General features: G+C 53.7%; 64 protein-coding genes and 3 non-coding genes across 67 annotated transcripts; 26 read left to right on the top strand and 41 right to left on the bottom strand.

Moving 5' to 3' along the window:
- Window positions 1–1,082: 1,082 nt before the first annotated feature.
- On the bottom strand, window positions 1,083–1,237 carry COL26b_002534 (uncharacterized protein; the record flags this gene model as incomplete). Its single annotated transcript, XM_053175449.1, has 1 exon — window positions 1,083–1,237. A coding segment is annotated over one exon (155 nt), but the record flags the coding sequence as incomplete, so codon positions are not given.
- Window positions 1,238–4,593: 3,356 nt separating this feature from the next.
- COL26b_002533 (uncharacterized protein) lies at window positions 4,594–6,068 on the bottom strand (the record flags this gene model as incomplete). Its single annotated transcript, XM_053175448.1, has 2 exons — window positions 4,594–4,616; window positions 4,652–6,068. The coding sequence occupies 2 exons, from the start codon at window positions 6,066–6,068 to the stop codon at window positions 4,594–4,596; spliced, it is 1,440 nt and encodes a 479-aa protein (XP_053040754.1).
- Window positions 6,069–8,746: 2,678 nt separating this feature from the next.
- Window positions 8,747–9,114, bottom strand: COL26b_002532 (uncharacterized protein; the record flags this gene model as incomplete). The annotated part of the gene is made up of 2 exons (XM_053175447.1): window positions 8,747–9,033; window positions 9,102–9,114. 2 exons carry the CDS (start codon window positions 9,112–9,114, stop codon window positions 8,747–8,749), a joined length of 300 nt encoding a protein of 99 aa, XP_053040753.1.
- A 1,444-nt stretch (window positions 9,115–10,558) lies between these two features.
- Window positions 10,559–11,537, top strand: COL26b_002531 (uncharacterized protein; the record flags this gene model as incomplete). The annotated part of the gene is made up of 2 exons (XM_053175446.1): window positions 10,559–11,439; window positions 11,504–11,537. 2 exons carry the CDS (start codon window positions 10,559–10,561, stop codon window positions 11,535–11,537), a joined length of 915 nt encoding a protein of 304 aa, XP_053040752.1.
- A 724-nt stretch (window positions 11,538–12,261) lies between these two features.
- On the bottom strand, window positions 12,262–12,342 carry COL26b_002530. The gene has a single exon. It is a non-coding gene; the product is annotated as a tRNA-Gly (tRNA).
- Window positions 12,343–16,908: 4,566 nt separating this feature from the next.
- COL26b_002529 (uncharacterized protein) lies at window positions 16,909–17,926 on the top strand (the record flags this gene model as incomplete). Its single annotated transcript, XM_053175445.1, has 2 exons — window positions 16,909–17,361; window positions 17,426–17,926. 2 exons carry the CDS (start codon window positions 16,909–16,911, stop codon window positions 17,924–17,926), a joined length of 954 nt encoding a protein of 317 aa, XP_053040751.1.
- A 1,497-nt stretch (window positions 17,927–19,423) lies between these two features.
- COL26b_002528 (uncharacterized protein) lies at window positions 19,424–20,323 on the top strand (the record flags this gene model as incomplete). The annotated part of the gene is made up of 3 exons (XM_053175444.1): window positions 19,424–19,590; window positions 19,669–19,900; window positions 19,982–20,323. The coding sequence occupies 3 exons, from the start codon at window positions 19,424–19,426 to the stop codon at window positions 20,321–20,323; spliced, it is 741 nt and encodes a 246-aa protein (XP_053040750.1).
- A 4,180-nt stretch (window positions 20,324–24,503) lies between these two features.
- On the bottom strand, window positions 24,504–25,744 carry COL26b_002527 (uncharacterized protein; the record flags this gene model as incomplete). The annotated part of the gene is made up of 3 exons (XM_053175443.1): window positions 24,504–24,674; window positions 24,739–25,053; window positions 25,112–25,744. 3 exons carry the CDS (start codon window positions 25,742–25,744, stop codon window positions 24,504–24,506), a joined length of 1,119 nt encoding a protein of 372 aa, XP_053040749.1.
- A 2,734-nt stretch (window positions 25,745–28,478) lies between these two features.
- Window positions 28,479–30,452, bottom strand: COL26b_002526 (uncharacterized protein; the record flags this gene model as incomplete). The annotated part of the gene is made up of 6 exons (XM_053175442.1): window positions 28,479–28,787; window positions 28,848–28,951; window positions 29,004–29,502; window positions 29,574–29,884; window positions 29,940–30,113; window positions 30,158–30,452. 6 exons carry the CDS (start codon window positions 30,450–30,452, stop codon window positions 28,479–28,481), a joined length of 1,692 nt encoding a protein of 563 aa, XP_053040748.1.
- A 1,490-nt stretch (window positions 30,453–31,942) lies between these two features.
- On the bottom strand, window positions 31,943–33,810 carry COL26b_002525 (uncharacterized protein; the record flags this gene model as incomplete). Its single annotated transcript, XM_053175441.1, has 2 exons — window positions 31,943–32,835; window positions 32,916–33,810. 2 exons carry the CDS (start codon window positions 33,808–33,810, stop codon window positions 31,943–31,945), a joined length of 1,788 nt encoding a protein of 595 aa, XP_053040747.1.
- A 3,339-nt stretch (window positions 33,811–37,149) lies between these two features.
- COL26b_002524 (uncharacterized protein) lies at window positions 37,150–39,161 on the bottom strand (the record flags this gene model as incomplete). The annotated part of the gene is made up of 3 exons (XM_053175440.1): window positions 37,150–38,436; window positions 38,493–38,855; window positions 39,129–39,161. The coding sequence occupies 3 exons, from the start codon at window positions 39,159–39,161 to the stop codon at window positions 37,150–37,152; spliced, it is 1,683 nt and encodes a 560-aa protein (XP_053040746.1).
- Window positions 39,162–40,559: 1,398 nt separating this feature from the next.
- Window positions 40,560–40,653, bottom strand: COL26b_002523. Its single transcript has one exon. It is a non-coding gene; the product is annotated as a tRNA-Arg (tRNA).
- A 953-nt stretch (window positions 40,654–41,606) lies between these two features.
- COL26b_002522 lies at window positions 41,607–41,701 on the top strand. The gene has a single exon. It is a non-coding gene; the product is annotated as a tRNA-Ile (tRNA).
- A 223-nt stretch (window positions 41,702–41,924) lies between these two features.
- COL26b_002521 (uncharacterized protein) lies at window positions 41,925–43,589 on the bottom strand (the record flags this gene model as incomplete). The annotated part of the gene is made up of 4 exons (XM_053175439.1): window positions 41,925–42,673; window positions 42,723–42,893; window positions 42,952–43,093; window positions 43,146–43,589. 4 exons carry the CDS (start codon window positions 43,587–43,589, stop codon window positions 41,925–41,927), a joined length of 1,506 nt encoding a protein of 501 aa, XP_053040745.1.
- Window positions 43,590–48,039: 4,450 nt separating this feature from the next.
- Window positions 48,040–50,097, bottom strand: COL26b_002520 (uncharacterized protein; the record flags this gene model as incomplete). Its single annotated transcript, XM_053175438.1, has 3 exons — window positions 48,040–49,081; window positions 49,134–49,524; window positions 50,067–50,097. The coding sequence occupies 3 exons, from the start codon at window positions 50,095–50,097 to the stop codon at window positions 48,040–48,042; spliced, it is 1,464 nt and encodes a 487-aa protein (XP_053040744.1).
- Window positions 50,098–50,719: 622 nt separating this feature from the next.
- Window positions 50,720–58,006, top strand: COL26b_002519 (uncharacterized protein; the record flags this gene model as incomplete). The annotated part of the gene is made up of 1 exon (XM_053175437.1): window positions 50,720–58,006. The coding sequence occupies one exon, from the start codon at window positions 50,720–50,722 to the stop codon at window positions 58,004–58,006; it is 7,287 nt and encodes a 2,428-aa protein (XP_053040743.1).
- A 3,040-nt stretch (window positions 58,007–61,046) lies between these two features.
- COL26b_002518 (uncharacterized protein) lies at window positions 61,047–62,592 on the top strand (the record flags this gene model as incomplete). The annotated part of the gene is made up of 5 exons (XM_053175436.1): window positions 61,047–61,142; window positions 61,192–61,589; window positions 61,639–61,764; window positions 61,827–62,130; window positions 62,218–62,592. The coding sequence occupies 5 exons, from the start codon at window positions 61,047–61,049 to the stop codon at window positions 62,590–62,592; spliced, it is 1,299 nt and encodes a 432-aa protein (XP_053040742.1).
- Window positions 62,593–67,946: 5,354 nt separating this feature from the next.
- On the bottom strand, window positions 67,947–68,999 carry COL26b_002517 (uncharacterized protein; the record flags this gene model as incomplete). Its single annotated transcript, XM_053175435.1, has 1 exon — window positions 67,947–68,999. One exon carries the CDS (start codon window positions 68,997–68,999, stop codon window positions 67,947–67,949), a length of 1,053 nt encoding a protein of 350 aa, XP_053040741.1.
- A 9,999-nt stretch (window positions 69,000–78,998) lies between these two features.
- Window positions 78,999–80,501, top strand: COL26b_002516 (uncharacterized protein; the record flags this gene model as incomplete). The annotated part of the gene is made up of 4 exons (XM_053175434.1): window positions 78,999–79,046; window positions 79,094–79,263; window positions 79,354–79,597; window positions 79,938–80,501. 4 exons carry the CDS (start codon window positions 78,999–79,001, stop codon window positions 80,499–80,501), a joined length of 1,026 nt encoding a protein of 341 aa, XP_053040740.1.
- A 4,831-nt stretch (window positions 80,502–85,332) lies between these two features.
- Window positions 85,333–87,223, top strand: COL26b_002515 (uncharacterized protein; the record flags this gene model as incomplete). The annotated part of the gene is made up of 3 exons (XM_053175433.1): window positions 85,333–85,372; window positions 85,457–86,040; window positions 86,090–87,223. The coding sequence occupies 3 exons, from the start codon at window positions 85,333–85,335 to the stop codon at window positions 87,221–87,223; spliced, it is 1,758 nt and encodes a 585-aa protein (XP_053040739.1).
- A 765-nt stretch (window positions 87,224–87,988) lies between these two features.
- COL26b_002514 (uncharacterized protein) lies at window positions 87,989–88,720 on the top strand (the record flags this gene model as incomplete). The annotated part of the gene is made up of 1 exon (XM_053175432.1): window positions 87,989–88,720. The coding sequence occupies one exon, from the start codon at window positions 87,989–87,991 to the stop codon at window positions 88,718–88,720; it is 732 nt and encodes a 243-aa protein (XP_053040738.1).
- Window positions 88,721–89,526: 806 nt separating this feature from the next.
- COL26b_002513 (uncharacterized protein) lies at window positions 89,527–92,667 on the bottom strand (the record flags this gene model as incomplete). The annotated part of the gene is made up of 1 exon (XM_053175431.1): window positions 89,527–92,667. One exon carries the CDS (start codon window positions 92,665–92,667, stop codon window positions 89,527–89,529), a length of 3,141 nt encoding a protein of 1,046 aa, XP_053040737.1.
- A 1,697-nt stretch (window positions 92,668–94,364) lies between these two features.
- On the bottom strand, window positions 94,365–95,960 carry COL26b_002512 (uncharacterized protein; the record flags this gene model as incomplete). The annotated part of the gene is made up of 1 exon (XM_053175430.1): window positions 94,365–95,960. The coding sequence occupies one exon, from the start codon at window positions 95,958–95,960 to the stop codon at window positions 94,365–94,367; it is 1,596 nt and encodes a 531-aa protein (XP_053040736.1).
- Window positions 95,961–100,394: 4,434 nt separating this feature from the next.
- Window positions 100,395–103,166, top strand: COL26b_002511 (uncharacterized protein; the record flags this gene model as incomplete). Its single annotated transcript, XM_053175429.1, has 3 exons — window positions 100,395–100,597; window positions 100,655–102,282; window positions 102,337–103,166. The coding sequence occupies 3 exons, from the start codon at window positions 100,395–100,397 to the stop codon at window positions 103,164–103,166; spliced, it is 2,661 nt and encodes an 886-aa protein (XP_053040735.1).
- A 1,112-nt stretch (window positions 103,167–104,278) lies between these two features.
- COL26b_002510 (uncharacterized protein) lies at window positions 104,279–107,541 on the top strand (the record flags this gene model as incomplete). The annotated part of the gene is made up of 5 exons (XM_053175428.1): window positions 104,279–104,822; window positions 104,870–105,729; window positions 105,778–106,290; window positions 106,413–106,643; window positions 106,678–107,541. The coding sequence occupies 5 exons, from the start codon at window positions 104,279–104,281 to the stop codon at window positions 107,539–107,541; spliced, it is 3,012 nt and encodes a 1,003-aa protein (XP_053040734.1).
- A 769-nt stretch (window positions 107,542–108,310) lies between these two features.
- Window positions 108,311–108,687, bottom strand: COL26b_002509 (uncharacterized protein; the record flags this gene model as incomplete). The annotated part of the gene is made up of 2 exons (XM_053175427.1): window positions 108,311–108,464; window positions 108,524–108,687. 2 exons carry the CDS (start codon window positions 108,685–108,687, stop codon window positions 108,311–108,313), a joined length of 318 nt encoding a protein of 105 aa, XP_053040733.1.
- Window positions 108,688–110,016: 1,329 nt separating this feature from the next.
- COL26b_002508 (uncharacterized protein) lies at window positions 110,017–110,904 on the bottom strand (the record flags this gene model as incomplete). The annotated part of the gene is made up of 3 exons (XM_053175426.1): window positions 110,017–110,181; window positions 110,334–110,638; window positions 110,700–110,904. 3 exons carry the CDS (start codon window positions 110,902–110,904, stop codon window positions 110,017–110,019), a joined length of 675 nt encoding a protein of 224 aa, XP_053040732.1.
- Window positions 110,905–115,692: 4,788 nt separating this feature from the next.
- COL26b_002507 (uncharacterized protein) lies at window positions 115,693–116,963 on the bottom strand (the record flags this gene model as incomplete). Its single annotated transcript, XM_053175425.1, has 2 exons — window positions 115,693–115,767; window positions 115,857–116,963. 2 exons carry the CDS (start codon window positions 116,961–116,963, stop codon window positions 115,693–115,695), a joined length of 1,182 nt encoding a protein of 393 aa, XP_053040731.1.
- Window positions 116,964–126,332: 9,369 nt separating this feature from the next.
- Window positions 126,333–127,944, top strand: COL26b_002506 (uncharacterized protein; the record flags this gene model as incomplete). Its single annotated transcript, XM_053175424.1, has 3 exons — window positions 126,333–126,979; window positions 127,033–127,637; window positions 127,703–127,944. The coding sequence occupies 3 exons, from the start codon at window positions 126,333–126,335 to the stop codon at window positions 127,942–127,944; spliced, it is 1,494 nt and encodes a 497-aa protein (XP_053040730.1).
- Window positions 127,945–128,212: 268 nt separating this feature from the next.
- Window positions 128,213–129,904, bottom strand: COL26b_002505 (uncharacterized protein; the record flags this gene model as incomplete). The annotated part of the gene is made up of 1 exon (XM_053175423.1): window positions 128,213–129,904. The coding sequence occupies one exon, from the start codon at window positions 129,902–129,904 to the stop codon at window positions 128,213–128,215; it is 1,692 nt and encodes a 563-aa protein (XP_053040729.1).
- Window positions 129,905–132,336: 2,432 nt separating this feature from the next.
- On the top strand, window positions 132,337–134,200 carry COL26b_002504 (uncharacterized protein; the record flags this gene model as incomplete). Its single annotated transcript, XM_053175422.1, has 6 exons — window positions 132,337–132,582; window positions 132,649–132,922; window positions 132,984–133,166; window positions 133,223–133,446; window positions 133,507–133,884; window positions 133,943–134,200. 6 exons carry the CDS (start codon window positions 132,337–132,339, stop codon window positions 134,198–134,200), a joined length of 1,563 nt encoding a protein of 520 aa, XP_053040728.1.
- Window positions 134,201–134,449: 249 nt separating this feature from the next.
- Window positions 134,450–136,030, bottom strand: COL26b_002503 (uncharacterized protein; the record flags this gene model as incomplete). Its single annotated transcript, XM_053175421.1, has 1 exon — window positions 134,450–136,030. One exon carries the CDS (start codon window positions 136,028–136,030, stop codon window positions 134,450–134,452), a length of 1,581 nt encoding a protein of 526 aa, XP_053040727.1.
- A 1,689-nt stretch (window positions 136,031–137,719) lies between these two features.
- On the bottom strand, window positions 137,720–138,212 carry COL26b_002502 (uncharacterized protein; the record flags this gene model as incomplete). The annotated part of the gene is made up of 2 exons (XM_053175420.1): window positions 137,720–138,067; window positions 138,120–138,212. 2 exons carry the CDS (start codon window positions 138,210–138,212, stop codon window positions 137,720–137,722), a joined length of 441 nt encoding a protein of 146 aa, XP_053040726.1.
- Window positions 138,213–140,294: 2,082 nt separating this feature from the next.
- COL26b_002501 (uncharacterized protein) lies at window positions 140,295–141,330 on the top strand (the record flags this gene model as incomplete). Its single annotated transcript, XM_053175419.1, has 2 exons — window positions 140,295–140,847; window positions 140,915–141,330. 2 exons carry the CDS (start codon window positions 140,295–140,297, stop codon window positions 141,328–141,330), a joined length of 969 nt encoding a protein of 322 aa, XP_053040725.1.
- Window positions 141,331–145,927: 4,597 nt separating this feature from the next.
- On the bottom strand, window positions 145,928–147,193 carry COL26b_002500 (uncharacterized protein; the record flags this gene model as incomplete). The annotated part of the gene is made up of 4 exons (XM_053175418.1): window positions 145,928–146,437; window positions 146,493–146,849; window positions 146,901–147,061; window positions 147,118–147,193. 4 exons carry the CDS (start codon window positions 147,191–147,193, stop codon window positions 145,928–145,930), a joined length of 1,104 nt encoding a protein of 367 aa, XP_053040724.1.
- Window positions 147,194–147,877: 684 nt separating this feature from the next.
- On the top strand, window positions 147,878–149,181 carry COL26b_002499 (uncharacterized protein; the record flags this gene model as incomplete). The annotated part of the gene is made up of 3 exons (XM_053175417.1): window positions 147,878–148,108; window positions 148,162–148,334; window positions 148,473–149,181. 3 exons carry the CDS (start codon window positions 147,878–147,880, stop codon window positions 149,179–149,181), a joined length of 1,113 nt encoding a protein of 370 aa, XP_053040723.1.
- A 494-nt stretch (window positions 149,182–149,675) lies between these two features.
- COL26b_002498 (uncharacterized protein) lies at window positions 149,676–152,065 on the bottom strand (the record flags this gene model as incomplete). The annotated part of the gene is made up of 2 exons (XM_053175416.1): window positions 149,676–151,798; window positions 152,017–152,065. 2 exons carry the CDS (start codon window positions 152,063–152,065, stop codon window positions 149,676–149,678), a joined length of 2,172 nt encoding a protein of 723 aa, XP_053040722.1.
- A 2,868-nt stretch (window positions 152,066–154,933) lies between these two features.
- On the bottom strand, window positions 154,934–155,380 carry COL26b_002497 (uncharacterized protein; the record flags this gene model as incomplete). Its single annotated transcript, XM_053175415.1, has 1 exon — window positions 154,934–155,380. One exon carries the CDS (start codon window positions 155,378–155,380, stop codon window positions 154,934–154,936), a length of 447 nt encoding a protein of 148 aa, XP_053040721.1.
- Window positions 155,381–156,054: 674 nt separating this feature from the next.
- On the bottom strand, window positions 156,055–156,956 carry COL26b_002496 (uncharacterized protein; the record flags this gene model as incomplete). The annotated part of the gene is made up of 2 exons (XM_053175414.1): window positions 156,055–156,531; window positions 156,579–156,956. The coding sequence occupies 2 exons, from the start codon at window positions 156,954–156,956 to the stop codon at window positions 156,055–156,057; spliced, it is 855 nt and encodes a 284-aa protein (XP_053040720.1).
- A 972-nt stretch (window positions 156,957–157,928) lies between these two features.
- COL26b_002495 (uncharacterized protein) lies at window positions 157,929–158,603 on the bottom strand (the record flags this gene model as incomplete). Its single annotated transcript, XM_053175413.1, has 1 exon — window positions 157,929–158,603. The coding sequence occupies one exon, from the start codon at window positions 158,601–158,603 to the stop codon at window positions 157,929–157,931; it is 675 nt and encodes a 224-aa protein (XP_053040719.1).
- A 675-nt stretch (window positions 158,604–159,278) lies between these two features.
- COL26b_002494 (uncharacterized protein) lies at window positions 159,279–160,701 on the bottom strand (the record flags this gene model as incomplete). The annotated part of the gene is made up of 2 exons (XM_053175412.1): window positions 159,279–159,327; window positions 159,359–160,701. The coding sequence occupies 2 exons, from the start codon at window positions 160,699–160,701 to the stop codon at window positions 159,279–159,281; spliced, it is 1,392 nt and encodes a 463-aa protein (XP_053040718.1).
- A 1,869-nt stretch (window positions 160,702–162,570) lies between these two features.
- Window positions 162,571–163,650, top strand: COL26b_002493 (uncharacterized protein; the record flags this gene model as incomplete). The annotated part of the gene is made up of 3 exons (XM_053175411.1): window positions 162,571–162,593; window positions 162,648–162,938; window positions 163,044–163,650. The coding sequence occupies 3 exons, from the start codon at window positions 162,571–162,573 to the stop codon at window positions 163,648–163,650; spliced, it is 921 nt and encodes a 306-aa protein (XP_053040717.1).
- A 290-nt stretch (window positions 163,651–163,940) lies between these two features.
- Window positions 163,941–164,747, bottom strand: COL26b_002492 (uncharacterized protein; the record flags this gene model as incomplete). Its single annotated transcript, XM_053175410.1, has 1 exon — window positions 163,941–164,747. One exon carries the CDS (start codon window positions 164,745–164,747, stop codon window positions 163,941–163,943), a length of 807 nt encoding a protein of 268 aa, XP_053040716.1.
- A 787-nt stretch (window positions 164,748–165,534) lies between these two features.
- On the bottom strand, window positions 165,535–167,194 carry COL26b_002491 (uncharacterized protein; the record flags this gene model as incomplete). Its single annotated transcript, XM_053175409.1, has 5 exons — window positions 165,535–166,071; window positions 166,141–166,574; window positions 166,636–166,883; window positions 166,962–167,017; window positions 167,069–167,194. 5 exons carry the CDS (start codon window positions 167,192–167,194, stop codon window positions 165,535–165,537), a joined length of 1,401 nt encoding a protein of 466 aa, XP_053040715.1.
- Window positions 167,195–168,685: 1,491 nt separating this feature from the next.
- COL26b_002490 (uncharacterized protein) lies at window positions 168,686–169,636 on the top strand (the record flags this gene model as incomplete). The annotated part of the gene is made up of 3 exons (XM_053175408.1): window positions 168,686–168,785; window positions 168,845–169,266; window positions 169,328–169,636. 3 exons carry the CDS (start codon window positions 168,686–168,688, stop codon window positions 169,634–169,636), a joined length of 831 nt encoding a protein of 276 aa, XP_053040714.1.
- A 1,449-nt stretch (window positions 169,637–171,085) lies between these two features.
- On the bottom strand, window positions 171,086–171,640 carry DERI2 (D-erythrulose-4-phosphate isomerase 2; the record flags this gene model as incomplete). Its single annotated transcript, XM_053175407.1, has 2 exons — window positions 171,086–171,175; window positions 171,233–171,640. 2 exons carry the CDS (start codon window positions 171,638–171,640, stop codon window positions 171,086–171,088), a joined length of 498 nt encoding a protein of 165 aa, XP_053040713.1.
- Window positions 171,641–172,305: 665 nt separating this feature from the next.
- On the top strand, window positions 172,306–173,243 carry COL26b_002488 (uncharacterized protein; the record flags this gene model as incomplete). Its single annotated transcript, XM_053175406.1, has 2 exons — window positions 172,306–172,898; window positions 172,973–173,243. The coding sequence occupies 2 exons, from the start codon at window positions 172,306–172,308 to the stop codon at window positions 173,241–173,243; spliced, it is 864 nt and encodes a 287-aa protein (XP_053040712.1).
- A 121-nt stretch (window positions 173,244–173,364) lies between these two features.
- COL26b_002487 (uncharacterized protein) lies at window positions 173,365–175,360 on the bottom strand (the record flags this gene model as incomplete). Its single annotated transcript, XM_053175405.1, has 3 exons — window positions 173,365–175,095; window positions 175,144–175,189; window positions 175,275–175,360. The coding sequence occupies 3 exons, from the start codon at window positions 175,358–175,360 to the stop codon at window positions 173,365–173,367; spliced, it is 1,863 nt and encodes a 620-aa protein (XP_053040711.1).
- A 1,047-nt stretch (window positions 175,361–176,407) lies between these two features.
- Window positions 176,408–178,251, top strand: COL26b_002486 (uncharacterized protein; the record flags this gene model as incomplete). Its single annotated transcript, XM_053175404.1, has 2 exons — window positions 176,408–176,891; window positions 176,942–178,251. 2 exons carry the CDS (start codon window positions 176,408–176,410, stop codon window positions 178,249–178,251), a joined length of 1,794 nt encoding a protein of 597 aa, XP_053040710.1.
- A 322-nt stretch (window positions 178,252–178,573) lies between these two features.
- COL26b_002485 (uncharacterized protein) lies at window positions 178,574–180,992 on the bottom strand (the record flags this gene model as incomplete). The annotated part of the gene is made up of 5 exons (XM_053175403.1): window positions 178,574–178,875; window positions 178,914–179,289; window positions 179,424–180,413; window positions 180,466–180,570; window positions 180,624–180,992. 5 exons carry the CDS (start codon window positions 180,990–180,992, stop codon window positions 178,574–178,576), a joined length of 2,142 nt encoding a protein of 713 aa, XP_053040709.1.
- A 718-nt stretch (window positions 180,993–181,710) lies between these two features.
- COL26b_002484 (uncharacterized protein) lies at window positions 181,711–186,685 on the bottom strand (the record flags this gene model as incomplete). Its single annotated transcript, XM_053175402.1, has 3 exons — window positions 181,711–182,366; window positions 182,420–184,734; window positions 186,234–186,685. The coding sequence occupies 3 exons, from the start codon at window positions 186,683–186,685 to the stop codon at window positions 181,711–181,713; spliced, it is 3,423 nt and encodes a 1,140-aa protein (XP_053040708.1).
- A 2,894-nt stretch (window positions 186,686–189,579) lies between these two features.
- On the top strand, window positions 189,580–191,179 carry COL26b_002483 (uncharacterized protein; the record flags this gene model as incomplete). Its single annotated transcript, XM_053175401.1, has 2 exons — window positions 189,580–189,603; window positions 189,665–191,179. The coding sequence occupies 2 exons, from the start codon at window positions 189,580–189,582 to the stop codon at window positions 191,177–191,179; spliced, it is 1,539 nt and encodes a 512-aa protein (XP_053040707.1).
- A 131-nt stretch (window positions 191,180–191,310) lies between these two features.
- COL26b_002482 (uncharacterized protein) lies at window positions 191,311–195,246 on the bottom strand (the record flags this gene model as incomplete). The annotated part of the gene is made up of 5 exons (XM_053175400.1): window positions 191,311–192,755; window positions 193,091–193,361; window positions 193,409–194,421; window positions 194,470–195,079; window positions 195,172–195,246. The coding sequence occupies 5 exons, from the start codon at window positions 195,244–195,246 to the stop codon at window positions 191,311–191,313; spliced, it is 3,414 nt and encodes a 1,137-aa protein (XP_053040706.1).
- Window positions 195,247–196,117: 871 nt separating this feature from the next.
- On the top strand, window positions 196,118–197,088 carry COL26b_002481 (uncharacterized protein; the record flags this gene model as incomplete). The annotated part of the gene is made up of 2 exons (XM_053175399.1): window positions 196,118–196,296; window positions 196,359–197,088. 2 exons carry the CDS (start codon window positions 196,118–196,120, stop codon window positions 197,086–197,088), a joined length of 909 nt encoding a protein of 302 aa, XP_053040705.1.
- A 52-nt stretch (window positions 197,089–197,140) lies between these two features.
- BCP1 (Mss4p nuclear export) lies at window positions 197,141–198,039 on the bottom strand (the record flags this gene model as incomplete). Its single annotated transcript, XM_053175398.1, has 2 exons — window positions 197,141–197,911; window positions 197,959–198,039. 2 exons carry the CDS (start codon window positions 198,037–198,039, stop codon window positions 197,141–197,143), a joined length of 852 nt encoding a protein of 283 aa, XP_053040704.1.
- A 5,653-nt stretch (window positions 198,040–203,692) lies between these two features.
- Window positions 203,693–205,277, bottom strand: COL26b_002479 (uncharacterized protein; the record flags this gene model as incomplete). The annotated part of the gene is made up of 4 exons (XM_053175397.1): window positions 203,693–204,765; window positions 204,814–205,021; window positions 205,070–205,109; window positions 205,162–205,277. 4 exons carry the CDS (start codon window positions 205,275–205,277, stop codon window positions 203,693–203,695), a joined length of 1,437 nt encoding a protein of 478 aa, XP_053040703.1.
- A 3,285-nt stretch (window positions 205,278–208,562) lies between these two features.
- On the top strand, window positions 208,563–208,964 carry COL26b_002478 (uncharacterized protein; the record flags this gene model as incomplete). The annotated part of the gene is made up of 1 exon (XM_053175396.1): window positions 208,563–208,964. The coding sequence occupies one exon, from the start codon at window positions 208,563–208,565 to the stop codon at window positions 208,962–208,964; it is 402 nt and encodes a 133-aa protein (XP_053040702.1).
- A 112-nt stretch (window positions 208,965–209,076) lies between these two features.
- Window positions 209,077–209,736, bottom strand: COL26b_002477 (uncharacterized protein; the record flags this gene model as incomplete). Its single annotated transcript, XM_053175395.1, has 1 exon — window positions 209,077–209,736. The coding sequence occupies one exon, from the start codon at window positions 209,734–209,736 to the stop codon at window positions 209,077–209,079; it is 660 nt and encodes a 219-aa protein (XP_053040701.1).
- A 2,583-nt stretch (window positions 209,737–212,319) lies between these two features.
- COL26b_002476 (uncharacterized protein) lies at window positions 212,320–213,598 on the top strand (the record flags this gene model as incomplete). The annotated part of the gene is made up of 2 exons (XM_053175394.1): window positions 212,320–212,596; window positions 212,646–213,598. 2 exons carry the CDS (start codon window positions 212,320–212,322, stop codon window positions 213,596–213,598), a joined length of 1,230 nt encoding a protein of 409 aa, XP_053040700.1.
- A 587-nt stretch (window positions 213,599–214,185) lies between these two features.
- Window positions 214,186–215,611, bottom strand: COL26b_002475 (uncharacterized protein; the record flags this gene model as incomplete). Its single annotated transcript, XM_053175393.1, has 2 exons — window positions 214,186–215,358; window positions 215,501–215,611. The coding sequence occupies 2 exons, from the start codon at window positions 215,609–215,611 to the stop codon at window positions 214,186–214,188; spliced, it is 1,284 nt and encodes a 427-aa protein (XP_053040699.1).
- A 5,829-nt stretch (window positions 215,612–221,440) lies between these two features.
- On the bottom strand, window positions 221,441–223,377 carry COL26b_002474 (uncharacterized protein; the record flags this gene model as incomplete). The annotated part of the gene is made up of 3 exons (XM_053175392.1): window positions 221,441–222,327; window positions 222,386–222,839; window positions 222,901–223,377. 3 exons carry the CDS (start codon window positions 223,375–223,377, stop codon window positions 221,441–221,443), a joined length of 1,818 nt encoding a protein of 605 aa, XP_053040698.1.
- A 748-nt stretch (window positions 223,378–224,125) lies between these two features.
- COL26b_002473 (uncharacterized protein) lies at window positions 224,126–225,108 on the top strand (the record flags this gene model as incomplete). The annotated part of the gene is made up of 2 exons (XM_053175391.1): window positions 224,126–224,350; window positions 224,419–225,108. 2 exons carry the CDS (start codon window positions 224,126–224,128, stop codon window positions 225,106–225,108), a joined length of 915 nt encoding a protein of 304 aa, XP_053040697.1.
- Window positions 225,109–225,804: 696 nt separating this feature from the next.
- On the bottom strand, window positions 225,805–228,986 carry COL26b_002472 (uncharacterized protein; the record flags this gene model as incomplete). The annotated part of the gene is made up of 4 exons (XM_053175390.1): window positions 225,805–226,257; window positions 226,332–228,417; window positions 228,471–228,811; window positions 228,879–228,986. The coding sequence occupies 4 exons, from the start codon at window positions 228,984–228,986 to the stop codon at window positions 225,805–225,807; spliced, it is 2,988 nt and encodes a 995-aa protein (XP_053040696.1).
- A 3,056-nt stretch (window positions 228,987–232,042) lies between these two features.
- On the top strand, window positions 232,043–234,079 carry COL26b_002471 (uncharacterized protein; the record flags this gene model as incomplete). Its single annotated transcript, XM_053175389.1, has 1 exon — window positions 232,043–234,079. One exon carries the CDS (start codon window positions 232,043–232,045, stop codon window positions 234,077–234,079), a length of 2,037 nt encoding a protein of 678 aa, XP_053040695.1.
- Window positions 234,080–234,352: 273 nt separating this feature from the next.
- COL26b_002470 (uncharacterized protein) lies at window positions 234,353–236,350 on the bottom strand (the record flags this gene model as incomplete). The annotated part of the gene is made up of 3 exons (XM_053175388.1): window positions 234,353–235,536; window positions 235,588–235,954; window positions 236,126–236,350. 3 exons carry the CDS (start codon window positions 236,348–236,350, stop codon window positions 234,353–234,355), a joined length of 1,776 nt encoding a protein of 591 aa, XP_053040694.1.
- Window positions 236,351–238,156: 1,806 nt separating this feature from the next.
- COL26b_002469 (uncharacterized protein) lies at window positions 238,157–239,630 on the top strand (the record flags this gene model as incomplete). Its single annotated transcript, XM_053175387.1, has 2 exons — window positions 238,157–238,573; window positions 238,647–239,630. The coding sequence occupies 2 exons, from the start codon at window positions 238,157–238,159 to the stop codon at window positions 239,628–239,630; spliced, it is 1,401 nt and encodes a 466-aa protein (XP_053040693.1).
- Window positions 239,631–240,547: 917 nt separating this feature from the next.
- On the bottom strand, window positions 240,548–243,382 carry COL26b_002468 (uncharacterized protein; the record flags this gene model as incomplete). The annotated part of the gene is made up of 3 exons (XM_053175386.1): window positions 240,548–241,203; window positions 241,411–242,768; window positions 243,111–243,382. 3 exons carry the CDS (start codon window positions 243,380–243,382, stop codon window positions 240,548–240,550), a joined length of 2,286 nt encoding a protein of 761 aa, XP_053040692.1.
- Between the last annotated feature and the right edge of the window lie 4,093 nt (window positions 243,383–247,475).

Raw genomic sequence — 247,475 nt, 5'->3', positions numbered from 1 at the left:
TAGAAATACAGCTATTTGATTGGGAAAAACGACGCCTTATATCGTCAACGAAGGTTAAGGAAAGAAATCACCGATCAGTAAAGGGATGAAGGGGCTGGTGGGTGAAGTATGGAGGGTGAGGTATATGACGGAGGGAGACTGGAATCCAGCACGCTCATTGGTCAAAGTGCCTTAGTCATGAGTCAAATCAATCAATCCAAATCGGGGGGGCTGGCTTACTTATTTGGGTGGTCTGAATAGCTTCATTTGCTTGACTTAGTTGGACTTTGCGTTGTTGGCGTTGCTTTGGCGGCTGCGCTGAGTTGAATTGGGACCCGCCCGGGCCACCCAATGACTGCATCCATTATTTGAATCCAGAGCGCATCAACTTCACATCCAGGTTATTCAATACGACGAGCCATAAGAAAGAAACTTGCAGATATGCAAAGGGGGAATAAGATTCCCTTTCCAGGCGGGTACTTCTAGCTAACCGGATGGACGACTACCATATTAGCCAATCATTCCTCTTATTTTTATTATCGTTACTTTTTCTTGGTGTTATCATCCTCATTGTTGTCGTAAACGTTGTCCTGATCATTAATGTAGTCTGGTCTATTATGATCATTCGTCGTCTTGTGATCGTCTATTATAGTCTGTTGTCGTTGTCTGCCATCATTGTCTGTCGTTATCAAATGGCAAAAGTCAAATGTAAATTTTAATCGTAACGCAAACGCGAGATTCTCAAGACGGTGAAGCATACCTCGACTTTGAAATTTAGGGTGTCTTGGTAACAATGAGCTCATATAATTCACCAGTTGTCAATTTGTTTCAGAAGAAGCCTTCAATTAGAGCAGTAGAGACTGCACTGTAACAGTAGTTGACTAAGTACAGTATCGTTTGGTTCTTTGGTAGGTAGTCTCGCAGCGCCAAAACATCCCATTAACTCATCCATCCCATAACACGATTCATATGAGAATGAAGGGGGGACCTGAGCATTGTAAAAACTGTTAGTCTTTGTCCGTTATTTGTTGACATCGTCTGCATTTACTTACAAATGTCGAGATATTGAGTCTGATCGCTCTTTAAATCAAACAACGCAGCACCAGGCGTTGTCGCTGCTCTGGATTTCTTTGCACTCGCCCTTGTTGATACAAGCGCCGGCGCAGGTGAATCGGCCGTTCCAGCATCCGAGAATGGTCTCAGCGGAAGCAGTGGCGCTCAACAGGCCGAGGGTGAGGAGAATAGCGTTGAACTGCATCTTGTGGTCGAAGGTATGGAGTCTGGGAAACGACGTAGAGATGAATGAAATGAAGAGAGTGGTGTTGAGGATGGCAACTAGACTGGAGCTGGGAATTGCCTGTGGTTATATAATGTTGAGAGACTCAAAGTAGAAAGTCGGGCTTCAAAATTATGGCACCATTCTCACGAACTCATCGGTATGAGGTCAATTACTCCACAATTATTCGTGCGAGGGTTGTGATAAGAAGGTCAAATTCCAATGATGCCATGATTTAATCAATTTTCGACGCCCCAGTCAACATTTTTAGCTTCAGCATGATTCAGTCGAGTCGACTAAAACCTTCACCGCACTTTTCTCGGTGATGGACTACCGCCAACCGGATGGAATCTATTTTCAGGCCTTTGCCGTATGCCTGACGATATTGAATTGTACTCATTATTGAGCTACGTAGTCAAGATTACATCGACGTTGTTCCCTGTTCGAGGTGTTCAATCTCCTCAGTCTATCATTGCTGTCGTGGACAGCGTACATATTGTCAGACTCACGGCGTCCAAAACTCTGCTTGACTTATGAATGACATAGGAGTCCAGGTAGATGGCCTTATTTCCGAATCTCGAGCGCAATACTGAACAAAGTTTATTTTTCTGGGTATCAGTCTCCTCGAACACTAGGGGCACTAAGTTCAGTCAAGGACTGCGATAATGAATCACAGCTTCCCTAGTCATCCCATCGGGTGCCAGTGGGCTGCAGTTCAAGGAACCTCCGGTTTTCTCTAGCTTCTCCCAACTACACGGCTTTCGATCAGCTACAAGAGAAGTTTTCTATTTACTCTGACGAGTTGGAGCTCCGCACGCGGTGGATTGTAATTCAGTGACACCCGGTGGGATAATGTATCATGCAATTTCGACTGAAACTGTGGGGACCGTGAGCATTCTCGGGTTGCGAGTGGCATCTCGAGTCGGTGAAAGAAAGTAGCAAAGCCCGTAATGACTAGAATCCCAGTTACGCCAGAAAGTATGATATAAAGCCTCTCGTCGATTGTCTGCCTTCACAGTTGCGTTATGACTTTCGCTGTTCCTAACACAGCTAAACAGTGGCGGTGTATGAGGATCAATCCATTTTAGATGCCAAGGATAAATCACAAGTGAGCCCAAGTTGAGCCTGGTTGTATCTTACATAAAGAAGGGCTTCAAGAGACACTCAGTGTGTGTTCCTGTCGCCCATAGTCAAAAGCCTGGCTGCAGCCATTTCGCCCAATGCAAAAATACTCTCCGCACTCCGCAACTCCACAACGGTGAAAGAAACACCCATCTTCTGCCGGATCCAATTGCGGAGCTCCACCGTCACCAAAGAGTCCGTCTGCAAGGGTCGTGACAGATCAACCTCTTCATCTTCTCTCATGCCGAAACCCTGCAACGCCCCACCAATCTCTTTAGCCAGAAATGCCCTTGCATTGTCTGATTCAAGATGCGACGGATGAAGGTGACTTCTTCTCAAGAAATCGTTCAGAGTGATTCCCTCTTCCCCCTTTTTCTCAGTTCCTCCCGTCAGTCCTGTATTCGACAGGAACCCCGAACGTGGATCTTTCTGCCATCCGTTTCGACTGCTGGAGGTAGCTGATGATCTCATGCCGACGGCAACTTGACCGCGACTTGAGAAGCCATTGACGTTTTGAATGGCGTGAATCTCTTCTTCGGATACTGGCTGAGACCGTCTGATCATCAACTCCAAAGCATCAAGAAGGTCCTGTTCGTGCAGGCAATGTTGCTTCGTCGCCCGCAGGGCTTCAAGACGATTCTGCTCCCTCGCTAAGACGCCAATATCTTCCATAATGCCAATGTCGAGAACTGAGCAAGCCAGTCCGTTGGAGTGGCGATACTGCACGAAGGCGTCAAGAAAGGCGTTACCTGCTGCATAGTTTGCCTGACCAATCTGACCTCCAAGACCCGAGAGCGAACTGAAAAGAAAGAAGAAGTCAAGGGGCTCGCTTTGGTGCTGCTGCAAAGCATTGTGGAGATTCCAAGTCCCCTGCACCTTCGGGTCAACTGCTGTTTGCCACTGTTCAAAGGTCATGTCGGTGATGTTGATATCCTGTAGTGTGGTTGTCAGTTTCGATCAGTTTTGGCGGCATTGGAAATACGAAGGGTGAGCATACCTGGAGAACCATAGCTGCCTGTAGCAACCCAGCGATCGGACGGTTTGCCGAGTGAACCATTTTTGCAACATCATCCATGTCATTGACACTCCCAGAGATCGCTTGGACAACACACCCGAAAGCCCTCAACTCTTCAAAGTACTCAGGATGACCCTTAGCTGACTGCTCAGCTGACCTCGAAAAGAAAATGAGCTCTCTGGCTCCTCGCTCGACAAGAAATCTTGCCGTGGCCTGGCCGAGTCCGCCGAGCCCACCGACAAAAACATAGGTTCGATCCGAGCGGCAGGTCATGGACGGTGTCAATGAGCTGGCCGGGAGATGGCAGTTGTCTAACATATCGGTCTCAGACACTTCAGAAAGCCCTTTGTGACCCCGAATCTCTTCACTGGAGGCTTCACTCGACTCTTGCAAGAGCTTTGAGACTTCGACTGAATGGAAGCGACTGATGTGAAGCAAGCCTTTTGAAAACACATACTCCGACTCTGGATCCAAGTCACCTCCATTGATACGCTGTCCGAAGCTGTTGAGTATGGTATGCATAGCTTTCCAGCCATTGGCGCCAAATGACTCAAGCTCCAAGGTGACAAAATCCATCGAAAGTTCCCTGCGAAGAGTTCGGGCGAGGCCCAATACCAGGGAATCATTCGGATTCTTGCATTCGATTTGGCAAGCCCCGGTCACCCACAGCACCTTCTCATCTTGTGCCGAAAGAATGGTCTTCTTGAGATCTTCCCATCCTTGCTGTGACATTCCATGGATGAAAGAGCCTTCAAGATCCAAGAGGCTCACGACTGGCTGTCCCCAGGGCAGTTCCTCGCCTAGGACGACGAAGTCGAGATCTACACCGAGCCCACGAAGAGCCTTTGTTGCATCTTTGACCAAATGATGGGCTGGGTCCTCGCAAATGATGCTGATTCGGTCGGTCTTCCAGTGGTCCGAGAAAGGGCGGGCGATGGTCATGCGTGAATAATCGCCCAAGAGCGTAGCGGCCGAACTACCATCGAAGCCAGCATGCTGTAGCTGATCTCGAAGATAATTTTGTAGTTCCAGATTCTCCGACAACGAAATCGACTGTGGTAGAAGGCCCGTGACATATTGGAAAGTTCTTGATGCTGAATTTGTCTGCCCGAGTATTATACGCCCCGTAGACTTCAGCAATTTGCGCATCTTCTTCAAATTGGTTCTCGAAGATGATACTGCATCAAAAACAAGTATCACATCAAACGACTCGTTTCTGAGTCCCTGAGATATGAAGTCAGCATCAGTATTGAGATTACTGTACTTGGCAGCGGGGAAATTTCGGAAACAGTCCTGCACCGGAGTAGAAGGTTCTGACGATGTGCAGGCATAGACGTAGTTTCCGTAGAGACGGTCGCCAAAGCTATCAGATGAAAGAGCTGACAATATCTTGTTGATGGTAGCGGCAGTGTCGTCGGAACCACCGATGTGCAGAACATTCATGTTCGGCCTCTTGTGACCCAAAAGTTGAAGGAAAGATGTGAGATCGATGTCGCTAGGAGTTTCCGCATTTTGAGCCATTGATATGGCAGAATCTATGGCCTTGATAGCGTCTGGCCTGCCAGTGAAGCACGCTGCAGCATTCGTGTACACACGATGGACGGCCAGCGCAAGGCTTTCCGTGGGTGTGCCCTTGCAAGCTTCTAGCATGTCTGCGATGAGCGCCTGTCTCAACTGAGGAGAGGTGTGTGCGATATCAAATGCACTGGCAAGATCTTGGTGTTCTCCAGCCACAGCCTGTCGGTATGTTGCATCCAGCCAGCTCTTGAAGTCGACGAAATGTGGTTGCGTTGCCGGGAGGAACTGCAATTGCGCTCTAGACTCCACAATACATGCCAGCACCAGCTTCTCCAGGCTTCTGGTGCAAGAACCAAGGTCTTGGTGACGAAAAATAACAGAAGGGTCTAGGAAGTCAATGTCGGGTTTCCATTCCACAATAGCGCCGGCATGGGGATCCTCGGCCTGGATGGCAGAGCTACCAGCAACAGGCTCCACCTCAAGACCTCTGATGTCAATGACAGTTTCACCATCAGATACTCCAGTGATGTAGCTTGATAATTTCATCAACGAGTTCTCAGTCGCTGTCGCTTCGAGGTGTATCTTTCCTGATGGTCTGCTAACATACAATTCCTCGATGTATGTAGGAATCGCCATCTGCTTGAAGTTTTTGCTAAGACCACGACATGATGCGACCATCGCAAAATGCATGCTCGAATCAAGAGCTGTGGGATGAATGGCGTAGGATGCCATTTCGTAGTCTGATAATTCCGTTTGCAGAGATGCAATGGCTGTCGGTTCGGTAACATGGGAGCTAGCATCGGCAAGGTTGCGGAACCTGGCACCGTATTCCAGTCCAAACCTCTTCCAGGTACTGTAGAAGGAGTCCAAGGAGACCTTGCGGGGAAGCTTCACAACTTCTGTGGCCTGGTGGCCTGAATCAGAGCCAGCTTTGCACTCGCCCATGGCATGTCTGACCCAAGTGTCACCGCCTTCACTAAGCGAAGAGATCGAGAACTCGTACCATTCCGAATCCAGATACGGCGTGGGTGGCGGAGGATTGAGAACAGTGACGAGCTCGACCGGACGGTCGTTCAGCACCAAAGCGGAATCAAACGTGACATGCCCGAGGGTGTAGTTGACGGACCCTTTCAGTTGCTTCAACGCTTCCCCAATCATGGACACAAATCCTGCTGCAGGAAATATGTTCTCTCCGAGAATCATATGATCTCGGATCCACGGAGCATCCTCGACTCTGAGATTGCATCTCCAGGCAGGACAAGCATCGGAGATCTCCTCAACCCGAGTGCCCAACAGCTCGTGATGGTCAAACTTGCGCAGACGCCAGGATCTAGAAAGTCTACTCTCGACCCAATACTCTTTGTCATAGTGCCAAGGGTATGTTGGTATATCTGTCAGAAAGTTCCCGGCTGGTGTAACTGCGGCGAGCTCAATACTAGCGCCAACTGACCACAGCTCTCCTGCGGTCTTCAAAACACAGGATACCGCATCCTCATTGCGGACTAAGGTCGGGACATACTGAGCGACCCGACCCTTGCTGTGCAAGATCTGCCGTATAGGGCCAGCGAGGGCGGAATGTGGACCTATCTCCACGAAAGCTGCTGACTTGAAATCGTCGAGAACAGACTCAACTGCTGTGCTGAATAGAACTGGAGAAACCACGTTTCGTACCCAGTATGAGTGAGACATATCGTTGTTCAGTATGCCTGTGACCGACGAATAAAATGGGATTTTCGGTTTAACTGGCTGCAACCACCCCTCCAATCGTCTTGTAAAGTCCATCTCTGCTGTTTTCATATGTTCTGCCGGGGATATCTGTCAGTGTGGCTGGAAAGAAGTAAGGAGCATGCAACTCACGCGAATGGTACCCGCACTCAACATGAAGGCTCCGTGCTAGCACTCCAGGGTGTTCGGCCATGATGTCTTTCATCACGTCTTCAAGCACATCTGCCTCACCAGACAACGTCACGCTGGCGGGTGAGTTCTCACAGCCGATCATAACACCTGGGCGGAGAAACTTCTGAACCTGACTTCGACCAAGTCCGACTGCGGCCATGGAGCCTTTATGGGCGGCTTTGATGAGCAGGGTAATCTGACCTCGGTGGTATGCAATGCGAATAGCATCTTCAGCTGTGATTGCTCCACTTGCATAAGCGGCGGCAGTTTCTCCTGAAGAGTGTCCGACAACGGCATCGGGTGTGACACCCCATGATCTGAGCAAATCCACAAGAGCGACCTGGATGGCAACAAGACATGGCTGTGAGAATTCCGCCTCGGCAAGTCTGCTCTGCTCTTTGGGTGCCAGAAGTAGATCTGATTTGATCAGTATTGGAGCGTGTTCAATTTCAAGGGGAAAAGTTACCTTTCAATTTCCATTGCGGGGGATCAGACAGGCTTGCCAGCACGCTGTCCAAGCGATTGATAGTCTGTTGGACTAGAACATTCTGCTGAAGCAGCTCTTTTCCCATTTGAGCCCACTGAGCTCCCTGTCCTGTGAACAACCAAATCAGGCTTGGCGGGTTATTGTTTCGCTTGGTTATCGAGGACATCTGGAAAGGGCCATTGGCGTCTGTTACACAGAATGCGCGATGCGCGTGGGTCTCTCGTCGAGTGTTCAGAGACCAGGCCACATCTCCCAGGAGTTGAGTTTTTCGATCCAGATATCGTTCGACATCTGATGCTAAACGGCTGACCGAGTCTATATGGCGCGCAGAGAAGGTGAGAAGACGATGGTTGTAAGTTCTGAGGTTCCGGTCGTGAACACGGCGAGAGGACTGCACGCCAAAACAGGCAGCTGACTCGAGTAAAACCTAGATTCACGGTCAGAATCTCACCAAACAACTTGACATGGACCTACTGACGTGCGCATTAGAACCGCCTATCCCAAAACTATTGACAGAGGCTCGTTCGAGTCTATCTGATGGCCAGGGCAAAGGCGTTGTTGGCACCTTCAGTTTAGCACGTTCCCAAGGAACTAGATCCACACATGAGCATTCGCCACATCTTGATTATTGCACAGAGTAAGCTTACTTGCTGTATTAGGCGTCTTGAAGTTGATATTGGGTGGGATTGTCGAGTTTTCCAATGCTAATACCATTTTGATGATGCTGGATAACCCCGATGCACCTTCGCCATGACCAATATTAGGTTTGACCTAGGACTGATGTGAGCATCGGACATTACTGTGCAACACTGTTTGCCTTACCGATCCGATGTAGATGCCGTGATCTCCCCAAATATTGGCAACCGCGCCGACCTCAATAGGGTCGCCAACCTATAGGTTACACAAGACCGTCAGCTCGACATTTTCACATCCAGAATGGTAGAGCAGTGAGACTTACAGAGGTTCCAGTTCCATGGCACTCAACCATCGCAGTCTTCGACAAGTCCGTAATACCGGCTATCCGATGCCCTCGTCTCATCAGTCTCTCATGACTCTGGGAACTTGGTGTGGTAAGACCCGGGGTTCTCCCATTGCCGGACAGACATGTAGACCGAATGACCGCCCGGATGGGGTCGCCATCCCGTACGGCATCCGAAAGCTTCTTAATGTAGACTACAGAAACGCCTTCTCCTCTTGCAAAACCATCAGCTTCGGCATCAAAGCTTTTACAAGAGCCCATCGGAGACAGTACACCCTGTTGATGCATGACTGTCGTATCTTTTGGAGTAAGAATGAGGTTGACGCCACCGACTATGGCAGAAGTGCAATCGCCTCCATGCAGGTCCCTGCATGCCATATGCAGTGCAACAAGAGAGGCAGAGCAAGCGGTGCGGACCACAACACTGAGCTTGAGTTTAGCTCAGATAGTTCATGAAGGCTCACGGTGTTGGACTCACCTCGGTCCGGTCAAGTCGAACTCATACGAGGCTCTGTTTGCAAGGATATAATCTCCATATACATCAGGTCGAACTTGCTCGAGGCTCTGCTCGTCGCGAGACTCAAGCTGACTCCAGTCGTCGCCCATGGTGCCAACATAGACGCCAACATCGGTACCCCTGAACTTTGTGGTTCCGGAACTCTGAAGAGCCTCGTAAGCAACTTCAAGAAATAGTCGCTGTCGAGGATCCATGCGCTCAGCTTCCTGTTTTGTGAAAGACCAGAAGCTAGGATCCACATGTGCTAGATTCAGTTCCTCGAGGAAGTAGCCAAACTCCGTTGGGACATGGTTGGGTCTACCCGGACCATACCAGGCTTCGACATTGTATCGACTCTTGGGGACGCGGCACCGTCCACTTCTGCCATTGAATAGAAGGTCCCAGTAGTCTGCTGGGGTGTGAACATGTCCGGGGAGCCGCACTCCCATGCCGATAATAGCGATTGGCTCATAGAGCCCCGTTGCTGTACCTTGATCATCAACGGGTACAGGCCTTGAAGAGTCAGATTTCGTCCACATGCTGTTCAAGTTGTGCAGAAGTACCGAAACTTCTATAATGGCGATTGATGACAGAGCTCAGGCGTATTGGGTCCAGTATTGGGCGCAGAAATCTCTGAGTAATATGTTTGGGACTTTGGAAGTGCCGAAGGATCACACGACACCACCCCCGAAGACCTCTTGCACACTTTATCTTATTATGCCGGAGCCTCAAAACGGATCGGACTTCGTCAGAACCGAGCAGACCAATGGAAGGGAATTCTTACCTGGGGGTCTGCGGTTAGCGGCAACGATGGAGGCATCGCGATACACCGAAGTTCCGCCCATGTCTCTCCTAGTCACTGCACTTCTTCACCAGGTGCGGATAATCAACTTCGCATCACTGCATGCAATCCCAGGCACCCACCCATCTCCAAGAGGAAGTTCAGCTGCGGCGGCGCAGCAGGCACATGTGCCTCAACCAATCGTTTGGACGACATAGCAACCAGAACCTGTGGCTTTCTCCATTCTTAGGTCAGATCATGTCACGCATTCTTATGACGATTCCGGGAAGTCAGCCCTTTGGCTGGAAGTTTTGCAAATCTTGGCTGCCGAGGCGTAATGTGCAGGTCATGTTGGCAAGTCTAGTGCAGAGAGTGTCACTCTCACGATCTATTGGGCCCCCTAGCAGATTGCCCAAAATAAAAGCGTACATATCTGATCTAGCGTAAATGCAAGACACGGGTCAGTAGGATTTTGAAGGATTGCGACTTTTAAAGGCGCAGCAAAATTGAGGTACGCTTTCTGTGTTCTCCACACACACCACACCTACAACGTGCATGTTGGCAGCACGAAGCTGGCTCCCCGGGGCTCCGCATTCCGGAAGGGCTGCACGATGTTGGCTATTCATTTCTTCGCATTCGTCAAATTCTTCATCGGCTGCAAGGCAAGGAACGAAGGAAATGGCAACAACTCCGAAGACTTGGCGACGTCCAGAAACACTTGTCTGCCTTGCCGCCAGCTGATGAGGTATATTTGGGCCGTTGGCTCAGGGCTTACTCTTCTTCATTCTCAGTCATCTCTACACCCTTCCTGCCATCATTGGAACGCACTTGTTTATACCATCTTTCAGCCGAGGCAGTCTCGAGATTCGGCAGAATCGGGTGATCGACAATATCCGCCCTCGGCCTCTGGTTCTTCAGCAATCTCTCACCGAAGCGGATCCTCCCTTTGACAAAGCGCGCCCGAACCAACACACCGGACTCTCCTGCTTTGCCGATTCCCGCAAAGAAAATGGCTGGTATCTTTGCGCCAGACCCTGTCCTGCTGCATGCACGTTTACGGCCGGCCAGCCTGGCCTGCATCGATCTCGCAACCAACCGAAGATGGACGTATGCGGAACTCAACGCCGACATACAGCGCGCAACCGCGGTCTTGTCCGCATACGCCGTCGAGGCCGGTGACAGGGTTGCCACTATGTGCATCAACAGTGTTCATCAGATCATACTTCAACAGGCCTTGATGAGGCTTGGAGCCATCTTCGTTCCCCTCAATTGGCGCCTGGCCCAGCCCGAGCTTTCTAAGCTGTTGGACGACTGCACGCCAACAATCATTTTTACAGATCGAGACCCACCCGAGCTACCTCTTGGCTGCCGCCACATTGAATTTTCTAGATTCTGTGAGGAGGTCGATAATGCAGACCCCGGACGCCGACTCCAATCAAGGTCGTCACAGGAGACGAGCATTATTCTTTACACTTCTGGAACGTCGGGCACGCCGAAGGGTGTGATTCTGACTGCGCAGTCCATACTGGCTACCACTCTCGACTTCAGCGTTTTGACAGAAGCCGATACGGGATGCGTCTTCCTCTGTGACGGGCCGATGTTCCATTTCATGGGTCTCATTGCGCAGATCTGGCCACCTCTTATGCGAGGCGGCAGGCTGCTCGTGTCCCCGAGATTCAACCCTGAAGCGACCAATCGCCGCCTGAGTGATCCCCAGCTTGGAATCACACATTACTTCTGTGTCCCTCAGATGGCGGAGGCGCTAAGTAGAGCAGTTAACTTTGACCCGTCAGCATGGCTCACCCTCAAAGCCCTCTTCACGGGAGGTGCTCCCAACCCCCCAGCGCGCATCAAGTGGTGGCTTGACCAAGGCATTTGTATGGTTGATGGGTATGGTTCAACAGAGATGGGAACGATATCTGGTATGCCGCTTTCTCCCGAGATGATCATCAAGAAAGCTGGCTCTGTGGGTCATCCAGGTCCATTGACTTCCATTCGCGTTGTTGATGACCAGGGTCAGCCACTGCTACCAGGGGCTATAGGAGAGGTTCTCGTATCTAGGGATATCTCAAATCCGATTTACTGGAACAATGTGGAAGAAGACATCGCGAGTTTGACGCCAGATGGATGGTTTCGGACAGGTGACATTGGATGGGCGGACGAGGACGGCTTCATTTTTCTTGTCGATAGGAGGAAACACATGTTCATCTCTGGAGGTGAGAATGTCTACCCAGCGGAGGTTGAGACGATTCTAACTGAGCATCCCGATATCTTGGAGGCCGCGGTGGTTGGAGTTCCTGATGAGACTTGGGGTGAAGCTGGGCGGGCGTATGTTGTTACCTCGTCTGGATCTCGAATCCCCCAAACGGACATGGTCATGCATTGCCAATCTCGCATCGCGCGATTCAAAATACCGAAAGAGTTCGTTTTCGTGAACGGACTGCCGAGGACAGGGTCTGGGAAGGTTATGAAGCACCTTCTTGGCGAAGATACTGTATCTAGACTCTAAGTGCGATATTTGAGAAAGAATTTGGAGTTGTTCACGATCTGTACAGGGTGAAAATGACGTTAAAACTGAATTAAACGCGAGCGCCCAGATGAATGAAGAAAGTCATGCAGAAACTCAAGTACGTGCTTGTTTCAAGGGCAAAAAGTTATCCCACCATGATAACACAAATCAGTTCAATTCAAACGAGCCCAGAAGCAAAAGATTGCGCCGAGGGGGAATCGAACCCCCAGCTCCCCGACGCTTCATGATGGCAACGGAGAATTTTACCACTAAACCATCGGCGCTGGACGTTGATTGTCGCTGTGGAGATGCCTGTCGAAGCCGACCTGAGGCCTAGGTTGTGTGACACCAATGTTGCAGCTTCAGCCAGCCTGGTGAACCTCCTGAAAACCCACGGTTTCGACGAGCATGGAAGCCCTAGAGGTTGCCAATCTTTGATTGCCTATGGTAAGTTCTTACATCATCCGTCCACCGATCGGCGAGTGTCAGATTGTGGGGAAGGGTTGCGCTCGATGTCTGGTTCGGTACAGCGGTTTGGGGTGCACCCTGAGAGGATTCCCGAAGGATGGATTGAGATGTCTGACTGTGCCCCAAGGCACCATGCGCAACTCCGGCGCAGAAAGCGTTTACTACTTTTGGTCAGCTTTCTAAATCCAGCGACCCGTTCCGCTTGACAAGAGGGTGGTAAGACAAGAGAAAGCCAATGAGCACGACGACGTTCAGCCAACGCTTGTCACTCAGAGACAAGTGCTTACCGGCCGACAGCTGAGCGGCATCGCCATGTAACCTACTGCAAAACGCTTATCAACGACTTCAATGGCCAGCTACGGCCGTAATGCACCAAGAAGTCATCGTCACCGAAGCTCCGACACCGGCTTGCTTTTCTGACCATGAACTCGTCTACTTCGCCCGAAGCTGTGCATCCAGAATGACAGCCCCCGGCTTCATCATTCTACATTTGGTCATCATCCGCTAACCCCCAAAGTCCTGCCTGAAGCGCCCGTATGTCCGTCAATCACAGCGCTTTTGGGCTCCACCAACGACAGCATGGGCGGCCGCCCCCAACGAGAACCAACACGAGCTGATGCATTTTGACGACCTGCACATGTCGGTCTAGACTTCTTTGCATTTCCATCCTGTTTTGGCCCCAACGCCCAGCAATTCGGGCGCCGAAGGGCATGCCGTCACTGGAGCCTACGGGGCGCGCTGCGCCATCCAAAGCCTCAGCGACGAGTCAGTCAGCTGGTTCTTACAGGTACACAGATGTATCGATCTTGGTTCGAGAATCGTGCAGCGTGCTCCCGCCGATTTTCCCGTCGGGAAGATCCACTTGGCCGCCGTCATCCGAACTGCTGCGGTCCGCCGGTCTCGACAAAGTTCCCGCCCCTTAGAGCCGGTGTGATCTTCACACCGACGCTTCGGCGACGTCGACAAACAGGTCTACTGTGTTCGGAAGCAATTGCTTGAAGATGGTTGATAACAGCTAGCTACATAGCTCTCGGTGTTAACTGCCCATCTGATGTTAGATTCTAGATCAGCAGCGGCTACCTGTGTATTGACAACCATGGAATAACTTGGCTCGGCTTTGTATTGTACTCGTAAGCCGGCCTAGCTAGTAACCGTTGTGCGAGTATGCAGTTGGTTGAAGCATGACTTGCATGTGGCATCGAGCTACCATCAATGCAAAAGGCATGAAGTTCGCATCAGGTAGGCTGCCAGCTGATTCGAGAGAGTACTGTTTCATTCAGGTTGAAGTTTCCGAACTACCTTACTAAGGTTGGGGTAGTAAAGATAATTGAAAGGACACTGGGAACGACGACGATAGGAGTGATAAAGGAAGACGACAGTACAGACAACAGGTACCTAGGATGATTAGAATGGACTGCCTATTTTTCCCATGGTTATACACTTTACTCTACTTTACTATTGTCGAAGTAATTACTCATCTACTATTGTCGTTATCGTTACTAGCTTCGTTGTGATTACTGCCGTCGTCGTCGTCGTTATTTTTTTGTCGTCATCGTGACTATCGTCGGCAACATCAGAAGTTGAGTGTAAAGGAGATATAGCCCTAAAAACGCATGAAAACAAGGAAGTCTCATTAGATTGAAGCTTAGTATTACTTATACTCTGCCTAACTAGCTAAGTGTATTGCCTGGACAGCAAAACGCATTCAAAGACAAACGGTGCTCAATGTTGGTGCACGTGTTGAGCAACATTAACAGAGGCTTCTGGTTACGAAAAGAAAAATACTAAAGAACAATCGGTCAAATATGGAATTGTCGTCGAAGCGTTATGAAATTCTTATTATTGTAGTTGAAAGAAAGTAGAAAGGTCGGCGCAACCGATTGGCCATAATAACGACGACGAACGTCGGGAATGTGTGGTCCGGGTGAGATACGCTGGCAAAGTTTTTAAAATACCTTGTTGGTTCAAAAGTTTGCTACGATGACCGCTAGAAATTTCTTGCAAAACATCTCAACACTAAAGCCGAAGTCATGCAATTCATCGAATAAAGCAGTCGTCGATTCTTCTCTCCTAATCAGCAACCATCCACTGAGGTCAGAATAAGACAACAACACCTACGATGTCGCCGGTAATAGCTATGGAAAGTAAGTCTCAATTTCCACGTTGGTTTCGGCCGAAATTCCTTCAGGTGATTGATTCAGTTCAAGCCGCCGCAAAGCCTCCAAACATCAGAAACCTCCAGCTTCTGTCCACGGATCTGCACCTTTGCGTAGTTGACTACTTGACCTCATTTGAGCGAGCGGCATTGGCCCTCACTTGCAAACCAATGCTGTTGAGCCTCGGCTCAGAGAGCTTGACACTGCAAAAGCGTTCCGACTGTCGGCGCGAGCTCCTCCTTTTACTAGAACGAGACCTCCGCGACCTCTCACTCTTTTTCTGCCCGCGATGTGTGGCGGTACATCCGCCAGAGCTTTCTTGGACTATTGCGAGGGACGAAGAGTACCAGCGGATCTTTGGCGAATCTCGTCCCTGTGTCCGGAAGTATCAGAGATCGCGGCCAGACTGGGATCCATCGCCATGGCTTCCAAGCGGTCTCGACTACGAAACGATCAGGGTCGCCATGACACGGTATCGACTGGGGGGCTTGTGCCGCCCCAAAGATCTGCTGCCGATGAGTCAACGCTGGTATGGTAAGTTTGACAAGAACGGTTACAGTCGCCCTCATGTCCACCACGACACAGAGTTTCTGGTATCGAGAGGTCGAATGATCCTCTGTACCAAGATAAAGCTGCAAACCTACAAATATGTATGTTCCGGGACGTCGTCGATTAATATTGACAAGTCGCTTTACCTGGATATTTTGAGCAAGAGTGCAGACCGGTCACATTGTTGTGCGCACATGACTTGGCAGCGGAAATACACCTTCATCTTCAACCCAAGTACGATCGAAACCCACGAGTCAGATAACTTCCAGGCCAAAGTTCGCCTGTCAAAGCGCCAGAAGAAAGTTTTTGGGGGAATTGAGACCTGCGATTTCTGCCACACAAGCTATACCTACTGTCTTCGCGATGGCGGTGGAAAGATTGACCTCATCTCTTATAAAGATCTTGGCGAAGGAGAGACTACGACGGACCCGAGGTGGAGGTCTCACCAATGGCAAGGGGCGGAAATTCCATTACAAAATATTAATCGACACCGGTTGGCCATTTGGGGTCGCTGGGTTTGGATTCGAATGCGACTTCGTCTGGAGGCAGAGTTGAGAAAGGCTAAGAAGAAGTGCTTCGGCTAGGGTATGCTGGGTGCCGTCGACGGGGATTCTCGGTTTACCTTATGTCAAACAACGATATTCATAGTAGACCTTGGCGTAAAGGCTCTAGATTACAAATTGCCCACATTCTATCCGTCAGTTCTGGCAGGATACCGCTACGTGGTACGCATAAAGACGACGTACACCCGAACTGGTTCTCTCGGTATGCCCGCGTCAGCCTCAATCATAGGCAAATCCCACAGTCAGGGGGGAACATTCCGCTCCTTGTCTCCCATACCTTCCAGAATCGGTGTAGACGTTACGCCCAGCCTGATGATCGTCTTGGATGTCTACAAATTTGGTTGACGGGCAAGCTTGTTCGCGCCCGCATTCCGGACCAGGGTGGTAACAGATGCGGATCTGACAATGGCATCTGGCCCTGGGAAGAAATCGCCTATCCACCTCCATGACAACACCAAGATCAACACATAGTCGGCACTACCGCGCCTCCTGCCGCGAGGCCCCCATCATCCATGGAGTATGCAAGGCCGACGGGATAGCATTTGACTCGCCTTGACGTAGCGGCGAAGCGGGAGCGCCCCTGAACTTACGCGGCCAGGATTCTTGGCGGCCCGCACGGGTGGAGCCCGGATGCGGTCTTAGAGCCCCGAACCCCGGTGCCCAACGGTAATACCTCCGTTTTGATTGGCTGCCTGTTTCTTGGAGGGCCGGGCAAGGCAATTGATCTGGTCGTGGTTCTTCGGGATGTGGGAGCGACATTTTTCGTTCACCCGACGTCAGTGGAGATCGTGGAACATCTGGCTCGCGAAATGGTTGGCGGTTTGAGAATCTGAGCGCTGATGAGAAGGGGGATGACAAAAGCAAAGTCGCGATGAGATGAACATCTCTGGGGACTGCTCAGGGGTGCCTTTGGGGCGATGCAACGAAAGGCTTTTGATCTATTTGGGGAAGGTGAAAAGCATACGCGGAACCGTCGAGAGACTTATAAAGAGTGATCGTCTTCGCCGTTTGATCAGCGAACAGAACATCAGCTGAAATCTGTAGCCTGCATTTCCAGACACTCTCATTCGTCCGTCTTTACACATTCTTTAGCCCCCCGGTAACATTCTTTACAATGCAGTTCCAACTCCTCGCATTCGCTACTGCGCTCCTTACGGGTGTGGCTGTCGCCCATCCCGGCCATGAGCACGGCCTGAGCCACACTGAAATGGTCCGCCGCGGAAACCTTTCCAAGCGTTGCGCCGTCCAGGCCGGTCAGTTCAGCGAGGTCCGCAAGAGGCGTCACGCTGAGAAGCGCTCGCTTGCTAGCCGCCACCTCGCCGCCCGCGACTCCAACGTCACCATTCACACCGAGGGCCCCCACTACAACACTCTGCAGAATGACACCTGCGTCCTGACCCCTGAGGTTACCAAGGGACCTTACGTCTGGCCCCAATCGCAGACTCTGCGTCAGGACATGAGCGAGGACCAGGCCGGTGTTCCTCTCTACCTGGATATCGGTGTTCTCAACATCAACACTTGCGAAGTCATGGAGGATGTCTTGGTCGATTTGTGGCATTGCAATGCTGTAAGTGGAACCCCTAATAGATTCTCAAGATATCAAGGAAGTAAACTAACGAGTTTTGCTCCAGACCGGCTCTTACAGCTCTTTCACCGGACGCGACCCGAACACTCCCTTCGAGGAGCTCCTCGAGCAGCTGAACATGACCATCGGCCCCGACCTGGATTTGCACACCGACGACACCACCTGGCTCCGCGGCATGTGGCCCACCGATAGCAACGGCATCATGGAAATGAAGACCGTCTTCCCCGGCTTCTACGTCGAGCGCACCATCCACATCCACGCCCAGGTCCACACCGACTGGTCCGTCCGCAGCAACGGCACCATCGTCGGCTCCAACATTGCCAACACCGGCCAGATCTTCTTCGACGAGGAGCTCAGCGCCCAGATCATGGCTCTGGAGCCCTACGTCAGCCACACCGAGATCAACCGCACCACCAACGACATCGATTCCATCTTCGCTGCTGAGGTCGTTGGCGGCTGGAACCCGAACATGATCGTTGAGCCTCTTGACGGCGAGGACGTCACCAAGGGCATGCTCGCTTACATCACCCTCGGCGTTGAGGCATAGATGTCATGAATGAGTTGGGCGAAGTCGGTGATTTTGAGTACATAGATTTAGAGGGAAAATGAAGCAATGATTTTGGCCTAAGCTTTGGAAAACTTCCATTTCTTTAAACATAAAGTTGGTCTACAACCGATTTATTGTATGTGAGCAGAGAGATAACCTCGACATGTCGTCAGTAGAGTTTGACCATGTGGGCACTGCGGCAGAAATTCCTCTGCGCCCAAGCTTTATCCCACCGGATGCGGCTGCGTTGCGATCCAGCATTGTTCATCTTATGAACCCCTTGAAACTTTTACGGCTCGGAGAATTTGCGCAATGTTGAAAGTTACGGGTAAGGCGATCTATTAATTACAGCAATCCACTCAACGCCGGCGGGATGCGCAACATTTCCGCTCTGTGAACCAGGCCATGTCCAATGGATGGAGCGCATATCCGCAGGAGACCAAATGTCGACAAATGCACAATGACGAGGTAATCAATCAAGATAAAAACAAGAATTAAAAAAAGGAAAAAGAAGAAGAAAAGAACTATTAGCAAGAATCATCTCATCTTCTTGTTTTTTCCCAGTTTCTCAGACCCCCTCAAGGTCCAGTGTAAAACCGGTGGAAAGATCACGTCTGCAACTACTTGGATTAAGCCTAACGGCACTTCCAGTAGTTCGCCCAAGTCGTAAGACTCTCTCAAACTGCAATGCAAATGACATCAATAATGCTAGGGGAGACCAGTCTCCAACTACGGTAGCGGCAGTATCGGGGCCTGCCGCCCGGTCGGCTTGTCGCCCCACAAATCGAGGAGCCGAAATCTCCACAACGGCATCAGCGCAATCGGCTCCTCAATTTAGCGTCGGCGATTCGTCTCGTCGGCTCCTCAAATCACTGGCCCATTGTGTCATAAGCTGTACTGATGGAAAGAATCCCGCCTAAAAGAAGACACCTTTCTTTTGTATAAAACCCGTTGAGAAGGAAGCTTCACATATCAACTTTCTTCTAACCAATCTCTTTAACATCAGATTTCAACGTCTAAAACAGCCATGTCTTTCGATAATTTTACCACATGGCAGCCGCATTTCAACGACTCGGTTCTCTCAGCCCGAACCGCCTTCAGTTTTCCTGCGGCTGTTCTCGTCTTCGTTCTTTTTTCCTACCTTCGAGGGCTTTACCGTGTTTACCTGCATCCCCTAAGCAACTTCCCTGGGCCAAGACAAGCGGCCAAATCGCATAGTTGGCTGTACCAACAAACCCAGAAGGATTACCCTGAAGATATTTATGAGCAAATCCATCATAAATATGGTAAGACTGCCCTTCTGATCTCTGTGATACCGGTTGAATGTTACAGCTGACAACGAGGGCAGACGCCAAAGCCATTAGAATCGCGCCAAATGAGCTTCACATTACCGATACGAACCTTTACAAGGTTATCTACAGGCAATCTAACCCTTTTCCCAAGAATGAGCCTTTCTACCTGGCATTTAATGCGCCGTCTCCCACGGTCTTCACCGAGATGGACGAGGCTAAGCACAAAGAACGGCGACGCATGCTGAACCCCATGTTCTCGCGTGCAGGTGTCCTCAAGCTGGAGGGTCTTATTCGTGAGCGATTGGCGCTCTTGGAGATCAAGATTGAAAGGCTTCGTGAGAAGCAGAACATTGACTTTTATGATGCGTTTCGGTACGTCTCTCTATGAAACGGTTAATCTTCTTGACCCCTGATTCATTTTGCTTGGTCCGTGGATTGACGTCTCAGCAGACTCCTGACTACCAACATCATTATGGAGTTTTGTTTTGCCGATAGTCGCGGTATGCTGGAGGAGCAGCCCGACAGTTTCAAGTCGCAATTCCTTACAGCTTTCAGCGTTGCTGCATCGGCGCTGAAGACCCTGCAGCAATACCCCTTATTGCGCATAGTCAGCAACGCGATCCCTGTGGCATTGCTGAAAGTTGTCTCTCCAGAACTAGGCAACCTCATTCATTTGACCGATGTAAGTAGCTCCTGGTCACAAGACTTCTTCAAACCGGTAGTTGAAGCATTATCTGTCTGACCCCGAGTCCGTGGAGTTTAGTATGCGGAGCAGTGTGTGAACCGCTGGCGCAAGTCTGACGGATCAAAAGCGGCTGTCAATCATCCCATTGTTCTCGAAAATCTGACATCGCTGTCGGATGTTGCATTGGTTGGCGAATCTCTTGATCTTTTGGTGGCCGGGTCTGACACGAGCGCTACGTCCGTGACCACCGCTCTCTTCGAGATTCTGCGTAATCCCGCCATAGAGAAGAGATTGGTCGAAGAGCTTGACGCTGCTATTCCGGACAAGAATGATTTGCCCCCGCTCCAGACTTTGGAAAAGATCGAGTATTTGGTGAGTGACTCAGACAGTGCCATTGGGTTTTACTTGAAGACTGACTGATAGCACTGATAGACCGCTTGCGTTAAAGAAGGCATTCGTCTTGCTTCAGCAGTGCCTTCTAGGCTTCCACGCATCGTGCCTCATAACTTGTCGGAGCCTCTCGTTGTAGACGGAAAGGTTGTTCCTCCTGGTGTAAGTTTGACTTAATGCTGGCTTGGTGTGAAAACCCACTGACTATGACAGACCATTGTGTCTATGTCAGCTCATACGATGCATTCGAGTGTTGATCTTTGGGGCCCTGATGCTCGATTATTTAACCCTAATCGCTGGTTGGGCCCCGAAGCAAAGGGCCTGGATCAGTATCAGGTCGCTTTCAGCAAAGGCGCAAGAATGTGCATTGGCCAAAAGTAAGCTCAAAGCAATTTCGCTCGTGTTGATACTTCATTTGCTGACTGCAGCCCCAACCTCTAGCCTGGTGCCCGTTGAGTTGACACTTATTCTCGCTTCCATCCTTCGAAAGTACAAGATCACCTTTCCTTCTGGATTCTTACCTCCCAGACGGGTCGACAACTTCACTGTAGAGTTGGAGGGAGGTCTTCCTCTTCAGGTGTCACCGCGAGCCTGAGTTTAAAAGAAGGGTGCCGGGTTAGGCGCAAGCTTCAAAGCTGCCAGGTCAGCGCATGATGGTTTTCGAATTGGCAGGACGTGTACTTCTTGCACTAATTCATAGTGTCTCTGTCAAATAACACAATCAAGTCTTTCAAAGTGACAGAGAACAACTGCCCGATTTGCCATTCCTTCAGCGACGACAGAATGTTGATGGCTTGATTCACGGCCTTGGAGTGACCTCCGGGCATGTGGATATCACCAATGCCAGCAACGAATGGACGCGCTTTTTTCCCCGTCTGTATCCAATCCCATGCCTCTTCACGGTCGCTGTCTTCGTCGAGTCGGAGTATGGGGGATTGGTTTTGCTCAATGTAGCTCTCGCGGCATGCCAGCAACTGGGTTGTCAACGAGCTGTTGTACATCCAGAGAGTAAGGCTCGCGATGAGCATTGCGCAAGGTTCCTGGTAGCCACAGGAGGAACGGTTTCGACACTGGCGAAATATCCTTCCAGCATGAAGTGCCGCAGACCTCGCCCTATCTCCGTGCTCTGAAACCCATGCCATCAATCTTTGTCTAGTCTCGCGCTGCTTGAATCGCGTGACTCTCCATCCTGCAAACGCATACAGATCCTTCAGGGGTAATTCTATAATAAGACCAATGATATGATAATACTGAATTGCGACGGTTCTGATGCGCGTGGAATTTGGTCGCTTGGTCGGATCTAAGAGCAGCCAAGTCCTTGACCAACGACTCATACCAGAAGTGACTCGTTCCTCGTCGTTATTCACTGCTGAGAGGCCTTGGTTTTCGACCTGTTTCAAGAACAGGTGGTCTCGGAAAAAGCAGAAGAGCAGGAGTAAGAGTGCAAAACCCCCCACGTTTTCTGGCAATGGGTTCTGTTTGTATAGTGACTGCATTTCTTCCCGTAATGTAGACAGGTCGTTGTTTTCTAAACTGTTAGCACTCGGAGCAAGCAGAAGTTTCCTCAAGAGGCAATTTCGAGCCTACCTTCGCATGCCTTTTCCCATGCCGAGGCAGATGACTTCTCCCAAAGTCGTTCATGACAAGGAAGTGGCATTTGCGTTGCGAGAGCCTCTGTAGGCACAACTGGCGTGAGATCGAAGAGCAGGCAGCATTGACTATCCAGAAGCTACGACAACGTTAGACTCAACAAGTAACAAGTGTGAAGCGCGGTAGTAGCTCACCCATAGACCAAACGCCGTACGTCGCAATACTTCCCACTCAATCCAGGCTTCCCACTGCGTTTGGACGTTCGACGGCGCTGTATCTGTGTAAATGGTCGTGGCGGCTGCCTCCAACCGAGGCTCAAGTTTCCCCAAAGTGACGGCCAGAATGCCTCTTGTTACCTTACTCCTTTCCACATTCTGTTTGTCGTTGGAGAAGGCCATTGACACCTGGCTGAGAAGCACTGTTTGAGCTAGCCAAGCCGGAATGGTGTCGTTTGGTGGCAGATTCCCGACCTATACTTTGTATTAGACGCTAGAAACAACCTGATACAAAAGGGAACATATTACATACGTGGTGCTGTGCAGCATGGTAGACAAATTGGTCAAGTTCAGTCCCAGAGCACATTTCTCCAGCCAACTTTGAGAAGCGCCGCCCAACATTACCAACGGCCAATACCAGCAAATACGGGGCGAAGTTGGGATCGAACGTTGGCCGATGGATTATGGGTAATATGTCGTGGAACTCTTCGAAGTAGAGCTGTATGAAAGCGTTCAAGGTGTTTAGAGATAGGCTTGAGAATGAATCGACGGGTCTTGTCATACGACTCATCGTGCAAACCCATGCACTCAGATCCTCAAATGTCTCCGAGGTGAGCTCAGGTACGTGACCTAAGTTCTCCAGATCGGCGTCTAAGCTCGGAGATGCTGAAATGAGCGTTTGGTCGTGCTGGTGCTGGGTTGTAGATTGAAGTAAGAGAGGAGTGGACACGGGATCGATCGTGAAGGTTTCATTAGTCGTTCCCAGTGCTGGCCAATTTCCAGACGGAAGATTTGGAAAGGCCATAGGACTTGCGAAGTTCACCATTTGCAGTGCAGCATTGTTAACATGCAATTGTGCTTCGTTCCAAGTCGTGGAGAAGATCTCATCCCATGCGGTGGGAGAGGCGTCACAGGTGACGAGTACCATATCTGCCTCACCGCCTGTATTCATGGTGTCAAAGTCAGATAGGATGGGGGTTTCCAGTGGGCCTATTGAATGTGAGGGTAAAGTTTCTACTGATGCCCTCTCCGACTCAGTGACGGGTCTCGTGCTCGTTGATCTAGACTCTCGTCTGACGTGAGACTTAAACCTCGAAGACTGAGAAGGGGCCGTCAGTTATCAATGATAGGAGATCGCTTTGCGGGATGAAGAATTCTATAAGGTCTTACCTGTCGGGCGCGACGAGGTAAATATTGACATTGTCTTTCCTTTTGCGCACATCTAGTACAAGGTTGCAGTCCGTCGCCATCGCACCTCTGTTTGGCGGTGCGACAAGGGACACAAGCTTTGGCTCCCCGGATCTTGTCGGCCACCTTCAAATTTTGCTTAATTGAGGGTTCGTGGACCAATTCGTGTCGCTCAAGGGTGTCTCTGTCAGGGTTCTCGCCTTCAGTACTTGTTTTAGATATATGGGAATACCTCTTGTCCTCCGAAGTCAAACACACCTTCTAGAGAAATGACGCCTGCATTTGGAACAAGCGAAAGGCTTGTAATCCTCATGGAGGAAAACGTGCCTTTTTAGATGATCTTGGCGCTGGAATTCCATGCCACATCCCGGGCAAGGGAAAACCGATGTTAGTTTGTCAAGGGGTGACGCCATTCCGATACGATGACAGATGAGAAAGAAGAGAGCGGAGGAATTAACCAAATTAAGTCCAGTCGCGGGGAAGGAAATGCACCAAGTTTACGATGAGGGCCGGCCCGCTTTGCATTACCGATGTCCGTCACAGTGGGAGTTAGGGGCCTACTTGGCTTGGGAGCTCATGCACAGCAAACGCCAGGGACCTCCTTAACAGCGGAATCAGTTGACATGGGGCACTCGGCGCGGGGGCGATTTAGCCCCCGAGCGGTGGATCGTCGTTGAATCATCACCCTCACAATTGGTCAGTTCCGACTGCATGTTCGCCAATTCAATCGTTCTCAGTCTATCTCTAATTTCAAGTTGCAGGCATTGTTCTATCAAACCAGCCGCGAAATAGCACTGAGTCCGAGGTCGTCGTACTCAGGAACAAGTTTCTTCCATAGGTACAGTGTGCAGAATGTTTCACACCCCACAACTTCCGGGCTGAAATGTCGGCCAAAGATCGCTATTTAATACGGATTGTCTCTAGAACACGTAATACGCCAAAGTATTTAGCTTACCTTCGTTGAAATGGAACTTCGCACTTCCAGAAAGAAAGTTGCTTGCCCTACACAGCCACCGGCCGAGGGGCCAAGTGGACCATGAGAGGATGCTTAGCCCACACACTGAACGAGCGACCCTTCTGCAGCCAGTCCATGCTCTCTGCCGCAAGTTCGATATCGAAGTTCCAGATCACACGAGCAAGGAACATGCGCATCTCAACATACGCCAAGCTAGATTTCATTAGCAAAAGAAACGGTTGAATACCATACTTTTCGAGTCTTACTTCTTTCCAATACAGTTGCGCGGACCAAAGGAGAACACATTCATACACTCCTTTCGGTCACCGGCGAACTGTGGGTCGTCAAGCCACCGGTTGGGGATGAACTCGTCAGGTCGGCTAAAATTGCTGCTGCTGTGATACATGGCCCAATGCGGAACTGACAACACGGTCTGATGGATTGTTAGAAATAATGCATGCAAGCAATTTTGAATTTTGATAACATCTTGAACTCACATTTCCTGGGACTCTCTTTCCCAGAACAAGATTGCCCTCCGGTGGTGTGATCCGAGGCAAAGCATTGGGTGCCGGAGAAAAGAAACGCAGGGTTTCCTCAAGAACAGCCTGAAGATATGGAAGATGCGCGGTGTTGATAGAATTCATCTCTGACTCAGAGGTAAATGCAGATCGAATCTCTTCAGCCAACGTCTTGAGGATCGCAGGGTGTGTCGTCAGCATGTAGATGGCCCCTGAAAGGGCAGTGGCTGTGGTCTCCGAGCCAGCAATGATGAGTCCTTCGGAGTTCTCGTTCAACTCCTCACGAGAGACGGTCTGTGTACCACGTCAGCCTCAGGTTTTCAAACGTAAAGTTGCAAATCATCACACATACCAAGCCACCTTTTCCAACGGTCATGCCATGCACCAGGTCAGGTCTGGCATCTGTCAATGTCAAGCGCTTAGACACCTTCTCTCGTGTAAGTTCCTTGTGCTCAGCCGCCTTTCTAACAAGTTGAGGGGTGACGAAGAATGGGAGCAGATGGTTCGCGACTGGGAACCGAGCAAGTGCAGACCGCATAGCCGAGGTCTTGACATTTGCAAAGACCAATTCGACCCACGGGTGCATAGCTGATTGTTGCAGACAGCCGAACGGCTCTCCAAAAGTCAAGTCCCCAATGATATCGAAAGTCGTGTAGTTAAACCACGCACAAATGTCAACCGCTTTACGGCCTTGTTGGCTGTTCTCATGGAGACGCTGGATCAGCAAGTCGATGTAGCCCCTGATCATCGGTTCCTGGTCTCGAAGCGCTGCTGACGAAAATCCGTGAGACATAAGTCGCCGGACGCGTGAGTGGTCAGTTCGGTTGAGACCGGTGATGAGTGGTGGGACAGCGTAGAAAGCCGGCTTGCCGTTTTCTACTTCGCCCGACTTACGGTGGCCCATGATCGCTTGCCACGCCTCTGGTGACGTGAAGGACAGCTCATTGGGACCAACTCGAATAACGGGGCCGTACTTTTCGTGCATATCGCGGAGCTTGACGTGGTAAAGCCCGCCCGTGTAAGAGCGAAGCCACGGGATTTGGGAAGCCGCCCATAGCTTTGGGCCAGGATACTTCCGGAGAGGGTGTAGTAGTATGTTATATAGCGGAAGGAGGACGATGAAGTATACGATGGCCTGTCCGAGGCTTCTAGTCAGCGCACATGATAGAAATCATCACAAATTGAGAACAAACCACACTGATTGCAGCAGAGACTGCCGCTATCACCGGGTAGGAGTCTGCGAGACCCGTGAGCCGTGTTGTAGGCAAAGCCATGTCCATATTTGTAATAGAGAATGAGTGAAGAAGCGCCTGCCCAATGTGTTTTGTGATGAAGTGATCATAGAAACTTATATACCGTTTCTTCTAAGGTTCCATCTCCATCTCCATCTCGACCAAGCCCCCATGATGTACGGATAGCTCCAGCCTCCGAGTCAATATGCTTGCTTTTTCTCCACGACGTGAACTCTCGCTTCCACGTCATAAACAGGCCAATTAGTTCTACAATACGTTTGGCGAAGGCGGTATGTTGTGGTGCATTGCAGTACTATATGCGCCGAGGGTTTCAGTTACCACATAATTCCCCGTATCATATCGCGGCACTTGGAGCTGCGACGATCGCGGGATGGAAGGTGGGTGACATGCGGGAAGCATGCGGGCGTCATACGGCATCCGGCTGCAACGTGCGCACGGGTTTTCGGGCGGTTCGAGTTGCGTGGTCCACTGTAAAATTACAGGAGTGTCAGCTACCGCCACATTTTGGGCAGAAGTCGAGACTTCCGAGCTCCTCTTTCTAAGACGAACCAAGTCATGGGTGGTGAGCTTAAACGAACGGGGCATCATCGGGATAAGGCCGACCGACAGTTGAATTATAGGCGAGATGTAAGCATGTGCTTACATATTGGTAGATCATTCATGAAGAGGGTTCATATCTCATATCAATGTCAGCATTAAAACAGATGTCATTGTCGATCATGACTTCTTGCAGACAATCGTCATCTCAACCAGCCAAATGCTGTCGCAAGGTTGAGGTCCAACAGACAAACGGCCAGCATTGTTCTCAATGATCAGCGTGACTATTTCAAGAGCATGTAAGCTCTCCCAGAGTGGAAGCATCAGCATTCACGCTCCTAATCTTGCATCTATTCAATGTTTGTACCATTCACAGAAGACCATCCAGAGTGACAGTCCACAGAGTAGTGCATGATTTGCACGTGATTGGAGGCGTGGCTCATCAGCTACATGATGATAATAAAGCAAGACATGTATTCTTACTCAGGCCAATCAAGTGGCCTGGAATTAGCAAAATGCTTACTTTTCCGCCGCTCCGAATCCTTTCGGAAGCCTCGACCAGACCAGCTGTCGAGTGGTAGTGGGAGTCTCCGTGGTGGGGGCGGCTGTAAGCCACTGTTCCTCCCTCTAGTTTTAGGTACGCACAGCCACCTAGCATTCTATCCGAAGGTGTTCGGAACTTACAGTTCGCCGGAACGTTAATGCACATCTAGATTAACACGCGCGGAACTTGGTTGAGATAAAAGTGAAGATGCTCCCAATTTTTCAACTGCTTCTTCACTTTCAAACTATATTGCTAGATGGCTGGTTTTGACATGATAATCTCTACCCCAATCCAATCATCTTCATCAACCATGGCGACTCTGTTAGCACCTTGCCACATCATCTCATACGCAACTCTACTGGGCACAACCCTCTTCCAGACCTTCGTCAACACCAAAGTTTGTTACAACGAGCTTCCGAAGACTGCTTTCACAACCCTACAAAAACGACTTTTCCCCATCTACTTTCGATGTCAATCTATCTTGCTGGTTGTAACGGCACTTACATTCCCGCCTAGTGGGCCAGCATCTCTACTGAAAGACAAGCGGGATTGGGTTGCGTTTGCCATTGCTGGCATCACCGCAATCCTGAACCTGTTCATCTATGGCCCCAGAACGAAACAAGCGATGATTGATCGTATTCATCAGGGTAATGAAGAGTCGCATTCATTTCGTCAATATATTGTTGCTAACACTCGAATACAGAAACTCGCGACGCAAAACAGCCGGACGTCGTTGATGAGATTAGCCCAGACATGCAAGCCTGCCGGAGGCGATTTTCTCGAAACCATGCCATGAGCATTCATCTCAATTTGATCTCAATCTTTGCCATGGTATGGTACGGCGTCAGACTTGCGTCCCGGCTGAAAGTCGAGGTGGATTGAGCGGCTTGTTGCTCCGACAAGCCCGAGATGCACTTAGGCTTCTCTAGTTTCCTCTGGCTGATAGACTGCATGAATACAGCTTCTGTATCATTAGCATTGAATTAAGTAACTCAGACTCGTTAGAAAGAACTTTGCCCAACCTCCTGTAGCCCACAAATATCGTTGGTGGCTCTGAGTTGGCTCGCAATTGATTCAACAGAGGCTCGGAGAAATGTTCCTGTCCAATAAGCCGCCCAGACACGAACTCATGACAGGGCTTGGCCGACGTCATGGTGCGACAATGCTCAAGTCATCTTGAATTGTGATTACGATCTCGTGGCAAACTCTTGCAAGATTTCAGGGCATCAAATCATTCTATTACTTCTGTTGTATCCAATGTGTCACGCTGGAAACCTTTACAGCTCCTCAAACTCTGGCAGCTGCCACGGGCTTCCAACAGCAGTAGATTTTCTATACACCATTCATTATTCATGCTTTGTCATTGAACTTCAGGCACACATGACTCACGGGTCGTAGTGCAAGAGCTCCTGTGGTCCCTCGGATCCAATGTCGTAAAAGTCCTTGCAGTCCGAGAACGAAATCTTTGGCTGTCCAGCGTAGAAGTCGTCATACTTGGCGTCAAGAGCATCGCGAAGGTTGTTGACAGTTCCATCGGGGTGGATCTGACTCCAAGGGAGTCTGCAACTCTCCGCCTTGCAGCTTTTCAGGACTAAGAGAAGGGCATCCAGGCGGTCTTTCACAGATGACAGTGGCCTATCCAGGAGTTGGCCAGTTGCGCTACCAGCCAGGTTGTCCATCTGGCCCGGGTCCTTCTGCTCTGGGCGTCAGCAATCATTCTATTCGCAGCTTCGGAGTTCGACATGTCAACTTACCTTCATGTCGTAGAACTCGCGTTCATTGCTGCACCATACGGAGTAGAACAAGCTGTACCCATCACCAAGAACACGCATGGCTTTGTAAGTGTTGTTGGCCGAGACTGCACAATTTAGTCAGTGAAAGCTCCGTTTCGATTCCACGGTTCTTCTCACCTCCTCCAAAAACATCATAACCACGTTGCGTGCCCCAGAACTCGACGTTCACGTGATCATGCTTGGGATCGTTCTGTGCCTTCGCGATCCCGTCTTCCAAGAAAGGGATAGGTGACCCATCGAAGTCATCGCGGAGGGTGATGTTGGCAATTGAAAAGATGGTGGGCGCGATGTCAGTGTGGGTAGTGACAAAGTCCACCGTCTTTCCCTTGGGAACACCGGGTCCACGGATGAGGAACGGAACGTTGATGTCCTCCTCGATGGCGCAGGTCTTTCCGGGCTTGAGACGGTGCTGGCCAATGTGAAAACCGTTGTCGGAAGTGAAAATGACGTAGGTGTTGTCGAGAACGCCGGCATCTTCGAGACGCTTGAAAACAGCATCGACCATCTCATCGACAGATTGCAGTGTCTGGAGGCGGCGGCGGTAGTAGTTGTCACCGTAGGCGATTTCAGAGGAGTTGAGCTTGGGGATAATCAAGCCCCAGTTGGCCATACTAGGCTGTTTTTTTTTGTCGTGTTAAACATACTGTTCCTTTGACAAGTACTTCAAAAAAAAAGGTCGAGACTTACCTTATCTGGGTTGAAATTGTAAGTCCGGGGAACTGTGATGTTGGGGAAAAGGTTCTCATGTCTCTTGGCGGGAATCGGTGGCGTAGCTCCGGCGCTTGTCTCACCACCAAGGCCGTTGTTGTGAGGCCCAATGGGCGCAATACCGACGAAGAAAGGCTTGCTGCCGTTGAACTTGAGGGCGTCATCTAAGAAACCAAGTGCCCTCTCAGCGACCAGATCATTGCTGTACTCCCCGGGGTACGTCTGAGGCGGGCTGTCGTTTCTTTGGAATGTCGCGTTCAAGTAAAGGTAGGTGTTGGGATCAAGCAGGACTAGGCAGTAAAGTTAATTGGGTTCCGATCATACTTCAGCTTCCCGGTCACTTACAATCACTTCCGGTCCAACCCTTAGGGTGGGGGTTGTTCCAGTTGTCGGTGCTATGGGCGTTGAAGAGCTTGCCCGTGTAGTAGGTGTTGTAGCCAGCATCCTGCAGCCAGACAGGCAAGTACTTCTCATTGTATCCCTGAGAGACAAACTTGGGATATCCACCTGAGTAGAATTCTGGTCAGAAAGTCTCGCGATGGAACGTGACAGGCTTTGCTCACCATGAGGCGGAGTAACGTAGGTGACATTAGTGTTGTGAGCAGCTTGGCCTGTCAATAAGCTGACTCGCGACGGGCAGCAGATCGAAATAGTGCAGAAGTGCTTGCGGTAATATGTTCCCTCATTCACGAAGTGCTTCTGCACGAACGGCATGTAGTCGAGTGAGCCGAGCTGTTCATCCTGGTCATCGGTGAGAATGAAAACGATGTTGGGTTGGCGCTGTTGAACGTTCTGCGCTACCACGGCGCTGGCGCTGAGCGCCGCGGTCAACAGCTTTGGCAGACTGAGAAATGACATTGCAACAATTGACCTCCAACTTCCGAGAGTGTCCAACAGCAGCAAAGATTCACAAGCAAAGCGCGGAAGAAGAAGAACCAAGCCCTCTCCCTTCAAGCTCGCCGTCGAGGCTACACCGACTACATATCAAGAATTTCATTACCATGCGCTAATTAGCAATGACGGACAAGTGCATCATTTCTCCGACCTCACAGTCCCATCGGCTTCTACGCAGTACCTTTCGAATGTCACTCCAAAAGGGGGCCGGGCCCCGACTCAAAGGTGAACTAGACGGCGGTCCGGGGGGGCCCGGTGTAACGGGTGTGGATACTCGGCCGTCCATGTCCCTTCCGTTGACCAACCGGGTTGACTCCATAGTTGACCAAATGGATACCAGAGCCATATCAACGGCTGTCGCCATCGGGTCTTTCGATTTCGTCATCCTGTCAGCTAGCCTAAAATCACTACGATCACCACTTTTTTAAATGGAAATTGGGAGATATTCTCGGACTTTGGCCCTGTTGTAGAAGAAAAGGCTCATGTTGTCAAAATGGGGCCCCGCGGGAAACGTTCCTACATATAGGTATCTCTTCGTAAATATTGACGTATGTCTCGTCAAAAGTCCGAACTCCGAGTAGCAATTGGGCTACGAGTCAAAATTTGGTGTCTTTTCAGGGTCAGTCGGAGCTGTCAGCCTCTCGCTTCTCGTGCCGGAGGAGGTGCGGTTTGGTGCAATTCGTAGTTTGACTCGTGTCGCCTACCCTCCCGTTTTACACTAGAGGCTCGGCTGAGAGTGCTCATAGAGTATGAATTGGCGCTACGGCTGAAGTTGCAATAGAACGTACGGATATCCCAAATCAATCGATTATGGTCCAGAATTCCAGCTTGTATGACAGCTACGATGATTGTATCACGACATTGAACATCTCATTAGGTTGACGGGATTTTAATTGCAAACAACTACAAGCACGAATTGCACGAGATATGTTGTTGGCATGAATGCATTCGACATCACCGTTCAAATGGGAATTGAGAGACTTCTGTGAAAAATTTCTGTTCGTCGTAGCATACAGCTTTGTGATTGAGGAGGTATGGCGAAACATGGTGTAGCTAGTATTGATTCAGTGATAATTGTTTCTCGATCCAAATGCAAACTTGAATAAAGAGTGTGTGTTCCTATTCTCGGCGTCAATATTCGCGCTGGAGCTGTTTATGAAAAGATTCCAAGCTACGCGTTACATTATGTATGAGGGTTTTGCTAGTTAGCATAGAGCATTCGACTCAGCACCAGATCCAGGGTTTGAGAGTTCGATGTAAGTGCGCAAGGTATGATTCAATAATTTTTCAGTGTAGATTGACATGAAATCTAAGCATTATGTATATCATTAAGACTCGCAATTCCCTATGATTCCCCCAGCCTAGGTATACCATCAAACAGAGCCAGCCAGCTCAAAAGACTCCACGCAACGCTGTGCCAATTTCCATCAAATGTAGACTATTCCTCGGTTCGCTCATCCAGAGATAGCAAAGGTACTTCTGGCCCTCAACCTCGCTCCGTAGAAGTAAAGCAGCCAGATTCCAATGATTCCAATCGTGCTCAGTCCACCGAGCAGACTCGTGCCCCTTGCGACACCTAAGTTGCCATACAGCGGTCTCGCGAACAGGATGCTCGCAAACGCCAGCGCCGACCGGAAGAAGTCGTTGCCGGCAAACAGGCTGGCTGCGTACTGCGGGTAGCTCAGCGGTACGTACACGAAGATGCACTGCATTACCACGAACACTGTGGCGCCATAGACCGTGATTCCGATCGTCGGCGCAATCCAGTGGATTGCAGGCGATGCAGTCCACGCGAAGATGAAGAGACCGATCGTGGGGCCGAAGGCTGCAGGCAGAGCAGGAACAAGGCGGCTCTCCTGCACGGGGAAGCCGAACTTGCGGATGCGGGGGATCATGTAGAAGGCGAGGTAGGACATGTACATGGCGACGCCGATCAGGCAGGCGACCAGGATACACAAGAAGACGAGACCGATCTGGCCGAGGGACATGTGGTAGTAGATCGGGTAGACGAGGGGGAATACCTCGAAGAAGCTGTAGTAGATGCCGTAGATGATGGCCGTGTAGATTTGAACGAAGAGAATGGCCGGGTCCTTGAGTGTGATCTCGAGGGGCTTGATGAGGGCGTCGATAACCACGGCTGAGGTCTTGAGGTTCCGCTGGTCGATCTCAGATTGAGACATGAAGCGCGAGTTGCCGGTGAGCTTGCGGAGTCGTTTGGCGCGGCGGAGGAGGATGTTGGGGGCGGAGGTCTCGGGGAGGAAGATAAACATCACGATGAAGACTGGGGCGGCGGCCCAGAGGATCTCCCAAAGGGACCAGCGCCAACCCTTGGCTGTGACAGCGTAGCCTGAGAGGAGGGGGCCAAGAGCGGGACCTAATTGATGATTAGAACGATATTGATAAGAAATACGATTGGGACTTGCTTACCGCAGTATGCAGAGCTAGTCCACATGATGAGTGCAAATGGGTAGGATAGGTTCATCATGGAGTAGATGTCACCTAGTGATGCAGCTCCCGAAGCAAGGCATGGAGAGCCGAAGAGACCCTGCAGGAAACGGAGGACCATCAGACCGGCGTAGTTGTCGACCAAAGGCGCAGGGATAGAGACGATAACAAAAAGAAGCATTGTAACAATGTAAATCGGGTTGCGGCCTATTCTGGGGATCTCGGAAAGGGGGGAGAACACCAGTGGGCCGATGCCGTAGCCCAGAACGAAGAGGGCGAGGCCCAATGAAGCTTCAGTGAGATTGACGCCGAACTCGTTGACGACACCCTCGATTGAGCTCGTGTATATTGCTGATGAAGTATACACCACAAATGTGTAGATGCAGATAATGGCAGTGATGAGGAGGCGCTTGTTGTTAGACCAATTCAGGGGATTGCTCAGGTCGTCGGAGAAGTACCAATCCACCAAAATAGCACCATCTTTGGTCTTCTTCGGTGCGATAGGTATACTCTTGGTCCTTTCAATCTCGTGAGCCTCGTCGACTTCCAAGCGTTCCTGTGAGTACGGAGCCGTCTCCTCTCTGCTCCGCGTCCGAGTGGCCCCGACACCGTACGGTCCGGCGTCAGCTGTCTTCTCCTTGGAGATTGTGTTCTCATCGTCGCTGTGGCTGGAAGCGGAGGAGCTGGCCGGCGCCGGTGATGTTACGGCCGGGGTGGGTTCGGCGGTGTCGTTCTTCTCATCGGGAGAATTCATAACGTCAAACCATTGTTGCGGGAGCTGGAAGTCGGGCTCTTCTTCCGGGTAGCGGAGAAACTTCGTCCCTGTGAGGAGACGGATGAGCTGGCCCACCGGGGCGTCTATGATTAGGTTCGCCATTGAGACGTTGTGTGATGATGTGGCTTGGGCGCTGGTATCTATGATGCCAATCCTGCGATGGAGAGATGTTGGGTTGGTTGGTTTGCTGTCGCAGGCTCTAGACTTATGTGTCTATGCCTTCAGGTCAAGTATGCTTGATGTTGAAGCTGATGGAGTGGTGAGAAAAGAGATTCTAGACATGAGATATTCATGGCATCTATATACTCATCATCATCTCGGACGAACAATGGAACAAGCCTCTACATCGACACCAAAGGGACTAACATCGCGCCTAGCACGTCAATGATGACCGAGCAGGTGTCAACCCTTCGTCCGTCCGTGGCAGCCCGGGCTTACGAGCACCATTAAACGCGACGCGGAAGAAATCAAGTCCCCTTTCTAGCGCGTGTTGATATCAATTATGAATCACACCGGATCGAAGCTTTCGAAGCTACCGGAAAGGGACGATGGAGCGCATGCATGGTACCGCCTGTCTGGGTTGCTTTCGTGCTCCAGCGGCGCAGGGACTGGGGCACTCGGTTTCCCCAATGGGCAAATCTGATTACCACGTCTCAAATCTGCTGCGGTAAGATCTAACCGTGTCACCGGGCCATTGGACCCCCGTTTCGCGTCTGGACTTTGCGATTCATTCCGAGTCGTCTGGAGCAAGAGACGACATCATCTAGGGCTGACGTGACGCCGTGGGGAGGGAGATGGCTTGCGGGCGGGCGCTGGAGTTTAGCACGCTAGACCCGTGTAGGGAGTTGGCGTTCCCTGAAGGTGTAGAGCGCGATAGTGCTGATGGTCAGACATTGGTGCTTCCATGTAAGATTGAGATAACGGGCGGTACATGACAGAATCACTAATCCGCCCCACGGATTTTGGTGTATTTATCAGCGAGATCCGGCATCCCTCGTAAATCTGTTTGGAAGGATGTCTGTGATTGGTTTGTCCGCAAGGAAGAAACCGAGCTAATGTGCGGTTGGGGTCAAAAGCTTAAGCCCAATCGTCATCCCGCGCCGACTTACAGGTTACACCATTCTCGAATGGGAAAATGTTTTCCTCCGACTCTTATAAATCCGTATGCCGCCAAGCAACTAGAATGCCTTTTCTATGTTGAAGCTTAGAGCCTGAGAGAAAGCTGTCGAGGTGCGCTGGTGTGTGGCTTACGTCGGCAGATGGCATGTCAGGGACGTTTGCAGCATACAGTAAGCACCACTGGACAAAATCCCCCTGGCCGTTTGGAAGCTTCTTCACGAGACGTGAGGTTGTTTAACTAGCTCGAGATGATGATTCCAGGTGTTCACGTCGTCTCATGTGCTGAAGCTTGGATGCCCCTGTGGCTGCCAATGAGGCAGACCCTCTCAAGCACAATGGTCGAATTATTCAGCTGAGAGGAGTCTGTCAGCAGAGCCCAACTTCATATCGTTAGTGCCTGAGCTACGTCTCATGTCTGCATCCCGGCAACAACGGTTTAGATAAGGTTAATTGACGGCAGATGAGTCACGCTGGACCACCCTCTCGGGTTTCCGGTTGAGATCGGGACAAACGAACGTCCGGATGTTGCACATGGCTCTCTGGTGGTGAGCGGGAATAGTGCTAGTCTCCGTGTTTGCTAAGTCCGACGCGATTAACAGCTCTGGAATCCTCTGCAGCAAATGGATCTTCAGTAACAACTATCAAGCTTGATTCATCGTCTCTCCAGCTATCAAGTATGACAAAACTATGTTTTACCCTACTAACATACACCCATAACCAATATCCGAAAGGCTTTTCTGATAGATTATACTCTTTTAAGATGCACCCTTCTGTTTGGGTATCGCAAGGTTTCGTCTACCTCATGCAGAAATGACAGAGCTCATGTCTTTTATTCTACCCCCCTGCTACTTCATTGACTTCCTAGGCAGCCTGGCTTCTGAGCGGTCACATATGCTCAACATATCGGTATCCATCACAATTCTCGGGATACCTCACCTTCTTTCTAGCTGCCGGACTTCAGTTTAGCGACCTTTCGTCAAGTCTTCCTGTCGCATAGCCTTCTTTGAGGTGGAGTCTTGCTATCCGGGCGGATAACTACCATGTTAGTTGTAATAATTTATTTTATATCAATGATTCTATTACTCCTATTGTCCCTGTCGTCCTTGTCGTCACTATCGTGCCTGTATTCCCTATCGTTCCTGTTGTCGTTATCGTCCCTGTAGTCCCTATCCCTAACGTCGTCTCTAGTCGTCATTATCCTCACTATTATCGTTGATGCCTACTATCCGCCCAGATAGCAGAACTCTTGAGGTTATGCTGCTTATAACAAGGCCACCTTCCTCAAGAAATCCGGCCGCGATAATCAGATAGGTCTTTGTGCTTTTTCTTGCATCTCAATGAGAGTCTCAAAGCTACAATCTGAAACTTGTCAAGAACAAGTCCGGCCTTCCAATTACACGTTCATTGTGTGTATGGTCTGAGGAGTTTGGTGGTCTTCTTCAACGATGTCGCACTGGGTCCTCTTGAAACTGGCCTCAAACCAATCGCCGTGGGATCTTACGCGTGTTCAAGATGTGAGCATTATAAGATGCCCATCGTCCGCAGCCCCTGATTGCTCTCAGTACACCACAACTGCACAATACCACCATTCAACACCGTCGTTGCAACTGCATCATTGTCACTTGCGCCCCATCAACAACACTGCAAAAACGCCCATCACCTAGAGAGTCACATCAACCAGATTATCATCTTGAACTATCGTTGCCCATCCGAGACAATGGCCTCGAGCAGCAACCCGGATCAACTCAATGACGAGGACGCCATGTGCGTGGACAGCCCCGTGGAGCAACAGTCGCCTTCAGTAAGTCGAAACTTGGACCTGGATCTTGACGTTTCACAGGCCATGGCCTAACTCATGATCGAAGAGGATGTGAACGCTGGCGAGCCGATGTGTCTTGACGAACCAGAGACCTAGCATGCCTCGGATGCAAACAGACAATGTACTGTAACCGACCGCGTCGTCTACGACATACTCGCTCGCAGCGGCATCACTGGTTACATTCCCTGATAGCATGTGTTGTGTCTACCTCTACTTTCAAGTTTTTGATGTCTAATTAGGAAGACAATAGGTAGACAATAGGTAGACAGTGACGAATACAAGGAGCTTCAGCAGGTATTATGAGATCGTAAAGATGTCCTGGGCAACATTTAAGTGGCTTTACTTGGTGTCGTGATCTTTTGTGTTTTCTACCCTCAAAATAACTTCAGGGTTTATCGAGTTCATCTGACAACGCACGTTTGATCCGACCTATGCCTCTCCATACAAACAGACACTAACATTTACCAAGATCGATTCAACAGCTGATCAACATATCATAATCATCACGACGTCCAAGGATGCCTCTCGTCAGAATCGTCCTCCAACCCACCAGTCTCCTCTCCCAGCCCTGTAGTCCTCTTCACCTGCTCCGCAAACGACACCATCAGCTTCGCAATGCCAGACTGGACGTCCATGTTCCTCTGCTCCGCCTGCTCCACCAACCACCAGACACGCTCATCCTGCGCATCGAGAGACTTCCTCACAAGCACCAGCAACGTCTGCTGGCTGATCCATGCCTCGGGCTTGGCGCCAGTCTCCGGGTCGGGAGCGTCGCCCAGCATCTCCACGCACTTGTACGCCATGTCGAGGTCGCCCGCCATGACATGCTCGAAGATAACGTCCGCAAAGACCTGCCGGTCGCCCTTGAGCGCCAGCTCCGGGTCCTCGGCCACCAGCACCCGCCGCGCCTCCGCGTCCTCGCAGGCTTGCAAGAGATACCGGACCGTAACGTGGTTCGGGGGAGCCTCCGTGTAATTAGGGGCATTCCTGTAAATCTCCAGCGCCTTGGCATACCCATGCGTCTCAACCGCAGCCTCGACGAGCACATTCAGCGCCGCTATCGGGATCTTATACTCCTTCTTCAACGCAGCCAGCGCCTCGAGGGCTGAATCCAGGCTCTCCGGCTCCTTCTTGACCCACTCATAGATCGAGCGCGCGCTGGCGTACGGCGCGACGGAGATGGCGTTGAACATGATACACAACACCCTCAGCGCGCCCTCCAAATCCCCGACGCTGCCGTAGCAATCGATAAGCGGCTCGTAGTGATGCGCCTGCAACTTCCCGCCCCGCTGCGCTATCAGCTTATTCGCGTTCGTGACCAGTTCGAAGTCATGGTGCCGCGCCGCCGTGTTAACGATGTTCAGCAGCACGCCCTCGGGCAAGGCATACCTGTCCGCCTCGTACAGCCGGCCCCAGACGTACCGCGTGCCCTCGTAATGGTACGCCTGGCTGCAGACGTCCAGGAGCATGTGCCACAGGGACAGCGGGCTCTCGGCGGCATCGTCGGCGGCCGCGGTGGTGTGCGCCTTGCTGTGCGCCAGCCGGACGGCCTCCTCGACGAACCCGCGCTGCGCGAACATGAAGATGAAGATGTCGTAGACCCACGGCTGCACGGGGACGTGGTTGTCGATCATGCTCTCCAGCTTGTCGAGGGCGAGCTCGAACTGCCCGTCGCGTAGGAGGCCGAGGGCGACATGGCCGTCTGCTTCCGGGTTGACTTCCGTCCAGGACTGTTTCATGGCTGCGAGGACCTCGTTTCGGACGATGTAATCGGGGTGGACTGCGAGAGCCTGTATTCCCACTAGTTAGCTTATGAGATCTGGCACTTTTTCTTCTGATATCGTACCGCTAGCGCTGCGTGATGAATGGCCGGCGAGGGCGCCAAGTGCAGCTCCCTCATCTCCGCAAACAGCTGTGCCAGCATCGCTGCGGAACCCTGAACGTCTGCCATGGCGACGACCAGGTGCTCGTACAGCGCGGGGCTCAACTCGGCGTCGCGGTCAGTGACCAAATGTGTTATGATCGTCACCACCTTCTCGAAGCTCTTCGGCTGCCCGCGCAAGACTTCCAGTGCTTCGTACACAGCAGCCTCCGGCGCAGCTCGCAGCGCTTCTATTGGGTCTGGTTTAGAGGGGTCCCGCGGTCGTTGTCTCGCCGGCGGCTCGTCTTTGACGGGAACAAGTCGGCTTCTCGCATCTTCAAGCTCCTTCTGCGTGGCAGCTTCGTGGTATGCGCCGCCCCCGTATCGTCGACATTGTGTTCGGACTGCGCGGGGTCGAGTGGTGAGGGTGGAGGGGAATCGAGGTCTCGTTGCTGGCGACGGGCGGGCGATGGCTGGAGAGCTCAGTAATTTTGCTGCGGCATGTGCGTCGACGGAAGGGCAAAGGCAGCGCCATAGGCTGTCGAAAACTATTCGGGATCCCGACATGGGAGTTGGCAATATTCGGGGTTCGCGTTTCTGCCAAAATACTTGGAGCTGTACCTGGCAGAATTCGGAGCTTTCGTCACCGAACATCCTGGCCGGCGCGGGGTCACGTGATATTCAATGACTGTTCCTGGACAGCTCTCGAAGTGCAGCAATATGAACACGGGCAAAGCACTTGAGCAGGATCTTCATCTCATGGATATCTCTTGTTTGATTGTAGAGTACTTAAAATGATTCATTCGGCGTGCACGCGTTTCCAGGCCCAGGTAGCTGCTGGTGATGCCTGGGGAAGTCTCCAACCGTCAGCCCAACAGCAGCACGCCCTGTCCCTCCGTCGCAAGACGCTCTTTGGTGGGTTCCATGGGCAGATGCTTCTCTGCTTTGGTATTATTCTGGATTCCGGACCTCTGCGTGGCCCGTTGCGCCGTAGCTCATTCTCGCATTCCTCGCAGTCATGGAAACCTCCCGCCTCATGATGATGGGCCGCGGCCCCTTCCACGGCCGCCTCTCTGTCCTCTGCCACGTCCCCTGTCTCCGCCACGGCCGCCGTGGTCGCCTCTCGATTGTCCGCCCCTGCCTCCCCGGAAACCTCCCTGATTGTTCTGCTGGTTCTCCTTGACCAGATCGATAATATCGTCGGGAACTCGGAGGTATTTAATCTGTTGCAGCGCGTCAGCATTCCGTGTCACTGGGTCTAAAATGGGTCGCGGGCCATTGTTCATACGTTGTTTCCCTTCACGTAAACCTCGGGTATCTTAACGAACTTGTCACCTTCCTGTATCCACGTCAGTCGAGGGCGTCCAACCGATGTCGGGGGGGAGGCCGTCGCGTACCGGACTCGTCTGCACGACCTCCTTCAACGTCAAATTCATCCAAGTGTCGCACATGACGAGGTGGCCGTTCAGCGTTTCGCCGTTCTTGAGCTCTACGAGCATGGGGTGCCCTTGGGCAGCGTTCAAAAGACCGAGGGGTAACTGCGAGAGCGGGCCAGAATTAGCCAAACATGCGGTGGCAAAAGCGAATGAAACATCAGAATCGCAGTCGCCTCTGCATGCTCTGAGCATGAGATGCGGCGCGGGCATACGTACCATCTTGCAATCTGGGCTGCGTGAGCTTGCCTTGGGAGAGGGAAGCTGGGAGCTCGACGCGGCGGTTTGCGGTTATGCGACCATCAGGAATTTAGTGGGGCACTTTGGTTTCGGTGAGCTTCAGGTGTGCAACAAGCGAAGACCAGCGGCGGCGGACCCTTCGTTCTCACCTTAGGCCACTGTGGAACAGTGAATGACGTAGCTGATTCGTGGAAGCGAAGAACCATTAGAGCTTCAACTACACCATCTACAAATTCATATTCCGAAGTACACAGGACATCTTCATGCAAACTGCAGCTTCTTTCTCTCCCCAGAGCATCGTACCAGCAAAACTCACAAACCAGCAAGCCACGCAGACGAAAATCGACGGGAAGGAACATCACACCAAAATGCAAAAATTTGACCAACGCGGGGCTCGAACCCGCAGCCTTCAGATTACTACACCACTCGAGAGCGGATAGAAGTCTGACGCGCTACCATTGCGCCAGCCGGCCAGGTTCGGGATCTCCAATTGTTGATTGGAGGCGTTGGAAGTCGTGGTCAGTCTGTGACCTAAGTAGCGCAAATGTGGAGAATCCGTGTTCGCCCGACCCACACCTGAAGATGCGAATCACTCGAGTTGACGGCTTTGTTTCAATCAATCGTGATGCTGATCTTTCTTTTGCTCAACCTGTATTCTCTTAGTTTCAGAATTCTTTCTTACCTCAGCCTCAGTCGCGCGCAGTCGCCTCTCAGACTTCATCACCCTAATGAGTCGTTTGTCACGAGTGCTACTTCACATTTTAGCAAATGCCATTCCAACTTACACCGGTTGTAAATGGGAAAATTGCTCCCGACACCGCGTCTGGATATTATGCGCTAATCTTGGAGTCAATCGACTTTGAATAACACGTCAATGTCAGATATACGATTTTAGCGAACACTGTCAGCAGTAGACGCTTTCTATTTCCCTTCTAACCTCGCCGTCGATGCCTGCTATGTTTCCTTCAGAAACCATGATCAGACCGTATGATACCCCTGAGAGGCCTATCCGCCGGCATTACACAAACATGCAGCTGATGAGGCCAGAAGAGGCTATGAAGATTGAAATGAAAGGCATAGAGAAAGCGCTGCGTTAGCGCCTGGCCGGTTTATCTACCAATCTCGAAAATATGCCACAAGACGGTGTAAGACAACGTAAACGCCTCACTCTAGATAGGCACTCCATCTTATTGAAAGCAGAATTTAACATCCATCGAATCACATATGACTAGCGTTATCATCTGTTAACTTATGTGCTACACTAAACTGCTTCTCACTGCCAAGGTTCTCTTCCCGAGCCGTCGTTTGCTCCCCGTCCGGCGACCCACACACTCCGACCCCGGCCCGCTTCAAAATCATCACCACATCCACCTCCGCCCACCGCCCCATAAAGTAAGGGCTAGGGCACCCTCCTTCAACAACAGCTGGTCGGTTAGCTCAGTTGGTTAGAGCGTGGTACTAATACATCATCAGATGTGTTGAGTAATGCCAAGGCCGGGAGTTCAAGCCTCCCACTGATCATGATCACAGTCGTCCGCGACTTACAACATCTTTTTTGGACCGTTGGCTGAAGTTGCTGCGTGAGCAGCCTCATGATGACATTACTCATGTACTGTCTAGCTGGGCATATAATACATACACATAATCATAAGAGCAATTCACTTGCGTTTTTCCCAGTCATAATACGTAAAGTCCTACCCAAACGCCCGCTTTCCCTTTCAGCCGCTTTCCTAAAAGAAAGAAATCATGCTCTCGAATCTCGGCGCAAGAGGTTTCCGGCATCGTGCAGCTTCACGTTCTCCATGGGCTGCGCGCCGCGATCGATTCTGCCCCACCCAGCGCCCCAAGTTGGGACCTGTTCAGGTGGTATTTCGTCTGCGTTGGCCGTGGAGGGACCGTAGGAAGAAGATACGCCGCTATTTCGGAAAGTCATGGCGTACTCGTCCGAGCTACCGGTGCTATTATTTGCACCCCTGTCCTTCCTCCTCTTCCGCCAGAACCGGGTTTGATTTCTCCTTCTGCGTTCTTCTTCGGCTAGAAGGTCCGGAGACGTCATGATGCCGACGCGGACAGCCCGAATGTTGCTCATACGTGGGTAATGGAAACCAGCAGGGTGGCCGCCAGCGAAGGGGTTCCATCTGCCGCTGTAGCGCGGGTAGTGTGATATACTGCCGTTGCGACCGCGATCGTAAGAGGTTGGGGTCTCGCCGGCCAATTCTTCGAGCGTCATTCCTTTCGTCTCGGGGATCAGGAGGGTGGCGAGCATGCCCAAGAACATGAACAAAGCGAACAGCTCGAGAAGACGGTCAAGCCATGGCGAGCAGGCATTGCCGTGACAGTCGGCAGGCGTATCCTTCGACAACAATGGGATACTAATGATTTGTGCAAGAATGGCGCCGACTTTGCCCATCGCTGCTGAGATACCGTGGCCCGTAGATCGATAGCGTGTCGGGAAGCACTCTCCCGGAACGATGAAGGTCGTCGTGTTCGGGCCTGTCCATGTTAGTTTGGTCAGCGAAGACGGCGCGTTCCAAGCACTTACCGAAGTTGAAGAAGAATTGACCAATGATGTAAAGCGTGAGGAAGATTGGGTGCGGAAGCTGATGAAGCATGAAGCCCAAGATGCAGAATAGAACGGTCAGGACAAAGAAACCCAACATCTGCAGGGGCTTGCGACCCATAGTGTCGATGGCGAATACACTAGCCCAGTACCCTAAGATGACAATGTCAGCGGAAAGAGTTGCGAGGCATATTTGCAAAGATATTCATACCAGGGATAGCTCCAGCAGACGACAAAATAATCATGCCGACTGCTTGATTGTGTAGCTTCTCGTAGAAATTGGCTCCATCGCCATAGCCAATAGCTTGAAGCACAGAGGTGTTATTCAATCCTAGGCCATAGAATGCTAGATCCTGCCTCACATGTCAGTGTATTAAAATATTGTTGAGGAGCAGGGTGACATACGAGAAAGAACCAGGACAAGGCGGTGCCCGTCAAGGTCTTGAAGTTCTTCCACTGAGCGAAGAACGCAAACGTATCGCGCCATGAGGCACTCGGGGTGTTGTATGCGGGTCCAGCCTGTTTCTTCATTCTGAATTGTAGCTCTGGATCGACTTCGCCTTTTGACTTGCTGGCCATATACGCCTTGATGTCGGCGTCAGCCTTCTCGACATCCTGCTCCACATCAAAGGTATAACGGGGCGTCTCGGGAATGGTGACGCGGTAGTACAAGGCAAGACAAGCTGGGAGAGCGCCGACTCCGACAATGATTCGCCATGAACGGTCGGCAGCAAGTTGACAACGTTCATGACAGCTGGCAATCGTGGTGACGTCGAGATAAGATTCTTTGAATGCTTCCGCCGTAATGAGGGCGACGACTGAGGCACCAAGTTGGCCCAAGCCTTGCATGCTGAAAACTGCAGCAATCATGGCTCCTCTCCAGCGGGTTGGCGCAAATCTGTCGCGAGTGTAAGCTCGAGCATTACCCGGTAAAGGTGGTAACAGGAGAGATAACGTACTCTGAGGTGATGACCGAGCTGAGCGGATAGTCGCCGCCAATTCCAATGCCCTGCTCGTTGTCAGTTATGCGGGCGTAGAGGAAACCCATCATGACCCTACCATGATAATTCTCCAAAAGATCATTAGCCCTGTGAACCCAACGGACTGACTTGGCGAGACAAGTGCAGCGCTCAGCGTCGCCAAGATAATGATGCCAAGTTCCACTCCATACATCCTCCTCCTGCCGAAGACATCCGCAAGCCAGCCAAATACAAGCTGACCGATGATTATTCCAGCACTTGTCGAAGCCTTAAGAGCGGAGTTGACGGAGCCCGGTAACTCTCCGTGGTTACCGCCGTAGCCATGCTGAATTTGATCCGGAGGCCCTTGCCAGAAAACAACCCCCAGGAGGGTGATAATAAGGTTGATTGCAAAAATATCGTACGAATCGAGGAAGAATCCAACACCTGCTACCAAAATCGCTCTCACATCTGTTCCATTGTGTTAGTGAACACGCGTCGGCGAATGGGCAATCATCAACTAACGGTATAAGCCAAAAGGAACTTTGTCAATCTCGCTCAAAGCCAGCCGCCTCCGTAGGGCGGGGTCTGATATGTGCGAATAGTCGTTGTAAAAGTTGTGAAAAGCATTGTTGCCTCCGTTGGTCCGCCGGTAACCTCCTCGCTCGGAGGGGGTCATCGGCGGCGGTAACATGTCGTCCATCTTCAAAAGTCTAGCGGTTGAATGCTCGAGCGGTGAGGGCGATTATTTACGACGGCGTTGTGGCCCGATCTATAACTCGATGGTTCGCCCGGCAGCCATGATGAAATCGGAAGTCGTTCGTATACCAAGATGCGTCGTCCTCCTCCGGTGATCCTCCCCTCCAGCGTCAGTCCAAGAATGTCGTCGTCACAAGCAGTGTCGGTCGACTCGATGGGGTTCTCCGGGTTATTAGAGACTGGGACTCGAGATACAAGTGATTGCGGCGAGATCTCTGGGCGTTGAAGATCAGGGGACTAAGTTCAAGCGGCTCGGATGTAGGTGCGCGGGAAGAAGGGGTGTGGGAGAGTTTAAAGGGAATGTGCTGCAAGACCGTCTGGGCCGCAGAGGCGCATGCCACCTACGTCCCGCAGGATCCGTTCTGCAGGACGTTCGTAATGGCACACCTGATGGGACGAGCGAGGGGCTGAACGTGGGCGACAGGGTACGACAAGGCAAGCCTGTCGCAAGGGGATGCCTGAACCAGGGATGATGGGGGTGTCGGCCGCGAAGTGACCGATTGGATAGGCGGAATGGGACGGGGAACGTTATGTCCGTGTTGAGTGTCGGCCTTGTCTTTGCCTGTAGCATCAGCAAAGACGTGGACTGTGCTTGATGTGAGGTTAAGTGACGCAGGAAACGACGATGATGTAGGACGATAAACAGAAGCGGAAATGGACTCGTTGGACGAGGTTTAGGTTGAAAGGGGCCTTATCGTGGTGGTGGTTCGCATGCCTCCAAGGTTAGGGGGGTTGTTTATTGACTCCCGGTGGGAGTTTGGGGGCCACACAGTCCAGGAACGGCGAGCCCCAAAGTCAAAAAGATGAGTGTGTCGGGATGGAGAAAGTATGCAGTCATTTTGGGAAGCTCGGTGTCTGATCCCAAAGGGAGAGATGTCTCAAGTTGTTAATGTGTAGCGCTAATTGGAGAAAACTTGGAATGAGACTGGAGATTGAGTTTTCTCGCACTCTGCCAGAATCAGTTGAAGAGACGAACAAGAAACGTACTTTAAAAGAGTAAACGGTAGTGGGCGACTATGAGTGTAAGAGAATGGATGCAATGAGTGGTACGACGTGGGCCCAGAAGGTGCAGGTGAGATTAATCCCAGGCCACGTGTTGGCGATACCGCCGGATGTTCACTCTTCTGCCAGGGGCGGGGCTTTCTGTACCGGTCGAAGGGCTGGGCAGACGACCTAAGGAACGTTGACATGGCGCTAATGCAAACTCGAACAGAAATGCAGCAGAGACACCGAACGCTGAAAAAGAATTCGTCCTCGTTGTCGTAAGATGGTCCCGGCTCTCAGCGGACAAGCTTTGGTTGGCCATACGTACGCTTTGTGGAGGGGGATGGGATCGGACAGATGTGAGGGCCAACTGTTGGTCATTTGAGACGAGGAACAGTAGCAGTGCGCGGCCAGCCAGGACGGAAATGGGGGAGAGGGACAGGCCAGAAAGAAAGGACGGGCAGTTGCCAAACTGTCACAGAAGCCGGACCTGGCTGGACTCTGGGTCTGAACGCACCTGCTCCAACTTGCGACTTGCGACTTGCGACTGCAGGATAGATACCAAAGCAAGGTAGGTACGGTGGAGGTAAGGCAATGTATTAAGACAAGGTGCAGTACCATGGATACGAATAACTTGGGAATAAACTTGAGGAGGCCAGACGCCAGCCCGTGGATCTCAGACATCAGGGTGCATTCGCATCCGGAAGCTGGAAATGGGCACAGGCAGGCAAGGCAGGCAGACAGGCAGGCAGGCATGGACGGGAGACAGGGCAACACAGGGCAGGTGCCAGGTGCAACCCCACGTTGCCTCAGTCATGGAAGCCCCCACCTCGCTTGCTTCTTGCCCGTTGGATCTTTAGTCGACCCTGCCCTGTCTTCACGCCTTAAGAAAGTGTTTTCCTCCAGCGGCACTCCTTCCCTTCGTCCTTTTCCATGTTGCACTGTTACACTCAGAAAAAGGCGCGTCTGTGCCGTCCGCAACGTCCGCAGGACACTCGTGGAGCGGCAGGGAAAGTACCCTTTATGCGGTGGCTCCTCCCCACTGATACCAGGCAGGGGTGCTCCTTCTAGAAGGGCGCTGGAACACCGTCCACACGGAACCCTCTTGACGCAGACCGGCAGCAGATCTGTCCCGATTGGGCCACTGTCAACCTGAACCCAAAGCCTTTCTTCTCTCCCACGAGGGGTGGTGGCTTGATGGCGGATAAAACACGTTGAAAACGCGCTCCTCTTTGTCTTGTCTGCTGTCCAACCATACGCTGCCGTCTTGACCTCTCTCTTGCCCAGCCACGGCGACACAGGACGCCTCAGCACGCCGCATCAGGTTTACCTAACCAATTGCCAGCACAATAGCCGTGCCCAGGTAGTCCCGTCCGCCTTGCTGATGACAGGACCACCTCGAACCCCCCACAGTCTCCAGATCTGCCAATGCACTCGCCTGCCTCTTCACCGAGACGGACAAGGGTTCCCCGAGCCAATGGCAAGGATACCCTCTGACACGTGGACCTCGTGGGCCTCGAGACCGAGCCTTCTCCGGCTGCTGACGATGTGCGGTAGGGGGGTCGCATTTCTACACTTCCATCGTCGATGCTTGGTCAGGCTGTTGCTGGTTTTTTTTGCCTGGCTAAGAGAGGCGGAAAAACGACTGCAGTCGCTTCCGCTCAAGCATTACGCTGGTGGCAGGCAAATGATTTGTCGAGTCGTGCCAATAGCCGGCTGACGTAAAACGTCTCAATGCGCCCTATTCCCGCTCTTCTCTCCAACCACGAAGCAAGCTCGTGGTCTTTGCTCGCGATTAACTTTCGTTTCACTTCTCTGTGGAATGATTGGCGAGTCATCTTCTGACCTCATTCTAGCTTCTTGCCCCGCGGAAAACCTCCGTTGGCGCTGCTCACGCTGTCTTTGTGGCGGAGGCTAGCAGATATGAGTTCAGGAATTTCCGAACGGTTCTTCATCTCCAATCCATCTCACTCCGCGTGGCAACCTGCCGCAGGATCCTTATTCATGTCAACAATTGCGGGCGTTCAACAACGGGCTCGACTCGACGATGGCGGACCATTCCGCCGGCGTTCATAATTATCACATTTACACAACAAAGTTGACCAAACAAAGTTGGAGTCTCACGCAAGAGACAGCTTGAAGTTGACACACGTTTGCGGCATCGTTCGTCTCTCGTACGGACGGTGCCAGATACGTCGGCCATACGGTGCCCCCCTCCGTTCTGCCCTGCGCTGAGATAACCTCCGCACCCAGATCTGACGTCCGGTGCCATGTTACACACCACAATATGGGCCGGCGGGGATCTGAATTTCCGGGCGTCAAGTGGAAACTCTCGCGCCTGGCTCTGCCTATGCCATGCTAAGAACTGAAGCCTGGAGATTGCGTACGGGTACTGGTTCCGCTTCATTGAAGTTCTGGACTGACACGTCACGTCCGAATCGTCCGCTTGAGCAGAGACATCCCAACTTAACGCAGCATGCAGAGTTCCATTTTTTGCACCGTCTATTTCCATGATCGCTGACTTGTTGAAAGAAACCAGGCCTGTTGAAACAAAACAAACACACAAAACTCCACCGGACACCACCGTCATATCTTTTCTACCAGGCGGTAATGTCGTCTACCTCGGCCTCTCCAAAGGTGCTACTCTTGGTCAGCTGACCCACACCAACTTCCTCGACCTCCTCGCCCTGCTTGCTCATAATATCAGGCAACGTTTCTTTCAAGAAGCCCAACACGTAGTGGTTGACTTGCTCGAACTGCAGCAAGAAGGCGTCGTGGCCCTCAGGGCTGTCAATACGCTCGAGCCTGGCGTTCTTGATGTGCTCGGCGATCTCCTCCTGCTCAGCGAAGGTAAACAGGCCGTCGCTCTCGATACCGAGAACCAATGTGGGTTGCTCGATAAGGGCCAAAGCCTCAGCAATCGTCGGCGCGCGGTCACGGGAGACATCGTGAGTATCGAGCTTCCTCGTCATGGCAATGTAGCAGTTGCTGTCGAAACGCTTCACAAACTTCTGTCCCTGGTAGCGCAGATAGGACTGCGCGGAGAAGTATGTTGAAGTAGGGAGCTTGTCGCCGCCCGTAAGGCTGTCAGTCTGTGGACCATGGAATTGGGGGTCAGGAGCGTCGGCAACTGCGTCTGCCGTCGCGCCGTTAGTTGACGTCTCGTTGATGCCTCCCTGGCTGTTCTGCCGCGAAATGGTAGCCCGCTTGACATTGTGACCGTCGTTGTGAATGTGGAAGTGGGCCTCTGACGGCGTGCTGGGGCGGGGCTTCTCGCGGATAGTCTGCCGCCTTGAGGGGTCCGGTATGTTCCGTCCGAAACGGGACTCGAAGGAGTTTCGGCTGCGGTAGGTCAGGAGAGCGGACATGCGAGCGGCGCCGAGACCGGTCGACGGCGGGTCGTCGAATGGGTAGTAGCCGTCGTCGTACTTGGGGTCGGCATAGATGCTCTGTCTCTGTGCCTCGCCCCAGCTGATACCCCATGCGCTGTGTCTGCTCGAGGTTGCAATAGGCACAATGCAGCGGATGTACTCCTTGCCCAGGTACGCCCACTCCAACACAAACATGCCGCCGAGAGATCCACCGATGACTGCGGCGATTTGCTTTACTCCGAGCTCATCCAACAGCAGCTTGTGCAGGCTTGATTTCCGTGTTAGTTGATGTAGGTATCCACTGGGGCGAGCACACTCACTTGACATCATCACGGATTGTCGTGAGAGGGAATTCGGGCCCGTATCTCCCCTTGGACGGATCGCCGTCCTTGGCAGTGACTGGGCTTGCGGTGCCGTAAGGGCTTCCGAGAGCATTCATGCACACAATGAAGAATCTCGAAGTGTCGAATGCTCTTCCGGGTCCACCGAGGAGGGGACCCCACCAGTCGCTGACGTCTGCGCTGCCAGTCAAGGCATGGCAGATGACCATGGCATTGTCGCCGTTGGCGTTGAGCTTGCCCCGCGTGGTGTAGGCGACGGGCACATTCTGGAGAGTGACTCCTGACTCGAGGGTGAAGGAGGGGATAGTGGCGATTTGTTGCTCCGGAATCAGGGTAGCAAACGGGTTCTCAGGCTGCGTCTGGGTTCTTTCTTACAGGTATTCAGTCACCGGTCTTCTCATCTCATGTTCGGGCGCGCATGTGTGTTCATAGTGGGGAGGGACAGAAGGGTTGTTCAGGACATTGAATGACATGTTGGTGTAGAAGAGCATTTCGAGTCACTTGACTCATAATTCTTGAAGGATTACACTGAGACGGGGTCGCGTTGAACGCGCCGGGGCAGAGGTTATACTGACCGTATCTCGGCTGAGAGCCGTTTTGTAAATTTTGTTCCGTCATCCCGACTTCGGAACCAACGAGGGGCAGCGCGAGTCCGGCAGAATGAGGTAAAAATGCTCTCAATTGGCGATGCAACGAAGAGTCGTAAACAAAATGGGACAAGGGCAAGGTTTCTGGGGACTTGAGGGTCCTTTGCGATGGCGAGATATGCGCGATATATGAAGAATCTGGGGTTGGGACTTGCTGAGAATGACTCTTCACTGGCCGGCGTTCAGCGAGAAGAAGCCAGAGACCAGTCCCGAAAATGGCGTAATCGCTCCGGGGGGTTTCTTGGGTAGGGAGGCAGGTACGTACTCCCGACAGTTTTTTTTGCGTTGTGATTCATTGGCTCCGCGGGGTCGATGACTCAGCCAGCAGCTACAAGTCCTCGCAACGGCGGATTTTAGGGGCACCCCTGCAGATTTGCATGTAACCGATACATGCCGCCAGCCGGTACAGAATTCGCGTCTGGCCCGCCCCACTTCCAACCTGCGCTGACAGCCTTGTCTTTTCGTGAGGCTGCTACCTACCACCCGTTTGCAGTGAGCCAAGTGGATCTGAAGCTCTGTGTCTCTGGTGGATCACATTGCTGCAACTGCCTCTTCGCGCGAGAAATCGTCCATCCTCACCATCCCCGTCGCCAAACCCGAAAAGTCAACCAAGTCCAAACGGCGACGACATTTCTCTAATCATTGCATCGTTTGTTTCGGGTCTCCGAATCGTTTCTTCGGCAATACACGATTGCGCCTACTTTTATTTCCTTTGTGCACGTCATTCCTTGATCTAGCTATCGACACGCGACGAGAGCTCCTTCCCTCCGCCTGGTACCTCACGTCCTCCTCCTTCCACCAGCTGCGCGCGCGCAAGCGAACGACAAGCAACTGACCAGACATGCCGACAGGAGAGAAATACAGAATCGACGCGCGTCTCCAATGATACCCTGAACGAAATCGCGATCCGAGAGCAACATGCCTCCGAAGCGCAAGGCTCGCGGCGGCCTCGCCAACGAGGGAAGCAGGCCCTCTCCTCATCGGCCCGGCGACACGATCATGGGCCAGCGCGACAGAGACTTCTCCGAGGGAGGCGGAAGAGGCGGCCGCAGTGGTAGGAACACTAGACGAAACGACCGCCGAGACTCAGCACAGGGACAGCAGCAATCACAACAGCCGCCCGCGACGAGCTCATCGAACCCCGCCCGCGTCACGTCCCCAACTGTCCCCAGACCTCCCTCGGCACCATCTCAGTCGCAGCAACCAGCGCCGGCACCAGTCACAACCGACCAAGCGGCGGCTACCGCTGCTGCCTCGATATCCCACCCGCCCTCTCCGGTGCCGACAAATTACTGCTACGAACATATCACCGACGATGCGATCGCTTCGTGGACGGCTAAGAGCCGACAAGAGCTGATCGAGCATGCGAAGCAGTCCAGGGTTGATGTTGACATTGAAGAGCTGACCAGCATCTACCAAGAATTCATCCATGCTGTCTTGGAGGGCCGCCTGTCGCCCGCCGACGCTGGCGCGTGCATGAAAGAGATACTCGGTTCGGAATCGCAAGAAATGATTAAGGAGTCATTTTCGTTCGAGCCGCACACTCTCTTCCTCGACACGCTGTCAATCATCTTCGACAATGATCGCGGACTCTTCAAGCCCCAGCTCCGCGACTTTATCCAGTGCAGCGGCATCTCCCCTGCCCTCCTCCGCCAGGTACTCGATGCCCAGCTCTTGCAGGATCTCGGCCTCATCCGCACCACCTTCGTGAAGCTCGGAATTCGCCACGCCACCAACCTTCTTTACCGACAAGCCAACTACAACCTGCTGCGCGAGGAGACCGAGGGTTACTCCAAGCTGATGACCGAGCTTTTCACGACCAGCAGCTCGGAACCCCCCACAGCCGAGGCAGCCCACGCAGCATTCGAGCGTCTCAAAGGCCTCATCGGAACTTTTGATCTTGACGTCGGGCGTGTTCTCGACGTTACGCTTGATGTTTTCGCCGCCGTGCTTATCAAGCAGTTCCGGTTCTTCATCAAGCTGCTTCGCGTCAGCTCTTGGTGGCCTCGCAACCAAAACCCGCCCTCATCCATCTACGTGGGCGGTCTACCCAACTGGGCTCTACCTGAAAACTCACACTGGCAGTCGAGTGATGAGTCCGAAGCAGAGGCGGTTGAATTGAGACGACAGCGTGATGTCGAGTTCTGGAACAGGGCTCGCGAAATCCATCTGGACGCCTTCTTCCAGCTTGGGGGAAGGGAGGTCACGGAAGAGAACCTCAAACAGTTGGAAGCGTCCGAGTCAACATCCGAAGCCGAAGTCAACGCCGCTTCGGCGTGGATGAAGGCAACAAAGACGCTCCCGCCTCAAGGCAACCGTACTGCTGCCCAGCTCCTAGGCTTCAAGTTGCGATTCTACTCTTCCGACGCCCGAGATGCCGCCGACGTGCTGCCGGCCAACCTTCTTTACCTAGTTGCGCTTCTCATCAAGGTCGGATTTATGTCAATCACTGACATTTACCCTCATCTCTGGCCTCTGGACGACGACATGGAGACTTTGAGGGAGAAGCGCATGAAGGAACTCGAGGAGAAGGAGAGACAGAGTCGACCCGGTGCCGCACAGAATGCGCTCCTTATGGCGGGTGCTCTTCCTGATGACACAGCACCTGTGCCGACCACTCGCACACGGGATATCTCCGGAAAGGTGGATGCGGACGCGAAGACCGATGCCGGCGCGGATGAGAAGGAGAAGCTACCGGAACCTATGGAGCAGAAGGCGGCATTGCTCATCTGTCTGTTGACGATTGGCGCCATTCCGGAGTCTTTGTTCATTCTTGGCCGGTTCCCCTGGCTCCCCGAGGCTTTCCCTGAAATCCTTGACCGCGTACACCGCATCCTCAACCACAGCATTGAAAAGGTCTATCAGGAAAGCCGACCCACACCCATCTGCTCCGCTGAGTGTTCTGCCAAGTCGATTGCCGACCTCGACCAGAGCGGCGTTCCTAAGGGCACTGTCAAGCTCACTACTACACCGACCAAGAAGTCCATGAAGTGGCCTTTCCCCGACGGCTTCGACCCAAGAGACCAGCATTACCGATTTTACTGGGACGAATGGGCCGACAATGTCCCTGTTTGCCAGACCGTCGAGGATGTCTTCACCCTGTGCGATACCTTCTTGAACATCTCCGGCGTCAACATCGGCAAAGACCCTGCTCTACTGGCAAAGTTTGTTAGTATCGGAGCTAAGAGTCTTGGACAAGATCGGACTCAGGAAAACCTCGACCGCTGGCAGGAACTTCTCCGACGCATTTTGGTTCCCGCCCTCAGCATGACTACAGCCAACGCGGCAGTCGTGAACTCTGTCTGGGACCTTCTCAAGCTCTACCCCGTCACCACCCGCTACTCAATCTACGCAGAGTGGTTCGAGGGCCAAATATCCAGACTTCCAGCCATGAAAGCAGCCTTTGCCCGCACTCGCATCGAGACCAGAGGTGTGATGAAGCGCATTTCGTTGACCAATCTTAGCGAGATGGCGAAGTCTTTGGCAAAGACCAGTTACTCATCCCCGGGCATTGTCTTCAAGGAAGCCTTGAGCCAGATCGAATCCTACGCCAATCTTATCGAAGCTTTCGTTGAGTGCGCAAAGTACTTCACTGACTTGGCGTACGACGTCCTGGTGTGGTCATTGATGAGCTCCCTCGGCGGCAAACAAAGAAGTCGCACCCAAGAATCTTCGATCCTTCTTACCAGCAAATGGCTTCAAGCTTTGTCCAAGTTTGCCGGCAAGGTTTTTAAGCGATACTCGATTTTGGACCCGAGCCCCATCCTTCGATACGTCGATGATCAGCTGTTCAAAGGCAACTCTACGGATCTGATCATTCTCAAGGAGCTCGTAGCCTCCATGGGAGGCGTTGTTCAAGTCCTTGATTTTACCGATGAACAGATTCTGGCCATGTCAGGAGGTGAGGTGTTGCGCCGACAGACCCTGCTCGGTCTTCAGGACAAACGATTCGAGTCGGGGCGCAGTGCCAAGCGCCTCATGCAATCATTGACCGAATCGAAGCTTGCTGGACGTATTCTCATCAACATTGCTCAATACCGCCAGTCAGCCATCTTCAAGCTCCCTGATGACGAGGCTCATATCAAGTACATCGGTTCCGTTATCGACGACAGCCACCAGATCTTGGTTCAGTATCTCGACCTCCTGCGAACGAACTTGGAACCACAGGAGTTTGATGCCCTTGTCCCTGCCATTGCGTGTTTGATGGATGACTTTGGTCTTGATGCCAGTCTCGCTTTTCTCATCGGCAGAGAAGGCGTCTCTCACGCCATGTTTGCGAAGAAGCCGGATGCTCCAGCTATCGCGGATACCGACGGAGATGTGTCTATGGTGCCGACTGGCGAAGAGACGACTGAGGCTGAAGAAAAGACGCTCACGCCACAAGAAATTCGGGAGAAGGCGAAGAAAGACGCCATGCGCCAGATTCACGAAGCTCTTGAGCCCCTCGTCGCCTCCATTCAGTCCATCACGCCCGAGGCTTCTTGGAGCAAGCTCAGTTCTGAGTTCTACGTTCTCTTTTGGGCACTTCAACTTGGCGACATCGAAGTACCTGCCGCAAGCTATAACAGTGCCCATAAGAGAATTGCCAACTTGGCCAAGGATCTCAACAGAGACCGTTCGGACATGAGCCGCAGCGGCGTCAACAAGAAGAAGACCAAAGAGGCCGAACTTCAAAAGATTGGCAACGAACTTCCCAAGGAGGCTGATCTGCAGATGAAGAGGGCACGCGTCGTCAGGGACTACATGTCTGATCGCATGGCCACATGGTTCACAGGTTCGGTTACCAAGCTGAACGGTATTTCGGACGCAATTCTGGAGCAATGTTTGCTTCCCCGACTTGTGCTTTCCGCCAGCGACGCCGAGTACTGCTACGCCCTCATCAGAAAGATCCACAGCTTCGGTGCACCCAACTTCCGCTTGAAGGCTTTGTACGACCGAATTTTCAATGTCAACCGACTTCGGTCCATGATCTTCACTTGCACCGTTCGTGAAGCCGAGCATTTCGGAAGGTTCCTGAACTGCATCTTGAAGGACCTCGCCAAATGGCACCGAGACTCCAATGTCTTTGAGAGGGAAGCTGTCGGCAAGCGTAGCAATCTGCTTGGCTTTGCATCGGAATTTGATGCCGAGGGACAACCAACGGCGTACTACGACCACTCGCAATTTCGAGACATTCTGTACGGTTGGCACAATAAGCTCAACCTGGCTTTGAAGTCCTGTCTCGGCGGCATGGAGTGGATGCACATTCGCAATGCCATGACGGTTCTCAAGGCTGTTCTTGAATTCTTCCCAGCCGTTACCTTCATGGGCAACCAGTTCATTGAGCAGCTCAAGACCATCACCGAGCGTGAGGCAGCCTCCAAGACTGCGACAGCCGGAGAGGAAGGACACCGCGTTGATCTTTCAGTTGCTGCTCAGGGTGCATTGTCCGAGTTGCAGAGAAGGAAGGCGAAGTGGGTATTGCCAGCAGGCTTCCGCCCAAATATGGTGGGTCGATCAATCACAACCCAGACAACAAGTATGCTGACCACCACCCAGAACGGACAAGCCCAAGGAAAGACGAAAGATGGCGATGCGGCAGGTCTGCGCCCGACCGCTGCCGAATTCAAGCCTGGCTCTGCCAAGAGTGCAGCAGAGCAGGAGGATGGAGAAGTCAAGGACGGCAAGGATGCCGAAAACCGACCGTCTGGTCCGTCGGCGCCCGCCAATATCGGTCAGAAGGATGCCAATCTTCCTCCCAAGCCCTCTGGTGCGCAGAGAGACTCAGCAAAACCCGGTGCTACCCCCTCAGCCAACTCTGCCGCCTCGAGCAAACCATCAACGCCGAAGCCCCATGTCGGTACCCCGTCAAATAACGCACACCAGAGGGACGGCCCCAAACCTATTCCTACGAGCGCGCCTTCAGGCCTGCCTAAGAGGCCCGACGTGCCTATTCCAGGCCACTACCGCAACCACTTTCCTCCTGAAGGCCTGCCCGAACGCCGCGACCAGAGAGACAGCCGCGAGCCACGTGGCCCCAGAGATTCTCGAGAACCCCGTGACTCCAGGGATCATAGGGAATCACGGGACTCTAGAGACCCTCGGTTTGTTGAGCCCACTCGCCCTGACCGCAGCCGCGAATTCGCCAATCAGGAACGCCGTGGACCGGACGGCCCCAGAGAAGTCGGTCGCTTGTCAGAGAAGGACTGGCCCGGCAGACAAGAACCTCAGCGCCGCGAACACGGCACTCATGATCGTGACAACCGCCAGTCACGGGACAGACAGCCTCAGGCTAATGGCCGAGCTTCTGAGCCTGGTCGACTTTCGAGAGACACAGTCATGTCCACGCCACCCCCTCAAGCAGCACAGCCGCCACCTGAAGAGCCGCCCATCAACTCTGCCCGTCTTGCTCTGATCCAGGGTGACCAGCCAGACAGGCCCAGCCGTTCAGAAAGGCCACCGCGGTCATCCGAGCCCGATCGTCGCAGTGGCAGAGGACCTCGAGGAGGCGACTCGGACCGTTCTGACATCATCAACCCGGAGCGTGCCGCCTTGATCGGAGAGACTCGCCCGGAGCCGCCATCGCGTCCAGCACGGGATGAGCCCAGAGAAAGAGGCACGCCTCGCGGCCACTCTCCCAGACGCAGTGGACGCTTCAACCCAGATACCCCTGACGCCGGGAGAGATGACAGACATGGTCGCTCTCATCACTCAGACCATCGGTCTTCGAATCGGGATGCACACAATGAGTCCCCAGCTACACATCCACGAGCCGATCGAGCTGGCGACCGTGACAGTAGCCGGCCTGGACAGGACAAGGGCAGGGAGGCATTCCTTGGCCCCAGTCGAGGCTCTGATCCCGATCACACCCGCCAAGACCACAACTATGGTCGCTTGAATCCCATCCAGTCTGTCGTCACGAACGAACCGCCCTCCGGACCTCGTGGTCGTGGCCGAACATCCGCTCGAGGTGGCGGTGCCATGAATACTCCCAATTCAAGATCCGATGGACGCTTTCCCGGCACCGATAGCCCGGCGGCGCCTGACGAGAGGCATCCACCAACCGGACCGGCCTCGGGTAGGGGGCGCAGGAATCAATACGACCCGAATCAGAATCAGTCCGTGAGCTCGCCTACGACAGCGACGCCCACTCCCAGCACACACCCCGACCGCGCTCGTGTCATTAACTCTGGACCGCCTGGCCCACCAACTCCGGGTGCCGGAGGCCCAGCCACTGGAGTTCACCCTGATCGCCTGGCCCAGATTGCGCCGCCTCCGCCACCGCCACCTTCGGGACAGCCGCCCAACCATGGCCATTCCCGGCCGTCGCTGCCTCCTCTCAACACCCCTGACCGGCCTTCTGGAGGCGGCAACAGGAACGTCCAGACGCCCACCGGCAACTTCCCTGGTCCGACCGATGGTGCACCCTCTGGACCCGCGTCAACTGACAGAGGTCGCGGTGGCAGTCGAAGGCAACTTGCGGGTATCAACAATACTTTGCAACAAGCCCAAGCTAACATGCCGGACACTAGCCGCGGCACTACCATCCGGGGACGTGGAGCAGCCCGCGGTAGCATCGCTGGTTCCGACGCTCAAGTGTTGACCGGCGCGTCTCCCATCTCGACTCCGACTCAAGAACGTCCAGATCCAATCCGGCAAGATCGCGGCCAGGCTGATGGAGAGGATCACTCACGCAACGAGCACGAGCGCAGCAGAAAAGAACACCGCTCGGACCGCGGCCGACAGTCAAGACGAAGCAGCCGGGAACGAGAGCAGCGCAGTCAAGAACGCGAGAGGGAGCCCAAGGAGCCACGTGAGTACAGAGACCGGAGGTCAGGGGCCCAAGGCCATTCTTCGAGCAACCGAGAGGAACGCGAGCCGAGACGGTCAGGACGGGATCCTTCCGGTAGCACCAGAGACTCTCACTCCAATGCCGCCCATGGCAACAGCCGCGAGAACATTGGTGGAGGTGGACGTGAGCCACGTCACCGTGGCGATCGTGGCGATGGCGTGCGTGCGGATGGAGCACGAGGAGAAGCGGGTTCGGGAGGACGTAATGAAGAATGGGGTGGAAACACGCGAGGTGCGCCTAGAGGAGGACAACGCGATGGCGGATCGAGGCAGAACGATGACCGACGTGAGCCGCGAGAGGAGCGTGGTCGCAAGAGGAGAAGCGAGGACGCCACCGGTCTCGGGAACGATCGCGAGAAGAGGCAGAGACGTTAGGAGAAATCTCAACCTTGGAGCAATGGCGGGGGATGTTTCTGATGATAATCGACAAGAGGGAGAGAGAGAGAAGGCCATGTTCGCGAAAGAGGAAAGAGAAGATTATTTGAGTCGATACGACGACATGCGGCACAGAATGGGCAAAGAGGACCACACACATTCCGCGACGAGCATTCATTACACTGCTACTATTATTTTACTTTGCGAGTTTTGCACGACTGGCCAAAAAGGATGGCCGAAATTCCAAGTTCAGATACAAAGACAATCCACTCTGTGTCAAACCCTACAAAACACATCATACACATACATCGTCCTCGTCGCTCGGACACTATCAGCGGCCGGCGCAGCGCAGCCGGGAAGAGGGGACAGATACATCTCGGTACCCTCTCTTGCCTGGTGTTGCGGATGACAGCCCTGCGATTGCACGCACCCATGCGACCTTTTAGACTTGCATCCGCCCACGCACTACTTAATGATTCATGTTCACTTCGTCGACAACGCTTTATGATACCCGATACTTTTTTTAAACAAAAGCTTTTGCGCGTAGAAATCAGGGCAAGGCTGGTTGATGCTTATCAGGTTGGAGGGGGTGTAGAGGCATTGTAAAACAGCTCGAGGAGCCTTCGTAGAGATGGAGGGCTTGCGAGTGTACATCATCAGGCATTGGTTCAAGGGGGTTCAGGTATAAGGGGTTGTTTGTATTACTTGTGAGAATACTAGGAAAGAATATTAGATTCATTGCTTTTGCTTTCTAGTTGAAGTATGGCCGTCCGCTTGGTTGTGAGAGGGGGGGCTTGGGGTAGGATGGAAATGAATTGGTCTGATATTTGCAGAGATGATATGAACTTCTAACGTATGTCTTTGTAATTCTTAGATGGGGCTTTCACATCTCCCATTGGTCTAGTCAATCATAGGCTCTTCCAAATGCACATCTCGCCATATCTAAGCCTAATTATCCCCTCAAGCGGAGAGCCAGTTGCAGCGGGGGCTGATATTGGCGCCGCCCAAGGAGCTCGCGAAGATCGGGTGGTAATATCTTCCCGAGATGTTGCCCTCGAGGGGTGTTGGGGCTTCGCATGTCTGCGTGTTGTCATGCCAAGTGCCTGGCTTTCCACCGTATTCGCCCATTCCACAGTTCCGCTTTGCGTAGGCTTGGAAGCTTGCTTGGTACGCGGCTGGGACTGCTGGCTCGCAGCTGAGTTTGTACTGCGGGTTGCCGGCCAGACCGAGGCCGACGAGAGCGAGGAGAATGATGGCGGTTGGGGAATGCACTGTGACTCTGTGAGCTTTCGTTCTGATAGGCAATTCAGTTTGAAAAGAAGAGACAAGATGAGGCAACGAAAGAGAGTAGAAATAATAATGATGACTTACTGATTCGTGTAAGGGGACTGGGCACCTTGTCCGAGTGGAGAGCAAGTGTGTGTTGGTGGCTGCCAAGAGAATGTGGGGATGAGAAAGGGCAAGTTGCAGCTCACATAATATATACTTGCCTACTACAAGGCAACATCAGTAACAAAAAGGAGTACTCTGGCGAAAGACTGTCCTTCATCTCAGTCGGCGACTGCTTGTCTCTACAGAGCGTACAAGCTTTTGTCAAATCAAGACATGATATATCAACACGAGCCCCTGAAGTGTACGCCATTCAAATGATACAACGGTTCTTTTTATTAAAGCAGGGGTTGTCAACAACAGAATAATTAGGCTGGTCATAGTCCTTGAACCTAAACCAACGCCGATATCCGGACTCGAAAAGTAAAACGTTAATGGCAGAAAAGCTAAATTTCAAAAGGAGGCAGAGCCTCACAACACAGCACAGTGTGCTCCCTACCGGTTGATTGATTTTCAGTCTACGATTTTCTGCTAAGCCACACTTAACTCTCATGTATGCTTTGTTTAGGCCAATTGTCCCCAGACCCCAACATGCGACTCAATCTGGCGCCATCATCGATGGTAATGCTCATTTACTTATGCAAGAATTCCCAGAGCAACGAGCAACGTTCTGTTTTGATTGTTCATAGATCACAATGGTATAGGATCGAAGCATCTTCAGGACTGCCGGTAGTCTGGAATGCTGCATGGTTGCGGATCACTGTGCAAGGCTCAAGCCTAAGACTTGGCACCGCAACAAGCAATAAGCGGCCTACATACATCCCAACAAGTCCCGTGTAGCTCAGGTGCTAGCGGGTGTACCCGAAGTGTGGAACAAGGGTAATAATTACGAATCTACGGTGCCTGAAGGTCCCCCCCTATGTGACGTAGCTAGATTCACTGAGACGCTCGCAGCAGATATGCGGTCACTATTGACCAAGAGGTGACAGTTACGGTTCATTAAGGGCTTTTCCTCATATCGATCGAAGTGGGGGTCCGTGTTGCCCTGTCCTTCACCGCCATCACCGGTCCTTGCACCTCATCGATTGCAGGTGGACTACACCACGCGCGATCCGCGGATAGCTCCGTATTTCCGCAAGTTCGCTCAGTTACAAGATTCCCTATTCGCTAGAACAACAAGTCGGTCAGTTGATGGAACGTCTATCTAGATACAACCCCGCTGCGCATATAATGGCACCCGCAAGCGATGGGACATTGTTGAACTTTATGTATTCGGCATTCTTCTATCAAGACATAAGCACCAATCAGCACCAGGGAACTGAAATACTCAGTGCATTTAGCTGTATATTCAATGGGCATATACGAATGATCAACACTGATATCCGATTAAGGTACGCTCGGCTGCTTATAATTTTGACGTGCAATGAATGTATGGGATGAATGCCGCTTAAGCGAGGATATCCTAGCTCTGGCGACGGTTCTGAAGCTTTGCCAACCAGAGCAAAATATCGCTCTCGGTCTCGCAATCGCTGAAAGGAGATATTGCAATGCGAAATGTGCGGTGCTTTGTATTTAATCATGGCTTCATCGTGCCTAATAGTCGAATCTGTGCATTCGCCCAGAGCAACAGATTTAGTGACCTTTTCCAACAAAGCTTGATCAAATGGCCGCCTCAACTCTTCCCGTGGCGGGTCCTCCGTTGACTCCAGGAATGGACTTCGGAACCCTTTCATACAGCGACCCTAAAGCACAAGAATTCGACGCACTTGCCTCGGATGTATTTGAGACCATCAAAGGCAAACTTTCGGTAAGCCTACCACCAAGTTGAAGTGCCATCCCAACTAAACATCAGTCAGGCTTTGGACGAGGCCGATACACTGGCCGAACTCATCGTAACTGACAAGATGCCCCGTGGCGAGCTCACCAAGACCATCTACATCGATGCTCGGCCAACTGGCACTCGCTTGCTCGAGTCTCCGCTTCCGGGTATGAGCGTAGACGTGACCATTTCTCTGCGTCCGGATATGTTTTTCGGCTTGGCAAACGGAAACTTAGACGTGAACATGGTTGCCCGTATCGGCTTCAACGCGCAGGGCGCCAACCCTCCGAAGTCACACGATCTCTTGGATCGCATGTCTCTTCGACCGTCTAAAGTCATGAATCCCAAGGATTACACATTCTCTGAGGACGCGCTCCCGAAACCAACGACTGACATTGCGGAGATTAAGCGCAACATCAAGAAATTCGGATACGGGTATGAGAAACTTCGCAAGACGACAGCAGTGACTAACGCGAGCTTTTAGGTTGGTCAAGGACGCCTTAGCGCCGGAACAGGTTCAAATTTTGAGACGAGCCATTCTCGAGCAAGCTGCCGGTGAGCGGAAGGCTGGCGTAGCCGACATCGAAGGTGGGACTAACCAACGATTGTGGTGAGTGAAAGCTCGCATGTCAATCCCTATGCCGCATACGCTAACAAGAATTGCGACCGAAGGAACGTTGTCAACAAGGGGGATGAATTTCTAGATCTTTTGAACCACCCACTGTTTGACGAACTGCTCGCCTGGTTTCTGGGAGATTACTCGTACCTTTCTCAGGCTTCGGTCAACATCCTGGGGCCTAACAACATGCCGATGCCTTTTCACCGCGACCAGATTCCTATGAATCCCTTCACAGACGATCCAGTTGGTCTCAGTTTCATGTTCTACGTGGAGGATTCCAGCAAGTCCAACGGAGCCACGCATGTAATTCCGGCCTCTCACATTGGCCATGTGCGCCCATGGGATCCAAACAGCTTTGTAAGTTCCCTCGAAAGCTGATACGAGGCAAGACAGCGACTGGACTGTCGTTGTTCTCAAACATGACTAACGCCTGATGCCGCAAAGGATGGATCCATCCCAGCATCGGCCCCGGCCGGCACTTGCCTGGTGTTTAATACTACAGTTTGGCACTCAACTGGTGTCAACACCACCAACGCTGAAAGACCCGCTCTCATCTACGCTTTCAACCGTTACTTCATGGGATCAACCGTGAACCCGTATCTGAGCTTGGGGCAAGATGTCTTGGACAAGTTGACTTTGCGGCAAAAGCAGCTACTTGGTTTTGTTGTGCGCCCGGCATTCAATTGGGTTGGCAAGACCAGATCAGCTGGCGAGCCTGTCGAGCGGGCTGAGGACGTGAGCAAGACGAGGGCAGAGTATGTGCCGATTGGTGGCAAGGCTACTGGCATAGCTAGTATTTCAGAGAGATATACTAGGTAGCCTATCTAAGTCACTTGGTCGCGGGGCATCGGGGCAAAAATCAAACGGACGCGTTAGAGAAGTATCACTTAGCTGACTGTCTATCGCTCGTTTCTAGAATGAAAAGTTGGAGATTGAATCTAAGCCTGTTCCAACTGCTACAGAACCTGGATCAAGCGTTCTTTTTACAAAGAGTTTAGGCGCTTATCTCTTGAAATCTTGTGCGAAATCGAGGGTTGCATGGTCACTCAATGTTGAGATTTCTGCTGTTCATGTAATCCTTAAATTATTTAATGCGTCCTAAGTAAGATCTCGCTTTTGTAGCCGCTTAAAGCCAGGTGGGACACATGATTGATACCCTTGCGCAAGGGGTATGAACAGTTTGATATATCCGCAAGAACTCAGCCAGCTAACATTTTCACAGACACATTATCTATGTGGTTTTTGATTGAATATGACGAGAAATGCAATTTGCTTGCTACGCAGCCGTCGTTAAGTTAAAAGCATACGTTCCCAATGAACCCCTTCTTAGAGCAGCACGACAAGAACTGGCTGTTTTTGTCGGTTACGCATTCTAGATTCAGTCCACCTCCCATCGTTCCGAGCCCTTTGCAGCAGTCTCTGGTAGCTGCAGTGCTATCACATTGGCATTGCTGTGCCCGTTTTGTACTGAATCATACGTGATTAGGGATGTGTACACATTTGATGGAAGTGACTGGAGATGATCCCTTCTTGCGGAAATTGACTTACAGAAGTTGAGAAGCAGTCTCTGCTTCCCCGTTGCTAGGCACAGCAACTGCCGTCGCAATGCTGAGGTAGGAAAGACAAATGCATAGTGATACTGAAACTCTCATCTTGATGGCTGATGATTCTATGGGCAATAGATGGAAGGAAATTCGTCGTCAAAACCGAGGTAGGACAAGAAGGTACTCTCAGCGCAACATCTAGCAATGATTGCAAGGAAACTGATTGTCTTTATATGCAAAAGTTCAGTCATGTTAGCCACTGAACCCTAGTACCTAGTGACGAGTCAGACGAGAAATCACCCAAGGATTATTAAGTTTCCATAGTCTATAAGGCGCTGGAAACACGCGCATTTCTCGGGTCTTTTGGGTCGTTACTTGTGTCACATTCCGCGTAATCGCTTTTTTGTGCGGGTTAGTAGATAGGATTTCTCTATGGGAAAGCTTTACGAACGTCCCGACTGAAGACAAGCTTTGAGGGCTACTCAACATGCGACGAACCGAATGACTCGCAAAACCTAAAGAAGGGCCGTAGGAAGTGTCTCAAGGCCTATTCGGGTTTTGGCCTGACGCTTTGAGCAAGTGCGACACCAAGCAAGAAGAGGTGTAACTGGTTCGTAGATCGTTTGGGGGTCTCAAAAGTGTCCGGCTTTCAGGGATATCACTTCGGCAGCCCCGGTCGGCGTTGAAATCCTTTGACCACGTCGGGCCCATACTCCGACACAGACTTTGAGGATCCAAAAGACGTGTAATTATCGCTAGCTACAGCTTTGAAGGAAAGTAGTTGGGAAAATGGAGGATTGCCTTTACGCGGCCAGCATCTGTAACGCGCAGACCCCGAAGTACCCTCGTCTTGTTGAACGCCTGGTATTGGCTTCTCGTCTGTAACCAGTCAAGTCTAAGGGCAACAGTTGATGCAGCCGGCGATTTTGCAGGCCATGATTGTGGCTGGAGGCCCAGATGAGCGAGTGAAAGCAGAGGTAGATAAAGAATTCAGGACCGTTTAGTTGGTGGTGTCGGCGCTCCTCATGCAACTGACTGTGCAAATTTATGTAGTCTGAGTCGAGGAGGTTGCTCGAAAGGAGGTCTTTGATTGAGATGGTCTAATTAAGCCACATACCCATGGAACACCACCTTATGGTCTTCTGATAACCTAGGTGTTGGTTGACCACACACAGCAGCGCAAAATTAAGAGTACCTACCATAATGCTATCTTGTTCCAGTTCATCTCTCCCCATTATGCATTATTCAAAAGGGACAAGCCAACGCTGTCCGCTTCCCCTTCCATGAAAAATTCTGCTTTCCTTCCTGGCTTGTTGAGGTCTCGTCTTCTTTCTCTTCAGCATCTCTAGGCTTGAAAGATTTCGAGGGCCAATAACGGAACTGCTTTGCGGGGAATTGAACCTCGCCTGCCAGTCTTTCATCAAAGAGCTACTCGATAAGAACGAATGGCACGGGTTTGCTAAGCTTTTCGCAGAGGAACTTTGTTGGTTTGAAACTGAAGTACCTAAATGGTCTCTGTATTATGACATGTTGTACCAGCAGCGTTTTATGCTGTACGTGCGTGTGAGAACAAATTCTTTATTCAACTGGAGTTCAAGAAAGATACATACGTGATGCGTTCAAGGCTAGGTTGGCGGATCCCACGGACAATCCAGGCCAAGAAGGTTAGAGCAGCCAAAACTGATGATTTCTTCCGCTTCTAAGAGACAGAACCCATGACTGCTGCAGTTCGACGACAGTCGTTCGGTATGATGGCGAAGAGTAAGGTCTGGGGGCAACGAATAAGGCGATACAGTCAGGGATAAACAAGACGACCACTCCAGACGAAGATCGGAGACAACGACCGTAGACGGCAGTGAGTGACGGCAATCAGGCTATCTAATGGATGTTGGAAAAAGACTACTGAAGGATAGAAAGAATAAAGAAGCTTGAATCAAATAAAATCTTGAAAGCGCAAGAATATTGATTGCATGGGAATGTTGATGGCATAAAATACTAAATACCACGGCTTTACGGATTTGTCAGACAGACCGTCTACGTCTAAATGCTGGCGCCGATTAAGAATCCACGTCTTAGCGAGCTCAAAAGATGAGCTGAAGCATGCGATAAAGGGACTATTAGTAGCAAAATTCGCAAGCATTTCTAACCACACAGCGTCTGCTTCAGGCAGGTATTTGACAACTCGTCATCGTGGTGACTGAGCACCTAACCGTATGCGCATTGCTCCTTGAAATCAATGATTATGAGGGAGGGTCTAGATTTTGTAACTTTGGAGACTGCGTCCTGTGTCATGAAGACTCAGAACATGCTTCAAGATGAGCTTGGTATCTTAAGCACTAAAGCTGTTACGCTTTCTCGCCATCGCAAAGAAGCCAAGATTACCTACGGAGGACAGGGCCATACTTTCCATTATTACAGATGTAGCGTCATTCAGTCATTTCAACTTGGACAAACTGAATTATGCGGAAATCTTCGAGAGGTGCGTAGAGTAACATAATGATAAATCGTCGACAAACAACTGTTTCCCATGTCAAGGTCATAGTTATGGTAACGTCATCGGAACATTGAAGGATGGCCTGAGAGAAACACTCCTTCGGACTTTTGGTCTTGTCTCGCAGTTGATCTGATACTAAACTTAACCTCACTCAGGGCACAGGTCTTGATTTGATCATCTGGTTTTCGTACAGATCGCACATTCATAGATAGGCTATGCAGGTTCTTTGAACAGAAGCAGGTCGCTGATAAAGTTAATACGGCATCTACCCGAGAATAATGCTTCCGCTCTCATGTTTGATTTGCCAAGCTACGTATTGATCTTATATCCGAGCAACCGCCTGGCCGGCCGTGGCAGTCAGATGATAACATTCGCAGTTGGTGCCCACCAGGCAGTAGAAGAAGCTTCCGGTCTGGAGATATAAGAAGACGGACAACCCAATCGTTTCAACGAGTGTCATTCAATTAGCAGGACTCTATCCGTCCCGAAACAAGTAACGCCACGGAACTCCGAGCCATAAAGACACCATACCACCCGAGATCTAATGCCTTGACTCTATGTGTACAACCCCAATTATGTGTATCCCAAAACCCAAATTGAGCCGCCGCCCAACCCTCTGTTCAGTAAACCCTCAAAGTCACTGACGTCAACGCCAGCAACGGGTCTCTCTTTGTGCGTGTGTAATACCATGTACGTTGATCCACCTCTTTAACCAACTCTTCTCTTCTGCCCTCTTCCCCTGACATCATTACCAACAAGTTCCTAAAGATATTCCACCGCCGTGCGACCGGGGTTGTCGCACAAGGCAACCAGACCCAGACAGCACAACCCCAAACCCTCTGCCAAAGGATGAGATCGTCTTCAGCTGGACAGCTCCCAAACCCCTCAGCCGCCAGCCATGTTTCTCCGCCACCCCGGGAAAGACCCAGGAACCCAGGAAACCCAGGAAACCCAAATTACTCGCGTGCCTGCCCTTCCCGCTTCGCCTCGAAACGAACGGCTAATGAAGATCCCCTTTTTTTTTTTCCAGCTCCACAAATGTTTCCGATGCACCCGTCCCGGTACCTGACGATCAAATTTTCCCTCACCACCCAAAAACCAAAAGCATGCAGTTTTGGCGAGATGGGCAAGTGAAGCTGAAACCGCCACTTGCGTAGTTGGCGGCGGCAAGGGAGGTTTGGTGGGTGGGGGGCGTGTGTAAAAGAAGCTGAGAGAGATTGTGTGGGGGCACAACAAACGCGAGGGGAAAGGGAGAGCAAGCAGGCAATGAGAAGCGACCACATCCGCCGTCGACAAGACCTTTTTGGTGTGACACTGTGACTAGTAACGTCGCGTGCGTCTATGATCGAGATCGCTTCCAAGAAACCAAACGAGATCCGATGAGTCCTCCCGGATCACGAACTAAACCACCGTTTTGAAAGCACACGAATGGAGAATCACACGTTTCCCTCGCCTCAACGGCCCGATTTCTAGAACGAATAGCGATTGGGTATCGACAGAGAAAAAGCCGCCAGAGGAAAAAAAAAACACAAACAGCCGCCCGGATCTAGTGTCGTCGGCTAGGGAGCTCACGGAGAAGTGTCGTCCAACGAACGAGCGGTTGTGAACACACCAACGGGATGAAAAAGAGGAGCACCAAATCCAAGGTAGAGAAAAAAAAAAAAAAAAAAGAACGCTGCGCCGGCGCCGGCGTGTTTCGGGCTAGAGGCGGATCGGCGGGCATCCGACGCTAAGGTGGCCGCCCCTCCCAGCCCGGCCGAAGATCCTCATCTCGGCGACGCGTGCGCGCGGTCGGGGGACGGACCCGCAGGCCGCGAATCAAGGAGGAGGGGGGGAAAAAGACCGCAGCAAACCGACCAACACAGTCCGTTTTTCCGTGCCTCCGAAAACGACACAGCCGGTGGGGCTTTGATGGTTGTAAGAGTGCAACAGTCGCAGCGTCTCTGTCTGTAGCGCGTGCTGTGAACGAAGCGTAGTGGACCCAAGGGGGGTGTAGATGGATGACGACAACGACAGTGTGATGATGACGACGGGACCAATTAATGATGAAGCACACGGTTTTGCGACTGGGATTTTTGTTTTTTTTCTGTTTCTTGTTTTTGTGGTGTGTGTGATGACTGCCAAACGCCGGGCCTTCACAACTCGGCGCTACGGTCCGCCAGCGCCGTATTCCGCGCCAGGACCTCGTCCACCAGCGCCCGGCCGGGGAAGTCCATGATGACGATGCCCGTCTTGCCCGCGTCCGCGCCGCCCGCCGTCTCGGCGAGCCAGTCGCCGGTGCGGTCGTTCATGCCGGCGACCGTGTGGTTGAGGTTGCCCGCCGCGGCCTCGATGGGCAGCACGCCTACAGAAGCGCTCAGGTGCGCGAGGTAGAGCACGCGGTTGTTGGGCTTGGAGGTGGCGGCGCGCTTGAGCGCGTTCTCGATGGCCTCCCACTTCATGTAGAGGTGCTCCATGCTGGGGATGATCCAGAGGTCCTCGAGGACCATGTCGGAGGACTCCCAGATGACGCCGTAGGGGGACTTGGGTCCCTTGGAGGGGAAGTTCTGCAGGAGGAAGATCTTGGAGCGCAGCGCGCCGATGGCGGGGAAGGGCTTGCGCGGGTTGTGCTTGTGGAAGTGGGCCTGGGCGCCGGCGGAGGTGAGGGTGTCGTTGTGGAGGTAGATGTTGAAGGCGTCCTCGAAGGTCATTGTGTTGTTGCCGAGGGGGCGGCCTTCCTCCTTGAGACGCATGACGACGGTCTCGGAGGGGTGGGCCTCGAGGAAGTCGAAGAGGGTGAGCAGGACGTTTGTGTAGGAGTAGCCGGTGGCCATGGAGGCGTGGTAGATCTGGATGGAGTCGTTGACGAGGCGGCCGCGGATGTCGAGGTAGCGCATGCCGGCGTTGAGCTGGGCGGAGAGGTTGTGGTTCTGGCACTGGAAGACCTGGTTGCGGAGGGAGTAGGTCATTGTGTCGTGGGTGCCCGGGATGGAGAGGGAGGTGAGGTTGGCGTCGTCCGGGATGGACTTCATCCACTCGGCGTGGAGGGCCTTGTCGACGTCGAAGGAGTGGTGGGATTCATAGCCGCGGTAGCAGTGGTTTTTGGACTTGACGAAGCAGGGAGCCAGCGAGAGGAGGACTGAGAAGAGGGCTGATGCGAGCAGGAAGAAGGAGATGACGTAGAGAAGGGGCATGCAGTGGAAACGCATCTTGGGCGGTTGAATGAGATGAGCCTGGGTGCGACGCCCAGTCCGTAAGAGTGAGTGAAGTATGAGGTGACGTGAAGTTGACCGGAAGATCCGGGATGTCCGCGATGAGCACGGCGCGGCAGTGAGGTCTTCGGTGTAACGGCGGAGTTTCGCGGGCGTGGTCTCCGGCACGGAGTGGGAGCGAGACTTTCCCCCCGACGGGCGGAATGGAACGACAACAGTCTAGGACGAACCAGCAAACGCAGCCCTCCCCCTTTCTATCTAAGCAGACGGGAAAAGGAAAATTAGAGTAAGAATGATTGCACTCGCAGTCGGAACATTTACAAACAACACAACGCTCTCAGAGGGGGAAGAGGTCGGATATGTTGAGAGAGGTCAGAATGAGATGTCGCGATGAGATCCCGTGGCTTGAGCACGTGGGCATTGACGGCGTCGCGACATGACGGTTGAAGCACCGCACCGACGTTGATCCGGAATTAAAAATGCTGTTCCAGGTCCCGGGCCGGGCTTGTTCAGGACGCGGGACGTTCGTAGCGTCCCCTTTTTTTGCCCCTGAATCTGCTGTGTGGAAGTTGAAGCATCCTTGCATCATCTCGATCCAGCATGGCCTTTGTGGAGAGGTAAGGGGGTAACGACTTCGTTCTATCATCGCGAGAGTCTGTTTGCGAACTACGCAGATTGAAGGCCGCGATGTTTGCCCAAGGTTCGCATTGAAGTTTGACGTGGGACGTGTTGGTTAAGGAAAAGGGCGAAAGAAGGGCATGGCGGGCGATCTGATAGCGCCCGGTCCTTTGCGGGGGGTTCAAGCGCCGTGAGCAGGGCCCATACCCCGCGCTGGCGGCTTCGGCGGGACAGCACCCCGTGGCCGATCTGCTCTCCCTCCGACCCGACGACAATCGTGGGAAGCCTTGGAGAGTCTTAGAGATAACTGAGCGTTTTCCAGACCGCGATTGCCTCGACTCCTGAAGCCTGCAAACCTATGCAACGTTCTTTGATCGTCATGTATCAGGGATCCTCTCGCGGTAGCACAGCATGCAAAAGCAAAACAGCGGTTGACCACAGGACATGCGGTGTGCAACAATTACACAGAAACCCATATCTCTACCGACAAAGAAAACCGGTTCATGGAAGTTTCGGCAAGGATGGATGTCTTGGACAGGTGCTTCCCCCCACGTTTTGGATAAGGCATAAGGCAGGTGGTTGGTTTTGTTGGTGATACGTCGGCAGCGCCTGACCTGGTCGCGCATTGTCAGGATGACCATACACTTGCGTCTGCGCTGTCAGATCTTTCGGCCGATAGATTGCTGCTCGATAGGGCGCTATATCTGGCGCTCACCGAGAGTTTCCAGATGGCACGCGGTGAGCATGTGCGCCATTCAAGGCGTCTATGGCAGGCTATCATGTGGGTTGAGAGTTCTCACTGCTGGTTACAGCTTCAATTTTGAGACAGCCACTTTTGCTTCACGTCGAGCGAATCCAACCGCCATCCCACGCTGCAGCAGGCTGTCACCCATCACAGACACCACAAGGCCGCTTCCCCACCCGCCAATCCTCGCAGGCAGCGCGTGAACCTTGTGCTGCAGTGGGATTCCTGCAGGCGCCTTTTGCCCCCGCCTTCGAACCACTGTCGTGAAGCCTCGCCTGCGCTGCAAAGCGATCCGCAGAGGTCACCCGCGGGTACTTATTAGTCGTGTGTGGTGGAACATGAGCCAAATAAATCCTTGGGAACACTCTTTTTTGGGGAAAGCCTACGGCGGTGGCAGCGGGGTAAAGAAGTGGCAGACACGCCCGGGGATCGCTGCTGTGCCCCTCAACTCTCTTATATCGATGCAGAAGTGGCGCGAGGGGAGGTTGGGAATCGACGTGTAAGTGTGGAAAGCGGGGTGAGATTTTGACACCGCCGATGCCAGCACGGTGATGCAAGGCATGGAATACTGGTCGGCGATCGAGGTTGGCGTTGTGAAAAGATAGAAGCTTTGGGGGCGATGCGTTGCGAGGTGATTTTTGATGGCGATATGTCCCAGGTGTTATTGCTTGAGAAGAAATTCGCCCGGTTGGTTCAGCTGTGATTTTAGAGTTATGCCTACCGAGCGGGCGGATCTATGCCGGGGACAAACGACACGAAGGCGGTGGAACTGCTTGCTGTAATTTTTAGCAAGTCGTATGCTGCTGTTGCATTGACAAGTCTCTTCGGTTGCGTGTATACGAACGTTAGTAATTGAATTGCTGTGCTGTTATTGTGCCTCTGCCAGCAGATATGTAGACTACAGACGTATCTACACCGAGGCAAGAGCTCCCACCGAACCTCACCGAGGCCAAAGGCATGCAGTTCGCTAGATGAGGCCTCTGCCAGGCATCACCGGCAATACGGCCATGGCCACCGCCCGCTATTAACAGGTCACATCGCCATCTGCGACCCGCCACGGTTGTACGTGCCGTCTGGAGGCCCCCCTCCGCAGAAATCCCAAGTCGAGGACGTCAGCGGGTGATTCGTCCCCCAAGGTCCCCAAAAAATCAGCTCACATCGCGTATCTGGGTCCGTGTTGCGGGTGCATCACTAGCCTCCGCGATGGCGACTTTTGGAGTTTTCTGTTTAGTGTATCCGTAGCGCGGTGCACGAGCCGATGAAGAGGCTCCATAGATATTGATGTGTCACGGGTAAGAACATGTTATCACCTCGCGCGGTTGGCCTTTTGTCATAATGAAGCTCCTTACGAACCTCGATGTGGGCATCACCATCAATGGATTACCTTATCCGCCGCAACAACGTGACTGACAAGACCGCCTCGTAACCGCATACCAGAGAGGGGGGGAGTTCCGCCCAGCGGCTTCATGTGACGGCCCTGCGGCCTCGTATCCTCTCCGATCCCAACCCAACCCATCCCATCCCTTTCGTATGCATGCATGCATTACCACCCACCCTCTCGCAGCTTTGCCCCTCTCCTCTGGCCCCCCTCTATCTCTACCGAGGGACCGCGCACCGTCACCCTCATTAACCCATTCGCCAATCGCGCGACAGTCCCTGGATGTGGTCAACAACAAAGAGCCTCCACGTCGATCGTCGTCGTCTGTCGTCGCGCGGGTGGGTGGGCGTCTCGCTCGGCGGGGCGGGCACGGCCAAGACTTCACCAGCGGCCGGCACGATGGCATTCCGAGGTGAGGTGTGCCCTAGTGCCGTCGCCGTGCGGAACCTCATTTGCCTCACTCTCGTCTTCGATCGTCGCTTTTTGCAGATGCAGACATTTTAGAAGGTCGGGGGGATAGTGGCTGAAGATAAAAACTTCGTCCATCAGATGCGGGTAAAACTAAACACTGCTGCGACCTTGCCTGTCCCCCTGCTGCCGATGGAGGAGACCGACCCCCCCAGGGGAATCGCTTACCTATCGGGCCTTTGGACGCCAAATCTTGTTTTCGACCGTCAACCTGCGGTATGCTTGCTATCGCCTCTGCTGCCACCAACCTCGAACTTTTTTCGGTCTGGCTGCTGCTCCGCTTGGAGTTGGCTTGCAGATGGGCGAATTGACTTTTTCCAGCAACACCTTAACCACTAAGTGCATTTTTGCTTTTTTTGCGGGAGCGATTCGGCGTGTATGCGATGACAGAGAACGAAACCCAGCTGACCGCGCGGCGGGTGGTCAGAACAAACGCAGCCAAGCCAGCGTGCATCCTCATACTGAAGTTGTTCAATCTGTAAGTGAGGAATCTCAAATCTGAGAGAGAGGGAGAGTCAGCCGGAGTCGCCTCCCGCAACCTTCTGCAAGGCGTCGCCCGGTGCAGCATCGCGCATGCGCACTGCAGCATGAGACGTGAGAGTTTGCATGACCTTCTCCGGATTGGCTCTTTTTACGGGTAAGGCAAGAGAAGCTGCGTGATGATTACGAACGTCGGCGTCTTGTCATGTGGTGTCTCGTGACGGTGCTTCACGATGTGCGCCGAGCTTAGTCACGGAGCTGGGGGGAGGACTAACACGGCGCCGGAGAGGATCCAGAGCTCGCTCCCCCCCCGACCGGAACATGTCAATTGGACGGCGCACGACGGGGAGTGGCCAACAACCGCGCTGGTCGCCAACTCTGACGGACCTTCCCCAGAGTTTAATCAACCTAAGGCACAGCAGCTGGGTATCAGATGCTTGCTTGCCGAGGGAGAAGAGTACTCATGAATGGTCTACTATTGTAAACTCTAGCCTCTCCCGCGCTGGACTTTGTGTGTGTTTTCGGAAGCCCGGGGTCAGGCAACGGGGAATATCGCGGCACGGCAGAGACCTTTTCGCTCTACCGTCATTGACCAGGTGAAGCGAGTGATTATTTCTCCGGAGAACCGCTGAAGCCAGTAAAGCGTCCGCGGCGTAAGAGGATTTGTCTGTGTGAGTGTGCCTCGGCAGATTGTCTGCTTTGGAAATAGCCAACACGCTGGAATGCATATCAAGATTAGGCTGCCACCCCCGCGGCTCCGGTGTTGGACGAATGCAACCATTGCCACGAGCACGCCTCCCGCCCACGCCAAAGAAAGGGGGCAAGACCGTCATCGAGATATGTGCATATGCTGCCGCGTCCGAGCGGACAAGCATTTCGTCTGGTCTTTATGGCTGCGGGCTTTTTGGGTTCGTTTTAGTGAGCACGGCAGCGCAAGGATGACGGGAGCAAAAGAAGAGACGACGATGGACTCGATGGCAGCGGCACGCAGGCACACAGACCGGACTAAGAGCTTAGAGCCCCAAAGACTAGGGCCGAGTGCGGTATGGTCTGCCGCGTGTTTGGCGCCGGCGCCGTCGACCTCAACCCCCCTGGCCGAGGACGCCTAAAAATCAATGGTTCCAACGGGCAAAGGGCAAAGGGGGCGATTGGGGGTGGTTTTTGGCAGCGGAAAGGTACCTTTGTAGGTTTGGCGGGTGATATTGAGGTGAGGGAGGACGTTGAGGGTGTAACCTGATGCGGCGCCTCAAACTTGGGACGGGCGGGGGGGCCTGCTGGAACACGGGGAGGCGGCGCGCGTATCTTGAGCCAAGTTTCGATGGTCGGTCGCAACCAAGATGCCAAATTGGCAGCGATGCTAGGCTGCTATCGGCGCGCGCGAATGGGTTAGGTAGGGGGGACTGCGGCAGCGCAGTCGATGTTGTTGATGTGAGTGAGTGAGTGTGGGACGTGTGGAAAGGAACGATAAACAGTTGCTTGACCAGAAAGAGGGATGAGACTGCAGAGGATTCAGGTCCGGGGCCTCGCCTTTCACCTTTGACGGGTTCGAGACGGCCGGGGCGGGTCGGTGATTCATTGAGTGAAGCCGAGAGAACCGGTAGAAATGGAGTTTGATGGAACGGAAATGACTCGACGTGCCAGAGAAGAAGCGGTGTTTTAGTGATAATTCCCGCCCGGGGCAACGATAGGAATGATCGTGAATGTGCCCCGTTGCCGGCAGCCTGTTTTTGGTGAGACCCGGGCGTCAGGTCAACCCGACGGCCAAAGAGAGAGGTGGGAAGGGCAATAAGCAGTAAAAGTATCAGATAGTAGGGTCCTCGTGCGATTTGTCTGCTTTCGCTGACCGAGACAACCGGCGGTCCCGGCCATGGCTCGTATTGACGCCGCGAACAATGGGAGGAAGACGCCCTCGAGGGATCCCCTCGTACAACTCAGTCATAAGGCAAAGTCCGGATGGGGCCAAGGAACTACGTTTGACTGGATTAGCAGCGGGAAGGACGCAGGGGACCTTCATAAACCGCAATTATTCCAATAAAGCGAAGGAGCACCACCACCCATGCCAATGGATGCCCTTCATAAGCTGAACAACACGACAACCCGGGCGGCGGGGAGTCGGGACAGAAAACGGGCAATTGCAATAGGTCACTGTTGTGTGTTTGAGAGTAGGCGAGATAGCAAACAAAACGTGGACGCCCTGCACACAGCAGGAACAAGCAAAACGAAGGCAATAAAGAAAGTTGGCTTGGGGGGTGAGTGGTGGATGCATCACGACTCAGACACGTCTTGGACACAATCAGCAGAGTGGGCAGAATTAAAATAAGCAAAGAGATGAAAGGGGCAGATTTCAGAGGTGAAGATCCAGCCAGCCAACAACGTGATTGCCGCCTCGCAGCTTTGGAATTTTCGATGTGTGTCTGTCGTTGCAGTGGCATCTGTCGGAGTTGTAGGATTGCCGCATTCTGGATGATGTGACGATGGAATAGTGCGGAGTATCCGTACGAAATAAAGATTGGGTGAGGTGGTAGGCGTCGTGTCGTTCGTTGCAACGCCTCTAGGTAGTCACGGTAGTGTAGCGCTGGCAACTGGATGTGCTGGACTGGACGCTGAGAGGCTGCGGCGGAATTCTTCCAAAATTGGGAGGGCGTGGCCCCCCTGGTTGCCTGTGCAGCGAGATCACCGCTGTGGGGTCGAACTCTGTCGTGTTTTTCAGCGCTTCACTTTTTTTAAGCGGTTCCATTGGGGAGGAAGAGTTGGAGCAGGGGACGAAGGATTTGGAGACCTGAGTCTTGGGGATGTTCTCGCTTGTTACCGCCGCGCAGCTAAGGTTCGCAGCCGGGCTACGGCAAGGAATGCGGGCATCATGCCTGCTGAATAAACATCGGCCAGGTACACAGATACACGTACCCGTACCCGACCTCGACTTTCTCAGATCCGCCTATCAGGCTCGCTCAGCTGTCATGGTGGCATGGTCTGTGCATGTCCGCTTGGCGATGGGGGAGTGACGACATTCGACATGGTGTCAGGGGAACAGGGGGGTAAAGAGGCAGGATGCTACAGCAGGGGGTACTGTGTCAATGGTGGTCTTCTCGCGCCGCCGCCGGTCTCGCGCAGTGACAGCCCTGAACAATGACAGTGCTGTGCTCTCTGTGCTCTCTCGTCAGATCATGGTGGCCGATGGACGGCATGGTGTCATGAAGTGTGTGCGTGTGTGTGTGCTGTAAGGGAAAGGGGGAAGCGGACAATAGCGGTAATAGGGAGTGAGGTAAGGTAGGTAATAAAGGCGGCTCAATCGACAGAGGTGAGGGAAGAGACGGCGTCTGTCTATCCACTCATGGCTCGCCATTTCAGCGACAGCCAGCGCCAGCGCACTCGGACCTGTCTTCTCGGACCGTCCGCACTCTGCGTTTGATTTCGATGTTCATCGAGACCCTGCACGCCTGACAAGTGCTAAACCGCTTCAGGGCAGCTCGGGATGGATGCGCCGGCCGCGCGGGCGGACTCTTGAGTGGCTGCGCCCGGGATGTTGTGTCGACGTTGGCCGCCCATCTATCTGGCGTCGCCGCGTATTGCTCAATTCCCTGCCCATGGGCCGTAGGGCAGTGAGATGAAGAAAGGGAGTCCAGGTTGCCCGGGCATGGGGATTTGGAGAAGGTGATATGGATAAGGCCAGATAAGGTATGCCGAGTCTTATGTGCTGTTTTATGAAGAGAAAAAAAAAAGCTTTCACAGAAGCGGGCAGAAAAAATCCATCGCAAAGAGGCAGGAGACGAGGGCGAGGACCAGAAGCTCCCGATAGCAGGGCTCCTGCTCAATGGACGTGGAACCAGATTGGGTGGTGGATGCAACGGTGAACAGCGACAGCAGCATCAAACGCTGTGGTAGGACTGGTTTGGTTTGGTTTGGTTTGGTTTGGCTTGGTTCAATGGTGTTTCTTCTTGACGCCTGCTGTGCCATGTCTTGAGAGAGAGGTCCTGCTGGAGTGGTTATCGTGGCCGCCAACGCCAGTCTTCTGTCGGCTGTTGACGATTGAGAGTGCATAGTCATCGTGGCTGCATAACATAACACAACACAGCAACATAGGTAGCACAATGCCACCGAGATGCCTCAGTGTTGGACTGGATTCTGAAGACATGAGACCCATAGAATTGCCCGAACCCGAAGGCAGACGCCAATCCCTCGAGCAATTGGCTACCCGTTAGCCTTGAGGACTCAGGGAAGAAAAAGCCAATGGTGGTCGGGTCGTGTTCCTCTCTCAGTCCTGGTCCTGGTCTTGGGTCTTGGCTTGTTCGTGACCCTGGTCCTGGTCCTGGTCCTGGTCCTGGACAGTCTTGGAAGCACCCCGGTCACGTCAAACCCACTCTTTTCTGCAAGCTCCAACCACCCAATGGCAGCGCCGGTGGTGACTGTGACTGCCCCATTATTCTCCCGGGCGTCCATCCACTGCTTCCACGTCCTTGCCCGTTTTGCGCTTGCTTCCCAGTCCACGTCCCAATCTCCAGTCGCGGTGAATCAGTGAGGTGTTCGGTCGATTCCTTTCCCATGCTGCTAGCGTCGACTTTCGCACCAGCCGTCATTTCCATCCACAGCATCCGTCTGTCTGCCCTGCTTCTGCTTGCCTGCCTTGCTTAGCTGCTAACCTGGAATCGAATCGTCGTCGACTGAGGTGAGGTGCAGCTGCGACCCGACTTCTGCCTTTTTACCTGTAACTTCCCTCCGCCGCTCCACCTCTGCTGCTCTGCTCTGCTCTTTCGATTCTGGGAACGTTGTCTTCCTCTCGCCTCTCGTTCCCTTCTCCCCTGCCTTCTTCCGCATTTCAGCCAAGCTCCATTCGTTTCTTCGGCTTTTTTCCTTCCATTCCTGCCCCCCGAGCACCTCTAAATTTTTACCTTTCCACCTTGGCTAGTCTGTCCAGCACCCCCCGGTCACCGTAGAGGGAAAAAACACAGAGAACACAGAGAGAGGAAGGAGGGAAATACCCAACACCACCACACAATCGCTTTGCTGCAGCACCCAGCATTCGTCTCTCGCTTCCCTGTCCTTGCCTGCCTGCTTGCTTGCTTGCTCGGGGTCTCACTCTGCTGCTGCTGCTGCTGCTGCTGCTGCTGCTTCTACAATCTACATTGCCTACAGCCGCTGCCGGCGCCGCTCTTCTGTTACCTTTCCTGTGGCTGCAGTCTGCAGATACTATCCGCAGTAGCTAGGTAGATACCAGATACCTTCCAGGTTACTCCACGGATACCGGATCTCAATTGCGTTGCTGCTGCTGCTCGGCACCAACCACTTCGCTCGCTTGCCTTCCTTGCCTGCCTCTTTCGCTTCCCTCCTCTTGGCTCCTGCTTCTTTTCTTCCCAGGACTGCCTGACCATCGACACCTCTAACCTTTCTTCACCTCACCTCACTCCTCGCCTCCTCCTCCTCCTCCTCCTCACCACCCAACCGAACCGGCACCTGATCCCAAGGACGCCTGGTATCCCACGACGGCATCATCCTGCCTGCCCTGTCCGACCTTGTGTGCCCTTCCTCCACCCCCAGGCGCCAGGTTACTCCCTCGACGACACGCACACCCGGCACTTTCACCCAAGAAGGAGCGCCATAATATACCTCGACCACGCTTCGTCTGCTTGCGCACCCGGCGGTCTTGCCTTGTCTCAAAGGTCCCCCATTCTTATTCCCAATCCACGCGCTAGCTGTCTCTAGGGGCAATCATCCAGTCGCTTGGTCGGTGCTTGGCTTGCCTCTGCTAGTATCATTCCGCGCCTTCACCTTGATTTCGCCCACTTTCATCATTTCTGCCCTCCGTCCACACTTGGCGCCAACAAATCTTGTACGAACGCCACGGCCCGGTCGACTTCCCTTCCTGCCCTTTTTCCAGAACCCTCCGCTCAACCGGCCACATCCTCGCTCGAGCAGGTACGCACTGGAGGCTCTTCTCGTTTGCTCGTAAAGAAGACCATCTTCCCTTCGACATCCTCGCCAGTTCGACCAGTCGAGACGTCTTCGTTGCCGTCTTCGCCACAGCGTCGACTACCGTGCGGTTTCCCGACTGCCCTGCGTGGTCGTGTAGGACAAGCAACGGATCACACCTTGGAAGTGGGATTTTAACCTTTCCTCCCGCTGCCCACCGACCGATCCAGACGTCAGATGTCAGCTTTGTGAGGCCTTGACTCCGGGAATTGTGAGTCCTACATCTCCCCCAGTCACGGGTTCCGAGCCTATGCCGGAACCTAAATCATTCTTTCCCCTCGGTTTCGAACACCGACGCTGACTGCTACTTTCTTTTCAGACTTGCCCATCGCAAAACAGAAAAATGGCATTCACCGATCGATTCACGAGATGCTGGGCCATCTTTGCCCTCGTCATTCTATCATGTGCCGCGCTGGCCAACGCCACGCCCGACCCTAGAATGCTCGACTCCAGGATGTTGGAACCAAGACAGCTGAAGCAGACGCTCTGCTCAAGCTCAAACACGGCATCAATGAGCGCAAGTACGTCTACGAGTTCCCTGAAGGCAAAGCGGCGGCTCAATGGATCGACATCGACGTCTCACTCCCTGCTAGCCGATACGAGCCTTCGTATGAATTACATTTGAAAACCCAATACTAATATGGGGCCACAGATCTCAGTATATGGCAGACTAACGGTCTCTGTTCCGACTTTTGCAGAGGCAAGAACTTTGCCTTCGCCATTGTTCAGTACCAGTCTTGCTGGTGCTCCGACGTCGCCCCGGCCGCGTCCTCCGAAGCCGATGTCGAAGACAAATGCAACGACATTTGTCCCGGCTACGACACCGAGAAGTGCGGTTCACGACCGAACTGGTACGGGTACATTCAGTTGTCAAAGACCCCTACTAGCACCGCAGGCGGCGATGCCGCCACTACCTCTGCTGCTGCGGCGTCAACAACACAAGTTAGTCTCCCCCATTCCTGATGTTTCGTGAAGCATGTGCATGATTTCTTGCGTGATTTTCTTGGCCGATGAATTTCGTCACCTCACCAACCCATGTGATGCCCTGGCTTAATCGTCTGGAACCAGGCCCCTCCGGCCCCTGTCCCAACAACCGTTCAAGTCACAGTAACTGAGACTGAGACACCTCAGAAAACGACAACCTCCGACCCAACAACGTCGACGACCCCGTCAACCACTTCAGTACGCCTCAGCAATCCCCATCAACACGCCGTAAATCGATTGTCAATTTCGTAGATGGCAACGTGCGTTTCTCGAGAGTTGATGCTGACTTGTGCGCTAGACAACGACGACATCGAGAAAACCGCAGACGTCTGTCCAGACCGTCACCGCCGATGGAACCGTTAGGACTGTTACTGTCACTCCTACGGCTACGGGAACCGATGGCGCGACAGGGGCATCAGAGCTGTCCCCCTCGAGCTCGGCATCGTCATCGAATGGACTGAGCACCGGTGCAGTCGTTGGAGTGGTTGTGGGAGTTATTGCCGCCGTGGTAGCATTTGCAGGACTAGGTCTCTTCCTGTTCTTCCGACGACGCAAGCAACACCAGGAGAACGAAAAGTACGACGAGCCCAGCCACCGTGGCAGCTCAGCCGGTATGACGGGCTCACCGCGCAATCCCGAAATGGTTGTGACAGTTGATGGTGGACGATGGGATGCCGACTCGACCAGCGACCACCGCCGCAGTCGCCTCATGGCACACGATCCTCGCATGGAGCCCCTCGGAAGGGGCCTGTACCTGAACAACAAGAGCGCCGAGAGCATCAACACATTGCGCGACGACCAAGATTATTCCCGCAAGGTTCATAAACCAGTCTTGCGGGCGACCAACCCCGATCCTGAATGAGGGGATGGGGACATCGGGCGGATCCGGATGACAACACATCATCATTAACGACGCACACGATTTCGGCCCCATTACAAATTTTCGGTCTTTGCATTGCGCTTTTGAGATACCAGGGCGGCGTTTCAATTTTCATTTCACAGGGCAGAATAGGGAAGGGCATTGGATGAGGCGCCCTCGCTGCAACACCGGGCACGGGAGGGCCCTCGGGCGAAAGTCAACGACACCTGCAGCAACACGGTATGGGCATCAGACCACTGAGTCACGGACACGAACGCACATCATCACATGGGCAACACGAGGGCCACCAATTGATGGTTGGCATAATTTTAGATTCGTTTTCACCCCCTTGGATTTGTGGTTTTCGGCAACATGACGGGAGTGCAAGATAAAAGCAAGGAGACGAAGAATAGTACTATAATCTGCACTCAGTGGTCGCAGAAGATGGGACTTGCCATCGGTATGAGATTTGGCCATGGGTCCACTGGTATAATGATGGACGGCATCTGTACATACACGGGCGAAACGTGGACTGGACGCCAGTCAGCCACGAACGGCTGGGTGGGAGAGATTGGTTACAGACGGTAACAATTGACACCATTACGCGTTCACAGGACACAGTTCATGGGTGACGGTGCTCAGAAGACACGTAGTAGGCCATTGGCAATGCGGGGAGGGTCGCACGACGGTTGTCGAGCTGAGCTGCCGTGGGCACAGGTCGTGTAGCCACGAGGGTCTCGGGCAAGGGCAACGTGAAAACAGCGTCCTCTCCATGATCGTCGTGAGCACCGGCAAGCGCACGGAGAAAAGTTCTATTCACTTCTAATCGCGAGAATCTTGATAACACAATAGACACGTAAATGATGTTTCAAGAGATGCAGTCCCCTATCTGGTGTGCAACAGATGTGATGTGATGTTCAGATCTGTTCTAATCGCCGCCGTTGTCTCGGAATCATGGCCTCGATTCCTTCCTGGCTCGGGCCGGAGCCGTTTGGGGGGGGTGTCAAGGTCCCGGGCGGCTCACGGACGCCGGTGTGCGTATTCGATACGGCGGACGGGATGATCCCCTTGCCGCCGTCGTGAAAAGCTTTGCGGGCTGTGAATGATATGATCTGATGACATGGCTTACTTGACTTGACCCACCGGAATGCAATGCGCGCAGTAACAGCTCCATCCTTCGCGTAAGGTGTGTGTGTGTGTGTGTGTGTCGGGTGCACTGATTTTGATGTTCATGGAGGGTCGGGGCCGGGTGCGGATAGCGAGTTCCTGCCGATCGCTATTTGCAAAAGGTTTGCGTGCGCGTGCAACTGTGAGTGAGTGAGTGAGAGAGTGTCAGAAGCTGATGTCATTTTTCGTAATTTTTTATTTGAGTTGGGCGTGTTATGGACATGGATTGTGGCCCGTTTTGCGCAGCTGGGGAAAAAAAAGCTTGGCCTTTTATGATGGGTGTTTTGAAACGTTGAAACGGACGGGAAGGGAAAGGATGAGCTGTGTGATCTGATTGTGTTGGTGGACTGGGGATTGGAATACGGGTTGCGTGCGTGCGGGATGGGATTTTAGGGGTCTTTTGGGCGATTGTTATTGGTGAATGTTGCGGTCTTACTGTTCTCACATTGCGTTTGCAGTCTTAATCGCCTTGTGATATCACTTGCGAGGAGGATGGGAAGATGTTGCCGCTCTCGGGCGATCGCTGTCAGCCGCATCGTCGAAGCGCGTTCAGGGGTTTTCACGAGGGAAGAGGTTGGAGATCGCGACGAGGCTTGGGGCTAAGGACCGATTCTGTCTCGATGACGCGACGCGGAAACGAGTTTAAATCCAGTAGTTTTGCAGATTTTGCGGCTGGGAGATTTGGAGGCGTTTGTAAGTGGCTTCGTTGTTCCGTGGGGGAAAGGGGGATGCCGCGAGCTAACGGAGCCTCCGTCTGTTGTCGGCGTGCTGCCGCCAAGGGGGTTCGGCACCGCACCTGTGTTTGGTTCTTTACGTTGAGGTCAAAGTCAAAGTCCTCTGCGCTACTGCAGTTGATCTGGGTATGTGCCCTGTGGAAAAAACCATCCAACGGCGGGCGATGCTTCGAGTGCCGATTGATAACGGCCGAGATAAGAATAAGATTTGACGCGGAACACAGGAAGGGAAAGGGAGACACGGGAGCGAGGGTCAGAGGAAAGTCGCATGTTTCGAAACAGAGTTGGGGCTATGGGATATTTGATGCTTGGGGGCAGATATTTGGTAGGGTCCTGAGTGTAATTTCAGACGATGGTTGTACGGTGGATGTTGGGAATTAAAGATGTTGGGGGCTGTTGAAAGGTATTGCAAGAGATGATGTCTCTTGTGAAAGAATGATGCACGTTTGGGGGAGATGGCGATGTTGGTTTGACTCGTAGTCCCGCATGTCTGGATCCACGCTCTCTCGTATTGTTTTACGGCGGCGGGTTGGGATTGTCGCTCACTGCCTTGGTCCGGGGCTGCGTGTACGAATACGCCGCATGGTGGCTGCCTTTGGGTCGCCCACTGTGGCTGAGGGCTGGGAATAGCTTCAGCTAATGTTTTTTTTAAGCTCAGCGCGGCGGAAAGTGGGCGGGTGTGGTGCCGGGACTTGGGCGGGCGATGCTTGGCATATTATTTCGGATGCATTGAGTTTTTTAGTCTGCGGTGTAAGAAACCCGTCCCCCAAGTCGCGATGGGACGTGTGTGTTTGCCGCGGTTGGCTTCTGGATTGAAAAGGACGTGCTTTCTTTTTTACATTGCGATTACGTATGTGACGTCGTCGTCGTTGTCGTTGCTGTTGTCGGGCGTTGCTCGCCTGCCAAAATGTCAAACGTCCGCAGTGTTCGTCTCATCAAAAGTTTTCTCGCGTTTGATCACCCTCCTTCGTCCGAGTTTGCGAGGTGTCGTACAACGACGGGGACTTCAGGAGGTCCCGGCTTCGGCGGTGGTGGTCGTGGTCGGCGGGAGGAGGAATGAGAAGACAAGTCCCTGCATAAGGCGAAGTCTGAGATTCGTCCGGGGAATTTTTTTTGGTACGGATACTTGGTATGACTTGGTTTCCGTTTGGAACTGTTTTGTTATTCGTTCTCCGTGTGTGTGTGCGTCTTCTCAATGGATGTCTTCATTAAACCCGGGTGCTGGCCGCGACCGCCGCGCGGGAAGGTGAGGGAGGGAGCCATGTTTCCTTTCCCGTGGGCCCCTCCCCTTGCCCGCTGCCCCCCTCCCTGGTTCCGAATTCCCAGGGCCTTATTTGGAAATCAAATAAGATGCCCCGTAAGTGTACGCGTTCCCGTAAGTATGCGACGGACGATGTGGTGCGCGGTGCTGCTTGGTGCGATCGATGGCTGGCAGAGCCTCTCTCTGGCACTCCCTCTGTCTGTCCGTGACCTGCGCGGTTCGCGATGGTGTCTGTGAGGTGAGCGAGGTCAGCACTAAAGTGCGTCATACCAGATGCTAGGCCACTTCGTCGTTAATGCGATGGGCGAGAAGTTGGGACGGTTTGGAAGAAATAGGTGCGCGAGATGCAGCATGATGCAAAAGGCGAATGGCGTCTGGCCATTCACATGGAAGGAGAACCCCTGAAGGAGGGTGCTGTGCTGGCCCGGAGGCGGAAGGGAGGTCGCTGCTGAATGGACGGTGCCTTCGTCAGCGGCCCTGTAATCTTAGCGCGCCGCCTTAGCGACCCTTGGCACAGCCACTCGACAAACGGGGGGCTGCAGCGAGACGCAGCGCAACAGACGGAGCAGCACCGGCCCAGCAGTGGAGGGGAGGAGGAGCAGGAAAGCAGGAGGAGCTGGGCGGAATGGATGGATGGACGAGATGGGATTGGCATGGGACAGGCCACCAAGAGGCATCATCTCGCACTGGACTGGACTGGACTGCCATTTGCTGACCCCGGATCCTGCTCCTGGCTTCCCACCTTACCTACCACACTGCCTACCTTACCGCACATCCAATCCCGGTGGCTCATACCGTTGCTCATTCGTGTCTCGCCTCTCTCTCAAGTCTCCATTCCCCTCCGTTTTCGCATCCTTCCTTCCTCTTGTTTTTTTTTTCTTCTTTCCCTCCTCTTCCCAAATCATTCTCTTGGCTGTCAGCTTCACGACAGCCTCTGTTCTCGGGTGCGTCTTCTGTTTCATTCTTCGACCTCAGGGGGAACCACTTTCAACCGTCCCCCTTTCTTCCAGTACTCTTTTATTTTTGGTCTCTTGTTGCGGCACCGGGGTCGAACACAGAACAAATGCGACGAGGGCAGCAGCTGCAGCACGGAAAAAGATAAGATACTCGAACGACGATTGTAATTGCGCACGCGCGACGGCCGGTAATCTTTTGTGGAATCTTGCAAGAGGAGGATCGACCTGGGACATTGTTGGGACCAGGCGACCTCGCACGACACACGACCACACACCACACACCACACACCACACTCCAATCGAACTGCGACTCGCGACTCGAGAGCCGGAATCCTGGGCAAAAGAGAGGGAGGGCGTTGCATTGCAGTGCGTCTGGCAATCAAAAGAGGAGGAGATAACCTCACTGGACCCTTACTCTTTTCTTTTTGATCCTTTTCTACGTCGTCTCGTCCGGCCGTGTTCGCGAGAAGGAACACCCTCCTCCGCACCACCACCGAGCAGCCACGAGCGACAAGCTCCGCCAAGACCTGGTCATCCGCTCTGGTACCTGCAGCCGACGAGTCTTGGCACTCACAAACCCAACCCACGCAACGTCACCGTCCACACCGAACCTCGACTTCCTCGATCCCGCGACACCTCTTTACCGCTGTCTCGCTCTTGGCCCAACGTTCTGCAGCACCCAACGGCCACCCCTTCGTGGGCGCTGAACCGTCAATATGAATTTGACGTGTAATTCCACCCTCGAGGACATGAGGAGTACGTCATCCAGCTAACCCGCAAATCCTCCCTCCTGCCCCGGCCGCCCGAATGAAGCTAACAAATGTCTCTCCCGTGCTCCAGTCCTCCCCGGCTCCGAGATCCTCATCGCCGGCCCGTTGACCTTCCACGACCTCGCCCTCGTCATCGCCGGCTCCTGTACCATCATCGCCATCAGCCTGTCTCTGTATCTAGTGTTCATGCACGCCAACAACTACACGAAACCACGAGAGCAGCGCCAAATCATCCGTATCCTGTTCATGGTCCCCGTCTACGCTGCCTCATCCTTTCTCCAACTATACTACTACTGGCACGCCGTCTACTTCCAGGTCATGAGCGACTGCTATGAAGCTTTCGCCATTGCCTCCTTCTTCTCCCTCATGTGCCACTACCTGGCCCCGGATCTACACACTCAAAAAGAATACTTCCGCAACCTGCACCCCATCAAGCCCTGGGTCTGGCCCCTGAATTGGTTCGCCAAGTGCTGTGGTGGTGACAGAGGACCCTGGCGCACGCCCAAGAGCGGTTTGACTTGGTTCAACATCAACTGGATCGGTATCTATCACTATGTCTTTATCCGTGTTGCCATGACCGTCACCGCGGTTGTCTCTCAATACTTCCACAGATACTGCGAGAGCTCCAACAACCCGGTCTTTGCTCACATTTGGGTATGTCTCCCTGCTTGCGCACATTGAGGGTCTCCACTGACAGCCATAGGTCATTTCAATCAACTGTGTAGCCGTGACCATCGCCATGTACTGCGTCATCCAGTTCTACGTCCAGATGCGCGAAGCTCTTGCACCGCACTCGCCCTTCCTCAAGGTCCTGGCAATCAAGCTAGTCGTCTTCTTCTCCTTCTGGCAGGTCACCTGTATTTCCGTCGCCACATCTACTCTCGATCTCGTCCACCCGAACGAGGTCCTCGCCTATCCCGACATTAAGGTCGGCATCCCCGCCTTACTACTATGCTTCGAGATGGCACTCTTTGCCCTCCTGCATCTCTGGGCTTTCCCGTGGAGACCATACGCTCCCGGCGCGAAACCCACCTTCTATCCTACGCCCGACTCCCGAGACCCCAACGCTCACCCGCGCGAGAATGAGCATGGGCCTCCATCCGGAGGCTGGCTTGGTTTTGGTGCCATTGGAAATGCGCTCAACCTTTGGGACTTTGTCAAGGCCTTCGGTCGTGGCATGCGCTGGCTCCTCTGCGGTGTCAAGCGCCGCAAGGAGGACCCTAGCTACAAGACGGCCGCCAGCTTGGATATGGATGATCTCGACAAGGGCGACACCTCCTACGCCCGCCCCGGAGCGAAGAGTACCGACCATCTTCCCATCGCAACCGAATTCCGCCGCAGCACCTACCTACAGCCTTCGAGGCCGCCGCCACGTCCCGCCCGCGCCGACAACGAAAGCGACAGCCTCATCGCACACGCTCAGCCTCACGCTTCCGAGATGTCGCCGCCGCAACGCCCAGCAAGACCTGTATCACCAATGTCCCCCATCTCGCCTTACCAAGATAAGAGTTACGAGGCGGCCGGCATGGTGCCCGCCTATCATCCACCACGCGAGGCATACCACCCGCAACGCGATGCCGACGCCGAGTGGGAAAGAACAGCTTTAGCGCCGAGCCCCGGAATGCCACCAAATGCCGTGGCTCCAAGTCCCACTGCCACTGGTCCACGGGACCTGACGCAACAGCGAATTGGGGAGGCTCTGTGGGGAGCGCGTAGCCCTGTGCCTGAAAGCCCTGTCTTGCCGCACACAGATCAAATGCCGACTGTGCAGAGGAACGGACAGCAGGGCTATAACCAGGGATATAACCACAATGCTGGACCTGGGCAGGCCTTCTAAGTCGGGGCCGTGAATCATAACTCGTGGTGAGACCCGTTCTTATATATGTTTGGGATATCGCGACGAGGGGCTCTTGTATCATAGAGACGGATGGGTTTGACCTTTTTGCATGCATGGGTTGGCGTTACTTTTACGAGATACCACATCATTTAGCTGATTGGGAACGATACTACAATTTCATGAAGTTTATCAACTTGAATACCGTGTCCCAGTTACTGTTGACCTGATTATGAACGAGAATATCGCATTAATGCATTGCTTTCCCACCTAATTGTTATCAAAAAGCACCTTGAATCCCACAGCCAATAAGCAGTGGGATAGGGCCAACCCCCGTCAGACCGGTGCACATCCGCGTGGGTGTCCGATCCTCCGCCCGATTCCCGATATTGGACCCACTCTTTTCGCGGCTTGTGCGACTTCAATCGACTCACTTGACGGCCGTTGTCAATTTTTTGTGGAAACGTTGAAAATGGCATGAGCCAGCAACAATCTCCTCGCGCACACTACCGCGCTCAACAATAGAGAGTCCTCAAATTTCAAGAGCCTTTTGAACAGTTCTGCAGCAGAAGAAAGAAGGACACAGATTATCAGTCAACTTGTGAATTTCTCACAAAAGCCCCACCCCCCACTCGAACGATTTTGCCCACCATCAAAATCAGCCGACGGGACGGGAACAAATCAACCCTGCGGTCTTCTCTCACGCCAACCATTCATTACCTTGCCGCAAGTTTGGGTAACGAAAGAGTTTCACAGACGCGCACGCCAATGGAAGAACTCCCAACCGAACCCCGCGGCCTCTTCTGGCAAGACGACTTCATCACGCCGGAGCACGAGGCGCGGCTCATCGACATCTTCCGACTCGAGCTCGAGTGGCCGACGGACCGCGGCGCGGGCCGGCTGTCGCTGCACTACGGGTACACGTTCGACTACAAGACGTTCGGCGTGGACCCGGCGGTGCCGTTCCGCGCGTTCCCGGAGTGGCTGCGGCCGCTGATCCCGACACGCGAGGGGCGCGACCCCGACCAGGTGTGTCTGCAGCACTACCCGCCGGGCGCGGGGATCCCGCCGCACGTGGACACGCATAGCGCGTACGACCAGCTGTATGCGCTGAGTTTGGGGAGCGGGGTTGTGATGCAGTTTTCGAGGATGAGGGCCAAGACAGGGGAGTGTGAGGATGGGGGCGAGGAGAAGGAGACGGTGGAGGTTGATTTGACGCCGCGGAGCATGTTGCAGATGTCAGGGGACTCGAGGCTGCATTGGACGCATGGGATCCGGAAGAGGAAGACGGATACGTTGAAGGATGGCACGGTGAGGAGGAGGGAGGACCGGTGGAGTATCACGTACCGCTGGGTGAGGGAGCCGGCTGTGTGCGAGTGCGGGGATGTGAGGTTGTGCGATACGGCGCAGAGGAGGGCGGGGATCGAGAGGGAGTATCGGTGGAAGAAGGGGGACGCGGACGGGGAGAAGAAGGGCGAGGAGGGGGTGAAGGAGGGGTGAGGTTATGGGGAGGCCCATGGACTGTATGGTAGATGGGGAGATGATGCTTGGATTGCAGTTATGAGATACCCGCTTGCGAGCGCTGGAAAAGAAAGAGTTGCAGTTTTATGCATGACACGAAGCGTTGCAGGAAGGGGCTTTCAGTGCGAACAGACCCATCATCTGCTTTCAGAGACCTCTTCAACTCATTCGATACGGTACATGATAGATACACGAGGTTGCCCCTGAGTAAGAGCTCGCGTGCGCAAGGCTTTGACAACCTTTACGATCCGCGACCTCGATACAGTCAACCATCCTACTATTTACAGCTCACAGCGAAGCAAGCACCGACACATGCAACATTCCGACCATGTTCAATTTCAACCTCTGGAGCAATCCAAGCCCGGGGTTCATCTACCTGCTCCCATCGCCTCCCTCAAACTACCTGTCGATGTAGGATGATATATCACCCGCCACCGTAAAAACGATTGCATAAACACAGAAGCGAGTGAATAGAACCAAGCCCCTTATTTCAAAAGCAAAATCCAAAAAGCCGTCTCCCATCCATTTCCGAAGCATGTATCGCTTTCTCGTTAAAATACAAGCAAAATCCGCCGCCTTCCATTTGCAAATAACCCAGAATTCCCCAACGCGCGCCGTCGACCCATGATAACCCATGTACACGTATCGTCTCGTCTCGTTCTCCGAACAGGAGCAATGTTGGAGACAGCACATCTCCCGGCGGAGGAAACACAGACGCCAGTGCAGAAATATGGTGGAAGATACAAGGAACCGAACCGAGAGGGCCCGGCAAACGACGTAGCCCGTTAGTGAAGCGATGGACTGCTCTCCCGGCTCTTCGTCTCGAAATTCTCCACCATCTCCAACACCCTCGTCTTCGGCCTCACAACACTGACGACCTCCGCCGTCCTCAGCGTCAGACTGGGCCTCGGCTCAGACTCTTCTCTGACCCTCAACCCGCCCCCGCCGTCGTCCTCTTTGGGCGGCGGTAGATGCACCAACCTCCTGCCCCTCGTCGGCGACAATGATACGCCCTCGGGTGACTCTGGTCTGCTAAACGCCATTGTGATGTCCTCCTCCGCGACCTCCTTGCCCTTGCCCTTGTCTCTGTAGTCTACCACCAAGCCCGCCTTCTCTGGGTCGTGCACCAGCCTGTCTAGCTCGTCCAGCTCGTCTCTGTCCGGGTCTACGAGCACCGCCTCCTCCTCCTTCTCGACCTCCGCATTGACGACGCGTAATCTCTCCTTCGGCACTGTAAACATGACCTGGACAAGCCTCTGCTCGATGGCCTTCTCAATATCCCACTCGTCCAGAGACTTCTGGTCAACATCCCAATCGTGCCTGCCCTGCTTCCTCCTCAGCAGCTCGGCGCCCCCGATGCCAGACAACCCCACGAGACGCGGCTCGTAGTCCGAGCTGACCTGGTCAAGCGACAGCCGCCTCGGCAGATCATCCTCCTTGCTCGAGTCCGACGACTCGTTCGGGTTCCCGCTAAACACCCGCCTCAAACTGCCCAGCCACCCCAGCGACCGCCGCGGCTTGTGCTTGCTCGGGCTGCTCGGGATGTGTATGTAGTCCTCCTCGTCGTCGTCGGGCGACTCGTGCAGCGGCTTCTGCCCGCGGTGCAGCAGCGAGGGCCCCTCCGCCTGCAGCGCGTTGAACGTCGTCTTGGCCGTCGAGTACGTGTGCCCGCTGCTGCTCGACGAGCTCGACGTGCCCACCCTGCCGTCCGTGATGATGGTCAGGTTCAGGTTGTTCGGGCCGGCGCTGTTGCGCTTGGCGGACGCGCTGCGCGTCGGCAGGCTGATGGCGCTCCGTGCAGACTCGGAGACGTTGCTGGCGGTGCGCTCGTCGTCGGCCATGCTGGCCCGCGACCGCATCGACGCGCGCCGCGAGGGCGAGGATCGTTTTCCTGTGTTGCGCCGAGCGGGCATCTGCGCGAGGAGCGCCTCGGCGGCATCCACGTCGGACTGCCAGTCTTGTACCTCGGGGTCGCGCCGCATGAGCGCTTCGGGGCTGGGGGTCATGGAGTTGCGGTTCCCTGGGACGAGGACCGGCACGGAACCGGACCCCGTGGGTGTGGTGAAAGGGTCCGCGTAGGCCGGTGTCGTGGGCGTCACGGGCTCCTGGTTGCGTTGTCTGGCTTTGGCGTTGTCCGGGTCGTCTTCGTCTGCTTCGTAGATGGGGTGGATGTGGCCTGGTGTCGTCAGGGTGGCGGCGGGTTGGTACGCGCCCCTGGCTGCTCGTGGGATGGGTTTGCGAGGGATGAGGAGGCCGGGTGGCTGCTGATATGTGCCGTAGCTTCCCTGATTGGGGGTTCTCAGGGACTCGTAACCCATTGTTCTGGCGCCGTCGTCGTAGGGGTCGTGGCCTCCGGTGTACCAGGCGTGGTTTGTCCAGGGGAAAGCAGACGGATCGTGCCGCTCTAACATGTCGTCTTCCGGGTGCAAGAAGTGGGAAGCATCCTGAGCAAGAGAGCGCACCGCCTCGTCTCTGGCCTGCTTCTTCTTCCTCAGATGCCTCTTGTAGCAGAAGTAGACGAGGAAAGCACCAAGAACGGCGGCGAGTCCCACGCCCAGGCCGACTCCGAGGCCGATCTTCTTGATGTTGTCGTCAGAAGCGCCGCTTAAGCCTGACGTTGTGCCGTGATTCGGGTTCGAGTAGCTCGTCGTCCACGACATCGACGTCATGTTCAGAAACCGCAGCCCGGTCCCGCTCGATTGCCTCTTCGTCTTGGACCCCGAGCTTGAGATCTCGTATCCCCCGTACACCATCATCACGTTCCCGGGCAAGATCGCCGCGCCGTGTCCGAAGATGCCGCCGCTGGGCTGCTGCGTCGGAATCTCCCACGTCCAATCTCCATACGTATCCCCCATCTGCAACACCGCCAGCTGCGGCGAAGCAGCCTGCGACACACTCCCAACCCATCCTCCCATTACAATAAGCGCAGTGCCGTCCTCGTTCAACACAGCAGTGTGCCCAGACCGGCTCTCCACCTCCGCATTCCTCCTCACCACCCCCTTAACGGCAAGCTCGCTGCTCCCCGTCCTCACAGCCCCGACAGTCGCGAAGTTCCACGACTCCTCCGGCAGGTTCCAGATCGCGGCCGAGCTCATGTTGATGAACGCCTGCTGCGTGTGTCCGCCGAGCAGCACATACCGGTTCTGCTGCGTCACGACCCCGGACCGGTTCGAGATGGACGGGCTCAGCGCCGTAAACGAGAACCCAGCCTCCGGGAACGCGGGGCCCTTGCCGGTTATGAAGCTCGCCGCGTACGCCCCTGACGAGCTGCTGCTGTCCGACGGCGCAACCCGCAGCATCGCCTTCGTGTACGTCCCGTTCTCCTGCCATGTCGATTCGTCCGTCGTCGGGCTCAGACACATGCCGCCGAACGAGTACAGCACCGGCTGCGACATCGTCGGCGCCAGCGTCGCCGAGAAGCTGATCCCCGCGCCGAGGGCATACGGCCCGGCGTCGGAGTCGGCAGAGCTCGGCAGCGACGCGGCAGTCTTGGACCACGAGCCGGCGGTGTAGCTCCACACGTCGTAGCCGTCGTCCGCCGCGCAGTCCCCCGCCTGCACCACGATCGTCCCGTTGTCGGCCATCGCGGGCAGGAAGGCCGTCGTCTTGCTCGCGCCGTCGAGGAAGGGCAGGCCGCTCGATATCGTCTGCAGGCTGGAGGCCCCGTCGACTGTCGAGGAGACATTTAACGATAGCAGTTCGACGCTACTGCTGCTGCTGCCTTGGTGGAAGATATATGCGAGGCCGTTGCTGCTGGCGTTGGCTGGTACGCCGGGCTGCGTGGGGGAGAGCAGGATTGTCGTCGGGACGTAGGGGAACGTCTGCTGCGCTGTCACGGCGGAGGACAGCAGCAGCGCGGCGAGGGTGGTCCTCCGGGCGTCGAGGGCCCGTCGGCCATATGTCGTCGTTGTTGTCGATGACACCATCGTGTGATGTGTGTTCGTTTTGTCGCGGGCGCGTATCGTGGTCCCGTTTCTGTGTTGTTCGTATCCGCCGACCGCTATGCGGCAGCCACGTTCATGATCTTCCTCCCCCGATCCTTGCGCCAGTCGTCGATCGCGTTTGCAAATCACAGGTATTTCGTATGCCCTCTTTCACTTTCTCTCCAATGGGTGAGGTCACAGATCTAGAACGCCGTTTCGTCGTTCAACGAGCAAGCATTCTTTCTCTGGTCGTCTCCCGTTCGCTTCCCCCTTCGTCTAGGATCGGCTTCAGCTGGGCTACGAAAATGGGCCTCGAAAAATGCTGCGTTGGACAAGAAGAGAAAGGATGGGAAAGAGAAGAAAGCACGGGGCACGCAGCAATGCGGGAAAGAGGAGGCCAGCAAAGCTATGGTGGGCAATCAAGTATGGAGAAAGAGGATCCTACACTGCAAGACCCCGGGCGAACGTTTTGCGTGTGTCGATGGATTAATCTGGATGACGGGACGCTTGCTGGGATGCAAATCGAGGGGCTGGGGGTTGGGGCGGCGGTGGTGTCTGCGGCCTGCGGGTTCGCGGACAGGATGTGGGATGTCAACAAATCGAATGGTCTGGATGACAGGGGTGGCGGGCAAGCAACCAAGCTCGGGTGTACGTACGCAGTAGCGCGTGAGGGAATAAGAAACCAACCAGACACAGGACTTGAAGAAGGGAGGGAAAAAAGAAGCGCGGCGAAAGTCTGCCGAGCTACCACTCCGTTCCTCGCTGTCTGTCCAATCGAAAGGGCGGCGCGCACTTCTTCGACGCCGAGCAGCTTCTGAACGGGCTAGAACGAAGCAGCAAGAATCGAACGTCCGCGCCGCAAGGTTGTCTGTCTACTTTACCCTAGCGCATTCTTAGACACCCCGAATCACCAATGACTGGCCGTCGAATGGCATCATGAGGGATTGCCATGCCGCGCCGCCGAAGCAGTTCCTCAGAAATCTGCAGGGTTTTGTTTTGGCGGGCGCCGGTGAACATCGTCGCTGGGGCAACGACACACACAGGCAGGTGGGGGATGAATCGGCTCGGGTGGGGTGCGGTGCTTCGGCTACCCGGACCCTTGCTGACCGATTCCGTGCCATGCCGAGATTGTACTAGCCCGCGACCGTCATCCCTGGTGCTGTTTCTTTGTTCCATGTTCCCAATCGTCAATCGTGGGTCGCGCGGCCTTGATTTTCGATCTTTGAGGGGTGGAGGGGAACCAATCTTTTTGGTGGAACTTTGAAGATGGCCGATAACACGGTCGCAACCGCCAACCAAGGGAGTCGCGGCTCATTGCTGCGCACTACCAAACTCTAGGAAATCACATGTTGCGTTCTAAGGTAGGGAGAGGAGCCGAAGATTGGTGCCGCTGAGTTCGACAACCGTTTCCTCCTCGAGATTCCTCTTCCGAGTAGCTCGTTTATTGTGTGCTCTTCTGTACGCCACTGTCCAACATTGTCCGATCAACTGGTCCAATTGCCAAGCTACACCAACGCAGCTACGAAAGACACCATCTCTACTCGTCGTCGTCGTCGTGTATTCGCACAAATGATACGATGCCCGACTCGCGTGCCACCTAGACAATACCCTTTACGCCACCGTCAAAACATACACAGGACACTTTCTCGGGTTGCCTCCATCACCAAGACCCTCGCACCAGGCTCAGACATACCAAGTCCTCAGTCGCTGACACCCGTGGCAGGCGCGTCCCGAAACATGGCGGCACCTAGAGGCTCCGTCTGCCCCGGCAATGGCGAGTACAGGAACCCTTTGTAGCTCTCCGGCAGGTGCGGCTTGAGCTTTTCCAGCTGCGTCTCCAGCTTCTCGAGCTGCTCCATCCGAGCCCTCTGCCCTGCGAGCTCCGCCTCGAGCGCCGCCGCCTTCCTCTCCAGCACCGCGGCGCCGTCCGCGGCCTCCGACGCCGTGTAGTAAGTCTCGAACTTCTCGTTCATGAGCCGGGCCTTCTGCAGCTCCGTCGCGAGCGTCTCGTTGTGCTCCCGCATCTTAAATGTCTCCGCGGTCATGTCATGGTGCTGGATCTCCCTCTCGTCCGCTTCCTCGAGCTTGGCGCGGTACTTCTTCTCCCACTCAGACACGCGCGCCGGCCACGTCGGCGTCACGACCGAGACCACCGTCGGGGTGACCTCGATGCGGCGCGTCTGCTGCACCGCCGGATGCTCGCCGTGCGCGGGAAGCATGAAGATGGTGCTCTTTCCCTTGCCCTGTAGCCGGAAAAAGCGTGTCTTGACGTCGTAGAATACAAGCCCGCGGGCGTACAGGTCTCCGCCACGCTGCTCGTTCCACAGGCGCTCGCCGTACGTGCCGTTTGCCTCGTAGATCTGCTGCTTGATCTTGATCTGTGCCTCCTGGCGGTCCAACGCGCGATGCAGGTGGTCAAAGACGTCGTCGCCGGCGTTGGCTAGGATCCATTTGTCCTGCGGGTACGCCACCTCCCTGCCCGAGGTGCCGTCCGGACCGACCTTGGAGAGCATCTGCATCGGCACGGCGGCCTCGCCGGCGGTCACGTCGAGGGCGTTGGCGTAGCTAAGCTCGAGGTCATGCATGCGGGCCACGAGGTGCTGGGCGAATAGGAGGAATTGGCCGAGCAGGCTGTTGCGGACCGCGACCATATCCTTGGCGTCGGCCGCGGAGTCAGTCGGGAGGAGGGACATGAGGCCGCCCGTGGCGCTGTACTCGTGATCGAGCACCTCGAGGCACTCGTTGGCGTGCATGGCGAGGGCGCTGTGCGAGGCGTAGGGGCGCAGCTTCGTCTTTCCTTCCTCCGGCAAGGAGAATCTCTGGAGGGGGCAGTGATGCTCGGTGCCCCTGGTATCCGACTGTCTCGCGACGACATTCATGAGGTCCGTCAGAGGTTTGTTATGCCACTCGTCGTCGTTCTCGTAGGGCATGCTTAGGTCGTTGAGCCAGTCAAAGGCTTCGTTGTCGCGAAACGACTTGTAGATACGTCCGTCGGCGTTGTTCTTGTTGTCGACTTCGGCGTATTGGCTCGAGATTGTGATCTGAGAGATGAGGACGGCGAGCGACTGAGCATGCTGCTTGAGGGCGAGCAGGGTCGGCGGCACTCCATGCGTTGAGAGGTAACCGCAATTGACATGATCCAGGAGCTGGAGGTCGCAGGGGTTGTCGTGTCCAGTGACATAGCCGCCTCTGTTGATGATCTCTTCCGTGTATCGTGACTGGTACCCGTGAGCATATGGTGTCTTCTCCACGTAGCCTGGATGGGGCTCGCGATGACCATGGTCGTAAGTAGACATTGTGAGAAAAACGTGGACAGTTGTAAGTGCTTCGACTAAACCAGGGATGATGTCAGACGAGAAAGTGAGTCCATTTGCGCCCAAAGAGACCTGAGGCTGGGGAGAGTCGCCATTTTGAAAAACCTCTCTTCATTGCCTTCTTCACTTCTCAAGGGTTGAGACCATCTGGTCGGTGCTGTAACAGCAAACGGGACAAAGAAGCCATTGCGATCTTTGAAGCCCAAAGCTATGGATAGGACGAACAATAGCAATACGTCTCTATGAAGCAATCAACGGCCACGCCCATTTAAGAACAATAGCAAGGGCCAATGCGACCGTCGAGGCTGCGGAAGGATGAGAAAATAGAAACCTAATGTAAGCAAAGACTGCCTACTGTAGCTCTTTCAGCAACGCCCTGCAAGGGAGAAGGTCGTCTTTGTGATTGTGGAAGACGAATGACCGTGTAAATGGAAGGTCATGTTCATCAATGCAAGTGGCTGCCTGAATTTGCAGTGAATTTCACTTTCAGCCCAAGTTGAGGCTACGTCAGAGATCTCAAGCTGCTCAAACATGATGGGATAACTCATCAGGCAGCTTTTGGGACACATTCCCATGAGCAAGATGCATGTCATCTCAACACTGGTCACATGAACGCCACTCGGGCAGGAATAGAACGACGATCGACCCGATCAGGATATAATCGAGAACCAGCGATCCGCCGACCCCAGATAGCCGTCCTCGTGCTGCGCACGATCCCCGGAAATCTGGTCGTCAACGGCTAAACAACGTGGCACCGACGAGAGGAACATGCCGCGATAGTCGATGGTTGGTCGGCGAATAGAGATATGGCAGGTGTCGGTGCTGATTTATCCGGACTTCTCAAATGAAGCATTCGAATAGAGTTTAGAACGGCCGCCAAGGTTTGCAACGGAGAGGTCCGCCATTGGGGCGAAGTTCGCCGGGATATTTGATGAAGGGGGTTGATGACAGCATGGGGCCTGGGCCGGTCGAAATGCGGTCTCTCAGCTGGGAAGGACACACAGAACGGCGCACGCGACGGTAAATCTGCAAGAGGTGCAGCACATCCAGCTGTACAAGCATGGCAAGAGATGCAGCAGAGGCTGCCGAGGATTGCAGATTACGCCGATAGGGCAGCTAGTGTTTCTGCCAGATGACACTGTTATGGCTGTTAGACTGGGCGAGTCCCATTCCAAACTGCGCGCCCTCCCGCCGACCGCACAAGACACTGGAAACAAACGATGGCAAAGGCGAAACGGTGTAACCGACCGGACGGCCACATCGCCAGGGCAGCGGGCGGCTACCGTCGCCCGTTGTCGCGCAAATAGTGGCAGTGACTCGCGGGCTGTCTGATTCTCAGGTGGGCTATCGGTTGTGGCCCTCGCAAGTTTGTTTCTCGTGGCTGTTTGCAGGCTGGTCCACCGTCTTTTTCAGCGTCCAATTTCCTTTGGCAGCTGAACAGGGGTCTGAGGAGAAACTGTCTGTCGATAGTAGCAAGGGAACGGGTGCCAGAATGTGGAGGATTTGAGATTTTCTCCATGAGTAGCGCCGATGGAAGCGCAACCAGACTGCCGGAAGCGGTTTGGCACTTTGACCATGGCCGCTAGTTTTAGGACGCCGGTGGGCAAAATTCGAAGCGTTCCAGAGCGGGAAATTGGCCTTGTCGATGGAGCGAGGAGCGGTGTTGTAGGTTGCACAGATCCCATTTCCCATCCATCGCCCCAATGCCAGACGAAGACCGGCGCAGCTGTCGCCGGTTATTAGTGCCGGCACGGTTGGAGTCCGGGTGATGATAAACGACTATTCGCAGAGAGAGCGCATCGATGTTGGCATTGGCATCTCGATGACGCTTGTACGTAGCTGCCCAGCCGGCTGGTGCTGAGGCCGTTGGTCTGGGGCCGCCGATTGTTTGTCCAATTTGCGATAGTGCGGCGATGTTTTCAACAGAGATGCGCAAGAGCCGCGTGGAAGTGCGTGGTGAGTGGTGCGTGTCGCGGTACGCATATCCAGGGCAGAAAAAAAAAAAACCACGGGCAGGTTGCGTCAGTGGGTGGAATTGGTTTCTCATGCGTTGCTTTCCTCGGGGGAGGCCAAGACAGGTTGATGTCACTCGTCCGTCGTTACTGCCGTGTGGCTGCCGTTGGGTCGGTGCTGGCTTCCATTCGTCTCGGGTGAAAGACGGGCGGCAACGTCGAAACGCATTCAATGGTTGTCGGCAGCGCGCGAAAGACAGGTCGTCTTAATTGGCGTGGCTCAGTAGCCAGCCTCTCGGCCACGGGCGACACATCCAGGGCCCTTGCTTAACTGCGACGAGCCCTGCAGCGAGAGGAGCCGACGTCCAGATTTTGGGTGGTGAAAAAACCTGGAAGTCTGGCCCTGCGCATTTCTGTCTGCCGGGGTCCGGTGCAACATTGCCGGCGGACGACAGCCGGTTCTGGTGGATCACGGTGTTTCCGGTGAGGATTTGGCGCGAATCAGGGCAGAAAAATGAAAGATGACTGTGGGATGTAGAGTGCGCAGAAGTTGGCAACGGCAACAGACCAGACGAACACATCGGATGGTTGAGACGTCCGAATGTCGATGTCGGCAGCAGGTGCTACCTTCCAGACGGAGGCCGCCAAGAGGAAGTTACCTTACCTTAGCACTGAGAAAAACTCTACGGCGGAAGGTAGGTAGGCAGTGTGTTCGGCGGCAGCACCACCGCCCACAAGCCGGCAGTGGTAGCTTCCCTCAGTGAGAGTGCTTCTTGCTGGCAAACTGCAGTCGCAAAGGTTAAGGGCGGTTTCCAATTGCAAATGTAGTGGCCAATCAGAGGCGCAGTATGCAGCGTTCAGCCGGCCCACAACACCTCGACTGGCCAGGATTCGACGATGGTGGGCGCGGTCTCCACCAGATGGCCAGTGCATTGCCGTTCCCAGGCGCATCGACGCCAGGAAGTTGCCAGGGAGCACACCCAGTCTTGCTCTTGCAGCTGCTGCAGCTGGGTTCAACCACCTTCGCACCTCCCCAAATGCTGCTGCCCCTGTCTGGTGGAACCCCCCTCTTCGAGTCTTGGAGTCTTGGTGCCATGCCGTAGCTGCACATTGGACGATTGTCGAGCCGAGTTGGCGCTGCAGAGATGCGTCATAGGCGGTTGCTGCCCTGCCATCAGCCATGGAAGCTCTCTCTGTGTGTCTTTGCTGTCTCTACCGGCCCTGGACCTGGGACACACCATCCCGCGCCTCAGCTCTTGTCTCCCTCCCCTTTACGGATACTGCATACTGCTGCGACTCGACCAAGGTACGCTGTTCAGGCATGTTGGCATGTGGCATGTGATGTGTGGATGTGTTCCTGTATTCCTCTCTCTGTGTTCACTTCGTGAAAAAAAAAAAAACCAGGGGTCCCAGATTTGAGTATCCCATCCTCGTCCGGTTGGCCTCTTTTCGGCCGGTGAAGGACCCTTCGAAATAAGAATAAGGGACAGGACCCCTCTTCAGCCCAAGAAATTCCGTCTCATGAAAAGACAGCCCGGCAGACAGGTCCCATACGGTCCCATAAGGTCCATTCCCCGTCGAGAAGTCGTCAGGCATCACAGGTCCTCCTGCCACCGACTTAATCAACACCGACACCCAGAATCGTCGATCCTCTCCACCGCCTCGCCGTGTCTTTTTTTCTTCCCTCTCTCTTCTGCGTTCTCATAACAACACGGCGCCGACATATCCTTCCTCCCTTCCATCACCCGTCAGGACGGATATCTCCATCGATAGCCTGGCTGTTTCCCGCCAACCCTCGATCGTCAGCCACTGCGCATAGAAAAAAAGGAGGCTAACGCACCTCCTAGCGCACTTCCGTGGTTCTGTGGCGTCACCTCCTTTCAGCACGACGAAGGACTGAGACATTGGGAGACGCGCCCAATTTCCTTCCCTCACGTCACTGTTTCTTCTTTCCTGACTTGGGGAGTCCGGCCCAGGTCCAGCCCAGGCCAGCATCACATCCCATTATTGTGCACCGCTGCACCATTGCACCACCACCAACACTTGCACCGCACCACCAGCCCACGCGCTCCACGCCACAAAGCTCTGGGCAGGTTGGCAAGCTCGTCGCTTGTGCAACTGATCGACACCGACCTATCTGCTCTAATCGGGCATCGTGCCATCTCTCATCTGGGGACTAGGGACCAACTCCCGGTTTTTCAACACCCACAGAAACGCACATATCATCCCGTTCTCTCCCCCCTCCAGCTACAGCCCCTGTCCCTTCTTGCTCTTCCAAGCCCCTTCCGCTGTGTCTCCACGACGCGCCTATTTCCCTGTTTAATACCCGACTTGGCCCCAGGGACCCCCACCATCATCTCTCCCGTCTTTTGACGTCTCTTTTTCCTCTTCAACCACAACTCCTAGAGCACCACTACACCTTCCCGTCGACCTCGAGGCGACCCAATTCGCCAACACCGTCGCCATGTCGTCCGCCGCGAATGCTACGACGGAAAACCAGGGCGAGGCACGGGGTGACACCTCTGGCAGCTCTCTGTCGGGCATGGTTTCGACTCTGGCTGTCTGCGCTCCTATCGCCGGTGTCTACTTGGTAATCTTTTTGATTTTGCGCCGCAGCCAGCGTAGATTCTATGCCCCAAGAACCTATCTGGGCAGTTTGCGTGAGAGGTAATGCCCATTGCGTGGAACTCGTAACTTGACGGCAGTGGACTAACATCGTCACAGCGAACGAACACCAAGCCTACCCAGTGGCATCCTGAACTGGTTCGCGAGCTTCTGGAAAATCCCCGATGTCTACGCCCTCAAGCACCAGTCTCTTGATTCCTACCTTTTCCTTCGATTTTTGCGCCTGTGCGCCTCCATCTGTCTAGTTGGTCTCGGCATGACATGGCCCATCCTGTTTCCCATCAACGCTACTGGTGGTAACAATGCAAGCCAACTTGATGTCCTCACGTACAGCAACATCGACATCAGCCAATCCTCAGGTCTCAATCGTCTATATGCGCACGCCTTGGTCGGCTGGCTCTTCTATGGCTTCGTCATGTATCTCATTATGCGCGAGTGCATCTTCTACATCAACCTGCGCCAGGCCTTCCTGCTCTCGCCCACCTATTCCAAGCGCATTTCGTCGCGAACTGTTCTCTTCACCTCCGTGCCCGAAGAATACCTCGACGAACACCGACTCAAGAAGCTTTTCAGCGACTCGGTCAAGAGAATTTGGATCACCGGAGACACCGAAAAGCTGGACGAGTTGGTGGAGGAGCGTGACAAGGTTGCCATGAAGCTGGAGAAGGCCCAGGTCAAGCTCATCAAATTGGTCAACGCGGCCCGCCTCAAGGCTATCAAGAAGGGTGCCTCTTCCGAGAAGACTCCCGCTCAAGACGCCGAGACGGCCGATGCTGCTACCAAGTGGATTCCTCAGAAGAAGCGTCCTACACACAGACTCGGCCCCCTGGGACTGGTCGGAAAGAAGGTTGACACGATCGACTGGTGCCGATCCGAGTTGCAGCGTCTTATTCCCGCCGTCGAAGCCGCCCAAGCCGATTACCGTGCCGGAAAGGCCAAGAAGATTCCTGCCGTCTTTGTCGAGTTCTTCACCCAGTCCGATGCCCAGGCTGCGTACCAGGTCACCACTCACCACCAGGCTCTTCAGATGACCCCCAAGTTCATCGGCATTCAACCCACCGAAGTTATCTGGAAGTCCCTCAGAGTCCCTTGGTGGCAGAGAGTCATTCGCCGCTACGCTGTCGTTGCCTTCGTCTCCGCGCTGATTATCTTCTGGGCCATTCCAGTCACTGCAGTTGGTTTCATCGCTCGTGTCGATCAACTCGAGACATACGCCTTCCTCGCCTGGCTGAAGAAGATCCCCGACGTGATCATGGGTGTTGTCTCTGGTCTTTTGCCTAGTGTGGCACTGTCCATTCTGATGTCCTTGGTTCCCGTCATCATGCGTCTTTGCGCCCGTCTGGCTGGAGAACCTTCCAACTCCCGGGTCGAGTTGTTCACCCAGAACGCCTACTACTGGTTTCAGCTTATCCAGGTCTTCTTGATTACGACCATCTCTCAGTCGGCTTTGGCTGCTGTCATTCAAATCAGCCAGAACCCGAGCTCCATCTTTTCAACCCTGTCCGAGGCTTTGCCCAAGTCGTCCAGCTTCTACATTAGCTACTTCATCGTCCAGGGTATTACGTTGGCAGTCGGTACGATGACTCAAGTAGTCGCGTTCGCCATCTTCGTGGTGCTTCTGAAGTTCCTTACCAACACTCCCAGAGCTCTCTACGTGAAGTGGTCCACACTGGCGGCGATCTCTTGGGGAAGCGTCCTGCCAGTTTACACCATGATTGCCGTTATCAGTAAGTTCTTGTTCATCCCTCCATGGTAATGCTATTCACTAATTTCAACCACAGGCATCACCTATGCTATCATTGCGCCGCTCATGCTCTTCTTCTCCACCATCGGTATGGGACTGTTCTACTTGGCTTACAGGTATAACATTCTCTTTGTTACCGACACCAAGATCGACACGAGAGGTCTCCTCTACCCTCGTGCTCTCAAGCAGCTTTTCGCAGGCGTTTACCTTGCTGAGATCTGCTTGGTTGGTCTTTTCGCCGTTTCGAAAGCCATTGGACCTCTCATCCTCATGATCGTCTTCCTCATCTTCTCCGTCCTCTTCCACATTACTCTCAACAGCGTCCTGGACCCGTTATTGTACACTTTGCCCCGTTCGCTCCAGGTTGAAGAGGAATCTTTGAACTCCAACGTCGAGGATATTGACCGCAAGGATTCTGGCAGAGGTGTTTCCGAGGAGGATGGCCAGAACGGCACCTCAAGCAACCCGTTCAAGAAGATTGCCAACGTTAAGAACTTCAGCCCGGGAGGAGAGGAGAACCAGGTGGAGATGGAGGGTGGCAACATCGTTACCCGCTTCCTCAAGCCTTGGATCTTTGCCAATTACACGCACCTTCGCCAGCTTGTGCCTCGCGATGAGGCCAGTGTCGACGAGTTGTACCCTGGTAACATCCAGGACAACGCTTACTACCCGCCTTCCGTCTCCAGCCTCCCCCCACTCCTTTGGATTCCTGAGGATGGCGCTGGTGTGTCCAAGCATGAGATTGCGCAGACGAGCAAGATCATTCCCATCACCGATGAGGGGTGCCAGTTGGATGAGAAGAACAAGTTGGTGTGGGATTCCGAGGGAGCCAGACCTCCCATCTGGGACGAGAAGATTTACTACTAAGCTGCATGCTTATTCAACACTTGTAAACCACTTTTGATACCCGAGGGAGTTTGAGCTCTCATTAATCACTGATCCGGTTTGGATCGCCTCTTCTATGTAGTTGTATAATGAGATTGATGAAACCCCTGCTCAGGAAGAACATCTGTGATCGTGCCTCGATCTTGAAGCGTATTTATTTGATTTGTTGTTGATCCATTTGCTGTACTTGGCGTCTGTCTGGTGGCGCTCTGGACGGCTTGAATAGTCACTTGAATTCTCTCAAACACTATACGACTTTGGTTTGCCTTATCAAAATTACTCCGTAGCAAGGCAAACAAGTAATCCCACCGCGTGATCCTAGGACTGAGGCAAACCCGAAAGTTGTTTATTTGTGTTGTGACAACAATGAGAATGGTGCAAAGAAATACCCGAAGCTCGCACCAGACCTTGAAGCAGCGTTTTGGTGCTGAACACGACCCGTAGCCTCAGGATCACTAGGAACTGAAATTAGGTTGGTGACTGAGAAGGAGGACCACACCGGTCACATTCTGAAGCGTCTTCTTTACTTCTTTTTCTGGAGATTCCAACTTTGTCCTTCTCATCGCCAATCTCACCACGTCGACGGTGCCAGCAACAACCTAGTCAACCTTGCTACCCCATCATCCTTCTCGCCGCGACGAGCTGTTTCTATTTTGTGTGTCTTCCTCTACTTGCAAAGCTTCGGAGAAAAAACTACTACAGAAAAAGACTTTTTATTTTTTTTTCTTTCTCCTTCTCATTCTTCGGTGTCGCAACCTCGCTGGCAACTGTCCATTGAGGTCGCTTGGATGGCAGTCGCAATCGCGGATCCTGGCAAAAGCCCAGGCCAGGAAGGAACTCTCGCCGCTATGGCCACCCCACCCCGCCCTCCACCTTCCTCTTTGTCCCACCCCTCTTCTCACGGACGCGGAACCGCGCTTTCGCGCCCCCAGCCGCTGACGTTGTACGAGCAAACGACTCCAACCAAAGCGTCAATCGCTGGTTTATCCCACAACATCACACGCACGCAGCAGTCGCCGTCGGCGAAATCGCGAATTTCCAGTCTCGCCGCGCTCATCAACCGAAACGAAAAGGATAGCCGACAAAATCCTGCGATGGCCGAGGCCCTTCTGGGCCTGGCGCCCTCGTCTTACGGCGACGCGCTGAGCGACAAGTTCTCGATCGCGAAACCCGAAGACCTCCCCGCACAGCTTCAACAAGACCTTGAGACGAAGAGAACACCCACGCGATGTGAGCACGTCTCCGTGACATTGGACGTCCCCTCGACTGTCGAGTTTGCGATCCGCGAGAGCGATGGCGACGCCCAGGAAAACATCGACCCGGCCCTGAGCGGCTTCCGCTCCCAGACTGTCGAAGGTCAGCAGGTCAAGGTCGTGCGCGCGTACGATGCCATTATCCAGCAGCCGCACGACAATCCAGCGATGCAGCGAGCAGTGGCCAAGCATATCGTCGCCTTGCTGTCGACAGTGGACGAGAGTAATTGGGTGGTCAGAGAGGTGTCGCGAGGTCCATATGGATGGACATTCACGTATATGTGCAAGGATTCGATGGCCATGTGGAATCGCCAAAAGGGAAAGACCGCATCCAAGTCGCTCATAGGAGAGTACAGCCAACAGGAGCTCGATCCTGTTATCTCAGGTACGGTCTTTCCTTAATGATTTAGGTTTCTATGCTAACTTGTACAGGCCGCCCAGCTTTCGACTGCCGAGGCACACTGACCATCGCGTTTTCCAAGAACTCGCGAACGATCAACGTCAAGTACGAGCATTCGCCGCTGCACAAGACCGTTGGGGAGATGATTGAGCATTTCCGACCACTACCCCCGGCACCGCCTCCTGTACCTTTGATCCCCGCAGGAGACAAGAAGAAGACCCCCAGAAACCGGAAGGTTGAGTACAACGAAGATGGAACACCCAAGGAGCCAAAGAGAAAGCGAAAGTCGGCGGCCGTCAACGAGGACGGCACTCCTGCGCAGCCAAAGAAGAAGAGGAAGAAGAAGTCAGACGCAAACGCCGCCGAGGCGTCCGCGGACGGCGCGGGTGCAGCGGATTCAACGGTTATGACCAAGGCAGATGCTGCAGTGCAAAGCAACCTCCACTCCCAGGCAAATCTCAACGTGCCACCGGCTGAAGCGGCTAGGCGCCGTGAGGTGGCCATCAGAATGTTGAGCGACAACGGAGTGGACCCGGAGACTCTGTCCACGGAGCAATTTAGCATCTTCGCCAACCAATCTCCAGACCTCCAGAAGGAATCTCTATCTATGCTCGTCAAGTACGGCGCAGAGAGGTTACGGATTGTGCACCCGAATGACGCCGCTGCGTCTTCGTCAACGAGCGCCTCATCAACCCCGCCGCAGCCAGCAGTTCTCGAGGAACCCGCAGCCTCTTCAGAGTCCGAAACCCCGACCGAGGCGAAGAAGAAGGCGTCACGGAAATCGAAGTCAACCACGGAATTGGAAGAGGAGTTAGTCCCAGCCCCTGAAGGCACTCCGATGAAGATGATCTCCAGAGGCTCTTGCATTGGTTGCAGAATCGGCAAGCTTAAGGTGAGTACCGTCGCCAGAGACACCCTTCACCAAACTAACAAGATGCAGTGTGATCGAACAAAGCCTACTTGCGATGTGTGCGAAGAGGAAGGGCGTGACTGCCAGTACCCGCTGGTCAAGAGTGCTGCCACGAAGAAGAAATCTACACTCACGGCCGTTCAAGTTGTTAGTGACGACGAGGACGACGCGGAGGCTGACGCAGAGCCCGAGCCAGAGCCTGTTCCAGAACCACAAGAAGAGCCAGAGCCTGACGACATCGAGACTATCGACTACACATCAAACATGCCCGTCGCTAATATGTTGACTCCCGCAGCCGACACATCAACCCAGGACTACTTCAATTCGGGACCGAGCGATCTCACGTATGGCCAAGGCTCTTCAAACGACATGGGCCTGTCTCATGCCGTAAACACTTATCCGGAGCCATCAGCCACGGTCTCTTTTACGGATCAGCACGCAATCACTTCGTCCTATACGCAACCTGCGCTGACACAGACTGCGAACTACACTCAGCCGACTATGGACACCACATCATATACCCAGCCAGCCGTCGCTGAGACCGTGAGTTACACGCAACCAGCGGCCAAGAGCCCAAAGGCTTCACGAACTTCTACAGCTACAAGGCGGAGTCTGCCGTCCGGAGCTAGAACTTCTACGACGGAGAGTGCTGTCCCACTTCCCAGCTACGCGCAGAACTGGGCGACATCGCCGCCAAAGGCGCCAGCAAATACTGTGTCTCCAACGACGACTACCAGGCAACAGCCCCGCTCAAGCTCAAGGAGGTCTACACAGACCCCAGTTCAAGCCGCTACTCAGCAGTCCAGCTTCAATACTACGCAGCAGACGGCAGCTCATGCCGCTATTCAGCAGCAGCAGCAACAGCACCGCCCATCTCCAACTCCGCAAGTCGCGCAGTCTGTCACACCTGCTCAAGTGTCTCCTTTCCAGGCACCTGTCCAAACAGCTCGAGCTAAGAGCCGAGCGGGACATAGAGCGTCAACGCGGACTCCTGTTAACACCGATCCGCGACCAACTCCGTCTCATCACACGGTGCAGCAGTCCACCACTGTCGATACTCAGCCTATGGGCAACGTGTCTGGCTACAGCAATTACAACACCAAATACTCGGCTACGAGCAATAACAATGCAGCCTCTGACACGAGGCTCGCATACGAGCCTTACACGGCACAAACAACGTCGGCGACCACATCCACCTACACTTCGTACGACAACACGTACGATCGAAGCAGCACAGCCCAAAATACGAACATTGCGTATACGCCGACCAACAATTCTCGTTCTAGCCAGTACCAGACCCGCAGCTCCCAGTCTTACAACAATACAACTCCGGCCGCCTCCTCTTATTCGCAGACACCGACCACGACCCAGCAACAAACCGCGTCCTTGCAGTCGTTTAACATGCGTGCTTCAGCAGCTGGTACTCACACTCGGTCGTCGTCAAATAAACACCAACAGCAGCAGCAGCAGCAGCAATCACAACAGCAACAGCCGCAGCAGACGCAATCTTACGGCTCTTACTCGTCGCAGACGCAACAACAGTCGGCTCAGCCGGACCAGCACAGTTGGTACGGCTTTGGTTCAAGCACAACGTCATCCACGCCGGCCAATGCAGCAGGAGGATACGGCACTAGAAGCAGCACGTCCAACAGCTACGGAAGCGGGACTGCTAATGCCAGTCAGGCATACCAGCAGCAGCAGCATTACGGAGGGCTCAACATGTCGGGCCACAATTACACGGGAACCGACAACGAGATGTACGAGTTGCTTAAGCTGCACAAGTCTGGTCGTTAGTGGCTTCCCGAGGATGGCGTTTGACGACTTATTGCCCAGCAATGATTTCTGGTGCGCACTTACAACCTATATACCCCCATTGTCAGTTTTCGTGGCGGACTATATCTTGCTTTTGTATGGGATTACCAGGGGTTCAGGGAGGTGGTTGTGGTTCATGGGCAAAGTTTCGGGTCTGAAGGGATGGCTAGAGGCGGCAATATTAGCGTACTTCGTGGAATGCTTGCCTTGCCAGTTTCTCTTCTTCATAATTTCTCTAGGTAGCAGATGGCATTTCGCAGACAGCGGGCTTATTCTACACGAATGAATGAATGCCTCTTTACCCAATACTTGTGCTCCTTTCTCATGCTGATAATCTCTGGTGACGACTTTCCTGCACCCTGGTCATATGTTAACAACCTGAAGATGAGAAAGGGTACCAAAAGACGTCGTTTACGCATGCAGCACTGAACAGATAACTTTCAAGTCATCAGATTCTCATTCGGTTGCGAGGTCTAATGTCTGCATGCAACCCACCTCCCCGTCTCATCCCTGTAATGCTGGTGCTCTCAGCCGCACAACTTCCAGGTTCGTACCGACACATCTAGAACCTCTTGGTTACCAGTGCTCTGGTCTAGACCAAAGTGGGAGAGGCTTGGTGTCGTCGTCCAAGATGTCGACTGCGACTGGCCGATGTTGACGTGGTAGTCTTGATATTTAGAGATGTGTCCGGCACGCTCTGGCTGGATGGAAGAATGACATGAGGTGGACTCTGGTTGGGTAGATGAACGGTCTAAGGTGTACGTCCCTGGGCCTCATCCTCCTCCTCCACTACTTCCGCTAGAGGACCGCCTTCTCCGCTTTGCTCGACCCCCTGCTCGAGAATTCTATCGTTGAGCTCCTGTATCTGAGCATCATGGAGGTCGGTCAGAGTCTTTCCGGTGGTCCTGTACATGTAATTTGCTCAGTCACCTCGATGAAGAGAGGTGTCGGAGAGGAGGCTCACAGGACCCTGTCCACCTCGCGGGTGACGGCACTCTGGTTGCGTCGAGCCTCGCCTGACGCGGTCTCTGCCTCGACGAGCACTTTGCGGACATTGTCTTGCTCATTGGGCGAGAGATAGTGTCCCCTGAAGCACCTCGTTGTAGAGACGGACTGCCTGCATGACATGCTTAACGTAGTCACTGGGCGATGCCGCGAGGAGCAAGTGTATACTAGCGATGAACCGAGCTAAGATGAGGTTCCATCAACAGCTGCTCAGCCAAGGCCTCTACATGATTGCCTCAGCTGCAGATATTCCATGTATGGTTAAATCTCTACTCGAGGGTGGCTGCGACAAGGTTAGTGCATGAAACAAAATCGAAGGAGAAGATTTTAGTGCTTAGGTTGTTGAGTTTGACGAGAGGATTAGCTATTGTGATCGGAATAGTGAGGGTTTCTTGTCGCCCTCGTGAGAAGAAAGTTGACATTTGCCTCTAAGTCGTGGGATGAGAGATCTGGTAGCTCGCTAAAACAAGCTAGGTCGGTATAAAGAGATACCTTGAACCTGTAATCATATAGCTCTTGGTAGCTCGTGCTATAGAGACAGAGAAAGCTGTGGCAGCTCCCGTGCAAATTCCTTAGCAAAAGGTCCAGATATCTGATATCAACCAGTGCTACGACAGGCATCTCCCCCTCAAATCCAGTTCAAGGTGTCCAGTTTTTTGGTCACTTGCTTGACAGGTGTTTAAGGCACATGAACACAAATCGAAAAAGCAGATACATCTGCATGTACTCCTAGCATGATGAACAACAGATTGGACTTTGGGCCATCAGACGGGCATCGTTCCCGTTTGGGCCTTCGGAACCAATGCCTCCAAGGCCCCTCAGGCTGTAGAACTCGAGAGACGAGCCCCTCCTTCTTTAATGGCGAGGGCAGTTGTAGTTGTGAAGTAATAATACGACTTTGCAAGTTGCCCGAGTCATGAATAGAGTTGCGGGAGGCAGGGAATCGTGGATCATGAGGTTATATGATGGAACGCCGAGTTGCCAAGGTCAGTTAGCGCGAAAGTTTTCAATTTAATTGAATTCATACTCGATGAACGCCTGGTGGCACCTTTCTTAACGTTGAATGCCCAAGCATCTATGGGCATCTTGGTGGGATTGACCGAGGGTTGTCTTGGACGGCATATGATTCACAAGCATCGGAATGGGCATCTGAGAGAGAGTGACTCTCACAAGCCCTTGCATAAGTATTCGGGAGCGAATTTAGTAGCCAAATATGTGCACTTATGATAAGTATGTACGCGGTTTCCCAATGTGTATGTACAAGAATGTCTAAAGGTCTCGAGGCTCGCCCAAGACACTGAATATGATTCAACCCCCCAACACTTTGTCGGCGTCATTTCCGAAGCTCGGAAAACTCCCCAGACAACTCCTCAACCTGTCCATAATGAAGAAGATGTGCGAAAACCCGTCAAGCGGGTGTTGCGCAATACGCTTGGCCAAAGCCGAAGATGCTTAGCCAGAGCAGGTGCCGGCCTTGGAGGGCTCGCAGCCACCGGCGCAGCCATTGTACATCTGGCACTTGGTCTTGGCGTCCGCACAGACGTTCTTGAGAGTGGCGGTGTCCTTGTAGTTGGCGTTGATGCCGGCGAGCTCGCCACCGTTCTTCGCGGTAACACCCTGATGATAGTTAGCAACCTGACGATGAAGAAGGGGGATAAATACACGAACTTCGAGGTACACATTGCGCTTACACTGCGTCTTGCACTGTTGTTTCCAAGTGGTTAGCATTCAAAATCGTGTTGTGGTGATGCTTGGTGGTGTTGACATACGTTGCCGCACGAGCGGTACAACTTTCCGTAATCCTCAACGTAGTAGTTGATAATGTTGACAGTACCGCAGCCGTTGTGCTGGATAACCTTGTCAGAAGCGTGGTAAGCACCGCCGCCAATGATCCAGGACTCAGTTCCGGCCTTGTCGTTCTTGATCGAGATGGCATCCTCGCAGACATCCTCGAACCAGACGAACTCGAGGGTGCAGTGACCGTTGCAGTGGACACCCTCGGCCTGGTTCTTACCGATAATGGCGTTCTTCAGGGTACCGCCGGCCTGGATGTAGAAGACGGAGTCCTTGTAGTCTGTTGCGAAGCATTGTATCAGATAGTCGGTATCGGTCTCCAGGGCGGGAGGACAACTTACCACCCTCGCTCTGGCCACCGCAGGCACCAGAGCCGCGGTCGAAGCGCTGCCACTTTCCGTCGTAGACCTGACCGGCCTTGATCTCAATGTACGACTTGGAGGACACAGTGCCGGTGGCCTTGGGGACACCTCCGGTGTAGCCGTTGCAGGCGAGGGCGGGGACAGCGGCCAACAAAGGCACCAGGCCGAACTTGATAATCTGCATCTTGATGACTTGTATCTACACACGTGTTTTATAAAAGAAGGAATGTAGTAGTTGGTTTAAGGTTGAGGGAGTGAGGGTTCTGGGCAGAACGAGTTTCCCGAGAAGGTCGGATCAGACGCCGACTTATATACAAACCTTACAAAGACAGAGATCCCTTGTTGAAGAGGAGGAGACTGCCGGCTTCGTTCTCGACCGATCCCACGATTCAGAGCAGGTGTCTAGGCAGGCTAACCAAGACTCGTCGTGGCGCTGGGGTCGACGAGCTAATTGGTCCAGGGTGGAGACCGAGGGATGGGGAGGGGGTCTGCTTCGAGAAGGCAAAGCTGGGCTATTGGTGGACATGAAAATTGCGGGCTCGGGAGATGCCTGTATGGTTCCTTTTGCGCGATGCTAGGTTGGCGATGGAGACTGTCTAAGATTTGCTCCGCGTGCCGGCGTTGGCGTGAAAGTTTGGCACTTGGGATTCCGCGGTAATGGTATCTCTGGACCGATCCACACCTGGCATTCAGTAGCAATCAACATCGCATGCAAGGGCGAACACAGCGCGCATGATGAAAATCTTGGATAACGCCAGAACGGAGAAACATGCGAGTGAGAGGCACGGATGATAACGAGCGAGCCGCCAACCGAATGTCACTAAAGACAAAGACAGACGTCGTAATGTACCCTGTCAATATTATTCCTGGGGATGTATAATCGGTAAGGTGATGCTGTGACGGTAAGTCAGAATTCGGTCTCCGGTATGAAGCGGCCCAATCGGAGAACAGTACGAGACGTTCATGAAGAGATTAAGCTACGTAGGATTGTCGATGGGCGCCCAAAGACCAGGTTGTCTCAGGGGAGAGGTGACATGCTCACACCGGGACGCACCCCATGATCCATCCTTTTGGACGCCAGACTGACTGACGGAAAATGTCTGACAATCTGTACCAATGACACATACCGTAAGACTGTGAATCCGACGCCAGATGGTTGTCAAGACTGAACCGTGGTTGATGCCCTCCTCTCCCTGCGGTCTGTTTTGGTGTGGTTTGGCAAGGCGGAGTTGCCAAGACTTTAAAGTGCTCTCCATGTGCGCAATGGGATGGATTGCCGCAGCTAACAACCTGGTCCGCTGCTAGATGTTGATTAACGCCAAGACCCAACTCGCCTCAATTGCACTACCAAAGAAAATTGCCAGGAGGGATTGCCCCGCACCAACATGTTGGATTCTTTTCTTCCTTTTCAATGTTTACCATCACCGGTCGTTGAAAGCGGCCGAGCCAATTGTTCGTCACGGACCTCATCGGAAGCGGTCTATCGGCCCCACCGCGACCGAGACCGACCGCCCTTGCTGTCGGTTGCCTCCTGGCCTTGCCTAACCTTATCCATCACCCCTGTTGTTGCGCCCGATGATCTGTTGCCTTTTTGACGGCTGTCATCTGAACTTCTGAACCAAGCTTGTTCCTTCTGCCCCTTTCCTACCAGAACGCACAGGAGTTTGTTGGGTGCCATATCCGATGTGCTGGACTGTCGATCGCCCATGCAAGATGCATCCCACGTGCCCAGCCTTTTGATAGTGTCTTGGCCTTCCTCCTCATCTAAAGCAGCGTTTTGGATCATCTCCCGCTCTCCCGTCCTCGTTTCTGAGGCTATGCTGAATGTCAATCCGGCTTCTCTCCGAACGCACAGGTATTTCGGAGGTAAACCCCCTCATCGTCCCGCTTCGCCTTGTGGCACCTCGTCCACCTTGCCGGATTGTGGTATCCATCACACCTGAAGCCGTTGGAAATCACCGGCATTTCCGCTGCGACTTTGCACTCTTCGCTGGCAACTCCAGTTTTCGGCATGCTCAAAATATTGCCCGCCCGCAATATTGGCAGCGCTTATTCCCGATGAGGCTTCTACCTCCGCTGGCTGGCCAAAAGGGGTGAGCAAGGCGAGTTTTCCCCTGAAACCCCAGTCACCCAGCACCCTTTCGATACATCCCACGCGCGAGTTTCCCATCCGCCCAACTCCCTGAGACTGACTGCTGGATAATGTAGCAGACGGATCTGCGTGAGTGTGAGAGTGTAAAGAAAATGCCATCCCTCGCATTAAGACCACCCACATATTATGAAGTCATCACATCAAGCTCATTTAAGCTACCTCATCAACATTGCCTAGCTCGACTACGAAGCAAGGGGCAACCTGCTTTGACCAACCGACTAAACAACGGAGTCCACTGCATCCACCAGAAAGAAGCGATATGGGATGGAAACACTCATTCTTTGGTTGTCGGAAATTCCCCACGCTTTCACAAATGACACCAGACACTAAAGTGTCAGCTGCATAGTCAAGTGACAAGTGACGCCGGCAGACAGGGCCCAGAAGCCCGGAAGACAAATGGAAGCGTCTGATGTTGTCACACTGCATTATCAGCCTCAGCAAACTGCCACGAGATGCGCCCGCACCGTGTCGACCTTCCGTGCCGAGCCAAAGACAACAGCCCACCAAGTGAGAAGCTCATCAAACAACATAACAACAACGGCACCCGTGAGCTTGGCTCACTTTGCGGTGCATCCCGTCAATAATCCCACCACTGAGAACTTGAAACAACTCAAAATTCGTAAGGGTGATCCTTGAAAGCTCCCAGCCCCTAATGTACGCAGGAAACTGCCTGGGAGGTTTAGAGAAGAAGAAAGTCGCGCTCCTCCTTCGGTTTGCCTCCTCACTGTACCCTGCCGCCAAGCTTTTCACGATACTACCATGATGGATACCAGCACTATCAGGTCTTGGCAATCCCCAATGCTCTGATTCCACTTGGCGCTCACCGCACCAATGTCTTCGTGGTGCCAATCTCCGCGGCGTCCTGCGGAAAGTCAACTTAGGAGTCGAATAGACTGCTTGAGTCAAAATAAAAGACTTCACTCGGAAAAAGGTGCCCGATATCCCGCTTCGATGGTAGCATTCAGCAAGTTCACATGACAAACAGAATTAATCCGTATGTACTGGACTTCCTCGATCCCGCCTCCCGGCCCTCTCCTGAAGACTCCCATATCATCATGGTGGACCCAGGCTATCCTTTCCTTCGAGATCACCCTCCGGATCTCAACTTAATCGTATATCACAATTGTCTTCCGTCACGGGCCCTCTCGCGAAAGGTTCACCATGGCGCCGGAAATCATTTACATGCTTCACTGCTCACAGACGAGCGGCCTGCTTGGCTCTACTTCAGGTGAAAAACAAGGGGGATGAAGAGGTACAGCCCTCCTTGGCTATCTCGTGTCGGGAGACCATTAGCTATCGGTCAGCATGAAAATTTCAGAGGGCCGGCATCCTGAAGTGCCCGGCATATTCCCTGAAGCCTTTGTACAATTTTGCGACAATCATGCCCTCCTACCTACTGCCGGAAAATCTTGGAACTCGAGGGATGTAGTGTAATGCCAAGACCACAGTTGACTATTTCATACTTCGAACGAAAATTTCTGCCCATCGCTACCAACGAAAGCCGCGAAGAAGAAGCAGCACGACCCTGCAATTGCGCTCATTCCGCCACTTTCGGGCTTCCATACGGAATACCGACAAGGTCTTGGCCCTACGGGGCTCAACCGGGGGCGAGGACTGGCTACCCTTGGCGCTCTGTGGATCCTTCTAAACGGCGGGCAATCCGGCCCCATACTCTGCCATTCCCGCCGCTGGTAACGGTGAGTCCTTTTCACCGAGGCAATATCGATAGAGGCCTCACGGGCCAAGACGCGGCCCCTTATTCGGTGATGGAGATCTGGGTGCCTCGGGAGCCCCTGCGTGCGGCTACCGCCTCTACTGCCAAGCATATCCGAGATGGCCTTTTTCAACGACCCCAGTCTTGGCGCTAACTCAGAGCGGGCAGACAGAAAAGGGGTTACTCTGAACCGCATTTGCACATGCGAAAACTGTGTTCTTCAGAATACGAAGGCTTGACGGGTCTCAATGACTCGGTTTTGGAGTTGTAAAACGTTCGGTACCAAGACCTCAGCCAGCGTCATGTGTCAACATCCCACTAGGTAAACGGTGAGCCCCTCTGGAAAAACTCAAACGAAGACCTAGATCGCAACAGACCGTCTTGATAGAATGATCTTTTGATTGATTAGTGCCAAATTGAGGTGGCTCTCCGACGAATAAAGCCTGGTTGCTCCCGGAGCATCCGACTGCCGGACGCGACTAGCACGTGGTGTCTATTGAGTAGATGTATGAAGGGCCAGAACAATATCTGATGATGTTTTGTTCAGCACCGCCAACCACCGAGCTTATGGGTTCCACGAAAGAGAACGTTGCTGAATTAATAGAAAAAACATTAGACTTTCTTCCCTTACGTATCAGATGACATTCTATCAAACGGTCCATAGCTGTATGATCAACTTGAAAATCCCATGGCTGACCAGTTTTTCAAGACCTTCCGTTTTATGTGTTCTGGATACGAATTCTCAAAGTCGACATGTTTAAAATTCCTGGGCTTGGTGTATTCCGATCTTATCAGACAGTCCGAAACAAGCTTTCCGCCCCTTCTAGATGCACCCGGAATCTGAGACATATAGGGAGTCAGAGGATGACACCCAACGTCGTCAAACACATATTCATCATGAACTGGCCGACAGCGAGTCGTAAAAGCCCACATGACCTTGTCCCAGTCGTACACGTCAATTTCGTCTCCCACTAGTAGAATACGGTTGATGAGCATGCAACTCTTATTATGAAAAGCGATGCTGCCGACTTTCCGACAAAAGTCTTCAGGGGTTGTTCCCATATCTCTCAACTTGTCCGTGTCAACTTGCAAGGCACACCATGTTGCTAGTGTCTCGACGGGAGCGAAAGCTTCTTTGATGGGGAGACCGTGTTCTTGGCATAACAGAAGAAGCTCAGGAGCTGCTAGCTGAGCTGTGGTGTGCTGCGCCGAATTGAGGTGGTGTCAGAATTGTTCTCCTTTTCTGTATCGAGCAGATGGATGCACTTACAGACTCGTCTACAATATTTCCCGGGCAGGATATGGGAAGGATAGGGTTATCTCTGTAGGTAATTGCCTCAACTCGGAACAAGGGCCCCATCTTCTGTTCATTATCAAAGACCAAGGCTAGATAATCACCGAACGGACCTTCCGGCCCTTTCTTTGTGAAAGACATAGTGCCCTCGAGGACGACTTCGCTGTTTGCGGGAACCAGTAAGTCACTCAGTTCGCACTTGACCATGTCGAGGGGTTTTCCAGTCACGGCCCCAATGTATTCACTCTCAGATACGCCCTCTGGAACGGGCATTGACGCAACAATGCTGGCGATGGGAGGGACCCCCAAGGCAAGCGCCCAGGGCATCTCGTTGCTCCCATTCTCGATCCATTTGTCGCGGATGATGGAGTTGTGCTGTCCACTGCCGACAAGACAAACCAGATGCTTCTGATCGTGCACCATGCCGCGGAAGATTGACCAGTTCGTCCAAGATTTGTCCGGCGTTTGGAGAACATGGATTCCGTACGTCTGCAAATACTTGCCGCCGTCACCCTCGTGAAGGTACGGCGCCGGCAAATCTTCCAGGTTGATCTCATCGCCAAACATCTTGTTCTGCTTGCATGGACCAGTCTGGAGGACCTTTGGCGGCAACGGAGCCGCCTTCTTCCAAGACATGAATCGGTCTGATATTTCTTTCCAGCTTGACTTGGGTGGTAGACCCAGGTTTCTGGCAACACGTCCGAATCTCTCGACTTCATCTTGCCGTAGACTGGCAGCATTTCCAAACATGCGCCACAATCCATTGCGGGTGCCCTTGACGTTGTTGAATAATGGCGCTTTATCGTTGACCTCACTGACTCTGCGTACGATGGCGCCCACCTCTAAGTGCGGGTCAACCTCGTCATTGATCTCGGCAAGGTCGTTATCGTAGCGAAGAATGTCGAGAAACTTTCTGAAGTCCAATTGAGCTTCGATGGCGTCAGGCTCTTGACACCGTTTGTCGGCTGATGAGTGCGAGTAGTTGCACTTGAAATGTTCAACTGCTGCGAAGGGCCGCTGGTAGACTTTTCTAAGCCTACCGGCGGCCGTTGAAGAACGATATAGGGTTGTTCTAGAGGTCATGATTGTTGCGGTTGGGAGAAAGAAGAGGCCGAGACAAAGACTTCGAATTGGTCCGGGGGCCAGTTCCTTTGGTGTCATGTATGGGCTGGTGGTTTAGAGGTCTGTTACACAATGATCATCCATGTGTCATCAGAAAGCTTATCAACTTTGATAACCATGGCGATTGACGGGCGCAAGCTGTTTCATGATCAGTTGTGCGCGTCGACGCGGCAGCTAATGCTAAGTTTTCCGGAGTTCTGGAGGGCCGAACAGGGAATACGGAACGTTCCTGCAGTGTTCCTAAGCCATTCCGCGGAATAGGAATGGTCGCCACCACCTCGTATAGCTGTGAGATAGCCTATCGTGCATGCCTTACCGAGCTTCGTGCTACGAGCTCAATCTCATGCTCTAATTGCTTGAATGCTTGAAAGTTGGGGAATGAGGTGGTTGACATGGATACTTAGGTAGGCCAGAGCTGGAAATAGTGACGGTTCGTGCCCGGCGTACAGTGTCACGCAGTTCGTCCATGTTCAACAGTAAAGTTATCACTCAGTTCTGCTTTTCAGCCTAGCAGAGACAACTGTCATAATGCCTCAGCGAGTTGCCCGGGTAGATTTGAGGACATTCAAGCCTTTTACGTCGTTACGAGTACCCAATTTGCCTACACCACCCCAAGGATCTTCACGATACTTTCTCTCAACAGCTCGTCGCCAGCTAAAAGTCAACCAAGGAGAGAAGAAGAAAGACATCCGTTCTTTATCGTATGCTGCGCGCCTAACCCACCGCAATAATGGCTCCACGTCCCAACTCGCACCGACCAACGATGACCACACTCGATGTGTACAACCGCGACCGAAGCGACTGGTCGTTGGTATCACCGGCGCCACTGGCACGCCATTTGCAATCCGCCTGCTTCAAATACTGCGTGAGATTGGTGTCGAGACGCACTTGATCATGAGCAAGTGGGCGCTCGCGACATTGAAGTACGAAACGCCCCTCAGCGAGAACCAGATTCGCGGTCTAGCGCATACCAACTACACTGCGCGGGACATGTCGGCACCGATTGCGTCTGGATCGTTTCAACATGATGGCATGATCATCGTGCCATGCAGCATGAAGACACTGGCAGCTGTCCGAGCTGGGTTTGGAGACGACCTGATATCCCGCGCCGCGGATGTTACACTCAAAGAAGGCCGGCGGCTGACGCTTGTTGTGCGAGAAACGCCACTGAACGATATCCATCTCGACAACATGTTGTTTCTTCGACGAGCCGGGGCTGTAATTTTCCCACCCGTGCCTGCGTTTTATACGCGTCCGAAGACCTTGGAGGATATCATTGACCAGAGTGTCGGTCGGATGCTAGACTCACTGGGCTTCCACATCGATAATTTTGAAAGATGGGATGGATTTCGAAAAGACTAGAGACGTTGCTGGGACAAAGTATTAGAAGCCGGACAATTTATTCCTCGTACAAAAGTTCTCCCTCCGAGAAGAATGTCTGACTGTCCACAAGCGGCCAATCGCAGAAAATTGATCCAGTCCCTCCAAATACCGCCGCTGGACTAGCAATAGTTCCATCAAAGCCGGTGTTGGCTGCATCCGCTGAACCGGGAAGAAACGGCAAATCTTGCATGAAGTCGTTTGAGAATGGTGGATAAAGGCTGCTTGCGTCGTTAACTTCGATATTGATATCATTGTTCGCCAGTCCGCCTTCTGCTACTCTCGGCTCTGCCACCGAACTCGCCAAGCAAAATGGGTCTTGCAGGCTCTGCCCAGACTGCTTGACGACCGTGGTCTGCACGCTGCCGAGATTTGCTGCCCAGGATGAGCGGTTAAGATTTGCGCCTCGTTTTGGTACTCGCATAGGGCGCTCTTCGTCATCGCAAACAATTTTGAGCTGCATCAAAGGTTCACGCATGAGTAATAATCTTTTCCATAGCTTGCGAGATGCTCGTGATGCGCCGTTGTATGCCTTTGCCAACTTGAGAGCCTTCCTGAAACTCTTGCTCACGGTGTCAGAGAAGCTCTCGGGTAAGTCAGGGGCTAGAGTGCTATGATTCTGAGCGACGTGGGCAATCACGAGGGACATGAGAGCACATGCGCTAACGAGTAGGTGGACGTAAAAAGGCTGTTGTTTTCGGTAGACATCCGTGGCCTTGTCCAGCTTCGACAATATGCTGATCGACTCAGCTGAAAGCCTTAAGGCGGACTCGATGTTCTTTCTGCTGCCAGGTGTAGGCTTGTTGGTGAAGAAAAAGGGGCGGAGAAGCATGCTGTGGGCCGCATTGGCTCTTAGGTTCAGAAGGACTGCCCAAGATGGTATGCGGCGGATTGGGGTCATGACGAATACCTCGTGCTTTCTAAGGTCAAAGTTTCCCACAGAATTCTTTCTCCACTGCTCAATCTGGAAATTAAGGATGTCGAAAGTCTCATCTTCATCGTACGGCTGACCTGTTGCGGCACTGCGAGCAACCGGTGACGTAAACTTGTCGCTCAGTGCCATGAATGCCACCATTGCTCGGAGATATGGAGATTCGACGGACGACTTCATAGCTTGGTGGAAATGCGACTCTTGAAAATGGGTTGGCAACCCTGTAGTCGCGCTCCACTGCCTGTCTAAGACGATCGTTGTGCATATGACAGCAATAACCTGTACTCGCTCGCGTTCAGATCCTAGGATGTGCTCAGGAACATCGCGACTATGAAGTCCAAGCTCAAGGAGTATGTTGCCTGCTGTTCCACACATTCTCCACGCCGTTCGTGCATCGTCTCGGAAAAATCGATAAGTTCCCTGTTGACAGGACATATCAGCCAAAGTGCCTTACCAAGATTAAGTCAAATAGAAGGGGCTCCTGGCTCACCACTAGAATCGCAATTACTGCATTATTCACATGAGGTACAGAGGACATTAGTCGTGTTTCAATGTTTTGCCGACAATAGGAGTAAATCTCCCCGGACACGTCAATACTTGGATGTTGAGTTGGCTCAGCACAGAGCGCAATGGAGAGTACGAGGTTGATGACCAGGGCCGAAGATTCGTCGATAACTTCGCTGAAACCTGAGTTCGTGGAAAAGTCGGTTGCGTACGTGTGAGCATTGAGTTGGTAGAGCCTGTCGAGCTGGCTGACGAGATTCTGGATGTCTAGGATGGGATGGAAGTCGCCGAAAACCTCTTGATAGGTAGAGATTAGCTGCGTAGCTCGGCGCTTTGTGAGACGTCGTGCAAACCCAATCAGCCTCTTTAGAGAGCCGCCAGAATCTTGACCAGAAGGACCATCATGGAAATCAAATCCCGAGCCATTCTCCGACTCTCCATCATCTGACTGAGAGTCCTCTATACTAGGGAGATATGGTCGGCTAGACTGATGGCTGAAGATGCCTTGCTTCATGCGCATCTGGGCCACATTCAAACTATAGTCTGGCGATGTTGGCCCGCAGTAATGCCTGCGACTGGTCGTTTGACGTGCGAGACGCTGCCTTGGGGAAGACTCCTCTTCTGAGGCTTGGATATCTGAGCCATGGCTCGGAGATTTTGCTTTGTCGATCTGATGGGGTTGGCCTAAAATTGTGTTGAAGCTGTGGGTAGGGGTGTTGTGCTTCTCGACCGACTCCACGCGCGATGACAGGTTGCCAATCTGTTCTTGAAGCTTGCTAACGAGCTCTCCAAGAGAAATTAGCATGCTGCAGGCCTGAATCAGCATAACAGTTACGACAAGCTGCGAATGCATTTCAACTTTATTCACCTTGTCTCGGAGAACGATCCACAATCCTGTTGTTGCCTGTCAAACGCGTCTGATGGCTGTGGCCGCCTGCCTGGCCCTGCAGCTGACGAGCTGCTTGGTGCGTTCGACTCTCTTGAAGCTATCGAAGGTTCGGGAGTTACCAAACTTCGCCGTCTCACTGGCACATTGACTTCGATATCCGAGTACGATAAGCCATCGCATTCGAGAGAACGAGAGATGCAATATGAGCAAGGAATATCTCCAGAGCATCGACCCTTTCGTCGCCTGCAGGCATCGCAAGCCCGAGTCGCGTACGGTGCTCTCTTCTTCGTCGGTTCAGGCTTATTTTGAGGGCCGCGACGCTTGTTGCCGGCTGCATGATTGTCTGCGTTGGTGGGGCGAATGTCGTACATGATAGTCAGCATATGCCGCCGAGTGTTGGGATTGCAGCACCAGACACGCCTGTTGCGTAGAAAGCCCAAACGCTACTTATCTACAGCGTTGTACATTGAATCGAAGTAGAACTATTGTGGAGAATGGGAATATTTGAAGATAACAGAAAGCATGGAGTGGGTGTCGAGCTTTGCGGGGGTGGCGCAACCAGCACCACGGGGCGGATAACATCCATGTTGGAGACTTGAAGTCGGCCCAAGAGTCAAGGGAATGCTACAAAGAGCAGCCAAGGGTCTGATACAGCTGAGACATACTTTCCATCACCTTCAAGAGAGTACAATTGCCGCTTTTTGGGAATGGACACCGTGACACGCGTATTCGTTTACTAAGAGAAAACTTCACAACCATGATGTCTTCTGCGTTGACCAGTAAACTTGATTCTGCACCCCATCTGCCTTGCATTCGACACCCGTAATGCTGCGAGATGGCGACCATTGAAAGATCCCGGACCACTGTTATCTGGAACCCAGACTTGCAATCTGCACATGGGGCTAGCCGATGCACTAGATGACGGAGTATCTGATGCAACAGGTAGAGTGCAGCAAGGCCTGGACGCTATTCACCTCTCGACGACATACTTATGTGATTCATTGTGCCTAAGTATTCTTAACGCCGATGGCAATTCTCCATTTTCATGCCTAATTGGTTTGAAAAGGTGCTTTGATTGCGACCACCCACTTTTAGACTCGTGCAGCACATGGTCAAATGGGTCCCGCAATGATGCGGCACACTTGATCAGTGAGGACACTTGCATATGAGCTAACGGCTTGGTGTTCGACTAATCTTATCGGTGATAATGAAATCCGGAATCGGAAACGGAACGTTCCTACGGTCCCCTGCTCTCCATTCGCAGGCCAATCAGTAATGGACATGCAGAGTACTGACCAGTTGTGTTTATCAGTGGAACGGACTGTGCCGCTTCCTTCCTATTCGTCGTTGGTAACCTCGGTGTGATGTGTTTGTATGATGCTCAGCCACCGATGGGCCCATATGGTGAACAAACAAACAACAGGCCAAGGATGCGGAAGTGCTTTTCCAGTTGGGATTTCGAGCGTGCTTTGCTGAAGTTGTTAGCAAATGGGTCCATGTCCGTACCCCGCTTCCCGGGAGCGCTCCGGATCGGGGCCCCGAAATCGGCCGACAGTCCGGACGATGGCTGTAATATTACTGACAAATGTGGTAGTGATAGAGACCGGACGCATTCTGGTGTGTCTGAGTCTGCTGAAACGTTCAAATACGTGATTTTATCGACCAAAGCTTCTGCCAGTGGGCGGCGGTGTTCTCCTTGGCGAAAGCGTTAATTGTCATATGTGAAGTGAATTGCATGACAAGTCTAATGTTGATCAAAATCGACAATCCTAAAAACTCCCCACAAGTAAGGGCCGAAGGCGACTTAAACATGAAATTTACTACCAGGATCCGTTCAAACGGACTTCCAAAATAGCTGATATACCACTCTTCACAGCTTCAACTGCCGCCGGAATCATCTCTCCCAAGCCTTGAACACTGCTCGCTACCCCAGCCCAAGCTTGGCCCCCTGATGCTGCCTTCGCAATACCAGAGTAGTCTGGTGTCGGTGAGAACGATATGTTTAAGTCCTCGTTCGATGAAGCAGCTCCGTAGCCAGAAGGGTGCACCAGCTGGAGCGAGTTGCGAGGGGCGTTCCAACCTGTCGTATATTTATCAGTTCATGTTTCATGACTGATGGCCTCCTCGTCGTCTTCGCTAATCAAACAAAAGAACGTCGAGAGTCTTGAAGCCGGATGAAGAATGAAGTTGTCATGACTTACCTTTGTTGCTCAACACGATCGTCAACGTAGGGAGATTGTACCTGCGGGCCACCCAATAAACTGTTCCTGGGCAGCCAAACAAATACGTGCCATCTCCAACAACTTCGCACACGAAATTCGTCTCTCCACGCTCCTTTCCAATGTGATCAAGAGCTAGTTTTACGCCGAGAGTCGCTCCACCAGACCAACCCAGTCCGCCACCGCCACAATTGATGAGATGGCCGGGTCTATCGACCCTGAGCTGATCGTAAATCTTCGGAGCGTTCGTGACGGCCTCGACGCACCATACGGTCTCCTCGGGACAAATCTTGCGCAGTTGGGAGACGAGATATGACGTTGTGGGATACTGCGATTCGTCTTCCGGTGGTTCTGCCAGAGCGTCAAGTTGCCTCATTCGAATGTTGTGGGCCTCCTTAAGCTCAGACCGTCGGTCCTCATGTGAGGGAAGGTGCGAAAGCTGAGAGTAAGTTAAGTCTTGAGCTACGTAGCTGTTCAATTGTCGTAGTGCTGTTTCAGAGTCTGCCTGGTAGCGCCGAAATGCTGGGATGTAGTGCAACGGCATGTTTTGCTTCAGAGGATCAACGTCGATGTGGATGACTCTGATATCGTCTCGAACTTTGCATTGGGTCGGGATCCAAGGTACGTCGCAATCAACGACAAGTATGGCATCGGCTTCCTCGATACTTGTGTCGCGACCGATACGAACACCAAGTGAGGCCCGATGAGAGTAAGGGAAACAAACATCGCTCCCCAAGGCGTCGAGAACGCGTATTCCTGGGATGCTTTCGGCCAGGCAGGTTAGTTCTCTCACTGTCGCGTGATTACGTCCCGTATACCCCACAATGATCAAAGGCCTTTTAGCCTGAGCCAACGTCGATATGATCAAATTCAAAGCTTCCGTGGGTAAGGCTGTCGGTGCTATTGGTTCCCAAGCCGTCTGGTTGAGGCTGTAAGGAGCGATTTCTTCCTCCATGACTTCCCGAGCGCCTACTACGTAGACAGGTCCCTTCGGGTTGCTAGTTGCAAACTGCAGTGCTCGATTGAGAACTTGCTTAATGTTCCTGCCGGTTTTGAATTCACCCGTATACCGACAGTACTGTGAGACGATCTGTCTTTGATCGGGAGCATCTTGGAGCCAATGGATATACTCGGTCCGGGATCCGCGTAGCTCTCCTTCAAGTGTGAACGGAGATAGGCCTGCGAAAACGAAGACAGGGCACCGTGCAACCGACGCATTGTGAACCGCGCACCCAAGCATCTGAGTTCCCACGTCTACGTGAACCAGAACGCATTGCGGCTTTCCAGTCACACGAGCGAACCCATCAGCCATTGACATCGCAACCATCTGAGAAGTACGTTAGCAGGATTGTAGAATGAGTCACTACGTTTACAATGAAGAACGTTGGTATGGATACCTCACCTCATGAGGACAAGTGATGACTCTGGGGAACTTAACCCCCTTCAGTTGTGCGCCATGTGCCAAAGCCTCCATGATAGCTGGGTGATCTGAGCCGAGGTTGACGAATACATGGGAAACGCCTGCCTAAGAGGAATCAGCCACTTTCTTTGAAGTTCCCTCCGCCTAAGATGAGACTAAGTTTCCCGATCTCATCGTTGATCTGCACTCTCCGTTGACAAATCAAGACCACCTTACCTCGTAGAGGCCCTCGAAGAAGGCGAACGAAGCAGAGTACGTTTCTCTAGAGAATTCATCAGCATATTTTGAAGAAGAGACTTTATCGACCAGGTAATTGCTCAAGTAGAATCGTTTTTCAATGCGGGAGCTTTGATGCTTCTCGTTGTGCTGGCCAGCCAGCCCATCTCTCTGGTTTCAGGTCCACTCACATATCAGCCGTCATTTTTTGACAAGTGTGGGCAATGTTAAGTTGGTAACTATCGGCACCGAAAGCTTTCACTGTCAATTGAAGTTGAGAAACGCCCGAGATGTAAGCTGTTGCAACGTGTGGTTTTAGCATATGGTAAGACCCCTTCATTTGGGGGTCAGCAAAATTGCGTCTTACTGACCTTGACTCTATTGCCACCAATCAGCAGTGCTTCAATACCAACACTACTGCGCATTCGTTACATCGTTAACGCATGACTGCGGAATACGCCATCAACGTTGACTGGGGCCGAGGAAAAGGCTAGGCGGAAAGCATGTTTGTCGGTTTGCCTCCGCCGTTGATACATCAAGCGGAGTAAAAGGATTCCGACGTGGAAAATGCGGAACAATTAAGACAGATACTTGCAAGCGGCTTTCAACAATAAACTACATAAAATTTACGTGGACAGAGATACACAGCGACCAATCTCCTTCATCTAGATGGGTGCTTGTTTCCGTCATTTATTCGGGTCCTATCAGCGAGATTGAGGAATGCTGATAGGTGACAGGGTGTTCAACAGGTCGTCAATGATCACGTAACTTGATGCCTGCTTCTGTGTGGCTGTAAGAAACTCTACGTTTCTCTTCTCGTTGGAAGTGTAGTGTGGTTGGTGTTGCGTTCCGAAAGCTGAGATGCGGGGTTGGCCAAGACAATTGTTCCTATCACCAACCTTCCGAGATCCTATTCTGATAAGGAATCGGAAAAGATGCAAGGTGCATTAGCCGCTTGATAGCACCCATGTGAAGCATATGTGATCGCTTTCAAAACCGATCAGTTATGGGTTTCTTTTGTTGCTTGAACCCGATCGCTTGCGGCTTGTAAAATGCCACCACCACATTCGACGTTGTAGAACGTCGCATGAAAAATCAGAATCGACAAAGTCCTCCAAAGCCTACCTCCGAATCGTCCGAGACGTGCTGGACAATTCTCAGGGGCTGGGGACTTGAGGTATTGACAGAAGTATTGCCCTTGAGGCCGTGCCACTGGAGAACATCACATTGGATCCCCCATATCTCACCTCGCCCTGATCTGCAAATGCATCCCTCAGAACCTTGGCGGTTTCTCAGCGAATGAAGATCCCGTGAACCTAGGAAACGCACGGTGCCCCCCTCGCCCCCATCCAGTCACTATCAGCACGCAGCTGCTGTGTAACCGTTGTGAAAGCACATTGCACCGATAAGTCGGGCGTGGACGCTAAGTGATAGCCTATTGTTCCTCCTGTATGGCGATTGAAGCTGGCATGTCTCCAAGGTTGCTCCTGCAGCTTGGTATCCCTCGAGTAGGTGGCTTACCCCGCCCGAGCGGCTGATGAGACTTGGGTCGTATCGCCAGTACAGCCATACCTCCATTATCCGATTTTGTACGGTGTGTTCCATTCCAGCAGAGACACACATCTCATGGTGTAGCGGCAAAGCGGGTATTGCACTCGACCTGGCTTTTGATAAGCCCATAAATGTACGAAACATTGAAAAGCGGCTTCGATGACCACCATGCTATGACTCGCTCACGCAACGTACGACTATCATTTCATGTCCAACCACAATGTCGGAATCCAACATGAAGACCGACGCAGACATCGTCTCAATCACTACTCCTTCAGGCACACATGTCGACCCAGAGGCAGCTCACAACTATGTCATCGATCCTGCTGCTGAAGCAAAGCTCCTCCGCCGCGTGGATCTTCGCGTCCTGCCAATGATATTTGTTTTGTATTTCTTCACCTTCCTTGATCGAACGAACCTTGGCAATGCAAAGGTTGCGGGAATGGAAGCGGATCTAGGGTTGGGTACCTACGGCTTCAATATCGGCGCCTGTTTGTACTACGGCATCTACTTCTTTGCCGACATCCCGGCCTCGCTGAGCGTCAAGAGATTCGGCAACATAGTGCTGCCTTTGAGCTGTATAGCCTTTGGTGTCGTGACTCTCGCAACCGCTTTCATTCACAATGAAGCGAGCTTTTTCGCGATTCGACTTCTTCTCGGAATCACAGAAGCCTTTCAGTTCCCCGGGCTGTCATATGTCGTGTCACGATACTACCGGCGCAATGAGGTGACCACCCGAGTATCATTCTTCATGCTTGGAGCCGCTGGACTAGCGTCGGCTTTTGGTGGTCTCTTGGCATCCGGGTTGTTGTCTCTGGGACGAATCGGCTCATCCTACTCATGGAGGAATATTTTCCTGGTCGAAGGGTTTGTCCAATGAACTCACTTGTGTTGCGCCCTTGCTGACCCTATGGCTCCAGTATCATCACCATAGGTGTCGGCTTCTTATCGCTGTACCTCTTTCCAGCCGACCCGTCAAAGACGCGCATCTTCAACGAAGACGAGCGTGCTCTGGCGATGGCGCGCATCTTCCACGATCAGCCCGCTATCCGGGAACACAAAGAGCGCATCAGCTGGAAGCTCATCAAGCGTGGCATCCTGAACGTCAATGTCCTCGTGTGTACATGGATGTATACCTGCAATCAGGTTACTGTTCAAGGTCTCTCAATTTTCACTGTCACAATCCTGAGACTCAACTACCCTGACCGTTCTACCGTGGGTATTCAATTACTGTCAGTCCCGCCACCTTTGGTAGGTATGGTCTTCGCGCTTTGCCTGGCATACATCACGATGAAGACGCGAAAGCACGGCTATGCAATTGTTGGATGCGCGACATTGAATGTCATCGGGTACTCCATTTGGCTGGCTTCGAAGAATGTGCAGGCTCGCTACGCTGCCATTTTCATCAACACGGCGGGGGGATACGGGTTTGGAGTCTTGGTGATCAGCTGGTCGTTGGCCAACGCCGCTCCAGACACAGTGCGCAACGTCGCAAATGCAGCGGTTTCTGGAATATCAAACATTGGTGAGTGTCTCGACCTGGTATGCTGCTACTTTCTGTGACCTAAGCTAACGATGCTTGCCTTACAGGTTCCATTGCGGCTACATGGAGCTACATTAACACGGATGCCAAGACGGGATACCGAACCGGCAACAGTCTGAACACGGCTACGGCGGCTTCAGTGATCGTTGCATCTCTGAGTCTGGTAGCTTACCAGACATGGGAGAACAAAAGGCGCGAACGAGGCGACCGTGATTATCGACTACGGTTGCCAGAGGACGAGGTTGCTATCCTGGGACATCTTCATCCCAACTTTAGGTATATCCATTAGGACGCAGTCGTGTTTTCGTAATTGAAGATGCACGATGTAATTCGACTAAATACTCTGTAACGCTATGTCCATTCTTACCAGATGTCTTGAGTGAATGCAGATCCTTTTATGTTCAAACCCCTGAACCTCTTATTCATGTTTCAATCTCTGCTTTCTCACTTGCCGCCTTCGATATCTGACATGCCTGTTGCAACTAATGTTATAACCTGGCATGGATCATGGTGTCACTGAGTTTCCGCTGGGATGGCGGGCTCAGTATCCGTATTTGTCAATCAACCGTCTTCTGTCTGCAGAAGCACGACGATTTGATTGGCACGTCTGCCACAGCAAGAGCCAAGTTCAACTGAGGCTTCAAAATCATGGCCTCATCCTTTCGACCCAGCTTCATAAGACACTCATAGAAGCCATGAAGCGCCCACACGTTGTTCGGGTGTCTCTGCGCACGCGGCAATGTCTCATCGATTCCAAGGTCAGCGCTGTAGACAGAGGCTGCCTCCTCAACACGGCCTTGCTCCAGAAGCAAAGCCCCGAGCGCGTGGCGTGCTGGCTGCATCCAGCCCCAGGGCTCGTCGTATGGCAGAGCGTCATCCCTCGCCACGGAGTTCCGCAGGTGCGCGAAGGCGGCATCATAGTCTCCCTTGCGGTACGCTAGCTCACCGTCGAGCATTGCCTCCGCGATCGCGAGTGTCTCCTGGCAAGTGTTGTTGAAAACCGTCCGCGAGATCGGAACAAGCTTCAGAGCTTCTAGGAACAACAGACGCTCCTGCTCGGCTTCTCCTACGCGTCCCGTCGCAGCAAGGGCGACGCCTTTGGCGTAGTGGGTCATGGCAACTGTTGTACAGTAGAGCTTAGGGTCGTTTGGAAGCTTCAGGCGAAGGATGTCGTCCCATTTTCCAAAGCGAATGAGTGCGTGCATCCGCATACCCAGGAAGCCTTCAAGCCAGTCAGCCATTGGTGGCGATTTCACTCGCAAAAGGTCCTCGGAGATCGTCGACTCAAGCTCTTCGATTGTCTGGAGGGCGACTCTCGATTGCCCACAAAGCATGGCGGCGTACAGCCTGAAGTGGTAGTCGTGGGACCGATAGAGCGTGTAGAAATTGAGTGGGCCTTCTTTTGCGAGGTACTTAGAGTCGGCACGAATAGCGTCCGAGTTTGAGGCGATAGCGCGCCGATATTGCCCGCAGAGAATGTCCAAGTGAGTAGGCATATGCTCCAAGTGTCCCGCGTCAGGGACGAGGCCACGCAGGTTGTCTGCAATTGTGAGCGCGGCTTCTGGGGTGGGTGACATCTCCATCAAGTGAATATACAGATGGAGAAGGCCGGGATGTCGGAGGGAACCCTCAAGCTTGAAGGTACGATCCATCACGTCTTTGATCTCGAGAGTTCTTGCTCCAGGAGTGGGCTTTCCTGTCTTGTAGTTCCACAGCTTCCAAGGTGTAACATTCATCGTGGCATCCACCCAGAGGGCGACCACGTCCAGATCGTGAGGGAAAGCTTTGAGCACTTCATCCATCGCAAGAGCGTAGTCCTCGTTCCACTTCGAGCAGTCCTCTAGGGGCTTTTCTTGAGGGTATCGGCAGATCAGTGCATCGATGAGAGCGACTTCGACAGGCGATGCATTAGCAGAATGAGCCTTCGCCTGCATGATGGTATGATGAGCCCGCTTCGTCGTGATAGCCAGGTCCTCGCCGTCAAACACCTTCCATGGTTTGTTGTAGTTAGGGCCGAGGACGAAGGCGAGTCCCCAATACGCCATCGCGCAAAAGGGGTCATAGTTGATAGCCCGTTCGAAACATCGTGCAGACTCGTCGTGATTGAATGCGTACGCCCACGTTAGGCCGCGACTGGCCCAGAGCTGGGCATCTTTGCTGGTACTGCTGACAACTCGACCGAAGGATCCAAGGTTGTAATAGCCGTCGGTGAGAGAAATGACTGCTGAAGAAGTGCCCTTGCCTCTCATTTTGGAGATGCCTGGCGCTAACACGGATGAGAGTGATCTTCCAGTGTGGTGGTGTTGGGCGATCCGGGGTGAGTGTTGGGGGGAAGGGATGACAGGGCGAGAGTCAATTGGCCGAGACGCCCGCAAGTCAATGATGTATTTTAGGCCAATTTAGTCGACATTGTACATCCGGACTATCGTTTGGCCGTTGTGCTCCCCCTCATTCTACTAGTTCCACATGGCTGAACCTAAATGGATTTGCCCCGGAAACATCGCTGAAACCTAGGTAAGTCAAGGCATGCATTTGTTGAGCATTCTCGTCCGAACTACTCTGTTGATGCGTTGTCAAATGGACGACGTGGCACGAGCGGCAATCACGAGGCCGTTAAATCCCGTCACCTGGCTTCGTGCTGAACCATCGCATTTTCCTGCATGGCGTTCTTCGCTCGTTCCAGAATGTCCATGAACTGCCTGCTGTCGGTGCTTTCCTCCGAAGGGACCGGGGCAGTCGGGAACATGGTGGAGCCCGATTGCGGACTTCTGGGCCGACCCGAAGCGGAGAGTGGACCCCGAACGATGCAATTTCCTTGGAAGGCCCTTAAAAGCACTATTAAAATCCCATGCTCGCTTCCTGGATGTGCTAGATCGAGGTCTGAATGCCTTGATTTTCCCGCAGTAACCGAATCGAATCAAAGCAAAACATTCTAACGTGACGTACACATCTAAATTTGCAGCAACCTCAGCAAATTCAGGTGGACCGACAGTGGCCCAGATCCATAACACGTGAAGGAGATCTCATGAATGGTGTTTGTGAACAGCTGGAAACTTTGAAAGGTTCAATTAGAAGTTCACCGAATGTTTTAAATTGCTACCTGATGAACATCCTCCTCCTGCGTTCGAAATATGTCAACAAACAGTTCCTAGCAGACCCGGTACAAACGTCGCTGAGATAGCTGAATGTGAGAGTTTACAATACCCATCAAACAACCTACCCGGAATATTTACATGTTGTGTAAATTCAATTATTGGAGTATGCTTACGCTATGAAGGCAATGATGCTGATCATTTCGAAGCCCATGAATTGAGGTTGCGCAATGCAGATGTAGATAAGTGAGTTGATCTGTCGTGGACTCTGAAGCATAAGTTCTCATGAACAGTTATTACTCCAATGAAACTAATCCCAGTTGCATGGTTATAACCAGTGTTCTGTGACACGTGAAGCCTTTCGGGATGTTTCGCGCTGGTTAATCGCACCAGACATGCATTTCCAAGCAATGCAAGCATGGGTGAATGCAGTCTTCATACTCATTGAAGCAGGTCGTTCCGTCCCCAAGATATTTTGGGCACTTGATAGAAGGGGCCAGGTGTTGAACCCACACTTTCTGTCCGTTGTGGCTGGCCTTTTATGGCTGCCGGGCGAAAGCCGATGCACCGGCTGTAAGCCGAGACCTGGTGTAAGGACGAAACACCCACGGATCGACATGTTCTTTGAACATGTGCTGCTATCCTCCACGTCAACAGCCACAATTATCACTGTCATTGGCTGTTCAGAAGAACAGACCCTTGTGGAGCTAGTGTCTGATAAGTGGCGCGATGTGCTTTTGCCTCCATTACGGGTCGTGGTGACGGAGTCTCGTCTGTGACTTTCGCAGGGTAGCCTGCAGCAAATATCCGGCCCCCAAGCTTGGGAGTCTCCACGTCCCCAGACTCAACAGAGGCTTTTGATTAATCGGGTAGAACAGCCGTGTCTTCCCCGCGAAAGTGATGAAGCTATTGATTAATCTCCGCCATCTTGGGGCAATCTAGGCTCTAGCTTCACGCGGGGAACCTCGGCCATAGGTCATTGACTATTCGCCATCTATCGCTGTTTCTTGATACCCATAGAACTTCCATTCTTGATTTCTATGCCATATCATGGCTGCTCATGTAGAAAAGCAGCAGGCCTACATAGAGGCTTTGACTAGGGAGTGCCTGATGTTGTCAAAATTTGGTCCAGCCTGATGTTACCCTTAACATGAAAACGGTCCGTTTGCAAGAGTGTTTAGAAACAGATGAAACCTTGATGCCAATTATAGCTATCACTGTAACATTTACCGCTGGTTGGTTCCACATCCAAGCTCGATCCTCTTGCGGCATTATCCCGAGTACTACGAAAGCCTCCCATGCTTCGTCTCCATTGCGGTGCTTGCCACCCAAATTTATCCCATTGGATGGCATTTTGACATTCGTCTTAAGAGCTCTTGGCGAATCTGGGCTCATCCATATATAAAAAGCTTAGTTATACTTGGCAAGAACCACTTCGAGCCTCAAGCCCTCGAGCCTCACTCTTCGCCGACAATTCAGCAGCTGGCCTGACATCAAGTGCGAACTTTGTCTTGCGTGTTGAAATTCTCTACATCATTTTACGAACACGAGAAGAGTTCTTAGCAAATCACCCTGTATTCTTCTTCGACATGGCAGCAAACGGTAACCAGGACATCAAGTCTCCCGTGCCCGGCGAAATGTCGGCGTTCACTGGAGACGATGGAGATGCCGCTTCCATCCAGCTCAAGGAGACCCAAGAACCAAACCGCATGGCAGAGGCTCAGGCCATGAGCGAAGAGGAGATAGCCGAAGTTGAGAAGAAGCTGAAACGGAAGCTTGATTTTCGTCTTCTCACTGTCGTATGGATCATCTTCATCTTGAACTATCTCGATAGAGTATGTTGTAACTCCCGTAATCACGCCTATCGGCCATAGCGACCGCTAACAGCCTCTTTTTCACAGAAAAACATTGCCGCAGCCAAAGTCGCTGGTATCAAAGACAGTCTGAGACTTGACGACACTCAGTACGAGACGGCGGTTTCGATCTTGTTCGTCGGTTACATCCTCATGCAAATCCCCTCGAACATCTACCTTACCCAGATTCGACCATCTCTTTTCATTCCCGCTTGTGTCGTTGTGTGGGGTGGCATGTCCGCAGCTACGGGTGCGGTCACTAATCTCTCAGGACTTTATGCTATTCGTTTCTTCTTGGGAATCGTCGAGGCAGCCTTTCTCCGTGAGTGGTTCTTATGCAGTTTCAACGGCCTCAGTAATCTCAGGACTGACTCTTTCCACAGCTGGTGCGCTGTTCTTGATCTCATCATGGTATAAGAGAGATGAAATGGGCTTCCGCGGAGCTATCTTGTTCTCCGGCAGTCAACTGGGGAGTGCCTTCTCCGGTCTGATTGGTGCGGGAATTCAACACTCTCTCGACGGCGCCAAAGGTCTCGAATCATGGCGATGGCTGTTCATCATTGAGGGTAAATATCGTGTATTTTGCCTACCAATCTCAAATTCAAATTGCTAATTGATTCAGGGTGCATCACCATCTTCGTTGGTGTCTTCGCCATCTGGCTGCTCCCGGATTGGCCGTCAACCACATTCTGGCTGACTCCCAAGGAGCGCGCTGTTGCTGAGTGGCGTCTAGTCAAAGACGCTGGACAGGTTGATGAAGACGATGAGCCATGGTCGTACGGCTTCAAGCTTGCCCTGATGGATTGGAGAGTTTACCTCTTTACCTTCCTTTTTATCTGCATCCAGGTAAAACATAACCTTTTGATTCCTGAATCATGAGTTCAAAGTATTGACTGGGTTTTTTAGGTCTGCTCTGCGGTTGGAAACTTCTTCCCCGATATCGTCGACACTCTTGGGTATGGTCGCGTCAAGACTCTTCTTCTGACTGCGCCGCCCTACCTTGTTTCTCTCTGCGTCTCCATCGCCAACAACTACTCGGCCGACCGAACTCACAATGCAAGCTTTCACATCATTTGGCCGATGTGCATCGCTATCATGGGATACATCATCGCTGCCACAACTTTGAGCACGGCACCCAGATACTTTTCCATGTTTTGCATGACCATTGGCGCATACGGTACGAACGCAGTGTTGTTGGCTTGGGTACAGAAGACCATGATAAGACCACGCATCAAGCGCGCTTCTGCCGTAGCTATCGTCAATGCTCTTGCCAACACCAGTCAAGTGTGTTCAGAACCTGCATTCAGCGACGCAAACAATATGCTAATATGAGCTCTTTCAGGTCTGGACTTCTTATCTCTACCCAGACTACGATGCGCCTCATCACGTACTGGCCATGAGTGTCAACGCTAGCGGCGCTTTCCTCGCTATATGCACAGCCCTTGTCTTGCGGTTCATTCTCCTTCGATACAACAAGCAGCTCGCAAGCGGCCAGAAGACAGTCGCCCAGGTCATGAAAGGAGAGGCAGTCAAGGCCATTTCAGGTGTGACATCGGAGGAGAATGAGAGAAGAAGGGAGGCGTTCCGATTTGATGCGTAAGCCTCATTAGGGTTGGAGGTGGCACTTGGACGGGGGACTATCGAGGGGGAAAGGAGGTCCACATGAAGCCGATGAGAAGTCCAGTGGATCAAGACACAGGATCGCGACATTCTCTTCAGCATCTGTTTCATTTCACAGCAGAGACAGCAACGTTTATCCTTCAAGTTACATGTCCAAAGGTTTGCCTTAGCTTCTAGATTGCTACCCTACAGGCTACGAAACGACCTCTACATTCTACTCAACCGTGCCTCAAGCAGTCGTACCCACTTGTGCTTCTGTGACAACACCACCAGTCGTTGTTGGGCCTTGGTAGCCCTTCCTGGCACCAACAAGCCACCATAAACCAACAAAGATGGTGAGACCACCCCAAATCAAACAGGCGTAGTTCATAGTTTGAGCATTGGTCGGAAGAGTGGAAGGGAAACTGTAGATGACGAACCATACCAGCATGTAAGTGCATGCAACACCGTTGATGGAGAAGCCGACCCATCCGCGCATATGGAACGGCCCGTAAGCCACCCGCTTTCTTCCTGCCAGGAGATTGGGGAGAATAGCTGCGAGGTAGGAGCTGCTTGAGAGAAGAATGAAGCTGCCGACGAAAGCGTTGAAAGCAGTGGTACTGCCGACATAGATGGCACCAAGAACAGTAACCAGCAATGCCGAAGAGACCGTAGACCACATCGGCATTCCCAGCCGAGGGCTAACGTGGCCCATAAGGTCAGCCCGTGGACTCGCACCGTCACGGGCAAGTGCCCAGAGTGTGCGGCCACAAGTGATGTAGAGTCCCATCAAAGTAAGACCAATGCAAATGAGGACAAGAGCGAGCAAGCCGGTAGCGCCGGCAGCAGATCCAGTCGCTTGCCGGTAGATTTCCGCGATAGGGTAAGGGGAGCTGAACAGTGCATCGTAGTCGTTGATTGCATACATGATGGCAACCAAGTAGCAGAGGCCAGTTGTGAAGCCGATACTCATTTGCAAGCCGAGGGCGATGGGGACGTTGCGCTGTGGGTTGGGGATCTCTTCCGCCAAATGGGTAGTGGCGTCAACGGCGCCGACACTGAAGGCGCCGTTGAGCATGCCGGCCAGAAACACGAAGCCGTCCGGATATCCGATGTCGGCGGTCCACTCGGTCCAGACAAAGGAAGAGGATGCGTGCGGCGGACGCCCGCCCCGGCCGGGCATGACCGCTACGGTAACAATCGTGATGAAGAAGCCAGCAATGATTGCAAACACGCCGAAGTCGTTGATCCGAGGCAGAGCGCTGTTGGCGAGGCAGACCACTGCACACGCAAGCCAAGTAGCGATTATGTAAACGATGAAGACGTGCCATGGCTTCGCCTCAAATCCGTCATGGTTGAGCGCGTACATCTGTACGACCGTGTTGCCGAAGATGGACGCCATACTCGCGGCGCCGAGAATCCAAGCGAGATAGTTCCACCAACCGGCAAAGAACCCGACGACGCGTCCCCATCTCGGGCCAGGTGTGACGGAAGCCCAGTGATAGACACCGGCGGACGAAGGAATAGCGCTCGAGAGCTCGGCGATACTGGCGGCGACGGTCCAGTAGCAGACGGAAACGGCAATGAACTCGTAAAGGACACCGGGCGGGCCGCCGTTGAAGATTGCGACGAGGATGGAGCCCCCGATGGCGGGCCAGACGTTGCCGACGACGAGGCCGACTCCGGCGAGTGAAAGGAGGCTGAAGTTCCGCTTGAGCTCCTGGACGTGTCCGGACGCGTTGATCGGCACATCCTGCTGGTCGACCGATCGCGAAGTGATTGCCTTGTCGATGGCGGCTTCGTCGCCTTGCGATTTCTTCTGACGATCCATTGTCGGCTCTTGCTGGGAATCAGCTGTACGCCAAGAAGTTGGTGATTCCAAAGGGGAGTTGCGGGAGAAATTGGCAGAAGCAACAACAGATGGACCTGCGTCGTTAGACATTCGGAACATATGCACCGGCCCGGTGCTGTCTTAGCTCAAGATAATGGCAACTTCGGATATAGTCTCTACGTAACGGATCATATCGGTAACCAGGCTTCTATGTCTGCCATATGTCGCCGTCGGCGCTGTTCGCTCAGGGAATGTAAGGTGCCCGGCGGCGGCCAGCGTGCCAATGGTGCGATGGTGCGACTATTTCGCGGGGGAAAGCTCCTTATTGATACCGGTATCGCCACTAGCTGGCCGAAACCCCTGAAGATACCGGCCCGGGGAAGGATAATTGGCCATTGCGTTGACGGGATGCTGCTCTCTCGGGCTCAGTAAGCGCATATCCCTCGATAAGGGTCAGCAGGTTGCATCAAGATGTCTACATATGGTTAGAATCTTGGCCAAGCTTTTCGGGGGCCAAGCCGGCATTCATTGTTGTTGCTGATAATGTTACGTACAAGAATATGCGAATCTCGTCCCCCGCAAACTCGATGAAGACGGTTTTAGCGGGATGATAGATTTCCCATCAATCTGCGCTGGTTCGGCCCACTGATTGCATGGATAGAAAGAAAATCTTACGCGAGAGTTTGACCAAATTTTGCGGGGGAATTTCAACTCCACGTAGGCGCACGTTACGCTTAGTCACATGCAGTATGGGGTAAATCAGTGAAGAAACACCGGATGATCGCTACATTTAACCCCTCAAGTGAGTAAACGATGGAAATACTCTATCGGGACAAGTCCAGGGGTGTGTTTGCTATTGAAATGAGCGAAGATGGGGTTAGATACGGCGGAATAGAGTGTAGAGGGGAAAGACAAGTTGCGCGCTCTAGTCTACTGATGATTTCTACGCACTAAAGAGAAAGCTTTTTGGAGGAACTCGAAAGGAGTTGTTCAACTTTTTGAAGAACCTTTCGGGTATCATAAAAGAATCGGGTCGAGAAAAGACTCTTTTGGAAGCTTACGTACGTTTGGAAGTTCGGACATTCGGACAAACGGGTGTCCGCTTCATCACAATCACCCAAGCCCACACCGCTTCACGCGTCTATCATTGACTGGGGCGAGTCATCTTTCTCTGTTTACTGAAGGCTGTGCCAAGAGTTTCATCTTGGCAATCAGAATAGTTTCGTCCTCCCAGTCTCAGACAGCTACACGTATACGTCAGCCACCTGAAGAGTTGCACCTAGAGCTTCTGGGCATCCGGGCCCCGCAAGCACCGAGCTCCGAAAACACATCGATCTTCTCCGTATCGTAGTCGGCCGGTGGGAGGCGGACACTCGGCGCCTTGGCACCTGCAAAGTCCCGAAATTCTAGGTTAGATCGACTCTCCAACCGGGGAAGAAACACGGCCGGATATTAATGACCACGGCGTTGAGTGGGTAACAGACTTCCCGTGGCAGTGTCGATCACTTGAAGTTACATCCCGCAGACTCTAGTCATGAACCTGTCCAAACTTTGATGGACAAGAGGGCTCAAAATGAACGTCACATTATCCACGACACTTGTGGCTGAGTTGATCCAGCAAACATGGGGAGTCTTTCATTCTGGCCCCCTTGGCAGCCCGTTCTAGCCATCGTTGGGCCCTATTTGTAGCTATGTGGAGGGCATGTTGTTGCTTTTCGCGCGCTTCATTTCTTCGTCCATGTACCCCTTGAAAAATGCCGAATCGATGTATTCACGAATGAAAGTCAATTTGGGCAGCCCGGCTCGGTCCTGATGCTTTTCCTGCTTGTGGAATTCAGTAAACTCGTCGACAGCAGCATTGTTGACGTCAACGAAGTCCATGAAGAAAACGAGATCGTTGACATATGGTTGATCATGGTGAGACCGGCCATTCGCTTTGGCCTGCAATATCACACGAGGGCCAGCGGCGTAGACCCAGTCAAAGATTTCTACCTGCCACCTGGTCAGCACCAACAACAAGTAAACTATCTCCCGCCTCTGGCAGAGGATGTTAGGATGAAGCCCCATAGGAGACGCAGAAAGGACACACATTGGCCTCTTTGATCAGGCCACGCATCAGTCCGATAAAAGCAACATGTTCGTCAGCGCTATTGATGCTGTCTTCCTTTCCCGGTGTAGTCATGCTTGAAGGTGCTAGTTCTACAACTGCTTGTTTGCTCATGCAGTCTCTGTTCCCATCAGAATTAAGCAACGAACGATGGATACATGTAGTTGCGCGAGTCGCCCGAAGAAATCTTGGTGGGAAATTTCGGACAAAGAAATGAGAAGAACTCACCGCACCCGCTCCAGTGAAGTCTGAGTCAGCTCTGTAACTGCCTTGTTGATCGCATCAACGTAATTGAACGCTGAGCGGACGTAGATGTTGTCTCGGTCCGCCTTGGTTGATTCTGAAACACGAGGAGCCATTTTGCCTAAAGGTTCGGTGATGGTGCTAGATTTCGAACTTGGAGACCAAGTTGCGGAATTAAGGGAAATGCCGAGAAGCTGGGCGGCAGGCCGTGGGGTGATATTGGTGACGTATTGTCTCCATTGGGCTTCGCCCCCAAACTGGATATTCAACGAATAGGCAACAGGGCGTACAATGTATGCGGCACTTTAGCACTGCTAGATCCACAAGTACCACTGTTTCAATCGCAGTATGATGGATCACATTCTGCTCGTGCCTCCCCTGAACAGTAAGCGTACAGGTCACTAGGAACTTGCGCATACCCGTCGCGAGCCAGAAACAGCGAGTGCGCGGCGAGAGCTGTTAGTGGTCTGTAGGGAATTGACCAGCGAATAGCAGCGGTGGTATCTCAATTCCGATCATGTTCACTCAGCGGATCATTTGAATGATGAAGAGCTTAGCCATGTTTATGTCCACAACTCGGAGCAGGGCCCACTAGTTGACCCAAGACCTACATCCTCCCACCGGCTCCCCTAAGTCTAGAAACATAACAAGCTGAGACACCGAGTACTCAGTCTACCTAGTCGCCAATGATCTTGTCTGGTAGTGGCTATGGCCACCCGTGCATGATATGGCAGGTGGCTTGGCCTGGAGGACTCGGTACTTGCCCAGAGTCCGGCCGAGCTGGTCGCCATCGTCCGCTCCAAGATCCAGTTCTCCGAATAGTCGTCCAAACTGTTGATTTGTGGCAATGTGTTCATGCGTCTTGGAAAGTTATATATGCAATCACGCCTTGGTGAACATTGTTTTTTAGGATTTGTAGTTCATCAGAAAAGTCACCAAAGCTCAGACAACCCAAAGCTAGACGAACCCTATACTTCTTTTGACATTTATTGACCAACCTTTAAATCTCCTGCGCTCATAGTGCGAAAAGTTGGAATTGCTCATCTTTCAGCCAGTATTTCAGCAGCGCCATGGAATCTCTGCTTCCTACAACGATTCACCTCGACACGTCACTCCTCACTTGGGACCATCTTATTTCGACAATCACTTGGCTCGTCGTCGCATCATGCCTTCTTGGAATTCTGACGCAGCTCACTACGAGGAGATTAAAAGTTCCGATACCTTTGGCGGAGGAAATGTCTGACCCGATTGCAAGAAGGCGCGCATACGCTCCTTTATCAAAACAGCTCCTTGACAAATTTTATGAGCGGGTAAGATGGGACGGGCCTGGATGAAAGGTTAGTGACATACTTAGATGCTGACAATCAATCAGTTCAAAAACAAGCCTTACGGGTTGGAAACCATGGATGGTAAGATTTCCAGGGTGCATAATCGTCCGGTGACTTTGCGTTGACTTTGATAGGAACCAAAATCGTGCTTCCGCTTCAGTATCTTGACGAATTGAAAAGCCATCCAGCCCTGAGCTTCAAGGCTTCAATTGACAATGTTAGTAACCCCTTGTCTCAGAGCAGAAGACATAAACTCACTGGCTTCTTAGGACGCACTCTTGCCTTACACCAGTGTCGGAGGAGTTGAGGCGTGGGGCGCCCACCAGATTCTGGCTAAAATGAACCCTACCCTTGGTAAACCTTCTTCGCAACCTTAATTTTGAAGCCAAGCTGATCAAATCTACAGGAGCCTACGTTCCTGTCTTTCATGGCTTGATTCAGGAACACCTTCCAAAACTTGTTGGTCTGCACGCAGGTATGCCGTATTGAACCGCTTTGACCCTACTAGGTAGGAAACTCACTCACATTACGAGTAGAATGGACTCCCGTAAACCTCAGCGAAGCTCTGCTTGAGATGGTAGCAATCATGTCAGCGAGAATCATGCACAGCGAAGAAGCTGCTCGTAATCCGACATGGCTCAAGCTCTCAACATCATTCGTCCATACCGCCATAGAATACGGATCAGCCTTGAAGTCCTGGCCGCCTGTTCTCCGACCCATTGTCGCCTACTTCCTACCCCAGCGTCTAGAGAAGGAGCAGCAGCTGGCAGGGGGTCGCGAGATCATTGCTAAATCCCTGGCCAGGAAGAAGGCGCTAGGAGGTGCCCCTTTGGAGAACCCACCCACAATGCTAGATCACCTTACTAGCGGGGCCCACGCCTCCAAGGCCGATGATCTCGAGCTTCAACTCATTCTTCAGATGACACTAGCGGTTGCCAGTATTCACACCACGTCATCGACCGTCACTCAAGTGCTGTACGACCTGGCTGTTCAGCCAGACCGGGCCGAGGAGCTTCGAATGGAAGTGGTGGAGGTACTTGAGAAGTCAGGCGGTGTTTTCACAAAACAATCCCTGGCCGAGATGAAGAAGCTTGACAGCTGGATGAAGGAGAGTCTTCGCATGAGCGCACCAGACATGAGTAAGTCTCCTGGCTTCGATTTCGCTTGTATGCAGTCATTATGTTTAAACGTACTGACGGAGTTTAGCCACATTTCAAAGAATGGCAACAAAGCCCTTGACTTTGAAAGACGGCACCTACATTCCTGCCGGGACAAAAATGGAGCTCCCCACCAGCGCCATCAACTACGACCCTGCGATCTATCCTAACCCCGAAAAGTTCGACGGAATGCGTCCATATCGTGAACGCCAGGAGGATGGCTCGGAACACAAGCATTCTTTCGTCAGTGTCACTCGCACTGAGTTGGGCTGGGGCTTTGGAAGACACGCATGCCCTGGACGTTTCTTGTCCGATGTTGAGATCAAGCTGATGTTTGCCGAATTCCTCCTCAACTACGAGATCAAGAACCCGGAGGGCGAACCACGATTCAAGAACATCGAGTTTGCGACAAATGTCCTCCCAGACCCAACGAAAGAGGTACTGATCCGGGTGCGCCGGTGCTAGCCGATCAACTTCAAGGACTAGAGATTGACTTGACATCTCTCTTCTCTTCCGTGCTGTTTTCATTGTCGAATCACTCAGCCTGTCATTAAAGTTTCTTCTAGAATTTGCATTCTACTTGTGCATTAGCTTTCATCTCGTCATGGATCCCTTAATAGAATAGTTCATTGTTAGATTCGTTTTATTTCAACTATATTCTAGAGTACGTCAATGATAGACTAGGAACAAAGCGGTGTTCTTCGTTGATATGCGACGAGTAGCACTACTACCTGTAGCACTACTATCTGTAGCACCACTGCCTGCGGTGCGTTTGATACGAAGGGCTACTGGATGATATCTTATCGTTGGCCGCACTTTTGGCTTATGTGGGACCGGTCTGCCGCGCCGGCCGACGCCGGCTCATGTTCCCGAGAAACGGCACTCTTCTCATAATTTGTACCTAGATATTAGGACTGCTTTATTTAAGTCAAGACATATTGGTACACAGCTTCACTTATTTTGTCCAATTTTCGCAAAGATGAGGCCGCTTCCGAGGGGTATCTACACGCCACTCCCTTGCTTTTTCAAGCAGAACGAGGATCTAGGTTCGCTTCCCCCAGAGCGGACATGTTGTAGTGGAACTCACGCGTAGACAGATCTAGAAAGCTTTGTGAACCACCTCAAATGTATATCCAAACTCTTGACTAGGGCAGTTGCTAGCCCAAATAGCTGACAGAAAGCAGTCATAGCACAGGCGGGCACAATACCAGTCATCTCGGGCAGTGCAGGCGAGGCGGTGCATCTGGTTGGTCCCCGAGAGCGTTCAACTTAAACTTGTCTCTGAACTGACCTGACTATTTCTCAAGGATCGTGAAGAGAGAATCGAATTGATCAGGACTGCAAGAGAAACCCTTGATCGCATCGGTTGTTCAGATGTTCCCATCGTTGCCGGCGTTGGGGGCGCTAGTACCCGAGAATCGATTAAGCTAGCTCGCGATGCCGCTGAAGCGGGCGCCGACTATGGCATGGTGATCCCGCCAGGAAACTATGCCGGAGCTTTAATCGCCAATCGGGACTCTATTAAGAGCTTCTTCATTGACATTGCAGAAGCATCGGAATTACCAATGTGAGACACTGCTGATTTGCTTTGGGATAGAAAAGCGCTGACATGTTTTCGCTCACAGCATTATTTACAACTTTCCAGCTGTCTCAGGCGGGGTCGACATGGATAGCGACCTCGTTGTAGACATCATCAAAGGATCACCAAACATATGCGGCATCAAGCTTACCTGTGCAAACGTGGGGAAACTCACGCGCATTTTGGCAGAGGCGAATAACCCGGGTTTCAAAGCAAAATACCCCAGACGAACGAAAGACCTGGAGTTCACTGCCATAGACGGCTTCATCGACTTCCTTCTGCCCTCAGTAGCGCTGGGCGCTGGGGGCGCTATCAGCGGATTGCCCAATTTTGCTCCTGTGAGTCGACCAAATGACAAGATATTTTAACAACGAAACGTCTCTCAAATTTCACAGAAAGCATGCGTTAAGCTGTGGGACCTTTGCCAATCGCATGACACGGCGAAAGAAGCACTGGAGTTGCAGCAGCTGATCTCGCTGGCCGACCGCGTGCAGCTCAAGATGGGGGTGAGTCCGAATCACTGGCGGCCTTAAGCAGCACTTCAAACTCAGCAAGATACTGACAGTCTCTCAGATACATGGAATAAAGAAACTACTGAACAGGAAATTCGGATACAGCCCTGTGTCGCGACGTCCATTGCCCTCAATGTCCGATGACCTTGCCGACAGCATGTTTGCAGACCCCTACTTGCAGAAGCTGCTGCAATTGGAGGCGACGCTGTAGCAGAAGCCCAAGAGCCTATCTTTCTCCGACATTTGCACTAACAAGAGCGGAACACTAGGCGTCATGATCCCGGCAGTAGGCTTGACGCATGAGTTCTTAGGGTACTTCTGGCGAATGAGGGGCAACTCATTTAGGCGTTGTTTGTCGCTAAGAAAAAGGAGCGGCCGTGACTGGCCGAGCCTCTGTAGATAAGCTTATCAAGATGGAATCCTTCCTATCGGATTCCCACGGACTTTATCATTGTTATCGTTCCTCAGAGACCAAACTATGACTGCTGCTTGACTTCCTGTCCGTAATGCCCGTTCGGCCTTCAATGTTCGGTTTCCGGGCTCTTTCGTTCGAAGTGTTGGCCGCTCCTCTGATCTTCGGCATCTAGCCTGACCCGACAGGATGGACCAACCCCAACCATCAACCCCTGCGCGTCCGCCGCCAGTTGGCCGCTTTTACAAGTCACGAAAGTCACGACCATGTGACTGCTGCCGGAAGAGAAAGGTTGTCTGCGACATGCCGAAAGGCCCACCATGTCATCGGTGCTCCACTCGCAGCTTATCGTGCACATTTGTTCAAGGTCCAGGAGAAAGGAAAAGGAAGAGAGCGTCGTCGCCTGTCGAGGCGGCAGTGATATTGCCTTCAAAGTAAACTTCAAAATTGTATTCAGAAACAACTTGACTAACTTGATGGATAGCTTCTGGGAACATGCTCACCAGGACTTCCCCGTCCCGGACTTCTTCAACCTGACAGAGAATGATCTTCTGGCCGGCGATATTGAACAACTTCATGATCCCCTACTTCTTGCGGGGAATCCTGTGGCCTCAGCTGGAATTGAGACGCCTTCTCAAACCTCCTCGCGAGGTAATGACTCTTCTCAAGTCTCTCCAGAGTCAAATTTTGAGCACTCTCGAGCACGGGAATCACAACAAGAAGCGTTGAATCATTCCGCTGCAGAGGCAGAGAGCCTACCTTTACAACGATCCCTGGAAGCAATACCAGGGGCTTTCAGCTTCTTCATAGGGCCCACCGGAGCAGCCGATGTTCACCTTCTCAGCCGCGAACAATATGATGGCCATGATATTGCTCGCCCTAGATTGAGTGGTCTGCAATATAGACGCTTGAAACAGGATGCCTCACAGAAGAGTCCTGTCATATTTGGCATCACAGACCAGGAACTCTTAGCAGATGCCGAGCCCAAGGTCGAAAGTTCCGTCATTGATGATGCTTGGGCAGAACTCTGGAGCATTGTTGATCCCCAGACAGCATGGCGCCTGATACAGCTCTATGGCCGCTTCGTGGATCCATGCTTTCCCATCGTCGCCATTCAGCAACTTCCATCAGGTCCTGAAGAGCTCAGCAACATGTCTTTGGGACTGCTGGCAGCATTATGCGCATCAGCACTGCCATTCATCATGCATGATGAAAGCCTGTACGGCTTACTTCTACATCCACCTTCAAGCCAACGGTTGTACCGTCTATGTTGGTTGGATATCTCCCAGCAATTCCATGCGCCCTCTCTGGCAACATTGCAGGCCTGCCTCTTATTTCAGCAGAGACTCCCCACCAACCCTTATCTCTCAGACACCGCTTTCTCTTGGTCACTTATTTCGAGTGCAGTCGCAGTAGCACAAACCGTTGGGCTACATCAAGACCCTTCTTTTTGGGAGTCTGTGCCACCTTGGGAACGCAGGCTTCGGAAGCGATTGTGGTGGGCTACGTGGACGATGGAGAAGTGGGTTTCTCTGACAAGAGGGATGCCTAGCCATATCCATCTAGACGATTTTGACGTCCCAGACCTCAGGCCGGATGACGTCGACGACTCCATTTCTAAGTCCACACACAGCAGAACACACCTGTGCGAGCTAGTGCAGATGACGTGCATCATGTCAGATATCCAACAGACGTATTACACCACTCGCGGCATCGGGAGAACAGCGCATAACCTGCCACTCTCTTTAGACCTGGCTCGTTCTTCTCGTGCAAGGTTGAAGGAATGGCGTGATAACCTGTCCTCGGGGTACCGAACACTCATAGGAAGACCCCAGGTACCGGCAGCTCATGATGCTGGAACACCAACTCAAAACGGCGAAGACGAGATGTATGGTATCGGTGCAATTTATCTGGGCTATATCATTACCCACATGACACTGTTCCGCGCTTTACTCAGGCCTCTTGATCGCTGGCCTGCCATTGCGCTACAATCTCCTAATGAGGCTGAAGGACTGTTTACCGCCGCAAAAGCAGTGATCAAAGGCTCAATTCTTTGCGTCAAAGAGTTTGTAGAGATGCTGGAAAACATGACCAGTTCTCAGTGGAACGGGTTCTGGCACAGTTGGAGTCGGCAAAACTTCGCCATTGGGGGGTCATTCATGGTGCACTTGTTGCATATCACATCAGCATCTAATGCGGTTCGTTTCAGTGTTGGCGATGATGGAGACCTCGGGTTTGATGATGAGGACAAAGAGCTTCGAGCATGGATTACGAGGTGGAGAAGCGCGACTCGGGCATCTGCAACAGGCGCCGCCGGCGCGAAAGGGTTGGCCAATTTGGGTTTGTTGAGGGTTGAAACAATGCTTGGAAGATTACTGGCTTCTGAGGCGAATGCTCTGTAGCAAGTTCATCTACCGAATAGTAGCGAGAAAGCATTTCTAACACTAGAATGGATGCTTAAACAAATTTTGTTGATGTGGAAGTTCAGAAGCTGACGAGAACAACTTAAATACGTGTATATGTATGATGTGAAAGACCTGTTATCTCTTTTCGGCATATTTAACACAGGTTGAGCAGCATTCTTCCCTCGTCCTTTTGACACTCCCCATCATCTTCCTCAACTTTACTGGGGATCGGTACATTGGCAAGAGGTGTGAGTCGGAAAGCATGTCTGCGGGACCCGGCTTGGTAATCAAGTGTCTGAGAGTGCTGGGTGACACGCTGGTCCCAAATGACAACAGTACCTGGCTCATACCGGACGCGACAGCAGAAGTCATGACCACGGTTGATGTGGTCAAACAGAAATTTCAGAAGGTAGTCCGACTCCTCATCATCCCAGCCAACGATGCGCTGAGTGTAAGACGAGTTGACAAACAGGTTCTTCTGTCCGGTCACGGGGTGAACGGTTACAACCGGATGGACTGACTTGGTGATGGGCCGACGGAGTACAGCAGCATCACCATTGTCGCGGATCTCCCGTTCAATGGGCTTCGCAGTTGTATGAATAGCCTGCAGACCTTCAAGACGCTTGCGAAAAGATGGAGAGAGTCGGTTGAAAGCTTGAACGGTCTGTCGCGGAATGTCAACGTCTTAGTTCCAAGAGTCATTGGTTATTTGGCCTTACGCTGGAAATGATGGTGTCGCCACCGGCTCCTGGTGGAGACTCAAGCATACAAAAGAAGGTGGCTCCTGGAGGTTGGCTTTCGGGAGACTGGTCGACGTGGAACTGGACGGGGCTTTTGCGAGACCACGACTTGCGAATACGCAGGTCTTCCTTGCTGTCGTAGACAATTACGAACTCCTCAGGTCCGTTCTTGGGGTGCGGCATCCACCCATGTTTATGGAGTGGACCAAAGTATGATGCGATCTCCTTCTGCCTCTCAAAGCCCAAGTTGGTGAAGTCCTGGTCTCGAAAGACAAGGCATCCCCTTTGGGCGCACAGGAGAGCGAGCTCGTCTAAACCGGCGTTGGATAACTCAGACTAAATTTTGGTAAGTGAGCGTGTAAGAAGTTTGGAAACAGTTCCACGCACAATTTGGACGTTTCGCAGCTCAGTGCCGCAATGGGGAGACAGTTCGATGGACTCGACACCTTCACTAATTAGGTTGGGCATCTTCGGGTCGGCGCGATGACCGGGGTCATCATGCTCAAAAGCCCCGACAGGCTCAACCTGCTCGAGAGGATCATAGTGCGCTGGCAGAGAATGTTAGTGTATTCTGTCGATAACCTTCAAGATGCCAATATCTTACGAAGATAGTCAGGATAGAGCGGACCACCCTTCCTGTTGACTTGCACGTCCACAGTAGGCTCTTCTTTGGCAATCATGATGAAGGTGAGAGATAGTTGATATTACTACGATGACAGTTGATTTTTCAGATGCATGGCTCAGGCTTCGGGACGCTGAATTCGTCTTTTATTCTAGCCTGAATTTGACTACGTATTGTCTGACGCTCAACAGCTCTAGAGAACAATGCCTCATCATTTCTCCACGGTTCCACCAAGAACCTTGCGCGCGATCTTTACGTAGTGTGCGGCGGGTGTTGGCCGAGATGGAGTTGGCCGCGCGATCACCGCGGCCAACGATAAGACAGGCAGTTCTGGCTTATCGCGGCCAACCTCATTCACCAGCGTAGCAGATACTCTGATCAGAAGCCAAGACTCGATTAATTCGGTTGACTTGCCGATTTCTGGTGCTTTTTTCGCTTATGCGCCCGTATGAGACTCCACAAGGCGAGGCAGTATCATAACTATCATTCGCCATTCATGTTATCAGGCCGGCGCTGGGTTCGACCACTTGTGGCTTGATAGTAAGGTCTGATACCGCACTCGGTGTACTGTACTGTTGAACCTTTGAGATTCATTCAATGATCTACAGCGCATAAAACACAAACACAACCTCTCTGTTGGGGTGGAAAGCTTGCAGCAGTTTCGCTCTGGAGATTTCGCCTTGAATATCCTATCCAAACGTTCTGGATTTCTGCCACCTGACGTTCAACGAACAAGCCAGTTATGGGCAATCCCAAAGATGAAAGCACCTCTGAAAATGAGGTTCCTTCCAGTCTGAACGACCAGACTCCCGCAGCCAAGCCAGCGTTAAAGGCTCTAGAGAATGGCCAGGGCAAAGATGTCGATATTGCTGCCCAGATTCTTGCCGACTATGGCGAAGAGTTCGACAGAAGCTGGACCCCCGAAGAAGAGAAGCGCTTGGTTCGGAAGGTTGACTGGATGATTGTTCCGATCGTAAGTTGCCCATATCTGTTATCACGTACCTTCACCCTACTGACCGAGGAAAGCTTTTTGTCTGCGCAACGCTTTCTGGCCTTGACAAGACCGCAATCTCAGCCGCCGCCATCTATGGCATCCGCCAAGATCTCAACATGACAGGCGAGCAGTACTCATGGGTCGGCTCGGCACCATTCTTTGGGGGCCTTCTCTTCATGGGCCCGTCTGCATACTTTATTCAGAGGTACGATTGATTCATACACAGATCTAAGAGCTTACGTACTGACGTGATGTGCTTGGCTAGACTATCTGCTGTCGTCTACTTCTCATTCGCTGTTCTATGTTGGGGCGTTCTTGCCTGCTCCATGGCTGCATGCCACAGCTTCGGTGCCCTTTTTGCGTGTCGTTTTCTGTTAGGCGGTTTTGAGGCTTTGCTTATCCCTGCGGTCACGCTGATCACATCCATGTGGTATCGTCCAGAAGAGCAGCCCCGACGCAATAGCATCATTCTCAACGTCGTGGCTCCCATCATCAATGGCTTTGTGGCATGGGTGATTGGCTACTACAACGGATCCTATGCGAAGTGGAAGATCGTCTTTCTTCTCGTCGGCTGCGTCACCATTGCTTGGTCTGCCGTCATTTTCTTCTTCCTCCCCAGCAATCCGCTGGAAGCGAAGAGACTGAGCCCTCGAGAGAGATACATCATCATCCAGAGAAAGGCGTCTGACAATACTGGCATCGAGAACAAGGTTTTCAAGCCTTCACAGGTCAAGGAGGCTTTTGCAGATGTCAAAACTTGGCTGATTTGGTTCGCCATTATTGCGCTCCAAGTTCCTAATGGTGGCTTGACTACATTCAACACACTTATAATCTCTGGGCTTGGCTTCAACCCTCTTCAGACTTCCCTTCTAGCTATGCCCCCGGGGGCGATGAGTACCATTTCCGGTATTGTTCTGTCTTATATCGCGTCAACAACCCGCAAGTATCGGACTCCGATTGTAGCAGGCTCAATCCTACTTCCCCTTTTTGGCGCGTTGTTGTGCTACAACCTCCCCCGGGACAACCTCGCTGGTCAGCTCATTGGTCTTTAGTAAGTTCAGTGCCCCCGAGAATACTTGGTACATGCTGCTAATCTCCTTCAGCATCCTGTACACATATTGGGCGCCTTATGTCACATTGGTCTCTGTGTACCAGGCGAACATCGCCGGACATACAAAAAAAGTCACACTTTATGCTTGGTTTTATGTGGCTTGGGCAGCTGGCAACATTGTGGGACCTCAGACCTTTCGCCAAGAGCAAGCACCAGCCTATACAGGTGGCACTATTGCAATGATTGTGTGCTATGTGGTGGCCATGATTTGTGTCCTTGCATATGGTGCTCTTTGTGCCATGAGTAATCGTCGCAGAGATGCGGAGGCAAATGAACAGGTCGCTGCCTCGCAGGATTGGCTAGACTTGACTGATAAAGAGTACAAGGGCTTTAAGTACACGACCTAAGGAAGAGGAAAGGACACAATTTGATTCTCATAATTTGGATATAAGATGTTCTGCTGAATACAATAGACGGAGGTATTTCTGATTGAGTTTACCCCGGAAGATGTCGTCGGAGGAAGCGTTCCTGTCGTCTCAGGGCGAATTTCGCTCGCCCACCACAATGTTCACCGCCAGGGATGAACACGAACTCGTAGTCTTTGTCCGCATCATTCAGAGCTTTGATTAGCTGGAAGGTCGAAGCGGGATCAACATTATCATCGAGCTCGCCCACGATCAGCATCAAAGCACCCTGCAACTTCTCCGCATGAGCCACATTTGACGAGTCTTCGTAAGACTTATCAACAGGAAAACCCATCCACTGCTCGTTCCACCATATCTTGTCCATACGATTATCGTGACACCCAGAATCAGCGATTGCAACTGTGTAGAAATCGCTGTGATGAATGAGCGCGGCGACGGCGCTTTGCCCTCCCGCTGAACCTCCTATGACAGCAACCTTTGAGGTGTTCATCCACGGGCGCGACTCCGCTGCAGCTTTGATCCATGCGATACGATCAGCGAATCCGGCATCTTTGAGATTCTTGTAGCAAACATCATGGAACTTCTTCGATCGCCAATTTGTTCCCATACCATCTAGGAGAACCACCACATACCCCTGATCTGCCCATTGCCGTTGCTTGGCTAGAACTGAGAATGCCTTGGGCGTATGAAAGTCATGAGGTCCGGCATAGATATCTTCAAGGATTGGATACTTCTTTGCAGCGTCGAAACTTGAAGGGTGGATGATGACTCCATATATCGCAGTCTCGCCATCCCGTCCTGGAGCTGTGAATCTTTCTGGGGCTGCCCAACCATCCGCAAGTAGCTTTTGAGTGTCCTCGACTTGTCCCTCAAGGAAAAGGAGCTCTTCTCCAGTCTGCAGACTTCTGAGCACAGATCGCGGGGTACAGTCCACACGCGACCAGGTATCGACGAAGAACTTGTTGTTCGGAGAGAACGTCCACTCATGAGTGCCGTCACCTTCAGTGAGCACCTGAAAGTCAGTTCCGTCGAGACGAATGCAAGCCAAGTGAGCGTGATACGGATCTTGATTCGCAATCATCCCATATCCTTTTAACCACACTTGACGATTCGTTTCATCAATTTTAACGACAGAGCGAACGTTCCAGTTCCCCTTCGTAACTTGGTCCTTCTGCTTTCCATCTTTCAAGTCGAACAGGTACAAATGATTGTAGCCGTCGCGCTCACTCATCCAGAGCATCTCATCCGTCCCCGCAATTAATCGATGGTAGGACTTGCTCGAGTAGTCGATGAAGGTATCGCTCTCCTCCTCAATCAAGCGTCTGACCTCTCCGGTAGTGCGTATGCCTAACAGGCGAAGATGCTGGTGGGCGCGTTCGTTGAAAATGAAGCGGTACTCTGTGCCGTCATCGTTCCAGCCAATATTCTCGATGCTATATGGATTTTGGAATAGATCATCGCTGGTTTTGATCTCTTCCTTGGACTTCAAACTGAACAATCGAGGCCGGTCGACTCTGACGCGATCGCCCGGCTTCAAGTACTGGACAGTCCGCACCTTCGGCTCAAGCTGATCTGATGGACTTGACTCCCGAAGATGGAGCACATGTTCTTCTTCCGGGGTATACTGCCAGACGACAGCAAAGTCCCCAGCGGGCGATTGAATGATTCTTGCCTTGTCGAACGGGTTTTCTTCGGTGCCAGTGGAGGACATCTGCGACTCCTTCCCGGAAACATCGCAAAACCACACATTGTGGTCTCGAACAAAGACTTGACTTTTGCTTTGAGGTTCTTCTTTCTCATCCAGAGTTGCCGATCGATTTGTGTCCGTTTCATCGTCGTCATCCGTGTCTCCTTTTGGTCCATCGTTCTTGAACTTCATCTCTTCCATAGTGCTCTCTTCGATGACGACAACATCTTCGGATTCCTCAGGAGTAACGTAGATCGCCTTCAATTCTTTCGTCTCATCATTAACCAATTTCCAAACATGGCCCGAAAATGTCTGCTGCTCATGGGTCTGCCCTTGTCCAATTTTGTGGTATAATTTGGGCTTGCCGTTGAAGTCAATCCAGTACGATGACAAAGGCCCTTCGGTATGGTTGACAAAGTTGACGGTCACGATCTGCTTCGTAGACTTGGAAGGACGCTCCTTGGCAAGGAATTGGGTCCGGGGTTGACCGAAGGGGCCCTCCAGTTCTTCAAGTTTGCCATCGCTGCCAAAGGCCCATCTCTTCCCCTCAAAGAAGAAATGGATCGATGATCCGTCAGGTGTGACATCAATCCAAGTGAATGGTAATGAGCTAGGGTCTATGCCTTGATCTCGGAGGGATACATTCTGCTTCAAAACAGTTGCGAGTTTCTCATGGTTAAAAGCTAGTCGGCGTGTTTTGTGAACGCAATCCACGAGGACGAACTCGAATTTCCCCGAAGACAGATACCGGCGATACCAAAAGGAGCTCTCATTAGAAAGCCAATGCGGGGAGATAGTGGCTTTCTTGATGCATTCTTGCTCCATCATGCAGAGATATCACCTCAAGGTGAGGATGATGCGTCAAGGTGTGCCTTTGCTTGGTGGAGTGCTTGTGCCGCAAAACCCCGCGTGTGAAGCCTGGCGAAAAGATGAACTTCTGGAGTTGATGAGAAACGTGAGGCAGGTAAGATTAGGCAACAATGAAATGGAGCTAAAATGATTCGCGCAGTTGCAGAACCGACCCAAGCCGCCCGGCCTAGTAATCCTGACCCCGCGGAAGCGCAGGCTAAGTGCGCCAATGGAAGAGGTAGACGATAAGTCCGAAGGATCAAAATTGTGATAGCAAAGAATAAGACGAGCTTATTTCCGAACCTTCACGTAGCCAGAAGAGTCAAAACTGGTCTAAATAGTGATAAGTTGTGCTTAGAGAATCTTCAACCAACGCCATAACGAGTCAGCCGGGCCGGAAGCCGAGTGGAGACCGGACGATTGTGCGGAAAGCTTGATGGGGACACTGGGCCACGGCCCCGCATCAAGAAAGTTTCTCACACATCACAGAGCCCGGAGAGCGGGCTACCTACCATATCATCAACCAGCACGGTCAGCATGCATGTATCGGGATGTCAGGACGAGGAAGGCAGGACGTCCGGAAGGACTCAGGCGCACAGCTGAAATTTGACAAAGGTGTGCGCGTCATCGTCACTTCCTAACGACCATCAAGCATCAGAGACTGATCGCCTTCAGGCTGTGCGACATGTGAGCGACGTCGGATTCGTTGCGATCTTCAGAAGCCAACTTGCCATAAATGCTACAAGAAAGGCTTAGAATGTCCAGGCTACACTCGCCCGTTTCGATGGATCAACGGCGTTGCAGCGAGGGGCCATCTTCGAGGCCGACCGGTTCCAACCCGGGCTTCCCCTCCGGGGTCTCCAAAAATGCCGACAGCCTCAGGGAATCCTCCAAAGGATGCTGAACTGGTAACTGATATCCCGACTATTCAAGCGTTAGTACCTACATCGGGGTTGACAATATTCGAATTGGCCGCTTCGCCGAGCACGGAATCTTTCGCTACGGGCGCGAGGTTCATGGAGTATTACCGTCGAAACCTAGTTGGCTTCATGGTTTGGTTGGACTCTGAAGAAAACGACTACCGGAAACAAGTCATCCCTCTCGCCGAACACCAGCCTGCCATCGGCTTTGCTATCCTGGCATTCGTGGCTCAGCACGGTTCTATGAGCTGCTCCAACAAAGCCATCGCAGCGATGGCGGAGGATGCCCGGGATAAGTGCCTGCAACTGATCAAACTTCGGGCCGAGCAAATGACGGATAAGCTCATGAAAGGGTTGGAGCTAGACGATCATTCCGATGCTACTGATGCTGAGTGGATGCTTGCGTCCATCCTCATCATGACCAATTACGACCGATGCTGTCCCGAGGTAGCCGACGAGCACAGAAAAGCTGCTCGCACCATCGTCAACCTATTCAACAGCTCAAGCGCTATTGAAGAACGACAACTCTTCTCCTTTCTGCGTAATCAGCTGGCCATCGACGATGTGACGACGGCAAGCACTTCATTTGATCGATGTTTGATTAACGACGCAATCAAGCCCGTACCGGGATCAGACTCTTTGCTCTTCTCGAGGTATCTCACATTCTTACACCGAGTTACACTCGCTTCGGTTGAGGTTGTCGAGACCGGTTCCTCCAATGAATTCCCGCCGCACTCACGGACCACGAATATGATCCGATCGGAGTTCGAGCAAGCTCGAGGGTCCACCTTGATGGCAGCTGGCCGGCTCGGCCTCAATGGGTCAAGGATGACCCGCGACTTCGTTCGTCTGGTAGAGGTTTATCACAACGCAGGACTCGTGTACTCGTTTCAATGTCTGGAATGTGTACATGAAGACGGCTCCGAGCGAACAACAGCATGCAATAATCTCTTTGATCAGCTCACAGGATTTGAGGATCAAACGGCATTCGTACAGAATCTTGCTTGGCCAACTTTCATTGCTGGCACAGCATGTCATGGAAACAAAGAACGACAGAAAACAATACTATCTTTGTTCACCGCGATTCATCAGGCTACTCGATTTAATCATTACAGAGATGCGGTCAACTTCCTAGAAGAATTCTGGACTGGTTCAGATGCCGATTGGCGACCGCTTGCCCGGGCAAGAGAAGCGTCCGGAAAGAGGATACTCGTCGTTTGAGGATCACTAGTTTTATTTGGCTCTCCTATTCTTCTCATATCCTACATATGAAACAGAGGCCACTACATGCAACAAGAAGTTCAAAAGTCGACGGTCTCTTCATCCTCAACCCCAAACAACACTCTCATCGGATCCTGGTACTTCATGAAGCCCACACCTGGTTCACACAACCCATATCCAAGAAGTCTCTGGGCCTGGGGCTTCATCTTCCTCACTTTCTCCAACGGTACCATGAGGAATTGGTTCTCAGCCGGACGCAACGTTGGCTGACATAGAAATATTCCCACCGTTTCTCGGTACTCATCCCTGCGAATGTCAGCGATTCAACTCCGGATGGCTTTCTTCAAGTAAATGGCCGACAAGAGAACGCACTTGGTAATATTGCCACCGCCCGCATGATAAGTGTTCCCTAGAAAGATGCACGCATCACCGGGCTCAAGCTCCGCGGGAACAGTTTCATCGTCAAACGGCCGCCGCTCAGGTCCCCAAAGATGAGACCCCGGAATGATCACAGTAGCACCATTCGCGGCCGTCGTCTTGGTCAACGCAGTCACGCAACCAATCATCACGGGCAACTTCTTATCGTGAGGATGATAGTCGCTGGATACTTGTGAGCTAGTCATCTCAACCTAACGACCCTCCTCCTTAGACTTACTTATCGTCGCGGTGCAAGACCTGACGCTTGCCACCCGGGTTGACTCGGAAGCCGACGGTCGAGGAGATGATAGGCTTCCCGCTCACGGTCTTCTGGTGGTCACCCCTCCAGAAAGTGTAAGACGAAGAAACCATGAGATTTGCAACATCAGTGTAAAGTTTGTTGCAGGCGAGTTCGATGCAATTATCCGAGATTGCTAGCAGTCCGGAGGCTCTCTGGGTTGTAGGTGGAAAGAAGCCATATTTATCAGGGATATCTTCATCGAAGTAAGGCTTCAGATCCTTTTTGATGGACTCCGCGAGTTCGCGGGTGATAAGCTTCTCGACAATAACCCCACCATCACGGTTGATGATCTCGACCAACTTCTCGGGTGTGGTTGAGGAGTCAGTGGCGTCGTAGCGCGCCAAGGGCGGTGTGATATTGGGTATATTGGCTGACGGCATTATGGAGACAGTAAAAGATGAAGTCTTGGTTACGCAAAAGTTCTGCCCGTCTCACGAAGAGTCTTTATATCGACCACCTGAATACATCTGAAGACGACCTAGGTCATCCATGACACACATGTGCCCTAGAATCTCAGGATATTGCCTTTTTTGAGTTTAGCTATGTGAAGGGTTGTCCAGCAGGAACCTGCTTCACATGGGGCTGCCCAACCAAAGATAAGTGACATGTGTGTCCATGTTGGGGAGATAAGATGGACCGGGGAAGAGGTCGACTACACAGAATCCCTGTTGCTTCAGTTTTCTCAGAATAATGCCCATATCGGGTTAGCGCCATTCTCGGCCAGCTCAGAGTTGGAGTTGCGGAAACTTGTTTGGAGTGGAGGTTGTGGAGATGGGACGATTTGCTTCACCTTCACGCGAACCAAACCCATGGCGCGCCTTTCTTGGACCGCAATCTCCTGGCGAAATCTTTTCCGTCCATACCTAAGCGGGAATAATTGCGTCAAATAGGTCCCCAATCATCCTGGCGCTTCATTTGATGAATGTGTATTAACTAGACTTGCTGGGTGATCAGACCCCGAAACCTATCTGCGAGGTGTCGCAACTTGCAATACGGCTGTCGCACGCAACCCCGGATAGTATTAAATCCCCCCATAACTTCATCGTCATTCCCATCAATATCTTCTTCTGTCCCAGCGATCTTCCATCTTCTCCTCGTTGTATTCCGTCAATGCCTCGGCCATCATATGGAGAATTGCCATAGGACGAGCCATCTCCCTAAAGGCTTGCATGTCCTGCGGATCGGAGACATAGAATTGGAGCTCCTCATCGTCGCGACCGTGAGGATCTGCGTAAGGGTGCTTGAATCCATCTTGGCTCCATAGCTGCAACCGGCGTCTCACGATGTACACGGCAAGATCCTCATTGAAGGTCTTGAGGCGGTCCATCTCGTGTTGCTCAAATCTCGCGACAGCCCTGCCAAAGTAGTTGGAGTTTTCACCAAGGAAGTGAATGGCGGATTGAGGGCCCTCCTGACCGTGCCTGTCGCAGAATGTGAAAGTCGAGCCAAATATGTGATCATCAGAGGTGCACATGTATTTGACGTAGGCGGCACGCCACTTGCGACGTGCCTCAATGTCGGGCATGTCGTCCTATCCCGGAAGTTAGATCAATATCGCGAGAGGACAATACAACGTACCGAAGCCTTCGGAAGGTCTGTCATCCACTTTCCAACATGGACGATCAACTTTGAATCGTCGCGAGGAGCAGGCTCGGGACGCTTGCCGGCGGAGTCGGCAGTTGTCCAGCCATCTTCAAAAACCAGGTCCCAGAGACCGTTGATGTCGACAGGCTCAAACTCGAATTGAGGTCCGAGGGTCTCTCCAAGTTTCTCCCATACATCGCCGCAGGCCGTGACCTCTCGGGTAGGAACATCATCAAACGACTTGTAAGTGATTACTCTCTGGCACCCACGATTGTCGCGAGGATTCGCTGTTGAATTTCTCCTGCCAATGCGAAGGAAACGGAATTCCTCGGGAAACTCTCCGCTCCAGGAAATTCGGCGTCCTAAGGGCATCGTGTCTGATTGCAAGGTTTCCTCTCGGCGATGAATTGTCGTTTGGAGTGCGTCGTTGGTGGGCTCTATTGTTTTTCGACGGTCTCCGATAATACAGGAAGAGAAAGACCGGCAGTTTCGGGAGAGAGGAGGACTTATATAGTTCCGGAGATCGTAATATGCAGTCAGTCTATCTAGTGAATGTTTTTGCGTGACTCTCATGTTATTCCACGTTATGATGGCCTAGCACGCAGTCTTCAAGTGGTGAATACTATCTGTATGATAAGTAAGTTTGAGAGGCTTCTTTGCATCATCCAAATGTTCGGTACGTCAGTAGCACGGGCTAGTGATGATATCGTCCTGGGCGCCAGACCGACAAACCTTCGGGTCAAGGCATCAGGCCTTTTTGGTGGCTGCGATAAAACCATTTTGACCAATTGAGTATGACAATGCTAACAGCAGCCGAGCTGTTCTTCAATTTTCAAATCCCGTCAGCGACGATATTTTGAACGTGAGTCCGCTAGATAAAGGCGGCTTTTCTCTTGTTATTGGCCTCCTCCATTGCTTTCGCTGTCATCTTGGACAATGAGGATTGTTCGCTTAAGGGATATGAAAAATGTCGAAAAGGCTGTTCAAATCTGGTTTCGTTCATTTCCTAAGCCACGAAATGTGATAGTATCTGTGCTGTCTTGCGAGCAACACGACTGAACTTCTGAAGCGAGACCAAGTCACTACCATAAGGCTGCAAACCGGCAGCCCAAGTCCATCGAATTAATAAGTTTCCTCTGACTATAATTTGGAAAATAGAGTAGCAGGTTGGATCAAGTGCTGGTGGAAATGGGCGAGGTGTCACCTGTAGCAACAGTATCTGGAAATGCGCGGATTGTGATCGCGTTCGTCGGCCTATTATGGATATAATGTATGTATGTGACGCAGCCAGAACAGGACAAAACCAAAGCCAGAACCCAAGAGAGAAGTCCAAAGACACCGCCTCTACTCTTCCTCCTCCTCCTCATCACGCAAGCACGGCTCCGCAAGTCTAATCTGCTGGAGTTCTCCCAAGTCTTCCTCGATGTCGGGGAGGGGTCTGGGTCGGACGCCAATTACGCCTACGCCAGCGTTGGTGCGGCGAGCGACAATCGTGACACGATGACGGGTCCAGTGGACCACCTTCTCCCAGTTCCATTCTCCAACTCGGTCGACCTCATTAGCATCATAGTGTGACGCTACCATTCCCTTGATGTCCGCATACGACATATTGCCATCGATGTCGACAGATTCAGCAGGAACCTTCTGGAAATGGGCGTCGACCCAGTAGAAAGCAAGCTTTCCGCCGAATTGGAAAGATGCCTTGAACATGACAGGCTGCCGAGCGCGACGGTAGTCCGGGACAACGTTTCCTTTGGATTTGATCGGCACGTCCTCGTTCAAGGTGCCGATATAGAGGGCGGTCTCTTCACTGGTGCGTTTGCGAGGCAGGCCCGGGCTCTCGTTATTGGCCTCGGTGGACCAGCCACCAGAGAACACCTTCTCCCAGAGGGTCTTGCGCATCTCCTGGAGGGTGGGAGGGTCGGCTTGGTAGTTGCGCTGGGCGAGGACCGCAAGGAGATCGTCGCTGAGCTTTTGCTGTGCCTTGGGCAGGTCGGCGATGCGAGAGAAGACAGCCATGGTGCCTAGTTATTCTTCGTTAGCTTTTTTCGTTTTGAAGTATCCCAGTCGAACAAACCTAGGAATATGCAGACGGCCAAAGCGACCAAAGGCAGTAGTGACCAAAGACGGGGACACCAGAGGCGGAGACGGCCAAAGACGAGAGTAGTCGGAGACGGAGGTAATTAATAGGGACGGTAGCCAGGGAAGGTGACAGCTGATAATGAGCGCAGATGCAGCGCAGATTTAGGGCCCAAGTTGATTTGAAGATTGTTTTGTGATGTGAATGGGAAAGTCCTTGCGCGATGTGAAGGTGAGAATCAATAGTCAGACTCTTCGCTTGAGAGTGAGAATGAAAGACTGAGTGAATGGTCTCTTTTCCTCCGTCTAGAAAGGTGGGTTGACCTAAGCAATTTTCAACCTGAACGTGAACAAGGCTGCACACCTCTGACCAAATTCACCTGAAATAGAAGGAGCGCGAGCGCCCAGGATCAGACAAAGACGCTGGGCAAGGTGAAAATACACTATTGTTGCGACTAAACCAGGCTTCCCAGATCTCATAACCAAATATTCACTATATCAAGCAGTCTGAATTAGACGTTTTCAACCCCTCTTTGACTTTCCAGACGTAGACCACAGGGCTGGTCCCATTCTGCGCGACCTCGAAACAAGGGCCCAAGCTACCCTCGACAGGTTTTATAAGTGGTTGTCCTGAAGATACTTTGTTCCAATCATCGACGGCTTCCTGTCCCAAAGATGATTTAAGTAAAGGGAACCATTCCTCTGCGCCACAGTTGCCGCTTTGCTGGCAAGTATGCAAGAAGGGGATCGCAAGATTGTCAAGTTTCTGGGTTCCGTTGTATTTGGCTCTCATCTGAGCATCAATGTTGGCGAAGTGAAGCATGCCTCGGCCATATGGAATTCTTTGGGCGTCGCGAATCTCCCATGCAACATCCTGGGCTTTCTTGTCGGTGAAATTCACTGTCGGGTTGGTGTAATAGTCGACCGCTCTGGTATTCATCTCGTTGAGATACTGGTCCGTATTGAGCATACCGGCACGCCAAAGAAGCCTCAAGGACCAGAACTCGGCCCCTCCTTCGTTGTACCGAGACTGTTCGGCATTGGTTCCGCTGGACCACGGGGTCCAGTTGTGTGTCATCTCGTGCGCCAACAGCGTGATGACTCTGTCCTGCACCAGCCCTGCATCCCGGTTGTATCCAAATAAGAAGGACCTCAGCAAGGCAGTACCGCCAGCGCCGGTCCCGACGGACCCAGCACGCTGTTCTTCGTTGATGCGAATGAAAACGCGGTATGGGTCCGTGGAGTTGTCTTGCCAGAATTTGGTCGAGTAAGACAACAAGTTTTGGAGGTACTGGCCAACCTGTTCGATATCGAAAGGCGTCTTCTCAAGCCAGTAGATCCCAAATTTGCCGTCAGGGCCGGTTGGCATGCTCGGATAGCCCTTGACATCGCCGACGATAAAATAAGTCTGGGTCAGTCGTGTTAAAGGCCCGACGAAGTTGTGACTGTGGGGTCCTACACCGTCAGCCCAGGTATATGCAGCGTCCTGCTCGGCCGAGATGTTCCAAGAAACGGTGATATTGTAATTATCACCCGACAGAGGATTTGGAACTGGTACCAAAGCCCACATCGAGCCAGTGAGACCACCGGTGGCGTTCCTAATATCGAAATGAGGCCCCGGAAGAGCACTGACGTTGACAGAAGCAGGCTTTGCCGTGAATTCGATTGATACTGGGCCTTCTGTGGCTCTTTTAGGTGTCCATTGTTGAGTTGGTAATCCGAAGGGACCTTGAGCTACCTCCTGAAAGTCGAGAGGCAGGGCTCCTTCCTTATCGGATGCTGTCAAGCCGTTGGCACCATATTGCGCAGATGCTACGCTCGCGATGGTCTTAGGCAACACTACCAGCGTCTCATTGCTACCGCATGCCCTGCTTAAAACGATTTTCCCACGAAGGCGATAGTCATCCTGAACCAGACTCGGCGTCAGTGTGAGGTGGAACTTGGGAATGGCAGTCGACTCGTTGAAGAAGGTAGTATCTGCCTTCGCGAGGCCAACCAAGCCGAAGAGGGCGACGAAGTTGATTCGAGACCAAATCATCACGACGACGGTATCGAGAAACGCAACGATTGCTTAAGTTGATGGAAGAAGAGGATGGCAGTCTCGGATGTGATATATAAATATGTAGATTGGCTTCCCCTTTCAGTTTCCGGTCTCGCTAGGCGTAGTAGACCCCAGCGTTGGCCAAGCCGGATATCTAAGAGATTGTTTACTCATTTTCTCATTGCTGCCGTAGCATAGATTGTCGAAAGAGGGGTCGCAATCTGATAAGTCGGGGGTGCAAGCAGGGGCCATGGTGAAGGAACCTTTCACAGGTCCAGTCTTGGCGTGCGCTAAACCGAAAGTAGTGCTCAAGAGCGCGTCTAAGTTTACAGAAAAGGTAGTTGAGAACGCAACTTCGTGTCGACACCGCGCAATCTTTATTTCGTCGCTCATCGTGCATCCGATATGCCGGTCACATCTTTGTAAAATAAAGAAAATCTCGGAATTTGGATATCACAGAGGATCAAGGGGCAACGATTCATCCTCCTATCGACGAAGATTTCTCCAACTTCATGTGGATCCAGACTTGGCCGGCACAGGGCGATCGGCAGGCCCAACGGCTGGGCCCATGTCCGGCACCGAACCCGAGCACGGGATAACCCCGATTCCGGTCCCGAACCTGGCGGCAGACACTGGCAATGAGAATAGCCTGCTCTATTCAAAGATATCATGAAAATCATTGTCATGATGATACGAGTGGCTGAAATTGTAACTGGCCATCCTCAATGATACTGAATGACGCACCTCGTTATGATGGTCTGCTATCCGGTCTTGCCAACGGTAGATGCATGGATCTGATGGGTTCTTATATACATGCCTCGGATCAAATGAAAGAGATCCTAGACATAAGAGTGTGCCGGCAAGATGATTTTCAAAGAAAACAACGTCCACGTGTGTGGCACAACATTCTTATTGTACCACTAGTCAAGACAAACACAGCGGCTGTCCTCCGCCTTCATCAAGCTTTCCCGGTACGACGCCAAGACTTACAAGTTTCCATCACTCTGTCCCAATTCTAGCTCTGTATCTCGGCTGCATGTATCTTGATTTAGAACATGCTCACCGTGGCTTGGCATCTAACAAAAAAAAGCCCAAACCCCGCCTTACACCTCGCCAATGATGACTTGTTGTTGGAAGTGCAACCTACGACGACGCAACGTCACTGGATTTGTGTCTACTTCTCAGTTGGACATGCGCATTAGCCCCTTGCTTCCACTCAGCCCCTATGTTAGTTCTACTGCAGCATGTACCCCAAAAGTCGGGCGATCGATCATGCAATTGCTAGGAAGAACACACATGTTTCTTGGTCTTGGTCTCTAGTTCTGCTCTTAAAATATGAAATGACGGCATCTACAAACTCTCCTTTTGTCCGGGTTACCGGTATAAGTATCAAAGCTTCCAGCCATGCCGACTTGCGATCAAGTCGTGTGTTCGTCCAACGTCCACCTACCAAACATCGGAAATGGTAGCGGCCAGTCTTCAAGCAACCCTTTGCGGGGCTACCGTCACATCAAAAGCTATCGCCTTGAAGGGAATCACCTGTTGTTTTATAGTATTCTTCATCACTCTTCTCCCTTTGCCAAGGACACCCGATACACAAGCTCAGGCCGCATCCGTCAAGTTCGACTGGGACCCATCCGACCCTCCCTTATGGACCATCGGGCCAGAAGAGCGCGCGGCCTTCCTTTCGAACAAGACTTCCTTCCTCGAAAAGCGTGCCTCAAATCCGTGCGAAGACAGGGACAAACCTGCTGATCTCTATCGGCAGTATGGAGACGCCGACTGCAAGCCCACGCTCAAATTGCAATCCGACGGTTCGTGTCAGAGTTGGGACAAGGTATATAACGGTAAAGGCACCCAGGTTAAATGTATGAGCTTCTGCCAAATTCGTAAGTTTGTTTCTAAGAACGGCTGTTGCAATCATTGAAACTATCCAGTAACAGAGGGTTCAATTTGCTAGGCACCTACTTCGAATGGAGTCGCGAGCAGCCATTCGCTTACACGAAATGCCATTACCCCCTGGCCTGCAACCTCACCACAAACGATAAGGTGCCACTCGGCAGTTGGAAGAAGTCCGGTTCCAACCTAGACCAGGCTTTAGAGGTTGGAATATCTGGTGGGTACGGTTCGAAGACTGATCTGGAGTTTTATGCGCAAGGCCAAAACTGGTCTCTCGACATGAAAGAGGGCCAGTGCGGCTACTTCACTTTCATTCCCGTCAAGAAGATCACATGGTCAGTCTTTTGAGCGGGTATCTCCAATATGTGTCTAGACTAAAACATGTCTTCTTCCAGCGGAACCTTATCTGAGTCCGTTTGGAAAACAGGAACGTCTTGCAGCACGTCCAAGAAAGACGGTGCCAACCACAAAATGAACTACTGCGTCGACCAGCTCTGGAACATCAAAGACAAAACCAGCGGCAAGGAGGTACCCGATGGCATCACCATCTTCGTCCACACGAACTGCAGCACGCGTGAGCCGCTGGCCATGGAGAAGCAGGACCCAGCGTATGCCGCACCCGGCGTGGCCCTTGACAAGGAAAGGATCCAGAAGGTCCAGCAGGATCGGGTCTGGAACTCGTGTAGCTTCGCTTGGTTCCAAGATCAGAGGAAGCTCAAGGTGTTTATTCGTGGCGGCGGATTCCGCGATGACAAGCTTGCATCTGACGGAGACAAACTCTCCTCAGCGATTATCAAGTGTAGCGGCGACGCCGGTATATCTGACTCGATGTTTCAGTGGTTCTATAACGATTACTACCGGTTCAACACCAAATTTTCTGAGCCTAGACCGAAGGAGGTGGGTGCTTCCTGGATCTTTTCGGCGATAGTGCCGGCGAAAACTAGCCCCAAGTGCGTCGGGGACGCACTCGTGGGCATGGGAGGCTTCAAGGATCAGTGTGTTGAAGATGAGCATTCTGTCAATGGTAAGAAGGTCTCGGAGGTGTAACATGGCCATTGCTAGGCTACCTGGTTTTTGATTGCAGCCGGTGGGAAATGTCATGACATGCTTTCCCCGGCTTGGGCGCGCCCAGACAGCGATTTAAATCATTAGACGAAGTTATTTGAAGAATCAGTAATCACTGGCATCGTGAAGCTCTTGAAACGAGAAGCCGGAACTGTTTTCAAGATGAATTCTATTTCCCATAACAAAGTCAACGCCAACGCTAGGGTTGTGTCTCCTTTCCAACCTCCTCGATATGTACCCAGCAGACCGCTCTCCCTGTCCTGCAGACACGACTACATGAAATATGGGCCGACAAGAGGCTGCTTCTCGTGCGCAAAGTACCCAGCCGAGAGATCCTGGTGAGCCGCAATAAAGTCCCCGCAGAGGCGGATCTCTTGAAACTCCTTCATGCCCGACACCTCGCGCATCTTGCAAGCCTTGCAGCGTTTGTGGCCCTTTCGACTTCCGTCGCGACGGTTCAGCTTGAGATGGTTGAGGAGCTGTTCCCGGGCGTAGTAGACGGCGACGTCGATGTTAAGGCGGCCCACCCTGTCGAGTTCCTTCTGGTCGCGTTTGATGATCGCCTCAACTTTAGCCTCTTGCAACGTTTTATACGTAAGTGTCATTGCCTTTGCCCCGCCGATGTTCTTGTTGTTGCTGTCTGTCCACTTATATTTGATCTGGTTCGCGACGAAGTTGGGAAGGGGCTGAAGCCAGACAGTCGCACCTTGGCGACGCTCTTTTGGAATTGAGGATGCAGGTGGTGGCTCGTTCTCGGCGATGACATGTTTCTTTGAGCCTTCTTGGGAAGGTACGTCGCGGATAAGGGTCGCTACTGGAGTGCCATTATCTTGTTGAGGACGAGGGCGAGGGAGGTAGTTGTGTGCGGCAGGAGACGTTGTCCAGCGATGGAAGACGGCTTCCCAGAAGGCTGCGCGAGTTGAATCGTCAAGGACCTTGCCTGTCCGGTTGATAGTAAGGATGTGGGTGATGATGGGGTCGCAACTGCGCTTTTCGTGATCGGTAAGGTCGTCGTAGGAGGCAAGTATCATGGGATCTTTGGGTTGCTCTGTGGCAGATATGTCTGCTTGGAAGGCCATGGCTGTGGTGAGACTTGTCGTCAAAAAAGGTCGCTGGCAACGATGCGCTATCAGAGAAGGATCAACGCGAGGATGTTTGCAAGTTGGTGGCCAAGTTTGATCTTGGATAAATCCTTCTTTAAAATCTGGAAGAGGCCGAATATAGCGACGAAGTAGGTACGGAGGGGTCAAGATGGAAGAATTAGAAACAGGCGTAGAAAAGATGTTTAGTGAAAGAAGGAGCGAATCTTCGAGACTGGCAAGAGCAAAGGTGTCTGTCTGCCTGTTGGCCGTGAGCATCGCGTGCAAAGCACGTCTTTGACGATTTGAGAAACATCTCGGACTTTGAGCTAGGTATCTAAGGAGCAGTCTAGTGTTGTAACAGTACTCCTCCCCGCAGCGAGGAATGCTCATCTTCCACTAGAACGAGACAGAGAATAGCTAGAAAGCGAATTTTTGACGAAGCAGCCAAGTAAGTACTAGTTGTAAGCTAAAAATGATGATCAATAGAGCAGGCACATCTCCAGTTTATACTGCATGCCACACTCTGCCTAGGCAGCGGACACTATTGTCAGAGCAGTGTCGGATGACAGTTCTACGACTTATACAGGCCAGCTTCAACAAACTGGAGACATCCAGGGGAACACGTCAAAGTCATAGTAGCAGCAAGGTGTTAATCGATCTAGCCATACTCAATGGCCGCACGTGTGATTGGGTATCAACCTAAATAACAACGAATCATCCAACCAATATGGATGTTTTTCCCTTTCCCCTTTCCTACTGTGGTATTTACACATACATTCTGCCCCTAGTACTGGGGGTTCTTCTTTCTCAAGAAGATGTGGAGGGCAACGTACGAAGCCACGCCAGTGAAGCACAATCCACTGATGACACCAAAGCCCATGAGGTACTTGGGAGCATCGCTCGAGGGGAAGAGGTAAGCGCCGTAGATCTGGGCAAGGTTACCCATGGCGTTGACAAACGCAAGGGAGATGGCGCGGGTCTCGTTGGCCATGTCGCCGAAGCTGACGGAGGCGTACGATAGGGCCAGACCGTTGGAGGCCCACAGACCGGAAGCCATGATGACCAAGAGGGCGTAGCGGGCCGTGAAGTTGTAGACGACGCAGATGATGATGGAGCAGATCATAGCGACGGCCATCCAGGCGCCGAGGATCAGGCCGCGCCACTTGCTGTGCTGGTCGGCGAAGTATCCGGTGATGGCCGTGCAAACGAAGGCGACGCCGAAAATGGGGATCGTCATGTACTGGGCGGCGGTCGAGGTGTAGCCGAGACCGCTGACGAGGGTGGGGTAGAAGTAGGACAGGGTGGAGGAACCGACGATGGCCTGCGATGGAGGGTTGTGTCAGTTTGCCGGCGTTGATAAGTACCAAGAGTAGTGGTGAGTAGGGCTTACCATGTAACCAACGACAAAGAGCCATGTCTTCCAGCTGACCATGGCAAGCTTGAAGGCAGCCCAGTGGCCAAGGACGGGCTCCTCCTCGCCGCGCAGGGCCTGCTCGTCGCTCTGGAGTCTGCGGATAGCAAGGGCGCGCTCCCTCTCGTTGAACTTAAGCTTGGAGGTGTTGGCGGGGAAGTCGGGGAGGACGAAGAAGGCGATGCCGGCGGCGCCGACGGTGGCGGCGCCCTCGACGACGAACAGCCAGCGCCATCCCGCGATGCCGTGGACCTCGTGCAGACCGCTGGTGATGGAACCGGCGAGGAGACCGCCGAAAGCACCGGAGAGGATGGCGGCGGAGATGTAGACGGCGAATCGCTTGGACTGTTCCTCCTTCTTGTACCAGGAGGAAAGGAGGAGCAGGACACCGGGAGCAAAACCGGACTCAAGGCCTTTGTTGAGTTATGAGAAAAGGCGAGAATGCAAACGTTTGATGCGATGGTTTTTACTTACAACCCATGACAACACGGAAACCAACGAGGGCTTCGTAGGTTGGACAGAAGGCCATTCCGATGGTCACCGAGCCCCACACCGCCATGATGCCGGGGAGGTAGAGACTGGGACGGGTGCGGGTGAGGAGCATGTTGGAGGGGACTTCGAATAGGACGTATCCGATGAAGAAAACGATGAGGGCGATCGAGTATTTGCCAGAGTCGAGGCCAAGGTCCTTGTCCATGCCGGCGATCTTGGCGTTGCCGATGCTGAAGATTGGGGGAATAGGGGTTAGCCTTGAGGTGACATCACGGCAGGCAGAGTCACAGAGTTGGATGGCAACTTACTTGGTTCTGTCCATGTAGGAAAGAAGGTACATGAGCCACATCAAGGGGAGGAGATACTGCTTAGGGTCAGCGTCTTGTAATCATCAAATGTCTTGATGGCGTCTTACCATGTCAATCTTCCTCACGAGCTTCTTCTCCTCGTCGCTGCCCGGGACATAATCGACGGCGGGCAGATCGACGTCCTTCCCGATGGCATGTTCATGCTGGTCGCTAGTCATATCGTTCTTGTCCATGATGGGCAAATTGCTTTTGGCGGAAGAAGAGACAGACAGCGATGTTGAGACCGGTAGATGAATCGCAGACTTGTTACAATTATCTGAGGAAGGAGAACCAACTTGCAAGACCCGACTAGAACAAGGAAAAATAAGAAGGGTTGTTCAATCTGTCAACGAAGAACCAGGGGACTGGAAAGCAAGAGCCAATTGGGGCAACTTAAAGGTTCTTAAGTAGACGTGTTGCGGTGTGTGGTCTGGAGGTTGAGAGAGAGTTGCTCCTTGTGGCTCGGCCGAGGTGCCGTATTACGTACGGTGAGTGTGTGTGTGTGCGTGTGTGTAGGTAGCAGTGTGGGCGCGCGCGCGCCGTCGGATACAAGGAGCGGTCGTAACGACGAGGTTGCTGCCTTGGTCACAAACAAACGAGTCTCTGTCTCTCTGTACCTACGTCGTGTTCACTCATTCCCCAGCTAATGTGCGTGTGGCTTACTCTGCACATTGGTCACACATCCATTAATATGGAGTGCGGACAAGTGTTATGCCTGGGTTATGCGCGCTGATCGAACCACCACAACCCGAGTCGAGCATTTCCGGTGTGCAGAGGCGGCAGGCTTGGCGTAATTGGTAGAATTTCTCCCGTAAACTTCCCCCAGTCTGGGGGAAACTGGGGTTGAGATGAACTTCCGGAATCTTGCGGGGTCCGGGGAGGAGTCCCGGGTCATAGTCCTGTCGTAGCGGCAGGTTTTTTGGGCAAAGTTTTGGGGATGGCACGAGGTGTGAATGCTTGCTTGACCGCGTGTCGAGGTTGGTTGTGGAAAATTGGGTCGTGAAGTCGGCGTGGACAAGAGTCATTTCCCCCCTTTGCCTATCCCGGGTTGAGCTGAAGGGCTGAGCTGCGCTAGATCAAAAGGGCGTGGAGTTGGTGCAGAGCCGCGTCTCGTGGACGTTCAACACCGCGGCTAAGTGGTGATGCGGGAGTTGCCCGCGGCTCGCGGGCTTCACTTCTGCATTGATTGACATGGATCTTGCTTGGAGAGGCGGCTGTTACACAGAAACCAACGCCGCACCTCTCAGCTGACCACCTCAACTTCAATGCAGGCGGTGCGTCATTGGGAAAGGGCATTGCAGCAACTAATGCGGAACGCTGGTGAGGTATCTCTTTCTCTCTCTCTTTTCCCCGCCGTCTTGAATCGCGCGTCGCGGGCCATCACGGCTTCGGGTCCTGCATCATGCACGGAGATGGGGGAGATGGGCCCCCACGGGCTTAGCCGCCGACTGCGGATTACGGACGACCTCCAGGAACCCCCGACTGCATACTTAAGGACGCGGAAAAGTTTCCCGTGATGTTTGAAGCCACAGCTACAGTCTCAGATCCAGCTTGGTTTGTACACACATACAATTATTTCTTCTTCAACGGACCAATATACAACAGATATACAAGTCCAATTTAACTTCGTTTGAACGTTCTTCTACACCACTTAGTCAAAGACAAATCCCTTAATTACATACACAATGGCTCAGAACGGCAACGGCGAGGCCCCTCAGTTCCTCAGCACCATCCCCCAGGAGGGCCATGACTTCAAGATTTCCCTGAAGGACAAGGTCATCGCTAGTGAGTTTACCGCTCTAAAGAGACGCATATCCAAGAAGGAAACTAACAAGTCCGAAAAGTCTCTGGTGCCAACCAGGGTATCGGTCTGGGTATCGCCGAGGTCTGCCTCGTCAATGACGCCGCTGCCGTCTACAGCTTGGACATCTCCTCCCCCGGCGATGACTTCGCCGCCCTGAGCAAGCGCTTCCCTGGCAAGCTCGACTTCCAGAAGGCCGATGTCACCGACTACAAGAGCGTCGAGAGCGCCATCAACGCCATCGTCGATGCCAAGGGCCGCTTCGACGGCATGGTCGCCAACGCCGGGGCCACCAAGCACCAGCCCGCTCTGGACTTCACCCCTGAGCAGTTTGACTTCCTCTTCAAGCTCAACGTCACCGGCTCCTGGAACTGTGCCACCGCCGCCGCGAGGACGTTCATCAGACTCGGCTGCAAGGGCAGCATCGTCTTCACTGCTTCCATGACTTCCTACAGACCCAACCGCGTGAGTACATTCCATGAATTCCCCCAAATTGATGAACAAGCAACTGACGAAACATGAAAAGGCCGCCCCCTCTGCGCCTTACGGTGCCACCAAGGGTGCTATCCGCAACATGACGCACACCCTGGCAATGGAGTGGGCTCAGCACGGCATCCGTGTCAACTCCATTTCCCCCGGCTTCGTCAAGACGGCTCTGACCTACTACGTCGAGACCTCTCCCGACTGGGACACCAAGATGAAGTACTACGGCGGTATGCCCCGCCTGGCTCTGCCCCAGGAGCTGGGAGGTGCCTACGTGTACCTGTTGAGTGAGACGGCTACTTACACCACTGGTATTGATATCCCTATTGCGGGTATTGTTGGCGCTTGGTAAAAGAAAAACAAAAGTGGGAAACATGTGATACCAATTTCCTTGGGCGGAACGGCATAAAATTTCAACGTAGACATGAAGCAATAGACTGAATGATATTTTTCGTTAAATCACAACAACATCGTGATTCCTAGAGTGTTCTTAGCTGATGCTTTGCAACTGTGCCATGAGTGGTGAACTATGAAAGTGCCGTTAACTTTCAAAGACTTTGTGATTTTCCTTGGACGAGTCTAACTTCTTCGTGTACTTCAATTCCGAGCCACATTCATTTATTTCATGAGATCACTTCCCAAGCCAGACAGACTAGTTTCATAGTGCAGAAGCTCTGGAGTTCCAAGTCAGGTCCAACGGGCGGCTAAGACTGTAATGAAGGGATCCATCGCAAATTGGTAGTTCATATCATGAGGACCTAGTCCAGACTCCACGATGATCATATTTGATGCTAGCTTCAATTTGATGATACTTAAAAAAACTCACGCCACATTGATATTATGTTATCAAAACCATCGATATTGATCTCCATGAAGCAGGGGTCAAATCTTCACGTCCCATGTCCATGGCCACGGCGCACAGCGCATGCAGCTACGAACGAGCCGAGCAGCCGGATGTTACACTCTCACCCTCGCTACCAGCTTCATTTCCGCGTGGTATCCCGGTATAGACGAGGAGCTGCATAAGATGGTCCGCCAGGAAGGCCCGGGGTAACTCGTAGCACCTCGAATGAGAAACGCGAGGACGTGTGGCTGGAGCAGCCGGTCGTACGGAGGTCCAGAGTTAGCATAGTCTCTAGGCAACTTGACTAGGGCATGACCTCGGTTGTTCAAGTCATCTGCCAGGCACGGAACATCATATGCACCTTAGAAGTACACTAGGGGTGCTCGGAGATACCGGCTGCTGGTATCCCGTATGGGTCAATAGAATGGCTTCATGTGCTTCGCTAGGAACTTGGCTAAGAAACTGGAGAAAGGTTCTAGTAGTTTGACGATATAGCTGCATTATTTTCATCACGAGACTTACCAACTCATCCTTGTTACGAAGGATCGAGATCGTTGATAGGCATTGTGATGAAGTTTGTCACTTCCACAGCAACACCTATTACGTGTAATCGAGTTGAAAAAGATTAAGCCCTCGATATGAGTAAAATGGCGAAAGGTGTGAAGTACATCTGAATGTACCTAATTTCCGACATGATGACAGGTTGAACAAGCCGAGAAACGAGAAAAATTTGCCCATCTGCTCGTACCCCTTTTCCGTCTGGCGCATTTCATTTTCATCTGTCGCCTAGAAACTCAAAAAGAGAGTGAGGGCCTTGTCTTTACAAATCCAAAGAAGCAGTCAAGATGATCCCTTGACATTATGGGTAAGACCTAGAACTAGAGGAAATGGAGAGATTGGACTTTGACAGTATTTGTTTCATTACTTCATTTCTAAACTTTTGTGGCAAAAGAACCTTCAAGCAGCAGCCGACACCTTGAATCCCTCCGACGTAGTCTTCGCGTCGTAATCATCAATGACCTTGACCTTGGCCGCAGAAGCCGAATTCTTTCCTTTGTCAGAATCATATTTCATTGTATGCCAGAAAAGGGGAGGCAAACTCACAGGGTCAAACTCGTAACCAAGCCACTCGCTCACCAGCCTCCTCGCGAGCTCGATGCCAATCACACGCTGTCCCAGGCACAGCACCTGCGCGTTGTTGCTCTTGATGGCCCTCTCGATGGAGAAGCTATCGTGCGCCGTCACGGCACGGACGCCCGGCACTTTGTTGGCCGAGATGGCGACGCCGAGTCCGGTGCCGCAGATGAGGATGGCGCGGTCGACCTCGCCGCTCGCGACCTTCTCGGCGGCCGTGATGGCGTACGTCGAGTAGGCCGTCTTGTCGGACTCGGAGCTCGGGCCGACGTCAACGACGGAGGCCACGCGCGGGTCCTTGTTCAGGTCGGCCGTGATGGTGGCCTTGTAGTTGAAGCCGGCTTCGTCGCCGCCGAGGGCAATGCGCAGACCGGCCATTTTGACAGGGGGGTTTGTTTATGGGATAGAGTAGAAAAGGTGTTGGGTTGGCGGATTGCTCTGTTCAGATCAGTTTGTCAGGACTAGGCTTTTTGGCCTTTTCTGACAGCCCTTCTCTACGCTCGCGCATCTTTATGGCGACATACGCGGTATACGCCCTCTCTGAGATGTACACCTCCAACATGCACGATGCTCGTCACGAAGCGCCATTGATGATGCCCCGGTGCAGAATGCTACCCACCTTGTCGGGACAGGGATCAGGAGTCCGCGCATCGCGGCCCGGTGGGGCGGATGCGGGTGAGGTGACCGCGTGTCGTGCCTCCCACCCCAACGCACCCCCGCGATTCAGCTTGAGGATTGCAAGCCACATCCATGGCCCATGACAAAGAGGGAGACGCGACGCGGGGAGGAAATCGTCGCGGGGTCAGATCGGATGGAGGGGTAGCTTGGAGCTCCAGATGGGAAAGGTCCGGTGGTTAAAGGTGCCCTTTATGGGAACTGCCAGTAATATGTCCAATATTAGAAAGCGGCTTTGATGCTTCTTCGATCGTGCTACGTGTGAATACCGTTTTCAACCGCCCTCGATCGTCTTGTCAATCGCTCTCCCTCACGCCACGGCTTACACAGTAACACATTCCTAATCACCAGCATATACAACCGCAACAATGGCGTGGGACCCGACCAAGAACAAGACCTACCAGATCCTCAAGGCGGCCGAGGAGGGCCAGTACGGCGTCGTCGCGCCCATCGCCTACAACATTGAAAACATCCTCTCCTTCATCCGCGCCGCCGAGGCGAAGCGCAGCCCGCTCATCATCCAGGTCTTCCCCTGGGCCATCACCTTCTCCGACGGCCTCCTTGTGCGCGCCGCCGCGCTCGCCGCCAAGGCCGCCTCCGTCCCCGTCGCGATCCACCTCGACCACGCCCAGGACGAGGCCATGATCCGCCACGCTGCTGACAACCTGCCCTTTGACTCCATTATGGTCGACATGAGCCACTACGAGATGGAGGAGAACCTGGCCAAGACGAAGGAGCTCGTGGCATACTGCCACGCGCGCGGTATCGCCACGGAGGCGGAGCCGGGACGTATCGAGGGAGGCGAGGACGGTATTGCTGATACCGCGGATCTAGAGGGTGCTTTAACGACGGAGGAGCAGGTGGAGGACTTCGTGGCGACGGGGATTGACTTTTTGGCGCCTGCTTTTGGCAACGTCCACGGCGAGTACGGTACCAGAGGTCCCGTTTTGGAGTTTGACAGGTGAGACTGGCTCTTCGCTGTCCTATTTGGTTCCAGTTTTGGGGTTCCGGTGGCTAACAAAAGTCGAAATGCAGGCTAGAGAAGATTCGCGCCAAGGCGGCCGGAAGAGTGCGCATCGTGCTCCACGGAACGAACGACTTCCCTGAGGACCTGATGCAGCAGTGCATCCGCGGCGGCGTGTCAAAGGTCAACGTAAACAAGCTGGTTCTGGACGACTACCTCGCCCACCTCAAGAAGAACGCGGCCACGCTCAGCCTGACGACACTGATGGAGGAGGGTGTTAAGGAGGCGCAGAAGCTGACGGAATGGCAGATGGATGTGTGCAAATCTACAGGCAAGGCATAATCAGTCCGAACTTTTGTATTTGCTTTTGCGTTTGGAAACATGAAAATAAGATAATAGAGAATCATGATACCAAATAGACATGGGTATATGTTATTACACGGCATGATGCGTCGTCAATTCGTCAACGGGTAGCATCTGGGCTCTTCACGTCAGCGTCTATCCACGCCTGTCTGAGGTCGTCTCGCCAGGTTGCCATTGGCGTCCAGCCGACCCGTTCTTCGCTCTGCTCCATCAAGGACAGAATCTTTTCTCTCTTGACCGGTTCTTGAACGCAGAGCCCCGCCCCGTAAAGGCACTGCGCCGACAGAACCTGGCAGCCTTCGTCTTTCAGCTCCATAGCTATGCCGCAAATCATGTCGACGGCCTCGGAAAGGGACCTCTGCATTTTCAGAAATCCGTTGAACCCAGATGGCATTGGGCTGTGGAGAAGGATGAGTATCCGCGCGAAGCAGTAGGCTTGCAAGGCCACGCCGAACTGAGGTGGGTGCACCCAGAGGGGAGCAAAGACGTCGCAATGGTCTGTTGATGTTGGAAGCGGTTTGAACTCGCTGCCCAGATATGCCCTCCACCGCTCCAAGTTCGCGAGCAGCTCGTTGCCAGCGCGAACTCTGCTTGCTGCTGCATCCGACAGAGGTGAGGTCTCGGCCATACGAGAGTCTGCACAGAAGTTCACAGCCTGCGACAGCAAGTAGATGGCCATGTGGGCCAGCTCGTGCTGGTCTAGTTCAGAGTAGTCTTTATACGGCGCCCAAAAACTTAGGCAGCGTCTTTTCTCACGAAAGGCCGCCCAAATATCTTGCCGAAGCCAGGCCCACCAGACGGCCTGTCGCAGACCACCAGAACAGCCATTGACATCCTGAGACCGCTGGATCCAGAAGACGCCCTTGAGGTGTCTTTGCCAGTTGCCTCTGCCATCAGACTCGTCCAGCATCTCATACGCCGAGATGATGAGAGCCGTGGCGTTTAGTTCTTCCGAATTTGTGTAGCTGGTGTAAGCCAGGGCCTCTTGGACGTAGCGGAGGGTCTCATAGTAGTACCGTATCCACTCCCCGCCGGAGTCGTGCGCAGGACTCGCGTCGGCCGGAGCCAACCCCGACAGCGCCCCCTCCAGCTTGGAGAGATGCTTGGCAGACAGAGCCAAGATGGCATTCATGAGACCTGCATTCCGCAGGGCTAAGCGCACCGCATAAGTGGAGAAGAGCTTGTGAGGATCCAAGAAATCGAGCCAACGCGACGATCGCTCCGTGAAATGCCGGAAGAGAACGGCCTCGTGGTTGGTCAGCGTGATGGCCCGATCAGCTTGCCAAGTCTTCCGCTCCGGGTCCGAGACCTCGCGCAGCCGAGACGAGAGTTTGCCCGCGTCAGGCGGGCCATGCACAGTCGCGGCGCGTCGCTGGTCCTCATCCTCCGGCGCAGGACTGGGAGCCAGAGAGAAGCCGCTGTCGGCCTGGGCGGCGTCCGTAGCGAGCAGACCGAGCCATCGGGTCGAGGCCAAGTCGGTGGTCCACAGCTCGGATGCGACCGTCTCGGGGGAATAGCTGTACACATTGACATCTCCGAAGGTGAGACCCGCCGAGGTGGGCGGCTGGGTGACGTACGGCGGCTGAGTCGGGTTGAAGTCGGATGCCGGCTGGGTGACCGGAGGCGCCGCGGCCGCGGCGGTGACGGTGACCTGCGTAACGAGTGACGCGGGTGTGGTCACCGACTCGGGCACCGTGGTTGAGTCGTTGCGGGTAGCCTCATCTACGCGAGACTGAGTTTGAGTCTCCACGACGCGGCGGTAACGCGTCCGTGGGGGCTCGGTGACGGAGACAGATGGGCTCGCCTGTCTGCCCGCGGCATCCTGAGAGAGCTGGGGGAAAACACAGTTCCGGGAGGAGATGCTACATGGGCCGCATACCGGCTGTTTTTCATCGCATTTCTTGTGCCGCTCGCGGCAGGTCAAGCTAAGGTTCCGATATCAACACGTTGGTCTCGGAGCGAGGAGGGTCGGGGAGGTGTCAAGGGTGGGACTTGATGAGTTGAACTTACCAGCCCGTCTTGGTGCGCAAGCCGCGGCCGCGGGGCTTTCTGATGCGCTTCTTTGGAGGAGCGGCTGCATCCCGTCTTCCGTCCATGAGGTCATGGCAGGCCAGCAGGCAGACCGAAAGACACGCTCAGGTTTGTGGTGTCCCGGTAATGCAGGCAACCTAGGCACCGTGGAGAGCAGCAGAATGCAGGCGTGCAGAAACCCTCGCTAGTGTAAGGTAGTTAGCTGCAGGTGGCCGGCATAAAGACTGCGAGACGCGGCTCTCAGCGGGTGATAAGCCTGAGATTGACGAAACAAGACTTGGGGATCTACGGTTTCAGTCTCCGCGTCCAACGTTGTCAGGTCGCGGGTAAGGTACACGACGCTGGGTGACTTTCTGAATTCTCGACGTGGAGTCTCCGGGTTCTGGGGCGGGGGAGCGGGGCCCCTCAACTCGTGACCTGGAGAGAACAAGAGACTGGAGGTGGTGGACGGCGGTTATTTCCGTGGGAGGGCGGCGGATCTTGACCGACGGTCTCTGTTCGTTCCCAACTCTTCGAGATGGGCATGTCGGCACTTGTCCGGTTGCTGTCGTGGTCTCAATTCGGTTGTGGGGTCTGTCAAGGGTTGGAAAGGCTCTGATCGGGAATGCGCGCGGGGAAAACGAACCATCCCCAGAAAAGGCAGAGAACTTGGAAGTCTCGCGTGGTGCGGGGACAAGGGCCTCCCTCTTTTCTTCTTTTTGGGTGACCGCGGCTCGAGGGCACTTCTCTCTAGAAGCATTCCTGCTTTCCTCCCACATCAACAGACCGCGTCTCGCGACCACATGCTGACTCGGCTGTCATTACCCGCGGACTAAGCCATCCAAGTCGCAAACGCGACGTTCCAAAGACGAACAGTCATGACAATTCGCAGAGAAATGGCATGGCTCGAGGCGCGTTGAAGCCTTCGATGGATTGCTTCCCGATGGATCGTGGGATGGCAATGCGAGACCTCGCAACGATGACACGCACTTCGATATCCGCGCACAGCACCACTCGCACGCGCGCGCTCCTTATATCCAGGAGTTGCAGCCATCTCCGGCGAAAGGCGTAGAGCTGCTTGCTTTTTTGGCCAATTCCTCTCTTCCTCGCAAAAGATACCCCCTGTCGAAAAGATGGCGACCAAGCACTACTTCCCCGACACGGCGGCGAACACGCTCGTCCCGAGAGCGCTCCGTGCTCTCGTCTCGGCGAACCCTCACCTCGTCCTAAGCGAGGCCGAGCGCGTCGTCGCGAACGCCCAGAACGACCCTTCGGCGGTGAGCATTATCGGCGGAGGCGGCTCCGGTCACGAGCCAGCGTGGAGTGGGTTCGTCGGCGAGGGTCTTCTCTCGGCCGTCGCCTGCGGTGACATCTTTGCGTCGCCGAGCACGAAGCAGGTCCTCGAGGCCATGAGACTGGCGCCCTCGACCGCTGGTACGATTCTTCTCATCACAAATTACACCGGCGACCGCCTGCACTTTGGTCTGGCCGCCGAGAGGGCAAAGGCTGCTGGTCTCTCCGACAATGTCGTTGTTCTCCCCGCCACAGATGATGTCTCGATCGGCAGGAGTAGGAGTAGCAGGGTAGGCAGGAGAGGAATGCCAGGTCACATTTTCAGTAAGTTCCGAAGTCCATGTCACGAAGACGGCATATTGACCAGTTCACAGCCATGAAGATCCTGTCTGCGGCAGCGGCCGAGAAGTACTCCTTCGAGCGCTGCGTAGATATCGGCAGAGCAGTAAACGACCAGACCGTCTCAATAGGCTCCGCACTGGACCACTGCCACGTCCCCGGCAGACAGTTCCAGTCCCTCGCAGCCGACGCCTGCGCGCTCGGTGCCGGCATCCACAACGAGCCTGCCCAGCAGCTGCTGACCCCCTTCCCGTCCGTGAAGGACCTCGTTGAGAAGATGCTGAAGCTCGTTTGCGACCCGTCAGACCCCGAGCGCGCGTTCGTCAACTTCGAGACCGGCGACGAGGTCACCCTGCTCATCAACAACTACGGCGGCCTCTCGGTCCTCGAGCTCGGCGCGCTGACGGACGAGGTCCAGACGCAGCTGGCGTCGACGTGGAACATCACGCCCTGCCGCACGCTCACCGGCGCGTTCGAGACGTCGCTCAACGCCCCCGGATTCTCCATCTCGCTGGTCAACGTCTCGGCCGCGGCTAGACAGTCGAGCACAGGAGCGGCGGAGTTGCTGGGCCTCCTCGACCGCAAGACCACGGCCGTCTCGTGGCCGAACATCATCATCCCCTCCGCCGACGCCAAGCAGGCCAACAACGTTACGGTAAACCAAACCGACGCGAACGCCTCCTCGGCCAAGTCCGATGTCCAGATCAACGTCGACCCTGCCCTGCTCGAGAAGTCCATCAGGTCAGGCTGCGAAAGCGCCATCGCCGCCGAGCCGAAGCTGACAGAGTGGGACATGGTCATGGGCGACGGCGACTGCGGCGAGGCCGTCAAGGGCCTCTGCGAGTCAGTCCTCCGCAACCTCGACAACGGCGTCGCCAAGAGCGGCTCCCTGCTCTCCTTCCTCGAGTCCACCATCGGCGCGGTTGACGACATGGGCGGCACCCTGGGCGCCATCCTCGGCATCCTCCTGTCCGCGTACTCTTCATCCCTCAGGACAAACGCTGCAACCGGTGCTGCCCCATCAGCTGCGCTATACTCCAAGTCCCTAGCCACGGCCGTCGAGTCGCTCAAGTCGCACACCCCGGCGAGGGAAGGCGACCGCACCGTCATGGACGTCCTGATCCCGTTCACTGACAGCTTTGCTGCGACGGCCGACTTCGCCACTGCCGTCAAGGTCGCTGCTGAGAAGGCAGAGGCTACGAGGTATCTGAAGGCGAGGTTTGGACGCGCAACGTATGTCGGCGACGCGGCTGGCCAGGAGTTGCCCGACCCCGGTGCGTGGGCTTTGTACGAGATGCTACACGGAATGGCTAAGGGTCTGGGCATTTCCATCTACAGAATATAGAAATGACAAAATAAGAACTAATTTCCAATGCTGATCCTGGAAAGATCGATTGCCTGAAGCAAGACTTTTTCCGTGTTCAAAGCAAGACATCGCGTTTCGCAACAACTGAATGCCTCTGTCTAGCTAATCATCATTGTCCACGTACACTATTGACTAAGGGTGTCTTCTTTCATCTTAATGTCCCTTCACTTTCAGCAATACTCAAAGTCCGTCATCAGCAAATCCAGGTGTCCTTCGCCATCATACCGCCCATCTCTGTACATTGTGGTCAAAGTTACAGATCCTTTCCAGATGACACAAAAACACGTACACCAGCAACCGCTCATGAGGAACCATTCCTCAACTCCTCCGCCGCCGTTCTCAAAACTTCAATGTTTTGGGTGAGATTCTCGCGCGCTTCTCTCGTACTGGAATCTTCTCCTGCAATGAGTCGTAGCTGGCTGTCTTCGAGGCCCATGATAAGATCAGGGCAAAAGATCTGAAGAGGACCATCTTTAGCGTCGAGGAGAAAGTGGAAGACAACCTGTTGGCAGATGACATCCATAAAGCGCTTACGCGCAACCTTGTAGTAGCTGAACAGGATATCGTGAATGTCGACCCGGACCTGTTCGGCGTTCGAGCGGTCTTGGGTCAGCTTAGAAAGCATCTCTTCCGTAACCCACCACCCTGACTCCTGGGTATCATCCAGGACTCTTTGCTGCCGATGACCTTCTGGAGTGTTTGCTTGAGCCTCGAAGCCTGGGCTGCTTGGAGATTGCTGTTGAAGTAGTGGTTCAACGTGTAGGGCTGGCCGTTCAACTCGACGTCAATGAGAAACTCGACATGGTTGATTGCACGTTGGTAAGCGGCTCTAAGCTTGTCTTTGAGAAGTCTGTTGAATATGTTGGTGCGGAAGGTGACGTCAGGAAACTTCAGAGCAAGCAGCCGGGTGATGAACATGTGAACAAGCACAATCGCTCGGCTGGTATGTTGAAGAACCAGAGGCGCCCAACTTCTGGCTTGCTCTCTGAAGACCTCGCCCAGGACAGAGCCACCAAACTGTTCTTTGCGTCAGCACCAAAGTCACATAAGAAAGGGAATCTATAGATCATTCACAACGTCATACGACGGCGGTTGGGGGTACATTTGTAATAGAGAAACAGGTAAGAACCACAAGAGAGTATCAAACTTACCGTTCCAAGCTCGGGTCCACGGGTTCTTCTGAAGGCGATCTCGATCTGTACCAGTAAAGAATCCGTACGAGGTTCAGGGCATCCGTAATTGAGCTCTCTCAAGATTCCATGCAAATCCTGCATGATGCCTTCCATCTCGCTTCCTTGACAGGACTCGAGTATTTGCAAGACAGGGGGGGTTCCGGAGATTCGCTGTCGCTGCGTTCCCTCAAAAAGTCTAGTATGGCCGCGTTTCTCAAAGGTGTCGTTGAAGGTCTCCTGAAGAGCGACGACGTTGGTAATCAGTCGGAGCTGTTGGTTGTTGTCGAATATCTCCATCCCGCTGTAGTGGCCATCCCGGGCTCGTCGGACAACGTCCTGGAAGTCTGAGCTCAGCTGTCCCAAGTATCGCCGTTGACTCTCAGGCCTGTCTCTCGGTGGGCCCATCGCTTCCAATGCCTTGCTCGTGGTCCAGAGCTGACGCTCGACTTCAACCGCAACGTTCTTGAATTCCTTCTTTGAGACATCCCGCAGGAGATGGCGAAGTCGAAGACTCAAGCATTCAACGCCGACTCTCTTGGTGCATCGAAGTCTCGCCCAGGGCGATACAGAGAAGAACACCTTTTCAGAGGAGTTTCTTTCTCCCAATGTCGACTTGTTGTCGTCTGAACCGCGATTCTTCACGACGCAGTATCCGAGACGCAGTGGGAATCGCTTTCCTTCAACGAGCTCACAGACAATTTGTTGCGTTGCTCGCTCGGTTGCAAGGTCAGGCTTTGTGAGAACACCCATCGTCCGGACGCCCTCAGGGTCGAATGCTTTTGCCATGGTGAGGATCTCTTGGGTGGCGATGTCGACATTGCAGGGGACTACAGCCAGAATAATGGTTCTCGGGCTTTTCATATAGCTTTGGACCATGTTCTTGACCAAGACGATGTCCTCGTCCGTGGTCCATCCATAGGTCGCCGTTCTGAAGATGCCAGGCACATCAATTACGGTCAGATGGTTTTGCTGCATGGAGATTCAGTCTTGCTCGTGAGTTTCTAGAGATAAAAACACTCACATTAGGCCCACTGATCTCGATTTTCAGCGTGTCTTCTGCGAAGGTTGCTGTTCCATCGCCAAAGCCGGAAACGGCTTTCTCTCGAATTCCCATAACCTTGTTTGCCTGTGTTCGAAAGTGTCAGAAAATCCCACAACTGATGCTGTCGTGACACGTACCTCACTGAAGGCATTAGCCAGGTTGACTTTGCTCTTGCCGGTCGAGCATCGAAAACCCAAGAGCTTCTCCTTCCGGGCGTTGCTGGAGTTTGTGGCAGGAATGATGCTGATGACCACATTCTCGAAGTCATCACGGCGGCAGGTGATCTGTGTCGCGTATCTTGTGCAGAGCTCTGGCGCACGAGGGAAGGCAAAGCCCGTGACGCTCTCGAGGACGGAGCTCTTGCCAGAAGACTGGTCGCCGACGACGACAAGCTGCGGCAGCGCCACATGATCTGCCACGCCAATCTCGCGCAGTCGGTCGATGGTGCGCGCGTACCCGTCATCCCCGAGGGAGGTCATGGGTGCAGGCTGGCTACTGCCTGTCATGGTGGCAGCTCCCTGTCCCTTGGCTAAAGACGTATGTAACTGACTGAGTGGTGGACGCAGGGAAGTGTCCAATCGAAGGCGAGACTGCGTTGTTGAATGTTGAAAGAACGATGAATACTGGAGCAGGAAGCAGTTAATGAAATTGAAAAGAGGAGAAAGGGAAGATTTGGGAGGAAAAGTCCAGGGGAGAGAGGTATTGTGTCTAGACAACCTGCCTTGGCTACTACTGGGTTAATCAAGGATCGTTTCGCACATGGTGGTTAGGTGTAAACAGCAAAACTGCAGGTAGGTGCTGGCTTAAATGAGAACAATGTGAAGAGGAAGGTAGGGCTAAGGAGCCTGGCCCCGTATCAACCGTTGCTGCTTCCTCTCTAATAAGTCTTAGTGACTTGAGGCAGGAGCAGGCCATCCGCGGAAGGCACTTGCAACCCAGGGTGCATGAGGAAGGAACCTGAAGAAAGAAAGTAGGACTGACGCGACTGCTGTCTGGCTGTAAGTTCACTCGAGTGCGGAAGGTCAGCCAGTGTTACATGAAGATAATCCAGATGATGAGTGATGAGACAAATTGAATTCGCAGCAGATGCTATCCCAGTCAAGCCCTGTTTGCTCGCTGGCGGCGCTAATGAATATGCTACAATAATAACAAAAAAGAATAACACGGTGTGTAGTGTCGGTACCTGACTTGCTGCACTTTTGCCTCCCGTTCCTGGGTATCTCCTCAGCCGACTGTGGTCTTCTTCTTGTCCATAACCCCCTTCAACACCTTCAACTTCTCCTCCGTGACTTTGATCGCTTCCTCAATCTCCCTCTCATCCATGCGATCTTCTCTTACCCTCTCCTCTACCGTGATGGGCTCCATCGCTCTCTTGCGTGTCGAGATGTTGGGGTCATGTAACCTCTCCAATCCGACACGCTCCTCAAGCCACTCCCACAGCTCACTCTCCTCACGCCTCCACATCTCATCGTACGCGGCGAGGCGGTCGGGATAGCCGTACATGCGCATGTCGCTCGACGGTTGTCTGCCTGGCAGCCCAAAGCCGAACCAAGTAGCCACCAAAAGTCCAACCAGGAGGCCGTACATCATGTTGCCTGTTATAAGCGGCTTGACGATATCGAGGATCGGCTCCAGGATGCCACGGACGGGCTCCAGCGGTCCCCAATCCTTCTTGGGAACGTTCTTCGGACGGACTTGCTCGTCTTCGACATCTGTCGATGAGCCTGTAGCCTTGCCCTTCTTACCCCGCTTCTTGCCCTTGGCAGCACCACCTGCTGCACCTCCAGCGCGAGCCTTCGACGAAACGGCCGACTTTAGACTGGCAAAGAGATCTTTGCAGTAAGCGGTCTGACCTTCGTTCGCACCCTTCTCAATCGGGCCTGACGTTTGTTAGCTGAGCACTCGTAGTTTCGGACTTTCTCTTGAGACTTACCCTTCAACCAACTCTTGCCCGTCCATTCGATGGTGCAGTTGGTCTGGACTCGGGTGGAGTTGTTCTCAGCCCAAGACAGGCAATACTTCGTCTTGACACTGAAAATGTTGCCGCTGGGGACGTCGGGTGTTTGAGTGACAACGTTCAGGTTGATCGACTTCTCAAAATCCAGGCTCTCCAAGGTCTCAGTGACAAGACACTTGGTTTGCCTCGGACCAATAGCTCCGTTCAAAGGCTTGATGTAACTGAAGAAGCGTGACTTGTTCTCCAGCGTCAAACCCTTCTTGTCCTCCATCGTCAACTCAGTGCACTTGGCCTCAACGGTGAGCCACTTGGACATCCAAGTGACCGATGCTGGACCGAAGAGCAGGTTGTACACCTTGCCGATGGGCGCGGGAATGACATCATCACCAACAACCTTCTCATAATGCGTGCCTGAGTCTCCGCAGTCCGTCGGCGCATGAGTGGCTGGGCCAGGGAAGTCATCGTTGGTGCTGGGTACACCCACAGCGTCCTTAACGACATCGGAAAGCGCGCCATTAGCACCGCCTGCACCTGATACCTTCCGTGAGACGGTCTTCTCTGTCTCGGGTTCGGGATTCATGTCTGTTGGCTGTGTTACTTCCTGGAGGTCTTCGTTGTCGTCGTCTTCATCGTAGACGTCGTCGTCGTCGCCTGACTCGCTGTCTTCCTCGCTTGCGTCGGACAGACTCGCGTCTTCTACTTCCGGGGCCACTACATCCGCGTCAACCTTCTCCGTTTTATCACCGCCAGTACCCTCCAGCTGCACTCCGTTCAAAGAGCTCTTCAGGGTCGGGTGACCAAGTTTCCAGATGTTGACAATTAGGTCATAGGTGGAGTCTCTACTTGTGAAACTAGCAAAGATGTGTTTCGCATGCAAGGTCGATATCATGAGTCCGTTCTTGAAAACTAGGGCCGTGCTCCGCTTCTCGACGCTTACGATCTCGTCAAAGCTCATGACGAGAGTGGTCGACCAACCGAGGATGTTGCTGCTGAAGCACAGGTGACCTTCGGATACGTATAGACGGCCGTGCGCCAAAATCTCGCGCTGCAAGGCACAGCTGTAATCTTCTATGAGGTAATCGTCATCGGGCACGCTTTTGAACAGTGCGTGGAAATCGCGGTTGCGCTTCTTGCTTGCGACGGCGAATCCGGTGAGTTTCGGGACGCTTGCGTTGGCTTGAGGATGAGCGAGAGACGCGTTAGCCGCAGCAATGGCAGCGCCAATTGTAGTTGCCGTACCTCCAGACACGGCGGAACTTCCCCGTTTACGATGGCGTCCAATGGCGCTACGAATGCTTCCACTCCGTTGGATTCCCGAATTCCTGTCTTCATTGATGCTGCTCGATGGCGGCGTACGGTCGCCGCCGCTTCCCGGATCGTGCAAGGATTGGGGTCTCGTAGAGGGCTGTCGGCCGTCGTCTGGTCCAAGGTCTCGGGTCGCAGCTACGTAAGCCGCATCGGTGGGAGCTGATTCGGATCTAGAGCGCGAATCGGTTGTGTCGGGGAACTTCGACGTGACGGGCGTACCGGCGACGCTTCCTGTATCTGTTATTCCTAGTTGGCTGAGGCTCAGCTCGCCAGACCCCATGGTCTTGACGGCGGGTTCCTTCTCCATGGCTGATCCTGTGAGGGACGGCAGGGGAGGTTCGACCTCGGGATGGTCTTCGATCTTGATGTCGGGAGGTCTCTGGGTCGTCTTATTCTTAGGAGGCGTTGGCCCGATGCCTGTGTTCTGTACTGCGCTACTAAGTTGGGTCGCAGCGTTCTGCGCGGCTGAGAATACCGAGGAAAAAAAGCCGCCTCCTGGAGCGGGGGTCCCTGGATTGCTGGCCGAGTTTACGTCGGGGATGGGTGTCAAAGGAGCGTTTGTGATGTGGGAGAGCTTGCTAGGCCCAACACTTCCAGAGTTTGATCTGCCCCTACGGTGAGCAATCATGTTACCCTGGGCGGAGCCACCATTCGTGTTGCCTGAGGCGGTCGCAGCTGCATCAACGGCGGGCTGCGGACCGGGCCCCGGTGAGGAGTGTGCGGAGGGAGCGCTGCGGTCGGTCGGGGTCGGCGGCGTGTTGACGATGACGGGAGTGCCCTTCTCGGGTTGGGGCGGGGTCGAGGGGACGTTGGTGTCGATCTTGACAGAGTTGTTCGTAGAGGCTCTGGAGCGGCGTCGCTCAGGAGAGTGAGATGTCGTCGTTACACGGGAGGATGCATTCGTCTTGTTTGCGGGAGTTGGTTGTGGCGCTTGTACTATCGGCAAAGGTGGGACGGGTGGCGCGTCGGTGAAGTCAAAGGACCTTGTAGTGGTGGTGAGGTCAGATGTTGAAGCTGCAGCTCGCCCTCGGTAGGCTACTCCGCGTCCAATGTCTCGGTCGGTGTCAGTGTCGTCACCGCCCGCACTCCTCTCGGGACTAGTGGTGGCACTTGGAGTCTTTTTTGACTTGAAAACTCCCCTAAGGCGGCCGACGGGTGAAGGTGAGCGTGTTGTGTTTTTCTTGGGGGGCACAAGACTGGTAAAGCTGCGTTTGGAGCGCAGGGACGAATCTGTGGATTCGGCCGATTGCGTCCGCTTGGCTGAGTTGTTGGATGTGGATCGCGCCGAGGCGATCTCTGACAGTTGTTCGTCCAGTATCTGCGCTTGGGGTTCAGGCAAGTGAGTTGCCTGAACGATCGGGGAAGAAGTTGTCAAGTAACCTATTTGCGAAGGATGCGTCGAGATAGCATTTGGGCGGGAGGATCTAGCGAAGGGGGGGAAGAGAAGGTTAAGTTAGTTGGGTGCAATCATGGACGAGGAGCCTCGATCGAGGTGAAATGCGATGTAAAGTAATAGATGGAGGCAGCAGTTAAGATGCGAAACGGAGGAGGCAGGAGAAACATGGACGGCCCTGTGTCCGCCCCTCGCTTGAAAAGGAAATGGAACACTCGTCAGGAAAACAGCGATTTGCTGAGACTGGACTGGCCTGGCCTGGTACACACACCTCACTTGCTGGTGCTGGTGCTGGTGCACTCGGTGCTGTGTGCTGATGGGACCCCCGGGCAGCGTCATACGGCGATTGCCGCAGAGAGTGGATGAGGAGCTGAGACCAAGCTCCAGCCATGCTCCAGTCCAGCAATGGAAAAGGGCGCGGCGGCGGCGGCCAGCCCCAACCCCGGGCCAGTCAGACTGTCAAGGCCGGGATGCGCCCCCCAACCTGCCGACTGATCGCTCCCTGAATGCTCTCCCCTCATCACACTCCCACTCTCCTCTCCCACTCTCCTCCCCTGCCATTCCCCTAAAAGCTTAGGGGGGGACGTGGACTTGGGGGAGGAGTGAAAGCGAGGGAACGCGAGGAGAGGAGGCCAGGCCGCGCCGCGCCGTTAGTAGGTTCGTCCAGCAGAGCGGAACAGCGTAGCAATCCGCCTCGTCACTCGATGGAGCCTCTACGACGACTTTTTTAGAATGCGCCACGCGAGAGACGTGGCCTTGCCAGGCAGATGAAATGCGGCATCAGTGCGTCCGGATGCCGATGCAAAAGGGTCCGGTGCAGAACAGCACATGAAGCTGCCGCAGCGCACGGAGTTGCATCAGACAGACAGGGAAGGGGGGAATTGGATATAAGGATTGGAGATTGGAGATTGGAGATGGGCATTGAAGCGCTGAGAGAAGGAGAAAGAGGATAAGAACGACAAGGAGGAGGGGAATAAGCAATTGGATGCGCAGACAAGCAACGGCTGCCAAGAGTGAGACCCGAGATCTCGTGAAGAAACTCGCAAAGAAGCAAGCAAGCAACGGGACAGAAACAGACGCACTACTCACTTCTCCTCGGGTGTCTCGAGGGACACCATGCTGGCGTCGTCGCGGGCGTAGTTGGTGCTGGCACCGCTGGGACTGGGTTCGTAGTCGCGATCGTAGCTGTGTCTGTAGTCGCGGTCTGGGTCGGGAATGCCTGTCGAGCCGTCTCTTGCGAGGCTGTCCATGTCATGCCCGGGGTCGTGGACGTAGGAGCCGCTGTCGCGTCTATGGGACGACTGGCTGACGTCGTCGTCGTAATAGTCGTCTTTTAGTGGTGGTGCCGCCGAGAGTGCTGAGAGCGAACTTGAGTCTGCTGGGGCCGTGACATCTTCTCCCTTAACTCCCAGCAGCAGTTGCGCCGTAGCTGCTGCTGCGTCTTCCTCTCGCGCTTCCTGCTTCCTGCGCCGGCGCTTGGCTGCGATGGATTTTGGTAGCAATTTCGACAACGCCCCTCCACTCTCCCCAGTGCTGTCCATCGTGGTTGGCTGGCTGGTCCGGCAGGCTGGATATCTGGGTCCTGATCCTCACTGCTCCTCCTCAGCTCCGGGTTCGTAAATACCGTAATGTCGTACTCTTTACGAGGGGTTTGCGGGTTCGGTCCAGAGACTCCAGCACAGGCAGGCAGGTCCCGAAGTTGGCAGTTGACAGGCTGTCAGGAGCAATACGCGCACCGGACCCGACAAGTGGGCTCGAAGATCATGCTCTGAGGCGACAGGGAAATAAATGTATTCCAACGAAATTAAGGTCGATGTGGTAGGGGTTCGGGTTGTCCTGTTTGGTGTTTGAAGTGTTTGATTCGAGGTTGTCGTTTCGATGTGATGTTGCAGTGCAAGGAAGGCGGCGATTAGTGCAAGGTACGGGTGAGGCAGAGCAGAGCTGTTCAGGTTTCCGGCCGAGAAGGTTCCTGATCCATGGATCGAATTCTGGATCTCGAGTTCCTAAAAAGAAGCAACGGGCGGCTTCATCTATGAATGACCTTGGAAGAGACCCGGGCAGGTGCGTTCAAATGCAAGGCAGTGGCCCAGACGACCGGTCCCACCTTGTATGCTCGCCTGCGACCTGCCCAGTCTAGACGTGGACGCTGCAGCAGACCACCTCGAGGTATTACGGTACGGCTACGAATACAATGGAAGCTTGGCCAACCCAAGCCGGAGCGCTCTCTCCTTGCGCGAGCGTCATCATCACTGAAGGCGAAGGCAAATGCCTCGTACGGGCGGGCTGGGCCGGGGTAAACGGCCCCTACCCTACGGGAGAATCGCCTTGGCCCAAAGTGGGAGGAGCAGCATAAGTGGTCACCGTCTGGAGGCAGGTACAAGTTCCTGTTAGTGGGTCACAATTCCTACATCAAATAATGTCTAGAGAGACGGACATCTGCATGTTATTGTGCCACAATGCCGTTGCACCCGACGGAATAGTGTCGATTGTTATTCGCCGTCCGATCTGGTGTTCTGGTGCATCTGGGTGCACTCCAACCTGCAGTGGTCCATTATTACGAGCGGCCTGGACTCCTGAAGAATTGGGAATCTGGGGCCGTCGACCGCCACTTCAATGTTGCGATGGGTCCCTCAGGTGGTAATATTCCTTCCTCCACCCAGCCAGACCAAGTTGATGCTGCTATTTTTGTTTTTAATAGCTTCTTTTCGCTTGCTTGGGTCATCCAGAATGCGAGTGCGGCTGCGCAGATTCCACCATCTCGGTAGCATATCCCTCTCGCACTCGCTTGGCTAGATCGTCTAGAGTTGGATCTCTCGAAGAGCGCCGCTTTCTCACCCCCTTAACAAGATCATGTACCGCCTCCGTCTTGGCCTGGATCGCATCTGACCTCATTCGCGAACTCCATTCTATCCGAGTGCGCTCGCATCCCACCTGCATGGTCTGCCGACTTACCCTAATTAGTGGACAGGCCGGAATGTTAGGTCGGGTATTCGTATAAGTAGGTGGCAGCACGCTGTCACACTGATATCTCGCGGAGCATCATCCTCGTCGTCCTAGGTTCCCATCGATAATTCAACGACGGCCATCCGCGGCTCACGGCAGCCTCGGGGCGATGCACCCAACGCTCATCCCACCTCACCACGTTATCCCTCGTCCCTCCTGTCGATAATGGTCGATGTATGCAAGTCTGGCAGATGGGAAATCCCAAGAGGGTTTCGATGGCTGGCCCGATCGGGGCCTGCTGTGGCCGCTGGGTTCCCCGTTTGGATCACCTGCTGGCTAAGGAACCCATAACTACGTCAGGGGCTCTGCAGGTTGCGAATAGTGTCTTGGGGAGGCCACTGCGACTCTTGTGATAGGCCAGATCCTCCTGTGACGAGACAGACAGGACGCCGCGCCCCCGGGCATTGGATAATGTTAGAATCCTTCCATCCTCCATCGCCCGGCGAGGCGCATGGCATGTACCTGTCTCTGCCATGTCTCTGGCTAAACTCAGAGGCACGCGACTGCCGTCACTTCAGAGGCTCTGACGCTGGGCTGATTCAAAGTCAGCCACATTTGTTTTCCCCGATGTTCAGCCCGTTGCGTCAAGTGGTGGCACAGGCATATCTCAGGGTTTGACTTTGAATGCTTTGCTGGCCAAGAAGCAAGCAGAACAGTCGACAGATGTCAATTGAGAACATATTGAACCGAGGCAGTGGTACGCATAACGACGTCTTCGCTGTCAAACTACGAGCCCCGGAAGCGCCGGCCTAGCGGTGGAAAATTGACGGCCTCTCTTAGCTTCAGCATGGCTGTTCGGCTAACACTCATAATCTGGTTCAAAACTGCATCATGAAATTGTCACCAGCAGAATTGACTCTGGACTTGCTGGTGACGTGGGGAGGGTGAACCTTGCTGCTCGTCATAGGTTGGCAGCGACCTGCCCTGCTTACGTACTGTACCTGTTGCGCTCAGTCACTTTCCATTGACCGACCGCTCCAGGCCCCCTCTCCCATTGTGGCCACACGGCAATGACTTGCCGCTCCTGCATGCAGCACTCGCAGCACTGAGCAGGGCCATTTCCACCAGGGCAGTACACCTGTTGGGGTTGCCACCACAAGAAAGAACAAGCGGGGAGGGAACAGGTGGAAGCTTCTTAGCGAAACTCTGGGGAAATCCTCCGTGACCGCAACCGCCAACCACCCAACATCCCAGCCCGCCCTCTGCTTGAACACCCACCGAGCAGTAGTGCTGTCCCGCCATCGGCACCTCCACCGAACGACCGACCTCCCTGCCACCGTTTTAGATGCTCCGTGGCGGGCGCGTGACCTCCGGATCTTAGAGTCCCGTGTATGCGACGCTACGAGAAAAGTATTCACACAAGCCCGATCGAAACGTTTGCCCGTCATCTCAAGAACCGCAATCGGCAACCCACATCGTCGCGGCTCCAATCATGGACGAGTCGCCGCTGGTCAAGGTAGCCTCATTCCCTTCGCATCATAATGTCTCTCCATGAACTGTCCTAACATGATATCTAGGCGCATGACCATGCCAAAGCCGCCTCCAACGCGACGCACCAGTCCGAGACTACGGTCGCAATCAACGAACATGCCCTCGCCGCGGGAGAATTCGCAAACGCCGCTCGTTCCACCGCCAGCCTCGAAGCGCTGCGCACCCTGAGGCTGCTGGAACAACACCACAAACATCTCTCTGAGCTCCTCAAGATTCCCCTCGACCGCCGCACAAGCCAGGCCTCCAATATCGACACCATCGACGAGAAGGCAGAGTCGCAGGCCTCCGAGACGACCAGCATCTCCGCCTCGGACGATGCGCCAACCAAGTCAGAGACCGCCGGCAGCCCGGCCGCGACGGCCAAGCACCCTCCGTCCCTGACGCAGCCTCGTCGCTACCCCAGTCGCGAGATGACCTCGTCCATTGCGAGCAACCTCGCTTCGGCGCGCGGAATCAGGGGCGGCAGGAACCGCAGCCAGCCTATTCCGCCCAGCGTTACGAACGACCAGGCGCCGGGCAACATGGAGGGGCAGGCGAGGCGTGAGGGTTCGAGGGCCAAGATGCAGAATGTCTTGGACCAGTCAGGAAAGCCAGCTTGGATACCGCCGACGCACGCCGAACCGCAGCGCCAGGAGCCCAAGAAGACGGAGGAGGTCGCTTCTCCAGCCAGCGACGACGGATACTCGCGCTTCTACAACACTTTTGGCAGCATCATCAACCGTCTCTCGGCCCCCCTGGCCTTCGCCGGCCTGCCCTTGATCTCCGAAGAGTCGCCCGCCCCTGAACCAGTCGAAGTCCCCGAGCCAGCGCCCGTCAAGCGCAACAGACTCAAATCGCCAGCGACCACGGCCGAACCCGACCTCTCGAAGATCTACTCGCGTAACACCCTTCGTGCCCTCTCCGCAAACAACCCCAACGACTCCTTCTACGTCGTCCCCACGAGCGGCCACACGGTCTCCTACGCCAACATTCTCAACTTTGCCGACAAGGAAAAGCGTCGTATGGAGGCCTCCCTCCACGGCGTCGGCAGCCTTATCGAAGACGACGAGGACGATTTCGTCGACGCGCGCGAGACCCCTTCAGCCCCGGTCTCCCCCGGTGCGAAGCGCCGAGGCGGCAGGACCCGCTCCGAACGCGACCGGGCCGAGGAACATCGCCTCGAAAACGAGTGGCTGAAAGACACGCTCGACAAGCTCAGCAAGCGCCTACACGCCTTCGAGGCCAGCGCTCAGAGCTCCAGCATGGCTCTCGCGGAGAGCATGCGCCTGCGTCCGCCCGCATCGCCATCGGGACTCGGCGGGGCTGGCAGCGGCGCAGGTGACGCAGTATTGCGAGCACGTAACAAGGATCTCGAAGAGCAGCTCGCGCTCGCGATAGAGCGCATGGAAGCCCTGGAAAAGGAGAACAAGACGATGGCCCGCACGCTGGAGAAGTATCGCGACAAATGGGACAAGCTCAAGGCGGGCGCGAAGGCAAGAAGGCAGGCGCAGGGGTCGGCTGAAGTCGCCGCTCAAGAGGCGGAGGAGACGGGCGGTAGCTAAAGGCGCGGTATCTTTCATGAACTTCTTGATTTTGAACGGTAGCGAAAAACAGGATCGACAGCGTTGTTGTACATAGCGTTTATGCTGGGGCATCTACCTCGACACTTTGAATTTTAACATCAAACAAATCCTCACCCTTCTGCCTCAACGTGATTTCCGTTCCACCAGAAACTCACACTAAAACTCACACTTAGACTCCTCACATAATGCCACCACCCTATCGGGATATACAACACGTCCCCCTTCTCAAGCACGCAGTCCCAGTGCCGCAGCCCCCGGAACTCCTCTAGCTCAATCGCGTCCCGCCCCTCCGCGTCCTCGTCCCACCCCTCCACGGCGCCAACGTCAAACCCGCTCGTGTTCGACATGTCCACCTCCTCCTCCCCGCGCGGACACAGCGCCTCGGAGTCGTGCGGCGCGTACAGCCGCAGGTACTTGGCCCCGACGACCTGGCAGAGCAGGTTATGGTACCCGTCCGTGTGCAGCGGCGTGATCGTCCCCGGCGGGCCGAACCACGCGTTCACCAGCGGCAGATCCAGCTCCGGCTTGTTCTTTGAGGGGTCGAGCGGGTGCGGCGGCGGGGCGGTGAAGCAGCGGTCCGGCGTGAGGATGTCGTTCTGCAGGTGCGGGAGCTGCGTGAAGAGCTCGTGCTGCGCGAGATACGTCGTCTTCCCCTTCTCGCCGGTGATCCGCCTCAGTAACTCCTTGAACGGGATCAGCTCCTGCGTCCACCCCTCGTCGACGTAGCTCCGCCCGACCTCCACGGGCACCAGCCGTCGCCCGCCGCAGGTCCTGCTCATCAGGTACGCGGGGCTGTCCCACGGCCGGCTCGACAAGGCGGGCCACTCCGTCAGCAGCCCCTTCAGCACCAGCGGCTCCGGCCCGAGGTCTCCCGCGGAGTCGAGGTAGCGCTGGAACCCCGCCATGGACATGCCCTCCACGACCTCGATCGGCCTCGTCACAGGCGGGGTGAAGACCTTCGTAGTCGGGAACGTCCCCGGCAAGCACGCGGTACCCTGTGTCGGGGCATCGAGGTATGAAAGCAGCCTCTCAATGACCCTCCGGCCCCTACTCCTCCCCGCGCCGCCAGCGAGAATGAGAGCCTTATCCAGCACCCCGACCAGCTCATCCAGCAGCTCTTCCTTTCCCGCATCGTCGCTTGCTCCGCCCGTCGTGACTAGGACGACAAACTTCATCAGGCTCAGCTCCGTATACAGCACCCTCCAACAAAACGGCAGCTCCGCGTACACAAAATCGTAGAACCGCTTATACGTCCTCTCCAGCTCCTCGTCGAGCAGGCGGATCATCTCCGCCGCTTCCTCTTCAGCAGGCGAGCGTGCCAGGGCCAGCGTGCGGTGCGCGAGCTCGCTGTACCGCTCGAAAAGATCTTTGGTGAGAGCGTGTACGCCGTCTGCCTTCAACGTCTTGTTGTCGCCTGCGGCAAAGTCCTCTGGGCGAGAGGACGCCATCCTGAGGGCTAGGTCTGTGCATTCTTTGATGAGGGCAGGGTTGCTGAGGGTGTTCATATTCCTGGGACCGACGAAGCCATTCAATTCATAGATGAAAGTTATGATGCCTAGCTCGTTGTGAAAAGTGAGTTTGTGGATGAGAAGCAGCGTGTGATGTGAGTGTGTTGATGGTGAGATGTAATAGGTTTGAGTTGCGCCAAGCGGGTCCGTCTGAAGAAGGTGCTGGTGAGCTCGTGCCAGATGGGACGAACTGTCAGCCAACAGCATTACACCCCTCAGCCCATCGATCAAAACATCAAGGAGAATTGGTTATGCAAAAGTCAATTGAAATGCAACTCATGCGACTTTCGGTCTTACACACTATCACAAGCTTTGAGAATGCCGTATCTCGTTGTATTGCGTTGATTCGCTCTGTACTGAAAGGGGTTCTGTATACTCTAACATGTCCATACTCCTACAATACCGTCTTGACGGCCCTCGACCAGGTACCCGTCCTTAACACGTACACGTTCTACAACGGCAGGCGTCTTGTTGTCGTCTGCTTCCGCAATGCCGGCGCCGCACTCCCACTGCCGGCCCTCTACCTTATCGTACACTTTCACAACGTCCTCGCCCGCCGCGCTGACGATCCTCCTCTCGTCAAACATCATGCTGGTGACTGCGTTATCGTATGCGTACGCGTCGTAGATGGATCCTGTACGGAGATCCCATATCTGGTCTGGTTAGCCGGGTTCTCTTTTGCAGTCATGGAAGAACTTACTCTAATGCTTCGGTCCATGCTACCGGTCACAAGATGAACGTCGTCGAATTGCAAGCATGTCACCGGGCCAGTGTGTCCCACCAAGCTTCGGTGAACCTGGCCGCTTCGCAAATCCCATAGACGAACCATGCCATCGGCGGTACCACAGGCCAGAGCTGTCTCAAACACTTGCAAAGCCCCAATAAAGTGGGCCGTCTGCGCGGGCGCTCTACTCGTCTGCCTCCAAGAGCTGTCACTGCCAAAGTTGGCAGAAGCCTGAGCTGCTGCCCACATAACATCGAGAGTTTGCACGCAACGACCGTTTTCAAGATCCCACTGCCGCAGAGTTTTGTCTGCTGAACCGGAGACAAGGATATCGTTTCTGAAGTGAAGGGCCGTAATTTCGTCAACATGTGATTGCAGGGTGTAAAGAGGACAATCCCTCATGCTTCCTGCAGGAGGTTCAACCGGGCTGTCGTCGGGGTTCTCAAATGCGATTCCATCTTCATCGTCGTCGAATTGGCTGCCGTGAGGGTCGTAGTGAGCCTTGCTAAGATCCCACAGACGAATCGTAGCGTCCATTCCACCAGTCACCAAGAAGTTGTCTTCGACCTGCAGCGTTCTTACGGATGCGGTGTGACCCTCTAGCAAACCGATGCAGCGTCCCGCGTTGAGATCCCAAACCTTTATCGAGTCGTCCATAGCCGAGGTAACCATAGTTCCAAAGGGTGCGTCAAAGTCGAGAGCCGTAATAGTATCCTGGTGGGCGCGAATTTCCCTGATGGCGGTGCCCGGTTCAAAATGCTCGTGCAATATCGGCATAGATTTTCGACGAACAACCTTCTTCTTCTGTTTTGATGCCGGGGTGTTGGATGCGGACGGTAGCTTCTCGTAGACGGATTGCGACATGAAACCGGACTCATCCTGATCGCCGGCAAGGTCCTCCTCAGTCTTTGTAGGTGTGTTAATAGCAATTGATTCCGCTTCGTCGAAGAGCTCTTGCGCTTCTTCTAATCGAGCTTCGGTGTCCATAACTGTGACGGGTTAGCTAAAGACCATAAGCTGTCCGCGATTCCACCTACGGTCGTGTTCCAGCATTGTCTCTTCCTGCTCCAGATTCGCTAGCCTTTCCAGAATAATCCGTCGCATGCCGTGCAAGTTCGCAATTTTGTTGTCAATGTCACGAATCTCGCTGCTGGCCATGTTCTTACGAACACCTAGCATTTCGAGCTCGTGCATCATTGACGCCTTGTCCTTTTTCAGATTTTGCAGCTCTTGGGGTGTGCCGGGGGTATGTGCCGTCTCGTCCAGCAACTTCCTGCCCCTCGAAACCCGCCTCCGGTGCTTCCTGCCCTCTTCCGTCAATTCGGGGAAGCTAGCTTTGAAGCCCTGGAACAGAGAAAAGGAGTTGTCGCCCTCGGGAATGTTGGCCAGGAGCTCATCGGGAAGGTACGTCAAAGCGCGATGCTGGATCTCCGTCTTGGAGAGCTTTGAGCGCACCAAGTCGGTCGGGGTGGTCTTCGCCATCGAGAACATGCTGCGCTGGACATTTGGGCGGCGCAGCTGTTTGTGGACCTCGGCAAGGGCGCCATGGTAATGGCCATGGCCGTTGCCACTCTGCTCGGAAAGAGGGCCGATCAAATGGCTCGCGGTGGTGGTGACCTTGCGCCCGAATGCTTCTATGCCACGGGTCTGAGGGGGATTATAATCAGCACTGGATCAGGCCACGATACCGGCCAAGTCGATGCCGCCGGGGGGTCACGCGAGTGGCAAGCGTGACTTACAGACAGGACCGACTGGTCGTCTCCGGCATCGTCGTTGAAGCCATACTGGTCGTTATCCTTATCCGAGGCCGCCATGCGTACGTATTCTCCGGGTCAATACGCGCGACAATGGTGGCACAAGGGGGATGAGGTCGAGGTCGGAGGGAGAGGAGAAATGGTGTAGGTTGCAGAGTTGTGGAAACAGCTCCGGGTCGGTGGTGGTTTTCGACAAGGTCAAGTTTTGTTGTCTCGGTCAAGAATCGACTACGTATCCACACACCAGACAAGATCCCGGCAATGACCCGGTTGGGGTCGGTTGTGACCGTCCCAGGCCCAGTTGTGTGTGTCCAGCGTGTGTGCGCCCGCGAATGACGAAGGCGCTAAAACCCGAAGAGCTCCCTGCACGTAGCAGGTGCACCTCTCCCGTCTCTGGTGCGGCGTGCCCCCTCAGCTGGATGGACCTGGGCCAGTTCCAAGGCCAGCCAGCAGGTCACCTCAAGGTCGGGTGGACACTCCGACTTCTGGGCGGGCTTCCGACGTGGCTGCCTCCAATCCGCTAAGCTGCTTTTCCATTAGCGACCACAAGGCTCGAAAACACGCTCAAGACGCTGAAGGTAGCAGCGCCCGCACTTTTGGTCCTTGGAGCGGCGTGGATGGTCCGGGCTTTCTTCCAGCGACCGGACGGGACCTCCTGAGCAGTGAACAGCGAGCTGCTGCTGGAATTGACATGTCGCAGGGGGTCCTGATTGGTGCCCGCCGGAAGCGACCCCTGTGCCTGTGCTGCAGGTCCTTTTTCCCGTCAACGAGATTGGCACAGCCTTGTTCGCTCTGAAGGCAGTGCTGAGATGAGATCTTTTTTTTTTTCTCAGTTGGCACCTTTCCCCTTTTGCGCCGGCGTCATCGGCCTTGGCTCCTCTCCAAGCAAATCTTACCCCAAGATTTTGTGACTCGACGATAACCAGCCCGGATGCGTTTCTCTCACCAGCCAGACCCCCAACCGCCAATTTTGCGCCAGAACAATCCTCACGGCCCGGTCTACAATATCTCTTCTGGTTTCCAGTCAATTGACGACGAGATGGACTCCCTTATCGACTTATCGGACCCCTCCAAGGCGCTGGACCTGTCCCGCATCCGGTACCAGTTGATGTATGTCAACCCAAACTCCCCGACAAACAGTATCTACGGCAACAACTGACAATGTAACCCAGCCGTCTTGAGGACACCATCACCTTCCACCTCATCGAACGAGCCCAATTCGCCCTCAACAAGACTATCTACGTTCCCGGCGCATTGGATATCCCCAACAGCGAGCTGAGCTTCATGGACTGGTACCTGCGCGAGCAGGAGAAGCTGCAGTCCATCATCCGCCGCTACGAATCCCCCGACGAGTACCCCTTCTTCCCGGAGGCCCTCCAGAAGCAGATCCTCAAACCCCTGCACTACCCGCGCATCCTGCATCCCAACGACGTCAACGTCAACGACAAGATCAAGAAGTTCTATGTGGATACCTTCCTCCCCGCACTCTGCCCCGATTTCGGCCGAGAGGACCGCGGCGAGTCCCAGGAGAACTACGGCTCCTCGGCAACCTGCGATATTGCCTGCCTGCAGGCCCTGTCGCGCAGGATACACTTTGGAAAGTTTGTTGCCGAGAGCAAGTTCCAGTCGGACCCGGAAAAGTACACCGCGCTTATCAAGGCCGAGGACCGCGACGGCATCGGCGCTGCCATCACCAACGCCGCCGTCGAGAAGAAGGTCCTTGAGCGCCTGCGCCTCAAGTGCCTCACCTACGGCACCGATCCGTCCATCGGCGCGGGTCCCGAGAACCAGGCCAAGATTGACGCCGACTCCGTGGTCGCCCTGTACAAGGATTTCGTGATACCCCTGACCAAGGAAGTTGAGGTAGAGTACCTGATGCAAAGACTAGAGCCGGTAGAGTAGACTTTTAAAATGAAATGCTCGAAATGATTCATGACTTTTATTTTTATCCCCTCTATTGGCCGGGGTTCATGTACTTCTCTACCGCCTGGACCGCGCCCTCCCACTTGCTCGCCTCGATCAGGATCATGTAACCGTGCGACTTGACGCCCATCTCCTGGAATGCGCGCTTGCTATCCGCGACGGCCTGATCGTCGTTGGTGTAAGAGAACGAGCCGTGTGCCGTCGCGTGCTTCACGAAAACCTCGTCCTCGGGGTGGAAGTGCCACATGGCGGCGTCCGCCTTGGCCTTCTTGCCCTTCCTCTCCGTCTCGGTCAGTGTTGACTCAATCTCCTGGTACGTCTTGGAGAGGATCAGGTAGTGCGTGAACTCGTACGGCTCCTTGTCCTCGACAGCAGCCTCGATCTCATCGACAAGCATGCGGTACATCGGTGGCGCGATCTCGGAAGGCATGTTGATGAGCCTCTCGCCGAGAATCAGGCCGACCTGAGCGCCGCCGTTGATGAGGTTGGGGATAGGGGCCAGGGCCTCATTTGTCTGCGCCTTCTGAATAAGGTACTTGGCCAGATCGGCCATCTCGGGCTTCTGGCTGTGCTCCTTGATGTTGAGCGCCGTGATGAGAGCGTAGGCGTCGTTTTCCTTGCTGTCGACCTTGACGGTTGAGCCGATGGTGGGTTGCGACAGGATCAGATCGGCGAGGCCAGAGATGTTGAAGAGCGTCGCATCGACGTCGAGGAGTTGGCGCAGCAGCGTCTTGGTGCCGTGGAAGTCGACCTCGGGGTCGAAGTTGAACCACTCGAAATCGACGTTGACGACGTCGAAGTCCTGCTTTTGTGAGTTTTATTTCGGGAAGAAACGATGACATCTCTCACCTCATCGTCGGAGGAGTCCTCGTCCATTCTATCGGCGACATCGTCCGCAGGCTTCTCCTCTCTTTCTCTCTTCTTACCCATTTTGAAAATCTGTGTCGAACTACTGAACGTCGGAGTGATACGCTCGGTGAATTTGTGCCGCGGTCTCAGACTTGTCGCAAATGTACTTGGAGCTGATGAGTGTGAGAACGTCACTGGCACCCAGATGGCCAGACCTGGTCGGTGAAGATGAAATTTTTGGTGGGGGTGCCCCTCACTAAGCCGTTTTGGGACGACAGCCACTGTTATCGATAACAATCTAACCAAAGCACGTCTGTCTCTCCAGCAGTCTTGTTCAATGCAATCCCACATCACAACACATGATTTGAACGACTCGAACATGAATCTGGCCAGTCCTGCGGGCTGCCGGTACGAACGCCATACATGGAGATCTAGCCACGAACTACAAACACAATGCGTGACATTATGGAGAAAGATGCGCTCGTACCTCGCGGAACGATCATGGTGACTCCCGCCAACATTTAGAAGCAATGGTCGCTCATTTTTGCTTCAGTCTCATTTTCGGGATTTTCTGTCCAGTTGATATCTCCATCTGAGATCGGCCTCCCAAGAAATCCGGACTTGGCCCTCTGCATCACTTGGCAAAGGCGTTTGGCTCCTAGTGGTCCCTCTCCTGCATGCAAGCTCTGAGTACTCAGCCAATCCGCCCCTGCCAGCAGCTGCCCCGTTGGAAATCTGCGCGGTCGGGCAGATTCGAGATTTGTAGTGTGTAGAGCACATAAACACGATTCTCCTGTTGGGATCTTGTTAAGTTTCGTTTCTCGGAAAGTCAAGATAGAAGCAACCGAAGCACTATTATTCATCTGATTCATACCGCAAGTCATTCAAAATGTCAGAAGAAGAACGAATGCTCGATGTCTACTTGAACGACAACACCAATCTGCCAGACCGGCTCCTTAATCCCATGCCCCCATCCCCACCTGGGCAACGTGCAGAGGTTGCCTTCAAAAGGCAACAAGCTCCATTGTCCAATCTTCCTGAGGTCACCGCCACACCATTTGCTGGCTCCTCTTACAGCCCAATTTCCCAGAAAGCTTCCTTCCAGAGACAAGGCATTGATGGCGCATCAAAGCAGACAGTTTTCTGCAACACACCAGAGCATAAACGACCTCATTCAGTAATCGGCCGACCGGCCCCTGCGCCACTCACTGGCCTGCCACAGTGGAAACGAACATGGAGTGATTTCGGCGGGCGGGCTTCACCAAGCCAACGTAGAAGAAGGCACGTCGGCAAAAAATCAGTCAATTCGAGGCCCATCCAGCCATTGCCCAATAGTCTAGTCCAGGAACACTCTCCCCACGAAAGTATCGTGCCATTCAACCGAGGCCCCCATGCGTCTCATTCTGGAGGGATCATCGATCCACAATCTTCAACACCATCAACGCTCTCAATTGTGACATCGAGTGGCGCCCTCGTCGTCTCTCCCGGGATTGATCCAAGCGTTCTGTCTCTGCCCGTCTCTCACAGAGGTGAAAGCAGCAGGGACTACAGCCAGTACACCAGCAACACAGAGAATCCAGCGAGCAGCCACTGCAGCAACCTAGACAATTAGAAGGATGATATCAAGCGCCAATCTGTCGAACATCACGATCGCCAGAATGAAGAGCATCTTGAAGGTAGCGGTGGACCAAAACGACAATGTGTGGGATCACCAGCCTATAAAGATAGGCAGAGGTTGGCGTGTCCATACATGAAGATGGATCCAGAACGACATCGCAAAACATGTCTGAAGGGAGGATGGGACATTCATCGCCTCAAGTACGACCAATTTCTACTACCTAGCCGTCCACCTCGCTAACAGGACCTACCTAGGGAACATCTTGTCAGGTATCACAAGATCATTGTCTGCGAACGATGCTATGAGCAATTCAAGAACAACGACTTGCGAAAAGCCCACCTCCGTTTGACAGAGGCATGCCAAGTACGGAGCAAGCCAGATCTTGATGGCTTCGACTCATTGAAGGAGAAGAGCATTAGAGCTGTAAAGGACGACAAACGTAAGGACGATGGGGACAAATGGCGTGAGACATTCCTCATTCTCTTTCCTGGGACATCCATTGATGATATGCCGAGTCCGTGTTAGTCCATGGCCATTTTCCGCTTTGTGTCTTTGAAGCTAAGACTTTCAGATATCGACTTGAGCATATATACGCACCCTGCGCATTCGCATGCGACTTTCGTACAATACGAACGATTCCTAGGACAGCATCTCCCCTCGCATATTCGTGGCGAGCTTGTGGATAGGCTGGACGAAATTTTGGGTCCAAGAAAGAAAGGACATCAAAGCCGAGAATTCAGCGACCTCATCAACGCTTTCCGGGATCTACAGGTTTCATTATACCATCACTTCGTCTCGGCAAATCCAACTTCAACGGCACAGGCGGCCAACGCCGAAGCAGCAAATGCAGAAACCAAATCTGATGATGGGTATTGTCCCTCCAATACGTACACAGGGGAACAATTAGATCTTGGATCTCATCACTACGAAGGATCAAGCGACATGGATGGAGATTTGTTCGGCCTGGAACCTATGTTGCCGTCATACTCCGGCCCAAGAGAAGATTCCGACCTTATTAACGCATTCTTTGCAGAGGCTTTCGCATCAGGACAACAAGAATGGGCTCCAGCATCTGATTTTACTTGACGGTTGGACTTCAGAAGCTATATCGTTTGATCCATGATTTTGATTCGTTTCCAAGCTATCTATCCCACTATTGGCGTACATAGACCGTCTAGGGCTAGATCAGTACCAGAATGCAGCGCTCTGCCCTTAGTTTTCAGAGAGTCGATCATAATTATGGCAACAGATGCCTCGCGAGCTTCAGAGCAATATGCAGTGTGAAGGCCTTGGGAATCATTTACCGCGATTTCTTTCGAAAGCCTCGCTTCCTTCCCGTGGCCGAATCCATGAGAGTCGCTGTCTACGCGAGACTTAGGACGTGAATCCTCGTTGCGAAAGGTGCAGTTTCAATTACGACCCAGGAACATTTCCCGAGTTAGCTTGCACATTCCAAGCGCCTGCCAAGAATGGCATGTTGAAAGTACCTTACATATGGTTGATCTGCCGCCACCTGCATACCGGCGGTTCAGGAGGCAGCCAATCCGCATCCCCAGTCTTCTTGTATGCTCCAAATCTGCGCAACTGCGCATTCCCAATTTACGTGGCGCGTCAAGTTCGAAACTCACATATACGTTAAACCGCCAGCAGGCTTGAAGCTTCTGCGGTTCTTCACCTTCGCACTTATCATCCTTCCGTACAATGTACCCCAATAACACGTGTTTTAAGATGACTAGAGAGACCGCGCCTCAACAAGATGAGCTTGCTTTCGACCCTGCGTACGATGGGTGCACTGATTGGGACGCGATCATATGGGGTACCCCGCGATACCGCCCACGCGTCTCACGAGACTCAGGCATCCCGATCTCAAATGATTCCACTGCGCGTAAACGCCGTGTCGCAAACCAGTCTTCAAAGGTTGTAAACCCTGAACGGCGGAACCTTTTTACCGCGAAGAGCGTGGGAAATGGTAGCACGTACAAGCCTTGCCAGCTTACTTCCCTCGAATCCAACGTAAGGGGCAGGTCTCTGCACAGAGTTCCCAGCTAATCTCGCAGCGCCTCCAAAGGGTGTTGGATAAGGTATTCGGGCCACGCAGTAACAAGAGCAAGCCAGTGGATGCCAACGACGAAAAGAAGCTCATGCAACATATAGCGGTCATGGAGCGTCTCGGAGCACGGTTCGATGTTGAGTGCAACATGGAGAGGTCACCGAATCAGGCGCATAAGAAAAGCAGCGGAGGCCTTTTTGAAGCACATAATCCTCCCACGCATTCACCCACACAGGATCAGCCCTCAGACTCCTGTCATCGTTGGACAGAGTCCGGAACTCAACACGCGGATCTTAGCCTCCATTATCAGAGGGTTATTGAGTATCACGACCAAAGAATATTGGAGGGCCACGGCGATAATACACCTGCTAAGCATCAAGTTGTTTTGCCGGGCGAGGCGCCAGCGATAGGCGATCATGATCATTCGGCTGGGACCCCATCGCCTCCTAGCACAACTATACCCCGACATTCTCTTTCGGAAATCAATGCAGCTCGCATCGCTAGTGATGAAGAGATGGACACTGCGTCAGAATGCGTCACGTCTTCGCAAAGCATACTGGAATCCAGTTGTTCTTCCTCGTCGTTCTCATCTCACGAGAGTGACAGGCTCAGTGCAAGCGCTTGGAAGACGATTTTGCTTGACCGTCTCATGGAGTACTTCTATTCCGTCATCTCTCCCAGCTTGGCATCCGAGGCAACGATACAGGCACAAGCTGGACAACGTGAAAGTACTCGAAAGGGAGCCGTAGCCGGAAGGCTCATGAGTGGATCCTCCGCCACTCAGGGAGGCCACTCAAAGGAGAACTCGAAGAGGCGGTCCGAGGACCACGGAGCCGATCGCTCAGGTGATGGGGATGAACAAAAGAGGCCGCGTTTGACCTCTTCGTCTACGGAAGTTTCACGCCTCGCGTGTCCCTACTTTAAGAAGACCCCTCAACGGTATTGCACTTCAAAGTGGCGCTCATGTCCGGGGCCTGGCTGGGAGACAGTTCACAGGGTCAAGTATGTGTCTTTCCCACTGTGTCATGAAGCCTAAATGTTCTAACAGAAGGCCAGAGAGCATCTCTACAGGTGCCACATGCTACCGATCATATGCCCACGCTGTCAGATAACGTTTGAAACGGACGAGGAGCGTAATGAACACCTACAAATGGACGATATATGTCCAAAGAAAAGCAAGCCTGACTTGTACGGCATTGATTCGAAGCAGGAAAAGCTTCTGCGCAGCCGCAAGAAGGGGGGTAAGAATATGAGCGAGGCAGATAAGTGGAGAGACGTTTATCTCATCCTGTTCCCCAATATCGGTCCAGAAGACATACCCAGTCCATGTATGAGCCTTAACCAAGACGCACGACAGATCGCCTCGACTGACTTTGACAGATCTGGACTTTGGCGGCAATGCCGATGCCGGGGAGGCAGAGTCGGCCTTTGCGCGGTACGAGCGGTTCCTAAGACGAGAACTCCCAAGAAAAGTTCGACAAGAGCTCGAAACGCGTATCGAACAGGCCCTTGAACCAATGGAAGAGACTCTTAAGAGTCAGATCGTCGACATCGTACGAGACGCGCAACTTTCACTCTTCCAGAGCTTTGTGTCTTCAAATCCAGATTCGGCAGAGCCCTACAAAGGCGACTCAATGGCAGAGTGCGGGTCGATGGCAAGCAATCGTGCAGCATTCGATGGCCAGATAGAGGCACTCAGGCCGTTGCCCTACATGGAAGGCGGCTTCAACGGTATTTGCCTTCAGTTACCGCCCGACCCAGCCAACTATGCCTTTCTCAGCCTCGAGGAGGCTTCAACCTTCGGGCAACAACCATCAGCGGCTTCTTTGCAGCCACTCGGATACGACGACCTGGACTCGGGATATTTCTCAATTACACCGTCTACGTCCCTATTTGACGCTGACAGCACTAATGGGCTACCAAAAGGTAACCTCTAAATAATGTAGCTAATTGTCGAGTTGCGTCACGAGGTGTACTCGGGATCTCGCAACTCGTTTGATATTATAGACAGTTGTCTCGACTGTGATTTTGCCTTGTGGCTCGTTTTCTTCGTTGAATGGCTGTGTTCATGAGTCCTTGACCATCTTCTCCTCTGCCTTCTCCTGAGGAACCTCCCCACCGGCCTCTTCGAGAACACTCGTGCTCTTCGTGACCGTCAACACAGTCGGCAACGCAAGAATCAGAGATCCAATGCTCAGACCCCAGTTCATCGCAAGCTGCGTCATGGCACTCGCATGCTGAGCGTTAATCCTCCACGCCATCGCACCTCCAGCCGCTTGGAACGCCTTGTAAGCGCCAACAAGAACAGCGGCCCGGCCGGGGGAGTTGGATTGTGTTCCCATAAGCCAGTAGCAGTAGGATTGCCACAAAGAATCGTAAGCGCCGTAGAAGATGTACAGGAAGATCGGTCCTGTAGAAAGGGAGCCCTGCGTGTAGTCGATATCCTGGATAAGGCCTTGAGCGTGACGAGCATCCTGCCACTTCTGGAAAGCGTATCCGCCACCCCAGATCGCCATGCCAGTGACGAACAACATAACCCAGCCCAGTCTAGCACGCCCAGGGCGCTCCAGCACAGGCAGATCGAGAAGAACGCCAATGACAAGGCCGCCGACCATCTGCGCGAACCAATACAAGGCTCCGTTCAGCGATCTCGTCCTAATATTGAACGTCATACCGTTCACATCGTTCTGCTGGTACGAGTAGAACACATTGGCGCAGAAGAACAGCGGCAGCATGCACAGCACCCTCCAATTACACAGAGTCGCGACAGACATCTCCAACATGCCCTTCAGGCTCTGCTTCTCCGTCTCGGTGGCGGCGTGCAGCTGCGCCAAGCGGATGCGCTTCGGCGAGCAGATGAAGAGCCCGAGGACCCAGCCGACAAGCATGATGGTCATCAGCGCAATGTACGTGGCGTCGTTGACGGTGCCGGTCGTGGAGTGGAAGTTGAGGCCGAAGGCGGCGAGCGAGCCGACGCCGCCGCCGAGGTTGAAGATGATCCAGAAGACGGCGATGGCGCGGCCTTTTTGGGATTCGTGGACGTAGGTCGTCATGATGGCGCCCTGGACGATCCAGATGAAGGAGGAGCCGATGCCAAGGACCGCGCCGGCGGCGATGACGAAGGCGCCGTTTGCGTTGTCTGGGATGGTCAGCGAGTGCTAGGGGGTTCAGGAAGCAGTTGGCTTACGGTTGAAGCTGAGGAGACTTCCGCTGTACAAAGCGTAGGTCCAGCCACCCATCAGGAAGCAGATCTTGGGACCGACGAAGGAGAAGATGGGGCCGACGATGAAGAGGGCGGCTACTGCGGTGGTTGAGAGGAGGGCGACGTTGGCGTTGGCTGCGACGGTTGAGTCGACTTGGCCGGAGCCTCCCAGGCCTGAGAGCGCATTGAACATCTACATAATCAGCATATACTCCTCTCCATATCTATTGTAAGGACTCACGCCTGGCATGCAGAAGCAGATGAAGCTAATGAGAAGGATCCTGTAGCACAAGTTAGGGCTGGTCAAGGATGACTGGTTTGCTACCAACTCACTGTGTCCATGGATGGGAGTACAGTCTCATCAGGGCTGGTGATTCCTTGTTGTCGACATCCTCATTGCTCTCGACTTCTTGTGGCGTCGCCACGGAAACTTGGTCTTCGCCGCTCATGTTGCTGACTCTCCTTGACTGAAATCGACTGATCGAGTCTCTGCCCAGGAACGCAATCGCCGGCGCGTGACAGAAGGTAGATAAATCCTCAGAAAATCACAACGAAACTCCAACACTCATGTTCAAACAGGAACCTCAAGATAGATAGGCAGATGACACGAAACAGCAACGTTGAAGTCGGAATTGACGTTCCACGGTCCACCCCTATCTCTCTCGACAACAAGAGTTTCCCTCGGGAGAACACGCGACCACCACCACTAAACACCCGGCCCCCTTTTTTTCTCACACCATTCAGCACGGTCACAGCGGGGAAAATCTTTCTCAGCAGCCAGCAGAGATAAGCTGCGGGTGCGTTCGTGTTTTTCTCCGCACAATCCGATCTTCAACCAGGGATCTGTGCGGGTGAGCTGAGGTCCCAATTCGTCTTCGTGATTCGCCGAGCACCCAGCCATTGATCCCGGGAAACTGGGTCTACCCCGTCGAGCGGTGCCACCCGCTGCAAGGGACGAGCGCGGTTTCCGGTGGGAATGGGCGCAAGAAAAAAGTGCCAAAGGAGGGAGGGTCCCTGAAGTTGAGGCTCCGCACGGTGCCCGGTGTTGCATGCCGCTTTCCTCACCGATGGAACGTGACATTGAGGCTTGTTGGTGGTGGTGGTGGTAACAACATGACGTCCGTCGTCCAGTGTGCCGGCGACGACTTCAAATGTGAGGTTGCTCTCGTTTGAGAGTTGTTGACTCCGCCATTTATTGCCTTGCTTGAGTTGACAAGATGATTAGAGTACCTTAGTCTTCGACACTTTGCAACATGAGACGGTCCCGTCGGTGGCGTTACCGGATCATTGATTGAGGCGTTCCGACTTTGACCTCACGAAGCAAGATGGGAGCATACTGTTATTACAATGCCACCGCGGAAGACTCATGAAATATATTCAATTGGAAGCATGTCACTGACTTATGCAACTGCCAGTTTGCAAGACGAAAAAAAACAGGCTCATTACTATGTACATCAGCGCTGGGCGCTCTTGCCTTCCGGGTTACTTACACAAAAGTGGGGCCCAGCAGCAACTCTCACATCAACCACAAAACATATCACGATACCTCACGACGCAGGCCTCATTTTTTTCGACAGAGCCGCCACGCAATGAAAACATATTACAAAAATCGAAAAAAGAACAAAAAAACTATTCAACGCTCATTGTGTTACTTGGTAACACAACCCGCGCCACCCGAGTTTGCCGACCACAGGATAATGAGGACTCGAACGGTGGTACTTGTGATCCTCATACGCGGATAAGGGGAATGGGGAAGTGTTCCGCTTTGACCAACTGAGCCAAGTGGCTCGCATCAATGCTGAACCTGTGGTGATGGAGAAGCTGTCCTTTTTCGAATAAGTAGCTCTGGGCTCTCACTTGGGAGGTCTGGGGCCGTGATGGGTGAAGAGAATCGTCAAGGTTGGTGGTGGTCTTAGGGAAGACAACAAAGGTGAATCCGAGTTGGGATGAAAGGTCCTCACCGAGGCGTGGAAGGTGCGGTTCGCGATGGGTGGGTCCAGGCATCAGTTTTCTCAGGTTGATTTTTCCATTGGGAAAGTGCGGGCCTTCCGGGTCGGTTGTCTGCGGTCTCCAGGAGATAAGAGATGTCGAGAACGGGAAATCCAATGTCTGATGGTCGGAGAAGAGGAAGAGGATCGTTGCGATTTCGCGACGACTTCGGGGGAACGTGCCGCGTATTAAGGAGACATTTTATTTGAAAGACTATGTTATGGGAACGTTACCTTGGCCCCGAATGATAGTGCGAGTGGACCCATACTCAGGTCGATCGGGTTAAACCCTACAGCCATGACTCTGCTACCCCGTGGGGACAACAACGTCGCACTTAGAGCACTCCACTGCCGATACTTCCAAACCAAGCACTTGGTAAGGTATCATGAACGAGATCGTGTCAAAAGAGACGTAGCCAACAGAGAAAAAGAAACATTACCCCAGACTTCGGCCGCGTTCCAGAAAGACACGGCGCGGATGACCGGCAGGAACACTCACTCCCGTCCCCTCGGAGCCGACAATGACAGCCGACCACGAGCCGTATCCGGATGTTCACGGGTGCCAAAACGGTTACATGTTGTTTGAATGACATCGGAATGGCACTGTCACATCTCAATACGGTCTGCAGAAAATGGCACTTCCAAGCGAGCAGACTCCTCACATATCACCACTCAATAGATCATCGCCGCTACACCTGCATCGCCCGTTATCAGATCATCCAACCTGCACCAACGGCCGATCTCCTTACACTCACGCCCCGCTCTTCAAAACCGCAAAGACCAAAAAAGGTGAGTTCTGACTTCATTCCGCCCCGGATGCATGCCGTCCGACACGCGGCTCGCCCATGCCACATTCCTCGCTCGCTACCAGACGGCGAGACAGCCCATACCTCGCACCTCGCGTCCAACGGCTTTCCGCACGTGGGATGTCCGCTGCGGGAAGAGAAATGACAACATTGGGCCCTCAAGGAGGGTGTGACAATCACCTTGAATTTTGCGACGCGCATCCCTGAAACCGTCGAGGCCAGCTTCATCAACCTATTCTTAGATGCCATTTCACCATTGCGGCCGCTGAGGTCAATATGTTTCCGCCGCTTCATGTGCGCCTGGCGGCCCGGCGGCTCTCGAGCCGGAGCCGCTCTCTGTTCTGCTGCTCCAACATCCCGATTGGTGGGCAAATTCGACAACATCCCTTCGGCAAGGCTTCCCATTCGTCGATAAGCAAGATCCTGTCAAGTATCCTATCTTCCCGTCAAGATCGTCGGGAGAGTGATGTGCGGACGGCTGTAAACGAATCGATACGGCGTGGTTTACTTTTCCGAAATCGCTATCCGTGGCAGACGGAAGGCAGCCCTGGACCGAGATACAGTGGGAAGCATTGTCCAGAGACCAGCTTCGCGGAATGGAAGTCTCGAACATTTCCAAGGACAATGAACACACTGGCCGTTGACGAATAATGCGGAAGAGTCTCAGCCGAACAAAGAGGGTCGTTACAAGATTGACGTTTCAACTACGAAACATATCGATGAGACGAGAACAATGTCGCTAATACCGCCCAGAAACATCTTGAACGAGAACAAAATAAAGACAGGAAGCCATCCATAAATAGGCACCGTCTTGTAATGCTGAAGAAACAGAATTGTAGGTATACAACCCTCTCAATCACGCACAAGGCAAAAAAAGGCCGCCCGGTAAGTATTCCACACTGCAAACGGACACACAATGTGCGAGGGAACAGCAACCACAATGTCCTGCGGTCACACCCTCCGCTCTCGCCTCCGGGACTGCGGCAAGGGGGCCGACTGCAAAGGCGAGCTCTGGAAGCCCGCCTTCATCGACGACAGCTGCGCCGCGTGCCATCGGCCAATGCACCTCCGCGACAACCGCGCCCTGCACGAGGCTGAACATGCCATCCTGATGGCTGACTATCGCCAGGCGAAGAACGATGGTAACGGCGAGGAAATGCTGCGTTTGCACCGCGCCATGATGGCACACACCCGTCTATCGCGGCTCCGGAACTTTTCTGTAAGCTTGACGCGCGAAGAGCCGCTTGGCGATGTCAAGTGGCCCAAACCAGAGGGAGAAACCGGCAATATGCACACAATGATGGTGCTGGCGGCTTTGAATCAAGTAGCAGAAGCTGAATGAATTGCGGACTGGGTATAGATACAAAAGTCACAAAACCGCCGAATGAAGAATCAGAAACGCCGTGCTCCCTTTTGATGCCATGTCTTGACGCTCCGTACTCACAGTATCCCCGTTACCAAGGCCCGGTGAACTGGTTGTTGAACATCCCTAGTCGTACGTCACTTGGCCCCATAAACTGCGCCATCTCCCACGCCGATGGCATGTATGGACCCTGGGCCATGGCGTCCTGCTTTGACTGGTTCGAGCTGACCTGCGCCTGCGCGTCCTTCTTCGCCTGGTTGAACTCCTTGACGCGTGCCGTGCCCAGCTTGCCGGCCCTCCTCTTGTCGGTGTTGCACCGCAGTAGCGGGACCTGGATGACCGCTCCGAAGATATCTCTGACTTTTTGCTCTGGCTGGTTGTGCCGTTTCGCCACCTCTTCGAAGGGGAATACGTTGAGACAGGTGTCGGCGATGTCGACGATGATGTGTTTGGTGGTAAGCTGCGGTGGGTCAGTCGCTTTCGGGGCGGCGGGTTTGGCTGGTTTTGCGGAACTGGGTGTTTGGAGGTAAGGATTCCTCTGGCTGGAAGAGTAGGTCGGAGCTACCGGCTGCGTTGACGTCGGTGCCATGGGAAGCATGTGCCCGGCTGACTGCTGGGCTGGCATGCCATGAGGATATTGCTGTTGCGGGAGAGCGAAAGCGCTGTTCGGGCCCGCCATCATTGATTGTTGCAGCAACGGGCCGTACATGGCGCCAGCCATCGGGTTGGCGTAGGGGTTGATGCCGAGCATGTGTGGCCAGTGTTGCTGGATTGTGGAAGATGACATGGAAGTTTGCGCTGCTCCTGGGACATTGGCGGTCGAAGGCATCGCGGCTGCGGCAGTCAGGTTTGCTGCCTGGGCTGCCTGGCTCGCTGCTTGTTGCCGTAACCTCGCCTCCAAACATTGCCGACAAGGTCCTTTGGCTCCTGGCGCAGGACGATCGCCGCAGGAGCCAGCTTGAGTCGTGCCATGGGCGGAAGCATGCGCTGGGGTATGGGCTGGAATTTGGGCAAGAGATGCCACTGGACTAGGGTGAGGAGTGTGATGGTGAGCGTGGGTGTGGATATGAGGCTGCACTTGTGGTGTTGCGGTCGTGTTTGGTGTCTTTGCTGGGCTTTGGCCTCTCTGGAAATCCAACATGGGAACAGTTGATACTGATTTGAGGTCAGCTTGGGCACAAGGTTGGTTATGAGTTGTCGTCACGGTTCCCGTCGTGACCTGCTGCTGTCCATTCGTGGCATCTGACATTGAAGCAGCATCGGGCTCAGGGATGAAGTCAACAGCGCCAGCCAGAATTGAATCGACGGTGCGTGTGTCCTTTGCAGTCTCAGTTGGCATTTGCATTTCCGAGTTTGGTTGGGTCGGCGTACCTTCCGCTCTCACTGTTGGCGGTTGAGAGCCCATACGGGCTGGGCTGTTAGTCGGGTGAGCCGATCCGGGAAAGCCAGCACTGTTCACCACCGCTCCACCACCACCACTCAGCCCATTCGTGGGCCCAGGCGCCGGAACGTGATGCTCGTCGAGCCGGAGCATAGACGGTTGAACATGCTCCGGTAGCGTCTTGGGTGATACCGGCGGAGAGCACTGTGGACCAGATGACGGCGCGGTCCAGAACGACTCAAGATACTGTGATCTCTCCGGAATCGGGACCGAGCAGCCTCGCGTCGGGTCTATGTCCATCGCGTGTGATGTTGACGACGGATCAACCATGCCGGTGCTGCCTCGTCGCTCCGGTTGTGACGGTACCGCAGTGACTGCTGCATGCTTGGGAGGCTCGGGTGGCTGGTGGTTGGGGGCGGGAACCGGTTGATTATTCGCGGGGGGCGGTGAGTGTGTTATGGTTGGTATGGTTGGAGGTGGCATGATGGGTCGATGGGTGTCAAGCCTCCTCTTCTTAACCGGATTAGAAGACACAAACTGGACATCATCGTCTTCCCTCTTGGCTGGCACGACTGGCCGAGTAGCAGGGGCGGGCGGTGGTGGCGGTGGCGGCGGAAAGACTTGAGGAAACATTGGAGGAAACATCACGCCTTGATGGTGGTAGTATGTGCCGTCCATCCTGAAGAGAAATGAGAGAATTGGTGTCTTCAGAATGCGGGTGCGGGAACGGATGCAACATTGATGAGACGGAGGGATGCGGGTAGTTTAGTTGATAAGAATGGCCAAGCATCCATATTTGAACCCTGTCCCGAACAGCTACAGCTCTTGCAGAGTGTGCTGAGTACGCATGTTGGAATGACGGGACCCAGCACGGTTAGCATTAATTAGCAGGCCATGAACAGCAAAGAGAGAAGCCAAGAGAAGAGTGCTGGCATGTTGCACGGTTTGTCTTTCAACTCTTGTCTTTGGCGGACAGCCGGACGCTAGCCCGGTAATAAAAGGGAGTATTCACACCAGCTCTGCGTACTGTGACAAGCACCTTGAATCGATGCCACTTTTTTTTTTTTGGTGGCCCTCAGCATGCAGATTGCCACCTGGGCGGTGGGTAGGGAAGCAGCATCAGGTGGGTGAATGGGCCCCTAGCTGTGCAGAAATACTTTGCCAGCTCGCCTCAGATAAAAGGTGCCTTTTGGGCTGTTGTTGTTACCAGCGCCGCTGCTGCTCTCTGATTGTCTGTAAAACTGCAAATGTCGATGCTGAGAGCAATGAAAGTGGTGAATGCATCCTTGTGCAGCACCAGACACACCCCCCATGTCGTTTTGGCTAACCGAAGACCCCGAGTTTGAAGGGGCTGACTGTGCACATTAAGGGCCACTGGAGCTGGAAGGGGGAAAGCAATGGAACATCGAGATGAATCCACTTGGTTCAGTTGAGAGAGTTATTCAGGGAAGATGATGGCTGCAGACGGACGTGCGACCGAGAGTCGATAACGTTGCCCAACACTGTCTATGTCCTGAGTGATGTGAGGAATGCAACATCCCTCCAGAGGCACAGCATTGAGCAATGAATGGAGCACTGGGTGTGAGGTTGGAAACATGAGACCCACAATAGCTTTCAGAGCTGACATGATTGGCCAGAATGCGCAGCCAATGACTGCTAAGGTGGCTTGACCGTTTGCCTCAGCCTCATGGTCAGCCTCAACTGTCTTTCAAGGTTGGGGCCGGTAGCTCCTGCCTACCTTGACTCCCCACATCGCGGGGCACCTTCCATTGACACCCGTGGACGCAGCTACCTGCAACCTTTCGAACTCAAACAGCGATTCCGGCAACCGAATCTTTACATCACCTCTCGAGAACCATCGACGACACCTACCGCCGCATTTACAGACTTCGCATGGTCGCGACACCACAATAGCAACACAACATCACGGCGACGGGCAGATCCCCGCCCAGCATGGCCTCTTCCACCGAGAACCCGCTCATGTCGAGCCAGAAGTCCTCGGAGCTTCAGGCAGTCCTCCACCCCCTCGTTCTCCTCACGATATCCGACTATATCACACGCCACACGCTGCGCTCCCAAGAAGGCCCCATCGTCGGTGCCCTCCTGGGTCAACAGAACGGCCGCGAGGTCACGATCGAGCATGCCTTCGAATGTCACCTTAAGCAAGTGCCAGAGGTCGACGGCGGCTACCTGCTAGATGCCGACCGCTTCGGCCGGAGATTAGAGCAGAGTACGTTTGGTTTGATATTCTGAGATTGCCACTGCTGACTCCCTCCAAGTGAAGCTTGTCCACAAAGACCGCGGCCTCGACCTTGTTGGCTGGTACACCCTCCTCCCCTCCACCGGCCCGAACCCGACCATCCTCCCCATTCACAACCAAGTGCTCGCCGATTTCAACGAGTCCGCCCTTATTCTTGGCTTCCACCCACAGGAGGCTCTCTCTACCACAGTTGGCGGCAAGCTGCCTATGACGATTCTGGAGTCAAACTACGAGGTCGACGACGCCTCGAAGGCTGCCAACGATGGCGAGGACAAGAAGATGGAGGACGGCGACTCCAACAAGCTCAAGCTCCGCTTCCGCGAGCTTCCATACACTGTCGAGACGGGCGAGGCCGAGATGATCTCCATGGACCACGTCGCCCGTGGCGCCGGCAACGCCACCGCCATCGAGGCCCCCAAGGAATCCAAGCCCAAGGTCCAGCTCGTCGAATCAGGAGGCAAGCGTCGTGTCGTAGTGCCCGAGAGCGCTGACCAGGACATTGATGGTGCGCTTTCTCCTGAGGAGGAAGAGATGATTGCCTCCCTCACGGCGAAGGCCAACGCTGTCAAGATGCTTCAGGGCCGTATCCGCCTTATCACATCTTACCTCGAGCGCCTACCCTCCGAATACCTTCCGGGCGTGGAGCAAAAACAGCCAGCAGGTGAACACACGACGCCCTCACACACCATCCTGCGCCAGATCCAAGCTCTTGTCAACCGCCTGGAGCTCGTCGTCCCATCCGACGTTGAGAACTTTGAGAAGGAGGTTCTCTGCGAGGAGAACGACGTCGCCATCGTCTCGCGCCTCAACGACCTTATGCAGAGCATCAGCGGCATGCGTGATCTTGGCAAAAAGTTTGGCGTTCTGGAGGTAGCCAAGAATAGGGATCGCAGGGCTGCTGATTTCACCACAGCTTACTCCGTAGGCTCATCCGGGTACAATGTTTCTGGTGTGGGCGACGTCTTCATGTAGGCCGGGAGGAAGTCGCAGGAAAAAGAAGCGGATGGACAGAAGCTTGCTCCGGCGGGACAGAAGGGTTAATTCATTGAGAGGCGTTCCGGGGGTAATGTAGACATGATGATACGCGCAGGGGTCCATACCAAGCCCCGACGAATAAACACCATACTTCTCATGTTTTTGCTTCCCTATTGACTTTTTTTTTTCGAGGGACTGTTTCGCTCTGACATTTCTCTATCTCATTGCATGACATACATTTGTCGGGTTCAAGTTGTGTTGGTGTGTAATGCTTCAAATAAACTGCATTTTTACTATACTCATTTACCCAGGATTATTTTCCATTTTGTGTCCCATCCAGCCTGAACCACTTGAGAAATCTATGACCAACGCTTATTTCCACTCCACTCGCTCCTCCACCTCGAATCCGCAATCTGGCCCTGGCCGAAAGACGTCGTTTTGAAAAGAAAAAAGTAAGCAGAAATGTCTATCTTGGTATCAATCATTCATATTCATGGCCGTAAACTTGAAGCAAAGTCTGCAGCTTCAGCTGAGGAATAATACTCCTCAAAGCAGCAGCTTCATCTTTCTCTTGATGTACCTCTTCAGGCCTCGATGACAACCTTCAAGACGAGGTTGCCTTCGTCATCGCACGTCCTACTGGCAAGTTCAAACGCCTTGGAGGCATTCTCAAGGCCCTTGAACCTGTGCGTGACCATGTCGTCGAGACGGGGAAGGCCGCCGTTGCCCTTGGCGCAAAGCAGTCGGACGCCGGTGGGATAGGTGTTGGCGTAGCGGAAGATTCCAAGGATGTCGATTTCCCTCAAGTGCGCGACGGACAGAGGGAGAGTTTGCACCGGAGTGCCCATGCCCACCATGACGACCTTGCCGCCGGGTCTCGTGGCATAGAGACTGGTGTGCATGCAGACCTCCTTGCCGGTGCACTCAAAAGTGACGTCGACGCCGTCGTCCTCTGCGTCCATCTCCAGTTCCTCGGGCACCTTGGTGAGAGCGAGGATATCGGCGGCCAAGGCCTTGGCGCCGTCGAATTTGCCCTGGACACTTTGAACTGAGAAGATGCTGGCGGGTGTCATAACGCCGGGGTCTGCGGGGGTCGAGGTTCCGGAGTTATTGTTGTAAGAAGAGCCGGGTGTCGGGACGACGTAGCCATGGGTAGCAAAGCCCTTGGAAATGGCGTAGTTGACGCGGCCGGCATCAACATCGGTAATGGTGACTTGGGCACAGCCAGCTTGACGGGCCATGGCTGCGGTCAAGAGACCGACTGTGCCGGCCCCGATGACGAGAGCTGTTGATCCAGGCTCAGGCGTGGCTCTGTTGACGGCGTGGATGGCGACGGAAAGGGGCTCGAGGAGAGCGGCCGCCTCGTAGGACACGTGGTCGGGGATCTTGTGGCACCAAGCCGCGGGGTGGTTGATTCTCTCTTGCAACGTGCCTTGGTAGTGAGGAACACTCTTGGCGCTGGACCTGAACTTCATCTTCTTGCAGAGGTTGTATCGACCCTTGCGGCAGATGGTGCACTGTCCACAAGGGACGCCAACTTCGAGAGCAACACGATCGCCGAGCCTGAAGCCGGTGACGAGGGGCCCGATAGCGACGACCTCGCCAGAGGACTCGTGGCCGAGAGAGAGCGGGTGGCAGGCGCAGAGGTCTCCATTGGCGAACTTCTTGTAGTAGCTGACGTCGGAGCCGCAGATGCCGGTTCTCTTGACAGAGATCTGCAGCTCGCCGGCGCCCGGCTCTTCAATGGTTCTCTTCTCCTAGACATGTCGTTAGATTTAACGTCTCAAGGCGGGGCGAGAGAGGACGACAGGCGTAGGGATGCGACGTGATCAACGTGGGGTCATGTGTAACATGCCCGCGTTCTCCACGTCACAATACCGAGAGAAGGAGTGAACATACCAATCGCAGATCTCGCGGACCATGCAAGACAGACGCAGTGACGGAGGAAGATTTGGACTTGTAGACGGGTAGTTGCATTGGTGCCGCCTCGCCTGTTGCGACTGGAGCCATGTTGAAGTTAGATGACGCTTGCGGCGTGGGGTGAAGCGTGGGATGTTGGTCTGTTGATGGGTTAGGGTGGTGAAGGGGCTTGGCCCAACTGCCTATTAGGGAGGGCTAGTACAGTGGGATTGGCCCAGGTACCGACTGAGGGGCGCCGTCAATGGAGATGCTGAGGATAGCGAGGCACGGCCCTGGGATTCTAGAGGGGACCGGCGTGGGATGTCTCAAGGACTGATAGGTTGACTTTTTGGGGGTCTCCGTGGCTGGGGGTAGCAGGACTAGGAAGCCGTGGAGGATGTGGCAGGATCTGCTCGTGGGATGGGAAATGTGAGAACCAAATTAAAGAGACGAGACCATGTGGCAACGAAGGGGGGGTTGGGTTAGATCTTTATCACTTTATAAAACAAAGTGATAGCGGGAAGAAGGGTGCGAGTTTACGATAGAGAGCAGGAAAACTTTGGCCCGTAACCGCCCTCCCTTAAGTAGCTTTGCTGGTGAGCGCGGCTCCAGACGTCTTTGATGGTGAATAATGCTCATGGTGGTGTCAATCAGTGATTAGCAAGTTGTCAGGGGTTTCTGGGTAAAGGAGGAGACGGAAGAGACCTTGAGCCTTGGGCAGATCGAAACGGGGTCTTGACGAGCAGCGCAGCCAAGTCCACCCAACCAAACACCGCCCAGTTATCAGAGCCAAGCTAAGAGCTTCTTCGTACATGTAATTTCGGGAAATCATATGCAAGAGACAGCTGGCTACGGGCCCGCCTCAGCCCGTGCCAGGACAGCCCTTGGCTGGTATCGGCCTGGGATGCAACGAGAAGAGATGAAGGGGACGACAACGTGTGAGAAGCACACAGTAGTGTGGACGGTACATGAGGCGAGTCGGCAGGGGACGGGAGGCGGGACGGCGTGAAGGTGGCCGCATTTGGGCAGCATTGTTAAAGCTGGGCAAGCAAGCAGGCGTGAGGGCATGGTTGGAGGTGATGGACTGATGGACATGCTTGAAGAGGAGGTCGGACGGAAGTAACTTTCTCGTCTCTTGCGGTGAATGGGGACGTCCCGCTGAACCATTCCGAAATTCTCCAGATATGGCATGGATGGACCGCCTGCGAAGCAGACTAGCGGCTGTTGATACCTAGGATGGTCTGGATGGCATCAGTGCGGTGACAGTTGTCGGCATGCATGGCATCCAACAACTCTGCGAGCCACATGCACGATACCCTGTTTGAAGCTTTCGCAGCCCGCGATGACGAGCTACGTCTCCCTTGGGGTCGCTAGTCGATGTATTGGATGAAGGCCCAAGTAGCAAATTGCAGAAAAGTTCGTTTGCCATTGTCTCGAGGCGTGTTCAAGAAGCAAAGGCCGCATGCATGTGCTAGGGCTTGAGGGAGAGGTGGGCAGCTAAGGTATGGTCGGTGAGGTACCCGGGAGGGAGGGCCCGAAAGAATATGGAAGAGCCGGGATCATGAGGTGGTGGGAGGGGTAGCAAGGAGGGGAGTCACTGTAACGGAAGTGCGTGGTTCAAGAGGGAGAGAAAATGGCGAAGGTGTGAACAGGGTAGGTAGAAGCCGCAGGCGACCTATGATCTGCCAAGGGGTCTGGACATGACGGGACAATCGTGGGTGAAATGCGAGAGATGATGGCAAGCTGTTGCGGCGGATGTGCTGGAGCAGCAGATGAAAGAAGTTGAGAAGACGGTGAAGATGGCGAAGGTCGGCATCCAATGGACGAGGTGGCCCGGTTCCTAATGGCGGAAGAGAGACAGGCCTGTCCATGTTGTAGGTTCACGGGGAAATAAGGGCCGTATGCGCTGGACGGAAGAGCTGTGAAACAGCGCCGTTGCCGACCTTGGTTGCCACAAATACGCGGTATCGACAGAGAGGATGCCGTTGCCCTCTACGGATAGCCTCCGTTGGCCATCGTCATGGATCAGGGACCGGGTATTCGAACTAAGCCGCCGGATGATGCAGGTTGTATGCGCTCTGATGGAGTTTCTCAGTCTGAGCGAGGCACCGTTGGATGGCGTAGAAGAGGGGAGGCATGAAGTTTGAACTCTCCCAGCAACTTATTGAGCCATCCGCCTGCCGGTCTTCTGTCATTTCGTACTGTTGAAGAAACAACGTTCTTACCCGTACCTGCCTTGCAACATTGAAGGTTTGCAACGATGATGGATGCTTTCCAGGTCGTTGAATTACATAAGCAATATCGAAGAGGGTGTTCATCCCGTGCAGGGAAGGAAACCCCTGCTAATCCTGGCCTGGTCAACTTTCTTTTTCCCCAATCCTCGGTTCCAACGTCTGGCTTCAACGGCAGCAGAGCAACAATTCTTCAATGCCTTAGGGACCCGATTCTATCAAACACGAAGAGTACATTATCACGACGAGCCCCAGGACCGCATCGCCCAGATTCTCGCTCGATGCGCATACGGGCTGTCTCCTCTGATAGGGACAATCATCGAGCGCATCCTTTTTTTGCCGCCGGCTTCGCCTCTTTCTTGCGTGCCCTCTCAACCGCCAACCGGCGTTCTAGAATTGGGGATCCCGCCCTTGCACCATCACGCATACCGTCGTCACCTACTGCGTCTCGAAGGAAGTGGTACAGCATGGTTAGGCATTCTGCCCCGTATCAACCACTTGCAGCGCACAATGTCCCTACCTTACCTTCCGCGGAACGATTGCATGCTTCCAGTACTTCAATGACATTCGCCCGTCTCTCCCAGGCTGCCACCCTTGTTATCAATATCGAACGATGTTCCCACTTAGTCGATCAGTCACAGAAGCACAACTGCGAGATCTTCGCTGCACCCACCAATATGCGAAGCCCTCCAGCTACGCTGTCCAACCCTGGCTGAAAGCTAGCTTTCGAGGTTTTCAATTGCATACACTTCGGGCCTATCTGTTTTCAAGGACGTTTTACTTGGCTTATTCCCATTTCATGCCTCCGAGGTGCCCAGAACTGCAGGCAGTACCCCACTGTGACGACGACGCAAGGTCCCTAGCCGTTGCAGCTTGCCCCTCCTGACCCTCGCAGCAGTGGGTTCGGATCCTGGCAAGCCATCCTTGGGAGAGCTTTGGCGAGCATTTCAGGGTGCTTCGGCGGATAAAGACCTCAAAGAGAGCTTCGCCCAGCTTCAAAGTTTCCCGCCCAGGCTCCGAACGGAGGCAGAGGCTCAGTGCTTTCGATGCTCCGTCGGAAACGTTGCCTTCTTCGCCGTCATTCTCCAGATGCGTAAAACGCAGGTAGATCAAGAAGGTTCCCAAGCGCTGAGGACTGGAACTGTACGGTAGCCTTGGACGGCACTCAACGATAAGTTGCAAAACCCTGTCCTGTCCTGTTTGAGACGAATAGCGAGCCATTTGCGGATGCACCGCATCTGCAACTGTCATTTTACCGGCCCTATGGCGAGACATCTGCACATGGCTGGTGCAGGGATGACCTCTCCCACCATTGACAGCTCCTCACTAAAGACGACAGTGGAGATTTTGTGCACCTTAACACGCACCTGTTGCATGCCTACAAGGCGCTGATGGACCTAGACCGTATCTACAATCATGGCACAGACGACCTATCCGCTGCATCGCCGGCGAGCACCTCTCTAGATGAGGTGTTCTACTCCTTCATCCGGAGAGCTCAGGCCTCTGAAGCGAAAGCTGTGTCGGCGCAAGATCCGTTTCTCGAGCGTCACTCCGTTGCGACTTGACCAGACTTTGGCCTGTTCATTACGATGCGGCTAGGACTTGGGGAAATCGAGCAACTGCAAGGAATGCCTTGTAACCGACCTCAACGGCACCTCGCAAGCATCATCCTCAAAGAAGTTGGAGAACAACCAATCTTGGAGAAGCCCCTGTCTGGTCTCACGCAATCGGATCACACAACAGCCACCGCAACCTGGGACCCTTGCAAGTCAGGTCTCTACAGAGGAGAGTGACATCTCTCCCAGGTCGATGTCAGTGAAGCCATATCTGAGATGTACGACTTGAGAATTGCCTCCGTGATACGCACCGAACCCTAGGCCAACCGATCAGGTCATCTACCATAGATTCAGAAGGATGGACTGGTCTGGACAGCTCAATTTTTCATCTTTGACTTATTCGTTACGTTGACTACAGAAAGCAGCATGAAAGACGATCAAGGTAACCGAACAACCAACCAAAGAGGAGCCATAGGAGTAGCATTTGGTGTGCGTCACAATTTGCCATTGTTCTTTTCCACACGACGTTTGAGTCATACAAGGAAGATGCGCCGTGCCTACACATCAGATGAAGGATTGCAGATGCCAGCCAACATACTCGACTGCCGAGAGTATGGCAATAAAAGAAGACAGTATACTTTTAACCTGGCAACATGCAGGGCAAGCGTCAGAGCCGAAGCCGGCAATGTACTCAGCATGGAACGCACCTGTCGGCTGGCATACACACAAATGCCTTGCTCAAGGGCCAAGTCAAATCAAGCGGTGAAGGATTCATCGTCATCGTCGATTCCCGTTGTCTCGCTCGCTGTTATTGCAAACCTCGGCTGCATGTCTTTCAAAGTTGAGGAAACCCTACAATATCATCGAACCGACATTGAGATGCCGATGCTACTTGGGCAGACTAGCATTGCTCCCTGTCTCAACCTAGAGGAAACTCTGATGTTGGGGATCCAACCCACACATGCCCATGTTGTTTACATAGGCTTCATCTTGTTGGCCGGGGATCTTACTTACGGTTCGTTATCAAAAGAGATCCCAAGACTACTAGCCGGCGATATACACTTTCCGGCGAGGTGCCAAACCAGCCACAAACCATTTCACATTCAAAAGCCGGCCTGCCACATTGCGTAGGTAGCTGCCTCATGCTCACGCCAACTCATCGCGAAACACAACACACCAATCCCGAGAAATCAAGTTATCAAATGGCTACCACATGCCAAAAGTCGATGCTGCATATCATGGCTTTTTTCATGACAAAATTCCCAACACCCTCAAGAAATCACAAAAAGCAGTGAAACAATACCTGCGTGCCATCATCTCACCCGCATCGCAGCCCTCATCAACAAAAATTCTCGTTTTCTCCCTCCTCCTTCCCCCTCACACTAAAAAAACAAGCCACAAAACAAAACACATGTGAATATTGTCCCCTCGTCACAGCAAATCAATAAACATATTCATCACGTCAAATCCGTTCCCCCTTTGGATTTGATCTCACCGCCAATCGATCAAGCAAGTACCCTTCGAATTGGAGGGGAGCACGACGGGATGCGCTGCAATGCAGTCAACAGACAGACAAGACATGGGAGACCGGAAACAAATAGCAGCGAGAGAGTATGTGCACGTATGTGTGTCGCACCACCAAGCAGACCGTAGAGAGAGGCAAGTACACCCGTTCTTGGGCGATGCAGTGCGCTGTGCGTCCCATTGCGCCCACCTTTTCCCCTCCAGCGTCACAATCATGGGCTGGCCTGGCCTGGTTGGAGGTGCCGCCTCCAACACCATCACCACCAACACGATCAACACCACTACTACCCGGCAAACGGACACCGTGCCGCCCAGGAGTTGAAGCCATCCCCATGTCGCCACATGCCGTGACTGCTATTTGCCGGGCTTCATCTTCCGCACATATCGGTGTCATTATGAATGCCTGAGGGCGAAAAAAAATGAAGAAGACAAAAAGCAAGGCTCATACTTGGGAATCTATATGTATGGGAGCACACATAAGGCGGTTACAACATTACGAGGGTTTTGTGTGAAGGGTAGCCTCAGTCCATGGCCGTGACGGTTTGGGGTTCGAGGACTTGCCGCCCCCTCCCCTCCTTCGGACACGTTTCCGTGACCCGTCCTCCGCAAATACCAGGTCGCCCAGTTCACTAGAATGTGCTCGTCGCCAATCGGCTCGCCGCGTTTCTCGCATCCACCCGGTCCTCGTCGTCTTCTTCCGCCACACCGGCCAGATTCGCCCGGCCAGCCGCTGCGCCAGCGCCACCCTTGTTCTGTCCTGCACCCTGCCAGTCGTCATTCTCTCCGTCCTCGGGGACGCCAGCCATAAGACTGCCAGACACGCTGCGGCTGAGGGCCTGGTCTGAACGTCGTGGAACGCCGCTCCATGCGTCGCCCTTGGGACCTTGGCTGGCCGCCAGGCTGGCCCGCCGGACGGTTGGGTGAGCCTCGCGTCCGAGACGGCTCAGACCGCCGGATGCGTCAATGGATCGGATATCCGGTCTCACGCTCTCCAGAACGGCAAGCGCGCGACGTTCCGCCTCGATCTCGCGCAGGACGTACTCCCTGATGCTGAGCCGCAGATCCGCCGCGGTCCTCGCGAACCACTTTCGGCGCTCCTGCACGAGGTTCTGGGTGACGCGGGTCGTCTTTTGATACAGGTAGGTCTCGTTCTGGCGCGCATCATCGAGTGCAGTAATAGCCTCATCGACCTTTTCGCGTCTGACGTTGGAGCTCGCCTTGAGTCGGTCCGCGGCGTTGAGCTTGCTGCGTGTTTGCTCCTGTGCTTGGAGGAACTCGCGGATGAGAATTTGGCGGTTGGTCAGGGATTCCTTGACGACAAAGGCGTCCTGGGAGTGATACTGGAATGGGTCACCAATTGTCGTAGCTTCTGCAGTGGCTTGTGCGGCGTGGTAGTCGCCAACGGTCTGTACGATCTTGCCGAGCTTTCGGTAGGCGTTGGCGAGTCCCTGATGGGGCTCTTGGATGGTCATGGAGCCAAGCTTGACGCCAAAGTCGGACTCAGCCAATCCGAGTCCTGCGCTATGTCAGACCGGTGAAGGGGATGCGTTATCAGGTGGTTGACGTGGACTTACCGCGACGAGACTTGACCAGCTTATCGACCTTGTGGCCAGCATCCATGGTCCCCAGGTAAAAGAGCTTGACGATTGGGCGAGCTTCTTGCAGCTCCGGGGTATCATCGGGTGGAGGGGCAAACTGCTTGAGGATCTTTCTGCGGACGCCGGTCGCAGGCTGCTTCATCTTAACCATGGGGCTGTAACCAAAGTCGCTCTCGACAAATAGCACCATCTCGTCGTCCCTCATGAGAACCTCGTTGCTGCACACATAATTGAACCATCGCTGAAGCAGGGCCTTCACCCGAGCTTCGTCTTCGTCCGTTCCTGCGCCGGCCGATGTCACCGCGGGAGGCACGGTAGGTACCAGACACTCGGGGTTCGCTGAGATCAGATGTTCGGCAAGCTTGACGAATTCGGAGTGGAATCGGCGGACATCGCGGTACTGCGTGGTGCGAAATCTCGGGAGGTTTGTCTGCGGCCGCGGGTTAGTCACTCGTCCAACCGCAACCAATGTACTACCGGGCATCTCCTACGTGAACATCGAATCGCAAGATGGGGTCCTTCTTTCCGGTCCTCTCGAGACCCGTGATCTTGGCCTGGAGCCTGTACTGAGGCTGCTGAGGCTTGCGCTGCTGCTCCTGACGGGCCTGACCGGCCGCGCTCTGCGCGGCTTCTCCTTGTTCTTGCGACTTCTGAGGCGTCTCGGGTCCCGCCTCGCCGCTTGTCCGGGCTGAGTCGACTTCGGTCCTGGACTCTTGCGTTTCCACCTCGGTCGCGGACTCGGTGCTCGTCGCGGTGTCGGGTCTCCTGAACTCGCCGCCGAAGCCTTCCTGATCGCCGTTTCCGGGGTTGGGGCTGTAGCGGAAGGGGGAGCCGGGCTGCTCACCACCGAGGTCCCCGGCGATGGAGCCAAAGGTGGTTTGATTCGGGTTGGGCGAGGAGCCGGGAGAGTTGCCCCAGGGCGATGCGCCGCCCGGGTTGTCGTCGTGGGAGATTGCGCTGTAGTCCATTGTCGGTGGGCGATAGTCCTCTTGTCGTCGTCGTCGTCGGTTGTTTTGGGGAGGATGCGTTTGCGTAGTTTACGGGGTTACGCGTGGGAACGGAATCACGACTGGCCGACAAAGCCGATGCGGGGAATGCGGTAGTAGACGTCAGTTGGGGATTCCAGACGTCAGGCCATCCATTGACTGGGCCGGCGACACGGATTCACTGAGATAACTGCTGTTTGGGAGCAATTCCGGATAGACGATGGGTGTGTGTAAGCTTTCGCTCGACGGTATCCGTTCGGGGGTGGGCGGAGAGGGTCGAGGGAGCGTGTGATGTTGCCAGACCGGGGAGCTTTTCTCCACGCAGCTGCCTTGAATTGGCTCTTACGAAGCCGGCGGGCAGCAGAACCTCAGGTACCTGACCCTACGATTAGGCTGCGCAGTACCGTACCCAGCAGGTGCAGGTGGTGCAGCGCCGACCTCCGTAGGACCTGTCATTGATAAGTGGGGCCTAGCGATCGCTGAACCAAAGCTCGGGCCCGCTCAAGAAGGCCTGGAAAGTGACGACACACACGCCGTGTCGCCGTCGCGCCTAACTTATTCTGACAGCTTCAGCTCCGACCAATAGGGACTTTGCGTGGCACGACGAACACGACCAACTTTATCAGCCTTGCGCGCAGGACAATTCGTGGTGCGAACAGGAAGAGGGGGAGGGAACGAGCCGATTGACGCGCCGAAGAGAACGACGACTGCGAGCGCACATCCACACACAATGGCGCACATGACCAACCCGCTGGCCACCGCCGAGCAGCTCTACAAGCGCAACACCTTCAGCTCTCTGCCGGCCGACCTGCAGGATGTCATCTTCTACGCGACGCAGATTTTGACACAGGCGGCCGGCGTCCTGCTGGACCTCCCGCAGTCGACCACCGCGCAAGCCAATGTCCTCCTTGCGCGGTACTGGCTCGTCGAGTCGCCAATGGCGCAAGAATTCAGCGTAAGGCATTCACCACACTGGCTTTGCTACTTCTCGTCGCAGAGACGCTAACGCACTGCCTTCGCCAGGACATCTCCGCCGCAGCAATCTACCTCGTCTCCAAAATAGGACCCCTCCCACGCTCGACGCGCGACCTATCCAACGTCTACGCCTACCTGCTATCCTCCGCATCACCCCTTTTCCGCAGCGAACAACCCCCAGATCTCAAGACCAACCGCCCGGACCCGACGACGTATTACCAGACAGACGGGGAGTACGCCGCCTTCCAGACGCGGATGCTGGCCGCCGAGGCGCGGCTGCTGTGGGCACTGGGCTTCGATACGGCGGTCTCGCTGCCGCACTCGCTCGCCGTGACGTACCTCCAGGCGCTGGACTTCCTCGGCAAGCCCAAGGCCGAGGTCGCGGGGCGCGTGATTGCGCACCTGAACACGGCGCTACTGAGCCCGCAGATGCTGTACCTCACGCACCAGCCCAACGCCCTCGCGACGGCGGCGGTGTACATCGCTGCGCGGGACGTCGGGGCCAAGATGCCCGAGGTGGCGTGGTGGGAGGTGTTCGATGTCGAGCGGGAGGAGCTCGGATTCCTTGTCGTTGGCTTCCGGAGTCTGGAAGGCTGGGTGAGGAGTGTGAAGGAGACCGGTTTGCTGAGTGCTGGCATGATCACGAGGAGTGTGATCGAGAGGGAAGCCAGGCGCAGGGCCGGCGAGGGGGATGAGGAGGACGAGGTCATGAGGCTGATGGACCAGAAGACTGCATAGAGATTTTCCTGGCGCTTTAAACAATCTACTGTGAGAAAAATAGACTGATACCCATTCCCATTCAAACTTGACCGATAGACATGGCCCTCTCTGGGTGTTCAGGGGTAGGCTTAGGTAGGCTGCGTCCTGTTGGGGTGAAGTGCTGAGATGGCTAATTAGAAAGGCCTTAACGATCCGGGATGGTAGAAATGCAAAAGAACAACACCAAGAGGGCAAGCAAAAGCAAAAGATTCGATTCGAACTTTAAGCTCCAGCAAGTAGGGTTATTGTGATGACCAAGGCGCTAACACCGCTGTAGACCTGACCACTGGCCCTGTCGGTGTTGAGAACGCTCACTTCAAATATCACTAAGTCTCCCCAGCTGTTGGTATTAGAAATTCATCGCAGCCTCTAGATAATCTCCCTAGTGCTGGACCGGACGAGGGGCCAACCAAGTGGAAGGAAGGAAAAGGATCACCAACAGGGATGGACTTGAAACCCTCCCACATATTAGAGCAGCCAAAAGCCTGCGAAGAAAATGCTGTTCGATAAATTCGTTGCCGTGATGAGGCATTGGCTATCCGACGTTCACCGATGAATCCCCTCCCATATCATTGACGCCGTGTCCGAATAACTTTGCCCCGGTGGATATTGCCCAGCTGCTCCTAACCGAAATATACCCATCCATGACTTCATCCAACTCCATTTGTCGCTTGTCTATAGCCGTCCGGCCATGACTTCCTTCTTGAAAATACGCACGTCCCAAACGTCATAAAAATGCACTCCCTCGACAGTCTCAAGTTTCGTGTTGGCAACGATGTCGGTATCCTCGTCATCGCTGTCGCTGTCTGTGTCCCAGCCCGGCATTGGCAGGGGTGGGAATTGCTCAGTGCCGAGTCCGCCAAATCCTCCTGTGACGGCACTGGCTTTGGCCTTGCCCTTCTTATTTTTCTTCTCTTCCTTCTTCGCAGCGGGGGTTTGGGGAGGAGGACGGATAATGCGCTCGACCCTGTCGTCATCGATGGAAATCCACTCCAGCTTGAGGTGCGGGTAGTGACACAGGTTGTCGACGATGAATCTACGGGTCTCGCGCATAACCCAGACGCACGTATCATCATTCCTGAACTGAGTGACATTCAGTGCTCGCAGATTGACCAGTCCTGAAATGTGCTGCATGAATGTATGCTTTTGAAAGTTAGCTCACGCCTCAGCCTGTCTGTGAGAGGATGACAGGGGATACTTACGATGGCGCGGATTCCAACAGCCGCCGCCAGCTCCTCGAGTTTTCTTCCGCGATTGCAAATCAGCAGCATTGCTCTCTCATCCACATCCCAGCTTGATCCTGAGTCGTTCTTGATCATCAGCTTCGTCAGAGTCGGCATGTGCTTCTTCAGTACGAGCCTCCGGATTTGGTCCATAATGACATTTGTCTTGGGCGCAAAGCTCTCTGGTTTGTACTTGACCGATCTCTCCAACATGAATAGCTCTGTGATTTCCTCTAGTTGTGCAGCAAAGGTGAGAAATGTACTTGAAACATTATCTGTGAAAATCTTGCGCAACGGGAGTCCTTGGATTTTGTTCTCCTTAGCCAGCATAGTCCAAATAGGATTTTGGTTGCCAACATTGAGCAATGTGAGCCTTTTGAGCACACGCACGTCAATGGCTGCTTTGAGAACTGATGCCTTGACCGGGATCAAGTGGACACTGAAAGACCGAAGGGCCAGTCCTCTGGTTGACCGGATATAGTCGCTGATGCGCTCATCTTCACCGTGGGCTGTCGTAGCTATACCATGAACCTGCTTTTCCACATCGCGAATCTCAGCCTCGGTGGCATTCAGTTCGACTCTCACATTCTCAATATCCCGATAGAAGGAATGCAGCTGCTTCTCGGAAGCACGGATGTACTCCCGGTCATAACCATATGCTCCGTTTCTCAAGCTGTCGAGTTTCTCTGACAGGAGAGTGGCTTCGCTAATGAGGTGCTGCAGGCGGGCGACTAGCGTTTCGAAGTTTGCTCTTTGCTTTGCCAACGTTGAAATTGCTCGAAGTTTGGCTAGTGATTCGCTAGTCTCGGGTTTTGATTCGGTCTGCTTCAACACTGCCTCCGCGACAGCTGGAGAAGCATCCTTGACTTGATCGTTCTTGGATTCTGCTGAAGGCTCCTCGACCTCTTCGGTCGCGATCGGCTCCTCAACGTTAATATCCTCGGGGTTCGCATCCGTGCCCGATTTCGCCTTCGCCTTCGGCCTCGAACTATCATCAGCTACATCGGCCGCGACAGCACCGGCAGTGGCAGTAGCAGTAGCGTCAGAGCTTTCAGCAGGTGTGATTTGCGTTGTATCTGTGGAAGCAGCGCCTGGGGCAGTAGAGGAACTCTCGCCCGATGATGCCTGGTTTGTCTTTGGCGCCTCTTCGGCTGTTTTTGCGATCTCGACCTCCTCAAGATACTTCCTGCTTGCTTTCTCAATGATTTCCAACACCTCTTGCTTGGATTCGTCGTCGGCGTGGAGATTCATGGCCATCAACTTCGAGGAAACTTCCCGCAAGCGGCTCATGTACGCTTCACCGGCTGTCCCAGATTTGGCCATCACAGCGTCCGCTGACGCAACCTTCTCTTTACCCTTTAGACTCTTGCGTTGCTGGGGCTTTTTGTTCAAAAAAGGCTCAACGTCGAAGATCCTTCCAAGTACCGACTCTTGGCTTTTGCGCTCCTCCTGGGCGCGAAACGCCTTCGCGGGTCCACTTGCTTCGTCCCACCCAGGCGCTGAAGGCATGGGCACCACTTGAAATTCATCGTCTTGGTCGGAGTCGTCAGGGTCTGCATCAGGGGGCGGCTTGCGAGACTGCGCAGCAAGACATGTGGAGAATGACAGTTTCAACTTGGTAAGCGTTGAGGCTGAGTTACGAACGCATGACTTGATCTCAGTAACTACGTCCAAGTTGTCGACATCAAGCACGGCGAGGGTGTTTAGCTTTCGGAAGCCGGATAGAGTCGCAGGTTCATTCGCGGCGGAAGTCCTCTTCTTGTTCCTAGGTGCAGGCCTAAGAGCAGGTGGCAAGGGAGGTGGAGGACCAAGCACAGGATTGTACGGAGGAGGGACGGACAACGGCATGGTTAGAAACGGAGGAGGAATGGCAGAGAAAGCGGGCGGGAGAGGATCCCAGTGTCCTTGATTGGTGGTAGGCGGCAAGCTCGAGGTGTACGGGAGCGGAGGAGGTATCTCGAACAGCGAAGGGCCGGCTTGCATGCGAATGTGGAGGTTCTTGAGGGGCGCGATCTGGTGTAATGTCCTGTAGACGGGCCGGCTGAGTTCGACTCGAATGTTCCACCTGTGTTGCACAAAGTCAGCGTTGACCGTCAATGCAGCACGTACAAGACTGACCTGAACGTCTCGAGAGACTTGGCGTGCTGGAGGGTCATTTGCAGCAAAGTATTCATAAACTTGCCGCAACTTGCGCTGTACAAGTAGGGCTTGTAGGCAGCCTCGGCCTTGTCCCCAGCACTCAGAGTATCCAGGGATATGTCTCTCAGATGTTGAGCGTAGTCATAGTCGCTTGACACGAAGGTCTCGAGTCCACCGGCGAGACTATCGATGGGGGAGTCAAAGGACGGGTCATCTTCGTCGGGGAAGACTATGTGGAAGTTTCGATAGAGCTGCGCGGCAGCAAGTTCGCGAAAGTGCTTGGAGACAAGGGCGAGACAAATGAGGTCGCTTTGGCAGCACTACGAAGGATGGTCAGCACATTGTTGTCGCATAGCGCCGAGAAGATTTGGAGAGGCGGGTTCGTACGTGGCTAAAGATGTCCTTCTGGGTTTCTAGAGGCAGCTCGAGGAAAGCAAGAGGTTTGCGCTGAGGGGCGACGATGGTGGCCTCGTCGCAAGGCTCGACAGAGGCCATGCTGGGGGAGGGCGATGGTTGGAGACGTGGAGGATGGAATGTGGCGGCGCAAAGAAGGAAAGCGGTTCGAAGGTAAGAGTCGTCGATGTATTCAGCAGGGCGTGGCGGGGTATTGCGCCGGCGTCTAAACAAGCCAAGTAAGGTGAGGTGAGGTAGATGGGTATTATTGGAATACGTGACGATGTAGACAGGCAAGGCCAGAATACCTGGAGGCAGCAGAAAGATGTCGATTCCGTCTCGTCGAAATTCAAGGAAGGGTCTCTGCCTCGTGCCCGCCTCGTTGAGTGGAGGGTTGGCGATTGGGGAAGGCAAGACACATGGAAGACCAAGACAAATGCAGGAAGACGTGGACTAGTGCCGCTACCGCTGCCGCTGGCTGGTGTCGGTGCCAGTGCCACAATACGTACCTAAGGTCCCTACCGGCCAAGCCAAGCCAGCTTGCAGCCTGCACACTCGTCACCTCACTGATCGGTGCAGTCTCCCACCACACCTGAGAGTGCGGGTGGCAGACCAGGCCGCCCTCTGGACCAGAGGACGATGCGCCCGCCCTCGGCCCACCGTATGCTCCAAGAATCCAAGGACATTCCCCGGCCACTCCCTGCTCATTGTCATTGTGGTCCGCCCCGGGCCCCCATCTCCTTGCGCACGGGCGACGGGACAGCTGGGCTAGTGAAGAGGCGCGGGTATTCGTACAGATGCAGGTGCAGCTGCAGCCAGTAGGTAGCCACCACCCAGTGAACAGTGGAAGATGAGCTTTGCTGTAGTCCATTCGCTGGGAGGCGAGGCGAGGCGCTCTGGCGGGAGAAAAGAGTTTAGCGCCTCAGCATCTCTCGCAGCAGCAGACGGGACACAGGTAATCTGATCCGGCTCCACCTGCCGTTCCATTGTACCTGGAGGCCTTTGGGGACCGTCTCCCCCCACTGTAATGATCATGGATGTGTGTATTTATACATTTGTTCCCAGTTTGGTCTTTGTCTTTACTCAGGGTAGTATTCGAAACGGGCTGGGTGAGAAACACGACCATGTGCTTTGAGTTGGACGCTGGTGAGTTGGGGTATTAAAGCAACTACTCAGATTCAACGGCGACAGCTCGTAACTACTGCAAGACTCGGGATCGACATCAAAACAGCAGCATGCGTAGATGTATGTGTATCTATGCGCGAACGACGCAAGGCTGGCAATGACCTAGAAAAGATACATAATTGTAGAACCTGTTCCGTTGGCCTTGGTTTCCATTGGCTACCTACCTTTCCTACCTACCTTAGGTAAGACGCTAATGACGGCATCTCCCTCACAGCCTGGGACATGCTCCAAGTGCATGTCTTAGCAGTGGCTGAAGTCTGAAGTCGACATGGGTCGTCTAGTCTTGGCTCAGTCACGGCAGCTTACGTTTGTCGTGTTGTTAGCGTCGCCATAGGACTTCCTTGCCTCGTAACACGGCGCAATGACGCCTCCGTGGAGAACGAAGTGGGCAGATGGGTTTCTGACTGTGTGTTTCGGGACGTTCATCGAGTGGGTTGCCAATTCCCAAGTCTTCTGTCAGTTGCACAAGATGAAGTCTAAGCCCCGCACGTCTTCAACATGGCAAGGCTCCCTCTGAAGACCTCAACCAGATTGCCATATCTTCAACGCAACTGTCAACTTCTCTGACATTATTCCATCATTACGAGGCACCCAAGAATACATAGCGGCGATCGCCCTTAGCGTGTTCGTCCAGGGGGGTATCCCCACAGTTCCCCCACTAGCAAGGCTGGGCTGTGCCGACTGATCCAGACCGAGACGGGACCAACACAAAGGGAACCAAGGGACGCGACCCCACCAACATGGCCCGGGGCCTCGATGGGAAAAAAATAAAATAAAACGAAATCAGACGGCCGTGTTCTGTGCTTCTTGTTCTCTTCTCTGCCGCTAGGTGTTCTTTTTAAAGCAGGGCAGGCAGCCAGAGACATCGCGCCCCGTCTTTGATCAATCCATCCCATCTCTCATCCTTCCGCCGTCCGACCCCTGTGCCGGCGATTTCATGCTTCCTCTGCCCTCGGCTGCCCTGGCTGTTGGTGTTTGCTCCCGTTGCTTGCTGCAATTTGTCTCTTGGGCCTGCAACCTGGGGTCATTTGCAGCATCCATTGGACAGTGCGGTGCAACGCGAACCTTGACGTCCAGTTCTTGTCCCGTCTCGTTCCCGTTCCCTGTCACAGCTTAAGCCTTAAGCTTCAATCTTTCTCGCGCCCCGAGCCTGCCAGACCCCGACGCGACCAACCAGACCTGCCGCTGCTGCCTGCCACTCCCTTGCCCGTCCTACCTAGCTACCTACCACCCTACCAGATCCACCCATTCGAGGCGAGGTACTTGCGGCAGCCACTTTACCTGATTGCAACGGCAATCCAACCCGCAGACACAGCGCAGCGCAGAGCACCTCTTACCACAACAGCGCAGAGCAACAGAGGCTGAGAGCACCGCCACAATCCAACCAACCTCGTCTCGTCCTCACTCTCCCTCTCTCTCTGTGACACCGCCAACTGCTATCCAGCTGTTGGTGCCCGTGGCCGTGCCATCGATCGATCATCCTTCGCTTGTCCAGCACTTGTTTCTGCCTACGTCCGTCCAACAACCACAAACACGACACGCTGCTGTCTGTCCTTTTATTTCCATCTGTCACGTCTTTACGATCCATTAATACGATTATTAACTTCGGCATCCCCCCTTCCCCCTCCTTTGACCTGCAAATCATCCCCCTTTTCAACTGCTCGGCAACCACACAACCAGTCAGTCTCTACGGATCACCTATTCGACCCCGCCGTGCCACAATCCCGACACTCGTGAAGGAGCCGTGACTCGGGCGCCGTCTCACAGCCTGCTGCCTATTGCTCAATTGGGTTGGCTCGCCGCGACCAGACAAGGCCTGGATTGGTGGGGAGGAATCCCATACCTGACACCAACAATACCCATTCACTCAGATCGTCATATAACATCCCACCCGTTCGCGCTCCGACTCGCGACGCCAAAATCCCCCCTTCTCTCAATCCAACACCGCAATCCCAATTGACTTAGTCTTCGCCATGGCCGATGTCGAGGAACCCAAGTTCAACACTCTCGCTGAGAGAATCGCCGCCTTAAATTCCCAGAAAAACTTCCAGGCGCCAGCAGAGACCAAGACCAAGAGGCCGCCTCCTCCACCGCCGCCGAATCGCCCTGCAGCTCGAAGCCAGACACTGCCCGTTGTCCACACCAACGGACAGCCGACTCCTCAAAAGAGCCCGACGATTCCTCCTCGCCCGACCAAAGCAGCAGCTGCAAAGCCCGGCCCACCTCCTCTCCCGCGTCGAACCACCGATTCCCCCCAAGTCGAGCCATCGACATCACCAGTTCCCAGGGACCGAATCGCGCCCCCCCCTCTCCCTACCCGCTCTAGCACCCAAAACATCTCACCCGCTCTGCCCCCTCGGAGGCCTTCAACCCAGCAGTTGGAAGTCCGTCGCAACTCCAACGCCTCTGAAATTTCTAACCTGTCTTCCTTGTCTCTGAACCAGACAATATCGTCAGCTACCAGTTTTACGTCTGATGGACCCGGACGAAAGCTGCCGCCTGCATTTGACCAAGCCAGTTTACCAGCATTGCCACCCACAAAACGCGAGCGGGAGGCTCAAGCAAGAGAAGCTGCCGCTCGGGACCCTCCTCAAGCCAAATACCCCCTCGTTTCCATAAAGTCAGCTCCAGTCGTCCGACAAATCGAGGCGCCGCAAAGACCTGCGTTGCCCCCGCGTCTGACGTCCAAGTCAACCAACCAGCAAGTTCAACCACAGGCTTTGGAGGAAGAGGCGCCAGCGAAACCGAGGCGACTACCACCTGCCCCGGCAGCATATGTCAAGCCGCAGCCACAGGCAAATGGCCATGTCCAGGAGCAACAAAGAAACATCCCACCTTTGCCCACTAGGCGACCAGGTGCTGCAGATGATGCACCTCCTCCGGTACCCGTCAGTTCGCGGCCCAGCGTAGCACAAATCGAAGCTGTAGAAGCCAAGATTGTGGCCCGCGCCAACGACTGCTTAATATGCCGCGACTTCTCTGGTCCAGATGGTGTTGCAGCTCAGTACCCGAGACAATCTGTGCCGAGGAACGACCCAGTGGGTTACCTTGCCCAAGTACTTTGCGGCCCCTTCTCGTCCCACACCGACAAGGCTAGAGCCATCTTCACCTGGTTCCACCACAATATCGCCTACGACTGCGCCGCTTTCTTCGGCAACAACGTCAGAGCGCAGGGCGGAGCCGAGACCATTCTCAAGGGCAGGGCTGTTTGCGCCGGCTATGCGGATACGTACAAGGAGATTGCCAACCGCGCAGGTCTCGAATGTATTACGGTTGGAGGACATGGAAAAGGTTATGGGTACACGGCCTTGAAGAAGGGGGAGCGTCCCCCGCCTAAGAAGGCCGACGGCCATGCTTGGAACGCTGTGCGCATCGACGGCGGGGAGTGGAAGCTCCTCGATGCTTGTTGGGGCGCTGGCAATGTCTCTGATGTGACGAAGGAGTTTACTCCTGCCTTCAAGCCGCACGAGTTCACGAGAAGGAACGACATCTTTGGTCTCAGTCACTACCCGTCAGACAACAGACATTTCTTCCGTCCCGACGGTAGAGTACCAAGTTGGGAGGAGTACTATATTGGCCCCGTTCATGGCGACACTCCTGTCGTCTACAACAATTGCCACGAGGAGGGTATCTGGGACAAGTCCATTCAGCCTGCGGAGCTCCAGATTCCAGTGTATAGCGGCAAGGTGGTTCGCTTCCAGTTCTCCAAGATTTGCGAGCATTGGACTTCAGAGAAGCACGGCTTGGGCAAGCCGCCATTGCTCCTGCTGAGCATCAATGGGCGTGATGGTCGCAAGCAGGACATGGTTCCCATCGAGACTGATGGATTCTGGCATTGGGCGGATGTCAATGCAATCGACCTCGGCGCACCGGGTGGCAGCATCAGTGTCGTCATGATCACCACAATTGACGGGCGCGATGCCAGAGGTGTGACAGCGAAGGAGTACTTCTCGAAGAAGGGGAAGGTCGGCATGAGCTGGACCGGTATTATGAAGTGGGATCTCATCTGAGAGAGCACACAGGGAACGGTTATAAACCGCTGACGAATGCAACGGCCGACATATAATGATAATATTCCTCCACGGATACCATTTCACGGTGATTTGGATGGCTTTTAAACCGGAATAGAACGAACCTTCATTACACATCAACACCATCTCATCAAAACGGTCATATGTGGTGAAACGGATATTGTAATAAGCTAGCAAACAATCTATAAGGGTATATGTACCACCTGCCTCGTTGGCCGCCCGATCTATCATACCAAAGTACGACCAAGTTCTCTATAACACCAGCTTCTGCCACTTGCGTAGACGACCTCCGTAATGGTATATCAGAGTCGGCACCGGGATGAGCGCAATAGCAATGAAACCAAGCAAACTGTTTCCCCAGCCTAAGCCCAGAGCGTCGTACATGGGAGGGCCCGCAATAGGTAGGAATGCCGCAACGATGCTGCGGAAAACCGTGAAAGCAGCCAGGCCACTCGCGGCGAAAGTGGGGTATGCGTCGATGATGTACAACTGTATGGGCTGCCAGATACCCAGGATCGCAATGCCGAACGGCAACAGCCCAATGACTGGCGCCGCCCAGTGCGTGTGGTACTGGGTCGTCCAGCCGTACCAGAAAAAGGTCACCGGTAGGAGGCAGGCAAAGTATATGCAGTCCGGCAGGCGCATCTCGGGCTCGTAGACGCCGCCGTTGGCCTTGGTCATGCGCACGACGGTCCTGTCCGAGAGCATCGTGAAGGCGGCCATGCCCAGGATGTATCCCAGGCCGAGCGGGATGTACACCAGACCCGTGATGCCGATCTCGAAGCCGTAGTTGTTGTGGAAGACGAGCGGGATGGTGCTGAACAGGAGGTACAGCGTGCCGTACGCGAACGCGATGTAGAGGCTCACGCTGAAGATGATGGGCGACAGGAAGAGCATCTTGATGGGCCTGATGAGGCCGCGCACGAGGACCTGGGAGTTTGACTTGGGCGCGGTCGGGGAGGTGTCGAGGTACACGCTGCGCAGCTCGGGCCGGTTCAGCTCGCGGCGTAGGCGGGCGACTTTGCGGTCGATGAGTACGCGCGGGTTGGTCTCCTGGTTGAAGACGGCGATGACGGCGGCCATGGGCGTCGCGGCGATGAAGGCAATCCAGTTGGACCAGCGCCAGCCGATGTCTTGGGCGATGAAGGCGCCGAGGATGGGCGCCAGCGTGGGACCGATCAGGGGGCCGACCATCCAGATTGTCAGCGCCTTGCCGCGCTCCTGCACCGGGATCATGTCCGCGATGACGCCGCCGCCGATAGCGAGACACCCGGAGCCGCCCACGCCCGCCAGGAAGCGGAACACGATAAGGGCGTTAAGAGACGGGGCGAGCGCGCAACCGATCAGCCATGCGCAGAAGAAAAAGTTGGCCGCCGAAAGCACGGGACGGCGGCCGTAGATCTCTGAGAGGGGAGCTAGGAACAAGGGGCCGACAGCTACTACGTGTCAGTAACACAGCTAACTCTGATAATTCTTGCAACACTCACCATAACCCAGCAAGTAAATCGAAACCGGCAACGTGCCCAGCGTGAGATCATCATTGCCAAAGTCGTCATTGAAGTACTCGATCGCGGGCGCGAGGATCGAGGAGGCAAAGGGCGTCATGAAGGTGATGCCGGCGAGGAACCAGATAATGATCCACTTGCGCCGGCGGTCGAAGTTCATGGGTATGGCCGGGTCGTCCTGGGCGTCCCAGCCGACGATGCCATTGTCGAGGTCGGAGAGCGGGTGGACGGTGGGCGGGAGCTGGTCGCGGGGCTTGCTGCGGCGCGAGGAGACGCGGCTTGCGATGCGCGAGAGGCGGCTGCGGGCGCTGGCGTGGGTGTGTGTTGTTTGTGTGCGCTCGATGATGTCCTGTTTTTGCACAGAGTTTCAGTCATGATGTCTTTTCACCAAGACTCTTATACTAGACACAGTTGAAGCTCCAGGCGGAACGGAGTAATAAAAAACAATTGTTGGTTATATCGCACTTCATCATGAAGTCTTGGCGCACGGGGCCTCAGAATGACTGAGCGGGAAACTTACCTCTTGGTACGGCTCACTGTCGGCCGTCTCCTCAACGTCTTCGAAACTCTTTCGCTCCTCCGCCATCTTGGTCTTTTCTCCCTTCTCCAGTTCATCTGAAGAAGCAAAAGCCTGCTCGGCCTCCTTTTCCGCGAGAGTGCCCTGTTCGGATGAGGACCCCCCTCGGAGCCCGTGGGCGCCGCCGCCGCCGGCCGTGGTGGGATTCGTCTCCACGTCCTTTTCCATGACGGCTGTGGCGAAGTATTTAGGGGCGGCGGTGTGGGTTCTGAAGACTTGGCAACTTGAGGTTGAAAGAAAATGAAAGATAGGATAGGTGTGAAGGAAGGAGAAAAAGAAGAATCCTAGGTGAGTGTAGGTTGAAAGGGAACAATGAGGACCCCGGACAGAGAATAAGCAAAAGGGTGGTCGATGAGACCGTATACTACACCACCCCGGCCTCGGCAAGCATGCAAGGCAACGGGCAGCTTGCCATTTTATCCATTTCTAGCCAAAGGCACACATTACTCGGGAACAACGTCAACTGGGGAAATAAGAAAAAGGGTGCTTTAGTAATTCAAACCCCAGCTCCCAAGTGCAGTAGCTTCCCCTTCCCCCTCACCTTCCCACCCCAAAGCCGCATCTACCCTAGGTAGGCAAAGAGGGATGGATGATCATCGAAGAAGAGGGGATGGGCTGGCGGCACGTAAACGTAGAGGTGTAACATGATTTGGCAGGCTTCTTCCTGTCTCTCCCCGAAGAGCCAGAAAAATTCCATCATCGCCCGGAGCGGGTGACCTGCAGCGGGTTAGCTTCCGCCTCCCGTTGGCTTGGCCTTAACTCCACGTCTTTATCTCCGCAATTGGTTCCGTTCGGAGACGCTTTTGACAGGAGGAGAAGGAAAGCCCCCTGGGGGAAGCATCGACGGCAATAGCCACAGACAGGGCGGGAAGAAAAACATTAGAGACGGGTTGCTTGGGGGAGGAATCGGGGGAAAGACGGGGAGTGTGGTTGGCTCGGAGGGGGGCCATGGATCTTCCTCGGATCTGAATTCACCGATTTATAATGGAGGCGGTGACTAGAAAAATGCGGGATTCGCGGGGAGATGCTTAGTCGCGGAACGGAATGCGACGATCTTCGAATGGCACGCCCTTTCTTCGATTGGTGCTGACCACCAAGTTGACGGATAAACGGCACTTTTGTTAACGGACAAGACGGGTAGACACCGCTGGCGTGGAATGCAGCTTAAATCCGTCTCGATTCCTGTGTCGTAGTGCATGCCTTGAGAAGACATGGAGGAATCAATTCCGCAGTCTGGGGAGGATGACATATCAGGAAGCGTAACGGCTGTCATCTGATGATGAGGCTCTCGTCCTAGTGCTGATATATAGTGCAGCCCCTTCGTGTGATATCAGAAACGGCAACTAGAGACTTAGACTTTCAGTTGCAGAGTCCTGAATTGCGCAGAGACCCAGAGTTGAGAAACACCAGAAACAAGTCTTTCCCATTCGCCCAGGATGGAACTCTGCCAAGGAACCTCCCTCCTCCAAAGAAAAAAACCATCTGCACGACCAGCCAGGAACAGTTCCCCGGCTCCACTTCGGCTGCCAAACTTAGGTGCAGCTGCCCACTCCTCACTGCCCCGCAGCTCTCGGCAGCCCGCAAGTGACATGGAACACTCCGCCCACATGGGAGATGAACAAGCCTCACGGCAACGCGGTCGGTGGGGAACCAACCCAGCCCAACTGCGGTGCAGCGAACAGGACCCTTTCTTTCTCCAATCTCGAAGAAACCTCCAGCTGCAACTGTGTCCCGTCGCAAAACCCACGTCGTCACCCACGTCGTCACCCACGTCGTGAAAGCCTCAACTCTCCAACCCCAACACCCGCGCACCACTCAATTAGCACAGCGCACAATGAACTTTGGCCGATCATAAGGACGCAAGCAAGAAAGAAGGAAAGAAGAGAAAAAGGGGGGAGATAAGCAGCAACCCCCCAAAAAGAAGTCGCGCTGCTGCCGCCCCCCAGCGCGCGCATCGCATCGCAACCCGACAAAATGGCGTCCCCAACCCTCACCCGAACCGAAACCCTCTCCCTCTCCGCCCTTTCCCTCGCGGCCGTCGCGGTCCTCCTCAACACCTTCTCCGGCGATGGCGAGCCCCTCATCGCCTCCCTCGCCCTCTCCGTCCTCGCCTTCGCCCTGGCCTACTCCATGGTCCGCTGGCTTGGCCCCGTCTTCGTCCGCGCCGGCTTCAAGGGCCGCGACCTCTCCAAGCACCACCGCCCCGAGCTGCCCGAGTGCATGGGCGCCGTCTGCGCCGCCGTCTACCTGCTCATCGTCATCGTCTTCATCCCCTTCCCCTTCTACAAGGACATCGTCGCCGCTACCAGCGGAGGAGGCAACAGGGACGTCGTCTTCCACGTCGAGCATGTCCAGCAGGGTCGCTTCCTGCACCGCTTCCCTCACAGCAAGGTCGGTTGTCCTCCTTTTGCTTCACAGCCCGCAACTATGTAGTATATACTGACACTTTCTGGTCCGACAACAGCTCGCTTCCTGGCTCTCCGCCATCATCTCCCTCCAGACGACCGCCCTCCTCGGCATCGGCGACGACCTCTTCGACATCCGATGGCGTCACAAGTGGTGGATCCCCGGCCTGGCCTCCATCCCGATCCTCGTAATCTACTTTGTCGACTTCGGCGTCACCTCCATCGTCATGCCCATCCCCCTCCAGCCCTACCTGGGCGAGCTCTTTGACCTTGGCATCCTCTACTACATCTACATGGCCTGCGTCGCCATGTTCTGCCCCCAGTCCATCAACATGCTCGCCGGCATCAACGGCATCGAGGTCTCCCAGTGCATCGTCGTCTCCCTCCTCCTCGTCCTCAACGACTGCCTCTACCTCTTCACACCCTACCCCCACCCGGCCACCGACTCCCACCTCTTCTCCCTCTACCTCCTCCTCCCCTGGCTCGGCGTCTCCCTCGCCCTCGTCGCCCACAACTGGTACCCCGCAAAGGTCTTCGTCGGCGACACCTACTGCTACTTCTCCGGCATGGTCTTCGCCACCGTCGGCATCCTCGGCCACTTCTCAAAGACCCTCGGCCTCCTCCTCGTCCCCCAGCTCTTCAACTTCCTCTACTCCACCCCGCAGATCTTCGGCCTCGTCCCCTGCCCCCGCCACCGCCTCCCCAAGTTCAACGCCCGCTCCGGCCTCCTCGAACCCAGCGTCACCCCCTGGAGCCCCGAGCGCCAGCCGCACCCCCTCGTCGCCCAGGCCCTCCACCTCCTCGGCAAGCTGCGCCTGCTCAAGGTCACCACCGACGACAAGGGCCGCTTCGTCGAGACCAGCAACTTCACCCTCCTCAACCTCTGGCTCGTCTGGCGCGGCCCCCTGAGGGAGGACCGCCTCGCGTGGGAGGTCACCTTCCTCCAGGCCGGCGTCGGCCTGTTCGGCCTGTTTGTGCGGCACCGTCTTGCCCTGCTCATCTTTAAGGAGGACAACTGGGGCATGACGACCAAGCGATACTGATTTTCCTCCGACTCAAGTTGGGAGCGAGGGTCATTTGCGCCTCTTCTGTGTCTTTTAACGCATATATGATGTGCCTTTTGCTATAAGATGCATCCCCCTTCGACCGGACTGGACTTGCATGTCCATCCGGCTTTTCGTCTTTTCTTGATTCATGGGACGGCAGAGTGGATTCGGGCCGTTTGTATCATACGATGGAAAACAAAAGATACCCTGTAAAAGTAAAAACAAACACAAAATGCCACTTCCGCAGATAGGGCATATAGACAAAGAATTGAACACTTCAAAGAACAACAGCCATCCAAGTTCGGGTGTCTCAACATATCACAAGTTAGAAGGGACAGAATTGAGCCGGGAAAGCAGCGCCGTGGCTGCACAAGTTCATCCATTTGATCCTTTTCGTCGTCGTGGGAGCCCGGGGCGATGCCCGGTGCAAAGCCACTCTCACTGGCTCTGCTATCAAGCCTAGAAATACATAAAAAAGATTTTGCCACGAGGCAGGTGGAAAAAGTAGAATCCTCTTTTCAACCCCGTTTCCCAAATATCCCCTTTGAAAGCGCTTGTCTCCTTGCCTTGCGTTACGCCAGAGTTCCCACCAGGAACAGAAAAAAGAAAGAAAAAGAAAACGCTTCCCATCTGGTTCGACATGAAAAGAGTCGTTCGTCAAGGCGGGTGTATGTTTTCGTCCAACATGCCGTGCGTGGCGGTTTTTCCTCTTTCGTAGCATCTCCAAACAGAAATAAAACGCATACAACTGATATCTCCGAAAAGCGCTGACCAGACCGTTTCCCCTGTCCGTCGCCGCCGTAACGCCGAAATGGAACCAGACCGTCCGTCCTTGGGTTTGTGGTATTTAGAGGGGAATGATAAAATGTGGTCGTATCGTCCCGAAAGCATACTTCAACACCAGTCTATATATGTTACAAGGAATTGTTCGCTGCCGCCACTGCCGGAATAGAGTTGACCGCTTTGCCCTGAACAGGTGGCAGGGTCTCAGCGCTCTTCTCCGTCGCTGGCGAACCAACAATGGAGTCCATATTTGGCTTGGACTCTTCGGTTCCCGCTAGCGACGTCTTTAGTCCGCCAGCTGGCTTCTTGTTCATTCGACTCTTGGTGTAATCGCTCAGGCTCAGCTTCTTCTTGGCTGGGCTCGGGTGTGCCGCGACGCCGTTGACAACTGAAGGTGCAAATGGGCTGGGAAGGGTGCCCGTGGAGAAAGGCGACTGCACCGTGGTGCTGGCCGAAGAGGGCGTTGTCGCGCTCGCTGGTCCTGTTGTGGGTCCGTTGAACGCCGGAACTGGTGGCATTTGTACCCTGAGCTCAGGCGACTTGGTTTTCAGTGGGCTACTGGCTCCATTGACTTGGACATCAGCAGTTGGCTCGGCTTGGACTGGTGACTTTGCTGCAGATGGCGAGCTTGTTGGCGCATCAGTCATGGGAATGTCACTGGCTGATGGGGCCAGAGGAGAACTGTTGGGCCCTTGCTCATTGGTATCCTTCGATGGTGTGGGTGAGCTGACTGATGTTGCTTTCTGGTCCGCCGTAGAATCGATGTCCATTGGTGTCGTCGAAGGCTCTGGAACAGAGGGTGTTGGGAGTGATTTCCGTCTCTCGGCTTCATCGCACCGCAAACGATGCCTGTTGTTCAGCAACCGTTGAGAGAGAGAAATGATTCGGCGCCGAGGCTTCGGCGTCAGAGCTGGTTCACTGTACCACTCTCCTTCGACGGGATCGGTTTGAACGCCAGCGTCGCAGTAGACTGGACGAGGCGCCGAAGACTCACGTCCCGACTGTGTCGCGACGGACCCGTTTCGGGATGCAGGTGTCTTGAAGGGGTTTTGCCCCGGAGGGGACGCCCCATTGACAGGTGAATTTGACTTGCTGCGTGAAGTGCCAGCGTCCACGTAGTTGCCCGTGCCCGTCGAGGCATTGCTGGTGGTGGACTTCTGCTTCGACTTGGTCGATCCGGTTCCATCAGAAGTACGCTTCTTCTTGCGGGGCGGTTGTTGCTCGAGTCGACGGAATGAATCTTCTACCATCTGGACCTTCCTCTTGTCCCTGTCTGTAGGCTCGGTGAGTATGCCCGGTCGATCCAGTGAGCCCTGGCGTGCGGGGGTACGGTCTCGGCTAGGAGGTTTGCTGCGTTCGGAGACCGACTTGCCATCAGCCTCGGGGTCGTCTTGATGACCTTCACTAGCCGCTCGGCTATTTGTAGCGTGACCAGTGCTTGTTGGGGAGATAGTATGTGTCTTGGCCTTCCTCTTCTTCTTTGGGGCAATAGGTCGAGACTGCATCTTTGCGTGGTAATGGCGGTGGAAACGGGCGAAAGCACAGTTGGCACCCAAGTCGCAAGCACATCCACCGTATTCCGAGAGAATTCGATAGACCCAACCGGAAATCCGCTGGTACTCAACGTCGTTCATATCAGGTTCGTCGCTCGCGCGTGTGTCGTCGTCGCCCAGTCCAAGGAGGTGGAGAATACGTGCCTTTTCCTTCTTCGGAAGTCTGAAGTCCCACGGCAAGGTGATTTGCTCATTCGCTGCGATGTAGCGATCGCTCACGAGCCAAAAGTGGTATTCCGATTGACCGTTCAGGTACGTGTCCAAGACAGCGTTTGGCTTGCAACTTCTGCGGACAAACCGGGCCTTCGATCCCTCTCGCCTGGTGTCGATGTAAAGCGGAAGCATCGGGTGGAAAAATACGAACGGCAGAGGGGAGGACAACTCCTCCCAAAGGTTGGCTGGGTCCGCGCAGTAGTCCTTCTGAAATCCTATTTGGCCGTTGAGCTCAATCAAAGGCACGTCTTTTTCGATAGCCGCGGGAGTTGCCAGATATTGCCAAGGCAGAACCGTGTCGGGTCCAAGTGAGAGCTTCTTGCTCTCAACTTGCAGCGGACGTTTCCGTGACTCGATATCGGCAGGAAGTTTGGCGAAGACGTCGTTGAATTCTTCGCCAGTTTCTTGTCTCATTCGTTCGGGCTCGCGGAGCCAGATGGACATGGTGTTGGAGATGTTGAGGCTAGCAAAGGAATTTGTTTCAACCTCTGGGGCGTCGACCTCCTTCTTGGTGAGGTTCAAAAACCCGTCGGAGTAGTTGTGTATTTGAAAATCACTCGGAAGATCTGGGGGCGTGGTAGCTGGACTGGGAGGATGGCCGTTGGGTTGGGCACGTCCGTTTCCGTACGAAGGGCTCCGCTTCGCACTCTGCGAACTAATCGAGTGTGAAGGTCGATGGGATGATTTCGTTTTTTTGGCTGGGGGAGGAGGATGGTCGCTCGGACTTCCGTGCTTTGCATTTTCTTGGGCCCCTGGGTGGCCGTTCAATTGCAGTTCGTTGGGCTTCGGTTTTTTCTTGTGGCTTTTGGTAGGAAGCCGTTTGGTCTTTTTGTCTGGCGTTTCTCCCGAAGCACCGCCATTCTTCAGTCGACGGGTTCGCTCGATAGCTTTTTGCCGATCCAAAGGGCGTGGTTTGCAGTCAGCACACGAATGGGCAAAGTCCTCACGGAGAGCCTCCTCGCGGCTATTGGGGTAGAAGCACTCAATGTGCTGCCAGGTGTCGCATGTCTCGCAGTAAATCGTGTTTCCGTCATCATCAGAGAAGTGGCAAATACACTTGATAGTGTAGGGCTCTTCTTCCTCTACTGTCTCGACCTTCCGTGGAACATCGTGGGTTGAGACTGGTACACTCGGGGGAGCGAAGAGGGTCTGACTAGGAGTCGCGAGCTGCGTCGACACTGGCTGGGGCTTTTCTGTCATAATCTAGGATTGCCTCGGAAGGGAGCTTGGAGTCGAGGTATGCGTGAGCTGATTACCGTAGCGGCTTGGGTAGCATGACGACGCCTGTACAGACGCGCAGGAACTAGTCGTCGAGGAAGCCGAAGGAACAGCGACGCCAGATTTTGTGGTCATTCGTCGGAAAACAGGCTGTCTCAGCAAAGTCGAGAGTCGTAGCGAAGGTCGAGGAAAGGACTCGAAGAGCGGACGAGGCGGGTTCAAAGGGTAAGCCGTCCAGGAAGCCGAAAATCGAGGAATCGAGTTGGTCTCCGAGTCTCCAGCTGTGTCTAGGGACCAAATACGCCGTCTCGACACGTCACGAGGTTGTGTTGTGGGCGTCGGGTGGAAAAGTTTTCGAATGATCGCGAAGTGCGTGTGGCCACGGGGAGGCGTGGAAGGGCAGACGAAGTCGAGGTAAAGGGTTCAGCGGATGCGCCTCGTCGACGGTGAGGGATAGGACGGGTCGAAAGGGTGTATCGAGTCGAGGGTAGGTAGGATGATGAGGAATCCGAGTGGTTTCGACCGAAAATGAGGGAGAGAATGGTGATTTTGGCGACGAGGGTGAAGAGGGAAAAGAGATTGAGAGAGAGGAAGAGAGGGGGCACGACACGAAGGACTGGAAAGGATGGATGGATGGATGGGTCCCCAAGGAGAGGTAGCAGCAGCAGCAGCAGTACCAAGCAGTAGCAGTGCGGTGCAGTGCGAGAGTGTGTGTGCGAGTTGAGCGAGACAGGTACCGGTGCAGGTGCGTGCGGACCAGAGACCAGGCCAAGCCGAAAAGAGAGAGGGCGAACGGGTAGGGGAACAGTGACTGCACTGCTCCTGTTCTGCTGGTCGGAACTGACTTGGGGTGTTGGGGGGGACCAGGACTGGGACCGAACCAGGACTGGCTGGGCTGGGCTGGCTGGCACCTTGTGCTTTGGTGTGCCGCTGCGGACTCGATGGGGGGGATGAGGGAGGGGGGGATAAGATGGGATTTTGGGGTGGAAGGAAAAGGAAGGGTGCCCGCGCAGACCCGTCACTCACCTGTGACCTCAGCATCACCCATTGCCCTGGGTTGGTGCAACAGGCGGTGCTGGAGCAGCGAGTGTGAGGTGTGCAGCCTGTTGCTGAAGGAGGCTTGTCGCTGTTGGGGAGCACTGGCTCTACCACAGCGGCCAGCCAGCAAACCCTGGACCAGCCTGGTGGGCAAGCCAGCAGGAGCACACGCTGCCTGAGAAAAGAGAAGGCGAGCAAGAGACAGCCCAGAGGGAGACTTCTCTTCTCTGTGGCTCTCGACGGGCTTGGAGGGAGGAGACGACGGGGGACTCGAAAGCCAAAGCCCGTGGGTTCAGGAAAACAGGGTACGAAGGTACCAGTACTTACTTGGAGCTAGTCCCGAAAGGCGGTGGACACTTTGATATGAGTGGCTACGGCAGTCCAATCAGCCCTTTAGCGCAGAAATGTGGATGCCTCAGGCAGACACGGTTTCAGGCCGCAACCAGACAAGATATGGCCCGTCTGATGAAGGACTGACGACTGCCTGTTAGCCCTCCGCACCAGAAGGTCAGCCAAAATATGAGCGGGGGGGAAAGAAGCAAAATCTTGGTTTGGCAAGAAGAGACTCATCCAGGCCAACAACGTCTGTCCTCGAGAAAATGTGTTTGACGAGAAGATGAGATGCTCTGATCATCTTGATAAGAAGCGGGCTTGCTGCCAATGTTGTAAACAAAAGGGAACGGCCAGTCTCGTCGGCCGCGAGTGGAGGGACAAGAGACGGCATGCAAAGATTTAATGAGTAATAAAAGAGAAGAAATGGGCGGCAGAGAATGTGATTGTTGGTGTGCGTTGGAGGTGACCCTCGCTGGGCCCTAGTAGGAACGGATGTGACGGGAACGGCGGGGGGAAATGGAACGGGCGGAGGAAGAGGAGACGACTGAGAGAGAGAGAGAAAGAGGCGGCCGGAAGAGAGGGGGTGAGAGACGGTGAACCGCGCGACGGTAACGGTAAGGTATCCATCCGTACACTGAGGAGGGCCAGACGGCGAGGCAAGGGACTGTGCGGACGCATTCTGTCCTTCTGGCTGCGAAAGGCCCAGCAGGAAAGAAACGGGATAGCAGCAGAGGCAAACGCAGCCAGCCAGGCGAGTAAGGGCGTACGTGCAGACGCCAGAAGCCCCTAAAGCAATAACAAAGTGTGCGTATAGTATGTCTGGCCCGAATGTGTGCGAATGTTTGCGTGTGTGCGTGCGGGAAGGCGAACGAACGAACCCAAGACGGACAGCACGGGAGAATGAGAATGTCAGCGTGGTTTGGTCTCGTTGATCGGGCGGTGTTGTGAGAGTTCCAGAGACGGGGAGGCGAGGATTGAGCGGCTTGGAAAACCAGCAGAATCTGCGACCGAGAATCGGGGGTTTCCATGGCTTTCATCCCGTTAAGACGACGACATGAGGCCAGGCAGATTATGCGCAATTTTTTAAAAAATAGGAGATGCCCGAGTGACATGGCAGCTTGGTGTTGGCTGCCTGCGGCCGCATGTACCTCTCGCCTCCAAGTGGCCGTCTCTGCCTGCACTCGCACCACTCCCGTGTGCTGCCTGCAGGCTACGAGTGGACATTGTTTTCTGATCGGGAGGCGATCCAGGTCACCATCCAGTCTCGGGCGCCAGGGGTACGGCCACAAAGCGTGCGCGATGAGAGACAAGTCGGAGGACCCTCAAGGACTTGGAGCCTGGAGGAAGAAGGGACCAAGGGAGGATGGCCCAATGAGATCGGTGCAGGCCAACCGTGACGGCGCCCCTCGCCTCCACTCACGAGAGCGAGTCCAGCCGGGCCGCCCACAAGTCGCCTCCGACGCAGCCAGTACCTTGAGCCAGCGCTCGACGGAGAGCTTCTGGCCTGCATTCTGCGGTGTCTATGAAAGCCTGCCTGGGTAAAGGCAAGATCCAATGGGACAAGGTTCGGCGAGCCGGTAGAGTTAGAAGGGCGTCTAGAGTTTGTACCAGCGCACGCTACCGTGTTGGGTAAAGACTTGGAAAGGGTAGCACTACCTACCTACCAAGAGAGATACATACGGGCAGGCATCCACTGACGAGAAAAAGGCTGAGGACTCGGGACTCCAGGAGTGACTTTCGACTTCGAATTGGAAAATGTGCCACGGCGACAAGGGCAGTAGCCAGCAGCTCCCCGCTGCGCAGCGTCGCGTCGTTCTTGTCTCGAGTCTCAACTCAACCTCCCGCGCTCCCTTCTCATTGGCCACAACAGCCATCTGAGAATGACCGACGGGGTCTTACGGCAAGGGCCTAATATCATCGTGCATGGAGCTGTTCTGTTGTAACTTGCCGCTGCTCCTCCTCTGCCTGCTTCTCCCTCCACTCCCTGCAGCTACACACACCTCACAGTCGGTCCGCCCAGTCATGGTCCACTGGCCTTGCTGCCTGCGACTTGCAGACCTGCATTTTGCATGCGACATGTCGTCGGAGTCGACAAACAATTCGGCGATTCAGATGGCAATCTTGTCGGGATTGGTGCCGTCGCCAGACTGAAAATGCCGTCTCGCCTGCAAGCCGACCACCGCTGTCACCCGCGAGATTGATGACTGCAGCAAACCAGACCTCCACGACCATCTGCCACCATCACCGCTCCGTCTTCGACATCATGCTTCTGTCATGCGTCGCTCTCCAACAGAAACGCCAACGGTTTGCAACAGGGCATGTCATCATCATCACCATCGCATCAAAACGTCGGCAATGAGTGCCCATGTTCGCCCCCTCCAGATCGCCCCCTCAAAAAGCGCTGCGACCTCAGCAATCCTACGCCGCCCTTACTGAGTAGGTAGGTAGACTCTTTCGCTGCACCCATGGACGTCGATGGCTTTGCTGGCTTCCGTCTTCTCCAAACCGGCTCACCCCTCATTTGGGAAAGCCAGGTCGGCCTCCAAATGTTCGGTAAATGGCACGCTGCCTTAAACTTTACGCGACATGGCGACAAGGGGTATTGCCTTTTGGGCTGCTTAGGTGTCATCAATCCGCCTCAGCAGTCATAGTTATACAAGTACCGGTACTTGTACAAGTCGTATCTTGTCAATGCTTCCACCCA

Source organism: Colletotrichum chrysophilum, assembly GCF_026319265.1.
Source record: "Colletotrichum chrysophilum strain AFK26 chromosome Unknown scaffold_12, whole genome shotgun sequence".
Lineage (NCBI taxonomy): Eukaryota > Fungi > Ascomycota > Sordariomycetes > Glomerellales > Glomerellaceae > Colletotrichum > Colletotrichum chrysophilum.
The sequence above is the reverse complement of the archived record's forward strand: the minus strand, read 5'-3'. Positions and strand labels throughout refer to the sequence as shown.